Source organism: Rissa tridactyla, chromosome 2 (assembly GCF_028500815.1).
Source record: "Rissa tridactyla isolate bRisTri1 chromosome 2, bRisTri1.patW.cur.20221130, whole genome shotgun sequence".
Taxonomy (NCBI): Eukaryota; Metazoa; Chordata; class Aves; order Charadriiformes; family Laridae; genus Rissa; species Rissa tridactyla.
Genome location: NC_071467.1, coordinates 114,559,707 through 114,776,341, shown reverse-complemented (window position 1 = coordinate 114,776,341; position 216,635 = coordinate 114,559,707). Strand labels below are relative to the sequence as shown.

Below are 216,635 nucleotides of genomic sequence, written 5' to 3'. Positions count from 1 at the left end.
AGTGACAGCGGTGAGGATCTGGAGAAAGAGCTGGTACTCCATGACTTACCACTGGAACCCATGAATAAGAGAAATGAAAACTAACTGTGCCAATATTTAAAAATCAGCAACAGTGCTCATCTAGCCAGACCCCAGCATCCCCAGTAGGAGCCCCATGTTCTGCCCACTGGAACCAGAAGGAAATTCCCTACAGATGCGGAAGGCAGCAGGATGGGTTTCTCAAGGTGATTACAGGTGACTGCCACACCAGTCTTTCCCACAGGGTTCCAGCAAGAAGTTGGAGAAAGGACCCAACTGACAAATTACATGAAGCTTACGCCACTACTAGTCACACTACTGCACAGTTTTCCCATATCATTGAATTTTCCACTCTCATATCCATGAGCACACCTACACTTTCAGCTATTCCCAGCTGCTGCACAGACTCATTTCATTATCCTACCTTGAAATGGAGGAAGCTAAAAAGCAGGATTTCTAGCTCATGGAAGCTTTCTTCCCTTCACTCCTACAATCACTATTCTTCCACTTTGCCTTTCCAAACTTTTGTACAAGTTGACCTCTGTACAAAGGTCTGAAAGCGCTCTTCTCTGAGCGGCTGTCTGTTGAGAGCCAAAAATTCACAAGCTTTCGGTTTCCCAAACTCAAACAGAGACACTACGGGCTCTGCTGTGGTTCTGCAGAAGCTGCCCGGCATTCAGAAAAAAACACAGTGTGCCTGATGCGTGTGAGATCCAGCACTTCAAATAAATCGCTGTCTTTTGATAAAAGAGAATCCTGCCTCCTACTTTATCAGCAGCTGTTTTTCCTGGTCACTAATGATCGTTTTTACTGTCCATAACATGTCAATGCCATACACAGCAGTGTCTCCTAAACCAGGGGCTTACTGGTAACATCTGCCCATCAGATCCTACTCAGTGCAGCGATAAACCAACTTTGTCAGTGCAATTACGAATTCACAAGAGGACTCAAGCTTTGCACCGCTACTCTCCACCACCCTGTGTGACACCCAGGCAGGTAGGCTCCATATATAGCCAGAAGAGTTATGCGCTTGGAGCAAAGATCCTAAAAGTTGACAAGCAGAATGAGGGAACACTCGAGCCAACTAGGAAGAAACACAGTGTTACTTAAACCCTAGCTACATTTACAAATTCAGTATTCTCACCTGCAAGAAACTTAAAATTTACAGCCCCTCCTGTAGCTGCAGATAGGCACCACAGCATTTCCACATAGCAAGACGAGTTCTCCATCCAGAGAAGCTACAAAATAGACAGGAGCAAAGTAAGACAAGCCCACCATTCCTTCCGTAAAAGGCCCAAACTTTAAAAGTCTGAAGCATTTGCAGCTATAAAGCAACTGCCTTCTTCAGTGTTTTCAAATAGCGATTGCAGCCATTCTTATTCAATAACACCTATTCCCTTAGCAAAAGAAGAAACGATAATGCCAGTGAATAGAAGATATATGATATATAATGTGAACATTATGAAGTACCTTATTTAAGCATTAATCTTTAATCTTCACATACGTAGTGACAACATACAATGATATTTGCTGGAGGCAACTGTTCTTTCATACTCACACAACAGCATTATTTATAGCAGCAGTGCACATCTGAGCAACAAAGGACCATGAAAGGTAGCGATGAAAGATGCATTGTAACAAGCAATAAATCAGACAGCACTGAGTTGTTAAATGCTAAAGAAGAGGAAGCCACCTGAAAATAACATTGTGATTTAGCAAAAGCCCTTTAAAATGTGCTTAATGCTTAAGTTTCTTACAGAAGTAGTGAAATTTAGGCTTATATTCAGAATTAGCTATGTTCTTAACTGCTCTGCTGAGTCAGGGTCTAAAGGAGGATGATATTTATGATGATTTCTATCCAAGTCTACAGGATAAACAATGTTTTCAGGGAAATTCATAAGGCTATCAAACACATAGGCGCATCTCAGTCGATAACAACAAATATCACTGACAGAATGAACTCTATTAGCATTCATTTGAGATTGAATTAGCGGCATTCCTGTAGGCGTTCGTTTTTCACCTTCCGCTAAAGAGCTTTTGCTCATGAAAAACTGCTTTAGGAGGCTTAAACACATCTAGGAGCTGTTACAGGTAAAGTTTCTTCTTTACCCATCATTTTCATACAGCACTAGGGCAACAATCCAAGAAACTCAGGAATGAAACACTGAATTCGTATCTTTGGTCTCTATCTTTGCAGACTGCCTATGATTTTCCTATATTTGGGAATCTTTAATATATGTGTGCGTGTACATACGTATTACCTTAAATAACAATTTAAACATTTATCTAAAGAAATCTCCATATTCAGCAATTTCCTTAAAAAAGTGCTGTTCATCAAGCCATTACAATTTGGTCTTTCCAATATTTAGCATAATTATTTTATCGTAATTATTACTTTTTCACTGATTTAAAATAAAAATATAGCAAAAAAAAAAAAAGTTATAGTAAAAATGATCAAAACCTTAGGGTATGTAGCCTGTGCAAAGACATGAAAGAACTGTTCAATCAGGAGAGGAAGTGAGTGAAGAAAGACATGGAACCAGTCTTCAAATCCATCAACATGGGATGGGACAAGACATGATGGATGTAAATTGCAGCAAGGATTTTAAGGTGGACATTAGGAACAACAAAAATTCCCTAATTGTAAGGTGAGGGAAATCTCTGAGACAGATTGCCTGGGGATGTAATGGAAGCCCAGCACAGAGGCTTTTCTAGTTTGGCTAATGAAATGGGCATCAAGAAGGAACAAATTTCTCTTGCCACCAGGGAAGGAGACAAATCTCTTGACATGCCGTTCATCCATATTTCGTCTAATTCTTGGGTAAAACGTAAGTAGAAAGTATTAGAGAAAAGGAGAACAGAGGAGAAATCATTCCAGTTTCTTTGTGCCAGACAGAAGAGTCAGATGCTACATTGTTCTTGTACAGTTGTGGCGCCCTACAGTACCCCTCTATGTTGCACACATTTTTATCACCTCAGCAGTAGGAATCAGCTGCCTAGATGCCCTAAAGTCTAAAAAACACCCTACAGGGCTGGCACAGGCCGAGACATTTTCCACAGATAACTTAACCGAAGTCTACAACCACTAGGTAATTTCCATTTATTAAGATAAAAGCAAATGCACCTGCTCTCTCTTAGTGGAATTTTGCTCTTTGCTCAAGAGGTACCATAGATTTCATTCCCATTTTCATATATGTATATGCTTTGGCTTAGCAAAACTAGCTCCTGCTATTGTTCTTTGGTGAAGTAAGGTAATATATCTGACAGTAGGAAGCAATCTTTGATATGAACAGAGAGCATCCTCATTCATTAAATTAGTTTCTGTCTGAGTCTAAAATAATGTGACAGTGTCTTCGCAATGAAAGCCATTTGACTCACACTCTCTTTAAATACTGAGAGTCTGAGCAGCTACAGAGGTCAGCATCGAAGTGTGAGTCATAAAATGAGTTTCAAACTCAGTTGTGTGATGAATCTGAGCATATAGACTCCTTTGCAGAGAAATAAAGCAGAACTTTATGAATCAGATGAGAAATGGCCAGAAGGAGAAAACTCTTCTCTGGTCTTTGATGTAAGTTGCTGGTCTTTTTCAGTTTGAAGACTCCATAAAACGTTTCCAGTGAAGCTGTGTATTGTCTTTGGTGAATTTAAGCCTCTGCTGATAGCTTTGCTTTGCTTAGTACTCCCACTGATCCCTTAGAAGTTGGAAAACACCGGCATATGTGAAGTCCCTGAATCCAGTGAAGTTTAAAAGGGAATAAAAATTATGTTCTTTGCAAGCCTGCCTGAAAACATTTGTAATTACCTAGCTGTTCTGGTTGCAATTAAGGAAAGTGCATCCTGCTCTGCATAAATAATCAAAAATGAAAAACCTTTTCCCCTCAAAGATATGACACCAAAGGATGCAAGAACATAAGTATTTCAGAGCAGAAATGGGCTCCAAGTAAGTTTTCTCTTGATGTTTTTTCCTATGCCTTCATACTAAATTAATTTCAGAAGGTTTTTGGGCTTCTGGTCCAATATCAACTGAAGACAATGGTATTGATATCAATGAGGAATAAAGACCAACTAGTTGCAGTTTTAGCGTGTTTTCAGTTTTCTGAGAACAAATAGCTGAAGACCAATAAGTACTGTCCAGTTTTGCACATCTGCTCTATGGTAGGTACTTCACTAGTTAATTAATTTCAGCTGCAACTACAACTACCCCAATTTTAAAATTATTTCAGTGAAATTTGCTTAATTCAGTGTGGGAATCCGTAGGATTTTGGCCACCGATGCCTGGAACCTTGCCTGCAACTCTAGAAATAATCCAATGCAGCATTCAGAAGGCCTTTTGCAATCGACAGAAAAGTCCACAGTTCAAGTACCAGACGTTATCTCTCCACCAGTTGGTGCTTTGATCAGTCCATTGCACTGATGCTACAGAAGTGATGTAAAACACAGCCCGGACTGCATGGTGGCTATTTTTATATGCTTTGAACAGCTGCACAAAACAACACACTGCAAAGAGAAGACAATGAGATTTGCTGTATCCTCATCTGGAGCTTTGAACCATCCATTTATTATTTATGCCAAGGTGTAAAAATGGTCTGTGCTTGGCAGTCCTAACACGATTGAAATTATCTATGTGAAATGACACTGTGCTCAGCAGTTGACCTTCCTGCAAGTAGGGCATACCTGATGCATCCTGATTTTAATTTAATAAATAATGGTTTATTTTCCAGTAGGAAAACTGTTATAATAATTCTCTCCAGCTATATCTCAGGATATATTTTATATATGGCTCCATTTTATTCAAATGTCACAACCTATATACATACTCGACTTTTTTCACCCAGAAGCAGCACAGAAATATTAGAGATTATAGAAGTATTTCATTTTTAGAGGGAATGTTGTTCATAGCAAAACTGTGATGGGCTACTAATCCTTATTTATTGAATTTCTCTGTCTTGCACTGGAGAGGATGTGCTTTCCTAACCCCTCTTCCCTCTTTAGGGACCCACTTCAAATTTACTCAATTTAGAGCTTTTCCATTCATATATTGGGTCAGAATCTAAATGGAGTAAATCTCCAGGTTCGTATCCAAGCCATATATCCTACTCTTAAATCCTTCATCTTTCAATCTGTGTTTTATGCTACAGCAAATCACCTTCAGAACCACTTCCTTTCCTTCTTTACAAAAAAAAAAAGTCATTTTAATCCATGGCAGCATCTAGGTCTTTTCTGTTTAACCTAACTTTAATCCTCCTTCTGAGTCTTTTCATGGGTAAGGTTTGGGGACTTTTTTTGCTCTTCCTTTCTACATCTCATGGGAGAGCTAGAATAAAAACATGAATGATCTGCTAGCAGCAAATAATTTAAAGGGCCTGCTGAAATCTATGGAAAATCTCACAACAAATTCAGTAGGGTGAAAAGGGTATTGGTTCACATCCATTAAGAGTCTGAAGTTTTATTTCTTCATGTCTCCATGTACATCTTATTTTAATTTAAAACAGTAACAGGCACTGGTCAGAGAAATATTAATTTCCCATGCCAGAAACCAAACAAAATCAACCTTTGAAATATTTGGAACCACTATTTAATATTAGTTAACGTACTGTTTACAGCAACGACTGTGCATGTCACAGCTTCCCTCCTCTACCTCCACCTGGTACAGCTACTGTACGGTATCGACACGACGCCTTCTCTGACGATCCCGGGAACCCCTTTTTCTGTACTTGGACAGCTGTAAAAGGCATCCTTATTGACTGACCTGCTGCCTCATTTTTTTTGTTAAGGGTAATCACACACTCCGGAGCCCCTTAAGGACCTTTGTACACATCTACTGCTGCTCTGGCATCTATTATCCTTACCATGGGCACATCCCACACCAAAACAAGTTGGCATAGACATCAGAAAGTCCTAAATTCTAACCCTTGCCCTAATAATGTCATTATTATACAGTTGCTAGTGGCCAAAGGCAGTTTTCTACAAGAGCAGTACAAGTAGGCAGGTACAGTTTTCTGACTAGGAAAAAGACAACTTCAGCAGCATTTTGGCTTCCCCAGGACTCAAAACAGTTTTAGAAGCTCTTCACCAGAGATCTTTCATTTGTCGTGAAACTCAGTAACAACGCTGTTACATCACTAGTATATCGTGTAATACAATTTTTTAAAAAAATAAATTGTAAATTTGAGTATTTTTATAGTATGTATTAAATTGCTATTTTGCAATAGTTTTTTGCACATCCCTGACAATTTTTCTCTGCCTATCTCTGTAGACAGTGTATATAACTTCTCACACTTACCTTTCCCAAAGAACAAGATGTACTGTTATTCAGCTCCCATTTTCCTTTTTTTGTTCTCCTTTCCTTTCTGAAAAGTCAGAGAGAGAGTATGAAAGAGCACAATGAAAACAGTATTGACAGAAAAAGGCACTGTATTTTTAAAATAGAACTGCATTTCTGCCATTAATTTAAAAACTACCTAGTCATAATTTTAAAATTTAATCTAAATCTAACATCATGAAGCACCACTTTTTCAGTTGACTTCCTGACCAGTTCCTTTCAATGAGTTTCTTCAGAAGCTTATAACTGGAAAGCAATTTTCAGGAAAATCTATATAATACCCTTCTGCAGTAAAGAAACAAAAAATATATACATGGATTCTGTCTAATCACATCGTATTTTCAGTATTTTTTCAAACCAAGGCTTGTTCCACCAGCGGTGTTGGGATAAGAACACAGTCAAGAAGCACCTTTTACTTCAGGTTTTTACTGTTACATTAGTTTTGGAGGCATTTTATTTTCCCATTCTTTTCTCTTTCGCACTGTACTCCTGGTTCACCTAGGGGGGAAAAAAGCCACATTTTTTTAAACTAGTGTTTCACAACACTTGTCCTGCTCTCGTTATTTTCTTTACTGAGGACCTTAATAAAGTCAAGTACCCAGAAGTTAATTGCAAACATCTATTCTGTGTAAAAAAAAGGCAAATTTCTACGTTAAACTGGCATACCAAACTTACTCTGGCGTAAACCAAGCAAAAAGCAGGAAATTCTCAGAATTCAGTCCCTCAGATTGAATCATCAGATTTCTGGTTTCTTATATTCTTTGCTCAGTCAGTCCTGCTTCTAATGCAAGCCAGTTTTTAACGAATGAGCAATAGGAATGGCATTCAGAAAACTTCCACTGAGTAGCTTTGGCACCTTGTCTTTGGCTCGGTGTAACCGTTGAGCTTTACACCTTAGCTGCTTAAAAGTTGATCTTCTCATAGAATCATAGAATAGTTTGGGTTGGAAGGGACATTTATAGGTCATCTAGTGCAACCTCCCCTGCAATGAACATCTTCAACTAGATCAGGTTGCTCAGAGCCCCTTCCAACCTAACCTTGAATGTTCCCAGGGATGGCGCATCTGCAACCTCTCTGCGCAATCTGTTCCAGTGTTTTACCACCCTTATCATAAAAAACTTCTTCCTTATATCTCGTCTAAATCTCTCTTTTAGTTTAATGCCATTACCCCTTGTTGTATCGCAACAGGGCCTGCTAAAAAGTTTGTCCCTGTCTTTCCTGTAGGTCCCCCTTAAGTACTGGAAAGCTGCAATAAGGTCTCCCTGGAGCCTTCTCTTCTCCAGGCTGAACAACCCACCAACTCTCTCAGCCTGTCCTCATAGGAGAGGTCCTCCAGCCCTCTGATCATTTTTGTGGCCCTCCTCTGGACCTGCTCCAACAGGTCCACGTCTTTCCAGTGCTGAGGGTTACAGAGCTGGGCACAGTCTTCCAGGTGGGTTCTCACCAGAGTGGAGTTAGAGGGGCAGAATCACCTCCCTTGACCTGCTGCCACACTTCTTCTGATGCAGCCCAGGATACAGTTGACTTTCTGGGCTGCACGTGCACATTGTCCAGCTTTTCATCCATCAGTACCCCCAAGTCCTTCTTGGCGGGCTGCTCTCAATCCCTTCATCCCCAAGCCTGTATTGATACTGGAGGTTGCCCCGATCCAGATGTAGTACCCTCATGAGGTTCACACAAGCCCACTTCTCAAGCTTGTCCAGGTCCCTCTGGATGGCATCCCATCCTTCAGGCATGTCAACTGCACCACTCAGATTGATGTCATCCGCAAAGTTGCTGAGATGCATTTGGTCCCACTGTCTGTGTCATTGATGAATATGTTAAACAGTACTGGTCTCAATATGGACCCCTGAAGGACACCACTTGTCACCGATCTCCATCTGGACATTAAACCATTGACTGCTACACTCTGGATAGGACCATCCAACTAACTCCTCATCCATCAAACAGCCCACCCATCAAATCCATACCTCTTCAATTTGGAGAGAAGGATGTTGTGGGGAACTGTGTCAAAGGTCTTACAGAACTCCAGATAGATGACATTGTAGCTCTTTCCTCGTTCACTGATGTAGTCACTCCACCATAGAAGGCCACTAGGTTGGTCACACAGGATTTGCCCTTGATGAAGCCATGCTGGCAGTCTCAAATCACCTCCCTGTCCTCCATGTGCCTTAGCACAGCTTCTATGAAATGTTTAAGGTATATGCAGAGCATTTAAGTTGTACTGTATTGTCATGCAAATTTAGCTAAGTTAATTATAGCTGAAACAATGTTTTATTAATCTGTTACATAGTTTTCTCATTTTGTAAATCAAACGCAAAATAAATGTTTTGTCATTATTCTCTCCTTTTCCATTTCCTCCAAATGCACTGATATGAGAAAATCAATCAGTAAGTAGTTTATTTATATGTTAATGTAATGGCACAAGAGAGGGAAATATTAACGCTCTGCATTCCTTGCTACATTTCAACTTCGATTTTCCTCCTCTTTAAGCTTGCAACTCTACTAAATAGTTTTCAAAAGTTTTCAAATGAGGACTGCTTGAGAGGCAAGGTAGCCCTTTTCTTCATCTCGTGGAAGATTTTTGGGTATTTATTCCCTCTGTCCAGTCACTTTAAACTTCTGATGTGGATGCTATCAGCTGCTCTAACTATCACCTCTTAAATTTCCTGAATTTTATCTCCTCTTCTCTTCAAGGGGACATATTTTTAATACAGCCCTAAATGCCACACGGAACCAGTCTGAAGTGACAGATGTAACTCACTTGTCCTTTCAAGCAGTGCATTCCCACCAACAGCAGAGAGACAGAAGGGCACATCATTCCAACAGCTTTCCAAGAGTGTTTTCGAAGTACTCTGGTCAGAGAGTACTCTGGCAGGATTTGCAGCCCATGGGGGACCTACCACACTGGAGCAGTTTTTTGCTGAAGAACTGGACCCTGTAGGAAGGATGCACATTGGAGCAGTTCGGGAAGGACTGTCTCCCATGGCTGAGACCCCACACTGGAGCAGGGGAAATGTGTGAGGAGGAAGGAGCAGCAGAGATGAAAGGTTATCCACAGTCACAACCCCCATTACGCATCCCCACGTTCCACTCGAGGAGCTGGGATGAGGTGGAAGAGTCAGGAGTAAAGTTGACCCTGGGAAGAATGGGGTGGGGAGCGCAGGGAAGGTGGTTGTAGTTTATTTCTCTCTATCATCCTCTGTTATTAATTGGCAAAAAATTAAATTACTGTTCCCCAAGTAGAGTCTGTTTTATCCATGACAGTGATTGGTAAGTGATCTCCTTGTCCTTATCTTGACCCATGATCTTTTTCATCGTATTTTCTCCACCTGTTCTGCTAATGATAGGGAATACGCGAGTGACTTGGTGGGCAACTGGCAGCCAACAAAGGTGGGCTGCCACACGCAGAGAGAGGAATGGAGGGGTTGTGGAGGGATCCTGCTTTACCTGGAGAGTCACCTGGAGACCCGTGGGGCCCCTTTCCTCCTTTTTGCTCCGAGCGGTCCCTGGTAAAGCTCCAAACATGCTGGTGGGTCTTTTAAAACTTAGCTTGCTTGTTGTTCATTTCCTTAGACAGCAAATTTAAAAAGACATCCTCTAAGCAAATTGATCTGAAATAAAAATGGACGAGTTCATTGAACAAATCTTTTGAACAAAGTGGTAAAGATCAGCTATTCCTAGTTAGCATTCTTTTTTTTTTTTTTCTTACTTTCTTTATACATATACAAGTGTCCCTTAACACCAACAGAAACATTTGGCTCCCCACCTGCAATGGAAAGGACAAATTCCTGGAAGGCAGCAAAAGCACGTGAAAACCCAGCTCCATCCTGACAGAGTTAGTGTAACACAGTGCCTTGTGCCCTGCAGAGAGACATAATAAAACCAGATGTGCTAAGTATTTCATGGCCTCGAAAGTGAAACAAGGGCCCTCCCTGTCTTATGACAAGTATTTTTGGAAAAGAAATATAGTTAAAATAACCCTTAATTTTGTAAGAAGCAGCTGCACTAAAATTTTACAAGGGAATTGGTAGAGGCCACAGATACGACCTCTGCCTCACACGTTGGTCTGCATGATTGAAGGGATGCAGGCTGGACCAGCTGGGAGGTGTGCTGCACTTTTAGTTAATGCATGTTACCGTTGCCAAGTAACATAAATTCAGTGCAATAGTCAAATACTGCTGTAAGTCAACAGCTCCCCTCCAGCTAGTCATCAATCTTGAAATAAGTTGCCGAGATGCAAGCACAACCTTTTCATCATTTCTCTACAATGGGCAAGCACAACCTTTTCATCATTTCTCTACAATGGAATATTGCTTTTTTCCTGATATTTTCCCCCCTCTATTTCTTTCTCCTCCCACCCTACTATGGGCAAAAGAATGTGACAAAAATGTTTGCCGGTCTGTCACCATTGCTTTAACACAAAGTCAACAGCTACTACTCTCTGTCCAACATTTTGGCATGTTGCTCCCTAATGAGCTGGAAGAACCCAGATTCAGGATTTCCAAGAGCTTCCTTCCTTCTCTTGCCACAGTCTACCAAACTAGCTGTGCTTATGATCCAGGGCTGTGCAAGTTTTTAGTCACTTGTCTCAGGTGTTCAGAGGGAAAACATCTCTATGCTCCCCAATCTACAATGAAGCTGGAGGGAAGAGGACAGGAGCTCTGCAGCTTTCCCACCTAAGGGCCATAAGCAAGCCCAGATTTTAAAGAACTAAAATTAAAAAAATGGAACAAACTCCTTTCACACCCAGGGGGTCTGGGTATGATTGAGCAAAGAACTTACAAGTATGGAATCTCAAAATACACAAAGTCCCATTGGCTTCAGTGAAAATGCAAAGACATGTTTATGAACTCTGACAGGGCAAGGCCTTTGTGAAAGTTATACAAGTGTTTTAAGTGCTCTGAGAGCTTTGAATGGTGGCACTACAGAATTGCAGGACACACGAGACACCTCACCTCTGCTGAAGTCAATGACGTAAACAGTTTCCACTGGAGAGCAATAGATGTCAGGATGTCTTGAGCTAAGATATCCAGAGGTTGGGCTTATAAAATATGGCTTAGCCTCTCAGAAATGAGGAAAGAGTTCAATCATAATTTATTTAGGTTCTACTCAGGCTTTAGTTCATTCATATTTAATGGATTCAGGTTCAGTCCCCTTGCAATCCACCGACAAAATGAGATGGAATTTAAAATGGAAATATTAGAGGTCTTTTGACTATTTTTAAATTTCATGGGTTACGAGACTTTTGCAACTAAAATTGTATTTGAGAAATTCATAGATTACTTGAGTAGCCTGATATAACTTTTTTATTTATTTGCTCAATTGTTTGAGACCTCAGAAAGAATGATAAGACTAGATGACAGCAACACGTACGTACATAGCTAGGCTAGACAGAACAATTTTTTGCTACTTGATGCTGACAAGTCACACCATTTCAGTGATGGCCCCAGAGAGTTAGTGTGGTTTCTTGTTTATTGAGATTGTTCCATCTGCAATGCATTGGTCAGATTTTTCTTCAGAGCATTGCTCCATCCAGATCTCTGTAGAGTTCATGAAATCTCAAAATCAGAAGAAAAAAATTCCAGTTCTTCATTTGTACTTTCAAGGTCAGGTACGATTAACATTGATTTAGTGATGTCATTATTTTTGTTTTCTGAGCAAAGGATGTCTGTTTTCATTTATGTGTGTGTTAGACAAAACTTCATGCTATCATTGCCCAAATTTGAAAGTAGGACTACTATCTGTGACCACTATACAAATCTGATGAAATGCATATGTTCATACAGTGTTTGCTCTTCATCTTTTTTTCAATGTTATATATAAAGTTTCAGGAGAAGAAACAACCCAACGGTTACAGCTGACATTTTAATAAAATACCGTGAGGTTCCCCATAGCACTGTTCACATTGGAGAGTCTGTTGCTGTCTTAGCAGTCTTCAGCACCATCGTAAATCCTTCAATCCAATGCTCATTTCTGTTTGGGGATAAGTGCTTCAGGTCATTTTGTGTGGCAGTCAGGTGTTTTATATGGGAGAAATCCATAGGCTCAAAGAGTTGCTTAGACATACTTTAATTTGAATGTCAATTGGTAGGACAAACTAAGAGGGATTTTAGCCGCTTTTCTAAAAAAACAAAACCTGTGTAATCACACTATCTTTCCAGTTCCCCTTAACTTTTGAGTCCACTGACAACTTGCAGTCACGTGTGGCAGAATGCTGGACGTGTCCAAGACATTAAGATCCTACAACTTCATTCACACCAGCTGTAGAAAGCACTGGTAGCATTTCAGAGGACCCACAACGGAGAATGCTTTTTTTCTGCTGAAATGATTTTCCATTTTCTTGGGCAACAACAGGCCACCCAATATATACACACAGGGATGCACACACAGGAGCCAACAAAATGCATTTTACAGCCACCAAGATACATGAACAATCTATCGGACATGATTGCTTCTGCCCAACCAAAGGTGTACAAAGACAGAAGGGAACATAGGAAACCACTGCAGTGAATACAGTATGGTATTTCACAATTATTATTTTTAATGAGACACACATATCACGCCTTAAGAATTACAGGAGAGGTTGCACTAATTTTAAATTTGAACATTAAAGGAAGAACACCTCCCCTTAAATGCATCATTTTTAATGCCCAGAGAACATTCTGTCCTGCAAGAACACATTTATGGCATCTTACTCCTCCTGGTCTTGAGGCAAAATGCTCAATCAGTAAAATTTCTCTTCCCTTAATTTCTGATGATGGTGATGACCATTGTCACTATTCTTATCCATCTCAAGTCTTAGTAATTTTCAACATTTAGTCAAAGCTTCAAGTCCTAACAGTATAGGGTCAATTATTTTGCAGGATACTGATTTGTAAACACTTAGAGCAACCAAATTTAGAAGCGGACACAGGAGGTCATTTGCTGCACTTTTTGTTATAGTGACTATGAAATACAAAGAAGTGATCATGAAATACAAAGCTTGTGTTGCAGTATCTTTCTTAGATATGGATTTAACTGAGAATGAGTTGTTGAAGGAAGAAGTTACTTAGGATTTGAAAGAAAGACAAGTGCAGCAGATTTCTCAGGTTGATGTATTTGAGTGAGTCTTCACATTGGCAGACTGCTGCTCTGGTTCCCTCATTTAACTACTGAATTTGTTTCTTTACTTTATCGCTGTCATATCTCGAAGACCATTCCCGGGGAATGGTTTTTTCCATTCTCTCCCTGACTGCAGCTCAACTGTTGCTGTAACATACACTGCAAGTATCATTTTATGAATTAACCAGAGGCAGGAGCGATGTCTGCTTAGATTTCCCCAGAACTGAATTAAGGGTAGCAATGTGTTTTTTTAAAAATAACAGTAAGAAGTCTGAGATGCTGCACAGTGGTCTTGATCTGTGCATGGTTCTTCCACTTCAAAAGCCAGGGCTGTACACAAGATTTCTCCTACCTTTGCGTGGCCAAGGAAGTGAATTGAGTGGAAAATGCCCTCCTTACTGCCCCCCAAATGGCAAAGGTTGTCCATGTGCTTTTCTACATCACTCCCCCCATTCCATTTGTTGCTCCTAGCATAGCTGTATAAAGTACTCTTTGCTAGATGTTATAAAAGAAAAAAACAACAAAAAATCACTAAAACCCACTTTCAATCATAAAATAGTTTTGATGGGGTTTTTTTTTATGTATCTGAGAGGTTCTGCCCTACACAGACACACACACACACACGCGTTCCTTTCTGGTTTGGACCAGAGGCTCTTAGCACAGCCCAACCCGTTCCCCCAGCTGGATTTTTCTCCAGCTGCTCTCTTCCCTTTCTGGGTCCTCCAACAGCCTTTTGGGAATACACTCCGTCAGGGGCCTTCTGCCCCCCTGCCTCAGGGAACAACCCCCAGACAAAAGACCACTGCAATATCATTGTCAAAGCCCAGCAGCTGCATTGGCCCTACTGGGACAACACCACCACATTCAGACTTGTACCTGCTGAGGTCCTGCACTACACTCATCTGAAACCAATGTCGGACAAAAGCTTTGTATCTTTTTGTTTGCTTTTTGCAAGCCATGCTGCCCATAAAAATTTCCACATGATCACTTTACTGAGCAATTTTAATCAAAGGAGTGCTTTCATTAACAGATTTACTGAGTTGGTTTGTGCTATCCTTAAATCACTCAAGTCTTATCTGTGAGCAATGTAACATGCTAGACTGTATTTCCTCTTGGGTCAGAAGGTAAAAAGTTATTTTTAATTCTTTCCATGGTACTGATCATGGAAAGACTTCTTTGATATAGATTAATATTGTACAACGTTCTCTGCGCTGCACGTGTGTTTTGAGTTACTCTTCCCTTAAGACACTAAGAGCGCAAGACACTGCAGGTATCGTGGGGCAGGAAGGAAAGCCATCTTTTACAGTAATCTACTCTTGTTAAACTAAATGAACATAAAGTTGCCCTTTTGAATATATTTCTCTCTTCTACAGTGTCTCTTGGTGCTCTGGAGTCCTTGGAGCCACAGAAACTGCATAACAGGGGCTGTACCACAAGTGCTTGCCCACCAGCCACAATTAGTAGACTAATTATCTGTCCCTCTCCCTGACAAGGGATCCTACACTCTCAGACCACTTTAACTACAGTCTTCCCTCAAGATCTTCTTTACCTGTAAGACCTTGCCTGGACAACATCTAGCACGTTTCGTTGATAAAACAGCATCCAGGTGGGTCCAGCTATAGCTATCGAAGAGAGAAGAAGCCAGAACATAGCTCCTGTCTGCATACAAAATCTTCAAACACTGCTTCCTGTACTTTCTTACTAGTTAAAAGGCTTCGTTTCATTAAGCACACAGTCGAGCCTCAGGCATTACCAGCAGCCTGTGTTCAACTTAAACCATGTGTCTTCGATTGTTGTATTTGGCCATTTCCAGCCTTCGCATCCCCAGCTCACAATACTGCAGGCATCTCACGTAGAACTCTTGGATTTCTGACAGACTACAAAATCTCAGTCGTTAGTCTGTTATCTGCCTGTTCACCAGTTACACTCCTGACAGTCACGCTCCATTACTTCATCCATATTGCTATAATAATTAGCCTTCCTCTTTACAGGAACACGTAGCATCACTACAGCATGCTTTGCATCTTAAGCAAAATTCCAGGCAATTGAAAACAGGTGCAATATATCCAAACCTAATGTACAGGCAAGAACATAATCATTATTTGACCTCTGTATTGGATAATGCACTTCTGTCAGTAAAGAATACAACACTGCCTTTACTTTGATGGTATTTGACATTTACAACATGATCCTAAGGAAGACCCCAAATCTATTTCCTTATTTATTTATAAAAATATGTGCTTTTAGATGAGTTGAATTTTCCATTTCTTTTCTTTAGTGTGTTCCAACAGTTCTGTATCAGAACATAGGATCTGAAGGGACATCCTGAATGGTCGTTGTAACCTGTCCCCTCCTCTTACAGGCACAACATCATGCTATTCCTTTCAGAAAACATTATCTAGCTGTCTTAGACACGGTGGTTTTTTGTCCCCAGTGCCTACAGAAGGCCAGTCCAGAACCTCATCCTTCTAATGGTTGGTAATCCAATTTGCATGTTTGTTTATTCATGGATTTTTTTTGCATGTTAGTTTATTCATGGCTTTTGAATATCCATTTATTCACGTGCCACTGTTGTCACTTCACTTAACTTTGTCCTTCTGACTGGGAAGTTAGTGGCCTTGAGTATTTACAGCTGTCATGTTCCAACAAGTTTTTACTTCATTTGGCTAACCAAACCATGCTCTTTTAATACCCTCTATGTGGACATTAGGCTCCCCGTTCCCCTCATCACCCCTCTGTGACTGTTCCAATCTGACTTTGTCTTTCAAGAGGAAAGGGTGGAAGTTTATAGAGTTGTCCAGATAAGGTCTTACAGAGTCTTGCCCTATGACCCAAACTCCTTCCCTGTCTTTGTTGAAAAGCCATCCCTGAAACTAGGTTAATTATCTCAGTTGCTTTTTTTCCCAGCTAACTTCACCTTTTTCTAGTCACCATAGGGTGACTGAACCATCCAAATTTTCTGCATGAGATTCTGGCTTTACAGACGTCATTAGCAAAACCCTGCTGAACTTCCAGTAGGGAAATGATTTTACATTCTGAATCCTGATCAGTGACTTCAGCTTCCTCCCACCACCCAGACAACGACACACAAGGAACACAACTTCTGTAATCATGCACAAAACTCTGGCAAGCTCGGCACAAAAACATTCTCCCTTGCATCCCATTCACCTCCCTCAGCTCTTACATGCTTGAAAGACTGTACTTCACATCTATTCACCTTCAGCTGGGGGAAAAAAAACACCACAGTATAAAACAGATGAAAGCTTCACTCAAGAAATGCTGGTAGGTGTTTGAGCTTGTGCTTCTTCTCCACAGGAAAACACAATTAAAACTGACCCATTTCCTTCTGGATCACAGTTCCATAAGATCCCCTTGGCAATTTCATTGCAGAAACAGCACAACAAAAAACATAAGCCCTAATTTTCTTCCTCTGGCAAATTTCATTAAATGCAGATTCTCTTCCCTGTGTATCTTAAGAAACTCCTTCAGTTTTCACGTGCCCTTAATGATACTTGAATAAAAACGGTAAGTTTGCTTTCAAGCAACCCACCTGTGTGGGCTGCTAGACTGCAGCAAAATAGTCTTTTTAAAAACCCCAACACACACAATGGGTTTTATCACCAGTTAAATAAACCACTTGAGCCATAGCTGGACATTTAGCTCGGGAAAAATATTACCTTTGCTAGCATTGTGATAAGAAATAAATGTGAGCCCTCTGCAGAGCTCTCAGATTTGTGGTGCGGCTTTCTGAACTACTTACTAGAAATCCAGGACAGACTGGGAAAGATTACAGGTCCACCTATGTTAGCCTTTTTGTTCAGATCAAGAGTGCCCTTTTGAAGCGAACCTCCCAATTGTCCCCACTTACCATGTTTTGGTTCACACGGCTGAGCAGTCTTGGAGAATACAAACTGGCTGCCTTTGAAATGAAAATTATCTGGAAGAAGCTTTCCACATCTGCCCTTGTGGCACTCCAGTCGCTGACGGATGTGGACTCCACAGGACCAGACTAGACTAATCCAAAGTAAATCCCCCTGAAATATGTGTATCTTGGATGTCGGGTCTTCAGTGCCAGCTGGTTTGCTCTATAGATCCACTCCTTACTGGTTCGCTGTACTTACTGATGCAGGCAGACAGCCCAGGTCAACCCAAATATTGGGCTTCTCAGGCGCCTCCTTCTACTGCTTAGTTTCATCGCTGTGAACTTTCAGAAGTTTCAGGGCTGGAATGCAACTGTGCCTTGAAACATTTGGATATTTCTTCAAATGCATCTGTGCCTCTTAAGGCAGCAAAACAGGGCTAAAAATATTGTATGTATTTACTCGCTTGCCAGAAATGTGGTGTTTCTTCTGGAGGTAACATAATGCAGAATCTTCTGCAGTTTGAGCAATTCTTCTTCCACGCCTGGCTGGAAACCAGTGAGGAAAATGAATAAACACAAAGCAATAAAATCGAAATAGCTGAACTAACATCCCTCAATCAACTAAAACGTCTGTCTTTGGGTAGAATGAATCACAGTGCTCGTGTTCTGGCCCCAGCTGAAAAATACATGACTGTGAACTGCTAAAGATCAGCCTGAAGTCTTCAAACACTGAGAGGACTGTATCTATTTAAGTTAGCCAATTCACTTATGGACAACTCTGAGCATCTTTTCAGGTTGTGCTGTGTCACTTTTTGGACCACAAGGCTCAGAGGGATGAATGTACGGTCTGGTGGGTGCACCAGAGACGAATGCAAAGCTGTTTCTGGGGTGAGGCAGTACAGAAAAAAGCAACAGTTGGGAGCAAGAAGTACAGCCTGATAATCCTTAGAAGAAAGACTCAGAAGGGCAGCATTATAAGGTACTTTTAGTAGCACCAATGTGCCAAATTCAAAGCAGAAGTAAGGGCTTATTCATTTAAGCAAGGGGATACAAATATAGCCACATATAAGGAGCTCATCACTGTTATTTCATCCTGTCCTGTCACACACACACACACAGACTGTGGCTACATGCATCTATCCCCTGCCAAGAATGGTCTCCAAGGAGAGAATACCATGTGCTTGTCATCCTGAAATGCATTAATTTGATCAAGGGAAGTTATTAATAGTGGCCAACTTCTTTAGCAAATTTCAAGCTCGTTTCCTGCCAGTATATTACCCACAAACATCCATAAATCCCAAACTATTGATGGTTCTGTGAGTGTTGCTAACATCAGAGCTGCTGCCAGGGCCTTGAGGGCAGGAACAACCTTTTCTGTCCCTGCCTGATCTCTCCTGGGGACACCCCTGCCCCTGGCACAGGACCCCATTTTACCCCACACTCCAGTGTGCAGCAGTGCCAGTGTGCAGCAGTGCCAGTCTCCAGCTCCCCACAGCCCTACCCAGCTGTGGGACCCGCTCGTTCTGTCCCCAACCCACGGGCTGATGTCACAGCCCAGCCTCAGCACATCCCCATCCCCATGGAGGTGCCCAACGTCCCATGCTGGAGCCCCCCATGACGCCCCAGACCCAGGCAACACACTGGGACCTGCATGTATTCCCCATCGCTGTGTTGAGTACTTGTCACTCACAGTCAGGGACTTGCTCCAGATGGTTCATACGGATGACTTCTGCTCCCTGGCACAGCTCTCAGGGTCCTCCACGAACACCACTGCTATAAATGCATTTGCTAGTACATCTTTGCGAGATTACTTGCACAGCAGGGCCATGTGTCCCTTTGTGCACCATGCGATAAAATTTCTTAAAATAGCTGCTCTAAAAAAGAAATGCATGGGTTTATTTACAAAATATTGAGAATGCAAATAAAAACATAACAAGGCAAATTCAAGACACTGGGTCCAACCAAATATCATCCAGATGACAATAAGTACCGAAAAGACTGAAAAAAAAATATGTCTCTTTCACATCTCAGAAGCCACTGTAGAAGGACAAGGGAGAGAAGAAAGCTTTCCACAAAGGAAATTTGGATGTCAGTCTGAGAAACCTGTAGGAAACTGGATACTTCTGTTGCCCATGTTCAGCCTGAGATACCTGGGAACAGTCTAATTCTCCAAGAAGCACTGCCAAATGTTAAGAATTCAGTCCTTTTAAAATGTCATCCTAAATGCAACCCACATCATTCAGAAAGCACTCATCAGGTCTGAAAATCCTGGTTTTTATCTGTCAACAACAGTAACGCATAGGGGACACAAGCAAAGTTACCCTCTGTATGGCAGAACTGTTAATTTAGTGATTTTTTTTTTTTTTTGTATGCCTAAGATTTTTTCAACTAATACCGTTAGAGTGGCTATGCATAGTTCCAGGACTTGGTGAGACACAGGTAGGGTCACCAAGTAACACTATTAAAATGGTGGCTCAGTAAAGATTGTCCATTTGTATTTATTTTGAATGTAAAGAAGGATGTCTGTCAGAATGCTGCGCACAAGCTTTGCTGCAAAGCAAAGCTTTCTACAAAGTCTGCAGTAGGATGCACTCCGAGAAAACATATAACTTGGGATCAAATTATCAGGTTCGGTAAGTGGTGAAACAGATGAACATATTAAAAGACTTTTTGGGAATCAAAGCCCAGCTAGCCTGTATTTAATTTCCTCTCCAAATTTATATTTAGCCAATGCTCTTCACAATTCTTCTGTCATAATTGGTGCATGTAATCAGGAAAAAAAAAATTATAGGTAGGATTTTACGAGAAGACATTTCTAAACTGCTGAGTATCAAAGAAACCGTGGCGGGGGAAAAGAAACAAGGGGACTTTTCCCATACCAAGTCTTCAGTCTCAGCATAGAGGTAGTCGAATGCCTGTGGACAGCTAGGATTTGTTGGAGACACCAACTTTGACATGCCACTTGGCTTTCTCCTCCACCCCCAACCCCACCCTCCCACCTCCTGCTTTTCTCAGGGAGTTCCTAGCAGTATTCCCTAAGAAATCCATCAGCCTGTTTTGAAGGCAAGAAAATAAGCTGTCCTTTAAACTGCCAGTATCTGGCAGGATTATAGTATCTGAAAAGGAGTCTTTAAATGGAAAGCAGAGAAACATTTCATGAAAGAGTTGTCTCCAAATTAATACTGTCCGCACTAAAAAGCATACAAGAAAGAAAGTTAGCTTAAACCAGAACCGTACCCTGGGGAAAGTGTGCCAGTCTCTGCTTTAACAACCCTGTGCAGCTCCCGTGAAGCCCTTCCCAGCTGGGAAGGACCAGGCACAGGTGACTGGAGAAACATTTCTTTTCCTACATCCCTCTTCATCCCTGCCCAATCACCAAGCCAACCCACGGGAGCACAGAGAGACCTGCACAGCACACACCACCCTGGACCCCTCCTGTCCTGGGGATGAGGAGGTGTTATGGTTTGAGGAACCCACACCAATTTATTGTCCTTTAGACAATTATTCTATCACCCAACGACCCCTCCCCATCCAGGATGGGGAATCAGTTAAAAACAAGGAAACCCAAGGGTTGAAATATAAACAGATTTAATAGAATAAGGCTAAATAACTTTAATAACACTAAAGAACCAATATTGATCCCAATACCAATATAAAATAGACAAGGATTATACTCAGCCCATTCTATCAGCAGGAGCTGTGCACTGCCAGCCGTGGACAGCAAATGTCGGACACTGTGAGCGCTACGGCTTCAGGAGGAAGGGAAGGGCTCAGGGGTCCGGCACCGGGGCAAGAAGTTCTCAGGATCGCAGCCATCAAGGGAGAGAAAAAAATTCTCAGCAAACTTTCCAACTGATATTGAAAGTGACATTCATGGTATGAAATCCTGTTGGCCAGCTTGGGTCAAGTGCCTGGGTCTCGCTCCTCCTTATCCCTGCACCTGGCTAACTCGAAAACACTGAGACCTTGAAACTCACAAACTATAGATGGCTATAAAGTACATATTTTCACAAATTCAGGCACTAGAGTCTTCTAAAAGTGCGGTTTTCCCAGGCATTAGAAGAGAAATCAGTCCTGCGTCGCTCAATCTGGGACAGGAGGCAACAGGGTCACACCAGTGCCCTCTTCCCCTTGCCTTCCCTTCAGCAGTGAGTACCGATGCTCTTGTGGCCAGGAGCCATAGGAGGCGAGAGGCTCCCAAAGCACAGTGCCAGCCAGCGCTGCCTTTCCTATGGAGCCTGTCCTGCAGGCTCTGGGTGTCAGCAGGGTGTGCAAGCTGGTGCTCAGGGAGGAGTGCATCAGTCAAGCGAGAAGAATACTGTCCTTATGGCATTCAGTGCATTCACATTCACATCAAATTTTACAAATAATTCAGGGTTTACAGAAGGTGAAACCACTCACCCAAGGCAGGATACCACAGACTCCATACTCAAGCTTTGAATAAAGCAGTGGAAAGAAACAGTTTCTCAGGGATTACCAATCAGACTCTCTCTGTTGTTGATTCATTATTTTTTAAACCCACTCTGAGGAGAGCTCTTAAAAATATCTATCTCAGCCTTTGTCACAAGGCCCCGTGCTGAACGTGACAAGAGAGTAAGAGTATTTCCTCTTCCTATACAAAGTGTCACTAACAATGAAGTAAAATCTGCAAAGATTTACTGTGCCAAACACAACATAACCTGTCCAAGAACAGATTTGTATAAGAGTCTAAAAATTAACTATGATGTTACCTTGGGCAATAATCATAACTAAGATACTTTATGGAGAGCCATATGATCCATCCAGCTTATGTTCTGTGCATGCAAGGATGAATTACGTTTGCTGAAGTTACATGAACAGGAGTATACATGGAGGTATACAACTTCCTTGTTCATATTCTCCATACTCACTCATTCCCCTCTCATAACCAAGTCCATAAACTTAATAAACTGAAAGAAAGAAGGACTGATTTAGCTTAATATAATTTTGCAGTCAACCAACAATTTACTGCACTTGGGATTCATTTTCACTGGCAGTGGCGGTCATTCCACAATGAAGCTAGATTAAGCAAAATATAAAATCTTATTGCTTCAGGCTTGTCTTCACTGTTGTATTACCACCAGGAACAATCCTGCTATTACTGCTACAGGAACTCCAACTCCTGCCCACACACTGAGATCTCAAATCTCCATTTAAACTCTGCCTCACAAATCCTTCGGACAGGTAGAGGAAAAGCAAGCTGATAAGCTTGCAGGACTACAGGCACAGGCCATGGCTTGTGTTAGACTAATTAATCGGCTGCTAATACAAGTATTTTGTCTTTCAAATGTTCCTTCAAAATGTAGCCCCTCTTTCTCAAGTCAGAGCACCTCAAATACGCTAATTGTAGGATCAGGTCCTCAGCACCACAGTCAGATGAGCCCTCTCCAAAAGCAGGGCCTGCAACCAAAGCTCACCTTGAATGAGATGAACAGCTATCAAAAAGGTTACCCGTTCCTACTCCAAGCTCCGCTAAATGTACCTGACTAGAAGGCAGATAACCACTTTGCATGTTATTCTTTCTGTTAAAAGACAGCATTTTTAAGCTAATAAGCAAGATTTAAAGACAAATCCTTAGGCTTACAGCACCAAGGAAAGAAAAGTCAATATATGCAAATGCAGGGTTTAAATCTGCCATATTAACTCAAGCCTTTAAATATCAATCTACCTACCTCTGTAGGTTTTACTAGTACAATAGTCTTCTTTATCCCCAAATGGATTCAGTAGGTAACCAAGGGATACCATCCAAAGGAATCTCTTTCAAGGAGGTGAACGCACTGTTGGTTCCCAACCTTGATGACGAGTGCTGTGCTGCTTCTGCAAGACTGCATTCATGCACGGGAGGAATAGCTGGTCTGCTCTCCTCTGGGTAGTTTCATCTGTTTGCCTAAAGGTGGGATAAACACTTTGTAGATGGTGAAAAGTAATACAGATGAATGCAAAGACATTATAAGGGCAAAGGAAAGATTCATGCAGGTATGATCTACCTATCCTACCCGCTCAGACAGCCAGGAAACAAGGGGCAGAAGGCTAAGCCTACGTCTGCAATAGCAAGTAATGCGAACCGTGGGGGCAGACTTGTACAGTGAAACACTTGGTGCTGAGGACCTAGTTTCAAGACTGGACTGTGCTTGTTTTTATTTCCAGGCTATTTCTAGTTTGGCCTCCTGGTCTGAATGCCTATTTGTGACTGAAGTGCTGCACTCCAGCATGTCTTCCACCTTAATTTCCTCTTAAAACAATGCACCTTGTGAGCTCTGAGACCACTCCACAGTACAAAACGAAGCACAGTAAGTGTGGGCAACCAGGAGGTTCACTTCAAACCTGCACTCCAATCTAAATGAAAACATTAATCGAAGTCCACCCTCGGTGTTTAATTGACACTACCAAAAGGCAGCTTTAGTCCATGATACACAGTGTGACGGGAGAGAAAGGGTAGAGGAGAGCGAAGACGTAAAAGAGGAATCCACTTAGAAGTCCGGCCAACTGGAAAGTCTTTCTGCCAAGAACCGAAGAACTAATCAAACAGGTCGTAATGGTACCATATATCTTTTCTTCCACTGAGCTGTCCAATATTTTTTTCTTGTCATTTATTACATTGACTATTGGTTGTGCTTTATATAGAAAAAATCACACCTGAGTTCAAGCATTTGAAGACTGTCAGGGCACAGCTGGGAGGGAATAAGATTACTTTCGGTAATCACACTGTAGGAAAGAGGCATCTAATTCTCCAGCAGTAAGAAAAGCTTTTAAAGTAAAAGATGACACTGGAATGAGAGCAAAAGGACACAAAATGGCAGTGAGTAAACAGAGTCTGGAAAAACAAGAGATTTGTAATCATCAGGGAACTGGAAATGTGGAACTAGTTTCCAGCAGAACCCAGGAGATAGATTTTCAGGTGAAATTCAATTATTTTCTAGAGGAAATTGCTAGGCGTCGTTGCCTACAATGTTGGACCACCACCAGAAGGTCCCTCCCAGTTCCATAAGAACCGCATAAAATCCCAAAGTCAGTAAAGGCCATAAGGGACCATTCATCCCCGTGCAGAAGGAGGCAAACTTTCTGCTCTCACAGCAGACACGTGGTGGGTTTGTACCCTGTCTGGATGAGTGTCAAGGACATTCAAAGCAGCAGCATTAGACAGAAGTAAGGCTCCAGATCTCAAAAGTCATTGCCTGCACCCTTCTATGGCATATACATAGATGATCATGGGCTCAACTCTAAATTTTGGATATACATCTCTTACTACATAGTTTATTGCTCCAGCTTGCCAAGCAGCAGAGATTACTATCTTTGGGTATGATGCTATTATCTTGTGAACATGTAAATGCCTTTCCTTATAAACTGTAAACTACCACATATCTGTTAAATTTCAGACCAGCCTCCTGGTAACATGAGTACATACCAGATCAATGACCTGCACTATCTCACAGTGTGTTCAAGCAATACTGCCTGAAGATTAACTCATCTCCAGTGTTCTACTTGTTTTCAAATGCCCAGATTCTCAGGTTTTAACTATATGGAAAGCTACTAACTATCGCACAAGTATATATAAAACCCCAACCTTTTATTAATGATTTGTTGCAGGGTTGCTTTGGAAATGGAGAGAGATATGCCCTTGTGCTTGGAATTAAGGAGATGCAGCAAACTGTTTTTATGGAAATGTTTTGCACGTCTTGTAAATGCCAATTATATGAAAACAGAAAGTAGAAAATTATTTTCTGCATTGTAGTATTTCAAAGGGATATATTGACTGTCCCTGTGAGATAACAGACAAAAAGAGCAAACCAGGAATAGCTAATTGTTAGGTTTGGTCTGTAGTAAATGTCAAAAAGGAATCAAAACACAAAAGGCATGAGCTAAACCATCACAAGCTTCTACTCTTGCTATCTTCCCTTTCAAAACTGCTCCTCTTTATTATCTTGGTTTAATTCAGCTATTGCATACACACACACCAGCACACAGAGTCTGGATTTCTGTGCTTTGGTCAAGACAAAAAAACTGTAAAAAATATATTCATTTACTCATATTTTGTTTTATACAAAAACAATTATTTTCCTTAATGATGAGAGGTTCTTGTACTATTTTTCAAGTCTACCATTCTTCAAGGCTTTGAAGAAGAATGTCATTTTGAAACAAAGTATTGCAATGCTTTGATTTAAAAAGATCCACAGTTCTCCTGCTTTCATTTTTCTCTTTGCTTACAGCTAAGAGTATTCATTGAATTCTGCACAGATTCTTTCAGCCAACCTGAAAGTACACTTCTTTTAAAACGAAAAGGCTATTTGCCCCAAAATTTTCATCAAACTCCATACAGATACATCCAGTGCTAATACACTGATGCAATGGACCTTGCCACCCTTTTGGGAGCACACCTTACACCTATGGCAACCTAGCAACCAAGTAATTAGCTAGAGTGATAACAGTATTTCAGTCCCTCTCTTCTCTATTTTAGGGAAAAAGGAGATTTTTGAGGTCAAAACCTGGCAGGTGGCTTCAGAGTCACATGAGAACAACATAAGTAATCAAAGAAATCATTACTATCGTGGTTAATATCTCATTAATTACCGTCATCAACATGCTGTTTGTAACCATTTGTGTTATTATTCAGCTGTATGTTGATGTTTGTCTCAGTTTTGGATCTCGGTATTTTCTTTTTCTGCATTTCCCTTTTCCAAAAGAATTAAAACCAAACTAATGCACATCATTTCCTATGCATGCTCATGCTTTAATCTTCTTTCAATACAGTTTGCTTTTAACTACTTTTCCTTCCCACTTCGATAACTGCTTATCATTTATCATTTGGAAAAACATGCTTTTAGGAAGCCATAGAGTTTACTGGCATCATTATCAGCACAGCTTTTTGTCTAACATTAAAATTCATATTTACAGCCCAACATTTGTTTTACTCCCTGCAGTAGTGGAAATACCATATGCAAGGGAGCTCCCCGGGGAGAGAAAAGGATGTGTGTGCATCTATCTCTGTGTGTGTGTGTGTGCATAAAATGAACCACGAATATGGGTGAGCACAGGCAAAATTCTCACAGCCCCTGCTTACAGGGACATCCAGACCTTTCTGCCCTCTTTGGCTGACGATGTGTCTCTTTCCATTGATTACCTATTCTTGCTCCTGACCCATACGCAGCTGGGCCCATATTCATTCTACAACTCCCTGAAAGGAGGTTATAGCAAGGTGGGTGTCGGTCTCTTCTCCCAAGTAACAAGTGATAGGACAAGAGCAAATGGCCTCAAGTTGCGCCAGGGAGGGTTTAGATTGGGTATTAGGAAAACTTTCTTCACTGAAAGGGTTGTCAAGCATTGGAACAGGCTGCCCAGGGAAGTGGATGAGTCTTTTATATACCCTGGAGGTATATAAAAGATGTGTAGATGTGGTGCTGAGGGACACGGTTTAGTGGTAACTTGGCAGTGTTAGGTTAACATTTGGACTTGATGATCTAAAAGGTCTCTTCCAACCTAGATGACTCTATGATTCTATGATATATTTGTGGCATACAGCTCGCCACACAAAGATGACTCTTCTAGTAGCTTTGTGCACAGGGAGATTGAAAAATACCTTCCAAGGGTTAGACCAGTAAAGAGGGGTAAGGTACCTGTGGTCCTGCGCCAGCTCAGGTTCTCGGGCAGAATCCTGTCTCTCCTGGTGCCAAGTCCCGTGCCCCATGTGCTGGGCCACATTACTCGGTGTTACCTCCAGGCCACTGAGAGGACACTCTTCAAACCTGAGGTCCACTTCTCTGACAGTAGCACAGAAGCATAGGCAGTACCCGCAGTGGACTGAGAACAAACTCTGGTGTTTGTTGTTAAATGCTACTATACATGCTTCCCTTCCTCCTCCCTCACACTTATGCAGTCGCATAATTCCAGCTCATATCTGTAACATAATTATTCTTCTGATGAACTAGAAAATCCTGTTTTTTCCAGATTGGCTACCCAACATGGATGCCATAAGCCCACTAAACGGTCAAAGGCATCAATACAATCTGCAGATCATTTTAATGTCAAATCAGTCTTGTAATGCTTAAATAATGACGTCTCATTTTCAGCAGTGACATCATAGCAGACTTGTAAAGGCCCTCCTGTGCTTTAGGCTTCACATATGTTCCTATTGGGTGTCTTCGAAATAAGGAGGCACATAAGTCTCATTAAAAATAATTGGAGTTGAGCATACAGCTACTTTGGAAAAAACTTCCAAGTACCTACCTGTATCTTCAAGCACCTAAATACTTTTAAAATCTGGGCTGAAGTGAACTCAAGTTATTCGCATTTCCTGCCAAGCACCATTTTTATTTTTAATTAAAGTGATGCTATTTCTGTTGATCCCACCGGTTCTTTCAGTGACCAAATGCCAGGAACAGCAAGTGCTAAATTAGTGATGTGACAGTGGGATGGAGCAACCCCAAACACTTGCCTAATAAAAGCTTGCCCCAGCCCAACGCCCTCAGGGCATGCTGCAAGCAGTAAAGGTGGCAGAGAGATCAAACCTTTTCCGCCTGCCTCATTAATCTGCCTGCAGCAGCTCTGCAATATTCTGGGGTGTCATTTGAACCCAAACCCATGGCCCACTGTCTTATAACCTGCTGGTGGTCTGCTTCTAATATGTGAAGTGGGGCAGACTGCCTGGACTCCACTGATAATCTTATTAATTGTGCCCTTGTATCTAATTATCAGCACTGACACATGCCTTCAGGTTTTTGGATCAAATTACAGAAGGATGATTTGACAAAGGTAGTTTACTTCTAATTTGCCTATGCTCAATTATACCAGCATAGAGCCTTGACAAAGGAAGAGGAAACTCTTTTTCAGGGTGCACATTTGCATTTATATCTAATCAACAAAACCACCTTTCTGCAGCAAGGTTTCAGTGGGGTTGCTTGTAACACCTAAGTGTTAGTAGCACACCTTGTCTCCACGGCGATACTAATTTCTAGAGGCCCATCTTTCTAGCTTGACCCAGAAGCATGCAAATAGCGCACAACACTCGTGTTACCTCATTTAAAAAGACCCCGAGTACAAATTCATTAAGACAAAGAAATGCTAATAGGTTGTTTGATACTAATAGGCTAATCACATTATTTAGGAAGGACAGAGAAGAAAGTTTTAGTCTTTCTTTAAGAAGGAGCCGAGAGCTCAGCTTGCAGATGTCTGCTGCCCATGGCAGCTACTGCTCTGAGAGCCTGCTGCACTGCTCCTGCACAGCACCTCCAGCTGTTCCATAGTGGCCTATAGGCACTGTAACCTTTTTTAGGCAGTTGGTCTTGGAAAACATCATCTTGCCTTCCTCAGCTGTTGCCAAAAAGTCACCGCTCTCCTCTCTGCCCCTGACATCAAGAGAACACTACCATTTTTCATAAGCATGAAGTTCAGCACCAGACAATTCCACGTGGCTCAAAAACTTGGCAGATGCAAGAACAGCTCACACAAATGACCACAATATTCTTACTTCAGAACAGTTACCAACAATATACTGCCACGGTGATTAGATGCAGATTAGATGCACATACTCAGGTTAAAGCTAAGCTTTCTCCCTGCAGAACTGTCGAGGATAGCCTAGCTGGAAAAGGATCAGCCTAGCTGGAAAAGGATCAGCCCTAGTGAGTCCTGCCTAGAGGCATTAAGTTTCTCCAATATTTGCACAACTCTACTAGCTAACAGCTTTGAGGCTGGACTCTTAAAAAAATCTTAATCTCGGCCTATGGAAGTGGATTTGCTAATAAGTAGGTTCAGATTTGTTCTCTGAACTTCCCAACAAACTCAATCTTCTACCAGTGAGATAAATTTAAAACTAACCTGGTATCTGTCCCTTAATCCTAGTTTTCTTACCTTTGCTGCAAATAACCTTCCCTGGTTAAGTAATGAATTTTGCAGGCCCAGCTCCCTGTAATCAGTAAAGCATATGCCACAGTGTAAGCTGCAATGCAAAACAAAGCATGAATTCACCATATTCAGGAAAACAAATACATAAAATGAACATATGTTTCCTTTCAGAGACTTAGCAGCTTACTTGACTACCTCTTTTACCTTGGGTTTTACAAACCATCCATGCGAGACATTCCAGTGCACACAGCTCGCAGCCTCTAGCGACTCCAAATTCACACCTCTTGGAGGGATGTATAAGCTATCTGCCTTTCACAAGTGGGAGGCCAACATACAGATCAACTGTTCCTCTGCTGCACAACGGAAACATGCAGCGTGTCAGGGAACCAAATGAAAACCTTCATTGTGCCATGCGACTACTCGTTACACTATGGCACATCTGCACCTCTGCTTGTGCAGATCTATGCTCAAAAACCCGTAGTCTCTTCTTCTACCCCACTAGCCTCGAGGCTTCCCCTCTTCCACTGCTAACACTCCTGCTTTACACCAGTGCCAGGTATGTCCGCAGCTCTCCTGCCATAAGTAAATTATTCCCAAAGCAACTTCTCCTATAATAGTTTAGCTTGAAATTTGTGGCTTTGAGAGTAAAAGAAGGGCTTGTGTGCTCAAATGTCTTTTCCACTTTTTTTTTTTTTCTCTTCACCTGTCTATACAAACCTTCCCTAGGACCCTCATGACTGCAACGCAACCACTAATCCCTACAGAGCCTTCAACTGGGAGAAAAAGGTTGACCTGAAACCAAATGTTAAGATCCAAAGAGTGAACTGCAGAAAGAAAACTAGCTCTAGAGTTGAACACAGCATTTGTCCCTTCACTTCTGAGGTGGCCTGGACCCAAATCTCCACCATGAAGGCACATGGAGAGAGCACCATTTAACTGCCAGAGACATGAAGGCTGAAGAAGCACTCTTTCTACGTTACTTCTGTATTTTAAATCCATCCGTTTTCTTGTCTCATAGCCCTGCGTGATCATGTGGAAGTCTGCTCATTTGACTGAACTACTTATTTTTGTGTCTTCACAGCCAAGGCCTTCATGTGTTGTTGTGTGAAAGGGGCAAAGCAGTTTTGGCAGAAAATAAACCCCCTTGCGCTCTAACACTCCTCACTGAGGTGGGAGGCCAGGTGCAGCTAGGTTTAAATTCTGAGTGATGCCCAATTCAGCACTATCAGTCCAATCGCGTTTAATATGTATTAAACGATTACGATTTGGGTACACTAATGGTGGACTGCACCTTCCGTCTAGTTGTCCTCATGAACTAGCACGGCCATTCTCGAGTCTTTGGTCGCGTTCAGTGAGAAACCGAAACGACTAGCTACCTAAAAAGTACAGTTTATTTAAACAACAGGTATATAGGTTCTTAGGATTGCCGGTGATAAATACACTGTCTGCAAAGCACGTGCAAATGAAAGTATTGTTACATATACAAAACGTGCGACAAAGTTATAAACGATACAGCCTGGCTATAAATGTAGGAAAGAGAGTCTCTAGAGAAATTCCTAAGTTTCCCGAGGAAGCACTCGGCATAATCAAAGTCTTACCCAAAGGCGTCCCTATGAGGGGGAAGAAAGGCTCAGCCCGTCGACTGATCCTGGAAATCAGTGATGGAATTCTTTGCGATGGTGTCTTCCCTGGGTATCGCCCCTCACTCGGGCTATTTTTATACTATTTGTTATCTTCAAGGTGGAGTTTGAGTGACTTTAGTCATACATTTGTTATGATTGGTGTAAAATTCTCTTGCTTCACAATTAAAGGTATAGTTTACGAGAAATTCAGGGCGCAGACTCAAGAAGGAGTGGTCGCACCTTGGAGGCGGGTAGCCTTTGGGATGGAGGTGTGTTTTGGTATTGTAATGACATCATAATGAGCAAAGTTTGCACAAAGGACAGCATTTCATCAAAATTTGACAAAATGTTGGCTCTGAGTATCGAGCGGGCAGCTAATTGGCAGCTTATCTCTTTCATGGCATCATCCCATTCCCTTATCTGCTATACATCATAAGGTAAAGCCGTGGAATAATTGCATCCCGTTCTGTACCTCATGTAGCTTCACAAGCATCCTTATCAGGGAACCACAGGTGTTGTATTCTTCATGCCAGCTGCGGCTATTTTCTACCTCAGAAGCCTCTTGATTTTATACTTTTCCTGAATGTGTGAACAATGCGGTACTTTTGTATTTTTAGCCAATTTAGTAATTATTCCACACGTGTCTGGATGAAATTACCTCCAGAGCTCTGTAAAGCAGCCTATCAGATTTACTTTTTTCATCTCTTATGTGTTGTTTAATATTTTCGCAGCCTCAAACATCTATCTACTTTCTTGCAGGTATCCCAGTCGGGAAATCCAATCCTTATGCTGTATTAAAGTAGCATTTTAACATATCAATATCATAAAATGTTTTTTGTTGTATAGTAAGAAAACTTCTGGAAAAAAAGAAAATCTTATCCAGTGGATTTCTCATCTCCAATCATCTGTGTTTGAAAGTACAAGCTTTGTTGAATACTATTAACCCTCCAAAATAGTGGTAATAATTGAATACTAATACCTCCATTTAGATAAAGAGGGCAAGGTCCAGAGCATTGAGCTACAGGGATTTTTGTGATGCTGTTGCTGATGAGTTTATACAAACTCCTATTTTGATTGCACTAATGAAGGTAGCAGTGCAAGTCCAAGACAAACCTGAACTGAAAATCATAAATGTTCTTTAGTTCTATCACTCTTTGATGTTGATGTAATGCTTATTTTCCCACTAATGAGGTAAATCAAGTAGTCTCACTTATTTCTCTTGTCGTTTCAGCTAGGACAGATCTAGCCTAACAAGGCTTCGCTTGAGGACTAAAGGAATGGAACAGGGTCACATTTCCATTTCCAGGAGATGCTGGCTCCTGAGCAGAACAAACATTCATCCTGCTTAATTCTAGCCTGATAAGAAATGAAACCTCTAGACTAAGAAGACTCATCATTCCGCTAGTTTTCAGTAAAGAGAAAGTTAGTTTTAAAAAAAAAAAAATAATCCTTCTCTTCTAGGATGTATTGGCTCTCCCTTGAAATTGCTTTTGCTTGCCTAGCCAAGAGAGAGAGTCTAGATGACAACTCAAACTGGACACGTAGCTTTTAAATGCTAGGCTGAAGAACATTAGTCGGTTCCTTGGATTCACAGCAACTCGTTCCTGCCAGGACAGCTGAAGAAAGGAATAGCTACTGGGCATATCTCTCAGCTGCAGTGCTGTAAAAAACGGGAGTGAAACTACCTACTAGAAGGAAGACCACTGGACAGGTTGGCTGCTTTCTAGCTTCCTGTTTATTCCATGATGATACTGATAGAGGGACAGAAAAGGAAAATACTGTGGTCTGCTAAACCACAGAAAGAGCAGATATTTCACTGTTGTCAAAAGAAGAGCATGAAATGAAGAGAGAGAGTGCTGAATTGAAGAGAGGCATCTGATGACGGACAACATGCAAGCAGTTCATAAAAAAGTACGCACTTCTAAAACTTGAGAATTAAATGTAAACATTAAACATACACACACTGTTGTTAATGCTTTCTTTCACTCACGATGATGCAGCTGTTCCACTGGAGCAGATCATCTGCCAAAGGAAACAGGTTGCGGAAACTCTCTCCCAAAAAGCAGGTTTAAAATCAGAAAAAAAGAGCTGAAGTCTCTGATTAGGGGTCTGCTTCCCCCACCTGAAGTGGCCATGGAGATCCAAGCATTAAGTTCAGACACTACGAGTGCCCACAAAGGCTGTCAGCATCCCAACTGCTCAAACAGCACGACTCCTTTCACCCCCACACATACAGCAAGAACAGCCGCCACCAGAGAAGAGCTCCGCCAAAAAAATATCGGGTTGACTGTCTCACTTACCTCCTCCTGTGATTTTAATCTCACATTTTTGCAAATTAAGCTGAATCCTCTTGATTTCAGCAGGGACCAGATGAACCCCATTCGAGAGAACAGCATCAGAGTGTTAAACATCTGCCTTTCCCAAGCTAGCTTGATAAAATATAAAAGAGTGTAGAGGCCATTTATTCAAGTAAAGCGTGTTTCTTTGGTTATAGATGTTGCAGCTGCCTCGAGACTACCTAGAAATTAACTGTTCAGAATTTGGATGACATTAATTAGCCCTCCAGAATGGAAATGTGTAATCTACCACCATGATCATGAATGGGAGACTTCAAGAAACAGCAATTTACACAAGGCTGCAGCTGCAAACATAAAAGCATGAGTGTATGCACAACACATGCTTTCTCCTACAACAAACAAACATTTGGGGTTTATATTTTAAGACTCTGAACCTCATGAAGACACCCAAGAAGCAGAAAGAGACATCAAAACACCTTAGCTCAAATTGTTGCAGCTACTTAAATTGATTTCAAGTGTCTGCTACATTTGTTCTGAAATTACCTAATAATACATTGCATACTTAAAAATCACAGCTGAAGACGGGTCATCTTGTTCTCCTGATGTACATGGAGCCACTCAGGAGCACTGAGCTATTTTTAAATGCCACCAGGGACTTTCAGAAGAGCCTCGTGGCAGGCAGAGACAGGGAAGGGAAGGACAGGAGTTCCCAGGGACTACGACACAGGAGGGCCATGGACAGGCTTGTTCCACAGTTTTGTTTCCTTTTGGATGTTCAATGTTTCTCAGTTTTTTGTCAGGTGGACACTTTAGTGAAATTATCTTTGTGCCATAATAAAGAGGGCAGGGGTTGGGAGCATGACCCTACATATGTTTGGGAGCCAGAACTTTGCCCACTGTGATTTGTGTGAGAGAAAATCAGTGGTACTGCTAAACTCTCGTTATTTTTCAAGACTCATCATGACATAAAACTGCATAGAGCTCTGGGAAGTGGGAACATTTGGAAATGGTAAAATCTACGAAAGGAGTGCAGTTAGTCTCTGGTTCCAGCAGTGGTTTTAGGTCCTGGTCCCCTTTTCGGACTTCAAATTTTATCATAATTTAAAAAATAAAATTAAACTGTAATTGTGATTTTCATGTAACAACATGAATCCAGCTGCTGGAACTTTAAAAATATCATGATAATACACCAAATATCACATGACTGAAGATTTTTAAAAAAAGAGACCCAAGTCAGTTCCCCATAGGTGACATTGGTTGGGTTCCTGATGCGGCGCTGTACACAGCTCTGCTACTGTATCAGGAGATCCCTCTGCCCTTCAGTCCCCAGTCCTGGCAGAGAGGAGAAGTTTCTTGGTAATAATGTGACAAACAAAATTTCCTCTTCAAAAGAGATGTCTCTGCTGCAAATTAGCAACTTTTTCATGACTCATCCACTGGGAAAATCTGTTTAATTAAGTTCCTGTGCCAAACACTGAATTGTTATCTAGTCCAGGAAGGACATTAAGATTGTGTTATAATGAGCTGCCACAAAAAATCCCTTTTCCTGAACTCATAAACTCCTGGCAGTTCTAGACCTTAAATCTAGTTTTACAAAAGAGTTTCAGAACATCTATATTTGAGTTAGACTGTTCAACACACAAAATCCCCACCACCAGCATTTCAAATAAATGTGATGTAAAAATTAATGAAATGCGGAAACTTTTTCTTCTTCATGTAGAAGCCAAGTCAAGGAAGGTATTTAAATCAGCATGAATACAAGTCAGTTTAGGACTGATCTTTCCCATTATGTTATTATTGCACCTATGCAAACTATTGGACTTCAGCAGAGTTAAATTAGTCTATGGCTGATAACGCAAATTCCTTTCCAGAAGCTCCTAATACAAACAGTCTGGTGTCTGCCTTCCCATTGTCTACAAGTCCAGGTCATTCCTTATCAGGGGTTTTTACCCCGAATTGCTTTACTGCAGGGATTCAAGGTCCCAAGCGATAACACTGAGCACACGCGGATATTCAAAACAGGTAAAATCCACCCGGGAGCTGAGCCTTCAACTCCTGTTAGTTCATTTGCTTCCTCAAACACTCAGGGCTGCACTTCCTTCTTTTCAGAGTTCAAGGCAGAAGTTAATTTAGTAAGAAATCAAGGCATTACATTACCTACCTGCTACTAGCTAGAGAGGTCCCTGGATGCTCTGACTTGCCCCAGGGGCAAGTGCTGCTGGCCACCCCCAGCAGCAGGGAGCTTGTTGAAGGTGCAGAGAGCCACTTCGGTATGCCTGCCCATCACGTGCAACATGTGCGTGCTGCCGTGTCACTGTCACACCTCCCAGGTGATCTTGCGGTGACTGCTGCTCCCTCAGATGCTAAAGTTTCTGGTTCCACGTTTTCAGTTGAAGGTGATTCGAGAGGAGGGGGCCTCATTCCAGCAATAAATTTCCCTGTGAGGTAGCAAAGGCTGTTTGCACTTTCACGCCATCTGGAAAAGGCTTCTGGAGATGGAGCACGACCTCGTATATTAATGATGGTTGGTAAGAACACTGAGCTGTGAAGTGCAGAGAGCAAACACACACATGCATGCAAAACCATGCCTGCACTTCAGGCTTCAAAAAGATGGAGAGCATTTAATGCTTAATAGAGAAAACTTCTCAGACTAAGCTGCATTTCTTTAAAGAATTACCAAAAGAAGGAAACAACAGATAATAAGCAGTGAAATGTTCCGAACTCTCCAATTGGTCTTCAGCATCCTCTTCTTGAACGACACTGTACAACCCTGTATTTGCAAGCACTTCCAAAAACCTGGAGAGACAGCCTTTGGGGCAGTAAACCTGAAAATACTAACTAACACTGTTTACCTTCTGCTTTCCCCCTAGCTCATTCTCCTCAATTTTCTGATTACCAAAACCATATTTGGGCTCTGATGCATTTTGTGTGCACAGAAAGTCTCGCTGGAGCTGGAAGCACGTTCACTTAATTAAATCTGCCTGACAGATGTGACACAGTGAGATAATGAATACACAGTTGACAAATGTCTATGCTATGTACATACATATATTAGGAACCAGGGACACAGATTTCCTGCTATGGAAAACAGAGAGAGAGCACTGCTCATTGGAGTTGAGCTCGGGGTTGTTGCAGATCTGTTTTATTTAAAATAATGACATAGTCTGAGCCTAGGGAGAATCTGGGGGAAGTTCCAGACCACCAGCTGAACAAATTAACGCTGTTAGATGCCCACTGCCACTGCAAAGGCCCTTCCCTTCTTCCCGCTTTGGCCACACAGCCTTCCTATCTCTCTCTTGCAGTGGCTCAGGTGCTTTCTACACCCCTCCAGGCCAGGGCTTGGCATGCAGCAGAGCCAGGGCAGGGGGTCCCTGCTGCCAAAAGGGGACGATGCTGCATCCCCTTTACTGTGCTCCGGCTCATCACCTCCTGTGCCTGCCCATATGGTCCTGCTTCCTCCCCAGCCTCAGCTCCACCACTCCTCAGGCTCCTCCAGCAGCAAATTCGGCTCTTTACAAAGGTATGGCACACGGAATATGCCAGTCTGGCTGCAAAAAGCAGCGATCATTTTATCACTCTTATTCTGCACCAGTGAGCACTGACAGGGCGTTCTGCAATTAACACTGGAGACAACAGAACAGCATAAAGAGGGACTGACAGGGGGTGTCATTACGGTTGATGGTGGCAATGTGATTTTGACTGACAAGTGCTGCAAACCCGGCATTCCAGTCCCATATATCATTGTGCAAACTCAAATGCCGTAGGAACAGGCTCAGGCAAGGACTGCAGATGAAGGTAGTAGTTTAAACATCACCAACAACTAGCCCCCGCTAATTTCATAAAAGCACAGATGAAAACCACCAAAGGGAGTATGATTATCACAGTACCTGGTAATGACTTCCCCGCCCAATTCCTAAGCAGTGGCGGTTTGATTCCTGCTGTGCAAAAATGATGTCCACAGACTAGCAGTCCATACATCCTTTGGCTGTGCGCCAGTCCAGAATTCCCTCTGGGACTCTCTGCAGGATTCTGAGCCTACACCAGCTTATTGTGCCGACGCCAAAGGTATGAGAAACTCGGAGCTTCTGCTGAAGCCCTGACTTTCAATTGAAATTGGAAACCAGTAAGAAATTCAAAGGGGGAAGGTCTGCGTCTGCAGCAATCGAAGCTGAAGATTATGGGAACAGAGGCTGAGATGGGCTGGTCTCTTTCCCGTATGCTTCAGGAAGTGGATCTGACTTGACGCCACCCCCATCTCTACTCCCAAGTGCTCACAGCGTCCATCAGCCTCACGAGGATTAGAAGGCACTTGGCACCTTGGAGGACTGCACAGCCCCTGTTTGAGAAGACACTGGAGAAAACGTGTGGCACGTTTCCTTTCATGCCAGATCGGGTGCTTGCCATGCACCTTGCAGAAGCCATGTGGAAAGGATGGGAGATTCTGGGGCCACTTGCCATGTGGTTGGAAGTCCCCTGGCAGTGAAGACAGTGAGGTGTAATGCAGTCATGGAACAGCAAAACTGGGACTTCAGAGGCTTCTTGTGAGTCATGTAACCAGCTCTACCACATGCAGGGAAGTAGCTGTGCGTTTCTCAAATAATAAAAATTAGACACATAATTCTGTTAGGATATATAAATCCCCCTAAACCAAGCAAATAAACAAAAGAAGAACACAATTTGCCTTTTTTTAGATGGGAAACTGCAGCAGAAGGGTATTAGACCTATACCAGGCCTTTTTTGTGTTGAAAACTAAATCCGTATCTCAGCCTCCTGCACAATGCAATCCTTCCTCACACCTGCCTGGTTTGGAAGCTGTGAATCCCAAGGAAAACCAACACTAACCAAAGGAGAAAGCTGTCAGTGGGTGAGCGAGAGGTACAGCAGGAGTCCATGGATTTTACTGCTTTCCCCATCTGGAGTGCAAATGGAGGTTGCTATTACACAGCCCCATGAGAGGCAGGCGAGAAAAGCGGCCTGTCCTTGATAACTTTGCTTCTGCCTGGTGTCTGTGTCTTTTTTGTCCTTTTGCATCGGTGGGTTAGAGGGAGACGTTGCTTTCTGGTTTTATGGTCTTAGAAGATCCCTCTCTGTGGAACATTCCTGTGGGACATCATGTTATCTGAAGGACCCACACTAACTAGGCATGGAGAAGTGTACATTCACTTCATGGTACCATAGTAGGAACACAAGAGCTAACAGGACAAGGTACTGAGATACCTACATCTGTATCTGTATCCACACTTACATACAGGCACATATACATACATGTATACCTACACAGATAGACATATTTCTACCAGAAAATTGGTTGAAACCCTTAATGTTTGCTAACTAATTCTGAATCTCAGCCGTAATCTGAATCATGGATTATCAACTATTTGGTCAATAACACCTTTCAGCTGCCAATTTTTTTCTATGATTTTCTAGTTGAAGCTGATACAAAAAGCTAATACAAAAGACTGATGAAAGCTGGATCATGTTTGATCAATAACGGCTCCGTGTCAAGTTCAAGCTTTGTCAAATCTATGCAAGACACAGATCTGATGCATGTTTCAGTACAGAATGTTGCACTGGACCATTAAGGCAATTAAAATGGTACAGCTACATAAAATGAAATAGAAGCTCAAGCAAACTGTCACACTCGGTACAAATCAAAGAAATGGTTTGCAAAAAAGCATTGTAAAAAAAAAAAACAAAACAAAACAACCACAAGCCCAAGCCCAGATCTAGTTATTGAATGGCTGCACAGCATCAGTTTGTGTTGTTTAATGATAGCATCACAAAGCGATTTCATGAAGGTCAAGGAGTTTCCTCATCCATCCCCAAAAATCTCAGTTTGGCGTGTCAGGCACTTTAATACTGTAAATATGAGTAAGGCAATAACGACAGTAAAATGCACAGACCCTGACTGTAGTAGTTAATCAACATCTGCATACATGACTGTCATCTAAATTGTTCTTGGATATGTTCTGAGACTAGTAGAATGGAAAGATATAAACTTGCCTTTTGTATAATTGTTTTCAAAGCTTGATAGCATCAGGAATTAATATTGTGCAAACCTGCATGTTATTAGCGGTTTCTCAACTTACAATTTGATGGTAAAAAAATACTATAGGTTAAAATGTAGATATCATAAAAAAAAACATACATGGGCCTTTCTTGTTGCATTTCTAGAAGGGACTTCAATCATGTTGCCATCTTCGCAATATGTAGTTTTGGGTTTTTTTTAATTTGCCAAGGATCATAAGAATAATATTTATGAATAAAGGATTTGCACAAAGCAGTTCTAATTAAATGTTTGGTGATTGTGTGCACTGTTAGAATAGTCGTTGAGTATTAAAAGCCCTATAATTAGGATTTCGCAGGTGATAAGCAGACATGCCTTGGGGCTTTCTGGAAAAGTCAAGCGATAGCAAAGTGTGGAAAGATGACATTTTCTCTCTCAGAACTGTCCCATACTGACAAGAACCTGAGTCTTAAAAAGTGTTAGCCTAACTCATCTCCTGTTGAATTTGACAGGCAATAGGCAATCAAGACACCACCACAGAGAAGAAAAAAGTGAAATTGGCAGTAGCCAGACTTGCAAACAGCAAGGTGCCCCCCAGAAGTTGCCTGTAGTGGCTAGCAGTAAACAATGAGTGGGCTCAGAGACACTAATTTCCAAAAGCGCATGTCTCCATCTGTTTCTGCACATGCAGCACTGTAACAGCAGGTACCTTCCAGCTGTATTTCCTGGCAACCACTCAACTTGTCAACTGGAGGCTGTCCACCTGGTGCTAGAAGATCAATTAAAAATGCCAGCATGCTGTCAACTACCATATTTCTGCTGCCAGCTGTGAAAAATCCACCCAACACAATTGTTTCTTCAACTTAAAATTCTATATATTTTTTAAAAAAACTACAGTAGCAGTGGATGGAAGGGAAGGAAATGTAGCTCAACAGCTACAGTACAGCATCCTCCCTCCTCTGCCCATGCCTGCCTCTCCAATAAGCACAGACTTTTTACAGTTTAGGGTTTCTTATATTTCAGATGAAATATCCAATTACAGAAATCACAGATCTATGAAAGCAATAATTATCGTTACAGTTTTGCTACTCAGAGTACACGTTTATATGTGCTGATCACCCACTTCATAGATAATAAAGTAAAACACTCAAGTAGCTGATTGAAGGATACTACTTCTATATGAGCCAGATGCTGCTGGGCTTGCTGCTCCCACAGCCTGGGAGGCGCTTTGAGGCAGCTGCCTGTTTTGTCTGCGCTGAGCGGCCTCAGGTATTTGTGGACACACAGCGAAATGACCTTACTAATCACCTTTGGCATGTTACCCTTTCAGTACCCTGTGTTACACCTTTGGCACGTACCACCACAGGTATGACAGAGATCTCATTTCTACGTCCCAGAACGAACAGAGGAAGGAATACACACATTTTTGGTGACATCATGAGAGATTAGCCAAGATTATGGATGAGAGGAAAAGTCAGAAAAAGGAATTTTATACAAAAAGTTCTCACAATAAGGAGAGCAGTAAATACAAATGCTGTAAAAATGCTACAGCTCTGATAAGTAAAATTTTCTCACCTAAAACGATCACAGTATCTATTAATTCAATCCTTTTTGCATGGATATTATTATTGCTTCTTTCTGTCTCTCACATAACTTTCAGGTTGCACAAAGCCAAAAATACTTGGAAACCATGCAGACAAACTTCAACATCATACATTGCTTCAAAGAACATCAGTCAGGCGTATTCGTCTACTCAGGCAGACTAGAAGTTATCACCACCTTAACTGCCAATTAATAATCATCCGCATGATATTTTCATCGGGAAGGCACCCTACAATCTACTTAATCCTCAAAAATACCAGAAAAGATAAAACACACACCAAAAAAAACTTATTTAAGAGTAAGGAAATTGCAGGAAGAATAAAGAATTCACTCAAAAGTCAGAAGGAAATCCATGTAAAGTTTCGTACAAGTGCCCTCTATTAAACTGATTTCTGGATATGAATTGTTGGTACACTACAGACAGTTGGGCTACTGTCAAACACATAACACACAGAATCCTTTAAGAGCTGGAGAACCAAGAGATGCTTGAACTGATCAGTATTTCACAACATTTAGATTTCCTCTTTCAACAAATCTCTTATAGCTGGTGAATGAAAACCAGAAAAAAAAAAAAAGTACACGCTACAATGACTCACAAGGGTACAAGAAGGGCACCTGACTTACATCTCTTGTCTGCAGAAGCACCGAATGAAACCTTGGAACCAAAGTCAAGAACAAAACTAGTGAAAAAGGTTGAGGGCCAAAGCAGCCAAAGTCTTCACTTTTCTTCAGAATTTTCATGTGACAAATCACATGCACAATCTCTATTAACAAAACAAAAATCAACAGCTGTTCATGCAGAGGAATATTAATGCTTAACCCTGTGAAACCAGCTGTCAGTGAATGGAACAGCAAACCTCTGCACTCACTGAAAAATGATAAGATGTATTTTTTACCCAAATACCACAATATTTGGGAAGCCACGCACAGCATTTCAATAAGCTGCTGGAGGGGAGGAAGCAATTCCCTAAAGATTGCAGTGCAGGTGTAATGCCAGAACAAAGAAATGAGTAAAAGAATGTGGACTGGTTTGTGGTTAGAAATAGCATTTTTTGAAGCATTTCTTAGGTGTAAGAGAATAAACTTAATGAATTATAACGTCATGCAACATTTACATTATGGTTTATTCATATTGCTTAATAATGGTAATTGTTGTTATTATTATTATCCAAGGTAAAAGTGAGCATACATTTGGCTCCAACATCTTGTCAGAAGAGATGCTTGTCTCTTCCCAGAAGATCTGCAAAATCCAGTGAAGCCTGTAGTGTTGCACAGGGAAAACTGGCAGAAAGTCAGCTCTTTTCAAATATTATTAGATCAAATGTGCACATGAGCACCCTCTGGCAATAAGGTCAATTAACGCGGAGCAGTCTGCATTTATAGTCCTGATCTCTCCTACCCTCCAAAGCAACATAGCCCCATCTAAACTGCCTACGGAGAGAGTGCCCCTGGCCAAAGCTAGCCTCTGAGCCTTGCTCAGGAATTGTTTGGGAGAGCACTACTTGCCACCAATAGCTGTCAAGGACCTTCCTAAGAATCTAACAGTACCACAGTCAATCTACAGTGCCCAGGACTAATTCCTGGTGCTATGTACTGGTAACCATCCTCCTTCCTGCGTAATCAGTGTCTGAAATAAATCTGCATCCTCTGGGTTAGATGGTATTTAACTCAGAAGAGATGACTAGCAGGTTTAGAAGTATTACTACAGACTCTACCCCAGCTTTCACTAAAGCTCTCTTTTAGTTAATTTATGTCTCCAAAAACCATGTTCATGATCCCTTTGAATACAGGGTAAAAAGTCTTTTGTGGCCATTTTATCACTGTTTTATAAAATAGATTTTACCTTATCTTATTTTTTCAATAAGATTTGATAACACAGATCAAGTTTCAGTATCTCTCCTTAGAGCAAGTTTTGCAGATCTACTTTGTTAATAAGGAATCAGCTTAGTTGACAGCAGCTAAGGAAATTCATACCATGCTCTCAAGAGGGGTTCTCCTATAGTTTGATGACTAAGTTGAGCCAAACTTTCAGGTGGTGGAGGGGGCTATCCAATCTCTCAACACCTTTAAAACTCCCCATCACAATACCATTTCATTCTTCCTAATATAAATCTCAGATGTTAGCAGCTACAAAGCCCTTAGATAGTGGATGGGTCTCACACTGATAACTCTCTTTCCATGTCCAGCAGGTCGTCTCATCTTCTCTGATCCCCATCCAATTTTCTACATAGGGAAAAAAACAGCTGTGTTCCCAAACACAGAGCAGAACAGTGCCTCTTCCATATGACTTTTAACAGACATATAATGGGAACTCCAACTTCAGCTCACAAGGGAGAGGGGAGTAAGTCTGGGGCATGTCTTCACCTTCTGTGAAAGAAGGTATGTTACTCCTTTAATTGCCAAACATCCATATTAAAATAAATCATCCTCTGATCTACCTAACTATTAACATCTTTCCCTCCTCAAATGTGTCCAACAGAAAACAGAAGATGTAGTAATCTTTTTTTGCCCCCCTCCTTTAACAGTGATTTCTTTTATTCAAGACACTATTAGGGGAAGATGACAGGAATGGATGACTTTAGTGAACACAGACAAGATTTTTATGTTTCCAATCATTACATGGCAATACCCCAGTTTAACTCTAGGTAGCCTATTGAGTTCTTTGGTAAGCCATTTCGTCTTCTGGACAGGCTCCAGAATTCCTCTGCACTTAACACCTAAAACTACACAAATCAAAAATCTTCATTTTCCATCCCCTCTAAGTCTGAGCTCATTAACAACCTTGTAGGCTTGAGCTATCTCTGCTCCCATGACGAGCCAGTGCAGTCCTAATACAATGACAAACTACGCACTCTCCACATCTGGCATAAGCTGATCTAGCCCTGAGTACTGCCAGCAAACTCCTCCTAGGTAACTGAATTTGGTTTTGCAGCCAAGTTATCAATCATAAACTAAACGTACGAGCTGAGGGCAGTGTTGTGCAGCACAATTCAACTGTGCTTTCTTACACTCTCAGTGCTAATTGTACCACAAGTCCTGGCAAGCGGGGAGCTTGAGCCAGACATGCCGGTGCTATGGACAAATCCCTTTCCAAGTGCAATGCAGAAAAGCCAGACAGTCTGCTTCCACTTACTTCTATTTGCATACAAGTTTATATTACTACCTCACAGAAACCCTTGAGCAAGAACTATTGTGTTAGTTACCCTCTAATTAAAACTCACGCATGTCAATATTAACTACTGAAACCACTTAAGTTGCACATGCGCAAACTCTGTTAGGCAAAAGGCAAGTGTTCTTGTTCAACTTTTGAGATTGTATGGAGACATCAAGCTGTGGAGCATGTGGCCTGCAACATAGAATCATAAAATGATTTAGGTTGGGAGGGATCCTAAATATCACCTAGTTCCAACCCCCCTGCCATGGGCAGGGACACCTCCCTCTAGACCAGGCTGCTCAAAGCCCCATCCAGCCTGGCCTTGAACACTTCCAGGGATGGGGTATCCGTATCTTCTCTGGGCAACCTCTGCCTCACCACCCTCAGAGTGAAAAATCCTGTATTAAAATCCTATTTGTACACGTAAAAAAGTCTGTGACCTTTTTCCTTTCAGGATGGTTATTTATACTGCTTTTCCGGTGCTTCACTGGCCTCTAACTCTCACCAAAAGAAAAAAACAAAACAACAAACATCTAGTCCTGGTCAGATATACATCCAGTTTATAAGGCACTTCGTTCATTCTGGTAAATGTTCTACAGAGCAGCAGGGACTGAGCTGCAGCCAGTAAATACAGAGGAAAGTTGCATGTCTCTCCTGTGTTATATATTAGTACTCAGTGCAAGAGGATCAGACCATAGTACACCTAATCCTCATCTCATTGGTGTTAAAACTACATAAGTAAAGAAAAAAAATCACAATTCCAAATGACATCATAATTACTTTACTTCTTGAGATTGGGAATTTGAGAATATAAATGCATGATCATCAAAGCCTTTCTGGTAGAAAATCCATTCTTCTGCATAAACATTTTCTTTGTATTAAGGCTGAGAGATTAGACAGTACTTTTTCTCTCATTGTGCAAGAATACTTTTCCCAGTGTTGCTGAAGACATGTCAGTCACCTGTGAAAGTTGTGGTACTGTGCACGAGTTATAAACCCAGCACAGACAACCCTGCCATCGCCCTCTTCCTCCATCCAAAACAAGGGAAAAAAACCCGAAACTGCTTAAAATGCAGCGTGAATGTGGGCTTGAGAAATGTGCTCCTTCAGCATACCTGTTCATATACTTCAGGGTTATCTTCTTAGAGCCAAAGTCAGACAAGAAATGTTATTCATGAGCAACATAAATCGGGAGTCTTAAGCCTGAGATTTCTTCTTTCAGTATGAAAGGCAATGGTAATTTGACAGATCTGTAGATTTTTTTTAGTACTCCTCTGGGAAAATTCATTTTTGTCACTTTGTTACCATTATTTAAAGTACTGTTGGAGGCAAAATGAGATCGAGAAAAAGATCTAACATGTATCTAAGATATATTTACCGCCCTGTCTCATCACCAAACTCAGCACAGTTTATGCCTTTCACTACTGTCTATGGGGTATTTTACTACGCCTTAAGAAATGGTCTATTCTTAAATTAAGACAGCTGATAAATGTCAACTGGTATTTGGCACAATTTTACTGTTGTATTCTATAAACTCAAAACTCCAGTATCACAGCAAAACAGACAGATATCAGTGGCCTTAAAAGGTTTATTTTAAATGTATTATGTTGTATGACATGAGAAGCACGCCTCTGAGGTTACTCTAGAAGAAACTGCAGCACCAGGGAAGACATATTTTTATGATAAAGAAAATCATGTTATGCCCATTTCCAAGCAGAGATACCACAGTGCATCTGTGCCGTGTAGGTTCTTCGGCTGGGCAGGAGGCTGCTCAGACAGGAACAGTTGGGAAAGTCTTTACAAACATCCAGACGCATAATGAAGGGCTGGAGAGAAATCTGGGGGAGGAAAAAGAGCAGTCACTTGTGTGCCTGTAAGGACAAATGAAGAAAATTTTGCAAGCTGCTGGATTATTTGATCATTCAACAATACACTGGGTAATTCAGACTGCATTTTTTCTTCATCAAAATCATTACATTTAGCAAGAGTTTTTCATCCCCATACCAGCTTCAAATCTATTTTTATTCAAAAGCATTCAAAACTTCAAGGAGACCATGACTAACAAATTATTGTTACAACAACAAGCCTCTTAAAGCAACCAAAAACCTTTAAAACATTCCTCTAGAAGGAGAAGTGGAAAACAGCAACAAAATCTGCTGGGAAAGAAGAAAGCCACAACAGCAGGAATTTTTAGTTCAAGCAGAAAGCATCAGTGTCAAACATTTGATAAGTCTCATGGTTTTGTTCTGAAAATAGATGAGAGGGAGTGGTTTCGTGCATGACTAGTCCCACAGCAAATAAATTCATGCTTAAAAACATAGCTTATGCGCAGATGGCTGCAGAACAATTACTACACATTAATATTTCTCATTTTGTATTAAAATTCTGACGTACTAGGAACTCCCTCTTCTCCCACTCCAAAGATTTCTCAGAGATACATTATTGCATCATTAGGCCGATAATTATGATGCAGTTGTATTGTATTTAATCTTGTTTTATTTCTCCAAATACATAATAATTCTCTTTCTTTTTAACCAGTTTCTTTCATCAAGCGAAGTTACAGTTTTCTTGTATTGATAAGAAACTAGGGAGTCAGATGCCATCTGGCAATACGACAGCCTGCTTGCTGTCCACACCCATCATCATCCAGACTGAAAAAAAATAATATTTGAGAATAGCCAGGCTATCTGTCTGCAATCTAAACGGTGGATATTTCAAGATGCCATACGTTAACAGCAGCCTGTGTTTTCAGTACATGTACCATTCATTCCGCTTGACAAGGTATCCTCAGCCTGTAATAGGACACACCAGATACACTCTAAAAAGGATTCCAATTCTGAAAACAGACACAGTAATTCTGATGAAACAGAAAGCTGACACTCAGGTTACAGTCCCTTCAGCTCAGATTGGGTTTACAATCAGGGAACAATCACTGACACACTCAACCTTGAATCTATAGACTCATTTTCTCCTTTTCCCTTCCAGAACTGTGTGAAAAGTAACACTTTTCTTTCAACGCTATTATGCCATTTAATTCTAGAACGCTTCACTTTTTGTGTCAAAATTTAGATTTAGTTGCAAAAGCATATGTTCAGTTATGGGATCCTTTTTTAAAATCGCTTTTCACTTATCAGGACTGTTCTGGGCACACAATCAATTCATGTCAGTGACTTTTTTTCCAAGTCTTCAAATTGTAACTATGCCCAAGTGCTGTTTTCCCCACTTATCATGTTCTCTCTTTTTATAATTATAAATCTTTGACATAGGAATGATGTTACGTGTATTTGCAAAGGCACCTGGAAAATGGCATCCGTTCATACTTTTTTTGAAAGCTACACCAATACAGTGTATTCTCCGAGACAGCATTACCAAGTAGTGTTTTGGTTTTGTAAAACAGAGTCATTTTAGATCAGATTTGAAAATAAAATATTTATTTGGCTACTTATACCTCCATCACAATGCTGTCTTCCTTCTCCCATTTCTCATGGAAGTTGAGCATTAAACTCACACTTGAGTATCTCCTGATGCAGCTCTTTTCTGACCCAACTGGATATTGCCTGCTCACTCAAGACAACTGAACTTTACCTGTGAGCAATCCAGACACCCTCCTGCCAGGGTATATATTCATACACCAGACTATGACATGCAACTCATACATTGCAAAATATACAAATGCCACCACACTGGGAGAGGAGGCAGATCTGCTGGAAGAAAGAGGCACCTCACAGAGACACCTCAACAGCCTGAGAGAGCAGGCCAACAAGACCTGCATGACGTTGATAATGATAAATGTCAAATCCTGCACTGGGATGCAGTAATCCCACGCAGCAGTAGAGGAGATGTCTGACTGCCTAGGGTACAGCTTGGGGAGCCCTGATCGATGGCAGCCTGAATGCTGCCAGCAGTTGACCCTTGCAACAATGAAGGCAAACCTTGTCATGGGCTGCGTCAACAAGAGTACAGCCAGCGAATCCAGGCCTGTGATCATTCCAGCCCATTTAGCACTTCTTAGGACACACCTCTAATACTGCGCCTAGGTTTGGTCTCCCCAGTTCAAGGGAGACACTAAAAAATTGGAGAGGGTCCACTGGAGGGCCACCACAAGATGACGGAAGGGTTGGAGAACTTGGCAGAAGAAGAAAGATTGAAGGAACCGAGTCTGTTCAGCCTAGAGAAGGGAAGGCTCAGCGCAGATCTAATCACAGTCTTCCAATACCTGAAACATAATTACAAAGGAGATGCAGGAACTCCCTTCACAAGGATGCACAGTGACAGAAAAGAAGCAATGGGTGCAAACGTCTGCAGAAGAAATTCCATATGTATAAGTAAAAAATCTGCACCATAAGAAAAAAAAAATATTGGAGTAGGTTTCCCTATGGGATCACCCTTGCTGGAAATAATCAAGATTTGACAGTGACCTGGATAACCCACTTTAAGGCCCTGCTATCAACAAAAGCTTGGACCATACAGACTCCAGAGGTCCTTGACAATCTAGATTTTTATATGGTTCTGCAATGCTACACAGATCTGTTGACTGGTTCAATCCTGACAGATGTAAACCTGAGGGATTAAAACTCTGCAAAGAAGCAAGTGTCAAAAGCAAGATGCTGCTGCTCCCATCTTCAACCAGGAAGGTGAAGTTCCTTGATGTGAAGAAATACTTAGTGTTGCTATCTATGGCATTCAGTACCAATAATTTATGATACAGGGTTAAAAATAGGCCAGTAACAATGTAGAAGTTGCCCCATATCTCAGAATAAAGCAGTCTATGAATTTAAGTTAAAAAAAAAGTTTGCATAAGCAGCCCAAAAAAGTATAAAAGTCTGTCCTGGGAAATCATTTATTGCCGTTACTCAGGCTCAGCATTATACTAATAAAATCGTATTTCAAAGGGTTAGGATTATAAAATGAGAGAAGAGGAAAGAACAGAAAATACTCAAATTGTCATTGCAGCTGCAGGTATGTAAGGTCCACTCTTCTCACAACTACCAAAAGACAGAGGGAAGAGAAAGAAGTGGAGGATGAAATAAAAATTGGTTCGCAAATGTAACTCCTCACAAAGATGTTTACTATGAGGTTTTTGGCCAAGTGAAAAGAGAAGAAGTACTGTAACAGCTACTCTTATGCGTCCCACCAGCAGTGTCCAGATGACTATCTCCAAGTTGTTCGTATTCAGTGCCCTGATTTTTACAGATCCTGTTTGGATGCATCACTTCTTCCCCTGACTGTATGTAGAGTGTAGGTACCCCACACTGGATTGTCAGTTCTACCACAGGGCTGGTTGCACACATAGCCACAGTAAATACTCAGGCATTTTAATGCCTAAGTCCCTTCATCAGCCTAGGCAACCTTTGGAAGTTGCTTAGCTTTTCATTGACAGCATAGTAACATTTAGCTGTCTGCTAAAAAAATTAATTCAAAAGAAAAGAAATATTTCACCTGAAGTATATCTTCTTCCTCCCAACTACAAATTATTTCAACCCTGGAGAGAAAAAAACCCCGAATATCTAACTGCCAACATAATTTTAAATTCAAAGTTCAGCTTAAAAACACTGCTTCTGAAGATCAGGATAGTACTTTTACATATCAATTTTACCCATGAAAAAAAAACCCAAAACTTACATTCCATCCCTAGATCACTCCTTAGAGCAACTGAAGCTCCTTTTATTATTGAAAATGCTCTTCAGCACAGGCCTTCAACAATGCAGTTATGTAAGTTAGAAAAGAAACATCAGCCTTTCTTCAAAACCATCTATCCAGAGTGTTTCCAGCCCTCTGATTCCTGATTTAGTACATAATGGGGCTTTCAGGAGAGGCAGAAACCCAAATCTTTTCTTAGTGCCCCAGGTCTACATGAATTTGCAGTTTGTTTAGCATCTTTAAAGTTAAAACATTATCACTGCTCCCTCTAGCGGGTGTCCTAAATGAAGCAAACATTCCCCGTTGACTTCTGAAGAAAATATTTTATTATTGATGAAGTTACTCTGAAATTAAGCATGGAAGCATTCGCAGCCATCAGAAAACAAAGTGTTACCAAGTATCTCAGGACTTTTCGTTTCCTTCAAAGTTGCAGGGGGCCAGCAACAACTGCTACTAGACTTTTCCCAGAACCAGCAGCAGCAAACCAGGTACAGAAAAACACTCTTCCACAAGGAGCAGAACTTGCAGACACCGGTTTCCTTTAGATGTGCATCCTGAATCCCCGCACAGCCCTTCACTAAAGCCACCAGTGCTCCGCTCCCTCATGCACACACACACACAAACACACTCCTCCCTGCCTTGGTCCCTCCCAAACACCAGAGACTGGGAAGGAGGAAGCACACGCTTCGGCTTGCCTTTTAGTTTATTTTCTATATTTTACTGGCATAACATGGAAAACAAAGAGAAGGATAAAAGGAAAATATTAGAAGAGCCTCAGTGCCAAAATCTGAAGGTGGGAGATTTTAGGGGAAAAAAAAACCACCTTCTCCCACCCACCCAATGATTAGCAGGCACTATTCTTTGACCATATTTACCATCCACGGATGAAATTCTGACTGGTTCAACTGACCAAAGTAAACGACAAAACTCTCACTGAAATCTCTGCCTTCTCATTAAGAGCAAACGATGAGGAAAGTGATGCAAAACTAAAACCATTAATTGGAAGCACAGTATTGATTTGTGTGATCATTTTATATACTTTCCGAGTCAAAATTTGGCTTCTTTTTCCCCTCTGATAGGAAAAGAGCTGGAAATCATGCCTTGAACAGAGGCCTTCTGCATATAAATCACCACCAGATGAAGCAATGGCAGCAGCTATTTATGAATACATTGCATTGTTCCCATGTTTTGTGAAACTATGGCTTAGACCAAAGTTCTGTTGAAAACATCTTTCCAGCTGACTGAATAGTTTGAAATGTCATCTCAGAAAGATGCTCAGTTTAAGAGGGTTTAATACATGCTTTTAGAATAGGAAAAATTACAGGCTACTTTTAAAAAATAGCAATATCAAGAATATACTCATATTCTTCCGCGTTTCAGTGCTCGCACAGCATTATCTCATCATAGGAAAACCACTTAAAACTAAAGCAACCTGTTGAAGAAGCTTATATTTGTGTGATCTTACTATCTTTAGATCACTTTAAAAATTTGGCGGGGGGGGGAACCTTTTTACTTCTGGCATTTCAGTGAGGTTTTCTCTCTCCAGAGGCTACAGGACCTACTACACCTCTCACCTGCAAGAGGAAGGGACTGCTGGGCACATGTCCAAAACCGGAGAGAAGAATCAGCCTGATGGCTGTCATGGAGTTCCAGCAACAGTGACACCAGAAGAAGGATATCTTTAAACTTCCAAAGAGATTAAAAAAGCCACAGTAACCTAATAATAAAGAAAACGTGACGGACCATTAAGAATCTTTTTCTAAACAGCATATGTTCAAGCTATGAAAAGGTAGTTGCCATTTAGCCTGCAGAGTTGAGATGCTAAGTTAGTGAAATGTTGTAAAACACACGTCAGCATGCTAACAAGTCTGAATGTCAAGAATCAAGTAAAAATAGAACTGTTTTGTAAGCAAAGTGGTGGCATTTATAGCACATCTCACTAATTACAGGCCATTGGTCTCTTTCATGAGCTAAGTGTGGGAAAGGCTAAGGTGAATTTGAGGCCCTCAGTCACAGAAAACAAACTAAACAATCAGAAAGATGTAAAGTGATACAGCCTTAAATATAGCTTTTTACTTTTCCAAATGGCCATTCTTCTGACCTTTTAAAGACTCCTATACAGTTAGGACAGATTCAAGACTGAAAGAAAAAAATTAACAGTCAAAACAGAAGCATGGCACAGTCTCCATCAGGTCTTTGAATTATTTTTAATTCTTCTTCATGATCCAGGAATTCACAGCGATGTACAATCTGACTGTATGCTGACATCTGAAAAAAAGGTGACCGGGAAGGGTTTCCAAACAAACAGAAACAAAACGACTGCTGGATATCAACAACTGTGAAACAGCGTGTGGGCATCCAGGTCTTCGAAGCCCACAAGAAACAAATCACAGTCACTCAGAACTAACTCTGAACCAAAACATGAAGACAGCATCAATTTCCTATTCAGACTGTAACCGAGCAAAAAATCTCACTGAAATCAGTATGAAACTGTCATAAGTAAAAGGTTGAGCAGTAAACTCAGGCCTAAAAGCCTAATTCACTAAAGGAAATAATATCATGGTCTGCCTCTTACACAGAATAGGTAGAAAATACATATATGTATATACGGATACACACATATATATATACTCATACGTTTAGTATGGGATGGAGGCACTCTGGTATATATGCATATGTTGTGCAGGAATTACCCAGTTTAATAACGGGTAAAATTAAACCATTCAAACTGGTATTTCTAAATGCTTTCTGTATTTTGCTGTAAAAGCTAGACTACTGTGGGTTAAAAAAAGAAGGTTTCATGTTTAGGGATTATTTTTTTTTAAACAAAAGTCTTCTTTTGTCAAAATGGAGGATTTAATTTTGAAGAGGTCTGCTTTTGGAAGAAGTTTGCTGTTACAACACTTTGCATATGTTAATGCAAATCACAAATGCTAGAGAGAATTACAAAACCTGTTCCCAGAGAGATTAATCCAAAATGAAAATTTTCTCTGCACTAAGTCAAATAGGCCATTCTGGGTCATTCTTTGCTGATTTCAAATAAAATAAACTGTAATTCCAGATTGTGAATTTCTTGTGTTCTCGTAACAGCGATGAGTGTTTTGATATTTCGGCGCTCTAGTATTTCTAGAGAACGCTTGTTATGTTTTCCTATATACTACATATGTACACACCAACTGTATATATTCCAACAGTTTTCTATCAAACAGGAATGGTTCATAAGGAAAGCTTTGTTTATGGTGGTAACTAAGTCAGCCAAGACTTGTAAGACCAAGCCAACTAGACTGAAGTTTTGCAAGTTACCACTGACAAGATGTTTGGTTTAGTTATTCCTTGTGAGCTTAGTTGCCACTTAAGGCTATGGTTTCTGTGGTACCACTTTTCTCCACTGGTGGGGAGCGTCATCATGCTGCTAAACTAGAGAAAACCTAAGCTAGCTTTCTAGGAGACTTTGCCGCAAGCATCATTGCAGCTGAAGAAAAGGCTGTGCAGCAAAGCAGCTAAGAAATCATGACTGGAAAATGGTTTAGAGAAGCCGTTCCCTAACAAAGTCCCTTGACACTACCTTTATGCGCATGCATTTGCCAAAATAAATAAATAAATGTACACATGGCAAACACTTTATTCTGGAAGCCATTTTTTCTGCTACTTCAGCCATTTTGCTGTTCATAGCATCCCTCCCTGCTGGAGCCTTTCGACTGAAAATAAAATCGGTCACACTGAAATGCTGCAACATCCCTCCACCTCTACAGCAGTACTTCTGCAAAATTTGTCCATCTGTATAACACAACTTTTTCTTTTCCTCCTTAAGGAGAAGAACATTCATCAACTCACATTGCAATATATATTTGCAGTGACACTGAGCTGAAAGAAAATGAAAATGTGCTGGAGCAGGTACATTTACAACTGCTGGTCAAAACACTCCAAAACTAAAACTGTAAGTACATTGTCTGTCTAGAAAGATGCTCAGTTTTCTCCCTTGTGAGGCATCCGCTAAAGCTCCAAATTTCAAACCACAACGGCAGCAGAAACCTGCACAGACAGCTGGAAAATCAAACTGTAAGGCCTGTGACTACACGGGGAAATAAAAACTTATTGATCAAGAGTTTTATTCAACACAATCGGAATTTTAAAAATATTGACTCCAGCTGAAAATTTGGGTAAAGGAGGGGTTGTTCATTTCTTGCCAGGGCCTTGAAATAAAAACAGTTGAGTTTGACACGACAGAGGAATCCCAAGCAAGTGGGGAGAAAACACTTGTATTTTCAGACCAGCAGGTGAAGACGAGCCGGATAATTATTTTGCACGCCCTGATGGAGATTGCAGCAAAGCAGATCGCAATAATCAAGAAAGAAGATTACTTTTAGCTCTAAGGACTGGTCGGGGAAGGGGGGGAAGCATTAGCACAGCGGGAAGAAGCAGTTCTTCATGAAGAGGCAGTGAAAACACAAACTGCTTTGTATGGAGACACTGGCACAGCCAGTCCACCTTGCATCTCTGGGTGGATGTTTCTGTTGGCCTCACTGGCCACCGCCCCACGGTCCCCCACACATTCTGCCCTGGCCGCTCAGGCCAGGGGAGGCCACCACTGCCTCCTCCTGGGCCTCACCAGCAGGCCTTCAGTGGCCATGGCCCAGCAGGCAGGCCCTGACCAGCCCGGCCCCAAGGGTGACGGCACAGCCGTCATGCTGGAGCGGCTCCCTGAGAGTGTCGGAGCACTCGACTTTCTGCTGGGTGGTGAGGCCCCCCGGCATACGGAGGACACGGACTGGTTGAAGCGAATCCAGAGGAGGGCCACAAAGATGATTGGAGGGATGCAACACCTCTCCTGTGAGGACAGGCTGAGGGAGTTGGGGTTGTTCAGCCTGGAGAAGAGAAGGCTCCAGGGAGACCTTATAGTGGCCTTCCAGTACCTGAAGGGGTCTACAGGAAAGATGGGGAGAGACTCTTTATTAGGGAGTGTAGGGGTTGGACGAGGGGTAATGGTTTTAAACTGAAAGAGGAGAGATTTAGGTTAGATATTAGGAAGAAATTCTTTACTGTGAGGGTGGTGATGCACTGGAACAGGCTGCCCAGAGAAGTTGTGGATGCCCCATCCCTGGAAGTGTTCAAGGCCAGGCTGGATGGGGCTTTGAGCAGCCTGGTCTAGTGGGAGGTGTCCCTGCCCATGGCAGGGGGGTTGGAACTAGATCTTTAAGGTCCCTTCCAACCCAAACCATTCTATGATTCTATGACCACTACCTTAATAGCGCGGATGAGAAGGGTGTTGTTTGACTTACTGTACTGCACATGGCACATGGCATTCTTTCAGCAGATGTACCGTGTTGCCTGTAGCACCTCTTCACCTGCTGGAAGAAACCCCTGAAATTAAATGGTTGCCAAACTGGGAGCTGCTGCATCTTGAGATGTGGCCACATATGCCAGGCAGTCCTCAAAGGAAAAAACCTTATACACTAGATGTATGGCTGCGTGTACAAACTTCAAAATTAATTTCCTAAGTTTACACATTCCAAGCAAAATCCCTTTATGTATTAATCTCTTTGGAACGAAGACATACACAAAAAAAAACCCACAAAAGTTAGGCCTTAATCTGTTAGTACCTACAATATTACCTCCTTGACTGTTACCACTTGTTGAGAACTAATTGGTTTATGAAGAATTTAAATTGCCTTTTGGTATTCAGAACAAAAATCTCTGATTGTTTACAGCTAATAAAGGCAGTTTACATAGATACAGTCTTCAAAGTTACCCATCTAAATTTTTTTTCTCTTGTTTTTTCTATCTAACGAGTAGGGGAATCCTTAAAGCCAAATTCATGGAGTAACTGTGTTCTAAAAATACTCTAGTCAAACTTTTTTTACAATTAAATGCATGGGTATGAAATGCTATGTAACTTGTTTACAGCTAATGAAAACCATTTGCAAAGAATAATTTGCAAAGTTGTTACTTGTCTTAAAAATAAGCAAAAAAACCTTTAATATTTTTACTTTGGTTTTAAATGCCATAAACAATGTATATAGCTTTCTAGAAATGCACTATTGGCGTCTTACAGTCCAAATAAAAATCCTGCTAGTATAGGTAATTTATTCCGTAAGTTCCGTAGAGTACAGTTACAAATTCGTAGAAAAATTGTAGCTGCTGTGTAGAGTTTCAGTTAAAGTTGCTGATACAATTACAGGGGAAAAAGCATTTATAAGGCAGTTGTAATCAATATTTCACATCACTCTGGTAACATAGTCATTATTCATTCCACTATGGAGATGAACATTCAGCATTGTCTTAGTTCAGTCGTTGCTTGTAATAAACTTCAGAGATCTCTTCTCATGGATTTACCATGAATTGTGAAAAGCCCTTTGTCCTGTCTTTCAGCAGGGACTGATTTTCTAGACCGTCTAGAACTAGACTTTCTAGAGTATCTGGAAGAGGCTCAGGTGTTAGAATAGCTGAGTGTGGCTGCTGGGAAGTACTGCAATATGAGAAAGCAGAAACTTGCTGTAGAATGTATTTTGTGTGGCTGATAAGTTAATATTTTTAATAAAGAGCTTGGCTTTAAGAAGAATCTGAGGTTTGTGCATGGATTGTCCGTGATATAGCAGCAGGGTATTAAAAAATCAAGTGGACACATTAAGAGGGTGGCTTTGGAGCTACACTGCCGGATTCATTTCAGAGCTGCCTATAGAAACTGGAATTAGTGCCGCAGCAGTATAAACTGGATTTTTTCATTATGTTCTCATCCGACCAGTGTCCAGATCTGGCTCTGTTGTTTGGGCTACTTTAAAGACGAAGTCATAGCTGCTTTCCATCTCAATGGACTGCTGCTCCTTGAGCTAGGAAATGTCAAGAACAGTCAATGCTGCTTTACAGAAGTAATACTGATTTATGCAAATAGATTATTTGACTAATAACTCTGATTTTTTCTGAAAACTGCAGGCTTTTTGTTTTTGAAAAGGAATCTTAAAGACTTTCATTTCTGTCCTGTTGATGGCCCTGCTGATAGATAATCATGAAATGAAAGTCTGGAAAAGTTTCTTCACGGTCTTTTCAGAAAGCACTGGTACAAAGCGGTCATCTCTACCCTGCAGCGGACACAGTATCATAGCATTGATCTGAGGCAGAGCTGTGAGCCACCTAGCTAGTCTTCCATCTTCTTCCTCTCAAACTGAGTCACGGCCAGTAAATGCAAAATACAAAGTCACAGCAGTGGGAGCTGGTGAGAGACAATGCAAAAGGAGGTGAGCGTTGGCAGCTGTGAAAGGAAACCCCATACTTGGAAGGGTTGCAGGAGTTGAATGTGGAATATCAAAGCTCTATAACTGTTGTTCTCCTAATGACTTGTGGTCATAATTACTCCTTGCAGGGAGAAAAATCATTGTTTTGAGAGGTCAAGTGCATTTATGTGGACATAATGGACACTGGACAGTGCAGACAGTGCCCTGGATGGCTTGATGGTAGATAGTGAAAGGAGCTGACGACTATGTCAGCTGATACAGGCTGGTAGGGTTCCTAGTATTTCACTGGAGCTATGCTAGAAATAGATTGTGCGAACTTATGCTATCGAGCATCTCATCTAAAGACCTGCTTTGTTTCTTTAAGTGTTAATCCTTAAGCAGTTAGCCACAACAGGAAGATTTGCTTCTTAGGAATCGGTTGTGTAGGTCATGTTTGTCTGTCTGGAGTAAGGAGTTACTGGTTTTGACACTGTAGTCCTGTTTACATACAAAGACAGCAGAAAATATAGCTTTTCTAAACACAGTTCAGCGTGGATAAAGTCTGCCATGGGCACCACAAGCTTTTCTTACCCCTCTTCGGTCTCACCCTTGCGCAGCCTTCTCTTGTTGTTTGCTCAGTTTTGGATTCCTGTCACACGCAACCGCAATGAAGCCAGTGCCCCAGCCCCTGTCCTTGCCGCCAGCTTGCCAAGACCCACGGCAGAGTTCCTGCTCAGACCTTAATCATGCTGCTCCGTGCCTGGGGACACTGATTTCTGGTGATCCAATTGATATTAAACAAAGATGTGTAATTGCCTTTCTGTTTTCTCTGAATAAGTACATGGCATACTGGTGAGTGTCAGTGAGAGCCAGTCTTGGATGTAGATTGAATGGCAGCTGCCGCAGCCTTACACAACACCTCAAGAGCCAGTTCAGTGTTCAAAGTAGTATATGTAAGAATTTATTTCTATATGTTGTCTCCAAGCCAGCTGGAGTTTACACTCGCTTAACTTCACTGACATAAGTTGCTTTCTCTCAGTTTGATCAATGCACTTCACAGTGGTAGAGGTAAACACAAAGATAAGAAACAGCAACTCTTAAGTCTTTAAATCATATAGCATAACTCATGCTTCTGGGGACACCCAGTTGCATCCAACTCCAAGTTACCATTTTCACTTTTGAGAAAATAGGGTAAACTTCTGAAATCCAGCTGTATTTATGCAAGCATAATAGAGACCTCCCTTCTAAATAAATACAAAAAAAACCCAACTCCTTTTAACACCTCCTTTCTAAATTTCACCTGCAGCCAAGCAGTTTCCCATCTCACAGTGTCTGAACATACCTTTCTAAGGAGACATGTGTTAGACTATAAATGTTGCTGCAACTTACCTTGGTTTCATTTTCAGTTTTTCTTCTCCCCCAGAAACTGAGATGCTGAATACAGCTCCCTTAGCTTTGAAATTTCCTAAATACAAAAATTTTAGAGCACAAGTTCTGATCGGCTACTGGTAGATACAGCAGTAAAACTTGCTCCTTTCAGATTGATCAGGGATTTGCTCAGTGAGTCTTTTAGTGCTGCTTTACTCTTACCATCCTTTGAAGCAAGTCTGTGGAGGGCCACATCTACATTTCTGGTCAGCTTGCAGTAGGACGTTACTGTCTGTGGTAGGGACAGTAGAAGCAGGCACGAGGACTTTGGCTCAAATGGCAACTCTCTCTTGAATACCTTGAGAAGACTCAAGGTAGAGAAACCCTGTCATTCTCCATACCAGAAAGGGATATTCTGATTTTGGGAGGAAAGGAGAAATTGCCTTCACCATTAAAATGGGCAATGAGTTCTACATCGTATGATACAGCCATAGCGATCCTACTTCTTCTGTGACTTCCCCCCCATCACACCTGCATACACATATGTGTGCACACACTTGGGGCGATCTGATTCCATGCCCAAGAGCACACCCTTTCAGGACTGGGTAAATCATGCTTTCTCACTGCAGCCCATAAAGGATTTTTTTTGCAGTCCACTTTGGCATTTGCCCAGTACTCTGCAAAATGGGACTGATGAGAGGGGAGTAGATGCTATACATTTGTGACAGATTAATATACCAGTGAATGTTTTTCCTACAGCTTTATAACTGTAATGAATTTGCACCTTAAACAACACAGTCTGTTGCCTGAATTTGTTGCAAAAACTTCAGGATTAAACTTGGCTTTCTCAGCGGCAAGCAAATTAAAATGAGAGCAGTATTGATTATTGCCTCAGCAGCGCTGTGATCTGCTTGCAGCGGCCTGTGGAGAATAGAAATTTAAACAAAGGGAGAAGGTGGGCCAACAGCTGCAGATGGTGGTTAGACAGAGACTCGGTTGCACACAGGCTCCCAACAATCTTGGCTGTAATCGCCTACTCCTCAAAATGTTCTTAGGATGATGAAACAGAGGCTCCTTTAATTGTCTGTTGTAATAATGGTTTCAGAGAGAATTTGGCCATTTCTCTTTGGCTACGCCTCAGATAAAATCACATCATTTCCCATTGCCCATAAACATTCGTGCCGTCATATGCCAGAGAGATGCATTCTCATCCCCCCTTCAGCTCCAGAGCAAGGAACAAGGGCCTCTTCACACAGCTTGCACGTGTAAGGTCCTGGTAGATCTTCAGCATCTTTGCTGAATCGGTGGCAGCTTTTCCACTCAGGCCTCAGCGGCTACGAGTCATAAATGAGCAGCTCACCTTTGCTCTAAAACCTGGACTCTGGCTTGGTTTAATCAGCAAAGCTGATGGGTTTTGTTCCCTACCTGGACTAGTAGGTATGATTCATAACATCTCGTGGCACCATGTATTTTCAAAGTTCATCTGATCAGGCCCATATTTGAAATCACTCTGGTTTTGAATCCTAGTTAATCTACTGCAGATGTGAGACTTCTATATCCAAGGCCAACTGGCAGGTCATCATGTGCATCCCTGTGCAGATGCCGTGGAAAAGCATCCAATTCATGTGTTCAAGCTCTTAAAGGAGTCTTAACACGGGCCCTGGGCCTGCAGCTGCATTAACTTGACTTAAAGGCTGGCTTGGCTTCTAAAACTGCTGCAGGCAAGGATGAGGACTGCATCCCCCACCGCTGCCCATAAGATGTATGGGTTCCCCATCCCATTCCACACATGGCCGATTGTCTCAGTTCTAATATGGGATCAAGTTTTGACCCTAAATTAGAGAAACTGGGGCAGCACTGCAGTATGACTGGCTATTTAGCAGGCAAACAGACCATCTGAAAAATGCTCCATTCTTTTACATCAGTGCAACTCCAGAGATTTTAGGCCAATTATGTGGACATGAAAGGTCTTCTCAATGGGTTTTGTGTGGCTGTTGCTACAGCTTACAGTCTGCAGCTAAGTACCCTTCAGGGTTAAGAAGAGATCCAACAAGGTTGGGTTTGATAGACCACTACTGGAGACTGGTGTAAATATTTGTATTCCTGCTGTTCATACCTTATCAATGCTTGTGCAGGAGGAATTTCCCTCTCCGAGATGTTCACTTTCATCAGTAATGCAAAAAAATAAGTGCTTTTGTGTAAAAAGAAATTACGCCTTTTGGAAAAAAAACAGGTCTCAAAAAGAGTAAAGCCTAGTTAAAACCTTACTAAGTACGTCAGTAAACTCTCTTTAGCTTTCTGACTCATTGTCCCCCTTCATTTTATTCTCTTGGCTCAGGGTAGCTTATGCTTCTATATAATGACAGCTGCCTTATTAGAGATAAATCTCAAGTTTTTGACACTGCAGAATGTAAATAGCACCTCGGAGTCACAGCACCTTTCTTATCTCGCTAATAAGATACCAAGAGGGGAAACAGTGACGCAAGTTCTGGTTTAGTCCTAAGACAGGTCCCACCCACGCTGGGAAAGGGCTGCCCAGAGCCACAGCACAGGCTCATCTGTTGGTGCCAGCAGACAAAAAAAAACCTTCTTTCACTGACAGGTAAATGAATGAGAGTTCAGGAGCATCAGACTAGGTCTCATCACATCGTTTTCTTCTTATTCTTTTGTCCATGTGGAATGTAGTACTTGGGAGCTTGGATCCTTCCCATCAGTTAAGTAAACCGTGATGAGGCTGGAGGGAAGGGGCAACAACCAAGAAAGAAACAATCCTGCTAATGCCTAATTCCTTTCCAAATGTATAGTTCCTTATAGCACACGAGAGGCTGTTTTGGAAGAACTCTTATTGTATCCCCATCCTTCAAACATTGTGCACATCGTGTATATTGAAGTCAGCCCTCTTGGGGGCTTTCCATTCAAATTGCTGTTTTTTCATTTAGAAGAGACCAGGAAGCATGATTAAAATTCAAATTGCCAGGCTTTGCTGTTTTCAGACATTGGTTGTAAAGCGTATTTGTTAAGCACCATCTGCTGTACATTCAGAAAATAGCAACTAAAATCGCTATTCTCTTTCCAGCTTTTAAATCAAATTAAAATTATTTAAATTCTGCCCACAATCAAATACATGATTTCAGCTCTGGAATGTTAAAACTGCATTTATATAGTTCTTCTATTGCATTATCTATCTATGCACAGTTACATATCGACCACAGACCAGGAGAGACACTTGGGGGAGAAACTGCATTATGAAACACCGTGTTCTAGAATAGGACAGTGGAAGGAGATGGAGAAATATTAGTGATGCTGAGCCTGATTTCCAGATGTACTAAATAAAATAGGATGAATACAATTCAAAAGCATTGTCTTTCAAGGGCAAATTTAATGTGTGGTAACCGCAGGACATGATGATAAGAACAGAAGCTATGCATCAGTTTAAAATCCTAAATGGCGATTATTAGCTTTTCAGTATGGTTTAATTAGCAGAACAATTATTACCAATACTCACAAACATCACAACTCTATTGATGGTGAACTGTAAGTGACGAAGAAAAGTACTCCAAGTATTAGTCTGACTTAAGTGAATAACCTGAAAGGCATAAATAAACCTAGAGACTATTTAAATGAAAAACAGCCACTAGGCTTTTTTCTCAGCTTCTCTGTAAGCCCTTTCTTCCACATTTTTCTTAAAGAACACTTTTCTCTTTGAAGAAGAAATAAAAAAAAATGAAAAAAATGGAAAAAAAATAGTGTCAGAAGGTGTCTAGCTCAGAACATGTCGCACAGGAGCAGGGAGGGAAGGATTGCTGCTGTGACGTGCAAGGAACAGGCTGCCCAAATGAACAAGACAGCAGGAGTGGAGGGGCCTAAGCCCCAAAGGTGCTCTGCTGGAGCTCCTCGTCCTCTTTTTCCTCATTGCCCTTTCAGCCCTTCTGCCCAACATGCCTTAAGAGAGCTTCTCATTTTGTACCTCTGCTTCCATTCCAGGGCCACACTGGATCTACCCAGCAATGAATGTGAGCCGCGTAGGTTGGAGGCCATCAACGGCAGGACCCATAAACCACATGTTGGAGGGGGACAGTGGGTGAGGCAGGGGGACAGCAGGGAGGTGGCATTTTGGGGGTCGAGGCTGAACACCATCCTGAACCTGTGGATTGTATCCTGGTCTTTTCTAGGGGTTTCCTATGTAAAGCTGGACATCTTTGGTACTGCATCCTAGGCACTGGGGGTCGGAGAACTTGTAGCTGCAAGAGGTGACCATGGGACCTCTACCCTGTCCCAAGAACAGTTCAAGTGCTCTGAAAAAGGTCAGTCTGTAAAGCCTTCATGTTGGGCAGACAGAATGTTCACTGTTTTTGAGCTTAATTATGTCAAGGGCCAAGTGAAGTCTGGCAAGAGAGAAGCGAGGATAAAGTCTGTAGACTGCGCTCCCAGCACTTGGGAGGAAAAGAATACTGCAGCATTACTGCTGCATCCAATCTGGGGAGGAAGAATAATAGGGAGTAACCATCACCACTGAGTGGTAATTTGGGGGAAAAGTTACATGTGACCATGTAAGTAGTCACCTGGTACACTAGTATGTAGGGCCAGATCACCCAGCCTTTGAACTACAGACCTTGCCACTTCTGCCATGCCCTCACATCCCCCTAACGGAACAAAGACTGGTGAGATGAGCCTGCCCTCCCTAAAATGAACATTCAGCATTTCACAATACTGAAGCAGCCTGTCAGTGAGGACTTAACATCAATATATTTAGTCCAGAACAAGCAAGGAGTCTCATAGCTACAGAGCATGCAACACCTGCAGTCCTATGAATTTAAAGCAAACAAGCTCCCGAATCTCTTACCTTCTACGCTCTCCTCATCTCGGTCCAGGGGAAGGAAATCCACCAAAGAAGGACACCTTCCTGCTCAGTGCAGAGCAAGGCCTGCTCTCAGCCCTGGCCTCTTGGGTTCATGACGGTCTTACCCTTTTAGAAGTAGGGCAGGTTCCTCTTTGCAAAAAAATAAATATACTTGGCAATTGCGAGGCCTGATCTGGAGCCCAACGGACATTAACAGGAGCCTTGTCCAAGCACAGATCAATGGATTTCTAACAAATTCATTGTTCCTAAAGATTCTGTGATTTTTTTAAAGCATTATCATTTCTGTTCCATCCATGGGAAAACTAAGGCAAACAGTGGTGAAGTAACTTGGCCAAGTTGATACCACATAAACAATTCACCAGCTGAACAAAGTGTCCCAAAATCCCAGCTCCCAAATCACAGGTAAAAGTAAAGAAAAACAGTCTGCATGGCTCCTCCCTCCCCTCCCAAGAAATAACAGTATTTAACATCAGTTCCTAGGAGAACACCGTATCAACCATTGTGTGGGAGATGTTGCTTTTCTGAGTCAGACCTTGCAAATCAGAACAGCAGTTTTCACTGATAGCTATGAAATAATCAGGCATCAATATTTATCTGCATAAAGATAATAAATATTAAGTTTATAAGGGAATAAATAATGTCTTTACAAACATACTCATCACAATCCTACTTTTACAAAATTATATTAGTACAATATTCTTGCAAAAACTGTATAGACACTCAAAGACAAGCCATGTCAAAGTTACTGCACAGTTTTGCAGTTCTGTAAGATACATTAACTACATAATCGTTTTAAATTCAACAACGGTATAAACTGAGACATACTGAAGACAAAAATTTAGTAAAATTTTAAATAGATTTCATATTTACATGAATGCACCTCAGGTGAAATCTGTTAAAAATTTAGCATGAGTAAGCAAAGCAATTCTAAACATTAAAATGTAAACATTCTGCAGTGATGCTCTTGACACTACAGAGCATTCTCCACAAATTGCATATAAAATATTTCAAGTAACCCATCCATATGTTAATGGCTTCAAACATCTAATATATGTGATACACACTGTAATTTTCCCTGCAGCTTCTCTTCCCCTTGGTCATTTGCAGGGTAACAGTTAATTATAATGAACAAGAAATGAAAAAAAAAAAAAAAAGAGCACATTTGTCTTTTGAAATAAGTATAACTGTATGGGTTCCCCTAGAGTTATTCTTGATGCACACCAGTATGAAGTCAGGGCTGTGGATCAGACATGGTGGGGTTCAAGCACCTCCATATTTATACCCCAAACTAGCAAACAAACGTTCAGGTGCCTAAGACGGGAGAAAAAATTTCCTCCAAACTCTACTTACTTATTTCACTCCCTGCAAGACACAGTGAAATTTTAACTGTAAGAACTGCATCAGCACTTATCCACTTCTGGGTTTTGATCCATATTCTGTAGAACCCAACCAAGTTTTTTGTTGAGTGACACTCAATGATAGTCATTAAAGAAGCTGAGCACTTGAACTAAGTGTTAAAAAAAAATCTTTCGTTTCTAAATTTTCTTTTCTTCATCAGTTTCTATATTCACTCTTCCTTTTTCCTTATTAGTACTATTTTTAAAATTATTGTGAAAGTAAATTAAGTAAAACAAATCACTTTTTCCCCCTTCATTTATAAAATTACTGATTTGGGCTTTTATTCTAATACAATGTTATCAGTGTTTTATACTGAACTATAGCTAGAAGCAATTAGAACTCTAATAATTGAGGGCAGCCACACCACAGCTATAAAGCCAGGATGGTGCTAGTATGATCTCAAACCAGTTTAAAACTAGTATAGCTAGCAACAGTTAACTCACTGAAATTGTTCCCTACTTTTACCAGTGCAAAAGAAAAAAAAATCAAATTCCAGTATGCCCCTTTCTTTTAACAATAACAAGAAATAAAATAGGGTAGGAAATCACAATGTAATGTAAGAAATTATTACGTTGGCATTGGAAATCAATAGAAAAAAAATTCTTCGATCTTCTAAAGTCTTAAAACAAAAGGCTTCAAAAAGCCTTGACTTCTATGATGTTCAAGCAGTAGATAGCAGCATGATCATAAAATAGATCTATGTCTAGAAATCATGAAGAAATAAGAAATATCATGCTAGGAGGTTTAGTACTTGATCCTGCCAGATGCTGAACACTCTGGCCCTGACCCAGCAAACCATTTAAGCATATGGTTAGAAGTCAGCATGCGTGTTGCCCCATTGAAGCAAACGAGGTTATTCAAAGTTTGAACACATAGTTAAGTGCTTTGAGTGATTGGGTCATTAAAGTACCAACCACTTACTGCCAGAATATAAGGCTAAATTACCGCTATGAACAGGTTGTTGCAGAGCTGTCCATTACGAGGCTTACATACTGTTCTTTGAGGAACATTTTGAAGCATTTCTTCACCACTTGATAAGAAAAAAATGTGGGTCTGTCTGGGTGGGAAATTCCTACATTCCCTTCATTTCACTTGCATGTGCAAAACCAAATTATATTGATGCCCAGGTATAAGCATCGCTTAGGGAAATACAAAGTGCTATCAATGATAATGGTAATTACACAATGCCACCACTCTCCCACCACACACACGCCCTCCATTAGAGGCAATTTCCTCCTGTATGTAGGGCTAGCCCTAACTGGTAATGCATAATGACAAAGGTAAAGTCAAGCAAAAAGCAAATGCTACGTGTCTCATTTAACATTGCTTAAAGTTTCCAAGATGCTGCCTGATGCCGAGCAACGTTGATGCCTGGTAAAAGCAGTATCGTCAAAAAGGAAACTTGTGCCCTCTTAGTAGAAAGTAGAACTTGCAATTTTATCTCAAAGCCTGGAACAAGACTAGTTATAAGAGTGCATTTGTAGCCTTCGTCTGACAGTTGTAGACTGGGAAATGATGTGTGTTCACTAAAACACGCATCCTGGAGGAAACAAAATGAGGTTTGTTGTGCTAGTGGAAGCACAAGAACCGAATTCTGCAGACGTTTGCCTCAGCTCAGCCCAGGAAATAAGATTCCTTTCTTTAACTTTGTTGACTTCTTCTACTGTGATTTAAGGGTTGAGAGAAAAGTAGGAATAGAAGCTCATGGTTTTATTTTAATTATGGATTTCTATACCTACCAATATACACCTGTTCTATTCAGATCTCAACATACAATTCCGCTGTGGTTGGTTTTGGTTTTTTGGGTGGTTGTTGGGGGTTTCTTTGCTCAGGGAGTATGGACATACTTTGCATTTGTCAGAGAACACTTTCAGTTTAGTTCTTCCCATTTAGAGGTGAAAATATCCACACAGAAAAAAATTCCTCCTTTCTCATTTGCCTCTTACCCCTATTCTGCCATCCTGACTCTTTACTTCCTCACATTATTGTACCATCTTCATTCAAACACAGTGCCATGGCCATCCAAGGGATCAAGAGCCACCTCGTGTTCATAGGAGAATCTTATTTTGTTGTTAGAGACTCTGTTTGGTGCTCAGGTGTCATGGTGATTATTGCACTAGAAATACTAATCTGTGCAACAGCGTTCACACAGAGAGAGGAGGAGTTCTGTAATGGCAGCACAGTTAGGCCTTTGTCCTGAAAAATCTGCAGTTGTAGACAAGAAATGTTCTGTAAGGAAGCAGAAACTTCTCTTTTGCCACAGGGCTTTCTAAAATGGTAAAACCAGGGATAGAAGAACAAGCATTTGATCAGCGGTATGTAACATAAAGTTCCTGTTTGTCAAATACTGAGACCTTGGCATAATGCCCCCTTAAGCTGGGACTGTTCCTGAAATACCTGAAACATCTCACAACTTCAGTGCTAAATACTGTTGACTGCCTCTCTTTCCAGCCTGTCCAGCTGCAAATGCATGGGCTGTTATTCTCATATCCATTAGCTCTGACATAACCTTGCCCACTTTTGATGAAGGCAAAAAAATTACCCTTATACAGTCACTCAAGATCAGTCCAGCTATTGCAAATGTCAGGTTCTGTCAGTGGGAGGCCAAGCAGTGTCAAACTGTATTTGAATCCTGTGTTCAAAAAAAGAAGAAAAGCCTCTGATGAGAACAAACTTTTTTAGGATATCTACTGGAAACTACTTACGTGATGCAAGGATAGGGGTATGATATTAAGAATCTTTTCATTTTTACTCCAAGTGCATATCTTACTGTGCAGAAGAAAGGTGTTCTTGGAAGATGTGGGAGTACCTACAGCATCTTGGGCTACAACTCAAATTGCTCTGCTTGGCTATGGCTTGTCTCCATGGTTTATAAGACTCAATATATATGACAAAAATAGACACAATTGAAATTAAACGAGGAGGAAGTAAAAGCTGACTTTCAAGCAATGATATGTGAGATATGGGACAACCTGACGCAAAGCAGACCTGAGTAGATTGGTAAAATACCAGCTGACATTCTCCTGGTGAAGTATGGCATTTCAGAACATTTTCTACCCATAAACTTAAAAAAGATGCATAAACCCAGAGCCTCATTTTCCCAGTGAAGTACAGAATATTAAATGACTTGCCAGGGAACACATTGCAGGTTAATGGCAAAGCTATTGATCCAAGTCTTTCCTTGATTCCATCCACTGGATTACAGAGCTATTTCTCAGACTTTCCTTTTGGATCAGTTTTTGTTGGAACCTCTGCTCCTTGAAATATATTTCACCTTACAAATTGGCACAAAGTTGTATGCACAGATTGACATAAGCATAATCAAGACCAAAATTTACACAACCATCAGTTTTGCATGGTGGACATACCATATGGATTATCAACCTTACTCTATTATTAAAAACACATTATTGCAGACTAAACACATTTAGCATACTAAAATTGGATTATCAGTGAGTTTTGTCAAAAATAAATCCCCAGTGATACGCAGGAAGTTTCCAGCTCTAGCATCCTAGGGGTAATATTTAATGAGGCAAGACAGCAGAATTAGAAAGCATGCTGCGCTAAGGAGGAAGATGGGCTGCAGCCCAAACCCTATGAGGCCAGTGGTAATGCTGTTACTGATGTTATTGGGCTAGACTTTCAACTTTTGAAAAGCCTGGGAGAGGCAAACAGGAGAGTGGAGTGAGACAGCCTCAGCTGGGACTGATGTGGTCTGAATAGCTCGGTTGGGCACAGGGTAACTATGGACATGGGTATAAAATCTGTGCCAAGTTGAAACTTGGGGACAATTTCTAGAAAAGCCAAAGAACTTTACCTTAGACCGTACATGTGAACTGAGCAGATGACAGCTCTTACTGTTGCCTTGAAAACTGTAGAGTTTGGAGGAAAAAGCTCTACAGCACCATAAAGGAACAATCAGACAGCTTAGAGGTAAAACCACATTCCTCTCCCTCCTCAGTATGCATCACTAAAGCAAAAAGCAGGGGGCTACCCTTAATTAGGCAGATGTGAAAAAGCTAAACCGAGGAATGAGTCCTCATTTTGAGATGACCCGTAGGTCAGGTTTCAAACTGAACCATTTTAAGATTTAAAAATAGAGTTCATCCTACAGATAGACTGAAGTCACCTCTTCACCTGGCGTCAATTAAGCATTGCTTGAATGCGATCAGTGGACTGAGAGAGCTGGAGGGCTCTCCTTTCACCTTCCATTCACCTTCATCAGTCAGGAGAAGAAAAGGGAAGGACAGTTCTAGACACCATTCATGTATGCAATTCACTTTGCCTGTATTTTTGTTTTGGAAACACTGAGCAGTAAGTAATGAAAATCTATCAGTAATGAAAATCTATCCTAAACTAGAGCTGGGCAAATAACCTTTTAATGGTTTAGACCCGCCTTTCAGCATTGAAAGCTCACAGGCTGAAATGTTCTTTGGTCTAACTGATGCTTTAAATTATTTTAATGGCTGCCATTTTATGTTTTAACTCCTTGGACCAACTGCAATTGTTCTAAATTTCAGCTTCGCCATTCAATTATCACATGAGCCACATAAAACTCTTCCAGTTTCCTGCTCTGATGGGATCTGCACATTTGCAATGCTGCTTCCCAGTGCACTTGTGTATGTGGCTTCGAAACCCTCTGCCAGTAAAACCAAATTATTTGATTGTTCTGAGAAAACGAACACAAAGGGGACATAAAAAGATCAAGCTGAGTTTATTTAAGATTTGGACAAATGTCTGTGGAACACTCCTGGCATTATTTGCCCAGCTCTTTTTTACACTGTGGTGGGGCAGCATTTTGGATAGTGTGGTGCCTAAGCTAACCGGGCTCACTCAGCATCTTCCTCCAGGACGGGATCACAGACAGGTTGTATAACCCAAGCGTGTTGCACCCACTCATTCACTGTAAACTCAGGCCCTGCGAAACTTCCTGGAGAGTGAAAAATTAGAGGAGAAAATTGTTCAAAGCATTACAATGTGCAATTTCAATGCGAGGCATAATGGAAGTAGCTGTGTGGGAGGACATTACTTCATTATAAACCTAAATCAGATGCCCAAAGATTTCTGTCATCTCCAGAGACCGTTCCATCAGGCTGTACAAGAGGTTTTCCAGTGGAAGAAAAATAGCCCTCCGTCCCTTCAGGGTTGAGAAAGTTGTATGGCTTTTTTAACAGTTTCTAATGAAATCCCATATTATTGCTTCTCCCCGGGGAGACTTCAAAAGTCATGCAAACTTCACAGAGCCCACATGTTCATAAACCTCAAGCAATAGACCAGTAAGGAAATAAACTGCAGTTCTCCAATTAGCTTTCGACATTCTCTACTGTTTTTTTGGTGGGGTGAATTTGTCTTTCTTCTAAACCATGCTGATAAATTAAATGAGTTACTAAACCCAGCATTATTTCATGTTTTAAGGCACACTGAAATCAAACACTCCAATTCACAGTGGGATTTGCTTTCTGCATAATATTTGGGGGAAATATGAAACAAACCCAGCAGTTTCAAACATGTTCAAGGGGCTAATACGTACATGAATATTTTCTTCAAACTCCTTATTGTGTATTCACAGCTACTGCCAAACACAACAACAGAGACGGGGTATTAGGATATGAAATGGGAAGTGGTCAAATTTTCAAAGTGAGCTGCTGGGTGCCAAACACTTTTGAAAATCTGGCCCCTGACTCTTTGGTGCCGTTCCAGAAAGAAATATCTCTATGCTGGCAGTTGGCCAGCCAGCTTTGGAAATCCTTCTGCACAGTTATTTCAGTAAAGCATAAAAGCCGATCCCCAGCTTTCTCTGCCTGATTAAGCACTGTCACCAATCACTATGCAGCTGTAAGGTACGCATGAAATATTCCTAGATAAATCCTCCATCTCCAGAGAAATGTGTTTCCTGTACAACTGTAAATCCAGGTTCGGTGTTGAAACTAATCCAGTCTGGCAGCGCTACGGCCCTAGAAAAGTTTCCTTGGAAACGACAAACTTATGCAATGGCAAAGTCATCCAATCTTTTCATGCCACTATATTATATTAAAAACACCTGGTTTATTTATACAATGACTTACAGATCAGGGTCCTAGAAATAATAATACATAAACTTTATAGCAAAAAATATACATATAATAATTCATCCTTCTATGATATATAGAAATGATGTATATTTGTGTGTGTGGACATATATATAAATATATGGGTTGTACTTACGTTTAGGGCACTTGTGTATAGATATGTGTATCTACATACACACAGTATACATTTATATATCTTTCCAGGTGCCACGTGTGTATACATAAACACACATAAATACACACACAGGTATTTACACTGTGAGTAGACGTGTACTTTGCAGAATCTGCAGACCAACAGCTGGAGTCCTTCACTGGCTGTGAGTGTCGACGGGGTCAGCGACACCCACGTTAGCGTCCGCAGAAAGAGAACGAATGTCATCGCTGTGGGCACAGGACTGGCTTGATGCATCTTCCTTTGTGAAGAACTAAATTTGCCGGGCAGTGGCACCCTGCAACGCAGGGCTTGTTGCATGGGCCAATCTCGTTCCAGTTGTCACATGTTTTGACACATCCAGGACCGCAGGTATCATAAACTGCACCGTGTTTACACTGGGTTGCTGAAAGGCAGTTAAAAGGAACAAAATATGCATGTTACATAGAGTCACACAAGGAAAGTTACATATCTGTTTGCCTGGTGTCTACTGCAAATATCAAGAAGCACATTTTGGTATGACGATCATCTAGAGGAAAAAATTTCTTGTAAAGAGATTTCAGTATATTAAATGCAACTTTAGTTTACATCACAAATACAAAGGTAGCAAAATTCCTAATCAAAAAGGTATTAAGTTCCTAGCAGTCTTGAACTTTTTGAGAATTTTAACACCGCTGACGGTATATAAAGCTTTGGCAAGGTTTCTATCTATAAGCAGATCTATGCTTTATATTTAAGGCTTAGCATTGTTTATTTCTTACAATGACTCTTATCAAAGATTCTTGAAACATTTACAAGGACAGACGGTTATTATCAGTCACACTCCCACAGAAAAAAGAAGATAAAGGAACGTCATTCACCATTCAGACTTTCTATTCCTAAGATTATACTTTCAATATTGCATATTGCAACAAACCAAAACAATGCTGTTAATTCAGCAGCACCATTTCTAAAACAATTTTTTAAAAAAATGAAAATCAGTTCTTTCCACGTTTTATGCTATTTTACCAAGGGATCACTGAGAATGAGTATTCTTGTACTTAATGATTCCAGTATCTATTCATTGATTTATATAGTTGACAGTACAATGCATTTCCAACATAAGAGACCACTGAGGGCTCAGCTAAAAGCACTATACCCCCTCCAGATCAATATTTAAACTCTTAATATTTTATATCCTGCCTTTTTAGTATGGAGAATAATACATGGTTCGATAGCGAATAAAAGCCTGTTATTCTTTCTAACAGCTATGCTGATGGCAAAAACAAGTACTGATAAAATAGTTTATAGATGGCAAGGGACTCTCAAGCATCCAGAATCACCTCTTGCTATTTACAGAGAGATGGTTCCATTAAGAAGGTTTCTTCCATTTTGAGAGAGATTGAAGGTCCAGATTTTTTAAAGAACAGTTCTGTTACGGACAAAAAAATGCTGATTTGTTGTAAGGATTGGCCTTAGAGTGCCATTACAGTTCTGTTATTATTCATAAAGATTAAATATGTATAAGAGTGTATCACAGAGGATGGAAGTCTTCGTGCTAAGGCATCATAAATTTAAGGGGTTCCTCTTCACCAGTAACAAAGTGATCTTCAAAACAGCATCAACTTCTTGCAAATTTCACTTCTTGTACATTTTATGACATTTATACCTATGTGAAAAGCACCCCTAAAGAAGGAATTCTGGCAAGAATGCATACAAAGTTCTTAGGATGCAGATATTAAATAGACAAACAAAAAATTGGAAAAATAGGATAGTGCAGCAGAAAATGACCCTGGAGTTGTAGAGAATCAACAGCTGAATGTTAGATAGATATTAGATATTAGGTAGATATTAGGGAAAAAAAAAAGTCCTCTAGCTTTAAGCATGAGAAAGCACAGGAGCAAGCTACCTAAAAACCCTGTGAGACATCTTTTATTGAACATAATTCTAGAATAGATTGGAAAAAACATCTTTCAGCAATGTTCTAGATAGATAGGTTTATTCTGCTTGTGGGCATAGATCTTTTGAGAACTTTTTTCCAGCTTTACATTTCTATCTTGCTCTGCAGGATAACTTTTATGCACGTTGAAGAAGCAACTAAAATGAAATTTAAATGACTAAAGGAATAACTAAAATGAAATTTAAATGAAATGGGAAATTTAGAAGGTGGCAAAAACATGCACAAAATATTGAGCATACAGTGAAACGTTATATTCACTTCAAACTCTGCACTTGCACAGTGTGTTAAGAATAGAGACTGAATCTCCCTAAGAGGGGAAACAAAAATGTGCGGAGTTCCCAGGAGCTTTGCAAACAATGTATTAACTGTCTAGAAAAGTAGACCAAGATGTTCAAAGACTGATAGCGATTGTCCACACACAACGTGAACTATCTTAAAGGGGCTATTTACTAGAAGCTTTTTCTCCCTCCTCTCTGAAAATGAGTTTCCCTTCAAAGGATCTCTAATTGACCAACGACAAACTGGAACTTTAGGCTTCAGTACATGCAGTTTCCATATAGAAAGGTCTGTGAGCTTCAGTTTTCAGGCTGCACAGGTTTCATCCCACAAAGCTTGACTGCAGTAACAGCCGGCCTGTTCATTCCATCTGAGCTCTGTTTGATGCCTCAGCTGGTGGGTTTGAGGAAAGTTGGCTGAGGTCTCCTTTCCACTTCCTCATCTCTGCCCCAGAGCAAATGAGAATATATTACAGTCTGCCCTCAGCAGCCGTGGCATCTGTAAGCACTCCGCAGCTCTGCTCTACCACACATGGATGTGGTATGTCAAAACACCTCCTTCTCCTTCAGATGATGCCATGTAGAAGATATGACGACTTTACTTTCTGCTGTAGGCAGTCTATAATGGCATTATTAACTCGCTGTCAAGGGAAAAATCAGAAAAGTACAATGGCTGCTGTTTAAGTTCCCTGGATGGCTTTTATTGTTGAGTGTTTCAGTTGTTAACATGTGGTGTGATTGATCCAGAACATTCCACTTCATCAACAGTTTAAAAAATAAAAATAAAGACATTCTGCAGTAGGCTTCCCAGGGACTGCTGAAATGAATCAGTACCATGTAAACATGGAAAACAGAAGTGATGCCTTTGCACCCATCTTTTAAGGCAAATTCCTCTCTTAAAGAACTGAGCTCTGTTAGTAATAACTTCCTTAGTGCACTAGCAAAAAATAATCAAAAACCCAACCCCAAAGTACAAAAGTTACTAATAATACTGCATTTTGCAATGTTACCAGTCCCAACAGGATTTTTCCACTCTTCTTCTAGAACATGTGTTTGGCATGACAGATGTGAGCTTCCTCAGACCGCTTTCTGAGCTGGCGGGATGATAGCCAGCTCCAGTCCAGAAGCCATATAGTCGCATAAATACAGCACTGTGCCTGAGCTAATAAACCCTGCCTAATAAGGCTATACAGTTTTCAGACCAGAGCTGGTTTATTCCAGCCAGTTTGGCAGTTTCACAGAGAAGGCTTGTATCTGTCTGCGCCTGTCTTTGTAGACACGGCCGTAATAATTTAGGAGGAATTCTTGTTCCCCAACACAAAAGCCAAAATACCTAACATGGAACTATTGAAGGATTCCCTTGGTGGATGATATCTGGTAAATCTGATTCCCCAGAAATTTTTGAGCTAATATTTGTGCATCAATGAATCATTCTGCTTCTTCTGTTAGTGTTGCACAGTTTGGGCTTTTGAGGTGTTTTGTAGGACTTTCAAACTGAATGCCACTCATGGTGCTTGCAATTCGCATCTCCTTCTAACACAGTAGAAGGCAATAGATCTGGGCATTGACATTGTAATGAAACACTTCTGTTAATCTTTTCAACTTTCAGGTTTTAATGAGTTTCCACTGAAAAGTCACAATAGCCTTCTGATACATATTCATATGGAATAAAGCTGTTAAAGGAAAGCAATATATAACTGGGAAAAGAGTGCCTTTGGCCAGAAAATTCCACAGCAGAGAAGAGGGGACCCAGGAGAGAAGAGTCAAAATCAGATATACACTCATCCTCCTCTAGTTCAACTGATCACATAGGAAAAAGAGAAAATTGTCTGTTGGAGCATGTCAGCACATCAGTGCTACCATGTGCAATTTGCACTTGAATGAAGTCCATACCTGCTTTTTCTTCTTGCCTATGTAGTCATGCCCATGGCAGGGAGCTATTGCCATCTGCCATCCTTGAGTCTTCTTTCTCGCAGTGCTCTCAGAAGTTCAATATTAAATTACTATGGCCCAGGGCCTTTCACCACTTCAGTTTATTTAAGCGCACTTTATAAACTGCTTGCTTAGCCTTTCTTGAGCTAAAAAAACATCTTCTTTTTATCTCCTTTCCTTTTCAAATCTCTTCCTTCCATTTGCATCCTTTCTTTTCCCTCTCGCATGTATCACTTTCTCTTATTTCTTCTTTCCCTCACACTGGCTCTCCTGGTTCTTTTTCTTCTCCTTCACACATCATATTTCTTCCTGTGCCCATCCTAACAGGTCTCACTCCCCACTACATCCCATGGAAACCCATATTCCTTTCCAAACCCTCTCAGTTCCCATGCGGATCTCAACAACCCTTTCCTACCCTCACCATTTTCCTTACTCATTAGCTTCTTCTCTTCACCCCTCCGGCTAAATGACAGCTGACATTCTCCTTATAGAGCCAACCTCAAAGCACAGCAAACCTTGAGCAGCAGTATTTCACGAAGGACTTAGAGGAGGATACACTGCCACACTGGGGGAGGAGGAAGAGCATGCAGGGAACAGGACATGTAATTCAGCCTCCTGAGCATCCTGTTTGGCTGGCCCTCCAGACAACACACGCTTTCTAAAGATTATAAAAATGAGCTAAGCGAACGGCAGTCAGGGTAGAGGAACTGGCAACCACACAAAATCTGGTTTTATAACACACAAAAGAGTAATTAAAACCTGACTTTACTAATAAGTATACTCCATTTTCATCACAACACAGCTCTTCCAAGTATCCCACCAGCTATGAAATGTCAAACAGGAAATGAAAGTCACAGAATGCTAAAGTTTTATTACAGATATATTGTTTCATACCCAAGAACTTTTATCCGTAATTAGGACACAATAATTGTAACTACAAGTTTTGAGGAGAAAAAAAGTAAGTTAAAAATTAAAATCTTGACGCTGGCCACTGGTAACATATGAAGTGCAGTGGATGTACTTTAATTTAATGCTATCTTGACTGTAGAAGATGGTACTACTTGTTTGACATTGGATGCTTAAGTGTTTTGAGGGTACTTGACCATATACAGCTTATCTGTATTTTCTGCTTAACAAGATTTCCCCTTTCCCTCTAGAAGTCTGCAGTCTGCACTGAGATTAGAAAACTTGCGTGGATTTAAACACTTCTTTCATTAGCTTTAATGGAAGATGTGTGTTTAAATTCCTTCATAATGTTCTCTCAAGGACTGTTTTTGCCTTTGAAACTTTTCTTGTCTTTGGTAAAATGCCAGAAAAAAATGTGAAAAGAAGCCTCAATTAGTTAAGTCGTGATATGCCAACACTTGTATAAACTCCTTAAGACACGGACTGGAGTTTTTATTCTCTTTACAGCATCTGCCACAGCGAGGTCTCAGTCTGAAGTGCTTTGGTCAAAAAAAAAAAAAAAAAAGAAGTCAGAATGCTTGTTTCAGGTTCTGCATGGATCTCCTACCAGATCAATAAATTAAAATTACACGTTATTAGTGCTCTCTGAGACCACATCCTTGAACAGGGCTTTCACTTAGTGACACCCTGTTTGGATTGTTCTGTGCCTTTGTAAGAAAAAAACCCGAGCCTTTTGGGAACAGTCAATCAAAGGTAATTTGCTCTGTCACTCACCCATCTCTGCTATCATGCCTTCAACAGAAAAGGAAATTGAAGTTGAGAGAGTAGACCCTGAGCCACACACAATCACCAAAATGGACCACAGAGTAAAAGCTCTTTGACCAGCACCGAGTAGCCTTCTCTCCATTTTTTTTTCCAACTACTGTCAATTGCTTTACATAAATCTGAATACATTTCCAGGCAAACCGATGCCATTATAGAATGTCCTAAATTAATGAGACCATCATCAGGGGAAATAATCATTTGCAATATTGCATTTTACTTCAAGTGCCCATGACCGCAGGCCACCACTTCTCATGGAAACAATTACTCACAATTACTTGCAATTAATGCAGTCCTAATCACACGGGCAATCTGGTCCAAGTACCAAAATTAATGGAGGTTTGCATTTTAATATTCTCATTAAATACATTCTCTCTTCTTCCCTTGTTGAACCTATTGCAACCATATATGCACATTGTCTCTGGAAATATAAGTGTGCCTTAACAGGAGGTCAAAGGAGTTTAAACGTTACCTGCAATCAACTGTTTACATATTCTGAAAGAAAAAGGCAGGTACTTCTTCATGGAAGTACATAAAATTAAGATTGGCAGCATTAAAGGTGAAAAGTTTTCCAGCAAAATAAACATTTCTAATATTTGATGGTTGAAAATCTTTCCTGGTAAGGTCTTTTTCCATAACTCAGAATGCAACTTCCCTGCTGGTGCAATCCCAGTCCTACCTAGCTGGTTCTTTTTTGATCCTCCTCCACCAGAAAAAGGATAGTTGCCTATTAGTCTATGTCCTGGCTTATAAAGAAGCAATCCCAAAATGCTTACCTGCACAGTTCTGCTCCGGTACCCACTGGACTTTCAGCCCTTCCCTCTGACAGGCTCGGGCGTACGCCAGGAATGACTCGCAATAGCAGTTTTTATGGACTGGGCACTCGCACATGTCTGTCACACAGGACCTGCAGAAAAAAGCCCCAAAACAAATAAGCAAGGAAAGCTTTGGCAGATGTCTGCCCGAAGTTTGGAGTTGTTTACTTTCCAGTCACATGGAATCCAGTGCCACAGCAACTTGTGCTAAACGGCAAGAAAGTTAAACGCGTCTCTGCTGTCACATCCCAAGGGCTCATCTCTTTTTTGATGTGAGAGAAGTCTCTTTGGATGGCAGAGAAGTCTCAAGAGCACCAGGGAGATAGACAACCATGCAGAAACAGGTAGGTGAGAAGACCCAAGAAACGTCAGGCAGAGAGGACTGAGACCACAGTGGGAGAAAGCAAACTCCATTTTTCCAATTATTTTGTCTCAACCCAAGTTAAAGACTTCTTTCTTATTCCCTGGAAAGTAATAATTTAATAATTTTACCAATAATAATAGCAGAAGTGTTAAGTGGGTGGCTTCTGCAGGCAATGAGCACATGCCCTTTCATGCAAGGGATGGAGAAATGGTGCCTTCTCTCCAGGTTACCTCCAGCCTCTCCCGGCTTTGAAGGCCCCAAAATAGCTATATGCCTGTTTTCTCAGCAGCATCACTACTAAGTGCCAGACTTTACAAGACTCCAAAGGAGCAGGGGTGATGCAGCATAACTGAGCAGTTCTCATGTTAGGAAATCCCTCAGGCACTTGTTAACACCACCATCTTCTTCCATTGCATAAGATGGAATCACCACAAAACATGGCAGGGAGCAAAGCTGCTAACATGGCCCTTAAGTGAAACTGCTACTGCATATGTCACCACTATATTTCACGTTAGCTCATCCAAAACGTGTGCCCATTTGGCACAGACCTAAAATATAACTGGCAAAAGCTGGCGGATTTGCAGTCGGCAGTTTCTGCATATGCAAAATGCTTAGATACTTCTGCCAACGCAGCAATACAAATTCAGAAATGCCGAGTATCTGCTGCTCCAAGTGGAATCAATAGAAGGCAGGGACAAGACACGGGGAAGACATACTACTCGGCCCTGTGCAAATCATGCCCTCAGTTCCTCTGGTTTCCACTGAGGGTGCTCTGTGCACGCACCTTGTGTGTCAGTGGGCAAGAGCCCCCTGCTCCAGGCACGTCCAGGGACTTCTCCGTTCCTGAGAGGACAAAGCAAAAAGCGAGCTCTCCATGTTAACTGCTCTTGCTATGGACCAAAAATTCAATTGTCTATAGGCTTAATTTTCCAGAAACTGAATAGGTACTAGCTTGGAAAAGGTGCAAACACCTCAGTCAAAGAAATCAGGAGCTCTAACGCCCATACAATCCCAAGTCATTGGGAACCCTTTATTCAAAATGAGGAGAGAGGATTAGTGGTCCTTCGAACACAGACAAGCTTGTTTCTGAATATCCACCAGTGCCCCTTAAAGAGGAGTATTTCCCCTTGCCAAAGCCGCTGGCTATTTCTGTGACCATTCATATGGTTAAACCTGACAGTTCTGCTTGACATTTACATGAACTTTTAATCATTTTACTCTCAGTGGACCCCCAACATGAAATTACCTAAAAATCACTGTGACAAATAAGCAACATAAGTGCTATGTAAAAAGGTTACCTGTCCTGCACTTACCTGATATATACGTACTGTAGCTAAATAGAATTGCTTTGGATCATATATATAACATGTTTTTATTTACAGACCACTGGTTTTCATTTGAAATAACTTTACTTTCAAGGGACAATGTAATTTCATGTGGTAGGTCCCTTTACATCTTTCCCAGTAGCAGATGTTGCCGTATGGGTATCAGAGCTGATAGGCTGCAAGGAACAGATTAGCACAACATCCTTGGCATTGTTTGATGTTGTTAGTTGATAAAAGACCTTGTATAAGCACAAAGGGTCACCTTTTCACATGACACACTAAATAACTTTACACTGTTCCCTTTGGCCACAACATGTTTGTGATCTCTTGCTAGCATCCCCGCAGCAGGCACTGCTCCATATACCCCACACCATTTAGGAGGTCTATGTCTCATTTTACAGTGAAGTAGATGCTTGTTTGCTACTGCAGCAAATTATTATCACAAAGAGAGTCTGTAATAATCTCCACAGATAGAGTACATTATCAAGGTACCATTTCATCTTTTTGTTTCTGTGCTAGCCTCCTTTATCAATCACATTTTACTGCCCTCCACTCAGATTTAGTTACTATTAATGCCTGCGGTGTTTAGGGGTGCTTGCCAGCGCCAGCTTGGTTATGTGTTCAGCAACTTCGTGCCTTAGAAATTATAAAATCCCAAACCTGAGGTACCCACTCTGCTTTTTATAACGTAAATACTTTTTTTTACCATTACTCAGAGGGGGACGCCAACTTCTGCACTGAGTCAATGCACCTTCAGCTACCTCAGGTGGTCACATCAGGGCAGGAAATCTCCAGGCTAACTGTCAATCACCCAGTCTTTTTAATCATTAACATGTTCATGGCAAGGCCAGCATGCACCCTGACAAAGCCTGCGCATGGTCTGGGGTCTTAGGGAGGCCAGGGCACCGATCCCAGTCTGCAGGAGGGCAGCCACGGTCTTTGAGGGTGCAGAGACTTTAGCCCCTACATGCACGTTGCTGGCACAACACCATTAGTCCTTGGCATTGAGATGGCCTTGGACATCCAGACAGACTCCAGAGTGAAACACCTCCACTTTGGCTGGGATCCGCACTACTTTTGCTACAGTGTTCAGCACGGGTGTCCACTAAGGAAGGTAGCAAGCCACGTGCAACACAAACAGTCCTCTGATTCATTACACACCTAATTGCTTGTGTAATTTTTCTTTTCCTGAAGAGTTTAATCCTGGTGACAGCTGCTGGGCTCAAGCCCTAGGCTTGGCTGAGGAGCAATCATCAATTGTGGTGGTTTTATTAATGAATTACAATTGCTAATTGTTTGTAAGGTTAAATTAATTAATTAAGGTTAAAATGATAGTAAAGGAAACTTTATGCACAGCTGCCAAGCCTAGTCAATAACAATAGAACCTTCTTTTCATAATGAAATTCCTTGCTGTCAAGTTTAACACATTAATATTAATTGTAGTTAGATGGATTAGCGGTTGGGGGAGAGGGGTCTTTTTATAACGTTTCTGAAATCAGCAGAGAGCAGGTCGTAGTTCGTTTGATAGCCATTGTGAGAGGCAAAGGGCAGTTCTGGGAAAGGACATGGAAGCAAAAGATGTCCATCCTCTGGGGGCTGGCTAGTGAGGGGGAGCTGGCGATGGCCCATGGGCAAGTTTGACTTTGTGTCTGTATTTTTTTCAAAACATGTTTTCTTCTTGCATATAATTACATTTCTCACATTCATTGTTGTTACAGTTGTATTAGAGGGCTATTACGGGATGCTTCATTAGGTAAATTTAAAAACTGATTCTGGTGTGCTGTACTAATCCTTTCCTCTTGCAAAAATCTTCAGTATGCCCACAGGTTGTTTTTTTCCCCTTTCCAGTGATTGATACATTTCAAAATTTATTCTCTACTACCCCAAATTCTGCCTCCTCTTCATTCCTCCTTTGAAACTGATAAATAGATTTGGTGACACTAACTGCATGTATGCAGAGACTTATCTGTAATCTAACTGTACTGTTCAAACAACAGAAAAATAGGCTTCTAGTAAAACTTTGGAATTATACTGATAATGAAGCCGTACCACAAGTTACTATACTGCACACTCACAGAGACTCTGTGCCACAAGGTATTGTGACTCTTTACCAAGACCAAAACATTTGCTTAAATGAAGTAAAATTAAGAATACATATCAGAAGCTTAAACATCAAAGCATTACAGTCATATAGAAATAATCCTACAGGAAGACTGCAGTACAAGTTACTTATAAAATGAAGCCATTTTACCACCTAGGGAAATACACACGATACTTCAGGCAGTCTTAGCTCTGCCCTCAGTGAAATCATAGAGAGATGCAATGATGTTGCGGTCCAAAAGAAAATTACATTTCTTTTAAGGACATATTTACATTTCTAAAAAATACTTGGCTGTGATGGTGCACTTTATCTGGAGTCCCTGCTCCAAATGAGCGCTGGAGCACAGCCAACCTCTGAGTCCTCAACTGGTACCAAGCGCCTCCCTGTGATACCTTTTGATGCTGCCTATGCTGCCCCCAGGGTGTGTGTCAGAGATGGAGCTAATTGGGTGTGTATAATCACAAACTGTTGCAAGGGGAAATCCATGAAAGTGAAGGCATCCGGCAGCTGTGGGACACACCCGTGAAGGAGACAAACACACACACACACACACTCTGCTGCCACATCTTCAAAGCGAACTGGATGAGTACAGTCCTTCAGCAACAGCCCTTTTTCCCATTAAACCGTGGAAAGTCTCCAAGTCCCACAAAGGGCAAAGAATCGAGTCCTGTGCTACACGCACTATTAAAAAGAAGAAGAAAAGATCACAGCAATGAAGCCTACAGCCTTAGTCTGTGCCACGCGGGATTGAAATTGCAGATGTTCACTCACTGAACATCAGCAGTTCCTCTTCCTTTGCAGTACACACAAATCCAAAACCAGAACCCGCTATTTTTGGAGGGACTATTTCTTTTCGCATTTTTTTTTTTTCACATTTCACAACAGGAGTGTGATGCAGTGCATTTTTCAAACATTTTGGTACCTTCAAGAAGTGGCTCTACGCAGATGGAAAACACATCTTCCTCTTTCCACCAGTAGGTCTCAACTTTTCAAAAGCAATTAAAGATAGTGCATGACTACATCCATTTTATGCAGTGAAGAGACATCAGGCAGTGAAGAGGTTTGTCCCGTGTACCTGGGATAAGCCGTACACTTGCGAACTCCAGAGCCTGAAGGGTCATCTGCCTACAGAGGAGGATTAATTTCCAGCCTCACCATCCTGTGAGACAGACTTCTTGAGATAACTTCTTATTGGGTTTGCCAAATCAAAGTTTTAGTACAAGCTTTGCCTAATTTAGCACTGGCTATGAAAATAGCCATACTCTACACAATCGCCAGTTTGGATTCCCACAATCATATCAGAGTGCTCACAATTCAGCAGCAACACTCAGGATTTATTATTCCTGATCCAAAATTCTACCTCCTTTCTCTTCCTTTACAGGAAAAATAAAAACCAATGGCTTCTGTCCGTAGTCATGTTGTTACAAGACAATTTAGGCTGGTTTTCCTACAAAGTTTCAGTGAGTTGCCATTATTTATGGCCCCTGCTAGAGAAGTCATTTCACAAGATAAGAAGATGAGAAGATGAGCCATATACCAGTGTAAAATGGAAAGGCTCATGCTGTTGCTATTGCAAGCTCTCTCTTGACTGTATGTGCATGCTTAATCTTACTGAAGTACTGAAGCACTGAAGCACGGTTTGTAGAGCTGGAGACTTTTTATGGCTCTGAGGCTTGAGATCAGAGGCTTAAGATCATTCTCTCTTTCTTCAGAATTTACTAACATTAATGCAAAAGCAGCAAATAACTCATGAGGAAGGTAATTTTGGAGGCTGCTGAAAACACAGAAGCCCTTACATCTATTGAGTATTCGTACAAAGCACTTGCCTGGGGAACAGACTGTTTCATGAAGCAGAGGCAGTCATTTTCAAGGATCATTTCTTCCAAGAACAGGTAACTATATCTGCACTCCCTCTGTGCTTTTCCTACACATCATAACAATCGTAACATTGCCTTAAATTGGGGATCTGATGCAAGCATTCATAACAAAGTTAAATCACCAGTGCCCTGACCCGTTTTTCCAGTAAGTGGGAAAGTGCCCAGAAAAAGTGGCAGGAAGCACACATGCGCTTTGTAGTGGAGACTCCCCCATGGTACAGGAACCCCCACACTGCTGAACTGCCTCCAAAAAACCCTAAAAACGTGGGAGCAGAAAGGGAACTCACAGCTCATCTTTGGTGAGCAGTGCACAGCAAATCTACTGCAGGCATATGCTTTCCATGGGGAAATCTCATTCCTATAAAGAGAGCATTGGCTATAATGCTTGACAGTATCATAGTTATTTTGGGCAGATTGCAGAGGAGGAGTTTGCAGCAGTAGACATTTGAATCACACATTCAAATTTCATCCTGATCCCCGACTTTTGTGCAAATTTGAGTCAGTCCTGGAGTGTATTGCCCCGCAGAGTCAAGCGGAAAGAAATGATAAAATACACAACTCCACCAAAGGACAAGGGCTGCACGTGATCTAAGATTTCTAGGGCATAGCAGTCACATTACACACATGTTGAAGAGTCCTAATTTAACTCCGAGTGCCATTGTTCCTGCTCCAGATATAGACTTGGCACTCAGAGATAATTAAACAGAATCACACAAGATATCCACATCCATCTCTGCCTTGCCAAGGCACCCTTCCAAAGCAGTTATTTAGAGGAGTTCAGTCAACTTGGGAAAAGGATGCTTTAAATGCAAGTGGTAATTATTGTTGGTAATTTCCAACATAGTGGAGACAGAGAGCGATTCAATTTTGATTTCATTGCATATACAGCTCCTTTAAAAAAAGTCAGAACCCATACTTTCCTCACAAAGGGCAAGCAAAAACGGTATTTTCCAGACACTGAATAAATGACGGTCCATGTAGACCTCTGAAAAAGCATACTGTGCTGCACAATATCACCACAAGCCTATACTACGTGCTGCTAAAAGTATTATCCAAACGCTTTTGGAAAATGCCAAAAAGAGTGTTCTATGTGTATTTTTAACCTTTAAATAAAGGGCATGCTGTGCCAGAATTGTGTTTTATTGCCCTAACCAACATTACCCACATGAATATGGTAAAATGAACAACGAAACATTCTGGAACATTTTCTAAAACTGAATAAAATTAAAGTTCTCAGGACAGCACTACCCTGACACCATATTTATAATAAGCCTACATATGCAGTAGCAGTGGTAAAGGCAATTAAAAGAGGGAAGGAGGAAGAACCAAATAAAGAACAGAACAAGCACAGCAACCTTCCCTACTTCTTTCTTCACGATCATTCTCCTACTAATGTGTCAAGTAGGCTTTTTCTGTCTTGTGCTTGGATCCTTACAGGCGCCTGTGGCTTTAAACGTTCTTTCTGGTCCTGAGAATGGAAAGGTTGGCTAAAATCCCTCCGTGGGGAAATAGCTGAACCATGACTGAGGAAGACAATGAAGTCCCACGCTGGGCTCCAAGAAGCATCTGGTGTGACTCAGAATATTTCCTAGAGCTGATAGTTACAGTACAGTTGAGCAGCTGACTTGCCACCTTTAGAAAGAGTGTATTTTTGCTCAAGAAACTCGAACAGAATATGGAAACGCCATCCACAGCCCTGAAGAGCTGACCTCTTGCACTCCCACTCACTTTCAGAAAGTGGGAAAGAGTTTTCACCTCCTCTTCCTCTCTTTCTGTTGTGTTGGGCCATGCAGAGTTTACCTTTAAAGTCCTGTCATTTGAAATAAATATTTGTATGCATAAGAACTCAAGTGGTTTGAGTTTAATCTCATATATAGCATATAGCTTGAGGTGAAACAGTTAAAAACCAGTTCTCTGTGCACATTACATACAACTTCGTATATGGAACTATTGGAATAAAGAGGACATACAGCATAAGCTTCTTAACCCATTCAAAACAAGTGCTCATTATCACATTGAATTGTGCCCATCAAAAAATGCTCTCTTTTACTTGCGCACCTGAGCAGTGTACATACAAATTGTTCCACTTTCTTTGGTGAGATCACTGCAAAAAGGATTTGGCTGCCTGTATGTTGTATGATCTGTAGTTTGTATATCTGGCTGGAAAATACAAGGACGATAATAACTCTGCTTTAGAACAGACAGAGTTCCCAAACTCATTATGAAGAGGTCATTTGCAACAAAAAGTTTGGACCAACAGATACAGAGGCAAATTTAAGAGTATCACCTAGAACCTGACACCGAAGGTTCAAAATCTGGAACCTGGTTTCTGAAGACATGTATTTCTTCAGTTAATTAATATCCGCAGTCATCCACTTGCAAATATGCATCACATAATTAGTAAAGATTACAGTAGTTGTATGTCTAATGCTACGTGATACGGCTTATCATGCATTTTTACAAGGCTTTCTGGTGAAAAATCTCTTGGTGCTCTATGGATTTACTGAAAGAAAGAAAGTTCAGAAAGAAAGTCACCTCCCAACGGGTTTTCTACCAAAAATCCCATCTTTCATAGGCCCAATAGCATAAGGTGTACAACCTGCGTTGCCCATCACTGACTCCCTGTGGCACAGTGTTTTGACCAAATTGATCTACTTTGTGTTTCGAGAAGCCCATTATTTCCCCTTAGAAGCCACAACCTAGACAAATTCCTAAATTTCATAATTTCCTGTTTTGAATTTCTTAAGCCAATAAGATTCCTTATTATTTATCCTGTTCTGACACAATGCAGCAGTATTCAAGCTACTTCAACTGACCACATCATACTGGTATTTCAGATGTGTATATCGTCTTTTTTATGAGTGGAAGAGAAACGGAGGATGTCTTAGTGGACCTTCTCAGTATCCATACTAGTACTTCTACAGGGAACTATGTGCACATGCTTAGCTTAGCACTTACACTGCTAATGTGAATTTGCCCTATGACAGAGTCACTCCATCGTAATGGAATTTTCAGTGTCCTCTGGCATAGCTACCATGGAAAATCCATCATCATTTTGAGCTTTTGCATTATGTAATTAACATAAAATTTTATCTTTTTCTCCATGTCTAGACTTGATTTTTAAAGAAGAGTCCACCCAGTCTCCAGTTCTTTAGGGACAAGTGGAGACTGAACTGTCATATCTTATCTTGAGAGTGGAAAAACCAGCCATTTCAATTCAATTTCAAAAAGGCAGACATGTTTTAATATCTAACTTTATAGCATTCAAGTGGTACTTTCAATCAACAGTTAAACTTTATTATGTTTCATACAGTGCAAACGAATACGGCATAGACTAAATGAATCTAATATGACTGCATCAGCTTTCACTCTAGTAGACAGAGAGCCCATTAGTGTATTCTTTGTGACAGTCCTCATCTGAGAAAAGCCAGAGATTTTTCAGAAGCTTATAAACATCCTAGATAGAACCTCAAAAATTATTGAGAGGTTTTGAAGTCATGGCCCTACAGAAACATAAACCATGTAGATATACCAATAGCATATTGCCATAGCCATGAGATAGATATATAAAATAGCACAAGATTTAAATCTTCTAAAATAAAAATTTAAAACAGATCATCTCCTTCTCTCTAATGACAAAATATATCGTGGCCCTGCTATGCTATCTGTCATAAAAATATGTCATATCCAATAACAAGCACAATGAGAACACGAAGCAGGAAATATTTCTGAAGTGTAAACATAAACTGAAGTTATCTTCAGCTTTTGATGATGATTCACTGTATATATTTCCAAGGAGGTCCTGTGATATAATAATAAACAGGCTGGCTAGTTTAGAAACTCACATTCTTAAACTCTGCAGAGCCCACTTCCCGGCTTAACCCATATATAATTAACTTCAATCAAGCATATTTTTCCTCTAGGTGGCTGCAGAGCATTTAAAAAGTTGCTGGCTCCAGATGGAATATGAAAGAAAGAGAGCACGGGAAAGAGCAGATAGGAAACCACTACTTAGAAAACAGCTTTCCTCCTCATCTTGCTCCCTTTACAAACCAAGAGTCAAAATCTCGTTTCAGCAAAGTCAGGCTCACTGAGCATGCTACCCTTCCAGCCTGTCACATGCTCACCGCGCAATTCATCTCAGAGGTCTCCCTGTTTGCTCTTAATCAAAGATAACCGCTAAAAATAGGAGTTGCAAAAAGTGGCGTAAGAGCCAGCTTACCTGAATTGAAACGTTTAAAAAACCGCTCTGTTTCTGGTTTTATGGCTTCCTGTGTGGTCCTGGCCCAGACCCACACAAAGACATAAGCACATAAAGTTTGATTTAGGCAGAATTCAAACTCCCAAATGCAAAAGTACGGTCTTGGCTTGGTTGTCCTGACCCCAGCAAGGCTGACCTTTTCTCACTGGATACTTAGTTCCTGCCTTTACATTTCCTCAGGCACCTCTGCTTTTGCTCTGCATGTTCTCAAGACCATGTGGGCATTGGCGGGCATAAGCCCAACTGGCATCCCGACAGTGAGGTCCTCCTGCCCACTGAGGAAGCCTATCTTAAAACAGCAGCAGTGCTCCTGTGGTGCCATTCAAGATTCAATAGACCAGAAGGAGAAAGTGAGCATAACAGTTAGATAGTGATACAGGACTCAGACAGGAGACAAGAGACCTGGTTTCTGGTCAGTTTGGCTTTGCCTGATACTTCATAAGCAGAAAGCTTTGGATAAGAGATGCTCTGCGTACTACCACAGTTCTTTAACCTTCCTGAGTGCAAGATGTCAATTCCAAAACACTGTACAGAGCCTGAAAATACAGTGGAGGAAATGCTGTCTCCAGTTAAATTGATGAGGATTTTCCTACTGACAACACAGGAGCCAAGACTCAGAACTGTCATCAGCCTTTTTTTTGCAGTTCTGTACTTCAAGGCTTTGAAGGATCCAGACACTTTCAGGACACAGCTGAACATTAAATTCAAGCTTCCTGAATTAAAATGCTATGAACTAAAATTTCCTATACTAGACATAAGTAACTCCACAACATATCAGCCTGGCCTGGGAGCCAGAGGAAGCCACATGAATGTTATGGTCAGACTGACCTAATTCTGGGTGAGGTGGGATGAGATGATACAAGCAGACAGAGCCAAGGTTTGTTCTCCTCCATGACAAACTTACCTTTCAGTATGTTGGTCTGGGCATGGTCATTTACTTGGCTAAATACAATGACAGCTCTGATGTGAATCAACAGTCTTTAAAGAGAAATGCTGGCCATGAGCATAAGCAAACCCTCCCTGTCACAGAATGGTCACCATCACGGGTTATTTTCCTGCTCATCTGTGGGTGATGTCCAGTGGCAAAGACGCTAAGATAAATTCTGCGCTTCGTCTTGCATACAAAATCCTAAACATCTGAATGTGACTTTGCCTCTTTTTGTTGTCTAGGCAGGGACTCTACAGAGCAGATCAGTGTCCAATGTTAGCCACCTTGAGTGTGCTGCCTGATGGAGGCACAAAGCAGTTCATTCTCTCTCCATCACTTTTCACTCCATAAAGTCTTCCCTGGCCTCCCCACAGAAGCAGCGGAGAGATCTCAGAGCTGTACCACTTTGTTATGAAGCTTGCTGTCAAACTTGGCAGTGGTTGCAAGCTACTTTAAACCTTTCTCACCAGAGAAGCTTGCGGGTAGAAGTTGTCAGCGCTGAGTGTGCCTTTCAGTCTTCGGGAAGAGGGAGGCGGCACAGCTGCGGCAAAGCAGCCCATATAGCACGTCTCCTGAAGAAGCCCAGCTGACAGGAGAGGGAAATCCCAGAAGGCAATACGGAAGGAAAAACTGTTGCTGAAGGTTACGCAGGATTCATAGTTCATGTTCTCCATGGGTCCTTGGGAACCACAATGTTTACAGTCCACACCACCGGGAGGACACTGATTTCTTCCCTTTTAGGTGAGCATGTGGCACCCGCTCTGTAGTTTTTCTGCTCCCATGGATCTTTCCACAGGTGGGGAGCCCGAGGGCCCATATGAAAGCATGATCAGATTAGCTCTGTCAAAACAAAGATCCTGTTTTCGTGCCAGTAAGGAAAAAAAGGAGGGAGCAGGAAAAGCATGAAATAGAGCGTATGATATATAGAAGGAAAATTGTTTTTTAATAGAATCTTTTCAAAGTTTTCCATTAAACTTCAGTCACTTGCAGAGCAAGTTTTGGAATGCAACTCCCTCATCCCCTTAGGATGGTCTGCGTTTTATTACATTAGTAAGGAAGCCCAGCCTATTCCTAGCAGAGCTACTGTATGAAACTTTTCAAGCTCAAGCCAAAGTGGCAGAAGTAAAAGCCCCTCCTGATTGATTTTCAGCCACTATTCCGGGGTGAGTGATTTAATGCAATTTCTATCATGTGCAAAAGAAACCTTTGTTACCAAGCAATAGTAGATCACAAATGATCACATGATAATAAATGAGATTATATGCATCCAAATGTTACCCATATGATGACTAGATTTCAGCTGCGATACCTAATCCGAATGAGCAAAGGAATATATCAGAAGAGGGGAGGAGGTGTTGGTCATGAATCAGGGGAGATGAACTGAGTAATGAGATAACATTAAAAGCTCTTCCTTCCTTCCCTCCCTCCCTCCCTCTTTCCTCCCTTCCTTCCCTGCTCCCTCTGCTATTTCAGTGATGCAGGGCACACGAATATTAGAAATAGCTGCACTGAAAGAGGAGGAATAACTGCAGTACCAGAAGCCCAGGAGAAGAAAAGATGGGGATCTGGACGAGTGGCAGCATCAGACGTCTGTCCACTTGGAACAGGCAATGGTAGGGAAGTAACGTGGAGTAAATCCTGTTACACGTATCTGCAGCAATTCTGCAATTCTTACAGTTCAGACACATTAGGGAGGCAGAATGAAAGCTCTGCCGACCAAGATGAACCCAGAGAAAGGACGAGACACTTCAGTAGGATCACTGGAGCATAAAGAAACTTGTATATATCTGCATAAACCATATCAGTTCTGTGTATAAAAGTAGCTATGGTCTCCAGGGATGCCATTTAGAAGATTTCATAAGCTCTGGCAAATTGTTACACACTAAAACACCAGGGGAAATGACCAAGTCTTTAAGACACAATTCACAATGTAGCCAGAGTCTAGTCTTCTTAAGGTGTCTCCATTCAGATCTAACTTTCCTAGGTAAAGACTGAGCCTTCTGCTTTGATTTGTTGTGAATTCTGCAGGAAGTGCTACAGAAAGTGATATGGTATCTCCTTCTCTCTGAAGTTATTTGTGTGGATGCAGTGAGCTTTGAGCCTCTGCTTTCTCACAGTCTGTCCCAGAGATATGTGGCCATATCTGGGCTGCAAGACAGTGGCTCGTGAACATGCTGCCAAGAGAGATCTAATCTTGAAAATACTTCAGAAGAAACACTCCAGCATATTGTACCAAATGTTCTCTGTCTTCCGTGTGAATCTTGTAAATAAGATCTATGTTAACCAGAACTGGTAACGTCCTCCTGTACTTTACTCTTTCTTTGTGTTTGCAGACAGATTTGCTCCTTTTCTACTCCTAGGTCAGTAATGCAATAGGCTATGTGTTGCTCATCAGTTAGTAAGGCAAGTCTTGTTTACTCATTTGTCCTTCTATTGCACTGGATATCTTGCCATTTGCTGCTATTACAGCAACACAAGAGGAACATAAATTTTAACTTTTGTTCTCTCATCAAATAGGTTTATGAAATCAAATAGCACATCATCACACTCTGCATGGATGTCAGCTGCAGTCAGACCTTGCCTCTCTCCACTAGAATAGCACCATACATGCAGAAATTAGAATTTCATCTTATCTTGAAATCTTCTCAGAGAGATTATATTGTTGTGAAGGGCAAGTCAAGCGGTTCTTAGAGATCCCTTTATGTAACAGTAGCAGCAGCCATGGAAAGAAAGAATCAAGAGGCAATGAAGTTCTTGATCCCATCTGGGCAAAGAGTACAAAGGGAATCATCACGTCTGCATGAAGAGAGTGATGGTGATGGAGTACTAACAGAAGAGGCAGAATCCCCAGAGTCAAACACTGTGGGAATGAGTAAAAGCCACAGAAGGAAATGGAGGCTAAAGAGAAAGGCCCACAGTAAATATCTGCAGATGCTGTCATTTGCAATGGGGGCTGAACCAACAAGGAGTAGTCACACACTCACATAGCACCTACTAGCCTTAAAAAAAAATAAAAAAAAACAAACCAAAAAACCAAAACCCCAGCCTCACCGGTGGAGGAATATTCTTTTCAAGATCAAAAGTCAAGCAGCAATAAAATCCGTGTCAAAAAACATAGGCGGAGGAGGTTGTGCATGCTCACTCGTGAACATCTGCACTAAGAAGCCACTTAAGTAACCATGCAACAGCATGGAAGAAACATCTGCAGCGTGTAGACCACCAGCTGTGCAGTAATAATACTTTGAATATCCAGAGTGCCTTTCATCTGAATACTGCAAAGCATTTTCCAAACAAATTAAGCTTCACAACACCACTGTGAGCTTCTTATTTAATGGTAGGATTATTTCATCCTGCACCAAAATGCCATTGCCGCCAGAATGAAAAGTAACACCTGTTTATCATCTCACAGAAACGTTGTACAATTTTCATGACGGGAAGTGACAAAAAGGCGGTAGTTAAGTTAAAGTGCAGGAAGACTTGAGGTGGTCAGAATTAAATGTTTAGAAATGAAACTCAGAAAAACAGAGTATTACCCCCCCTTTACTTTTTATGCAAACCGTCACATTAATTTTTATGCCCCCATGCTGTTACTCTTTGGTCTTTATTTCATATTGGGCAGAGAGAACTTCCCCGCATATATACTTGTAGGGGTGTCTACAGATGTGCTCAGAAGTACAGAAAAATCCCTTTCTTGGTTGTGTACGCTCAATAAAATGTATTGCTGTGCATTGCAAATAGCTTTCCTTTGTACTCCTTCAGATCTGTTTTTATAAGGCATCCTGATGATTATACTACAGCACTGCCTTCCAAGGCAGCATGCCATCTAGTAAGTCCTAAAACAAACTTCTTGCTGTGTGCGCTTTCAGCCCCCTGGGGTACTCCATGTAAGCAGCATTCTGACCTGACTCTGCTGAGTTAGTGAGACCCGACTGTATGTTTCTCAAGAGCAAGGAGAAAGGCTGGAGAACATGACACTTGAAGATAGGAAATATTACAGACACCCCATTATGATTTCCTCTCTCTGCTTCTTAATACACCCAATTATCAATCCCATTGAAATGTTAGCAGAGGAAGCAGCTTGATGAGGAAGCTGTAGCAGCGAAGCAGGCTGGTTCTTTATCAAATGAAGCTCAGTACTGCAGAACAATGTATAATACTGTATGGGACAGACTGTCCTGAACTCTGCAAAGCTAGACAAACACATCTTTAAAACTTAAACTTTTTGAGGGCAGCAATGAGATTCTGATCTGTGCTTGACACTAGCACCCTAGGATCCTAGCCTATGAATAAGGCTTTTTGATGTTATGGTTAAATAAAAGAGTAGCTAGGACTTGGAAATGACTAAATGTATTTCTAAGAAATTGTTAAGCGTGTTTGGATATGAAGCAAGTAGCTCTAGCTTTGGCTAAGGAGTATATTTTAAGCATTTTTACATTCACCATCTCTGAGCTGGTCCCAGCTGGGCATGCGGTGGTTAACCTCAGGCCAACTTCTCCCTTCTCCCGAAAAACTGGTTCCACGGCCTGGCTTGAGAAAAGAAGACTCTTTCATAGTTAAGATTTTCCAGAAACACTTGGTGTTGGTATAACTCTGTCCCTGTTGAAGCCCAGGGTAAAATTCTGTTTGTCTGTAATGCCAGGTATGGTTGGCCAGCACCAGCTGCTTTTGACGTCTCATCCTACACGACCAGTTCTGAAAAAGTTCTCTCATACTCACATACTGACTTTTCTCCAGAAAAAGCTGTTTCTTTTCTCCATGGATGCAACCGAACACATGTGCCAAGTTGCTCACTATCCCGCCAGGACTGACTACTTCATTTCAAATAAACCATAAAATGGCATGAATTACTTGGGGAGAATAAAATGTTCCCTTTCAGTATGTAAGTTCATTATTTTTTCTCTTGTATGCTGGTTTTGTCCATTTGTTTCATATAGGATTGTCCTTAGCCATATTTCAAAATAGTGAATAGGAGGATTAAGTCTTAAAAAAAAAAAAAAATATAATTTTCAGTTCTACCACGCGTAGGATAAGCAGTTCTTCTACTTGATATATGATCTCAAGGTGCCCACACAGTCTGATCCATTTAGAAGAACAGTACTAAAGTGTGAGGGACTTTGAAAGGTTTCTGTCCATAGGAGTATCAACATTTGTTACCAACATCTACTTCCATTTTGGTTTTCCGAGACAATAACATTTGAATTGTATTTTGTATTTCAGTTTGGATAAACCTCAGAGCTCAGAGGGTAACAAAGCTGAGACCTAACTCGCACACCAGCTCCAACTTGCCACTTGAAATGATAGCATTGCATTGTTTCCACAGCACAAGGACAAGAACCGAAATCTCCAATTCCAGATCCGACATCTGTTCCAATTTAGTAACAAACTAAACTCATTCTCCATTCCCCATACACATGTCCGCACATACGCACAATGGAACACTCAATTTTAAGGACATTCGCCTCTGGATCTGGATCCATGTTGGGCCACTTCTAGTTTCCAGACACAACCATAAATCAGTCCGGTTTCACTAGAAAGAGCGGAGATTCACAGAAAGCCCCAGGCAAGGATCTCTACCCAACTTTCCTAGCCCCAAATCTGGCTCTGCAGTAACACATTATATTTGTTTTCAGCAGTGGAATAATATCACATATGATCACAGTCTCACCAGTGACAATTTATGAGATTGTTCCCCCTAACCCTCCTACATCTGGCCCTTCACAGAGCTTGTATCTATCTTCAGAAATCACATGAAAACCATGTCTTTTCCCAAGTCTGCTTTGAACCCCTGACATTCAAAGCAGAAAATGAAATAGAGTAGCAAGAAGAACAAGAAGAGCTGTGGAGGACAGCAAGGTGGAGCCTCTGTTCTGGGGACAGTGGAGCCCATAAGCCTGCCTGACTGTGTGGCCGGACTCAGTCCCTTACTGCACAGCTATGGAGCACCTTGGCCCTGCAGCACCAAGGAACTGGTGTCAAAGCATCTTCCAGCTAGACAGCCCATCAGTTGGTTTGGGAGGCTCGTCAGGGAGCTGTGGTGGTCTCATAGTTAACTAACCTCAGGCCTTGACTCAATGCTTTTGTGGTGATGCCAGATAAAGGAGTCCCCCCTGCCTCCCTCTTGCCTCAGCTGCCCTTACCCACCTCAGAAAGTGCTCTTCTCCCTTCTCTTTACATTCAAATAGAATCCAAAGTTGAGGAAATTCAAAATACATTGCTGACGTGCTCCGAAGACCGCAAACTGCAAGGCGGGGAGGGAGCTGGTCACCCACAAACACCTTGCTGTTTTCACCATGAACTCCATGAGGGTAATAGCCAACCTACCACTTGGTGGGTTTTATGCCAATCAGAAGTTGCAATGATACCAAGCAGCCCTGAATGCCTGAGATCAGCAGGTAAGCCTCAGAAGCATTTCATTTTCCCATGGTCTGTTTTCATACTTCATTTCACACACAAGTACATGGGAAATTTGGAGCCTCAAAAGTGAATGCACAGCATAAGCCAATGCGCTGCAAAAAATATTTACAGACACAAAGCATAACTACATTCATGTGCTGATACTGTAAATACTTTTAAAGTCAAAGTAGCTTGAAATGCCATTTTTCCCTGTATGTTTCCTGCTAAGCTTGTGCAGTTTGTATACTTTTTAACTTGTGAAAAATCCTAAACTTTGTATTTACAAAACACTGGCAGAGTGAGAGCCCTGGCATTAAAATCTCCTACTTAACACTAAATGAGGTGAAGCAATGTATTTCCAGAGTATTGACAATGATCCTGCTGCACAGGTGGGGAAAGACTCCAGGATCTTTACATAGCTTCTGCTGAGGATACCACTTTGCTGATAATTATTTATGCAAATGTCTAACAACAGAGGGAAGTCACCATCTCATTTATTGCAACTTGCATACTGCTCACTGAATGCAAACAGCTTTCAGCCCCAGGCTAGATTCAAACCAGAGGCAGTTGTTAAAGATGGTCAGATCTCGCATCTGTGGGGATGGAAGAGAGAAATGATGCCAAGTCTTAAGTTTGTTCTTTGCAAGTTCAAGGCAACGGGCAGATCCAATCAAGGAACCTCTACCTTCCCTTTAGGGATCCATTCATGGGGAGGCATGGGAATGGTGACAGTTTGGGAAGTGATCTGTCCCACATAAGACACAAGTCAGGTCTTCAGCAGGGCGAGAATGGCAGAGCTGGCTCTGATCCCATCTGATGTCCTGCCTATCACTCTGCTTCACCGCTATCGAGCCTACGCCTCAGACCGTCTCTGCATGGTAGGCAGAGCCTCTCTCTCATTTGTTATTTTTACTTCCAGTGCGTTCCTGAGGATGAACAAAATGTACGGATCACACCCTGTGACCACAGAGTGATATATGAATTGTGTTTCTGGGATACACATGCTTCCTAGGGCTTCCTCTGATGCTGCCTGGAGCACTGCAGACATGTGCTATCTAGCTTTTCCAAATATCAGTCCTCCACACGGGCAAGCGTAGTGCACAGTCTGCTGCCATCTGACTTCCAAAAGCAGCGGGGAATATGCGCAGAGGTGGAAGATGCCCCCGCCTCATTACTATTATCATGTTACTTGTCCAGTATTTACCAGATTTTTCTAGACATACGCCCTCCTGGCCCAAGGTCTTGGCTGCGTCATTTCAGATTAATCAGGCCTGAGCTATCCATGTCAAAAATGGGGTCATGGGGGGGTGACAATCAAAATGGAGAGTTTGTCTTGACAACAGAAGAAACAAGCGCTGTCCCATATTCTAATCTGAAATACAACGACAGCAGTTTTCCAGCAACTTTGTGAAAAATCTGTTAAACTGACTAGACTCCATCAGTCATGATGACAATCCCAGCACATATTTTCTTTTTCCTGTTTTCTGTGCAATAAAGTGACCCAGAGATGTTTTTCCATTCATGAAACAAATAGGGACATGTCAGGTTAAAGGCTGAAAAGAAGAACTTGGCTAGGAGCAACGCTTCTTTACTCTTATAATTGTTCATAACTATTGTTAATACTATTGTATTACCAAACAAAACAGCTCTATTGTTTTACGTAGCAGAAGTCGCAGGCCCTGTGGTTCGTTACACGCAGTTGCACAGCACTCTAGGGTAGGCTTAAAACACACTTCTCTGTTAATCCTGAATAGACATGTGAACCTGTATGTACAATTTCCTGGGGTGGCCTCACACAAATCATCTCACCTGCAGTGAGATAGACGAAAACTGTGCCATTAAGGTCTGACCCTGAGCTGATGTAAAGTGGAGGAGAGCTATAGAAATTGCCGTGTCACAGGCTTGTGCTGAGAGCATCCCCTGGAGCCAGTAATAATCAGCAATACGTGGTCCTCGTTCTCTGCATGTACTGCACCGCGAAGGGACAATCCCTGTGAAGACATCCATTTACACAGCAGCAGTCAAAATAAATGTCTCCATTTGGATATCCCATTTGCGTTGTCAGTCAGACTCACAGTCTTATCTCCAGGGAACTTCCAACTGCTCCATGCTCTGGTTGGAGTGCAAATTCCTACGACATGAAGCAAACACCTCTGGCCTCTGGAGCAGCCCTTTTCCCAGAAACCTACGTAGGAAAACCCATGGCACTCTAAAAGACCACATGGCAGAACTGAACCTTTCCATTCTAAATCCACTTTTATTGCTGTTTCCAACCATCATGGGAATCACACAGCATGAGAGTCAGAAAACGGAGAGACCAGAGATCAGCTAAGTGGCAAATACCTTTCGCTTGTGAATTGCAGATCAAGTATCCAGCTGCTCCCCGCAGCACTGGACTTTCTCCCTAGCTCATAGGGACTCTGAAATCGGGTGCTAACCTCTCCACTCCAGTCATCAACTGAAAAAGGTGCCAAACCTAACCTCTACAGCCCGCCTCTCCAACTTGCCTTCCATAAAACACAGTCCCCAGAAACGCTGCCATAAGCTCAACAGAGACCATTGTTCACTGGAGACCTCAACCCAGCAGAGCAAGCCCCTCCACAAGCACACTTCTGCTCTTTGCCCACTAATTGGGCAATGAGGACAAAGTGAAAACCCCAGTTCTGAGCCAATGGATAAGCCGCCAGGAAATTTCAAATTGCTCCAAGCATGATGGCCAACGGAAACCATGATGTAAAGTTCAGAAGAAGGTCATTGCTTCAAAATCTCTTTCTAAAGAGATATTCTGTTATGGTTTTTCTTTTGCAAGCATACATTAATAGAGCTGGAGTACCAGAGAGACACAGAGAAGAAGGGTGGATGTCTAAAAGAGATCCAAAATAAATTTTAAAGTACTTTTTGTCTGTGTGGTTCAGGCGCATGTTTTAAGTCTTTGGTACAATGTGTGCATCTCCAAAACTCTGCACTGATGGGCATGGAAGTGGTTTAAATGGCCACCCACGTTCTGCACAGCTGATAATCCACCTGCACCATATGGTCAGTGGAGTTGCACAGACTCTACAGTAGCACCTGACAACCACTTGTCTCTGAATTCGGAGGTTTTATCTTGCATACTCACATATTAAAATTTCAACTGAGGTATCCCAGGGCTGGCTCATATATGACACAGGGCAGAGCTGGGACCAAGCCACACACCTCCCATTCACCCATCTCCAAATCATCAGCCAGCTCCTGAAGGTGTCAAAAAAATTTTATGCTTACTAAAAAACTTTGGAGATTCAAAATGAAAGCCCTTCACAACCCAAAGAAAAGGGATTACTTCCTTGTAATGTGACTCTGGTCTTCTGCATCTAACTGGGCTACAGCTGAGTATATCATCGCAGTGCTTGCACGTTTTCTATTTAGTGTCATAATAACACAGAGAAATATTACATTAAAGTCAGTACTGCTCTTCTTCATCAAGACTGGATCACCTGTGTATTAAACAAGGGAAAAAAACCCACAACAACCAAAAACCTCTGGAGCTTCTGCCAAAAGCTATGTGCTCTGATTTAACTAAGGTCCCCTAGGAGCTCTGCACACGCTAAGACAACAAACTGAAGGTATTTTGTCTTGTGCAATTTGGATATAGACTTAGGTTTTTTCAGAAGTAAAATAGAAACATGACACCAGTTCAGCCCCAGGTGTTTTCCTCTCTCCTCCTGTTGTTCCTCATGGCAGCTTTCCATATTTGAAGGCTATCACACATGGAAACCCATCTCTTATAACAACCCACAATCATTTATGTGACTCTCCAGACCAAGCCCACATAAGAACCATGTGGAATCACGATGAGGGAAAGCAGGTTCAGAGATGATCCAAACAACCATCATGGCTACACTGCTGAGAGAGATGTCAGTCTGAAGGTCACTTCTAATGCCTCTGGCTGTAAATACATAATATGCTAACTGGCTGCTAAAGAGTTCTTGCTGGGCTGTCAAAATATTTGCCCATAATCTCTCGTGTAGTCCCTGGTAGGGATCACTTCTCACGAGATGATCACTTGAAGCTTCTCTAAAATACAGAGCAAAAACATGCCACTAAGTGTTTTCAGAAAAATCAACTCCCAATGGAAACCCAGGAGGACAGACCAACAGATCTTCTCTCCCTCATGCCCACCACACGTGCACCTCCAATGTGGAGTCCTCTGATAAAGAATTAAATGACTTGTGGGTAGGAAATGACAAAGGGCAATTAAAATTGTATTAAACTTTCTCATGGCTTTTCTCTGGTGTTTTCTGCAACACAAATGGCAGAAGATTAATTTGTTTACTGTCCACAGATGCAACAACCACAATTGCTTCCCGAGGAACATTCAGTACAGCAACACTGCAGGTCCCTCTCTGCCACCACAGCATTTTTCCACAGCATCTATTAGGGACTGCCACCACTGAGAATGACACGAGGAGCCCTGCCTGAGCTCAAAGAGCCAGGCCAGCTTACAGTTGGGAAGGAGAAAACCTATGCCATCTGCTAGAAAGAGACCAAGGGAGACATCACGCAACCATGGGCTACGATGCACCACAAAAGAGTTTTGCTAAGGGCAAAATTCTTGCTTCTCCATTTAAATCAGTATTAAACTCATGCCATGCCACTCCTCTTGACTTAAAAATATTACCAGTGAAAGGAGAAGCCGGTTAACAAGATTAGCCATAGAGGTGTTTCCGTACACGGAACTACATGACTGTGTCCTTATACGCAGGCATAAAAACTCACAAAAGGGTTTCCACTGAAGCCCATCAGCAACTTTTCACCCAAGCAGCTGCCTATTGCTGCAGATAAAACTCTTATCACGTCGTAGTCCGGCCCACTGCATGTTAAGGACATTGAAGTGAGAAGGTGAGCAATTCGTTCAGGCTACTTCCATTTTTGGGACACAACTTTGACCTCAGTCATTTGTTTGGGCTGTTCCCATTACGCTTCCCTTTTCTGAATGACGATCAAAGTTCTCAGAATAGCGGGAGGAAGATCTCCTCCTGGGCATTGCAGCAGCTTAGGATGTGTCAGATAAATGCATCAAAGAGGAGATTATTCTTGAACGCTAAAAACCCACTGGAAATATATATGACAGCCCCAAGGCAGTCTGACACTAGCATCCCTCAGCTGGGGCTGTTAGACAAACAGCTCATATTTTACCCAGAGTGAAAAAATCGCACACACTGGTTCTCTAACACTCTTTAATCTTAACACAGCTGCGGGCTTCTTTCAGCAGAGAAACCTTCTGGGTGAATGTGACCTTTGGATAAATCCTTGCATGTTCTCTGTGGTGGTATTTATTGTTACAGCCAGGCTAATGATTCACTTTGTGAACAGCCCTGGGAGGGATCGTTTTTTCCAGCAGCCCCATAGCCCTGTAAACGTGTTCCTCCATCATTGTCACACCTGTACTGCAAAAGGGGAAAACAAAGGGTCAACCAAAAAAAAAAAAAAGTACTTTCACAGTTTCATTTGGATTACTACACAGAAAGACATGTTTACAAGATATATAAGGGAACACTAAAAATTTTTAACATTGAGGCAACTGGCTTCTGGTAGACTCTCTACAAAGTTATTACTGTTCTCTGGAAACACTAGCTACCAGGGCATAACGCATTTTCCTGAGCCAAAAGGACAAGTAAGAGTGTCACTGTGCTTGCAGAACATTCCCATTCATATCAGGCAGCGGACGCTGCAAGAGAGGAGGACAAAACTAATTCAAGCCTTGAAAACTAAACCTCATGTCTCTTTGCCAGCTCTCAGAAATACCATTAATCTTAAGATAAAGCTGGTTTTCTTGCAGTTGACACCCAATATCACAAAAATTGTTTCTGTTCCTATTGCACATAAGCATAGTAATCCTCTCTTGGTCATTCCACACTCAGCTCACAACACAATCCTTTTGCTGAGCCACCAGGAAGCCTAAATTTGGTCTGACCATGTAATTTGACAGGCTCCAAGCTGCCAAGGGAGGCGTCAAAAACTCCTGGCTAAACTGTTTCTGTGGGTCTAACTGTTGAATGGGTTATTGGGCTACTTTGTGAAATACAATCTGTATAGAGCCCTGAGAGATGAACTAGCCCCGCTCTCGCCACTCAACAAAAGATGAATCAAAGAGTTAGTTCATGTCAAACTGGAGGGTTTTCTCACATCTGAATGGAAAGCAGACTCAAGAATTTTATTAGTACCTTAAGCTTGAAAATGAAGGATGCTGCCAGCCTCAAGCCAGCATCTGCAAGAGATTAATTTCATAGAGACTGTTAAAAAAAATCGCAGTGTTCAGATCTTTAGCAATGTATATAATTCAGGCAACAGTCAGAAGCAGGCAAAAATACATATGCTGTATATGTAGGAGTGATAGTCACGTAATATGTTGGTTTATGAGATCAAGGCTCTGATCTCTGACTTTCCTGGCTCAAACTCTCTTCTCTTCAGGCACCTGATGTTTTTAAATGATAAAACTTCTAACACAAAAGCAACAGCAACGGTGACCTGGAATGAGTTCAGCTGTGCTTTCTTGCTTCCCAGCAAGGAGTCATCCATGTCACAAAAGTCACCACATTGCTTGCAGTAATTCTGAGACGTAGTCAACGACTGGATAGATATGGGGATGATACCAACCATGGACTTCAGTAGGCTGTGCTGTCACAGCCCAAGATTGAAACATAACAGTGGGACACCACAAGAAGCTCCTATTACTGCTGTTCATATCGTACCCACTCAACACACAACACTCCCTCCCTTAGGCTACCAATCCAGCATTTTCATGCACTCTATGTAACCCCAACAATTGTATGCCAAAGGGGCATAGCCACAATTAAAAGGCTCAATCCTATTTTATGTAAAGCATTGTAACAAATACTGTAAGAAAATTTTGAGTCATTCTGAAAGACGAAGAAACAAGTTCCTATCCTTGCAAAAGGTTTGATGTTTATGCCATGCAACCTTCTGTTTTCAGTCAATATCCAGACTTGGGAGGCCTTAGGGGAAAAAATCAAGCTTAGTTTCCTCTCAGTCAATATTGGTTCTCAACTCAATAAATCTTAATATTGACCACAACATAGAAACCAGTAACTGTTTAGTATCTTCTTCTGGGTTTTAATTATAAACACTGAGGAAATTTGTCAACTCCTGACTTCCTAGTCATATGGAAAAGCTTTTAAGCATTCTGCGTAGACCACTGTCGATCAGGCCCATCACAGTTATGGAACCAAAACATATTCCACCAACAATTCTCTGAGCATGTACACAGGATCTTTAACCTTGGCACGACTTTGAACGAGGTGCCTGCATCTGCTGCAAGGACCATAAAGATAATAAATAGCACCTTTTTATGTCACAAGAGTTATTCTTTCCAGTGCCACAGTTAAATTTCCTCTGACCATATAAAACTGTAACTTCCATACACGGGCAATGTTGACAAAAATCTCTGTGGAATTCCATAACTAGAAAGCATTCCTGGCCAAGTACTTTGTCATTTGGAAAGAAATATGAACGCCAATGACAGACAAAGAGAAATAAAAGAGACAGGTGAAGGAAATTCTGGGGGCTACAAGGCAGCGCACAGTTTGCATGCAGCTGGTAAAGAGAACCACGCAGTGTGAATTCCTCACCTCAAAAACCAGATGGGAATCCTGGCCAGGGATATCGCTTGGCTGCCCCATAACACAGGCTGTGGCTATGGAATAGATTATGTCAATTCAGGCAGCAGTCTAGACATCCTGGGAGAAAGCATGGACTCATGAGAGAATACTCTGCCGAAGAAGTTTGTTCTGTCGTTGCCTCTCTGCCACCATCTTTTGTGGGATTTCACCTGGCCATGAAGAGCGGTTTCACAGGTGGCTGCTAACTTCATTCTTCATCTGCATGGGACTGATGGACAACCTTCAAGCCCCTTCAAGTGATATTTTGGTGATTATTCTCTATACTGTCAGCATATCATCTTTGGCTTTGGAAACAAGGCCAAGGAGCATGTCCCTCATGCCATGTGGTCTATAAGCCTTTTTCAAAAAGATTATCTGTATCCACAGCAAATCTTGAAATCATTGAAAGTTTATGTCACCCTTTGGGGACATCAAGGACATCGGTGATCATTGTCATCACCTTGCCATGATGCAAAATATCCCTCCAGAGAGTACGGAAATTTTTTTCATTAACAGTGGGCTGAGAAAGAGAAGAACCACGTAAACAGACAGATGAGCAGAACGACAAAAATAGGCTTTCAAATTTCAGACAAATCCTTGATATCCAAAAAGAGAGTATGGGGTTCTTCTTGCAAATTGATGACTCCTGTTCCAAGAGTAAGTCTTTAGTCCATGCCTCAATCCATTACTACCTTTTGACTTATTTTAAGGTTCTTACTTGCCAAAGACACATTGCTGCATGGAGCATTATGAGGTTGTCATCTAACTGGGCCTTACAGGAGCAGAGAAGATTCAGTACCTTCCTAAACATATTAGCAATGCTTTCTTCTGAAAGTTTGAGAAGAATTTTTGCTTTGACAAAAATAAGACAATACACTTCTTGTGCATGTGAAACCTCTTAAATCCCATCAGAAGGACTTGAGCTTGAGGACAGAAACCAGGAACTTTCAACGTTTTAATCTCAAATCTGCTTTTGGCTTCCTGAACAGCAAAGAACTCTTTTTTCATTTCAACAACTTTGAACCAGGGTGCAGTGAGAATTAAATGTTTACACTGTAATTTGAAAATGTAAAGTGCTAAGAAGGAGCACTTAGGAAATGAACTTTGTAAACTTTTTCATTGCTGCCATGGTATCCACCATCTTCAACAGTCTCTTACTTCATGTACTCATAGACTACATAACCTTAAGCATTCACTCACTGTAAACTACATACCTCACTTGAGAGCTGATGTACAAAAATCAGCTGTCTGAATACCTTAACACTTACGACAGCTTCCTCTGGACTCATCATAAGAGAAATGACTTGTTATTAATTTTCACATGCTGGATTTATTTTAGCTTTTATGTTTCAGGAATATTATATAAACAGAATGTTAGTTGTAGGAGTACCCAGGAATGCAAGAAAACATATGGCTCCAACTCCCTTCAGTATTCCCAGCACATTCTCCACCAATTTTAATTTCAACTGGCTTAAGTGGGGGAGTCAGGGAGAGACTGAAATGCTCTCATCCTCTGCATATCATGATGAAGAGGTGAAATCACAGCACCTGCTCTCACATATGCGGAGCCCTCCATTTGGGTGAGAACATAACCCTACTGCTCCCTTTGGGAGAGGAAGGGACTGTTTATGTTTTACTTTGGATCCAGCGGCATTTTAATTCTACCCTTGCTCCAGGATGGCACTGGCAATCTCATCTTGAGACCTCATCATGGTAGCATAAATCTATGCCTGCTCTGATACGTCCATCAGAGTTAATTACGGGAGCGGAGCCACACACACGTGTTTCTAAGTGGCATCTCAACAGTTTAAAGGGTAGGTGAACCTGACACACATACCCATGCATCCAGCCTGTGCTATGCACCTTACCCAAGATTAGCTATTGTGATGGTAAATATTTGAGATGGATAAATACATATTCCTGTATTACAACAAGTACCTCCACCCATTCTTGCCTTACTTCCCACAAGTCTGCTCTTTGCCCTGGTGTTGCAACACCCTAGGTACAATAATCCTCAGGTGCCAAGATTTGCCGTGGGGGGTCACGAGCTTTTGCTGTCATGTCCCAAGCCCTCATCAGCACCGGCCCTGCCGCATACGGCTGTTTAGGACCTGTGGCCTTGCAGTTAAAGGAGGGCTGTGCCAGCCTCTCATCACGCTGCCGGTGCCTGGTGCTCGATCTGCTCTTGCTCTCAATGCTCCGCTGCCCAGGGAGCGAACATTTTGCAGGTTGAACGGCAGCAGTAGAAGCCTCCTGAAGCAGCTCGTGCTGCGCTTGTTTGCGAGGCTCTGTAAATCACCAATAATGTGAGGTGCTGATTGCTTCATGTGCTGTGAAGACCGAAAGAAAAATGAGGCTTGAGTAATTAACAGAAGTTAATTGCTTTACACACTAGCACTTTGCACGCTTGAGAGAGCAACTGTGGAGTATGGGACCTCCACGTGCCTATCGATACAGCGAGCCTTTGTGCGGACGGACAGGAGAGGAGCACATTTGCCTTTATCCCGGATTGCTACGTTGTACCACAGACAGCTACTAAAAAGCTGACATAACACCAAAGTCCCCAGAGATCTTGAAGACTGGGAACAACCCAGATTTTTTGGATGCCCTGCGATATTTAGGAAACAACAGCAAAACTGAAGGAAAATCCTTCAGCTATTAAAAACACCCACAAGAAAGCTTTCAGTTAAATATAACCCATGTAAAGTCTCCAGAATGGACACCTCGCATGTGGCAAGTCAGCTCTCCAAAGAACAGTGAGAGCAAGCTCAATAAGCTGCTCAGAGCTGTCAAAACCTTCCTAAGGCAAACTTTCTACAGAAAAGTTTTTTGTGGCTGTCACAGCTCACGTCCTGCTTTGTCTGGTTATCCTGCCAGAAGCATAAATGAACTCATAAGAATAACAGGAGGATTAGGTTAAGCTTATTTTTAAAACGTTTCCCACAAATTCGTCTCATTTGCCTGCTTATAAACACCCTCGTTCATCTTTGCTGTGTGTCTAATTAGGCAGGATATACTGCAGGTGGCTTAAAATAGGAGCTGAAATATAGTAGCTTTGCAGTTATGCATGTTAAAGGAAAGGTAATTAAAATTTCATGCTATGAGATGTAAACTGATCATCTCAGGGGCCTGAAAGGGATTTCTCCACCATATATGACATGGCACAGTTGGCCAGCTACAGTATGGGTGGGTTTCCTCTTCCTTGCAACACTTATTAGCCTTTGCCCAAGGCAGAATATGAGATCCGATGGGCTGGTTTCTTGAATTATTCATTCACGGAAATAGACATATTACCGTCAGCTAAGCATCTCTGGATTTTATTTAAAATCAATACCGCAATAAAGTTTAAAACATGAAAAGCTAAAATTAAATTAAAACAAATTAGCAAAGAAAGCCCTGCTGTGAACATGTCTTAGAGGTTCACTAAAATGAGATCGAACAGAGGTCTTGGATTTTGTAGCAGCCGTAGTTAAAATTCTGCGGTACCTGAGAGAGACATAGGGTGGTTTCCTCTGATGATACTGACAACTTTTCTGAATAGCACCTCCCCAAAAAATGGGATTTATTTTTGCAGCTAAAAAGAATACTTCAGTGTAGCAAGTATTTTCGCTTTGGGAATGGATCAAGTTGCACCAAATGGCAGGTGGAGTCTTTTAAAACATTTCCACAAGGGAGGATATCACTCCGCTTTTCTACCAGTTCCTCCCCACACCTGCTCCCCTCCTCTTTTTAAAAATCACGCATTGTATTATATTACTGAAACATCAGGGGTGTTTTCCAGAATGTGAAAGGGCCCTTTCCAAAAATACTTATTAGTGTATGCAACAGGGATGTGCCTGTATTTTGCCCTGATAGTCCTAGGGCACACTCATGCTTACTGTGAAATAGTGGTATTTTAAGATTGCAGCTTTCATAAGGACATTTGAGATGGAGACCTCTGTATTAAAGAAGTTATTCCTAGGGCATATTTAAAAGGCTATCAGATAAGCTTTGAAAAATGTGAAGGACAGCAGATCTAGCATTGCAGGCTTTTCTACAAACTTTTTACAGCCAAGAAGAACGAACCACAAGTGAACTCAAGTTAGTGAAACACAGAAAGGATCTCTCAGTTGCCTATGTCCAGACAAACTAGGTCTTCTGCCTTGAAAAGCCACCTCTTAGATTTCCCCTAGGAAAAAAGTGGCAAGCAGACAGGATTTGGGAGCCCTAATATGAATGCGTTTCATTTTGGCTGCCCCAGTAAAGAATGCACCCGCTGTCCCTGAACCAGCTTAAGCTTTCTTAAATTCTCTGTGGTACAGCAAATGTCGGGAAAGTTAACCAAGGATTACTAAGTGATCCAAGAGATTACTGTAATAAACCTGCATGGTACAGGAACAGTCACAACGATAAAAACCCGTTGCCCGCATATCGCAGAATTCCCATGGACTTCAACAAATCAGGATTTTATCCCATGACTCCAAGGCACTGTAGAAAAATGAACAAAACCACCCTATCAAGCCTGTCAAAGGTAATCCAGGAACAACAAGTTCTGAGAATGCAGTCTATATTGACAAATGAGAAAGGCATTTATTGTACCGTGCTTTTCTGTTAGATGTCTCCCCCTCTCCTCCCTTCCCCATTGTTCCTACCATTCCTTCAGGACCATTTTTGTCTCAGTCAAACTGACCTTATATTTTCACATAGAGTCTCACATCTGTCAGACACTGGGCAATGATGAAGACAGTATTTGGTTATGAAACACCTGACTTGAATTTCATTGGGCCAGGTAATAAAGCAGAAAGAGATGAAGTTTTACTAGGCAGAAGCAGGTTTTTGTAATAAGTCTCTATATACCTGCATGCGTGATAATCACAAATGGAGTTCTTTCCTAGGAAAGAGAGAAAAGAAGCCTCATATTGCACTTGCAACCAGTAGGAAATAACATCTCATTCAGTGTAAAAGGACAGCATCAGGTAGGGTTGTGATCATGTAATTAGGTAAGCAAAACAAACACATTCCAGACATGCCATCCTTTGAAGGAAAGGAAACTTCCCTGGGTTTTAATCACAGAGTAGTATACTGCTTCATCTGGTTTTCCCATAAAAAAAAATATTTCCTTGTTAGAAAAAAAAAAATCATTAACTTTCCATATAGGGAAGCACAAAGTGGGTCATCGGGGAAGCATGCGCTTCTCAGCTGGAAGCAACCCACGGACGATCCCAGGTGAATGGTGTCTGTCCAACACCATGGTCTTGTCAGATTTTGGAGCCCTCTGTACCCTCATCCCCCCACCCCTCCCCACCCCCCCCCATTCCCAATACCTCAACAGGAAAGGAGACATCTGTGAATCCTCTGGCATTGCTTCAATGTTTTACAGCTGTAATAACCACCGATACGAAGAGAAGAATGTTTTCTAGCCCCAAATTCCTGAAGTACTTTTCTAAACAGACACAAGTGGATTGGGCTTGGTTACGTGAAAAATACCCCGGCAGGAGCAGGGGTGTGGGGGAAAGATGAAGAGGTATTATGATCTGCAGATAATTGAGCTCAGCTTGGCTTCAGATTTATCTTTTCTGACCACTCAACCTATTTGTCCAAATCCAAACTTATAATCCTTAAATCTAAACAGTATTTTTCTGGCAGCTTGCACTCATTCTTGGCTACATCAGATGAAAAATACTTCATGGAGGAGGCTTAAAACAGTGGTGATCTATAGACTTATATACATGCGGCATTTTTGCAGTACTCCTTATCATCAGCATATAGGTAGCAAAGGTTGGTGCTTGCTGCTAAAAATCCCGAACGGCATCAGACACTAGAAAGTCCTTTTTCTCACATTTGTTAGCACAGTCAGTCACCAGCAGTGTAAGTCACAGCGTTTCTTACTTGTACATCAGTGAGTTCATCATGGCCTTACACAAGATGCACAGGCTGACATTTAGAAGTAGTTTGGGGAATAACGTCTATTTGTGTAGTGGCATAAAGTAAAGGCAGCAGGCAGCCCAGCTAGGTATGTGTGGAGAATGTGTTCCCAAGCACCAGTGCTCCAGTGCTCTGCTAAGTGTTGGGAACACTGACTCTCCCAGTGCCTACGCATTTAGGTTCAGTCCTACGCGCATTTCTCCAATGCAGATCTGCAAAGGATCACCTTGCATAAGTAGAATGAGATAAAGCAGAGTATTTCTGTACCGAAAGCCTGAATTATTAAGCACTTAACAATGCAACTGAAGCTCCAGTGGTAACTTCAAATGGATGGAAGACTCCAAGAAACTGAACAGAGCAGACTGAAAAGTGGAGCATCTAGCTCACAGGAAACTCAAGTCCTGGTACAGATTTGCTTAAAAAAAATTCAATTATTATTTCAAGTATTTTTAAGTTCCTTTCTAACCAGAAGCTCCCTGGGTCGTACAGCTGCTCAGTGACAATTTCACCAAGAAGCAGAGTAAATTGTTTCATCCTGAGCTCCTCTCTGCTGTGGTTACGCTGCTTCTAGTAGCCAGAGTCGCAGCCAGCTTTGGGCAAGCGGTCTGACAGGCACTGGAACATCCCTACCTTAGCACGAGCAACAGCCCCTGCTCTGTGTCGGGTCTGCAAGGGGACCAGCCATGGCTTCATGCCATCGGTCCTTTTTTCCAGCCAACATCACTAGCAGGAGCAATGTCAGGGACAGGAGCCACCCTGTTAAGCAGTCAGAGCTACAGCCGCCCTTCGGTTACACCACAGACGAGCCCTGGAGCAGCCCGGCCTCAGCTGGAGCAGCACAGGCAAGTGCTGTGCCCACATGCACAGCCAGGACCAGAAAACCTCGCTGGGAGAATTTTGCAATATGCACCCTTGGCAGCACACAGAGGGCTCCAGAGTTCCCAGTTTCACCCACCCCTTTAATACTTGAAACGGGCTTTTCTGAAGTCATTCTTCAGCCTACATTTGTTTTGCACCATCCTGCTGAGTGAACATAGGGGCATAACCACATGAATTTTACAGCTGTAGGACATCATTGTTAACAAGGGGAAAAAAAACCTTCAAACCCTCTGCTTCAAAGCCACAAACCCTTGATGCCCATCTTTTCAAATAGAGCTCATAATTAACTTAGCAATGCTACGGCTCACATGCTCTCTGCAGCCATTCATGGCATATCTGTCAAACTTAATAACAGGGAGCTGATGGACTACACAACATTCCAATTTATACTCTAACTCTAAACAATAATATTTTCTCTAGTTAAATGGAAATTTTTAGAAAAACTGCAAGACTGCAGTAGTTAACTGCACGAAGTGAATTGGTTAACCAAAATAGAAACTCATTAACTGATTAACTGAGAGCTAAGATGGAGTAATGTCAGCAGAATCACAAGGAATATGTAAGAAAAGAATTGCAATAAAGTAGATTTGCAATTCCTGAATGTATTTGATTAATGGACTCAAGCAAATGAGGCTATTACTATGTTAATTACTGTTTGCCATAAAATACCGAATAAGATTAAATTCAAGTCTTTGAGAAAACAACATACCTCTTAGGACAATTACAAAAGAGAAAGGAGTAACTAATTATTTGGTATGCTGCTGTCTGTTAAAAATGTAATAATAATAATAGCGACAACAAAAAAAAATAATAGGAAGAGTAATAACAATAAAAAGACTTGTCTCAAGAGTTAGAAGCACGAATTTCCCAATCTCAATTGGGGAAATTTACTGCATGACAAAAGCAAGACATCGAATATTTTTCCAAAGTTATGGCAGTAGTGAGAGTCTTGAGCAATGTCTAACTCGTCATTTATGAAACCAGATGCCGTGTAGGTGTATTAGAGATGGGTGATATACTGATATCACGTTGATGTCACATTCCAAATCTGTCCGTGATACCAAACTATTAAAAAAAACCTTCTAGTAAGCCATGGATGCTAATGAGGGCAGGTGTTACTAGGAATATGAGTCCTGTGCCTTCAATTACGGTGCCTCCTGCAGCCCAACTTGTCCCTGTGTCGAGCAGCGTTGCTGTGCCTCTCTCACTGCAGTCCCCGCACCCCTTTTGGGGCTGCCTGCTCCTGTGCCTCCCAAAGAGGTTCTCGAGAGGCATCAGCCATAGCCAAGCAAAGCAGGCATGGGGGCACACCGGGGGACCTTCCTCGCCTGGCCTCACTGGGGCTGCAGCCACATCCAGGCCCCTGTTTCAGCACATCTCAAAGATACATGATGAGATCATCCATGGAGCAGGGCTTGATGAGCAGAGAAAGTCCTCTTCTCCTTCCTCAAGTCCCCAAAGCCTCATCCCAGAGCTTAAACAGTACTGTGATTGTTCTTGACAATGTGATAGAGCTTTTCCTGGTAACAGCAGCATGAGAAATTCAGGTGGTATCACCTATTTTTACTGCTGCTTATACTCAAGAGCATCTTCAGAAGCCTGACTGCAAGCTTTACTGCATACATGGTCGAATATCCCCTCTAAAAACCTGCTGAGAACCTTGGTAACTTTTTCTTTTTTTGGCAAGGACTAATCCAGGATGCTTAGCCATATTAAAATATCAAAATAGACAATGGTGATGACTGTCACTGCTAATCTCTTCTTTACCCAGGCTTTACTAAAATCTCCTGGAAATTCAAAATTATTTCCCTGCTTAAAGAACTTGCCTCCATAAAGTTCAACCCTAAGGGTTATTTTTAGAGTGTTACTCATGAGTACTGAACAACTAGCAATGCATTAAAGACAAACAAAAAATACCAACTCAAAACTAAACAAAACAAACCGCAATTAAAAGCCCATAAAATGTGTCTAGCTACAAAACAAAGAATTAAAAGAGTGGTGTAAAATCAGATGCTAAAATCGTTAGTTTGCAGTCTGGAGTATTTCAAAATCCTTTCTTGTGCACTTACATTGTGCTTTCTTCTACCACACGCTTTGCAGAGAAACACAAGTCACCAAAGTTCACAACATCAAAAACAGGGTTAAGGGCAAGGTGCACAACCATTTCTCCTAAGGTGTCACAGATTTATCAAGGTTGAGCTCAGGAGTTAACTGTTCTTCACCCCACAACCACGCAGCTACATCTCTACTCTTTAAAACATTAACCATATCCTTTTCACCTAACAATCACGACAATCTTGCTGTATATGTTTTTTGGATGGCTAACAAAAGGAGAAACTACAGCTGTAAAAAGAATGAGACTTAAAATGAATTTGAGACCTCTTCACAGAAATCTCCTCGGTAACACAATGTCAGACAAATGTTTGCAATGCATTGTTCACTGCCTTTTTTGGTATTTGGAGAAAACACACCCTAATTCGTAATGTTCCTGCTGAGTTTATTTCTATTTCTGAGAATTCTTATTAACAGCAGGTCACTACCAGAGCAGCATAATGAAAATGAGGCAATGTTGATAATATAGGCAAGAGTGACCAAGAAAGGTTAACTCTTGAGAATGCAGTATTCCAAACAGAAAAATTCCATAATATGTAATGTTGGAGGGTAAAAACTGACAAACTATTCCATTCAAAGAGGAGATGAACAGAAAAATGAAAGAACCTGACCCTACCATTCTGCCTCTTCTCTTCTCTTACTGCTAGGAGCTTGTTTATAGTCAGAAAAGCAGAATTGTAAATATTTTAGGTATACCTAGCCTGAAATTAGAAAGCATTGACTAAATATGCTTTTCTAAAACAACTCAGTAAAAATCTGTAAATGTTGATTTAAATTTCTTTTAATGGTAATTTAAATTTTCTGCAAAAGTACATCACCAGCAATGGGTTCTTTGAAAAACACTCATGAAAAATGCAAATCTCTTACGTACTCATATTTATACTTATATACACACACATATTTATATACACAAAGATTTATGTCAGACTTGAACTTTCTTGAACAAGTGTCCCATAATCATTACCTCCTTGCAGGAATTTCCTAGTATGAAAAATGGCCATGGTCATTGAATAAATTGTTTGCTACAACTTTTGCAATGTTGCAAATGACAACTTGTCATTTTCTAACAGGAAGTAGCATTCTACTAAATATTATTATTTTATTTTAATTTATATATTATCCTTGAGTCCTGTATTGGGAACTGTGCATTCTAACAGCTGGCAACATCTAAGTGGGAGCAAATGAACAGTTACTTCTGAAAGAATATGATGGTCATTTCAACATAAAGTTTCCTTAGGGGAAAAATAGATTTTTCTACAAAAGCACATAAACAAATTAAATACTTGCTTGATTTCATTGTCTTTCCCAGACAAATAGAAGACATCATTTTAAAAGAACAGAAATGCTCTATGGTAATTCTTGTGTGCAAGCATGTAAAGATTTTTTTTCTGGCTGCTGTAGCCAAAATATAAATCATTTTCCTCTGTGGTGTCAGGAAGTGTATTGCACTAAATTAATCATGAGCTACTATAAAAAAGGAACAAAAAATCCACTGCAAACTGAAACAAATCTTTCTGTGCCTGTTTTCCATTTGCATTGTCATCACTTACCTTTAGAGGACGATGGAAGTGAGATGGGAATGTTGCTGAAATGCATTCAACAGACCGTGTGTGTGTTTTAGCATCTCTAGTGCTTTCTGCTGTGCCTCCAGCCATTGGAAAAGATAAAGTATTATAACCTGCACACAATATAGTCTTCACTCTTTGCCAGGCTCCTAGCACAGGGATACACTATAGCAAACTAAATGCAGAAGCACATAGACTACAAGCCAAACTGTGTGTCATCTTCTAGCATTTCCCAGTCACAGACACATTCTGCTGGGGTAGATAAAAGTCTTTCTGTCTCATTATAAAAGAAGAGGAAAGGCAATTCATAAGGGAAATGGAGTCATTTTAGAAAGCTTTTCCTAATAAGCCCAATAGTTCAGCAGATGTGCTCAAGTGGGGAAAGCTGGGAGCGCAGAGATCAGGCAGCTCCATCCGCCATCATGCAACTGTGACTCGGGTTGCTTTTATCTTTTATGTCAGGCAGTCAAAAGAAAAGCCAATTTTATTTACTGAATAAGGGGCAAATAAACTCATGCCAATTAAAAACCAGAAATGATGTCTCTGCGGTTTAGACTGGAAGCATTTTAAAGATAAAAAAAACTTGAATAATTTACTCAGACAAGGCTTCTAGATCCTCATCTGTCTCCCTTTGCTCCCAGGGCAGGATGGGCATATACCGAGCTTTTTGTTAATTCTCTCCGTTCAAACTCTCAACCCACAAACTACACCATCCAAGAGGCACTAGTAATATTTAATATCCCTGCTTTAATAAAGTCATTTCCAAAATGCTCCTGGGAAGACACACTTCTCTGGACCACAAGCAATAGCAATTAAAGTCAGCCTCAACTTTACAGCTGACTTTGAAACCATAAAGAGCTTACCAAAATGTTTTGAAGGCTCCAAAAGTACTTTTTCTCTAGGTGATCACAAGCCTGCCTGCCTTTCTCACTGTTGGCTGCTCGGGTCTTTTATTAGCTCAGGATCATCTTCTTCTGATTCCTGACTCAGAAAAACTTGTCATAATGTAACTCCAAGCCTCTATACTAATTCTTAGCAAAAGCAGCTCAAACCATGTGCTCAAAAGCTACTGAAATTGGGCCAACCGTGTGGTTTTTCTCCTCACACAGTAACTTACTATCTCCCTCCGCAACAAGCCACACTTACCGGTAAAATGTGGTATAGTCCACCGTTGAATGACAGCTCTGAAACTCCCACGCTTTGAGTTTCTGGCATTCCCGGTGAGCTCGGAGTTTCACCCTCACTGTCCCATGACACAGCTCGGGCACTGGTTTTCGCTGCGGGCGGCTGCAGAACTCGTTGGACTCCACACGCCAAGATTCGGCAAAGTCATCCACATCAAACTTAAAATTCCCGTCCCCCCCAATCAGGTCATCTCGCTTGTGCCCGTTGTAATTGCCACACAGACCACAGAGTTTGCCTTTCAGATGCGGTGCAGCCATGACTTCCACAAAACTGTCTCCATCCCATGAAATTTCCAAGCCTAATAAAGAGATGAGACAAAACACACAAACAAAAAAAAAAAAAAGAAGAAATTGAGGATAACAAACCATGCCTTATGTTTGTGAAACAGTGTTCATGGGAACCTAAACAAAGCCATTGGCTTCCTTCTGATAATGTTGTTAGATTTCTATATACCTCCCAGTAGTAAGTGCCTCTGGCAAGTGTAGTGTTTCTTAAATCACAGTCAATTACAATACACTTGTGCCTGTCTCTGTTTATTTTTATTCTTCCTTGCTAATGAATGGGGTTATCCTAAAAAATCTGGAGCCAAGGCAGAACTACTCTCAACATTGAAAGAGAGCTCTTGCAAAATTCTGCGAACTGAATTGGCTAGGGCAAATTTCTAGCTGATTTCACAGGGGGCCCAGATATTCAGCCATTGTCACCCATTGCACAGGTCATGGGCATACAAAGGTGCCCATGCCCCATGAGACCCCGCCAGTGACCACCATATGGAAAACATCCTTTTCTTGCCCGCAAAGCTGACACTGATCACTCATTTTGGTGAATACAGCTGTTCCAATACAAGTACCTTATTTTGTGTGGGTAGAGAGAGTTAAAAAGATGGCCATAAAGAGATGTCAGATGGGTAAAATTGGTGTAAGAAGGCATTCTGAACTGGATTCAAAGTGTTCACTCGAAAGGCATTAATAACCAGCCTTCTGAAGTTGTCTTCATAAATCAGCAACACTGAAGAATGATGGTAAACATCTAACCTTCATCTAGTGGCTGGGATGTAAGTGCTCTGCTACCATCTCTTTTACAGTAAGGTTTTGCACTTGTAGTACATCAAAATCAAAATTACTTTCTGTGGGTGAAATACATTTTATCTGTCTGTACCCATCTAAAATCTAGGTGTTCAGCTTACGCCAGCTGTCTGGGCCCTCTCTTTGATGCAGAGAAATAGGCAGCTCTGGGTCACAATATGGGTGTCTAATGCAGAGGGAATAAACTAGCTTCTGAATGCCTTTCTGTTTCCAGTGATACTCTAGAGGGCCTAGAGATCAGATGGAGACTAAACTTCTAGTTTTCACCTGGGTGATTGGAAATTAAATTAATTCCATCCTTTGAGGAGTAAATATGTATCTCTTAAGGGAAAGCAATTTTGGTATCATACGGGATAAAAACAACACCAAGAATTACTGCTGCTTAACTTCTACCCAAAAATGGCCTTTCTTTTAATTATTTCCAATGTTTAATGAATGCTACTACTTCACATCTCTGCAGTAACCCTCCATCTGTAGATAAATCATTTTGCTGATGTTAATTTATTCCCATAAAGTACCTGTGTGCGGCAATTAGTTAAGGATAAATACAGGAACCAGCTTTTAAACAGGATAATCCAGATTTTACCCTCTTCTCCCTGCCTGGCCAAGAATACCAAACAGCATCACTCCGCAGTGCAGGACTAGGGCTTCCCTCCAGCTTTCTACATTTGCTGTGTGGGCTGGCTTAGCACCACCCTTTCCTCTTGTAAATCAATGCTTGTCACTATGTGATCCAAATCCTGCCCTATCCTCATGTAAGTAATTAACATACCAGTGACTCAGTTCAAAGCTGGAACCCTTCCTTTAGCAACACATCCTATTGTCTCTTATGACAATTCCTACCCACGCCACAGAGAAACAGGGTGAGGCTCAAACAGCAATTATGGCTATAGAAGGGGTCCTTTGCCATCGGTACGTACTGTCCTGACACTTACGTGGTTTATACCGTGTCACCAAGAGTTTGAGGAACGGTTTACCCAGCAAGGTTGTGCAGATAATTCTGCATCACTGGCCACTACAGTCTATTGCATCATCTTTTCTTATCACTGTAGATTAGCACTGATAGCACAAATATATCCTGAGCTGACTATGCCTGAAAGCAGTTTCAAATTATCTAGTAAACCCAGCATGGACAGGGCCACTGTGTCCTCCTCCAAAGGCACTTTACACCCAGCCAACTGAGAAATTGTGCAAGACTACAATCGTTAACGAGGCCAGCACAGTGGCAAGGAGGAAAGCTGCTGTTTAAGCTGCTTCATACATTATCATTGCTGGACAAATTCAAATTCCAGCTGTCTTTGCTTCTGACAACGCTGAACAAAACAAAACACAGCTTGATTTGCAGACACCAGATTAATACTGCCGCACTGGCATTTAGAAAAACCTTGCCATTAACTTATAAACTAAGATTTCTTCGGACTTGAGAATCATATAAACTTTCTCAAAGCTTGAAGCATCAAGATCCAAATTCTCAGACAGTTTTCTTCAGAAAATAACTCCAGTTTTTAAGGCGGTGTTCAGCTGCTTCCCCAAACAAGCTCCCTCAGAAGCTGCTGACTTTAAGGACAGCCGCAAAAGACTAGCTAATGATTCTATCAATTTTCCTCTTACAACTTTTTTTCTTAAGCTAAGACTTACTGACTTCCAGTGAAACCACGCAAAATTCATTACGAAAGGTTAACTCTAAAATTATCCTGAATATTTGTGTGTCCTTTGTGAGAGTTAATCTACTTGTTACATGTTGCTCTGTGAACTCTAGGTATGCAGACAAAAAATAACAGAATTATGACTTTTCATCTCAGCATATAAAAATGCACATTTTTAAATCTGGAGATTCCTGCTTTGATTACTGGATTTGATTCAAGAGACTCGCAGTTTAACTACCACAAAAGGATGTACTTTTCTCTAGCTGGTTATTGTTCAATTAGACTATATTCTGCTGTAATTGTTCAGATGGAAGGATAATTTCTTTCTTTGATGAGTAGCCTAAAGGTTTCTGTCCATAATGGAGCTTATTCCCTTTTGGGGTAATAAGGAAGGGTATTTACTCCTACACACAATAATTTTGTCAGAGCCTGATCGCACTGTGCAGTGTGTGCTGTTTTATTTGTTCACAAGCAGAAAATTCAGTTGGTCTCTGTAAACCAACAAGAGCTGTGACAGACAGGATTATGCTACAGAGCAATGTTTGAATTGGTGTCCTTGGCAGACAGAAATTGTTTGGAAGAGTTTCTTGGTGCCTATACCCCCCCTTTCCTTCCCCCTCAAAATGGATGAGTTTCCCATTCATTTGGACAAGGATCAGAATCCAAGATATGTGAAGCCAAAGGATGCAGCATCTGTCCCATCTGGGGATGTGCAGAAAAGCAATATTCTCTGAGTTACTTTTTAGGAGTTTCCAATTTTCCCCTTTCTTTGAAGGATACTTAACCAATTTGTTACTTGATTTCTTAGCTTGGCACACTATGTGTTCTACTGCACTTTAAAAAAGTCCTTCTGGATTTATGCACATCACACACTGAGTTCCCCATGCTGGGAACTCCCATCAATTGTTCTGCATGATTTTTCACGGTAAAGGCATCCTCGAGAACTGGCAGACCACTCTTCCCTGAAGATTCAGTGCCAAAGTGGTACAGAAAACCTCAGCAAAGTGGCTTCATGCAAAAGATCAGCACAGAAACGGCAAGAACAAAAAAACGCTCCTGCACTAGAGGGACAGATAGGCAAGACCAGTCCTGTGCCCCTCTGCTCTCTTGTCTTTTTAACATACAAATTTTAGAAAAGGACTCAACACCATCCCAACCACACCCACGAAGAAGTACCTGCAAGGGCAGGGTGCCAGAATTGCTGCTGCATGGCATCCAGGGTTACAGCTGGTGAGGAATTTAGCAACAAAACAGGTTTTCACTGGAAAATGCCAATTCATCAGAACTGAAATTCTTCAGGGAGGCATATCAGATTCAATGAACTTCCAACACAGCACAGGCAAGGCTCCAAGCTGGTTTCCTGCCAGCTCGCCTGGTGGGCTGCCTGGAAGCCTGGACTCTCAGGGTATGCAACTCCAGGACAGCCCTGCCATGCAGACTGCCCTGTAGCCAGGGACCACAAGGCTTCCTGAAGCTTTGGGCTCCCCTGTTTTTTCCAGGGCTCAGCTCCCACCTCTGCAAAAGGAAAACCAAAAGCCGTGGGAATGCTGACTGAGCTGTAAGCACCAGACCCTGCACTTCCCAGCCCAATTTTACTTTGAATTTTGCTTCTAGTTCAGTGGTTCAGCTTATTTTTCATTACTTCCTCCCTCCCCCTCTTTTTTCACCCTACACTGGGAAAGCACACATTTTTTAAAAATATCCATGTTTCATTCTGAAACAGAGAAAATTGTTCAATTTTCTCCTCCAGCACTGAAAATTTCCTGTGGAACAAAAATTTTATCTTTAAACCAGTTCTACTCAGCACATTCCTCCTCTCTACAGCCTCTCTGCTGCTTGTCCTCTCCCAGCAAAATGGAGCCATGCCGTTCTGCTGCTTTCCAGGCCTTAATGTGCTAAGGAAAGCAGGACTTGGCCCGTCATGCTGTGTTCAGCAAGAGAAACCTGATCCTGCTCTGTTAAGGGGAGGAATTATTTAGGCTATAATTTGCAGTGATTACACACTGTTTGGTATGTTGTCATATGCCATGTTTGCACTCCCTCTGCCAACACATGGACAAGGATGTGTGTAGTCATTTATTAGGCTTGCACCAGAGACAAATGGAATAGCAGCAGGATTAGCTGTCATTCATCTTCGATTGAAAACCTTTCCTTTGCCTGTGGTTGGCTAATGAAATCCACATCGCCAGAATTCATAGCGTTCAGCTGGCTGCAAAGAGAAACCCTCAAGATGCTTTTAATTAGAAGTTGTGAATAATGGTCAACTTGTGTGCATTTTACAGACAGCCACAAAAATCTGCATTGCCACTTTGAGGAATGAACCCAGAGCTGGGATCCACATTATGCAGACTTACATTTCCAGGGGCTAGATGAACAGGTGTCTAAATTCTTAGCTCAACAGTGGCTGCTAGTGTCCCCCTTGAAAAAAAATGGTGCTAGATAATGACTACGCGTCACGCCTGTGACCATATCACTCCATAAGAAAGACTGGTTTCACTGCTTTCACATGGTATTTAATTGAATTAACAGTAAACAGTATTCTCACTGAAACAGTACTTCACTGTGTAAGTGAAGTCTCTCAGGACAACAGTAGTACCTAACACATGCTAATGAGAAAGTTTTAAACTTCCCTTCAATATTTACCTATGCGAGGATACTATAGTTTCAGAACAGTTTATCAAAACAATTGCAAGTCCTCTCATTTAGCATTTTGACAATTAATGTATTTTCTAGGACTCTAGAGACCTGAGAGTCTGCTATCTCCCTTCCCTATTTCTACAAATGAGGTACCAGATTCTTTGAAGTTTCTCATTTCCTTTTGCTTTTGGTGCTGTGGACTCTTCCTTGCAGACAAACTTACTTGAGCACAAAGCAAGTCCAACAAGATGGCACTGAACAGCAAATTAGGCCTTGGTTTTAAAACCAGGACCTCCATTTTGCTGGGTAGCCCCAGTGAAATGTTTCCATAATTTGACAACTTAAACTCCCTCCAGCCATTAATAACTATGATTTTATATAATTGCTGACTTAGACTGTAAGATATGTTGCTACAACTGGGAAAAAAGATTGAATGTCATATTTAAGAACTGTAAATATCAAACAATGACCCTGCATAAGCCACTCAAGTTACTGGAAATGAAAATCATGGCACATTCGTCTATGAAGGCAGTAAATTGTCAGCTGCAGAATGAAGCAGAGCTTAGCAAATGTTCTGTGAAGACTTCAAACTCATAGCTGGGATCTCTGTCTGCTTGTGGGCTGCAGAGATTTTGAAAGCACTTTGGGTTCCTCAGATCTCTAAAGAGTTATAACCACATTTATTACCACTCTCATGCTTTTCTACTAACTGCTGTTTATGTTGCACTTGAGTTCTTCAGGGAGAAGACACACACACATAGACACTTCTCCTACCTGCTTTGGTTGTCACTTTCAGCAAATAACCATCCAAATCGATCTGAAATTGTGGTGTCTCGCAAGGTAGTGAGATGCGGCTCCCATTCCACTTCACTGTGAGGTGCTGCTGGAGGCTGATAGTGTTTCTGCCCAACACAAGGTCCACTGACTTTGTCCAGGAGAAAGAACGGGTCCGACGGGCATCGTTTTTTACCAGCACCTGGAAGGGCGAGGCAGAGGAGGAGCAGTCTTTCGTCAAAACGTACTGACATGTTCCCTGAAAGTTAAATGTCCGTCCATCAAAAGTGTTGTAGTGAGGGTCTCCAAATACAGTGCAAACTCCAGGCTCTGCAGGTGAGTGAGAAACAAAAGCGCCATATCAGGATCAATCAACGTCTGAAAAAAACAGCTGATAAGAATTTAGAGGACACCCCTCTCACCTAATCTGTCTGCCCTACAGGGCAGATTTAGCTGATCCCACTAGGAATATGTATTTTTCAGAAACAGAAGCTTCATGGCTTTTGTAGAAGTCTTTCCCAAAGCAGGTGGGAACGAACCAAGGCCAATCGATCCTTGGGGCAGCATAGGAAGGCTAACCTGTAGCTAGGAACCAAAGACACATCTCCCAACGTATGTGTTTGTCCATTAAACACAACGTGCCACCTAAACAGTTTAGGTTATTACAATGCCTGTGAAATTGTTCAAATTATTTCATTTCCAGAAAATACGAGGCCCAATCATGATATCAGAGCAGTCAGAGCCCTGGGCTTGCAGAGCCCACAGGTCTCTGGAGATGTGTGATGGGAGCCTTCCCACCTAGCTTCAGCTTTCCAAAGATGAAATGCCTAGTCTAAGCATTTCATCCAGTCTCCCTCTCACTGTCAGAGAGAAACAGACATGACTAGAAAGTCTTTCATCTCATCTAGTTTTAGACATCTCTTTTAATACATAGGGAATTACCCTCTGGAGGCACCTGCCTCTCTGCTGCCAGCTTTGGGAGCACAAAAAAGTACTACAGCTATAGACATTCCTCTCTCAGACAGTTAAATTCCCCTGGGATGAACTCCCATCCTTAAGTTGTGTTGTGGGACTAAAGCCTAATCCACTAACCGAAGCAGAATTCAAAACATCACACGGATATTTTTGAGACTAATTTTCATGTCCCCAGTTAGGCAGGGGTGATCCCCTGAAATTAAAAGCCATCAGACCACTTCAGCAGGACCTGATTCTGTCCGTATTTTACATAGACACACTTATAAATATTGTACATTTATAAACTAGATACATCTATGTTTTTTTTCCTCAATTATCTGTAGAACCAGAATCTTTATTTAATGTTACAAACTATCATATATCTTGTCGATACACAACTGACTTGTAGCAGTTATTGTTATCATGCTATCCACTAAAAGCCCGTAGTACTTGCATAGCATGATGCAATGACTGCCTAAGGGTATCGTATCTCTACCAATCATTTGCATCATTACAAATGGAGGGAGAGTTCTTATTGATGTTTGCAGCCATACGCTGGTCAGAGAAGTTGCAGCTCATAGGCAGAACATTTCCACGCTCGTGTCAATGATGCTGAGTTACCCTGCAGTTACCCAACAATTGATTGAATTGCCTTGCAATCAAAGAGACCAGCAAATTTATTTGCATTGCAGCCTTCTGGCATAACAATTGGTCCTAACCACAGCTCGTTGCTGCTGTTCCTGGAAGAAAGAGTCTCGAGGCAGAGAAATGCACGCTGTGACTGCCAGCTGGGTACCCATGGGCTGAGGCCGCTTTTGAAAGATGACGCCTGGTTTAGATGGAAGGCTTGGTGGAGTAACAAAATTTGACTCAGGAATCAGAGAGCTGTGAACAGCATCAACCAAAGAAAAAAAAAAAAACACCCCAACAAAACCCCACCAACAAAGGAGGGGAGAGTAACAGGGAATACAATTTATTCACTAAAAAAAATAAATTATCCAACTAACAATGTCCCGCCTGAAAAAGCGGCTAAAAAGGGCAAATTCAAACCCACAAAAAAGAAAGAGATATGGATGTCATGGAGAAAAGGCAGAGAGTTCCTTCAGTGGAGTGCAATGAAGCTCGGATTATGCAACACACCTTTCCCAGCAGGGTTTTTCAGCCTGGGCATAGTCCTATGCTAGAACAGCTATAACCTTTCTGGCATTTTTCTAGGTGTAGTTAAAAAGCACAGAAAATGGGGCTGAAGGGGACCCCAGGAGACATTACCTTTTCCTTCTCCAGCTGCAATGCAGAATCACCTGTGTCTATGTTATTCCTGACAGATATTTTTCTAACCTGCTCTTAAAGAGCAGTGGTAACAGCAACTCCACGGCTGCCTCTGGCAACCTTTAGCAGTGCTCGTCTGTCCTCGCCGTGAGTAAAGTCTTCCTAAAGTCTAACCTCAGTCTCCCTCACCGCACGGCACAGTGCCATCACAGAGCTGGTACCTGAGACATTTGTACTTTACCCCTAACTTGAGACACGCATGCTGCTTTAGCTAAGCCAGTAACTAGTCTTGGCATCATTATTATGCCTCTTTACTACGTCTGGCAAATAGGGACCAAAAGTTTCAATTTCTCTATTGACAGCTCCATTAGAAGTCAAAATGAAGCACATTTGACCAAAACCTCTGCAAATCAGGCCCAAAGGACTTTAAGCAGATCCTGAAAACCAAGATGCTTAGATAAGAGAATGCTTTTAAAAATGTGCACTTCTGTGAGTCTCATTTTCCTCATTAATACCAATGAGGATATCAAGAAATGCTTTCCAAAGTCTATAAAGAGATTAATTGATTCTCAATAAATTAGCAGGAACCATAAAGTTTTTAATCACCAACATAATTTTTACCAATGGGAAAAAAATCCATAAATTTTAGATGGAGATCAGCTGACTTTACTGTTACTAAATCATACCAACTTGTTTCTGAATTCCTTATGTACTTATGTAATTATCTGCACGATGAATATTAAGATACATTACCTGCTCAGATTCTGTTTCATTTTCTTGGGCTTTAATTTTTCTTTAAACGTACTAACAACTTTTATGAAAACAAGGAAACTATCAACAAAAAATCAGTGCAAATATCAGCGAAGATTTCAGAGGAGAACTGGATTTTGTCTGCATTTCTAGAGGCTAAGAATGTGGAGATGTTATACAAGTTATTACCTAACATACTAGGAGGGGTAAGCTGGTTCTTCACCTAAGCAAGTGACTAAGAAGCAAGACATGAGAGGAACAACCGTAATTTAGAGATGTGCAAGTAAAATTGATAGTACCAATGGGATCCAAAGGAAATATTTATTTTTAATTTCTAACGTGTTATGCACAGTAATGTTGTTTTATGTTATGTTACATCGTGTCACGTCATATGTCAACTTGATGCAGTGCAGTTAAAATAAAAAAGAATGTATTTTGGACTGGATAGCTGAATGTCTGATCCAAATTTCACTGTTTTCTTTAATAACCAAGGAAATGGGGGAGGGAAAATCTACCTAAAAACAGCCTGAATAATTGATTCTCTGATATCACTGTGTAAAACATTCTTGAAAAGTTTGCTAAAATTGTGGCTTTTAAAAAAAAATCTACACCCTGCAAGAGTGTGTGTGATAACTCAGGCACTGCCAGTAAGAAGAACTGATTGGCCTAGAAATAAACCTTAAACACTGGGTGTAACGAGACTGCAAAAGACAGGCAACATGAAAAGAGTTCCTGCCATTTTTAGGTTTGGGGTTGTTTATTTCCTGTTGGGAGACTTTCAGTCATGTTTTACAGTTTGCCTCTTTTTTTTTTTTTTTCTTCCTTTTTTTCCCCTTCTGAAACAAATGAGTCTTTCTGCTTGGCTGGTTTTGAAACCTACTGGAACCACCAGTTCTCTAGTTCGGATCATGTGTGACTTGCTTCTCTGTTGGGACATAGCAGACGGAGAGGTGTTGCTGCACCACCAAAGCTACGTTCCCCAACACTGCAGTATGAATTTTGGTAGTCTGTGCTAACAAGGCATAGGGTCATGGGTAAAGACCCTTCCCTTTTTTTCCTACAGTAAATTGTTCCCAGCTTATTGTGGATACTCCTTGTCTCTATGAGCTGTCTGGGGCATGGTTAGAAAATGGCAATTATATAGAATACTTCCGTCTAAGACTCCACCAGCCTCCACCTATTTTCAGCTTAGGGACTTTCTGAGCTAGACATGGTTTCTCTTTATTTAGTAACCTTTGATAGACTTCTTTTCTGTGAATTTTTCCAGTCTCCCCTTGAACTCTAAAATGATTTTAGCATCCACCACATCCTTAGCCAAAGTGCATGCAGAACCACCGCTTCTTGCTTGTTTTGAACCTGTCATTCATGATTTTTGATGTCATCTTTTGCTCATTTACACATGCACATGAAGGCAAATATACCCGTTCCCTCTCTGTCCCTGAAAAACACAGGCTTTCCAAAGGAGGGCCCCAGAGCTATGTTCGTTCAGGAGGCTGTTATTTTCAAAGTGCCTTAGGCACTCAGCTCTGATTAAACATTATTGGGACCTGGCTGCAAACACTTAGAAACCTCTTTTGGAAATCCTGCATTTAGGCTCCCAATTCAGTATTCAAAACTTCTGGCTTTTGTAAAGCTTCTGGGAGCTCAGCAGTTTTCACATTTGTTTTTTAAGCAACTAAATATGGACTTCACGCTTTTACATTTGACAATCTTAAACTACATGTGTGATTCATGCAGTTTTCTCAGCTCCCACCCTAAGGCTCTACAGCTTACTTGCAAACTAATAATAATAGTATTTAAGTGCTAAAGTGAATACTATAGAACTCTTGGCATACTTTCCTTGCATTTACAAATCATGCGCCCAATTCAAATGAAATATTGACTTTCATTAGAAAAGGTAACGAGGAAGGTAACTGTGGGCAAGAAGCACCGTTTTTGAAAACACACGTATCTGTACAAAAAAGGAAGCTGAAAAAGCAACAGCAAGAAAAAGAACATTTTAGCATTCCCTGAGTTTTAATGTACTCTCATACGGAAAAAAAAAAAAAAGTTGATGAAATTCTGACCTGTTTTGGTCAACATGGAGGGATAAAAGTCTGAAAGACAACTCATTTCTAGTTAAGTACTATGCTGAGTAAGGGTAAGAACCACTTATTGAAATAAGTGGTTGCCAAAAAGTACCTTTCTGCCTTCCACACAATGCCCCCTTCCCCAGACAGCATTTAGCCTTTCTAGAAAGGTGAGATATATATACTGCTTGGTGGAGGCCAGACAGACAGTCAGCACACACATCCTGACCAGCCGGAGAGCATGAGCATATTGGCTGCGCAATTAGAACACTTGTAGCTCCAAAGCAGCCACAGGATATATTGTCTCTAGCTGGGTTTATTATTTGTTGGGATATAAAGGAAATGGGACACAAATCCGTAGGAAACCAGGCTCTGTTAGCTCTGGTGCTCATGGAATAGCTTGTTTTATTTTTTCAGGAGATCAGAGCAGTCAATTGAAGTCCAAGATGTCCAGATGTCTGGTCACACTCTTCTGGGCTTGTAGCTAGTTAAGAGTGGCCAAGAAAAATATACTTTAAATTATAACTAAAATTGGTTTGGACACTTTCTAAGTAAGGAGAGGGAGGAAAAAATACAAGTTTACCAGTTAAGGGTGTTCTGGTTGCACATCTATAATTCAAAAAGATCTCAGCTTTTTAAAAATAGAATGAAACTTTGAATGCAATTAGCCCATATGCTGAATTAAGCCCTAAATCAAACAGAACACATTATTAACTTTTGAAAACTAGCTACAGAACACGCATAATAGAATTTCATTAGCTTTTCTGTAAAAAATGCATAGCCATAGAGTACTTTCCTCATAACTGCTGCATAGTGCAGCTTGATATAATACACATTACAAGGTGTGGTGTCAAAAACTCCACAGGAGTCTTTATGGTCTATTTCATAAATAAAATAGCTATTCCAATTTGTCCAAATACATATTTATACAGTAGACCATCATGACTGAAATGGCTGAGGAGGTAAATCATGAACAGCATTCCAGTATGAATAAACAGTTGCAGTCTTTTTGTTTTATGTATTTCTTCATGGCAAGAAAATAACACAAGAAACAGGAGCAGCAAGGGCCTATGTGGTCCCTCAGTCTCACTCCCTGCTCTCATGGGTACCTGCAATGCATAACTCCACCTTTTTTCTTTTTGCTTTTTCCTTTGAAGAGTCCGCACTTTTTTCAGTGTATCTATAAAAACACATAAAAAGGATGCAGGACTAGGTGAAAGTACCGCCCTTTTACTCCTAAGGCTGTGTCCAAATGCCTTTGACTTTGGTTTAGCTCCATTGGTCATTTTGTCAATTAAAAAACCTGCAGAATGATTTGTGATGAATGAAATTTTCTGCCCCAAAAGTGGCCTTCACTGCAAAATTAATCATGTGTACTACTAGACCTAGATGACTGCAGTCCACTTTGAAAAAACTTCATCCATAAAGTCTCACAATGACTTGGATAAGACTGTGTTAGGATTATTGATCATGATTAAAATACATCTACATGGTTGCCATAGGAAGCTTTCATACTGCGTGCTGCAATTTCAGCAAGGCCTATCAATTCTTCTTTGTCAAGAACAAAGATTTAACCTCCCCTGCAAATTCCCATCTTTGTCTGGAGTTGAGAGCAGTCTGTTAATGTTATTTGAACTCAGGTTTAGTGTTTTCTTTTTTTAATATGAAAATGACCTTGGTCTAACATAGGATTACTAATTTATGGAATTGACGTCAGTGGTGATTTTTCTAAATCAAGCCCAAAAGAGTACATTTCATTACATTTTTACAGCAGGATAAACTAAACTGTTGAATTTTCCACTGGTATGACCACTGTGTTTAATTAGTGATAACTGTACACCAGCCATGGAGCTTAAAACAGCAACATGCCAAAACTAACCATAGTTAACTTCAGCAAGAGTAGACAAAAGAGACTCTCCAGCTCTTTAGGAGACGAGGTACTTTTTCTCCCTGCAACAAACTGCTTTGAAAAATAATCCTTTGATTTTTTTTTCAGTTTAAAGTGTATCCTTTAACAACGTGACTGATTTTGACCCACTTCATAGAAATTGGCTGCATTTAAACCGTACTCAAAGCTCTGCTGTGTACAGTATGTTCTTGTACCTCCTATGTTGTTTTTACTTTGGAAAATTAATATCTGCTGGACCGCCAGAAATGTCTGGTGTGTTAATATGTGGAGAGAGAACCAACATAAGTGGGTGGGTGAGGGAAAGGGCTGTGCATGTACATCTTATCTCGTCTCATCAGAAATTGGCTGAATTGGCAAATTTTCTAATTACTATCTAAGATAGTCATCATCACTGAAATCCTTATGAATTTGCCTTTTGCCTGTCTTATGTCATGATGGGATTGACAGCACTTCTGGGGCAAAGGTGGAATTAGTTCCTTGCAAACAGCAACTGTTAAAACACTAATGGCTACCATTACTGTGTGACACTGGATATTTAAGGGTTTTGATTGCATTACCTGATAAAAGCTGGGAACAGTCTTTAATTACAAAAGCTTAGAATCAGCTCAGTATCATCTCTCCTCCAAATACTAAATGGGTCTATAGTGAGACACCTCTCCAAAAAAGGTCCCCTCTGTTTCATGTGCAGGAAGAGCATGCCACTGCAGGACAGTGCAACAAGCCTCTCAGCTTCGTGTACAATGAGCACTTAAGCCAGTGAGCTGCAGACAGGACCCATAATAAGAGGCTAAGGTAATAAGCTTTGGGGAGACCTAAGAGCCATTTGCTAGTACCTAGAAGAAGGTTGCTGGGAAGATGGAGACAGGCTCTTTACAGACCTGCATGGCAGGGGGACAAGCAACAATGGTCTGCTCTTAATTTCACATGTCTTATAGTCATGACCATTCCCTATCATTAACAAGTTCTGACTTTTTAGGTAATACAGTTCCTAGATGAGTTACTTTTACTTTGAAGAAATCTAATTTTTGCCTCCTTCTCCCATGAAACAATTATCACAAGTCATCATTCTCTGGCAGCATTTCTGAAGGAGTCACTGTACTGTCTTCTTTTTAACCCTTTCCAGTAGAAGGTCTCCAGTGCTTTGGGGAAAATGGCTCACCCTATTATTTTCCTCCCTCTCTCATGTTACAAAAGAACACATGAGAAAGGTTAAATGAGACTGAAGCATAAGAACAGAGGCAAGATAGAGATCAATAAATTCATGACACTAATGACATGTCATGTTTGAGCAGAGGTCTATGCAAATTTTTTCTCCCTTGAAACTGAGCTAACATGAAACTAACTGCTGGTCAGTTGAATCCTCTTTCATTTCTCCCTCTGCTCAGTATTATTTCAAGTGTTTCTGAGGTTCCCACTTGTATTTAATTTCGACGTGATACAGAAGACTTGCAAACTAGATTTATTTTATCACAAGTTCCATGTTTCAAAATAATTGAGCTGCAGAGTGGAAAAACAGGTATTTAGCATATGGAATTTGTGCAATCCAAGAGCAGTCAGAACTGAGTTGATCAGCAAAATCAATTTGCTTTTAGACAAAAGAATAGGAAACACTCTCCTTAAAAACTTGTTCCTTCTTTCAGAAGTCTTCCTAGAAATCATAAAACCCCTAAAAGCAGTCTGCCCCTATTTGGTAAAATACTTAAACATGTCCTGAAGGAAATGCGTTGTATCCTGTTCACTTCAGTGAAGACAGGTCTCCCTGTTGACTTAAATCGGACAGGCTTAAACATAAGTATTTGTGTAAGTAAGTGCTTTGCTGACTAGGAGAGAACACAAGTGATATCGTAAGATGATCATTCCTGAAGTGAAAAGTAAAGGGATAAAAAGGTGATGGTCGAGCTAAACTTCATACAGACAGAAGGATAGCTTTCTATTGTACTTTCCACTGCTGCCCCACACTGTCTCAGATTTCTGCACACCTTTTTTAATTCTCACAAGTCATCTGCAAAGGTGTTGGATTATATATACACATAGCTGGGACATTATTTACGGATATAAAAGGTACACAGTTCTAAAAGTTACAACTCTATTCATTTGCTTATTTTGCTTATTACCTACACATTTCACAGGCCAACTATATCCTTCAAGAAGCAGCACCTCAGATTTGACAAAAATGGTGTCATTTGGAAAAAATGAAATAAAATAAAAATAAAACACCCAGGCATTTTATTTTAAATTTACAGATTTAGAGGAGGCAAAATCTGTGGTCAGCAATAATCACCTGCCCTTTATCCACCTCTAAAAAGAAGACAGAAAAGTAAACATACTTCTACTATATTTATTTTCTCTGAAATAAAAAAAAAAAAGAATGTAAAGAATGTGAAGAAAGAACTTACTTTCAGTGCAAATAGGACAGCATCCTTTTCTGTTCAGGATTTTACCCTAATTGGGAGAAAGACAGGCTGATTTAATGAAAGAGGTTTTGGAGCAATGACTGTGTTATGTTGTAAGGCTGGATAAGCCTTTGAAAATAGTTCAAGTTGTATTTGAACTCAATGCCCCAGCTACAGCTTCAAATATCAGGTGCTAAAAACAGACAGAACTATTCAAAGAGCTTCCTGGCAGTCTTGTAAGAAATTAAATACTAAAAGAGTTCTCTGTTACCACTTTTCTCTTTAGAGAGAGTGTGAGAGAATTTTGGACTCGTATTCACGGATATCTAAAGCAGACTAGTCAAGGGGTTAACAAGATCACTACCTTGTCCCCCACCTCCCAAAATATATACAATGCATTTCCTACACATACTCTTTTAGTCGCCACACAGAGGCCATTTGCTCCACACCCACACTCCCCCCAAATCATTCATTTTTCCTACAAAAATGAAGTAAGGAAGGAGGCACTGGTAGAGATTGAGTATGGACAGATTTCTTTCATGGATAAATCTTGTGGTATCTCTCACCAAATCATATTACCAACCATGGACCAGTCTCCCCAGTCAAGTAAATGGGCATGCATCCAAGGATGTGCAATGTCTAAAAGTCTAAACGTCTAAAAACATTTGGTCTAGTCATAGTAATACGGACAAAAGGTTTGAGTCTTTATTTACCACTCTGCCCCGGTCAGCTTTATTTATGATTGTGTCTTATAGAAGGCTGGCTAGCAGTAGGAGCCATGCCTCTGTGTACATACATTCATGGTCTTTCTCAGTCTTCTTCGAATTAAAAGATGTTCTATCTGATTTTACTTAAATTCCCTAAAGCTAACCGTCAAGCCAAAGGATAAGCCTGGAAAATTTCAGACTGAACGATGTGTTTTTCCAAGCAAAAACTGGCGTGGCTTATAACAGAACTTACTGGAGCTCACCCGCATTTCCATACAGGGAAGGAAGAGGTATATGGAGCTGTGCTGCTCCCCAGCACCGACCCTTTACTCCAACAGTAGTTGAACAGAAAGTCCCCTTTGTGGGACCGCTGCTCCTGTCCTCCACCAAGCAGGTGAGCAAGAGACGGCCAGCAAGAGCAAGCCAACAGAGCTGTGCCATTCTGCCCACTCAACATACTCAACAGTGCAGAAAAGCTGATGAAAACAGACAACAGGTGGCAGGCCTATGCAGAGGGCAGGGAAGCAAGCCCCCCTATTGCTGTCTGCCTTGCCTTCTGCCTACAGTGCTGCCAAGCTTTGACAATGTGCATGGGGAGAAATGAACTCCAAGTATCTGCCAGCAGACTGGAGTGGGGCGCGCTCCATCCTGCTCATGCTTCATGTGCCCAGATGGCATGAATGAGAGCCTGGTGATGAGTGCGCTTGGGCTTATCATCCGCAGGGCATAGAAGTTGAGTGTAAGCTTGTCTTTGAATGTGCAACTGCATGTGAACAGACACAGGGCACATCTGGACTTGAGAAAAGGCCTGGATCAGAGTTTCACTGGCAGTGTGGGCAATGCTTAGATATTTGTGTGACCACCAGGCCCCAGAGCAAAGAGAATAGCTGAGGACCAGGCTGCAACAGGGAGACCCTCCAAGCACTTGCTAGAACAAAACCCCTTAAAGAAGGAACATTAAAACTGCACAGAAATAGGGAGCAGGGCAACACTTATTTGTACAAACGGAAGATGTGCAGCTGACTGCCACACACTGCACTGTACAGCCTTACCTCTCCATTTCAATAAAAGAGTTGAAATCATCAGCCGAGCTGGAAGTGGCAAGAATTCAAGTGAAATTGGAATCTCCAAGGCAGCCTGCTGAGGCTGGTTACTTGAGCCACCATGTTGGCCCAAGATCCTGTTTTTGTCTTGTAGAATAAGGAAACCCATTATTGCTAACATGTGCTGCAAGAGTTCGTTAGCTTTGAGGGTTCCCTTAGGAGTGGGCTAAGTGATGTGATCCCATTTTTCCCTATGAATATTTATAAGCAGACCACATTTGAGTCTATTTATTTTCTGGGATTTTTCTTCTTTTTTATGAGGTTTTCAATTTTATGTCTGAGGTTTTATTTTCTATTTTTTTAAGGCAAGACTAATTGCGGGGGGGAAGGGGGTTGTTTGGTTGTGCAATAGCAACAGCTGTTGTTTTTTTGTGCCTCATTTGGCACTAGAGTAAAAACAGCAACTTTTTGTTTGTAATAATAACAGATGTGTATAACATTAAATGCAGTCTGTGCTAGAGATGGGAGAACGTGTTCTGAATAAATTTTCAACTCACTTGAAGTTCACGGGTTCAAAATTTACCCACAAAATCGAACTCTGAAAATGTCTTCACATGCCATGAATTTAATTCTATTAACTTTTGCACAGCCTTGGAACTCAGAAAAGGCTGTGTGCTGTAAAATTCACCAGGCTCTTCTCTAGCAGTACAAAAAGAGACATGTCCATGGCCACCGACCATTACCACAGGCTTATATTGTTAGTAGGGAATGCAAAGGCACGAGGAGAGGAGGCGAGGCAGAAAATAAGAAGGATGGGTAATCGGAAAGGAGATGGCACAAGGCAAGAAAGAGGCTGGAGCAGAGCTAGGGCAAGTGAACAGCAAATTAGGTAAGAAAAGGTCTAAAGGATCTCTGAAACGCAGTCTTGCCAAGTGTTGAGATTACTCCCTTTCTATGAAGTATTTAAGCATGTGTTTAAGTTTAAACACACATGGAAGGCCTACTAACTTTAGCAGGACTGGACACGTGCTTAATAGCTTTGCTGGTTGGGGGCCAACGTGTACCGCACCTTGCAGGCTGACACTCCAGGTAAATGAGAGAGGGAATATCTCATTTTATCTCATAAGAAACAGAAACCACAGGCCACAAGGCTCACTAGAAGCCCAAGGAGGACCCATTTTACTACAAATGTGACAGGAGGGATTGAATTTGTGAAACGTATTGCCTCCGCTGCAGATGAAAAGAAGCTAAGAAAGACACTTCCTGTAATTACTGATATAGGATTAAAGGCTCCAAAAAGAAAAGAATAAAAGAAACAGAAAAATGTGCCTAACTCAGTGAAGAAAATGAAAGAAATGGCAGAAACAGGCTGAAAATATGTCAGCCTGCCACCAACACACTGAATAATAGAAATGGTTGTACGGTATTGGAAATTTCTGCAGAATTACCGCTTTGAAACCCATCCTTTCAAGAAATAATTGGCCAAAATCTATGCTGGTAAATTAAATAATATTCCATCACAAAAAAAAACCCACAACATCCTCCAAAGAGTATTAAGACTGCATGGTAAAGCATTTAAGTCAAGGAATAATATTGTGAGTTCCTTGTGAATCTTCGATCCTTTCACACTCAGTTGTGTGTATCATAACACAGTTTTAATGACATAACTTTATGTGGCCTGACACCCTAAGGGACACTAAACAGCATTTTATTCCACAGCAGTCTTCAATAGTCAATAGAGACTGCTTACTGCCAGAAATATTGTGAAGAGAGAAAAGAAATGGGAGTTCACACCTACAGTTTGCAGAGAGAGCAGACAGCATAACTCTGTGTGTGATGTCCAGACTTTTAGTATCAGGATCACTTGAATAATATGGTGTCTTTAATTAATGTTTATAGATTTGTGACAGAATATCTCATCAGAGTGGAGCACACATGAAAAGTAAAAGATTTAAATCCATTAGCATACATTATTTGCTTTAAAATTACTTGGAACCCACTTGGAATAGGAAAATAAATCTCACACTTGTGTTTACATTCTTTCTCCTACTTGTCCTTCCAATTTAGCTTGCAAGAGCAGAAATGTAATGTGTACCTGTGGAGGAGGGTGGATTTGCATGCAGCTTGCTATAGACTCCATTTTAAGGTGGGGAGCAGGCTGACTGGTTAGATATTGGAGGGAATGGTGCTGCGGGGTAACAAAGTTGGTCTTTTCAGCCCTATGGAACTGGACCTTGTTTGAGGACTCAACTTGGAGGCCTAGGACAGTTTAGGACTTGACATTAACCTTGGAGCAGATCGTGTAGCAGTACTGAACAAGTTCGTCAGTCAGTCGGTTATGCTGCCACAGAACTGCAGATGGTGAATTTTTACCCACCACTTTTTCCATTTTAGAAGCCACTTCAACTGATCATCTCAATGCTCAAACTTATATACGAGTACTGCTGAAGTGGCATATTTCACTTGAGACCTATGTTAAATCGTATTAGTTATTTGATCTCAGAAGCATCTTAAATGTTTGAAAACCATCAGCACAGCGAAAATATAAATGAGATGCAATGTGTGCCTGGTTCTCAGCCAACAAAGAATCTGAAGAGACCTAAAGGGTTCAAACTCTCACATCCTGCTTATATTGTGAATGGCCTGAACAAACCTGATTGCCATGAGCCACATCAGGTTCCCAGAAGAGCAGCTCCATTTGTTCACACTTCCTAAGATGTATGCAACATCTCACGTGAGGCCCATTAACAGGACAGCTGCCCTCGGGGGTGAGTGCCAAAGTGACCTGAAAAGGATGGCCCCTCTTCTGAGGATGCAAGAACCACTCTTGCAGCCCATTGGCACAGTAGAACAGGGAGCACAGACTCTGTATTCTACCACCGCTTCTGGCTGTCAAAAGTTCACACGTATAAAATTTTACAAACTAGAGTTTGTCATTTAAAATTTTATACCTAGGTGTCTGTGACTCATATTTTCCTCACTGGCTTCCAGGATGGAGAAGGAAACACTGAGAAGGTGTAATGCTAATGACTTGGCTCTCACTTCTGCAGTTCTGTTCAAAGATCTGCCCCTACATGAGGTGCTATTCAGAGCTCCCTCTTCTGAAAGCTTGAGCTATTAAAACAAAATAATTTGTCAGTGACAGAAACCCAAGAAACAAAGGCTGACTTTAGCTCAAGGTTTCAAGTAATGCTAATTTTTGAAGCAATTAAGTAAAGTTACAATTACACCACTCTTTGGGTTCTCTTCAGACTTTCAAATAAAAAATACTCAGACTGCAATCTCAAAGAAAGCAGCATGGCTTGATTGAAATCATTTGCTTTGCTTTGTCCAATTTACATTTTCAACCAAGTATTAAGCTGCATATGCACTGAGAAACGCAAGTACAACAACCTCCTGTGGCTTGCCTTAACAATATGCATGCTTTTGAAATATTAACATAGTCATCTCACCACTCTATAAATCTATTAAATATATGTTTACATATATTTATGTATGTTTACATATATTACATATATGTTTAAAGATGTTACAGTGCAGATACTTGGGACAGAGAAAGTTAAAGGGAGGAAGAGAAAAGAAGCAGAGTCTTCAGAGCAAGGACAGAGACGGGAAGCCCATATCCAGGGTAGCAGTAGCGCACTTGGGGAATGCTAGCCTAAATTAATATGCCAGAGGATCCCTTCTTTCCAATCTGCATGCCGTACTGCCATGCACACACTTACAAGAAACACTGAGAAAGATAATGCTGGAGAAAAAAAGAGAAGAAAGCTCTGTTCTTTTAAAAACTCACATGAGGACAGCTGCTGACTGGAATGCACTGTTTCTTGCGACACTCTGTCTTGCCTTTCACACAAGCACAGATGGTGCAGTTCACAGAGGACCACATCTCTCCATCCTGCAAGAGGGAACATGATATAGTATCAGCTGGGGTGGCAACAGGAAGCTATTTCAGCAATGTATCATTGCACAAGAAAGGATGACTTTCCCTGTTGGCATTGTGTCATTGTTTAGTCTAAATTATTTTGAGGTGTCTGTCCATGGCCAGTTGGATTAAAGACCCAGATCAAATTCAGCAGAGTTTTCTTCCCTTTGGCCCTCTAGGTCAGAAATCACATTTGCATTTTTCATCAGTGTCCCGATTATTTGCATTGTTTTCTCTCCAGTATGTGTCTGAGATGTGATCACACCTACCACAAATTTTCATTTAAGCTCGCATAATTAGAAAAACCTGATTCATTGGGTTGAGTGACGTCTTTAAGTTGTTGCACGTGAAAGTATTTGATTAAGATGTCAGCATATAGTGAATTTATTCCCAGATGCAGCATCATTTTGACTTAGGGCAGGAACGGTCGAATAATGAATTCTAATTTAGATTACTTACAGCACTTTCACAGATACTTGATCTGCTAAACATCTGAAAATGTTTAGAAGAGATACAGTGCTGAACTTCTCAAATGCAAAGCAGGTAAGACCATCTACATATGGCTCTTAAAGTATTAGGTGCAAAGCAAAATATGCCTCATGGTCTTGTCCCCACTTAGTTGGGGAAGATTGCTTGTGGAACTGCCTTGTCTCCTTTTTATATGGTGTTGTATTTGCCAAGAATGGTTCTTAAAACATTCTGTCTCACCCACTTACAGTCTTGTGCTAGCTCGCTTAGAGACAAAATGTGCATGTTTTCTGTTTACAGGGCTGCTGTGAAGGAAGGGTGAGGATAGACCTGACAGGAAAAGGCAGTCCAACCAGACAGCTGTGAACAATTACATGCCCACCTCAACATGATGTTCTGACCAGAGAGAAAAACAAACTGAATCTGAAATGCCAAGGAGCCTAACTTATTCAGCACAGCATAGAATCATAGTATGGTTAGAGTTGGAAGGGATCTTAAAGATCCTCCAGTTCCAACCCTCCTGGCATGGGCAGGGACACCTCCCACTAGACCAGGCTGCTCAAAGCCCCATCCAGCCTGGCCTTGAACACTGCCAGGGAAGGGGCATCCACAACTTCTCTGGGCAGCCTGTTCCAGTGTCTCACCACTCTCACAGTGAAGAATTTGGTTAAAGGCTGTCTCTCCCCTATCTTTTGTTTCCAAGCCATGTTACAATTGCCTCATGTTCCTGATGCAGCACATATTCTTGTGGGCCTCTAATGATCTCTCTCCAAGCATCTGCTAAGTTAACAGAATATATCACAGCTGATTGCATGCAGCTACCCTGATTTCTTGTCCTACAGCTGGTTTTGCACAGGAGCGCAGAAACATTCACTGTGCCCATTCTACCTGTGTTAGACCATTAATTTCAACTGAGCAACGCTGGATTTACCGTTTTGCACATGAGGCCAGAAATGGGTGTACCGTCTCGTTATTTTTTCTTACTCCATATAATACTTAGTAATATAATAAAATCTTCACAAGAAGCAGAATATTTTAGTTGGGTGCCTAAGAAGCAGGCATTTGTTCCTGAAGCACAATAGCACCAGTGTGAAAGTGCCAATCAGATGGAGTATAGTCTCAGCGTACAGTAGGTTCACATGTAATTTCCAGAATAAACACTTCAGCTATGTACACAAAAGACGGAATAAATGGGAAGCGATTCTGGCTGAGCAAACCAAGTATTCACAAAGGATTGAACATTTTATCTGATTCAAGGGTCTCTTAATTCACAGATGGCCCATGAGGTGACAGAATCTTTTTTTGACACAGTGTGAAAAAAGCCCCACCACTTGGAAAAACAAACAGGTTCTCGGCAATGGCAGAAGTGTTCTGCAGGGAATCCCTTGTGATTTGAAAACATTGGGTGAGAGTGCAGTAGGTAATAGTTATTACATGGCTATCCCAATATAAGATGTCAGGGGTGCTGTCCTTAGCAGAGACTTGAAATGTAGTAAATCAAGGTAACTTTCAGCCAAGATGAACTTCGCACGGCTCCTGTTGGCTCAGCTATGGAAGAGACTTTTTGGCTCAGCAGACAAAGCCTACATACCACTCAGAATATCTTCTCCATGAATATCAGTGTTTGTTTGGGAAAGCAGAGCATTACTATCTCTTACTAAAAATTCATTGCTTGTCACGAAACAGCAGCTTGAATCTCTGCATACGGAGAGGGAGGCAACATGTCATCAAGGAGGAACTAATCTTCAACTACCATGTATCAGCAGAACTTACACAAACTCAGAAAAAAAATAGCAGATGGCAAATTTTGCAAAGCTTTGCCTCTGAGTTTTTCCACCATCAACCTGGATGGTGAGGATTCTGCTAAAAAACAAGCCTCAATATTAATTTAAAGTAAACTCATGCTGTTTCAGCTGTTACAACGGCATCTATTCTTGAGCCACACCTGAAACTTTACCTGGAAGATCTTATTGCCAAACTTGCACACTTTCACTTCCTCAGGAGAGATATATGAGACACATTCCTTGCAGCAGTGGTCTTTGCTTTTGTTGCATTCACCAGGAAGTAAGCACCTCTTCTTACATATCACCGTTGAATCCTAGGTAAAAGGACAAAAGGAAATCATGAAATCATCATCAAGATGTTTGTGCTCCTGTGTGTCCTTACCATAACATTTCCTCTTGCTTATTCATTGCATCCACCCAAGCTACAGCCCAACTACTTTGAATAGATCAACTCAGAGAAAATACAAATTATTTACTGTATTAAGGGAATCTTTCAAGGTCTGTGAAGCTGAAGCCCAGCTTGTACTTCTGTTGCCCTGCAAAATCTTACTGATTTGGTGACACTTTCATTTTTTTTGCCTAGGTGCAAAAGTTTAAGTGGCCACAGTCCTGTTAGATGAATTAGAAAAAAAAATCACTGCCCTTCAGCAATGATGTAGTAATTCACCACTTAGAAACTGCTCTCCCACTGTAATGCAAACTTAAAAAGGATCACATAATCTGAGTAACTTCATTTTGCATCACACAGAGTCAGGCATCATGTCTCAGCTGAGGCAGTCAGTAACTTTTTAAACTTTCCTAGCACAACTGCAAGTGCTCTTCAGATTAGATTCTCGGGGACCACACAAGATGCCAAAAACACCCAGGGCTTGCAGTTCCACAGCTCTACAAGTAACTGCTAAGCCAGACAACCAACAGCACACAATACCAAAGCACTGTGGACTTACCTTGCATGTACATGTTGTGCAGTTGTCATAAATAAATGAGGATCCATTATCATACACATTGCTGTGAAAGAGGCAGCTTCCAAACGGGAGGTCAAACACTTTCCTCTGTCCTGAATATAAATAAACAGTAATAGAAACAGAATGTGGTTGAAAAGATGCCATATTGTCAACAAAAATAGTACAGCTTATTGTCAACAGACCAAATTCATGTGCAGTGTGTCATTTGCTATGTGTTTCCATTTTGGTGTGAAAAAAATATGTACTTTTAACAGTTCACTGTTCTTCTAGTGCACATTCATCTGTACAAATTCTACTGTGGGAGGGAATATAAATATGATTTATGGCATGTTTATATTGGAAAAATCTTTCTTCTCCTTCTCATCATAAAGTGCACAGTGCAGCTAAAGGAATAAAAAAGTAAGCACTGCAAACTCTTAGGGTAGGTACACTTAAAACTAGTTTAAACAGTCTTTAACTTAATGCAATAACTTATCAAATAAGGCAGCCTTAACTGGTTTTAGCATATCTACCTCAGGGGTTCACAGCAGCCAAACTAAATCAACTCAGTGACACTGACGCAAAAAAACCATAGGTGTTGTCCAGTCTCATTAAGATAGCTTGGTGTATCATGTTCACACAAGGTTGCAAGAAATACAGTTACTTGCATCATTCATGAGCAGAATGAGGGTAACATAAGATATGTAGTTTCCATAGCCCATAAAATATTTGGGTTTCATGAGAGTGAGGCAAGGTTTAGAGCACTATACAAGGAAGGCAGCATCAATATTGAATCCTTCCTGAAGTCCTGCAATCCTGCAAGGACTTTCAGATCCAAGTTGCAACACACTTTGTGGTTCTGCAAGCTTCTCTTACTCCTCAGCTTCTTTCCCTGTAGGGTATGTTAAACAAGTGACCATTATGATACGTAACCATGAGGTCTTTACAAAAACTCACATGAAATCGCTACGCTTATCTTCCTGTTTTGAATACCTTACCCTGATTACTTTTGGTGGCAGCCAACTAATAAGTTCTTTTATGAGTGGCTGCCAGTCTCTCGGCTTATCATTTCTGAGGTCTGATGTTAAATAGGCATCAATTCCTATGGGGGGAATGGCCACTATAAGTACATACGAGAAGTCACTAAGTACTAGGCCAATATTTTAGCTCTCAAACCACCAGGTCTTGGCATACTGTAATTCCTTCCCTTTTCAGTAATTCTTGATAAATGTAGAATAGCTTAAAAGAAAAAGGTTCCGTTTTCCTCTGAGATATAAGCGAACAAAAGGATAAGCACACAGCAAAATCCAGTGCATTAGCCTCGAGATTTTACAAATCTAATGTTAAAATAACTGTTAAATAAAAGTTAAGAAATAATTGCTATTGTTCAGTTAAACACAATTTGAACATCTCTCTCTTGCAAATTAGCTACCTTGGACTAACCTGTGCTTGCAGAACCAGCCTGCCTTTTACTGAATGTGCATCTTTCTGGAAAGGTTTAATTTCTCTTGCAGGACTGACATATGAAATCAGTTCAGGATGCTCAGTAGCCCTAAAAGGAACTGCTCTATATCCATGCACCACTTACGGGCAAAACCTAGCTATAGTCCCGGCTGTAACAACCCTTCTACTGCTCTATGCGGGGCCAGGACTTCAATCACATAACTTATGTCAACAAGTGAACAAAAGTCCAGTTCTCTCTCACACCCACTTGCCATCCCTTGCAAACCACCCAGCGCAATTCCAGGTGGCCAACCCAGTTCAAATAGTTGGTAAAAAACCACTGACAAAGGAGCTACCACTTTAAAAGATGTGGTGGTGAAGATATTGGCTTAATGGTTGGCTTTTCTGGCTCATAACCACTAGTTAAACTAATAATTCCAGTCCCAATAGAGTCCACTGCATTCTTCTAAGCTATATACGCTGAGTATCAGGAATTCAGTTGCAGGGAGGTCCTCCACGTGATACTTTAAAAAACATGCCTCAGCATCCCTGAAAACATATCCTTTGGCTCTACCTCCGCTCCAAAAATTTCAGCACTTCCCTGTGAATAGACATTATCTATTCACAGGTATATGACATGCTTTAGAGCAAAGACCACATAAAATGAAAATCATTATTATTAGCGAACTCATTTACAGACATTTCTAATAGGGAAAAAATAATCTGTAAAAAAATCTCCATGAAGCAGTCAAAAATTAAAGCTAGGTTTTGAATGCCTAGATCAAGGAGGGGAAGGATCAGTTGGGAAAAGCACGGGCTGGAGAGGACAAGGGGATTTTACAGAAGGAAAGGAAAAATGTCATCAGCCAAAATAGAAGCTCAGTGTTTGGACTGCTTTCCTCTCCATTTCATTCCTCTACCGTATTACTCTCTGGTGCTGCGGTTAAATGTTCAAGGCAGATACTTATCTGCAACACTTCTCAATTAGCACATAAGTAAATAAATTCAGGTTTGTTTCAAGCAGTCAAAAATGTTACGTATTATGAGAAGCTGGAACTCTCTATGGCTTGCTGCCTCCAAGGCCAGACATCTCTGTACCCCGAACCTAGCCCTGGAAACAGACTTTGGATAGCAGTAAAGATATAGTCAAAATGACAAAAAGTTTCTGTTGAAGAGCTGGGAATTATCAGCTCTGAAACTCATAGACCAAATAAAAGCTAATTTACTTGGTAGGAGGTAAGCACTCCTTGTTTATGAACTAGAGGGATACATGCTGAGGAACGTTAACCTGTGGGATCTGTGGACATGGTTAGAGCAAAACAAGGACTCTCAAAAGTCACTGCCTTCCTTGGCTTGACTTGGAAGAACTAGTCCTTCTTAAAGGCCTCTGGACTTACTCCTTTAAAATTTGCTGGAAAGACGTAATTGAAAATATTCCTGGCTGAAACTATGATTTCACCTTAAAAAGGCAACCATGAGCCAGACTCCTGGGTCGCTGGCTTCTCTGACAACAGCTTCTAAGAATGCAATTCCAGTCCCGAAGTTTCCTCTGACCTGCATTTTCTCAAAACCAAGAATGCAAATGTACACTTGAATAAAAATATGAGAGGGTGAGGCCTTTTTCTTGTGGCAAATTCCAAGAAAACATTTCCTTCCCCCTCAACCTCTTTTGTAAAACACGTGTAACGAAGGTGGGAAACATCTCTGTATTTGTCTCTCTAAGCAAGTGAACTGGTCTATGCTCAAATGCTCTTCTGCGGCTACTTGCTTAGCACCACCCATCACAACGGTACACACTGACCCCGTGTACCTGTTTAAAACTGTAGATTATTAACTCCACTGAGCAATACTGTCTCTTCCACCTCCTGGAATTTACAAGCATTGTGAAATACTGGTACAAAAGATGCTATGCAGAAACGTATCCTGCTAAGTACAAAATTCCGAGGAAAAAAACCACACTCACCTAAGCATCTGGGGCAACACTGTCCAGCAGGAATGTGACTGAGGTGCTGGGGACATGAGAGAATGGGGCAGACTTCTTGAACGCACTGTGTCCTGCCACCCTGAAGGAAAATAGGCTCAGTTAGAAAAAAAAATAAAGCAAAATGTCAAGTAGACATGCACACACCCACACAGACTGGTAAAAAGTCTTGAAAAGCCTTAGCCAAAGCAGTATTTGCCAACAGAAATTTCTGCTTGCATCAGGCATACAAGGAACGTGTGCAAATGTCCTTCAACACTTTCTATATTGCTTGCAGAGACCTTGGATCATTCATGTTTTTTTCATTCAAGCAATGAATGTAATAGTTGAAGAAACAGTGTCTTTCTATCTTATTTCTTGGTGTGGATATGAGAAAAAAACAGGGAGAATAAAATCATTATCTATGAGCCTTTCCGGATGTTCAAAAAAAGTTATTGAGCAATTTTTTATATTATTCTTCACCTCCTGTGCCGTGCCCTTCTAGGCTTGTCTGGGACAGGGATTAAGTGCTGAAGCAAGATGAGAGCAGGTGTTCTTCCACTATGTCCATGACCTCAGAAACCAAATAAGCCAAAATCACTTAAGAAAGCACATTCTTGTTAGCCTCCGAGTCCAGCTATGCAAACCCAGAAGGCCTGCTTTCTTCAGAGGACTGAAAACCAAGAGGGTACATGAAATCTTTAGAATGAATGTGGAAAAGAAAAAAAGAAAAATAAGCAACCTGGACTGGATATATCCTGGTGTATCAACGAATATCAGAAACAGAGAGAAGCAAAAAGCACAGAAAAGACAAAAGCATGGAATATATGTCTAAGATTAAGTCAGTCAAAAGAGATCTTTGTTCTCATTCTGCTCTGTTGCCTGATTGCTTCACTGCGTTTATAGAATACTGTTTTTAGCTCTGCACCCTCTACCAACATATGCTCTACATGCTCATGAGAGATCAAGGTTGTTAAACTTTAAAAATCAGTCCACCTTTGCCTTAGCAAGAAAAGTCAGACCTTTTCATCTAACTGCCCTGCCTTATTTATCACTCAGAGCTGCAGGCGCATCCCAACAATAAACTTTGTGTTCCTGAATGCCGTGATGGAAGACTTATGAACAGTCTCCTCCCACCTACATGCTGTACGCCTCTTGGGGCTTGCTGGGGAAAGATGGAAAAAGCTGCTCGTTCTGAAGAGCTCTGTGCCTGAAATGATGGTATGCCATTCCACTCCTAATGGCCTCAGTGAATCATGTAAAAAGCTTTTACATACAGGCAGACGCACATATACGCTATTATGCAGAAAATAACGTACCGACTGTATCCCCTTTCTGTAATAAGTTTTCAGGCACTGAAGTCTACCTGTCCCATGGGGCCACCAAAGCATCCTGAATGCACATGGCTAAGGACTGCTCGTAATTCTTTCACCGCGGCATGCAGGAACACTGAGTTTATTGTAGACTGAAAGGACTGCTCTAAATTAAGGGTCAGACCAGGAACTTGACAAAACTAAATGAATTCTTCACTGATGTTCCTTATGATGCTCAGGGAATAGCTCCGAGAAGAGACACAGGTGCAGAATGAAGGAGAAAATACCAAAGAAGGGCTCTCTGAAGCAGTGGTGTCATTCAGCCCAGGAAAAAAGGCCAAGAGAAGACAAAGTTCAAACTTTGGTGACCATTCAGCAAATGGGAAAGTAGGGCATGGCTACCTCAGCCAGTCTGGTGACAGGATCAGGGACACATCCATGGAAGATAAAACAATGTTCCAACACATGGTGAGCAAAGGATCCTATGCCTCTCTGAACTGCTCTGGAGTCTTGCTTCTCTAACAGATTGAACCAAAGCTCAGCCTTAGCACATTATTGAGACATTGCCTTCGCAGCCTGTTGTATAGATATTTTTTAATATACAAAATGCCATGTATAATATGAAATATTTCTTCATTTCAGCCTCTTGTTTATAGCTCCTTTTTAACCTATTGTACTGGCCCCTCCTCTGCCCAAAATTAAGTCCAGTTGCATCTCTCTCTTTACCCCACTGCAACTCCTGCTTCCAGCTGTAATGTTGCTTTTTAACACCAAACTATTTTCTAACTGGTTTATGTCCCATATAGGCTCTTCCAGGCTTCAATATCATGCTAGGGTGCAAGTTCAAAAACAGTCTGAAACAAATTAACCTGTACCATTTAAAGTAAGAATAATTCTACTTGCCCTACAGAGCTTAGAGAGATAGCTCATTGGGCACTATAAGGATATGTCAAAACCTACGCAATACTTCTATTTTCTTAAAAGTCTCAGTCATCAAAATTTGAAACACAAAGCGTTCAGAATAACAACCTTCAAAGCAGGATTAGCTAGTGCTGCCAGTGCTTTAAATTGCAAGGAATAGAGCCGTGTAGAAAAAGCAGTGCAACAAAAGTTCAACAAAAAAAATCCAAGGGAAAAAATAACTCAGGAGAGCAAAAAGATTGGCTCTGGATGGCCTAAGCCAGGGTGGGAACTGCACAGTAAACACCTTGCCTCCTCCACCTCCCAATTACATCTACAGCTTTTAGCTCACATTTCCTTGTTAAGCGTAACATCTCCCAGGCAGCCAGAATATTCCAGGTACGAAGCAACACCTTCCAGTAAAACCAAAGCTGACCTGGAAGCCAGCACAGACCAATAAAGTACAAGTGACATCTGCTTCCTGTGGGAACTGTTATTCAAGAGCTAGGCAAATAAATCCTTGAGCGATAGTTACATGAAGCCTTAATCAGGGGATGCTGCTGCAGTCCACAGTCCTCTGGAGGTAACAGATTGCATAAGAAACCTGCAGTCTACAATGAGAAGATTCACTTTCCACCTCGGAGACAAACAAAAACACCATAACTCCTGCTGCCACCTCTTATCTGCAAAACAAAGGAAGAGGCTCCCTGGCATCAGCTTGAAGGGCGGTATGGACTGAGGTATCATCTCATCTCAGCAGCTTTCTCAAGAGACAGAAGACAGGGGAAGATGAAATAGCACTTTCTAACTCTCCCAAGAGGTTCCATCTTTGAGAAAGACAGATGAGTCTTTCCTAAAATGAAAGCATGGAGCTAGTCTATCAGCCCACCCATCCACTTCTGCTAAGCTCCTACCTCGACTATGATACTTCACTGTTCAATAAGGACACAAGAAACTTGGCAGAATTGAGAGACGCACCCATCCAGCCTGTGGCTGACTTTCCTGGAGACACTGGATGAGGCACAGAGTGCAGTTTCTACGCAGGCTACCCACATGTCTGGTACATGGCATGTATGCAGCCTGTGTGCTGGGACAGACGGAGAGAAAAATGTCTGCTGAAAAAGCTGTCTGTCCAAAAACTCCTCAAAGGTTGGGAGCCTGCTGCAATTAATCTCCCAGAGCCTTGGGTTTCATCTACAATGAGGGTGAGAACAGTGACCACCAACAGCAGAGCTGCCCTTGTCATAAGCAGATTTTGAAAGCACTCGTGAAATCTCAGGAGGACAGAGGTTTCCATACTCCCAATTTGTTTGCTACTGATAACAAGCATGTCTAAACTTAATAATATTTTATATAGATGTTCTTTAATGTTAAAGGTTAACTTCAGTATTATCAAGAACCATGTTTCTTGTCGGCATCTCATTTTCCATTTCACTTTCAGGCTTTATCTCTGTGCTTTAGTGAAGCTATAAATCACCCGAAAAAGATTCCTCCCTAGTTTTGCCCTGTGTTCACCTTGTGCTTGAAAGACTATGCTAATCCTCCAACAGAAGTAAAATTTCCATTGATTTTGCAGAATACTTTATCTAAGTGCTGGCATTAGGACTCAGCCCACAGTGGATTGCAGGCATTTTTAACTTTCATTCTAGAAGAAATGTGAAAGGTTTCATTTGCTACCAGTGAGGTTATCCTTACAGTGAAAAAAATTTATAAAGAAATATCAAAATTACATTTCTCTCAACTCCAGGATATGTATTCCAGACATTTAAAGCATGGTCAGACACATACTGTAGCCTCAGCAGGGGTTGCTGTAAGAACTAAGACAGATGTTCAAGGTTGTCTCCAGCTATGAATAAAGATTTTACGCCACCAGCATGAAAAATACCTTTGAAAGTTCAACAGGGTCACTACTGATCAAGTCTGCCCCCATGACAGTGGCAAGAGAAGCCAAATAAACACACAATTGTATTACTGTGTGTTTTCAACCTCTTTAGCACAGTGCAGGTGACTACAGCCACCATGAACATATTAAGAGACACTATCATTTTTGTGACAGCAATGGCATAAAGACAATGAATAGAAATGTGCTGATAAAGAGACAGACATATCATTTGAGATTCAGATAATGATGAGTATCACCATTCTAGAAAACAAAAAAAAGACTATGGCATACCAGGACTCCTGTTTCACTACACCACATTCGCTGATGTGTATAAGGCTTCCTACATGAATTGGATAGTGTATTGGCTTGCTTACACTTGTTCGTCACCAGGAGCTCTGTCTGACGTATTAACTACTGTGTGATGGTAGAAGACTTCCACTACCTCCCAGATGTGTACTAAATACATAAAACAAGTCAGCAACACGTACTCTGCAAACATCTTCAAGATGCCTCTGGAATGACACGCTTATAAACCCATACCTTGGGTTTACAATCAGATATACAGTCCCTGACGTGTCATGTAAGTAGACTTCAGGCACAAAAGTGAGAGGATACCGTATTTAGAGTGTGATTTTAATTTGGAAATAAAATAGGCATTCTCTCCCAAATCAGATGAAAGACACTCCAGTTCTTATTAAGAATGCTGGTGCAGTATGGCAGACAGCCTCTGGAAGTAACTTCACCCTTACACAGTATTTCAGGGTGCCTGCAACAGCTGTGTTGCACCCAGTGCGAGCTCCCTGGAAGGGTCAGAGGAGGGAGAAGGTTTTTAGGAAATGCGCAAAGTAGCAAAACAGTTCTCAGCATAAAAGCAAACAGCACATCAATCACTTCAGCAAACAGCCAGACAGACAAGCCAGAGCTTCCCACATCTCTGCAGCCTGATCTATTGTCTAGACTAGGATTTTAAAAATGCCTCTTTAGAAAGTATTGGATAAAATTCAGAATAGGAAGATTTTGAGCTTCAGTTCAAAACAACAGGTATTTATACTGCCTTGTGTGTGCTAGATTTTTAAAATCTGGATCTAGATCTCAAACCCTATTTGCTGAGATATCACTGCCATAGGAAGGCTTTAGAAAGTGGTCCTAGTGACAGTCTAAAGTGGTGTCCTAAAAACTGCATATGCAGCAAATGCTCTTAAGAGCTCACCTTCATTTTAATACCAGATCATGCAGATCAGTGTGGATATAAATTATTGTATTAAACGTCTTAAAAATTACCTATAATCTACATAGATTAGAAACGGTAAACTAAAAGACTCTTATGAATAAATTTCTAAATTAAACTCTGGGGCAAAGTAAAGATACAGTTCTTAAACTATTCTTTCTCACTGTTTTCTCTCAGTCTGATGCAAAGGCTTTCCTTGACACAGCCAAGTCTAAAGAACTCCATCAGTTTCTAGCAGGTAAGAGTTTGACTTTACCACCTCTCCTTCCATGTGCACCCTTATGATACAAGTAGTTAGATGTACTGTTTGTGTCATCAATACAAGCTGTATTAATAAGAAAGTTTGATTAGTTGTCTCCAACTAATGTAAATACATGTCCTCAAGCTCCTAGCAAATTGCAAGTGTGGTTGCGAAGTGTCACAAAGTTAGAACATCTCGACCTAAAACCAGGAACCAAAAAACCTCCCTCTTTTGGAAGTTAATCTGTATGTGGTTGTATCCAGCTTCTGAGGAATTAACTAAATTATCCATTAGTTAGTAATTTAGGGTAGGATGAAGCCTCTAAATACTGTCATGCTTTCCACCAAATACCATGGGTACAAAGTAACTCGTGTATGTGCCAAGCCAATCCAGTCTTGCCATCTATTCCACTTCTTGAGAGCCACATTTCCTGGGATTGCTTACACGAAGAAAAGAAATTTTCTCTTTTTCAGAGGCAAGTGGTGTTTGTTTGCGGAAATACCACAGCATCCTCCTAGAGAGTGAAATATGCTGTTCTGGGGTGCAGCTCTCCACTTTGAAATCGGACTGCTGGGGGGCTGCTGGTCCTGGATCATTCAAGTTTCGAAACGCAATTTGCACCGACTCTCCTGCGGGAAGAGGTGGAGGAACAGGGTATTTAATGCCTTGGGTGAAAGGGAACATTCTGGAAAATGAAATCTTGGGTTGCACAGTAGCTTTCTTTAAGTATGCACCGGCAGAGACACTGCTCCTAAAATTTCACAGTTGCTGGAACTGCAGAAGGGCTCCTCCGGGAAGGTCACACGGCGCTCTGCTCTCAGCCGGGGGACTCAGTGCAACCAGCACTTGGTCATATTTCTCTAGTCTAATAGCACTGTGCAGAAGTGTTGCTGGGATTATATTGCATCTGACTTCACAATCTGGCTGAAATCAAATCACTCGCTGACCCAACAGCCTAGCTGCAGAGTCTAGCAGCTGAACAGCCAGCAGCCCTCTCCCCTCCAGGGCTTACACGCTGAGCTCTTGGCTCTGTTGAAAGTGATGTTGTAAATAGCCCCTCTTCACTTGGAAGCCTTGAAAGGTTTAATCACGGTGTGTAATTTTCCCCTTTTCAGGCTGATTTCCTAAGGAAAGAAGGCTTATGCAGGCATAAACCAGGCACACCTGTAGCTTCTGAATCCCTAATCAGCTCCAGCCACAAATGATCAAGGGACTTCTCTGAAAAAGGCATATGGAGATAAAATAGCAAAAATCAAAATTACATTAAGATCTCAAGGACATTAAGTTCCTACAAGTTTTGACAAAACCAAACTGCTGCAGAGAGTACAGAGCCCCCAGTTTCTTTCCCAGGAGGCAGCAGCTGGCTGTCCAGGCAGCATCTCCCAGACCTCCTGTCTTTTGCGTGGTCCTTTTGTCATGGAGGGGTGGGAGGAGAGCTCAGATTATGGCTGTCAGGGCAGATAAAGGAGCAAGGGCCACACATCTATAGAGACAGAGCTTCACTACTGCTGCTGCTCCTGAAACAATATCTCTACCGCTGGGTTAGCAGGGCAACATAAGGCAGCTCTGCATCTCATACCTGTTGCACCATTCCCATGGCATGAGGCATTTTTCTTGCTGTCTTTCCTGGGTTTTCCACATTACCTATGTGGATTCCTGAGTTCCAGAGTGGACTGCAACTACTCTTGAGTGCTGGATGCTTTCAGCTGGAGCTCACATACTTGCTCTGCTTTGGGAGCTATTATTTTATTGATCTTTCTCCTGGACAGTTCAACAACTCAGGCTTTTTCCAGGGGTAGATCTGTTTCTCTCAACAAATCTCTCCTGCAAGCTGAAATAATTTGTCTTCCAAATTATTCCGTCTTTCGTTAGGTACTCTTTAATGTCTCTAAAGTTACATGCAGAACCCAGAGCTTTCAATTCTGTAATATAAATGCCTATTCCTCCTGCTGCTAGGTGACAGTTAAAAAAATTAACCATATCCCTCTGCAGCTCAGAGATGACTGGATTCACACTGCACCTCAAACACCTTTGTGGGGTGTTTAATTATCCCAGGCACTATTCTCAGCAACAGAGCCTCTCTTGCTTCTCAGAACTTTTTTCCCCAGTGAGAGTGTCTAAGAAGTTATCTTAATTTTCTCAACTTTACCCACAATGTTCAGTGCTACATAGTAGGTTAGTTCTTGGTTTCAGCATGGAGATGATTAGCCAGCATCTCAAATACAGCTTTTCCTCTAGTCTGAATCCTTTCACATCACTCCATCACTTGCTGCCATTTCACACGCTTACAAATCAAACTCCCTTCCTTGCTGCAGGTCTTAATAAACTGATTGCTGCCACTGCACCGTATATAGTTCGTGCTGGGTAGTTATATCAGAAGGCTTCAGACTTGTGAAATTAAAACTAGCTCTTTATTAAGAGAGCTACTTAACAGAAATGCCACAATCACAGGTACCACTGCACGTACCCTCCACACGTGTCTTGCTGTTTGCTATAAATCAGACATCCTTCTATAGGCTGTGCTTTCCCCTCTCATTTCCCTGCCAGTTGGTGCACAGGACATACTCAAACAGTACAGAATCATCTGTCTGAATATTGCTAGGGAAAAAGGGGTTATAGATCTAGGGCCACTCAGCACTCACTACAGCACAATGCCTTTCTATAGTGCTGGAGGTTAGCAAGACATACACCTGGTGGAAGAAGTAGATTTTACAGCGGGATGTAGGCAAGGACCACATCAAAGGTCATACAAATCAGTGGGAGTCTTTCCATTGATTTCCAGTCTGCTTTGGATGACAGCATTTTGCACAAAAGTCCCTGAAGTTACACAGGGCAATGGTGAAAAATGAGCCAAGATACCCACTTCAGCAGGAATGGACCAGGAAGGCAGCCCCACACTGCAGAAACGGGCAGAGCTCTGCAGCACCTTGGGGGTAAAGAGCAGCAGTTTCATGGGGACAGCAGAAGGGAAGCAAAGATATTGGCAAGGAAACGATTCTGGCATGCCACTGCAGGAGAGAGTTCAGCTATTCGTGATTAATTTAGCTGTTACACCAGAGGTCTCCAGTGACTATGGAAGCTTTGCCGTGAGCCACATGATTATTTATTTCTCTTCTAAAAAGAATTGTTTCTATGAAAAATTGCAATAAAACATGTTATGCTGGAAACCATCTGTGGCCAGAAAAACTATTAAAAACCACTAACAAGCTGCTTCAGCTTATTCACGTCCCATCCCAGATAATAAGAAAGTTAGGGTTAAATCCAAGGGACTTTCCTAACTTCAGTTATTAGAAGCAGAGCGGTAGCTCCGTAAAGCAGGTCCTGGCTTCTTGCAGCCATGACTTTTCCCCTGAATCAGTTGGAGGCTGCTTTGTTTTCATTGGCATGAAGAACACATGAAGCACAGTCCAGTGGGTGTACAGTTGTGTATACACCGCCAGTGCATTTGCAGAACGTTTCAAAGTCCTAACCCAATGCTTGCAAAATGATAGTCACTGCCACAATGTATTTATATAAATAGCACTTGCTTTTCATAAGATAAACTTGTACAAAGGTTTTCCTTTTTTTTTTTTCCTTTTTCTGCAGCATAAGCTTTGTGATGCTGCCTCACAAGCTTTTCTTGCTATGTCCTACAGTAAACGGTACTCCTATAAACCCCACACTTTGGCAGCTATCAGCGACTACCTTCAGCCCCACTTCCAATTCCCACATTACAGCGCAGTACTGGCCTCCCTTCTGAGAACAGCTTTTCCTCCTGAACAGTCTGTTCGCAGAGATACACAGTTATTAAATCCCTCCAGTGTCCCCAGCGTGTTTCTTGCACACACAGAATACTAGTTCCATTGTGGTCCTGAGAGAGGTGACAATTCTGACTCTCACTTCATCATCATTCTTTAAAGTACTTGGTCACAACAAGAAACTCTACAGATGTATCCGCACAGGCTCGCCTTAAAGCATTAGTTTTAAATAATTCGCCTTATCTGCAGGACTAAATTGCAAGACTTGAGTGAATTAAATCTCCAAATGCCCAAGTTCTGACATCTGGCATTTAGATACAAAATAAAGGCATTATTTTCAGCGGTGCAGATACTTTCTTGTAGACAATATGAACTTCATTTCATCGCATGGTTTGAAGCTTCATTTTTTGGAGGTGTAAATGTATTAACAAGGTCATGAATAAAAGCAACTAGAGTTGTTCTTGGAAGAGGAAAAAGGCACACAATTTAGAAGAAGGTGCCTACACACCTGAATTTGGAAAAGCTGTTACTAGGTCAAAATCTGCCAGAATATCCCACACCAAATCACTGTTCCATTCACGAGCAAAGAGAACAAATCTCCCTCAGTGATTCAGGGCAATGAGGTATTGGAGAGGTTGAGGCTTAATCCTTCACTGTCTGTTTCTACAATTTATGCCTTTGCTTGAAGGTTTGATGATAAAGCACACTGATATCTGTAGAACATCCGTGGTAAAATAAATCATACTGTTGTAGTGGTAGTAAGCATGCTACTTCCAGCTTTTTTACAAGACCTTTATACATGCACGTACCCTCCCTTAAATGTTATGCTCCACGTATACTGCTGAGGTAACCTCAGGAAATATAGGATTACATGCGCACTGCTTCCTTAATGCATCCATCAAAGGTTTTTATTAACAGGAGATCCTGTTTGTCCTAAGCACTTAGCAGAGAGTTAAAAATACACTTTAAAGTATTATGCAGACTTCATCAAGAGAAAGTGCTAAACTGCAGCTCATTCAGAGGATTTCTTGGAAATGAAGTTTTAGGAAAACTGGGCTACCTTTATGAAACTGTTGCTACAGTGAAACAGTCACAGGGGTAGCTTCAGTCTACCTGAAATGGTGTAGGATTAGACTCATTGTAGGCCAACAGTACTTATCTATAGTAACATCCCTAATACCACGGTGCACAATTCCACCACTTCATACTATCTACAGCTGTCCCTCCCCAGAGATAAGGCTTGGCTTTACTCCAGGGAAGGGCACACTCTGGTTTATGATCAAGGCAAAGTAACACATTTTAGTCTTAAACACAAGCCTGAGCAAGGGGTGCTGAGGAATCTGCAGCTCTCCAGGAATAGCCTTGGGAAGCACTTTGATAAGGAATCATTTACAAGTCACAGTTCCTCTACCACTCCCTCCTTCCTCCAGGGGTAATGACTTATAGAAGCATCAGCAGCAAATTCTGACATTTCCCAGTCCTGGCTAGCAAGACTAACAGGGGAATCACAGTTTTTCCTCTCCTTCTTGGCTTGCAAACCATCTGCATGTGCATGGAGAGAAGCTGGATGAAACCCTAAGAGCTCCATTCCTCCTTCACACCCCTGAATGGACCACGACCATACACTCACGTTTCCCCTGTCTTGTCTTCCAATTTTTTCCCAATAAAGTTCATATCCAGCTACTGCTGTTAATTTATGGGTGGGATCCTGTTGCTAATTACTGGCTTCTCATTGGCAGCAATGCATCTGTAAAAGGCTGATGCCCAGATCTGTAAAGATCATAGGTTCCTCAGGGACAGCTTAGGCATGATGTAGAACCTACAGAAATATGGGTTTAACCATTTAGGCACCTATCGCACACCAGGGCTGGCTATATTTTGGGCAGTCCAGCTCTTCTGGCACCTGCCTAAAGGCCGCTCCTGTTCTTGCTCCGGATCAGCATCGTTACAGCAAGCCAACCAGATTGGCACTTATCTCTGAGCTAAGCTCACATGACATTCACCAACTGGATAGCCTCATATCTAAATAATTCGCAAGGCCATATACATAGGCCAACTTCATTCAAAAAGACTGCCAGAGGAGTTGGAAATACTTGCATCTGCCTTTCCAATAACATCCTGATAACCAAAGCACTTCAGAATAGAGGCACAGCCTGAGGCAAAGGCACTCCATCATCCTCTTGATAAAGCAACACCACCAAGAAGTAAAAAATGAAAAGATCTATACGAAACCATGAGGTTGTCTAGAAAGAAGGATTATGTTTCTAGAGCGTAATGAAGAGGGCACATACCCCAAAGGAAAATTTTTTTGACATTATGGGACTTCTCACACAGGAAGATCTTTCTGCATTTTGCATTTCAGAAAATACATCATATTAAGACTAAGAATGGGGGTCACACCCCATGCAATTGGAAATGCAAATTACAACGCATTCTCATATTTGGCCTACCACCTCATCACCAAAAGCCATTAGTAGTCCCTAAGAGAGATAATAAGCAAGCAAATAAAATTTGGTTTTAGTTTCAAGTGTAGGTCTCTCCTTGGCCCTGTTAAATCTCCTTTGTACCTGTCTAATGATGTAAAATGGTCTTAAAATCAGTGTAAAGTGACTCATTAAAGATTCCCATAGGAAACAGGATCATACATTTTTATGCGTAGGATTTGTTGAACTACTGGAAAGAAGCAAGTTAATTAGCAGAGCAAAGACATTTGAAAAAATGTGAATTATTTATATTGTAACCCTCATCCCACAGGCAGGGAACCCTGATAATTTACTTCTCCAAAAGCTCTTTTTTTCCTACTTTTGATTTTTTTTAACATGCTCCTGAGATTACAATCCAGAACTCTCTCCTCAGCAAGTTTTCAGCATTTGCAGTGTTCTCAGCTGCATGCACTTCCAGTTATTAACCTTCTCTCTACTTATGCTGGCAGGGAGGTTTTCAGATAATGTGAGAAAGTGTAATTTGAAATTATTCTAAAGCAGAGAACAGCTACACACTCCAACCTATTACTGTAAATTAACACTAAAGGTATCTATACCTTTCAAAATGATACAATATTTTTTACTATTTAAAAAAAACAGGCCCATCATATAAAACAGCTGCCATGTTTATTTAGATAAGTGCTCCTCCGCTCTTATATGTGGAGGCTGATGACAGATGTGTTTTTAAGGCAAAAATATTAACTCTAGAAATGTCAGCATCTGCTTCTTTTCAGCCTAGCCTTACAGATTCACACATCATTTTTCATCCACAAGGAAAGTTTCTTTTTTCTTATAGAGAATCTAAAAACACGGGTGTAAATTACTGGTCCTGAGGCCTGACAGTTTTATTAGCATGTCACTGGTGCTACACGTTAGCTCTGATTAGACATAGAGAGTGGTTGGTTTCCATGGCCAGCTCCTCATGGGATGAGGAAGCCATGTACTTCCCCTGCAGGAATTTTCCACCTGACTGCTCCATTTCTGTGAACCGGTATTTGCTAAAGTTACAAGATGCCATACAAAAATGCTGTATGTAGCTCCTGCGGTTACTGGAAAGAGAGGTAAAAAACACAAAGCAAAATTTTCTACTGAATTCAAGGCGTCCAGCCTTCTCGCTCACACAGCTAGCATGCTATAATTCATTTTCATGTATTTAGTACAGTAATTGTTGTGCTTTCACTCACGTACATAGTACTGTTAGTAGATACAGCAAATGAAGCCCTATACCTTACTCACTACATACACCAAAGAACACCTCCTACATCTTTACCCTACATCACAGAGGGGCTCTGCAGTACTCACACTGCCTCCCAGGGAAATGCATGCCAAAAGAAAACATCACTCAAGGATAATTATGTACAATTGACCCATGAACAGACGTATGAATAAACGGCAACTGGAAGGTAGTTGCCAACCATCAGCAATTCAAGGCAAACAATCTTCAAATTAATAACCAGTTAGAGCAAATTAGAGCTGTAAGAATGGACCACGCTAGCTAAGAAGTCCCTCTGGGCAAAATTTGCATACAAGTCACTAGCCCATGCCACCTGAGATCCAGTGACTATCCAAGACATTTCCATAGCACTGGCAGACATGATAAAGGATTTACCACTGGAGACCCATACCTTCCTGGCACAACAACGAGCAACCACGCGTGCTACTCAATGGCACAAAAATGCTCACGTTGAACAACTTAAAGCTGTCCTACCCCAAATGGTAGCTGTTCCCCACAGCCAGCTGTCTTCGCTTCAGACTATGCTCAGGCTGTTACCCTAGACGTTTTAGTGACAGAAAGACCTCTTCAGCACGGCTGCACAGAAGAGTGCTGACAAATCTCCTTATTTCAACATTTGGAGCTGGCCAGAGGCGAGGCATTGCTCCTGGCTTGCCTGCAGGCCACGCTGACCTTTTAGCATGGCACTGTACCTAGGTAATACATCCCAGAAAAGGCAGACCATGAGCTGACAACTTGAAGCTGCCCACATCCGTAATCGGTGCTTGTATGAAGCGCTGTTGTTAAATGCCTTTAACAAAATTTTCCCAGTTCTCCTTGGAGTGGGGCAATGCAGACCTCCTCCTGTAAGATTAAGTAATGCATTTACATAGGTACAAACAATGTGCTGTGGGCTTTATGCACAAACAAAAAAGCCAAAAGACCAAGTTCTTGCCTGAGCAGCTAGCAGCTTTATGATCTACATAGGTAACACAAAGCCAAAAAACGAACGGGAAGCAGCTTAACAAAACTGCAACTGTGACTGTCCTGTAAGCTTTGTGTTTTCTTTGTTTGCTTACATGCTTTTCTGCAATTTATCCTGCCTTTGCTCCTTGGCAAAAACATATTTTTACAGATGGGGCTAAAAATAGCAATGGATGATAGAAACAGAGGACTGAAGAATGTAAGTGTTGACAAGTGAGCCCGCATGAGGTCTCTGCAATTCTGTGTCCAAGTTAAATTGATATCAGAGTAGCCATTGCTAAGGGCTTTCTATTTTTCTCTTTTCTGTGGGTGACAAGCACTTCTGCTATGGCCTACGCTTAATAGTCCTGAACTCTTAACTTTTAGGATCGATCAAGCATTTAATTTTAAAAAAAGTTATTCTGACTGACATCAAGATGGTATTTTTTCAATAACACCAGAGGAGTCTGACTGGCAGCTCCATTTTGTTTGTAGTTCAAAGACTGTACAGGGACTTTATTTTCAAAATAATTTCATTACTTCTTTAGGAGAAAATGTTTTTTTCCTCTCGTGTTTTCCGATTGCAGAAAAAGATAGGTTTGAATTTTTTGCAAGTGTAAGCATAACTCTGCCAAATCCTGTACACTTTTAAGTCCTGGTTAGGATTTGCAAAACATCGTATTTTGAGAGGATTAGATAAAAATGTTATTTTTGACTTTGAGACTTCCATTTCTCCCAAGGACTCTGTAAAAATCACGCAATAAGGTTGCCCAGATGGTAATCTGAAAGTGCAAACTGTCTTCTCCAGCACTAATTAGGACTTAAGCAAAGGGAAAACCAACCCAAATCTACTTAGAAGTTTACTCTGTCTTTCAAGGAAGGAAAGTTTAACAGAAATTTTCAGTGGTTGGGGACAGCCACCAAATTCTGCGTGCCAGGCATTGTCCAGATGGTGTTAGCAAAAGAGGTGTCCTAGGAGAGGCAGCACAGGGGTCTTGTTTTGGCACAGGCATGACATGGTTTCTTCCTCAGACATAAATGAAATAGAAGCAGCAAAATAAGGATGAAGATAAATTCCTGCTGGGAGCATCCCTCAAAATACTGCCTCTGTTTCCCATGACATTTAAGAAAGTGCATGTACCAGAAGCTAGAGGATTGTCTTTTAAGTGAAGACACAGAAGAAAATGCATCACTCTCTAGATAACAACACGATCTATGATTTGTGTGTGTGTGAGACCTCCCCCCTCAACTCACTTCTGTTTTAAACGATCTGGAGTAACCAAAATAAATGTAAAGAAAAAGGGATTATTTTGCAATTTCATCCTCCTCCGAGCCCTCCTCCCAAATGTGAAACACTTGCTTAGGAAGGGCTCCTCTTCAAAGCTAAATAAATTCATCTCTGTATTATCCCTTCCATCCGTAGCCCTCTCAAACCTTCTTAATTAATTTTACTGCTGGTTTCAAAGCATTCTCCAAGTTGGCTCAAATCCCTTTAGATCGCATATCAGCATTAGCAACAGAAGATATATTGCTACTCTCTCTTTTTCTCTTTCTCCCCCTCTTTCTAAGAGGAAGCAAGGAAGGATGATCAGTCACGTTATCACTCTAGAGTATGAGGCAACTACTGTATCTAAGGCAAATTCTGGACTCCTCATGTGTAATTTTTATACACACAACTAATTTGATAGATGCTACATTTGGTTTTTCCTTTTTTCCTGTAGCTTTTTTTTTTCTGGCAAATCCTAAAGGAATCAACCTATTCCATAATAATCTCATTAAGTCAAGACAGGTCTGAATTATGTTTCTTTTTTCTTCCTTCTTTGCAGCTTTACTGCAAAGCCCCAAAAAATTTAACTCAGATTTTCAAAAGCACCAGAACTCTTAAGGAGATACAATGGACTCTGTGTAAGCAAGACCATGGACAGGATATTTCCTAATGCAAGGATTTATCAAGAAAGGTCCAGGAGCTTTCCAGAGTAGTCAGGTAAGGTTTTATGGCCAAATTCACACACAACATGAGGTAATGCCACTCTAGTAAAGGCAATTTGAACACAGTGAAATAGCAGCTCCTTATACCAAAGCTGAATTTGACATAAGTGATTTTAACGGATTCTTTTTCTGAAGTAATTATTCACGCTTTTTTCCTAAAAGAGTGAAAAAGAGAGAGGGAGGAAAAAAAACCCTGATGTCAGGCACTCATAAACAGGGATTCTTCTATTTTGGTGTAAATTCTTTGCAGATTGCAACATGTATTTGTCCCATTTGCAAATTCATTAAAAGAGAGAGAGAAAAAGCCCTTTTTTTTCCCCCCAGAGTGAAACTTTTTAATTACAAGCAGGGTTTCAGAGTGGTATTAGAGTGACATATAATGAAACAGAAATCCAATATTTGCAGCTATTTTTAAATGCAGCAAAACAAGGAAAAAAATTTGCCTGCTGTATCTGTTGAAGAGAATTACTAAAGACCCACTCCATCAAAAATCAGAAGAACCAAGAGCACTATAAAATCAACAGTTAACATATTTTTAAAGCAACATTTCGCTTGTGAAATTTCAAAAGGAAAAACACCAGTTCCTCCCTTTTCTTGCTCTCACAAGTAATGCTCAGAAAGAAATCTGCAACTTCCACTTCTCCATGTTTCTAATCCACCAAGACCGTTTAACAAATAATCCTTTTGTATGGAGCATTTCATCGGATGGAAGTGAAATAAATTGAATGGAAAGATGGAAAACCCCAAGTAAACTCTTTCCTAAATAATGTTTATTTGGACTTAAAATTTAAAAATGAAAAGAGTTGAACTGAGACGCACTGTCGGGAATTTGTTGCTGAACAGCTTGTGTGGCACTTCCTTGTTAGGAATCTCCGGCACTGGCAAAAATTCCTCTCTGATTCATCTTTGCTGCTTTTCTCTTAGTTGAAAAGAGTTTCTAATGAAGCCTTTCACTTCTCTGATCCCTCTTGGAAAACCAAAGGACATAAAGGCCCTCACCACTGCGGACCTGGAAGGAGAAATTTTGCCACTTGTATGTAGCCCCAAAAATGCAGCTAACAGAAACACGGGCACAACACAAAGCTCACACAGGTCACATCTGCTGATAAAGAACAACCACCCCAGCAGGAACAAAGGCTGCACTAGCACTCAGTGTACACTTAAAAGCTGAGATCTGCCAGGACAACACAACTTCTACCATGACTGCAATGCTGTGATTCTCTCTTTTTCCCCTCTCTCTGTCTCAGAGCCTTTTCTCTCCCCCTCCCCTGTTATTCAGAAATATTTTTCTTCTGTAAATTGCCGTTTTTATCTTATGTCACAGATCCAGTCCCCCTCACCCGGCTGCTTGTCTTCCCCACCTGCGCAGTTGCACTACAGACCCTATGAACCTGTTCATCCAGCAGTGAGCCCCAGCAACCTGTGGCAGCATCGTGTCTGGCAGCACTATCACCGTGGGGCTCTCGCCGGTGGGTTCCTGGGGAGTTCTCCTCTGCAAAAGGATGGCTGGGAACTGAGCTGCCCACAGCTCTGCAAGCCAATCCCAGCTGAGTTCTCCCACTGCAATGCCACACTGGACCTGTTTTCTTTCACTCAGCCACCTGTTCCCCGGGAGCCGAATTAGGTAAGATCACTACACAGCTTCATGGAGGTGGCTGCAATCTGTAGGTTTAATTAGAAAAACGCTTTCCCTGTACACAGGAGATTTCTGCTGGGAACCTCCAAACGCCTACAGCGATGAACCAGAATCTGGCAACTTTCTGCCCAGTCTTTTCCAGGAGGCAGCTACCCACTCTGCTTGAGGGGAAGCTGAGCACAGGCGAGTCTGGATCCCATGTCACTCAGGTGGAGAATTCATAACGTCAAACACTGCAAGCAAAACCAGCCCCTCCAAGGCCCCATTGTTACAACAGGGTCCTCCACACTCAGCGCTGGGCCAGCTTAGGGGTTCCAAGCCAGGTTTGCTTTGAGTGCTGGAAGTAAGCAACAAAGAACAACCTAATTTTAATCTTACAGAGGGGCCTAAGAAACAGGGAATAACTTAGGGAAGCCCTAAGTGAGACTCATTACCTGAACAAGGCCTCCAGCAATTCAAAAACATAAGGACCATAATGGTTTAGAACAACGTTTACCTCATTCCTGACCAACACAAGGGAAGGGATAAGCATGAATACGGGCGGCAGTTGTGACTCTAAGACCACCAGCTGATGGTTGCCTTCCAGATCTTAGCGTTGCCAACTGGAGACTATCCCATACTCAGAGGTTTGCCAAGAAGGGTTGCATGAGCTTCAGGCAAAGGCAGTCAGGTTATCTCAAGCCACCTATATCAGCCACTTGAGCTTATGCAGCTGACTTTGCCTGAAGCCCATTTAGCAAGTGCTTCCTGGCTCCCTTCCACTGGCAGAGCTTAGGAGACAGGAACGTATGCAAGATGGGAATATCGAACATCTGGGGAATCTTAACCAGCACAGCTGCCAGCAAAGTGAACATCTGTCTGTTGCCCAGGTCTCCTTTCGCAAAAGAAAATGCTTTCTCCCACAGGCTCATCTACAGACGATACAAGTATCTGCTCCCTCACTAATAAAGTACCTTGTCCGTGGTTAAGTTCGTCTACAGTGTATATTAGCTCATGCAATGGTCTGCGTTGCCACGGCTAGACTGCTTTGGATATCAAAGCCAACTCGAGTATACTGCAGTGTCAAGCACACCTACCTTTTTTTATTGCAAGTCTTAGTGTAAATGAGCCACAGTAAAACTGAGAGGAAGCAGCACCGAGGAGAACATTCTCTGTGACTTTTTAGCATGACCAGTACTACATATACGTTGGATAATAACGATTTGATTCCCTCAGACTATTTTCCTTCCTAAAGAACATGACACACGGTTCAGTTCTTAATGTTTAAGCTTTTTTCCACCCAGTAATTAAGTAAGTTGTCAAGCAGCTCTCCCATACGCAGGCAAAGTCATTGTTTATGAACTGCTCTGAAGCACCGTTGAAGATCTGGCAAGCCTCTTAGACCCAGCTAACAGTGTCATGTACACTCCCATCTGCACTGACCCATGCATCATGCAGAAGGAAATGCTACCACAGTCGAAGGACGTTTGTTAAGACATGGAGAATTCCAGATTTAGGAAATTCAGAGCCCCACAGCAGATCTTAAGTCTCATGCCAATCCCACCCGAGAATGCAAACCACGTTACAGCGTTGCTACAGCAAGAAGAGTGTCAGGCGGGAGGGAAACGCTTACCACCCAGTGTTTATCAGGAATATTTCTGGTCTGGAAATATCCTGTTCTCATGCCTCCCAGGCACTGCTGGCTTCACCCAGCATGAAATCACCGCTAACACTGCCTGTCTCTCACAGTAGTTTATTTCACTCCAAGGTGCAATCAATTCTTATTTTATTCCAACATGCACATTCCTACTGGTGATGTCTTTAGGCTCTCCCTACTCTCATGACATCAACGAGAGACTGTCTTGCTCTTATTAGCCAACAAATTTTTCAAAGAACTGAGTCTGGAGAGGGAATTCCTGCCTGAGAACACAAGAAGCTACCTCTCTCTCTGGCTGCTCCTCTACTACGCTTCTATCAAACCCTGTTCAGCTTCCCAAGGAAATGCACTTCTGCCTGTTCTGCCTCCCCTCCAGCTCAGTATGGCATAGCTCAGGGCACCTCTCAATTTCCTTTCCACTATTGAAAATTACAAAGAAATTACGTGGTTTCTACCAACAGAGAAAGATAAACACATTTGTGCTCTGGTTTTTTCCGTGCTTGGCTAAATACGTCTCCGCTATTGCTCCTGACGGTCTGTATTGCAGTAGGAGCTGCAAGGAAAAAAGTAACCATTCTTTTACCAAATTCCTCAGTATAATGATTCGTTCTTCTAATACATTTCCTGTGTTTTGAGAATTTTCCATGTTTTAGGGGAAGGTAAATAAATCCTACAACTCACACGAGTGTTCTATTTTTGACAGTTCTCAAGGATATCAGATTAATGGACAATGTTCAGTATCATGAAAATACCATGCAAGAAAAGGGAAAAGCCACGCTCCCTGGGAAAATGCGTAGAGATTAAGTGTTCCAGAATGAAATGTATTTCGCTGCTCTCCTGCTGGCTCTTTGCCTGCCTTCATGTGGGGAGAAAGAATAAGGTGTGAAGCCAGATCAGGCTTCCTTTTCTGTCTCCAACAGGACAAGCCACAACCAAGGAAAGAGCACTGTGAATAAGCCCTGCATACAAATGCTTTTCAAGAAAGCAGGACAGGCAGTCCCAGTGGAAGGTGAGCTCATACTTAAGCTTGGCTGGCCACATGCCCATTTTCTCCAGAGAAGGTGTTACCAATCCAGGGATATAGCTGTAGTTGAAGTCATATGGACCTTTCCCTACTTCCTAAAATTCTTCTTCATTAGGGCTATCACTAAAGTAACACGACAACATTTATCTCATTTTTAACAGCTACAAATAACGTGTTCCACCACCTACAGTTAAACTCAAGGAAATTCAGATATAATTTTTAATCCTGTTCCTCTTGCAACTGGCGTATCTGCTAGGACATTTCCTTCAACGTGAGGCAATGATCTGCTCATAGGATGCAAACTCCCAGAACTTGTCATGTTTGTCCAGTTTTCATTTGTAGCTATTTAATGCTAGCCCAACATCTGTATGTCACATTCTCTCATTAAAACCATAAGTGCTTTTCAAAGCCTGCCATATGCCAGAGTTTTCTCTGTTATTGCTAGTCACTGGAAGACATTTCTTTCTCTCCTAGTTTTTGGAACGTCATCTCTGTAAGTGACCCAAGGAGGTGCTGCAGAGGCAAACACCACCATGCTCTGGCTACCCAGCAGTAGCTCACTGGGGAGCTGGGAGTTACTGAAAGCATCCCGTTATCCCAGTTAAAGGATTTCCCACTGTACAGTAAACATGTGCCATTATCAGTCAGAATCAGCCTTATCAGCAAGCAAAAACAAAGGTTAAGAGAGTGTGCTTACTTAAAAGCACAGAGTAGCAGTAGTGGAGTAAAGATACAAAAAGGAATGTCCCAAATGCATGATTAAGCTTTTCATACATAGCAATTGATCCCCCTCCGCTGCCTGAACAGCTCAGGTGCCTTCCAATTCTAAATTGAACCAGTCTCCTTCTGCATCCTGAAGACAGACTCTGTACCTTCTGCTGCCTGAGCCAGCACTGGCCTCCACCCCTCCACCTTCTACTGTGTCTTCTCAGAGGAGCGGGAAGGCCTAGAGCAAAACATATGACACTTCTAACCACATCCAAAGCTAAAACACCTTCAACCCTCTGACTTCTTGTAACTGCATGTTGGGGCTCTACGTAACGCTGCAGGGGGGAAGTCAATCTGGCCTACCCAAGGTTTTATAGTTGGTATTTCTACTATGCTTTTTTATTAGCACATTCCTGGCCTCGGCATCTCTTACAGTCAACCAAATAAATTGTGGTAAAACTTTATACGTTGTATTAGAAGGAATATTAAATTAGCATCTCCTTATAGCAAGTGCTGGAGACAAGCCACTTGCCCAGATGAACCCTTCTTCTGCCTCAGTCTGTGGATCCTGATGTCTGAACAAGCAGAGGGTTCAGATACACAGGGCACTTTAAGAGGTAAAAGTAGCAACATGCACAATGCAAAGGCGTCCATAGTAGTCCTAGTAAACACAAAGACACTGCTTAAGTAGCCTAAGATATTTCTTTTTAAATAGTCAACTGTGAGTGAATCAGTAAGTTTGCAGCTTAAATTTGTCCCCTACATGCTGACTTCAATGGCAATATGAACACTGACTAGCTAACCTACGCAGGACCGTGGCGACCGACTAGCCACTACCTCCTAAGTAAAGCACCCTAGTCAGTAAGCAACTCATCCCATGCTGTTGTCAGCTCGCTTCACCTTACACATCAAATTAGCCGAAGAGACGGTAAGTTGAGTGGGGATAACCCTGCATCCTGTTCACTGCTGCAAGGAGGCAGAGAGGCTGCACTGAGCGGTGCTAGCTGCAGCAGCAGCTTGGGAGCCTGCTGTGTGTGCAAAGACATTTCAGAGCTCTTTACACCTTGTGAGCTAATGACTAGTGATTTCATTTATCTTCATTCTGATAATAAATAGCAACTCGAACTTAGCACTCGCAGCTGACTGGACTACAACTCAATACAGCCTTTTTTAACTCCCCAGCGGAACACAACTATTTAGATTTCCTTCCTTTGTATTCTCCTATCATTTTAATTAGGCGGAAACCCAAAAGCCATATATTAATGCCTGTCATCCCAGTATTACAAATTTTTTTCAATCTGTATATGCAAAAGTTTCTTTCAAAAACTGCAGTGTCACAAGAAATCAAATCTAAGAGTTTTACCCTGCTGACCTGAGTTTCATTACCAGAGAAATGATTATGGCGAGAGGCGAAAGAACAGGCGAAAGCAAAGAACAGAGCACTATTAGAAGGCCTCACTCAAAGAAATACAAACACACACATACACGGTAACAACACCAGCTACGAAGCCAGCTCAAATACAAAAAACTGTCAAGTACTTTCAGGTTCTAGCGAATTATATTTAAATTGGGCTTTTACTGCATGTAGAAACTGAGCTGCTGGAATGTCAGAACATGGCTCTTATTAAATGTCTGTTACTAAGATTAATTGTCCAGTTAGTTACAGCTGGCCATTTCTCTGCTTAGGAGTTTCTGAACTCGGGGACAGCCCGTCAAGCTGCTTGTAGCACTTCACAGCACCTTTCAACTGGCAAGTCACCTCCACGTGGGGTAACCTCTCATTTTTTTTAATCACTCTGAATTCAAATTTCACTTTCCGCAGCTCCGTGTGCCGCTGGAACCGGGCAAGCAAACACCCTTCGCCCAGGCTTGGTGGCAGGTGAGGCGAAACCTCTGGGCTCCCCACGTAGCCCAAGGGCTGTCCCAGGAGGGGCTCCAGCAGGCCCTGGGGAATAATTTGGCAGCCGTTTCCCCTGCCACCTCCTGCCTAGCTGCTTTTCGCTGAGGGATCTTGGTGCCAACACGTCTCCTCGTAAGGTCAGACTAGGCCTGAGCCCACTGAGGCACGGCTGAGGTAACCCTGCCAAAGCCTGACCTGAAGGAGCTTGGCCATTTTAACAAATTCATTCTTCGCTGACTGAAGTTTTAGCTCTCTGACTGCCCTCTCACTTTATGGCTCTTGGTCTTTTTAAAGAAATCTGCAATTACAACCACTTAAAAAAGGGCCGGGAAGCCGAAGTAGGCCGCCTTCACCCCCGCTTCCCGCCCTCCCCCCCGCCCAACACCGCCGCCGCCGCCCGCGGGCGTGCTCGTCGCTGCCGCCGCCAGGTGGCGCTGCGCAACTGCGCGCAGCGCCCGCGCGCCCGGCGGGGCCGCGCCCGACAGCGCCCCCCGGCGGCAGGGCGGGAGACCGCAGCCCCCCACTGGCGTCCGTGGGGACACTCCGCGGTGGGGACACACACACACACACACACACACACGCACTCGGGGCCAGGCAGACAAGGGCATCGAGAGATGCACGGATCCCAGCGCACACACAGGGGCACGAGCACGCATGCACGCACGCACGTGCACTCGCACAAAAACACGTGCCCACAGCGGCGCACACACGCACAAAACACACGTACATTCAAACACACACCCACCTGTGCACAACTTATCCATTTAACTCAGGATGTTCCAGTTTTAAAAAACAAACCAAAAAAAGGCATCTCCCCACCACCGCCAGAGCACGCGCGCGCACACACACACGCACACACACACGCACACACACACGCACACAGAGCCATCATATTACTTTCTTGCAATATGGCAAAACAATCCATTTGGACTACATTTTTCCATCCAGCCTCCATCCGAGCCATTACGCAAGATGTCACTGCAAAAGTTTGCCAGTATTTGCTCTTGAGTATCAAAACAGTAAGTCACAAATGCAGCACTCAATCTGTCCCCGAGTTAACACCACCGAAATGAACCTAATTAAACCAGGAAATCACGGGTCGTGCAGGACTACATGAAAAACAGCTTTGTTTTTCAAAATTTAGAGATAGCACATAGCAATCTCCAAAGACAGCAGTCTGCTGTTTTGACAGCGCTCTAGCAGTAGGTGATAAAATTATGCAGTGGACATAATTAGTTTCTCATTTTTATACCACCCAACCCAGCTCCCAGATTCCATTTCTTCAAACAAAGTTATCTCAACTTTATCATAGAAAACCACATTCATTTCAATATTTGTAACCTTTTAATTTCAGCATTGTTTAATTCAGATGAAAGGAGGAGACATGGAGTCTCAGTGGAATTGGGTTTAAAAGGGCTAGAACAAACTTCTTCCCTAGGGCCAGGGTTTCCAAGCCAGTTCTGTTAAGACTTTCTCACTCGACGATGAGGTGGTGGTATTCAGCACTATCTTATTTGAGGCCATTTAGATTTTGGAACCAAAAGCCAAAAAAAAAGAGTACAATCATCAGCTACCGTGTCTGAAAATTTAAAATTTCCATCCTGTTTCTTTTCATTGCTTTCCTTCCTGCACTGAAATTTTGAAACTCTGAGTCCTCAAAAAAAAAAAAAAAAAAAACCAAAAAAAAAAACCCAAACAAAAAACCCCACCCATTTAATTTCTGTCAACAGACGAGAGAGAAACGTCTTGATAGTATTTCATAGGGCTGACATGTCCTCATTCTGGTTGTTCTGGCTGTTGAAGACAAATTGTCACACTCCTACACGTTTTCAGCGTATTGATTCTGATTTATTAAACCGGTAATTTTGCAAGCTATTATAGAAGACTAAGTTTTATCCAAATTACTGTTCAGCCCAGGGGAAATGGGGAAGTGGAGTTTAATACGTTCGATACTATACACTACCCAGAGATTGTGTGCTTAAATAATTTTTAATTAATAATATTAAATTGCTATTTATTGTGTAGTTGAACCACAAATATGCTTGTTGGCATTCTAGATATGAACATTTCAGGCTATTCTGACTGGGCATGTGTGGTATGCTACATTTTATTTTATTTTTTCTTCCGTGGGCAAGTGTCATCCCTAGGAGAAAGTCTTCTATCTGATAAAAGTTGATATGAATTTCAAATGAGATTTTAGAGATTATTTTTGTGAAACTGACTTAAAGCTCCTACTCCCAGTATGACTGGTTGCAAGAGCACAAATACTGTATTAATCCTGTACATCAGAAATTACGAATTCTTTTTTTGCCTTTGCTTTCTGTCTGCCCACTTCCAGGACACATCTCACATGTACATCCCCACTTTAATAAACGTAAGTATTTAGAAAAAAAATGGAGTTCAAAATGAAGGAGAGATGAAGGAATTTGCAGGGAGCTGGAAATGCAGATTTTTATCTCTGTACTATCTGGATACCCCTGGGTTTTCCTGGGCACGCTGGTAACTTCCCTTGCTGTAGCAGCTCCTGGGTCCCAGTGAGTCTGAGCCCTGCCTGCTCCCCTTGGAGCACCGTGTGCTTTACACATTGTTTTGCAACCACTACATCATGAAGGACAAAATTATTCCCTAAGCATGACTTGGCTCCCCTCCCCTAAACCTTGTCATATTCTGAGATGAGAACATCCTCTCTGTTTGAAACCCATTGTCTCACATGAAAAATCAGACAGAAATAAAAAAAAATCAGAGTATAACGGGCTACTGACTAAAGCCTGAAAAGCAATATCAGGGAACAAGCAAGCAAAATCTAACTCTACTTTGGGAACTTTGCCACCTTCTCTTTCCGTAAGTTCGAAGAAAGTCTGAGACAAAGGATTTCCCAGAGAGTGACAGCAATGAGAGGCCACCGGATAAGATATTTAGAAAAAGAAACACAGGCGCTCATTATGAAAACTGCAAAAAGTACTTTTGGTCATTAGATGTATTAACAGTATCCTTGCTAGCTTCTTGTCTGACTCAGAGAAGTTCTGCAAAAGCAGTCTCAGGAGAACAGCAGCAAACGCGCTACACAGGTTGATGATATTTCTGTTGATGCGCAAGCATGTTGCTTCTTCCTCCATCCCCCTCAGCCCTCAAATTAGCCTGTAACTTACTGCTCATTTTATATAATTGCTTGCTGTTACCTCTGCTGCATTGAATACTCAGAAAGCACGAATGTGTCCTCCAAACACCATAAAAATAAAGCTAAAGCTTCAAGCGGTGCCCATTTGAACACTGAGTAAAACCCCACAGCCCATACTTCAGGAGGCAGAGCTATTACTGCTGACCACAAGGAATGTAACAGCACCATGGGGAAAGAAAATGCCTCCCTGGCTTGGTTTCCACCAGGTGTCAACTTTTATGGGCCCTATTCCCATTTAGCCACTTTATAAAATGCTCACCGTGTTAGAATCAGGTTCACAGTCAAAAAGACAAAATCATAGTAGCAGATGCTGTGCAAGTACTACTGATAAGATATTTCACACGTGCATGTCAAATGCAAAGAGGACTGGATAGCAGAAGATATAATAAACACAGGATTTTCCCTCCCTACATGGTCCCAGACGTGTACGTACCCATACTTGCTGAAATGCAGCACTAAAAAACCTAGATGAGGGAGGAATGATAATTGCAGGAACCTTGGGGAATTTAAAAAACTGACCTCAAAAGACACAGAGCAGGGCAGTTCAGCTAGCTGCTGAAAGAATAAATAGTGCATCAACAACTGAGATTGCTAGGAAGAATGGCTATTCAGCTGCATCCAGGAGAAGGAAAATTATGCTGCAACTAGGAGAGGGGGCAGAGAACAGACTGATCACTGAAAAGCACAAGATCCTTAGACTTCTTGGAATTAATTGATTTCACATACATTGTCTCATTTTCAAATTTTTGTTCAGCATGTTGAATATTTGGGGGCAATGCAGAAGACAGTAAAAGGAACAAGACTCTCCACATTATTATGCTCTCAGAGTTGAAGCAAGCTCTGTTTTTTCCTGTGAAGAAAGATACTATTGGCAAGGGCACATTAGCTTCTGTCCTACTCTCACAAAACTCCTGGTACTGTGTTCTGGAGAAAGAAAAGAAAAAAGGGAAAAGAAACCACACAAAGCATGCAAGCTACTCAAATCCTTTTGGGTCTCAGACACCTCAAACATCAGATCTGAGCCTGCTGTAAATCTGGGCTTTGCACTTTCAATTGCATTGGCTCTGACATCCAAGTAGGGGTGATAAAGAAATTTCCATTTAAATGATTTTAGCACAAAATATTGAGTAATGCTGCTAAACTCAATTTAAAAAAGAAAAAAAAAAGAAACACCACAAAAACCCAACAACAAAAGCCCCATACACATCTGCTTTCTGTAGAAAACCTCAATGCTTCGTTACAAAGCTCCTGGCAGAGAGCTGAAAACTTCTTGGGTTTTCAATGAAGCTTGAGGTTGTCAAGTTTAATGGTGTTCTAGTCATGTTTGGGACAGAAGTTTAGGTACCGTGAGAGCACGGCTTCCTGGAAGAAAGTTAAGACATCCAGGCAATTTCTATCACTAGAGTTAGAAAGCATTTTTAAGGACTCACCTTTCATATTTAAGCACCTATGGTGGAAGCTGAGGGCTTACATCCCACTGCTGACTCTAACCCTGAGTTGCCCGCAAGGATTCCTGCACCTTTTCTTCAGATTAATGCACCCACAGCAGAATGCCAAAGATGTTATGATAGATTGGCTTCCAGTCAAATTTTATTTCTGACAGGTTAAAGGCAGAATAAGTAAATCACTGTCATGTGATTTTTTTTTTTCTTTTCTGTTTCCCATGTCTATTTTGACAGCCAATGAATCATTCTCCCTATTCTGCTCTCAGCCTAAAAGGATGAGTTGTATAAAAAAGTTACAGCCTGTCACAATCCTGAAAATAATTTGCTGGGTATCATTTTCCTCCCCTTTCCTCCCCTTGACAAACACCCCATGTGTTTGTCTCTCATCATTAAATACGGCATTGGAAGTAATAAATACATAATTAAAAATAAATAACGTAACTAACGTTTAAAACATTGATGGAATCCAAGGAGTCTTTTTATATGACTGGTTTGGTGTAAGAAATGTTAATTTATCACTTATTCCCAGCTGGTAAATAGTTTATCAGACAGTGTTGGAAATTTGCTCCCTTATCAATACAAAATGTTTCCAGGAGAGAAAACAAAAGCAATGCTGTAGGATGCAGAGCAATGAGAATTTAGGCAGACTGATAGCAAGTCAAGATGGAATTTAGCAATCACACTAGATTTCAATGGCAATTCAAACTTAATGATCCGAAGTTTCACTTTAAATCTTCTACAAAAGACACTAAATATGAACGAAGTTAATGGCTACTGCAGGATTAGGTAAAAAGACATGATATGCAAAGTGATGAAGAGGTCAGACTCTTCATCTGACAGACATCAGAGGGGAAAAAACTAAAACCCAAAGCTCCAAATGTAGCAATGTATTGCCTCCAATCTTTAATATTTTTTTCCTATTTTTACTTTTGAAAATCAGACAAAGGAGAACAAGTAGGTGTTACACAGTTAATCAAGCCCTCTTGTGTAAATTCATTTAGCAGTATTGTGCATACTAAGACACCTTGTCTCAGGACACAGAGCGCCGTGTGCAAGTTTAAAATCATTAACTATTGTTATCCGATAACAACCCCCAAAACTGTGACATCCAAGTTTATTTAAACTGAAAGGGTGACAAACATGAAAGCCCGGCACTCCTACTCTTCTCAGACTTTCCTGCATTGTAAGACCAGCCAGAAGGGTCTTGGACTCTTCATAAAAATGTTTGCCAAACAAAAGCCCTGTTAATTGACAAGCTATTGCTTTTACTGCTTCCTACCACAACTTGAGGGAATCTTTTAGACCCAAATCAATTCTGCACACAAGCGTTCCCACGAGATGCCACACACATTCCCATTTGAGGCCACTTACAAGAAGTGCTACAGCCATCTCGCATAAAACCTTTCTCTTCAACCACGTGCGACCCTTTCATCCCCTGATGGCCAGCAGATTCTTTTGTTTGTTTGTTTGTTTGCTTACTTTAACCAAGCTCTTTGTTTTCTGCCATCTTACTGCTTTGTTTTCCCCTCCGAGATAGTTCCTCGCCTTTGCAAGGAGTGAGTTATAGCAGAGATGTTTGCAGTCTTCATTGCAGCCCAATGCCAATAAAAAAATAGTCCCCTCATCAGAGGCTGCCTGTTAACAGCTCTCCTTTATTGTTAAAGCTCTGTATACTTAATTCTTCTTTGTTAATAAGAACAATCAATCTCAGCCTTAATTAGGAAAAGTTTAACGAGACAGGGGACAGACATCTGACAGCATAACCTCTGCTCCTTTGCTGTCAAGAGCAACAGCAACTTACACTTGAGATATAAGCCTATATTATGACCATTTAAATGTGGTCAACCTGCATTATTTTCTTTTTTTATATATGCTTTAGGTATGCAAAACCCATCCTGCTTTGTGCATTCATTTCCTTCAAATGACAAGAAGGCCTGGATGCTTTTTCTCTGTACTGCAAGAGGTTGTTCATGCAATGTGCAGTTGGGGGCTGTTGTTAATCAGCATTTATTTAGGACCTTCAGGTACCTAGGAAGTTTTAAGTCTTTTATGTCGTCTAGTATTACTTTTAATTCATTAATTATCGCAATACCATCTTGGATCATCAAGCTGGAAAGACAGTCTCTGTCCAAACAAGAAACTTATAAAGGCAGAACTCCTTCCTCCAATCCTCAGAATATCCACTCTCCTTTTTCAGCAGGAAAAATTTCCTGTAGAAATCTGCCAAATCACCTTTTTATCTTTCTTCTTCCACACTCTCTTCTCTCAGGGACAGGAATACATATCCTTATGATATAAAGCACCAATGGGCACTCATCCTTGACTGGTGGCCATAGATGCCATCAGAGAAATAATAACAACTGGGTAACGTGATGTGAAACAGTGGAGAAGGAGGAGAACAGATGGAGGTAGAACCCTCTGACTGCATGGCCAGAGGAGCATGGACCATGCAGAAATGCAGCAGGTAAATTCAAACTGAATCCTGAAGGGCAGGAGGGGCAAACAAAGGGCTCTGAGGAAGGAAGGGATATGAGAAAGATGCTGTGTGTTCTGGGCCTACAATACTTAAAGAGTCATCTAGATCTTTAGGAAGCTGCTCAATACCTCTGCGCCCCTGGAAATATGCCCAAACTGGGCACAGTCTCTCGCTGCACAGAAAGACTCCATCAATGCTCACCAAAATTAAAAGTATGACAAAGGGTTTCTGCAGCCTGAGCTGGAAACACACTCAGACTAGGTGAGCTAGGAAGCTCTGCAGGTAAGAGAGATGTAGGATGAAATTCAAATATCAACAGAGGGAGGAAATGACACCTTGCTACAGAAAGATGCTTTCTAAAGTCTGAGGTTTGAAGTGCTTATGAATATGAATCATTTACACTGAATAATTACACTGGATTATGCCCACTTGCATTGCTATTTCAGAGTTTACTTGTATTTCAGAAAAGCTGTGATTAATTTTATTTTTAACTTTACTCCATGACTTTTATTAAAATTATTTTTAACATTTGCTGAGAGACATTTTTTGAGAAAATTTTTGCATTTTTTGAGGGAAATCAAAATAAAGGTTAAAATTGGTTATGCATGTCAATGAGAGAAAAGAAAAAACTTCACACTGTTGTCTAACCATTTTTTTTTTAAATGTCCAAACTATTTTTTTTAACTTCGATATTTCCAAAATTAAAGGAACTCAATATTTCAGACATAGCACATGTAGTGTACAGTCCCCATGGAAGTGAGTACACTTTTTGAAGTCTTAAGAAAATCAGATCAAAAAAGAATAAATACCATGACACAGTCTATGTGTCTATGCTGCATTATTTTTCTTGCTGAAGTTCAGCACATACCAAGTCCTCGCTCTTCCACACCTACCTGGCACGCCATACTTCTTCACCTACCTGTGTTTTTATTAGGCTAGTCAGAAAACCAAGCTTTCTAGCCTTGCAAAAAATCTGCAGACAAACTTATAGGGGGTTCCCAGAGAGACATGGGGAGCACTCTTCCATATCCCATTTCTGAATGCTTACTGCTCTCCATTTGCATCCACCCATAAGCCAACCACTTCTACTTATGTCACTAACTTCGAAAAAGTGAACACTCCTCCTACTAAAAGACCAACTCTTTGCTTTTCCACCCCTGACTACAACTCTTTGTCTAATTTTCTTAGCCCCCAAAGTGGGAGCAGATGGAGTACATGGAAATTAGGAAAGATGAGTGTTTGGCACCGCACTGAGGATGGAAATTTGAATTTGCACATAGCTTCTGCTACCAGCCTTCACTGAGGATACACTTAGTTGTATGTTCCCCTGAGTTTCCCAGTAGACTGGTGTACCTCCCCTGCAGTCCTTTGTGGTGGGAACGTATTTCAGCAGCTCCCAAATATCTGTTAAAGTCAAGCTGTTAAAGCAGTATCAGGGTGCTTTATCACCCAGCTGACTGCAGAGGCAGGATCCATCTCAGCTATCTTCAGCCATCTCAGAGGCCAGGGAGCCGTGTAGGCTCCCCCTGTAGTTAGCGGAGGAAGATAGGCATCTGCAGAGAGTAATCCATCCCACATCTCTCTGCCTCCATTAACTGAAGAGAAGCCTGGATAAGTAGCTCAGACCAGATACATTACTTCTGAATAGCTGGAGCTAGACAAGATGAATTCCACCCTCAGTGTCCAAAACACTAACATATGTAGTTTCTCATTACTTATCGCAGTTGCAACGCCTGTTACTCATTGATTTAGGAACAGATTTCCTCGGTGTGATTTCCTTTTCTTTGTGCAAAACTTTCATTATGCAGTTTTTGCACCCTAGCACTCAAGAACATAAGTGACAAGACATTTCCTGGACAGACCCATGCGTACACCTGCAGACCAGGAGCCGGGTGTGCATCGAGACCCTCTGAGCAGCGATGTAAAAGTCCCCTATGATGCAAAGGAGATCGAGCCGAGGATGCTTTTAAATTCAGCTCTCCAAGGGTCCCAAAACCCTGTGCTCTGCTTCCAGCCATTTGGGTTTCACTTGCTTCAAATCATTTTGGAAGAGCAGCTAAGAAGCAAAATGATGCTGCCTGGGGACAAAACGTGTGTGACCCCCCTGATGATGGCCATCCCCCACGACATGCCTCCCTGCTGGACAGACAGACGGCGTGACCCTTCCTGCTCCTGGCCATGCCAGCAATGCTGTAATCCAGCCTCCCACCGTTTCCCGTGCGGGTCCGCTCCCCTTCTCCCTGCGGGGGTGTGGAAGAAGACGGGTCTTGGGCTGCAGCGTCTCCATCGTGCTGCGCGCTCTCAGCGTGGTGGTACCTCGTACCGCCGCATGCCTCGCATGCCGAAAGGCGCAGCGCCCATGGCCTGGGTAACAGCGCTGTGAGTCAAAAGGGGCTGGTTATGAGTTTGGATACTACCATTTAAAGATAAGCTTCTCCATGGTTACCGCTCTCACGCAAGGTCACTTTCCTGCCAAACCTCCTCTCCTCTTTCCCTGGCTCTCTCTCCTTCCCCCTTCCACTATTTTTTTTTTTTCCAAACGTGCTACATCAAAAGAGAAAATGAAAATATTTAAGATAATCACAGTCTGACTATTTTAATGCAGGCTGTAGGAAAGGAAACATGTAAGCCAAGTGCTCTCACTGTGCAAGCAGAAACACACTCTCAACCTCATAAAAGTAGTATCTGAGAAATAACACTTGATTAAAGCAGCCAGTCCTTCATTTAAGTAGGTGCTTATGGTAGGGAAAATATCCAAGGTTTCTCTAGAAGAGGCCGCTGGCCTATCACGAAAAGCAGGAACGGGCCAGACAGATGAATTATTGCGAGACAGATGGGTTTCAGCCGGGGTGCGAGGAGATCCCTATTATCCCGTCCACCTTTCTTACACAAATGCCTCTCCCCAGAGAAACCGAGTCATTAAAAGCCGGCTCGTTCGCTCCTGACAGGCAATATGCATTGAGTGAGAGGTGATACATTTTCATTTTCAGCAAGAAATCTTAGTCGCCCCAAGGAGCGGCTTGCTCAGGAGAGCGGTAATGGAATACAGGGCCTTTCATCTCCGCCCCGCCGCCGCGAGCGCGGCCTGGCTCAGTAGCAACCCAAAAGTTATTAGCTAATGGATTGTTTCGGTGACCTCCATGAAAAATGAATTTGAGTGGCTTTGGTCTGGTTTTCAGTAGACAATAACTAGAACCACAAGTGGTGTTAAAGAGAAACCCTATTAACGAGTTGAGCACACGGCGGGTAAGGACCGAGTGAATCTCCCACCCTTAGCTGTGCCTGGCTTTCCCTGCCCTCCAGGGCCCAGGAGCACCAGGGAAGCCCCGCAGCTGGCCTGTCTGTTCCACTAAGACAGGGGTCCCCAACTCCTAAGATCCCCACTTTGTCCTCAATTGCGCAAGCAATGTGTGTTGAAAACAACAACAACAACAACAAAAACATCTTAATAACCATTTCACATTCTTTAGGAGCTCAACAGTATCTAGTAGGCACTGCTTTGAGCTGAAAATACCACAAACTTGGACTACCAAAGACCTTGCCGAAGACTTGGCCCCACATCCCAGGCCTGCTGACTTTTGAGTGCATCATTTTGCAACTGTAAAATTCTTTTTTTGTAAGTAATTCCTCATTTTAATACATTTAGCGAGTGCGGTACAGCCCTACATCTCTCCAGGAAAACAAACCCCAGCCGTTCCCTCTTTACTTTACAGAATACACCCTGAAGTGAGTGTCTTGAATCCTTACACACACACCCCCACCCCCAAAATGCCTTGGTAATAATTTGTACCACTTCCTCTGTCACATTTCCACAAAAGACCCACTAACTAGTTACAATCTCATATCCCAAAAGAAATCTAATTTGGGGTGAAGAGCTACCTTTCATCTATTTAAAGCCTGCACAAGTTACAGCACATCACACACAAGCCTGTTCCCATCACGTCGCATGACTAGATAGGTATCTTTAAATGAGACAACCACCAACTGCTTAGATAAGAGATTTACTGGGGACCAATTCCCAAAAGGGAATGGATGTAAAGCAGGCAGCAAACCACTACCACAGCCCTGAGGATGCCCCCGTTATTTGCATCCAATTTAAATTACATAGGAATTAACACAGGCCCAAATTCTGAAGGAGTCTGGCAAGAGGCAGTAAAAAAAAAGGCATTCCCAGAGAGAGAGGGAAGGGAGGTCAGGTGTGGCTTACACACAGATGGTACCTCCTTTGCTGTCAGTAAGATTCAGAATTAGAGCTGGACACTTTATACAGATGTTATTAACATCCAAAACTGTCAGACCACCTTTCTCGGAAGGGATCATTAAGCTCCTTGCTTGAGGCTTTAAATCTCTTACTATCAGTAGCTGATGTGCTCCCTTCTCTAACGTACCTGGGACTGTTAACTGTCAAGGAAAGACCCTTAGATTTGACCCTAAATACCCTGTATTTCTTTATCTTTTCTCCCCTAGATATACATACACACACACACACGCTTGCTCTTCTCGGCACAGTTGCTTTTGCTATTTTGGGAACAAAGGAAAGTTGATCAAGGAGATATTGGCATGCCAACAACTGGGCAATAGGCAATATCTGTACAGTACTTAGGGAAGAGCAAAGCACAGCCTGTAAAGACTCAAGCATGTCTCCACAGACTTCTCAACCATCCAAGACCTGCCTTCCCCTGAGGAACATGACTAAGGAAAGGCAAAGTGTAAAGCTACTGCTTTACAGCTGAAGCCAAAGTGAGAGGGAGAACACGGAGTACAAAAGGAACAACGGTCCTCAGACTGCGACAGGAGGCATTCGGCAGAGCAGGAGCCCAGGGCATATATCACCATGACATGTGTGACGGCATATTTTCATTATTACAGGATTAAAACTTAAAAAAAAAACCCAACCAACACCCACCTGAGCAGCCTAATTCTCCACAATAGCAGTGATGATTTAATGTAAATTCATTTTGCAGATTACCAGGACTTTTTCCTGCAAAACAGTCCAAGTTGTCTGCAGCAGCTTCATTAAACATGTGTGTGTGTCTATGTATAAATACATATTAATTTTTTAATCATATCCCTCTCTCCTCCCTTTTTTATTTTATTTTCTTGATGCAGGAGAGCTGCGTCTGATACTGACAAAACTCTTGGCATTCTACTGAAATGTAAAGTTCCCCAGTCTTTCATTTTCTGCTGATAACCAGCCCACAGATTGCCACAAAAGCAGTGATTTGAACTTTGCATTTTACTGGTCTCTCAGATCACACCAATGAAGTCAAAGTTATCTGCCCCAACTCATAGAACATTATCTTCTAACTTAATGGAAGTGAAAGAGAAGCCTGTGCTCATTACCTAAAGGATGCAATTATTACTTCCTCTCTATATTGTTGGTAGTGAAGGATAAAATCCAGGATATGACCTTTTCATTAAGCGTCAAGCCAAAATCCACCTGGGACAGCCTAAGGAAGCCACCCTCATCCTTTCACTCAGTAATTCAGAGCAAAGGCCCTTGCCACATACAGCTGAGAGGAATCCTTGCAAAAGATCCGTTTAAGGAAACAGCTAATAAATGTTGATCAATAGATGAAAGCCCAAAAGCTTTTTGTCTCCTCCTGCATGATCCCATCACACACAAAAAAAAAGCATCACTAATTCACTAATTTAATACATCGAACCTCTCACAAATATCCTGCTCTATCTGCCCACAGTGTGAGGTCACAAAAAAGATGATAAACAGAGAATATGAGTGATATAATGTATTAGTGCAGTAAAATATTCAATAGGAACTTGAACTCCAAGAGAAGAATGCATAACAGTGTTGAATTCCTTATATTTTTTGCTTTGTTATGGCAATAATAATGTGCCTTTTGAAGTTCATACAGGGAGATACAATGCCAAAAGGCAAATACTTACAATACAGGAGCACTTGGTACATTTATTTCCTTCAGGCCTAAATTCTTCTCCTTCATTGTAATGTCTCCCTTCAAATATACAACCTGGAAAACAGCATTTGAATAAGTTTAGCTCAGGATAGCACGCTGCCTTTTCTCTGTAACACACCCCACCACAGGACAATAGGTAAAGCAAATCGTATCGTCCTCTGTGATACAAATCACTTCTGAAGCCTTTACAAAAGTCTTGAGAACCCCCAAATATCTTTTGAGGGAAAGAAAACATCATTCTACGGCAAATAAATGTGCACCAATGAAGTCAAGGCTAATCAAGTCTTCCATTGTTAAGTGTCTCTGAAACACTTTTCTAAGCTGTTTGCTTTTTACTACTCATTCTTACTCCCTGAGTTCATATTAGATGTTGGCAGAAATTATAACTAATTAGAATTTAATCAACCCATTGTATCACAACTGGAGCAGTGCTTCCCTTCAAAACCTCTGTTAAAATCAAATTAGCCTATAAAACCACATTAATTTGCCACCGTGCTTCACAAAGGCAACCCATTCCCACTCCCCCTCAAAAACTAAGTCTCTTTTTTTAGGATTACTCTTACACTTCCGTTCCTAACAAAATCCCAGTCATCAGCCAGGCAAACCCAGATGACAGAACCTCTAAGAAATTATGTAAATACAGATGTGGATATTGCCACAGGCTATTGCCTATGCATCCCCTAGTCTGCATGTCCTCTACTAAAAAATATTGAGCATGCACTTCTTGTGCCATTTAGTGCGTCATGAGCCACTGGTCCACATCTTAGTAACTTGTCAAGTATAGCAGAGAAGTTAGAGGCAACCTCCCCAGTAATGATGGCTATCATTAGCAATACAGTTGCACACGTGGAACAGCACACCTTCCCATGAAATCTCACCTGGACACACAGGACAACACATTCCCATGAGTTTGGAAGGGTTTTTGCAATGAACAACACACTGTACCTCTGACTCTACTATCACTCCTTCCTGAAAAAGAAGCAGATCAGACACGTTCATTGTTAGTGTTGTGGTTGCTTTAACAAGCAAAAATCCGCAATTACTAGTAGTACAATTAAAGCACGATACATGCTGCAGAGCCCTGGATTTCAAAACCTCTTTTGTTTCTGTACCTGCTGCCTGGTATCAGCATTCAGGTTAATCCATAGTCAAAAGATCCACTTGAGTCTCCCTGACTCCAGACACAATATTTGCCTTAAAATACACCAGGTAAGAAACCAAGCACCTTCTTAGGAAAAGGAATCCTGCTTTATCAGGAATCCTTAGCCTCAGTAATCTGCCATGCAGCTCTGGTGAAAACAGGCCAGACACAAGGCATTCTCTTCCCTCTCCCCTTGGAGGAAAAAAGACTGAGAAAGCAGATAAAAGCATCTTGTTCTGTAAAGGGGAGACGCTTATCTTTGATGCTTTGCCTGATAAGTATTAGTAAATTAACATTTCCTGTACTTCTTGTTGGAGAAGTCAAGAGTCCTCCTGAACAAATCTGGGTGTGAGGATCTGTGCACAAAAGGCTGCTACTTTTCTTTTTTTTTTTCTGCTTGCAGCTTTGCATTTGGAGGAAAGGGAAACCTGTTTTTTAAATATATGGGCCTAGGGTAAACAGGATCACCCAGTTTTGCATTTAGACACTGAAACAGGCAATAAAGAATTGCTCATTTCAGTTAGCTAGTGGTGACTGGAGTACCTAAATTCAAGCTGTGAGTATTTTTTCATTAAGTGCAAGGATGCAGAATACTGTTGGCTCCAACTCCATTCTTCTCAGTACACTTGTCTTTAAAAACATGGGTGGGTTTTGGAGAGCAGAAGTATCACAGAAAAAGAGAAAAAACTTGAAACCCTTTTTTCCGATTTGTAGAAGCTCTTCATACTCATTCATCTCTCCTCTTTCCAACAGCTGCAATTCTTAGTAGCTGCGTGAGTGCTATTACTAAAACTGGATCAATTTATCAGCAAAAATTGCAGATCTATTCACAGACAGAAACTAAAATTACCTACATAATTACTTGTGTTGTGCCTGAAAATGGGCAATCTTGCAAACATTATGGTTGTAGAGAGGCAAGCTACCAAAAATACCACTGTGTTAACAGTGCAGGAGCCCAGGAAAAGAAGATTTGGTTGTGGATTTCTCTTAAAGAGCATCCCAGGTAAAACCCATGGACACGTAACACACAAAAGTGTCCAATTACTAAAATAATAATTTGTATCTCTCAAAAGGCTTAGCGTGCTGAGAAAAAAAAAAAAAAAAAAGATAACTTATTTCAAGGTCAAGACAGCAGGAAATGGCCTGGCTGTGTACGTCTCCTTCAGCAATGTTTCTGTATCACGGTACTCAAGTCATATAAAATCTATCCTTCTGAATGTTTGGTTATAGCTCACCACATTTGAGTAGATTTAAACTACTTTAAAAGCAAAGCCCATATTGTGCTTTGGGTATAAAATATTTCCGCTTATTTGTATTGGATAAAAAAGGCTCAGAATTTTGTGGGCAAAGCTTGTGATTCAATTAGCATGATGCTGATGACATCCTTACCTGGCACTGGTATGTAATGCAGGGATTGCTAGGGAGGTGCCATTTCATAGAGCTGTTGTACGTATTTCCTCCAAAACTGCAATCTAGAAGAGACAGAATCACGTCAGTCTGGCTGAACACAACAATCCCGTAAGGAGGCTGCTGATGAGGACGGCAGAGCAGCATCCTAAATGCGCCCCATCCTGTCCCCTGGGTTAAACAGAAGAGGTAGAGCTGAGAGCTGGGACTGACAAGAGGGATCGTGCCCTAGGAGTGCTGACGTGAACAGCCCCAGATATCTGCTCCTGGTGCGTGACTGGCCAAACTCCTTACAAACTACAACCATTCAAGACCTACCGAAATCAGTGAAAATTTACCTACAAATGGATGTTGGTGGCTATTCTGCTGGCCATTCAGGAGCTGCTCAGCTACCCATGCACTGGAGGGAGGAGAGGGAGGAGAGAGGGTAAGAGAAGAGCTGGCAATGTTCATCATCCAACCTGGACATGCTATCCTCATCCATTAACCAAAACCCCTGGGAGAGCTCTTCAGCCAGCATAGATCAGCATGGATGCACTGACAACGGCAGAGCTACCCCCTCCTTTATACCTTTTTACTTTCATAGCAGAAGGGATCAACATCCGCATAAACTAAAAGCCATCAGGCCCTTCTGTGTGGGTGGTGAATCTCTGAGTGGGGCATTTTGGAGTCCCACAGGGTTTGGGACTCCAAACTTCATATGTCTTTACATATAAAAGACTTTATACATCTTTGTGTGTTATATGACAACTTCATTAACAGAAAATAGGTTGGTTTGCCCGTGCACAGGCTCAGGATGCTTTTTTTTTTTTTTTTTTTTTTGTGCAAAATGAAGTTTCATCGAGCCATTTGGAAAAAAAAACACCAAACATTAATTTTCACATTTTTGATTACAGGTTCCTACTAGTTTCCCTTCCCGCTTTTTCACTGTTTTCTGGTATTTCGCAAAAGGGAAAACCAAAAAGGAACACAAAGAAAAGAATAAAATAACTCACCAGAAATGCAAAACTAGAAAAGACATATTAAGTGTAAATAAAATATTTGTTTTAAAGAGTTAGTTTATTAATGCAAAATTATTTCAATTAAAAATTAATTCTTTGGAGACCTAGAGTGTTTCTGAAAAAAAAAAGTTTAGAAGTAACACAAACCCCATTTTCTGCAGGAAAAATGCCCATTTTTCCATTTACTGCTCTGAGGGTTTTTTCCCGGTCTATTTTATTCAAAATGAGCTTGATCAAAGAGCCCACGAAACCAACAGGAGTCTTGCCAGAGACTTTGAAACACGACATATACATAGAGCCACCAAGCACAAAACTACAATCAGTCAAACAATGCCCATGGCACCATTTGCCCTTCCACACCCTACCTCAGCAGCTACTCTAAGTCATTCTCTGCTGTGTAAGGTGCTCTCTCCTGATCTGCTTTGGGCTACGTTTTATTTCCTTCTGAAAATAAAGGCAATTTATCAGCCCTACACCAGCAAATCTTTGAGCCCGGTGTATAAGAAAACTTGAGGGTCACAGCTGAGGAACTTAAAATACCCACAAAATCATTTTGTATTCAACCCCAAAATTTAAAGGAAACCTGATATACAGGGATCATTTACAAATGTGTTAACTGCTTCCAGTTAAGATCTTAAACAACAGAAGACTTGTACTTCAAGATTTGCAGTACTCAGACATTTTTCCAGGCTAAGTACAGAGCAACGCAGGAGAAATCTGCAGATGCTGTGGCCATTCACTTACCTAAGCTGAACAGGTATGTTTTTAAGAGAGTTGATCAGTAGTCTAAGAGCTCTCTGTGATAATTTAATCTTTGTCAAATATTGAAAGGTACAAAGTATACATCTGAATCTTAGGTTTTTTAAGTGGCAAAGTCCCTATGAAGTGTTTTTGAATAATAAAAAAGTTTTCAGATTCTCAGCATGTGAATAAAGTTCTGAGTGAGCTCTTATACATGCAGGACAACATGTCAAAAGAGGAACGTGAAGCCCTATACTCCTCTTAAGCATTTTGAAGTCCCATTCTGAAAAACACAGTAGCACAGTCTCTACTTACTGCCCACTGCAAATTCTGACGAATAGCAGAGCCTGCTTAACACATTTTGGCGTCCTCAAGTTGAGGAAACCCAGGCCATACTGGCATACTGGTGCCAGTCTAAGAAAGAGTTTACACGTGCTTGACTCTCAAGATGAAACAATCTGTATTGTTAAATATCTTTGTGTGATTTTGACTGGATGGGTCTGGTGTCTTCAGCACTGTGCAAAATTAAGGGCCAGGTTGAAAACTACTACTGATCGCAAAATACCTTGCATATTTGCTCACCAATTATGTTCTTTAATTTGAAGTGGTTTTTCTGTAAGAAAGCTAATGACTCTGGGCTAATCTGCATGTGCAGATGTGCATATTAAACTGAATCTTTCAGTTCAAGGATTAGCCTGTTTGAGAAAGCAGGAAGCTGGGTCCATCCATGCAGTCACACTGGTCTTGCCTGAAGTGCATACCCAAGCTACGCTACAAAATCCTCTGTCCCACGGCTCCAGATGTTATCCCTGTGGAAAGCAGCGAGGGGGAAGCCAAACTCCACCTGCCCAGGAGCCACTTCTGTTGCTGACAGGTGATGCTGGCAGCACCGGGGGACAGCACAGCAGAAGTAACTACGGCAGGGAGAGCTTGCAGGCAGCAAAAGGGAAATTCAGAAATAGAGACCAGGATGGAAAAGTCTGCAGAAGCACTGGAGATACTAAGACCGCTCCCGAGCTTTGGCACGGGCCAGCAGGTTGAATAAGGGAGTCAAAGCAGCATCGTGCTGGGTTTCAGCAGCTGCTCAGTTGAAGAAAATGGCAAGAAGGAAGGGGAGAGTTAGCCAGTAACGCAGGCAGGCTTCACAAGAGCTGGGGGAAAGCTGAAGGTCAGCCAAACTGAAGACAGGGAAAGAAAGGAAGGTTTTTTACAATCTCCAGGTGAGATTTTAACCTGTATCTGACCAGAGGTGTGCCCTGACACTCTGCCCTTTGTATGCCCCAGAGCTACACCCACCACTCACTCTTCAAAAGGAAAAAGAAACAAAGCCCACATATCAGCTAGTTTTTCTGAACCTCACTTTCAATGTACAAATCTCTCAGCTGACACCAGCAAACATATACCCACACTTCCCTAGCCCACCTATTCATAGCATGGAAGTTTATGAGCCTCACCTAAATTCAGATGAGTTGAAACCCACCTGCCTTCATGCTTCAACTCATTTGAGCCATTCTAGATCATCCATGGTTAAAGGTCCATCATATTCGTCTTGAAAAGTAGCATTCACTGAATATCTCATGTCCAAAAGCATCAGCAAAGTCTCTGATGCCAATTTCTACAACCAAGTATGGCAGAACATACTTTGAGTTCGTAAAAGCCATTTTAATTCCCTTTGGAAATATTACATTACCTTACTGTCTCCGTCCACCATTTGAAAGGGACAGCAGGAGAAAAGAATAAATTGAGAAAGATCAGAGCTTAGCACAATCACTTAAATGCCATTCACTTACTTCTGCCTGTATACATACTTAAAACAAAACTTTAAAAGCAAGGGCTACAGAGGAGGTTTTTCAAGAGGGGAATCCAAAAAGCCTAAGAATTTTCTTAGTACATGAAAAGTAACAGGTTCTACATGATTTGATCCCATGACATATACCTTATAAGGAAAACCTTTAAGATTCCACATACAGAAGGAAGTTAAATATCAATGGTCTATATCAATTTTAATGGAGCTAAGGTGATTCATATCAGTAAAGGAGCGTGTCCTAATTTTTTAGTCTTTCCTGTTTCTTTCTTTAAGAATAGTTGGTGTTTTATTAATGTAAAATATTAACTTTCAGTTAGTTGTAGGTTTTGTTCCTATTACCTACTTCAACCCAAATGGCTCAGATAAGTCCTGGATAAACATGCAAGCTGAAAGTTGCTTATCTGAATCAAACCAAACCACTGAATACTTTGAAGTTGGTCGGTTGTTCTATAAGCAGTGGAAACTGCTAATTACCTTCTAGTCACCTCATAAAGTCAAAATGATCCTCTAGACTTGAGGCATTCCTGCACAAAAAATGACGATAAAATAGTTAAATCCCTTCTAATTTGCTGATTTAGCTACTCTGTTTCGATCTTGTGCATGCCTTACTTGAGCACCTTAGTTGTAAACATAATAAACTAACCTTTAGCTGATTTAATTTGCAGGAGAGCAATTTAATTCCAAAAAGAGCATCCTCACACAGAATTGGACTGGAATAACAAAAGAGGAAAATTATAGTAGATTTTGTTATTGGCATGTGGACAAGTTGACAATCAGGAAGCCATCTGTCTCTCCAAATCCAGTAACATTGTTAAATGACCCTTTTTTTGCCTCCCAAGACACCCCAGCACAGAGTAGTATCATAAAACAGAGAAATTGACTGTAAGAGACAGTTTAGTAGTGCTAAAGCTCAACCAGTGTCCTCAGGAGTTCATTAAAAACAAGCCTTTATTACTCAATTTGACATTGCCTAATAAGATTCCAGAAGAGATTTTTGCTTATTTTAGGCTAATGAGAATTTTATAGACAAGTCATTTCCGTATTCTCCCAAGAGGAAGTGATAGATCGGTGCACAATAGACTAACACCCCATCCCTCATTTCTTCAGCATCTTTCTTCTCCTATTAAGTCTTTTACTTGCTTTCCTTCCACTTTCTATTTAAAAAAGTAACCTCTCTATTGCATGGAAAATAAACATTAGGAAAAAGAAAACAGTCAGAAGACATGTTTTATTTAGTGTTTGATAAATTAATCCTCAGGGAAGTATCCAGGCATGCTAACACTAAATACCAGTTCTAGCCAAAAAAAAAAAAAAAAAAAAAAAAAAAAAAAAAAAAAGACCTAACGAAAAAAAAACCCAAACCCCAACCAAAGAAACTCCAAAACCAGTAACTCGCACATTCTGCAGTATTTCCCTGGCATGAAATCTGTTGGCCAAAATAAGAGAACCGTGAATCACACATACATCTATTATAAAATAGATTTTCACATGTTTTAATGATGATAAAGCCATTGACAGCTACTAGAAAACTAAACTTCCTATTGGGTAACCCTGGTCTTCATTTGTCAACACAGAAGCATGAAAATATATACAGAATCTCCCATGCTTATTAAGTCTAACTCTAAACAGTGAAAATCCAACTCTTTCCTCTGTAATTGAGTACAATCAAACCTATTTGCAGCTGAGCCATCGCAATTACAATACCCAAGGGATGCGAGGCGAAGGGGCCATATAAAGGGCATACAACACAGCAGAATGAAGTGGCCATGGGGGTGAGCTGTGCCGGGACTGCACAGTTCACAGGCACGTGATGCAATGCAGCTCACGTCCGCTGAGCAAATAGCAGCAGAAACAAAGACATCAGCCCCTCCAGGTGCTTTGGTTTTGCCCCTGCACCCCATGGGAACTGAATTTCACCTTGTCTCGTGTTTCACCAATATATTTGAGGGGAGCAGGGGGAAGTCACTCGGCAGGGTCCATAAGAACCTTGTGATCCAAAATGCCATGTAGTTAGAGCTGTCATTGATTTCTGAGCTGATACTTGATGTGCTTGCCAAGAGAGAGAACTGGAGAACTGTGACCTCTCATGGCTGTGACGAGTGTCATGAATGATGTTGCTTGGTGATACAATTATTTGCCATTTATACCAAATTTCCTCACATCAGCAAAATAATCCATGATCAGTACAACTTACAGCTTCAAAATCAAACAGTATAAAAAATTCTTACTCCAGTCTTAAGCATGTTAAAATGTTTACCGTGTTGTTCCAGACAAATGTTACACATGAATGTTGGGTAAAGCCTCCATCCTGATCTTCAGTTTCCTTTAACTTTGCTGTGCTGGACACAATGTCCACACACAAGGTACAAGAGCATCCACACATCGCCAGAGGTCTCGTGCTGTTTTCTAACACAAGAGTCCTGAACAACTTCTCTCTGATTGTAAAAGTCTACCTAACTGGTGTTTGACAGCAAAAGTATCTATGACAAGCCAGTTTATAAAAGTTTCTTAGGTAAATGAAGAATTATACCAATCAAGGTATCAAGAAAATCTGAAATTTGAAGCACTACTGAATGCTGTAACATACACCAGATATTCAAGGGATATGAAATGTATGTTCCGAGACCTTTATAAAAAGAGTTAACTCAAAAGAAGTGATGGAGAGATAGAGACCTCTTCTTAGGCATAACCAGAAGTAACCAAAGCTGACACCATGGTGATACTGGATAATACTATCTGTAGTAGCTATCTGTCACTGCTTCAAAATCTCATTCTTTACTTGAAATGCAAAGCTAGAAACTGAATGAACATTGAGACGAACCTGTACCTCCAGCCTCAAGAAGGAGAGCTGGAGCATGTTACCAAGAGACTGAGACAGTGAAAAAAGGCTGAGAGAAAAGTTAGACCTGATTATGTCCCCAAACCATCTCTTTCCATAACCAGTCTCTCTCAAATACGAGGACTAGATTATTCAGACAAGGGTGAAAAAGATTTAGTAGGAAAATATATTATTATCTTCCTAGCCCATTAGGCCTCCATCCATGTATTAGATTGCACCCTTGTCTCTGAAAGCTTCCCTTAAGACATTAGACGATGGGCTGCAAGTTATAGTGCCCCATCAGGGCCCCCCACACCCACCCACCCCCCACTTACCTCAGGGCACCAAACTGGTATCAGGTATCTCATACTAGGGTTGTCCGCAGGCAAACAAAGTGCCAAATGTATGTATGACTCCTGCAGGGCCTTAGTAGAGTAGCCAGAACACTGATAAACTCATAACCTCCCTCTAACTTCCTTCGCAAGCCAGCTCTAATAGTTTAAATTGGCTGCAATCCTCAACCATAATATTTTATATCCTTTCCAAGAAATGCACAATTAACTATGATAGCTTTGGATATTCAATATTCAGGGGAAGTAGTGCTGCTGTTGCCTGGGCTGTGATTCCATTCCCTAGTAGACTCCAGATCAATGGAGTACAGCATGTGAGCCTTGAGGATCATTAATTAATTTACTAAAAAAAACCCCAACAAACCAAAACAAAACAAAAAAAACTACAACAAAAAAAAAACCCACAGCAACTCTCAAAGGTTAACAAGGGCAGAAAAAGCAAAATTGCACATGGGAAGTAAAAGAACCTTCAGAACAACAAATCGTATCTGTTGTAACAAATACCCACCAATTTTGTCTTTGCACATCCATGGAAGATTCAAATTCTTAGGATAAAAGAGTAGAATATGGTACACAACTTTAGAAATGCAAACTTTATGCAGCCCTGGGCTGGTAATACCACTTCTTCAGAGAGCAAACAACTTATTATTAGAGGTGTAGAGAGCTCTATATCCAAGTGACAAGTCTCCATCCAACTAAATAAGAAAATGCTGCCAAATCTATTTCTATAATCTCAATGATCTCATATGTTTTCATTAAATATATTAAATAAAAAGAGAGATGAAAAGTGCCCTATTTATCCTATGCTAAAGTAATAAGAGGGCTTAATTTTTTTAATATTTTCAAAATTAATAGTATGGTAGAGGTATACAGTATGTTTTATAAACTACAGTAAGTATCTGTCAGAAGAATAATCTCACTGAAAGTTTTCACTGTTATAATTAGTTGTTTGCATTCTTCTTGCAGCAGGGAGCCATAATCACGGGCCTCCATTTCCCTGTTCTAGGCTTTGCACAAACACACAGAGCCTTGGCACACTGACTTTCCTATCCAAGGTCCTACAAGCCTAAAGTGAAGAACAGTCTTAAAACGCATTGCTTGTCTGGAGGATTAAAATCTTAAATACAGCTAAATCTCTTAATATGTTAGGGGTAACGCGTTGTTTCCACCACAATGAATTCTCTGATTGCAAAAGCTATACTCACTGCTCTTTCTTAATTTTTTGTTTATTTAAAAAAAAAAAAAAAAAAGGGAAAAAAGCGCTAGAAATTTTCTAAGGAGCATACAAATACCCAAACGGAAGCAAGGGAGTTATGTTCAGCACCCAACCATTTGCAGGAAAAAAATCTCTACCAACCACTCAAGTTTTTCCTGTATGCAAATCTCTAAACACGGGAGTTCAGCTGGATGCACCTTTGCAGGCATATAGTATTTCTTTGCTTCAGACTACTTCTTTGCTGTCAGAGATGCTGGGCCTACAGACCCAGTCCTCACGCACTCCTCATAATAGAATAAAATATCCTGGCAGCAATGTCACAAATGACTCACGAGTGGTGGTTTGCTTCCTACACAAGCCAATTCTTGAAACATACCCTTTGGTCTTGATGTTATCCCCCCGACGTTGTGCTCAAATGACAGCAGCCGTTCATTCATTCCTTCCTTCCTTCCTTCCTTCCTTCCTTCCTTCCTTCCTTCACAAGGTGGGAAGACACAAAGCTATCAAAGGGAGCTGGCAAGAGCCTGTAACGCCTGATTAAGCTTTTCTAGGCTTCAGGAATGAATCCAAGAAAGCAAGCCATCAGGTTCTGATGTCTTTTCTTCGTAACATTTTGTTCAGGTTTAGATTAAATGCAACCAGCAAAAAAAAAAAAAAAAAAAAAAAAATTTAAAAATCCCTGTTTCCCTTTTCCTGCTTGCATTCCCTATGGGCACTCTGGCAGCTTGACAAAATAGTAACTGAGAACAAGCGCTGCAGGGCTAAGTCCCGACTGCAGCTGAGCTCCACACCGGGGAGAGCCGGGGAGCTGGTGGGACACCAAAGAGGGGTAGCTGAAGTGCTACGCACCCAGGCTGGTGTTTGCACCCTTGATTCCCCAAATACTAACCCCACCCCTGCCCTGGGACACTCATTTGGTTTTGCACAGAACAGAGGAGGAGCTTCAGCAGCCTTCAGAGTTGCAGGAGAGTAAGCAGCCTCCCCGAGGGTAGAAGGGGCTCCATCATCCACTTCCCATGGCACCTGAACAACCTGGTGACAATCTGTGCTGTTGGGATTGCTGTAGTTATACAGGTGTGTATTTAGCTCTACCTTTCAGAAAAAGCAGAAAAACTTAATTCAGAAACTTCACATTTACTTTGAAAATTAAGCCGTCAAGAGCCTTTTTTTAAAAAAATCTGACATTTAAAGCGGTTCTTGCATCTTAAGCACATAGGAACTGCCATCCTGGATCAGACCAAACATCCTTCTAGCCAAAATTATGTCTTCCCTTTGGAAAGCTACTGAGGGTTGAGCTGATCCTGCTAAGGAAGTGTATTTTTTAACACTGAGAAACAGTTGTTGATAGGTTATTGTCAACTCAGAGCCCAGAATTATATTTGTACAGTTAGGACTGTTTTGTCCTGTGTGCACCCATTTATTCTCATCCCCGTTAACGTCCTTTGCCATTTTGTCATCAGTTGTTCAGTGTCCCAAGAACCTTCTGCAACTCCTTGCAGGTAGCCCTCCTCCTTTATAAAGGCCAGGTCTTTATTAGAAGAATAGCAGAAAACTTCATGTCCCTCTTTGCCCCTTTTCTAGATCATTTTTAAGAACATTGACAAGTTGATATCTTTGCAAGGATCCGCTAGAAACATTTTTTCCATTACAAAAATAACCATTCATCGTCACCACCTGTTAGTTATTCATTGATGAGAAAAGTTTCTCTACAAACTGCTTAGTTTCTTTAATAGCTTTTGGTGAGGGATCTTGTTGGATGCCTATCAGAAATCCAGGAAGACAACATCAGTTGAATCTCTCTGTCCATATACTTACGATAAATACAAATTACTAGCATTTTTATAAGACATAACTTTTCTCCCTTATATTGCAATTATCCAGGTGCTTCCTAATTCTATTTCTAAAGAGTTCCTATTAATTTTCATGTTAGAGATGTCAGACATACCAATCTGCAGATGCCAGGCTCAAGCTTATTAATAATGTTCCACCGGAACTCACCCCAATTCAGGATAAACAGAGTATCTTACAAGGAATCTGAATTAAAATTTCCATCTAATGATAATAGCCCCCACACGCTAATATCTGTATCCTCAACTTTGAAACATTAATATTCTTTAATGTAGAATTATTTTGTATGCATACATGCACATATGCATATGTATGTATGTAAAATTTTCATGCAACGATGCATTTCTTTATCGAAATGGAGAATCAATCTCCAGCCTAATTAAACCAACATTTAGGAATCTTTTGCTGTAAAGCTGACACTAAACACAATTTGGCAAAAGAAATAAATTACATTTAATTTATGTAAAACTTGTAACTACAAATGCTTAGTCTTTCAGTAATGCTTTAATATTTTTTTTTTCCCAGTCAATTTCCTTTTCTTTAAGTGTCAGACTTCTAGACAAATCCTCAAATTGGGGCTTGCCAAACCTATTCCAAAGTTGCGCCACAGAAGCAAATCGTGAGCACAGCAGCTAACACACTTCTGCAACCATCCAGGAAAAACAAATATCCATCATACGTCTCTTCCGCCTGAATTTCAGTATAATCTGTTTTCCTGCATTAGTATTTCCTCTGGGAAGGCAATAAATGCTTGCACTTCCCAAGAATTTATCCTACCCTATCTCCCCCCTCCCAAAGCCACTCTATCACCACTGGGGAATTAAAATAGAGAAAAAATAGAAAAGTAAAACTGCCTGAATCTGACATTCTCCACCTCATTGATTGCATCAGCAGTCCCTCAGCAAAATTAGTTTTTTAGAGCATATTACTTACTGCATAGCTATAAAATAAGACTACTTTTCAACTTCATCTACTTGCACGCTTTTCACGTGGGTAAGCATGGTAGTTACAGACCATGCATGCTTACACAATTCTTCTACTAATTTTTTTTTTATATTTGATAATTATGTCATTCTAAAGAGCTTGTAAGATACAGTGCTGGTCAATAAATAAATGTTCAGATTGTTGCCCATTTTAGCTTTAATAAAAATGTTCACAGTATTATTATTTTAATCAGGAAATATTTAGTAAAATGAATAGAATTTGGTTGGCTTGTTTCTACTATGGGAAGAAATAAAAATAGTCATGGATAATCACTCTGCTCTTTATTACTCAGAAGCATTATTCCTATTCTGTTCAACCACACAAAAATTTAAGGAACTCCTATTGACCAGTGACTACTAGCAGATTGATTTTGACCTAAAATATTTCTGATAAAGTCAGAACAGGAGTTCTCCCTCGAAAGACTGACAACACACCAATGAAGAACAATAAAGACGTATTTCTAAAGGACTGTCGTTGCACAAAAACTATAATTACAGGACAAATATGTGAATTTATGCATCTCCACCAGCTTTGTAAACATACTGATTTTATTGTTGTTACTGCCCTTTTCAAGCCTCTGGTGACAGCCAAGTCCCAACTGAGAAGCTTCCAACTTTGGCCTGTCTCCGGCAACATATATTTGAACTGATAACATTTTAAAAAGAGTCAAACAACAGGAAAGGAACCGCACCTTTGCAACGCTCACAGCAAGCTCCTCTCTGCTTAATGACGAGAGCACAGTCCTTGGAGAGCATCGGACACTTCTCTCTTTTGCATGTCACTTCCTTATTCTGTGGGGGGAAAAAAAAAAAAAAAAAAAAGAGATAAAAGCTATTGCAAGCAAACCAAATCCACAGCTCCATTTCTTGCAACTCAGAAAATAAGGAATGAGGCTAGCAATCTTCTCTCCTGCTTCAGGAGAGATCCTTGTAATTCAGAACACCTTTCTCCCCTTGAAGGAATGCAATAGATGACAGTCTCTGAATTATCCAGGAACTCAAGTAAATGGTGTTTAAACTCCACTTAGACAGAAATTCATAACCACTACCCATCACAGTACAGAAAACGTGCCCCACTGAAGAAATCCACTTTACTTAAATGAACAACTAGCTACACGACGCGCTTGTTAGACGACCTCGGGGTCTGGAGGTGCTGCCCCATGAAATCACGCAGCTCAAGAATCATTTCTCATGGTGACAAAAGGACAGATGGCTGAGGAAGAGGTGGCAACCTCAGAGAAAACAAAACTCTCTGCCACTGCTGAAAGTCATTTTTAGCTGGCAGAATTACCTAGCTACCCAGAGGGTCTTCAAAAGAGCCTACTATATGCTATACTAGAAAAAAAGACTACTGTAATTCATCTTTCTCCCCAAAATGCTGAGAATCGATGAAACAACACAAGCAGGCAGAATCACTGTACATTATAGTGTCATCTCTCTATGGCAAAAAGCCAGCGACGGCCAAGGCCAAAGAGCACATTGACCACATGAAGGAATGTCAATAGAGGATGTGTGGCAGCAGGCAGGAGAAATATTCCATTTGTATCCTGGCTTGCCCCTGTGGTGTCAGCCCTTCTCGTTATCTCTGCCTTTAAACAAGGGCAGAAAACAAATACTTTGGGGGTTTCTTTCAGTAAAATTTTGCTACTTGAAATTCCTGACTGAAAGTAGCCCTCTGAAGTGACCTCCACCTAATAATTAGTAGCTTGGTTCATTAAGTGACACAGGTGGCCATTTACTAGATGCAAGCACCCACCTCATCCAATCTTATGACTTAATTAGAGACTAAAAATATCAAAGGGATAGAAAAATGTAAATCATAAAACTAAAGGAAAAGAAACTGCTTTCCAGTCCTGTGCTCCCTGTGGCCTTATTCAAGGTGCCTGTGAAGGATAACACGCAGCTTTTATTACACTCCAGCTCTTTGTCTAAAATCAGAGGTTTATTTTCTTCAAAGTCACTGCCTGATCTGATGGGAGCTATAAAGGCGCTTCAACCTTATCAGTGTAAATGAGGAATCACTCTCGCCAAGCCACTGTGAAATCAGCAAATGAGAATCAGGCCCTAAAGCGCAGCTGCGGCCACACAAACGACTACTGTAAGAAGCCAGGTCGCTGCTACGTGCTGGCGGCTCTGCATCAATCCAGCATTGCAGACCCACCATAAGTGCAATTTAACTGGCGATTTAAACTGAATTTATGGCAGGTCTGTAGCTCTGGGCTGGCACAAAGCAGCCACGGCACAGCAGTGCCACTGGCTCAACAACAACTTTTCAGAGCACAGGGTGAAATCCCCATTCCCTTTATGTGAACATAGTGCCCCCTGACTTTGCCGCCTTAAAGCCTGTCGAAGGGCAGCAGAATCAAGTTCACCAAATCAACTACATGCTGTCTGTATTTTAAAGGGTTCTGCTAAGATACAATTCTCTTTAATGAGAGTTTGCTCAAGGAAAGATTTAATAAGCCTAGCGGCCCTGTTCCCTTTATCTGTGGGAAAATCTTCTGCATGGTGAAAGCAGGTTTGAAGAAAGGGCAAAATCCAGTTTGGAGTGTGTTCCTTTACAGAGCATGATTTCACCAGCTGCATCGTGGACCTCTGCGAGATGCACGGTGCCCTTCTGGGCGAACCTACCTGGGTAGGACCCACATCAGATGCCATCAGGCATCTACCTATTGGATTCCCTCTTCAAAGGGAGAAAACATTATTACAGATGGCAGGGAGAGGGACAAGAAGTAGAATGCAGCTCCGTATTTCTTTTGGTTCCCTGATTCCCAGGAGACTTCTGGGGCAAACGTCTCATGCAGCTCAGCTTCCCAGGCAGCTTCTCACCCTCTCCCCTGAGCTCCGTCTGCCTCCCTCTGCCCTCAGGTACATCCTGACATGGTTGCTTCTTGTTGGCAATACAAGATATTGCTAAGAATGACCCAGACACACGTATTTCACACGGGAGCTACTGGCTACTTACCTAACTAGGAGTATCCTGTTTGGCCCAAATCACTTCAATCAGAAATATTCTCTGAAAATGAGAAGTTTGGTACCACGGAGCCAACCCAGCGGGGCAGCCAAATTTGGATCTTACTCTTCTTTCCTTATCACCAGCAGTGCTGGTGGCTCAACCCCAAACTCAGGACCTGCATTACAGGTAAGGATGGAAGGCACTGGAAAGGGAAAGCAAAACTGAGCCAGGCTTCACAGCCTAGCAGCTGAGAGCTTTCCGGAGAGGGAAAATTTTGGGCTTCGTGTCCTGGTACCAAGGGCTGTTTTATGTTAAGCAGCTGTTCTATATAAAGCACGTTAGTGGCCTGCAGGGCAGCTATGGGAACTGAAAGGCCTTCCCCTCCTTGGAGGGCATCTTAAGCGGAGTAGGCTACAGATTTGTATTTTCTTTCTTTATCCCAGTCGACCTTGAACTACTTGCTGCTCAGTGGCCCAGCTTCAGCAGAAGAGGGGCTTGTTCCTCATGGTCCCAAAAGCCACCGGTCCTGCCAGCAAGGACACTTGTGGGAAAAGCGGGAGATGAATCTCTGAGTTGCCTCTGGACATGGAGGGTACTGCACTTGGATCACTGTTGCAAAGGTGAGTTACAGCATGGTGCTAAGAGGTGGGCAGGAGGTGCCACACTCACTAGCTCTCCCTTTTTTTCTTTCTTTTTTTTTTTTTTTTTTTTTTTTAAATTAAAGAGCAAGATCAGCTCTGTCCCTTGAAGGAGGAGCTGCATCCTACCACCTGCAGGGACAGGAGTGTGTATCCCAGGTAAATAGAGCTAATCTTTTCCAGCACGAGAAGGGCGGCTAAGCGCTTTAGCAGGGTGTGATTTGCGAAGCTGATGTTCCTCCTCCCTAGCTGGAGCCCCGGACGGCTCCAAAAGCGTCTGTTTCAGATGCCACCCCGAGGTGCCTACCTCCCTGACATCGGGGCTGGGCTGTTCTTCCAGGGTGTGAGGTACCGCACCGCTCAGCCCTCCTTTGGGAGCTTTTTGGCGAACAAACATACAGTAGAGCCACAATTGCAACTTACTGCCCTGGCCTAGTCTTCACAGCAAAATCCCTCTTGTACTACGCAGAGATGAGCGTAGCTCCAGGGAAGCACATCCAAGTGCCTCTTGCTGCTTCTAGGACAGGATTTAATCCCAAAATTCTTTCCAGAAATCCTGGGGTTTTTTATCTCAGTGCTGCATCTGGTGGAAAACTAGGCAAGCAGATGTGGAGGAAAGGGTTAATGTACCATGCTGATCAATCATAGGACAGCAGCAGATAAAACAGGGCTGGTAAATCATTGTTTAGTCTATTGCAGTCAGGCATTATCCAGTGCAGATCTCCTAGGCCCACTGGGTGTAGAAGTACAAAGATAAAACAAAGAGCAATTGTCATCAGGAGCTTTTTTTTTTTCCCTCCTTCACCCTGTCGCCCAAAACACTGGTCTTAATGTCTACTGTCCATTTGCTTGTGTTGATTTTGCTGCCTTCTTCCCTCCCATTTCACAAGGGTAAAGCAGAGGGTGAGAGCAAATGGACTTTAGCAACAAATCCTTTCCTTCCAAATATGACCCCTCCTACCCCCAGTAATCATAACATTTCATTACTTGTCCCAACTACACATTTTAAAAGTCGCTAAGTAGCTGCATGCAAGAGAGCTGTGTTACCAAACCTCTGTGTTGTCAGCAGCATCTCTGGAGTTGTTGAAAGCTCTCAGATACTTTGATTTTTGCTGTTCTTAAGAGAAAACTTCTTAGACGGCAACATTCAGAAGCCAACAGTTATGGGAGGGTAGGGGATTATTTTTTTTTCCTTTTGTTTAAAGGACATGCACTCTGGCACCGAGAAGTGCGGAAGAGACACATGGCTCATAAATACATAAACCGTTTGCTAAATCAGAAACCTGGGAGTCAGTCAAAATCCATAATAGGATCCCAAGATTCATAATAAATAACTTTTAATTATAGTCCTGCACCATAGTTATTTTAAACAGATGGTTTATAGATTCACATCTGGGATATTTTTTTTTTAATTTAGTGCTCAGGCACACACACAGAAAGGGAGAGAACCTCAGCTAAGGTTTTTATTAGTGTTGGAAAAATACGTATTTTTTTAAAAGAGGTCAGGCTGATCCAGAACAATGCTGCCACAGCTGACGCAACTCCCCAGTCAGCGCTCGGCTCAGCAAAAGGTTTGCGCTGGAATCCCAGACTCCCTTGGAAAGGAAAACTTAGGGAAGTGCCGGAGGATCACCCCGGACTCTTCTCCCGCGCTCACCGAGCCCGACTGCTGGAGAGCTCATGTCTTAACGCGTTTGGGGAAAGATCAAAAAGTTCTGTTGAGTGCCCACGTTTCTCCCGTCTCCCACACTTTGCCAGTGGGAACCAAAGGTCTCTTTAACTTGGCATGCAACGGTAATGTCAAATTCCCATTTAAGAGAGACACACTAACCAGACCTAATACCAGTGTTACTGCTTCATGTTACCTTTACTACAATCTCCTCTCAACACAATTTGTTCACCTTCTACATACACCTTGTATTTTTACCTTCCATGAAAGAACTCCACACAAAATAGCCCATTCTGGTGACAAAATATATCAAACTAAACGGCCTTAAACTCATGTGGTACAGTTAAATAAAATGCCAACATGAAAAGAAAAAGAAAAAAAAAAAGCACTAAAAAGAAATCTGAATATTTGGCAGAGGTCTTGGAGAGGACGTGTGCCAAACCACAGCTTGGAAGCCGCAGCCAACTTTCTACAGGGTTCCCCACTGGGCTCCTGCCGGCTCACAGCAGCCACCAGGAGGATGGCTCTTTTCAACCTGGATTTCGCTTGGAAGAGGAAAAAACAACCCCAGAAAAGTGGAGTCTGCTTAGTTTCTTCAGAGATGTACCAGGGAGTGCCTCCACGAGCGGTACCCCGAGCCCACTGTTGTGCCATCAGCTGGCTGCTGAAGACCTTGCAGATGCAGGTTCTTAGTGGGCTAGATTTCCACTGTGAGAGTCTGTTTTTTTCTTTTTTTTTCCTTTTTATGTATTGAAAACACTTTTAGGATGCTTGCACCGCATTTCTGATATCCTGAGATTATTAACTATTTATATTGAATAGGAAAAATGTTGCTTAAACTTTCATTTAACCAAAGAAAGGCTGTGGAGAGAAAAATAATAAAACCAACAGGGACAGATTAGGTAGAAATACAAACTACCATTAATGGCTAGTCCTGAAAACATTCATTTTTTACCATTATTCATCACAGTCCTACCAGTAACTCTGATAGGACTCCTCACCAAGTAGTTCAGAGTGTCCTTATATTTCTGCCAGGAGAAGCCTATGGGATCATCTGCCAAAACAATAACAATTTTCGAACAATGGCAAAAGTTACCCTCAGGGAATTTGGGATGCAGCTTTCAAATGTGCACGTACGACCTTATGAGAAGAAAAAGCCGTTTAAAATTAATGAAACAAGTGCACTCAAGTCACAGAGGCAACATCGCCACTGCAAGGCGTAGGGCAGGCTCAGACGCACGTTCTCCAGCCACACTGCCGGCTCTCTGCCAGGTGTTGCACGTGGCCAGAGCATCCTCTCGAGTGCAGAGCCACGCTCAGTCCACATGGGCCACAGGAGCAAAGGTTTGGGCCAGCGCTGGCCACGGGCTCTGTCCCTCAGCAAAGCTTGGGAGCACCAGGCTCCCAAGTGCGTGCCTGCACCTATGCTTATGTGCAAACAACACCAAGTTTGGGCCAACTTGAACTTGAGAACAGGCTCAGACATGTGCGTAACTCATCGTCTAGACAAATCCTGAGGCGCTTTCTGAAAATACTACCCTTGCTCCTTTGGCACTCCTGCCTGGAACTCACCCACTCAGGTCCAATTTACAAACTTCCCTTTAATTGGCGAAGTTGATACAAGCAAGCGATCCCTGCTTCATACCGTGGGACCGCTGTCTTCCACAAGCATTTCTCTGCCTGAGCAAGAGCCGCACAATTTGACTTCGGGGGCGGGAGACATCACCCCCCAAGGAGAGATGTTTGCGGACATTTCCAACCACTGTAGAGGCAGATGAGAAAAAGGTCTCATTTCCTTTGTTCCCCACCAATTATCTGTTCGGTTTTTTTTCCTTGCAAAAGCAAATTTTGTGGGCACAATAACAAAAAATGGTTTAGCACACTAGGTGTATTTTTAAATTCAAGGTGGAAAAAATATTTCCCTATGAAACAATGTCTGTTTTCTGCAAAACGATACAGTTCTCTCTGTTTACCCACATAAACCTGCAAACACCAAGGCATACGCTTCACCCCACAGAAAGACAAGTGCTATTATTTTAAGCACATCTTCAATTTCAACGGGACAACTCATAGGAGTGAAGCCAAACATATGCTTCAGTACTTTCAGCATTAGGTCCTTGCCCATGGCACAACACGACTGTGATTTCAGCACGAATTGCATTAGATGCAAATGATGGCATTTCGTCAGGAACAAAATATGCCAGTTCAGTCCACAGAGACTCTTTTTCCCTTTTTTGAGCAGAGCACACGGTAGCCTCCAATTTATCCCCTCATCCCTGTAATCTCCTTAGTTTATCTGGCCTCTCTGAGGGCGCGCAGGGAGGAGGCTGCAGCTCTCCCTGCGGTGGTGCGCTCAGACAGCATCAACCACCCCCTTCATAATTCAAGCTCTCCCTGCTCCCTAGCAAAGATGATTAAAACAAAGGCCCTGCTGAAAGACGACACCGAATTTCACTGCAAACGGGTATTCCCCACCGCTGTGAGGAAGGCATGAGTATGTGCAAGTCATTCAGGACACATCACTCAAAACCCCTTATAGACTGAACAGATTTATTTTTTTTTTCCACTGTGCTTAATGATGTTCACCAGCATGAGGAAAGTGACCTCGGTGGCCTGCTGCAATCCCGACACTCCTTGACAGCAGCCCACTGCACTACTACGTGGTGAAAAGAAAGCGCTTTCTTCCTCTTACATTTGTTTGTGTTAATGCAACCGCTGAGGCTGCAGCTGGGATCAGGGTCCCATTACATCAGACATCCTATAAGCACACGCAAGGAGTACATCTCTGCTCCAGTGATCTTATCGACAAAGACACAGCCAGACAAAATGACCATAACTGCAGATTAAGCCAGCGAGAAAGCCAGAGCAGGATCCAGACTGTTTAGCTCTCAATCTCCCTGCCTCCATCTCCAAGTGCCACTTCGGACTGGAGTTCTTCAGCTGTAAAGTTAAAGGCAAAGTAACATTATGGTCTTCTACCAATAAGAGACACGGTCTTCACAGGTTCATACTGTAGTCCAAAAAACTACCTATAGTAATCCAGGAACCAGGCTCCAGGGAAGAGGTACGCACCGGGGTTCTCGGGGGAGACCACACCTTTACATTTCACGAGATGGATCCATGTAAAATTCACAGCTTTTCCCGTGAATTTTAAATGTGTTTTTAAACAACAACAAAAAACAAATTAATGGTTTTTCTACCTTGTCAATAAAGAATTTGTATTAATTACCAGTCACCCAAATCTGATGCCAATGCCTAAGAAAACAGTAGTCAGAGGCAGTACCTGCTGATTTGAAACTCAGGATGCAAACCTGTACCCAGGCTGCTGGAAAAGGTTACAGATCACTGACCCAACCCTATGAGCTGACGATCTACCCCTTGATAGATGTTCCCAGTCACTCACATCAGCCAGTAGAACTTCTCAGATGATCACTGACCAACTCATTTTGAGTGAAACGAGTGATCTTGAAAGCGTGGTCCAGCCTAGCCTGCTATACCCTGACTGCGGCCGCTGGGGCAGAATTCATTCTCACAGGGAAGGGACAGGAAGCTTAAGGCCATAAAATCTTCCACGACCTCAGCTCGATCCAGAGGCCACCCGCACACAGCTGGAGTCAGCAGATGTGGAACAGCATCGCTGCCCTGGATGTATTAGCTCCTGGAGCATGCTGCTCTACTGCTGACCCTCCTTAAGTGCCATAGGATGGCTTGGAGAAGGAGGACTCCACTCATACCATCCCCGAGCCTCTGAAAACGCTCTAAGTAAATTCTACCCCAAAAAACTGTTGAAGGTGGCACTGATGAATTATCAAGCTAATTTCACAGAGGGTAAAGCAGATGGTGCCAAAAGTTTAAAATAAATGATTAAATCATTTGAATTCAGCAAATTTTAGATCAAGCCACCGTGTCACGTTCTGTCTCATCTCAAAAATTAACTCAGTCCCATCAAAAAGAGTGTTCCAAAAATACTCTACTTTTGTTTCTCAACTACTGCCATCCTGGTCTGGTCCTACAGACTGCATTCGACTTATTTTCCAGCAGATATTGACAATGAGAGAAAAACAAAAACAGGAAAACAATAAAAAATAGTACATCAAAATCTAAGGCCATCAGTTCAGAATTCCTATTTTTGAAGGAGATGATTTTATCTTTATTACAGACTGAATACTGACCAATAGTATTTTTTCTTCTACTGATGTGAATTAAAACTTCATTTAACATTTATTTAAAAGAGATGCACCGAATTTTTTACAAATATCATTTCATCCCATTCTGATGGGCTAAATCTACAAATATGTTATCCAAACAATAGTTACCTGTCATTGCATCTTTATTGCCTTCTCTGTCTGAAGTCTGCTTACTCAACCCTTACACTGGAGATTTAGGCGGTGGTAAATGCTCCGGTTTTGGGCTTGAGCCTGTTCTAAAAACTTAGAACAAAGCAGCCCTTGAGGCCATGTACTTCTTAAAGAGTTTAAAAAGCCCAATGGGCCTCCTAACTTACTCTGCAACAAGTCATATCCCATGAAGAAACTCACTTCTGTACAACACAAAAACAAGCCTAGATTAAAGAAAAGGGAAGAAAAAAAAGCAAGGTCCCCTGCTGCTCTGTCTGGCCAGAATCATGTCTTTTACTGCCCATATCCTCTAAAGAAACGATGCTCTCATGATATATTACCCTAATACATCACCAAGTGACAGTTTTCTCATGATACTGTATCCTCAAAGATGTGATGCATGCCAGAAGCAGCAACAGGAGATCTCGGCTGGGGAAGAGAAGGGGGAGGGTTTTTTATTTTCTTCCAAATTTTTAATCTACACATTGGGTTTTTTTAATGTACTTTTGTCAGGAAAATCCCTGTCAATCCCAGCTTCATAATCCAGAGGACTCCTAGAAGTTTCACAGTAGTAGCACAGCTTTTAAACTGGAAAGCACCAAAAAAAACCCCTCTTCAATTTAATTGAAGCAAGTTTTGAAATAGGACCAAAATGCTTGAGGAACAACAACCAAATAAAAATAGTAGCCCAAAAGAAAGCAACAAGAGTCTGTTTTCTATTATGAAATTATTTAGGCAAGAAGGCCTCCAGACACTGCTGTTTTAATGAACTCGCAAGTAAACTGAGCGCTGACCCCGCATTTGTTTTCTTACGTGATCTTGCCTGGGCTACACAGTGGTAACAGGAAAAAAAAGAGGAGGTTAGCCACGGCGGTCTGCGGAGAGAAGGGGCAGCCACCAGCTTGTCCATCTGCATAGAGGTGTGGGAAGAGACAAGGTGCCAGAGCATTTCAGCCAGGACTCCTTGAAGGGGACAAGGGCTTTCAGGGTCTTTTAACGCTGCCTTCAACTCACTGGGGCTTACTCCTTTTCGCTGCAACTGGTCTGTGCTAGTAACATCTCCGAGGGGCAAGCAGGAATCCTAACTCATGGACAGCTCGTGACAGCAGTCATCCTCAAGCGGGCTTCATCCGGTCGGTGCCAGCAAGAGAAGGCTCTGGCCACGGAAGAATTTAGTCAGAAAAATTTATGCCACAATGACATTTTATCTGACACATCTCATTTCTATGCGTTTCTACTTCATACCCGCTCAGACTTGATGGATGCAAAGCTTCCATCAGATGCAAAGAAAGATTCATAGAATGTGTTGGGTTGGAAGGGACCTTTAAAGGTCATCTAGTCCAACCCCCCTGCAGTAAGCAGGGACATCTTCAACCAGATCAGGTTGCTCATAGCCTCATCAAGCCTGGCCTTGAATGTCTCCAGGGATGGGGCCTCCACCACCTCTCTGGGCAACCCGTTCCAGTGTCTCACTGCTCTCATTGTAAAGAACTTCTTCCTAATGTCTAATCTAAACCTACTCTGCTCTAGTCTAAAATTATTGCCCCTCATCCTATCGCTACATGCCCTTGCAAACAGCCCCTCCCCAGCTTTCCTGTAGAAGGTGGAATAAGCTTTCCTTTGGTGCAATCAACCACATTGCCAAATAAAGTTTAGATTGTGACTTTCAGGACTTCAGCCAACACTGTAGCTACTAGGAGAAAAAGCGTATTTTTGACTTGTAAACTAAGCAAAAGCGATATGGAAGTCATTGAGAGGAAACTAAAAGCCAAAGCTGTCAAAGTCACTTTCACAGTCCTTGAGCTGACTTTGACCATATTTTGTGGCCTGGCCCTCACTGCTTTTGGGCGAGATGTAGCAGCCCTCATTCACAGCAGTGATCGCTCAGCCACATGACAATACCACTGCAGTCAATGAAACCACCCACACGAGTTCAGAGGTTTGAGCCGAGCTCCTCAGCGCAGACACATGCACAATGCCCTCTGTACTGGGTAGACCCTGTTAATTAAACAGTTATTTTTAAATGTTGCTCTGGAAAGAAATTCGCTGTCCAAAATAAGAAACTAATATTGCAAAACCACTTTCTGCTTGAAAAATCCAGTGGTTAAAACATGTTTTTGCATAATCGTAGCCCTGCAGGGACAGTTCTCACTTCTGAAAAGCAAATTCCCTTCTTTCTGTTTTGTACATGTATAAACAAACAGATTCTGGTATGTCCAAAGCTCGCGAAACTCAACTATAATAATACATTGAATAAAAGCCATACAAGCAGATCTTTCCTCAGCCTGCGTACCCTTCACTCCTTCCTTTCCCCTGCCCCATTTGCACTGCTGGAAGTAAAAAAAAAAAATAAAAAAAAATACCTGTTTCTGACAAGTAAATGGAGCTGACATTAGAGCGAAGCTATAAGGTGAACAGGGTATGCGCAAGCCATTTGTCATCTTGACAAAGCGATTTTCAGTCACCGGTGGGACACTTTAAAGACATCTGAACGGTTGGCCTTGACCACCAGCATTTCTTACGGCTTATAAAGGGACCCATGGGACCAAGAACACAACCTGCTTTTGGAAGTGACTCCCGCAGTGGTACCTCTTGATAGATGTAAAGGCAGTGTGATATATCAGGTGCCATTAAGATCTTTGCTAGCAGGTTATATTTACGCAAGTATGGAGCGCAGATAGCATCTTGTTAACCCAATTAATGAGACCCAAATGTCAGGAAAGGGATTACGCCTGGCTGGAAGTCCACAGCGCTTGTGAGGCAGCCAGAGATGATTTCATTGTGGGGGACAGCACTGTTCTCTTTGAAGAGCAAGAACTCAGGCAGCAGAGCTACTGCCCGGACAGCCAGGGAGAGGAAAACAAAGGGGAGGTGGAAAAGATGGTCTGAAATCCAAAGGTTTCACACCTTTAGCATAAGAAGGGCTCTTTATGATGAGAGACTGAAGTGCCATGTAAAAATGAGAATCTGGGGCTGAACCGAAGAAAACTAAAAAGTATCTAGCTGAGGTCTTAGAAATTTCATTTTTCATTAACTGTGCCTTCCTCTGTAATAAGAGAGGGCTCTCATTGCCAAGTCACAGCCCAATCTGGGTTGGAAGAAGAATGACGTTTCATCTAGCCCATCCACTCCACTGCGTTTTACACGGGCAATTGAAACGCACTTCTCTAGCCTAGAGAAGAGCAGGAAATTTCCTAACCAAGATGAGATCACCAATTTCTGCATCAATGACTCTGGGTATACTTTACAATAAACTGCTTTTCTCCCACAGGCTCCAACTACTAAGCTGTATCACGTAAGAGGAGATGCTCCTGTCACCCAGGTCAGAGCAGTGAACCCTGAAGGGCACAGAATGAGGTAGTTGGCCCCAAAACAGGGTTTAGGATAACAGCCTCGTACTCAGCAGCTCCTGTCAGCTCTCTGCTTGACATATCTGCTGTAAGAAATCCCTGTTCTGAGTTGTCTTCTCAATGGAGGACACAAGACAGTTAGCATGGGCTGCTTGGGCCAACAGCCCACCCTAAGCACTACTCAATGGGTTAACCCAAATCCTTTGATGGTACCAGTACCTTATGGCCACAGTCACAAGTTGTCCACAAGCACGCCGTAGTAATATTAAGCCCACAGAAGATCCTTAAAAATCCTTTTAGACTTTGGGTTCCAGAGTCACATATAGCTTTCCTGGAGTCACATCACATTCACGTCCTCTCAACTAAAGCTGTGTTTCACCAGTAGTTTTGGTGCTGTGTTGTATCTAAGAGGTAATGCCCAGCAAACAGGCTGGAGCTGCCTACTCATCTCTCCAGATGGCTGCCTTCCAGGAAACCTCCCTTTTGTTGTAGGTGATTTGCTTTCTTTTTTCCTTTCTGGCTCCCACCTTTGTGTGTCTCCATATGTGGACTGGTTTAATCATGCCAAGAAACCTGATGGCATCAAAGGTATTCATTTTATAATAAAATTATTATATACCGTTTTAGGCACTGAGTATGTAGCCTTCGTGTGACAACATACTATCATGGCCTGGAGTTCTAGATGTTTTTGAAATTTCCACTTCATACAGACTTCTGGGTCAAACAGTTTTTGCTTGAGGATTGCAAAACTTGCCAAATTAAATCGGACATATACAGACATTTTTCCAGAAGCTATACAAATTGCATGCTGCTTCTGTTTCCTCTGCGTTTTCATGTTAAACAAGCTCTGGTTCAGTACCAGTGCACTATGTTGCATCTTAAATGTCCACATCAGCAAGTTTCTCCAGAAATGCTTAATGCGTTTAGATCATAGACAAACTATGCCTCAAACATGCATGTGTTAAAAAGGTTTCTTAGACTACCGCACCGACAACATTTTCATGTATAATGATTTTAATTGTCCAGCATTTTTTATCCACGGCTTTTACAAACAACCCATTGGTTTACAGGCTAAAAAGCTTGCATGCTTTGCATGCTGCCTGCCAACATAATTTTATTCATTTATTTTAATCAAAAGCATTTGCCAGATTGAATCACCAATCCACCTAACCCAGTTAACTGCTCCAGCTCTCCCCAGAACTGAGTATTTGGGGGGGGGGGGTGGGGGGGGTGGGGTGTGTGTAAAGTGATAAATATGAAAATTATCAGCTCTGCACTACGATACACAGAAAAAAAATATTCTTTGTCATAAGCAAATGATCAGCAGTCTCCCTGGAGTAGGAGAGCCTGCTGCTCTTATCAGTATTTTAGGTCCCACAGGCAATCTTTCAGCTAATAGCCTTATCTCGAGCCCAGCCACCCTGCCTGGCTCCTTCCCGCCCCGATGATTTCCAAGCGGCACAACCTGGAGGTGTTTTGCTAACTGGCACAATCAGATCATAACCACTACGTAGCCTTAGAGCAGTCGTTTATCAGCTCTTCCCCATCTCTCCCAAACCATGCCTCAACTGCACATCACCACCCAGACAGAAAAAAGGAGGAGGAGACAACCTCAGGACAGTCAAGGTCTGTTATTCTTCAGCCACTGATAAATCCTAAGACAAACCTTAAAAACAGGTGCAAATGTATGACTCTAGCTGGCCATCAGAATACATTTTGATGGTTCCAAACCTTGGGGAAGATCCAATTCCCATTGAAGCCACTTAATATAACTGAATATAAAGATGTCAAGAACAGCTACAAACAAACAAACAAACAACAAACTAAATCAAGAAAACAAATCCCCAAACACACAATTTTTAGCCTATGAACTGTCAGAAATCTGATTTTCCTGGCCAGGGCTCTATGACACGTTGGTTTGCACCCCCCGGGCAAGGAAGAGTGCAGAGCTACTGCTTCCATGGCTCAAGCGAGATCTTTAGCTACAAAAGAGGAGGTGAGCCATACCATAGCCATCTGGAGAAAGGGGCAGCTGGCCCTGCAGTCAAGAGGGGAGCCTGGGGTTAAGGCTGAGCACCTTAACAGCCCAGGGCTGAGCAATACCTGGGTTTGGGTGTGAAGTAGAAATGGCAGCCTTCAACTTCTCAAGTCTGGCACATTGAAGCCAATGCAATGCTCAGCACAGAGGAACTTAAAACCGAAAAGGAAGCATCTACACAATTGAGGAATTTGCACTAAATGTCCAATTTACAGGAGGTTTCAACACTGCAGGTTGGGTTTACGCATACGTAAGGCAGCGTCGCTACCGTGCGACTGACTGCCGGTGCACTACGTGAAGTAGACCTGCCCCAAAGCAAAATGCAGTGTAACCATGCAAGCGCAGCTCTAAGGCAGTGTTAAAGACAACCTGATTCAATCTTTAACATTGAAGCTTTCTGAAAAGGTTTACTTAAAGCAGAGACTCAGAAAAACTGGTGCCTCAATTTGTCAGGGAAAACATCAGATCTTTTGCATCATTTTTCTAAATGGCATTTTATCACATTTCTATCCTTTGTGCTCACGAGAACAAATAGATCTCCGACTCTAATGCTATTTCATAGTACTGCCTTTTGCCACAAATACATAAAGCTACCCTCTCTGAAAAATCTAAGATACAATACAGAAAAGGGAAACTACAGCCAGGAGGCTGATGTGTAGAACGGATGAGGAAACAAGTAAAGAGGACGCAACTCCCATATGATGCGTGAAGACATGTTATTTTTTCAGTCAGGTGGTGGCACACAGTCCTAGTTTAACAGCTCATTTTGGGCCACTATCTAGAGCAAGTGGATTCCAGACATTGGGGTAAAATGGAAAAAAAGGAGGGAAAAAAAGGCGGAGACAGAAGGTATAAGAAATCCAGGTCTCAGCACACAAGGACAGCTGCTGGGGATGACCAGGGATGAGGTCCACGCTGTACTTGGACCCAGAGCTCAGCACCTGAATCAGTAGGATGCAAAACGCTGCACGGAGCTCAACTGGACAAATGGTGAGACCAGGAATTTTTTAGCTGCCACTTAACGCATAAGATGAAGAGGCCTGGAGGCCTCAGAGGAAGTAATTACAGCAGTTATTAGGTACAACATGAGCAAGTACCAGTACGATAGTCATTTTAATAGTAGTATTACAGGTAAAAGCTTTTATACAATATTGTTTTTTCTTCACAATGGCCTTTTATTTGACCATAAGCTTAATATAAAAAGGTTGCATTTTCATTTGATTTTTTGGTTGCTGCTTAATATTTTTCTTCCCTCAAAAATGTCTATTAAAACATGATGGGGAAATAAACCCAGATATTTGGTGGGGGGAAAAAATATCTATTTTTATATAGCAGCACAAAGCAGAACAGCAGAAGTACTGACACTGTGAACCATTCACTTACAGGACCATAATTCTTAAAAAGACCGTTAACAAGTCAATGGAAGAAACTTGAAAGCTAATAAAAACTATATACAGGTAACCGTATGCTTTTAAAATGCCATTTTGATATTGGACCAGCTCTTTAATAATGTTTTTCTTATTGGCAATAAAAAAGTGCCTTAACTTAGACTGATCCATTTTGCACTTATTGTAGACACATTCCAAAGACATTTGCAACTTGTATTACATTTTCCATTTAGTTTATGGCATTTTTGCACCCTTCATATTTTTCCACATATTATTTGTACATTTTAAAGATCTGTATTTGAGTTCTTGGATCGTTTAATTATGCCAAAGAGAATCTCATTTCCATACTTGATGGATTGGATCTTCATCATCGTTACAGTGACATATCATCAGCTCTCTTCCAGGAGCGTTCTGCCAAGACCTATAATCAGTTCAGCACTGTGTGCATATGTATGTTTGCTCAATGCAGCTGACTCTATGTTAGAAATGTGCAAGTAGTGAACTCTTCACTATCCCATGTGGCCTGAGAACAACATGAAATAGCTTCTTCAAGCCTGCAGATTTCCAGAAAGGCTTCATCATAAGCTGGGTCACATATGACGGCACATCATGTCTCCAAAAGAAATGTCACGATAAAGCACAGCGAGCTGAAGGCAAACATACCTGCACAGGGATGTGCCACACGCTGAGGCAGCTCTGAGATGTGAAGCAAAGTGCAGAAAATGGACTTCAAAAGGTCCACAGATGCCACAGAGAGCACCCAGCTATACAATCCATACTCATTCCTCAGAAGAAAAAATGAGATGAGATGTCGCACATGATACAGTACTTGTCCAGGATGGCCATATCTGTATATGGCACTAAACTGACCTGAACATCGTCTCAACGCTGCGACTGGAAACTCAGAGGATCAAGCTAGACTAACCATCTTCTGCCATCAGTAGTTTGTGTTTCATTCTCAGACAGGCCAAAGTCTTGTCTTAACACAAAGGTGTTGCAAGAATTAAGAACGAATACAACTGAATCTACCCGAATCGTCTTTCAGGAGAGCCTACCAAAGCAATCACCTCCACATCAGGTAATTAACCAACTCAGGCTCTCGATTCAACTCACTACTCACTTGCAAAACCATCTTCATATATACACACACTGTTCTTGGGTCTCCGCGACAAAGCACATGTGGGACACCCAGCTGCACCAGACATGGAGCTTTGACTTGTTTTTGTTTTCAGGGTTTGTTTTTGGGGTGTGGGGTGTTGTTTTTTTCATTTAAGAGATGGCATATACATCTGTATCTTTTTTAAATTGGACAAAAACTAATAAAGCTTTCATCGTGTTGGGGCATGTTTGTGTTACAGGAACCCTTCAAACACCGATCAAAACAGCATTCTCTTTTCCAGTAATATGGGGGTGAAAACTACCAGTATACTACTGTATCTTAGGCCTTTTTGTCTCTCTGTCTGTTATTTTTGTGGGTGAAGAGAAAGCTGATTATATTATACAGTAATAAAGATCAAGACTATTGAAATTGAAAGAAGATGCAGTCTTGGTAGATTCTGTAGTTGATGTATGTAAACTATTGAAATTAAATTAAATAAAATAGGTATGAAAGAATTGTTTGATGATTTTTTTTTTTTTTTAATATGCACTACTCCACTAAAAGTCATCTGGGCCGCATTATACCTTGACGCAACAACAATTGAATCCTGATGTACTAAAACACTGCCATCTTCACTGAACATGTGTCAAACACTTGCTCTCAGGCTAGCTACGCGCTTTCAACTTATGTATTGTGCCACAGAAACCAGCTATGCTATAGGTGAAGAACCCCAGCAAATCTAGTAACTTTCTCGCTTTAGCCTGCAGTGAGGAGACGGGTCTTTTGTGGGGGGGACCAAGGGTAGAAGTTATTTCTTCCATTTTTTCGGTTTGCTTGAACTCAGTTTCACTACTCCGTCGGTTCAAGCTAGGTAGAACACTAGATCTTATAACAACGAATTCAACATAATTTTTTTATGAGCAAAGGTCAAATTCTGCATTGCACATTTGGATTTAAAAGCGGAAATTTAAACTACAGAATGATGTTTCATGCTGAATAAAGCTTATGCCAAGCAAAGCTCTGATTTCTAGTTTCCTGAGCTCCTGTCTCCAAACTTTTCTCAGGTTTCCAACACTTGGTTACACTTTCTGGCTCACATTTATTTCCTTCTGTTCTGGATTTAGGTGATAAAAGGTTGAGACATATGATTACCACTCCTCAGGTGCAGTTGGCAAGTTTGAGGCGCAGGCATGAGGGAAGGGGGGAGGAAAAAAGGTGGGGGAAATGGCACTGGTTTAGATGTGGTTTGTCAAGATCACTACTGGCTTTTATCAGCTGTTTCTTGACACAACTCACTTTGTTCTAAAGTATTTTTGAAAAATAAAAAAAAAAAAAAAAGACCTTTTCTCCCCACAAAGAACACACTGCAAATAAACCCCTTCGTTCTCTTGAAAAAAATAAAAATAAAAAAAACCCTCTTGCAATGCGAAGGCCACTGTGAGCTGAGGTACACTTATCTATTTCCTTGCCGTTCCTGCCTTCTCACCTGTCCCTGTCAGCTGGCATTTTTGGTACGTTCTTTTTTAAAACTACATCCACCACTGGCCAGTGGACAGGTTATTCTTGGATCTCTCCTTGCTTCTGGCAAGGTGCTCAGGGTCCATGCAGATGACGATAAATGAGCATGAAATGACATGGCTCTCCTCACCACCACTGGCACCACCATCTGTCATCGCTGCCACTGCTGGGCTCATCTCACCTTCAAAAAACTCAGCACTCAGAAGTTTAATTCAGGCTAAGTTAATTCTGCGGGGTTTTTACATTCTCGTCCTATAATTATGCACAGGTTCTCGTTTCACCTATTTCCGACGGACTGCAGCATTTTTATGTCTTTTCCACGCATATGTTGAGGTATATATTTCGTGAAAGCAAAGACCATAATATCAGGTGTGAGTCTACTTCTATTTTGAGTTTTAGATACCTTCCAGCCAAAAATCTGTACCAACAAAAACTCTGCTGCACTTGATCATCTACCGTACTTGTACCAGAGTTGAACTTAAATATTCCATGCCTATTTTATATGCTGACCACCATACAAAAGAAATCTAATCAAAAGTTCCCCAATATTCTGTTAACAGCATTTTCCCCCTAACATGTCAAGTCCTTAATACACAGAAAGCCCAAAACTTAGCAAAATGTGGTAAGTTTTCACATTTATGAAGTTTTGTTTCTACTAACAGAACTTCACTCATGCCTCCACTACCCTCAGCCTAAAGCTTTCACATCTGAAACATAAAGACCTGACCCTGTCATTCATGACGTATTTGTGTTCCCCAAGCTGCACAAGGGGTGTGAAATGCTCCTATGGATTGAAATAAACTTGTTTTCCCAAAGATGTGTGAGAATATTTTTAGAAGGGAATTTTTGCATTAGGTAGTGTAGTTATAATCACTTGCAGTCTTAAAGCATTTAATAACAGGAATAAAAAAATCCATTTCTCAAACAGAATCAATACAATTCCATTATGAATACCATCAAGATTATATATTTTACCTATAATCATGATGCCAATTCAGACAAGTTCTTTAAAACCCACACTTTTTTTCAGTCCGCCTCATTACCCACGCTTTCGCTTTGATTTTCAGAAAACAGCAGGAGATGAGATTTTCTTACTATTGAGCACTAAGCATAAAATAATTTCACAGCTATACGTTCTCTAACATCTTCTGTTGCGCTGTCAGGGTCCACGTCATTATCTGAAATAAGAGCTTCCCTTTTTTTGGCAATATTTTTTCTTCACAGGAGTTGGTTTACTTAGTTATTGGTACTGCCTGTGACATCCAGCGTTTCCTTTCACTGACACCGCGTTTGCTGCAGCTTAGAGCATTTTTCCATCCCTTCCATCGGAGAAGTCTTTAGCCATATGGTTGCAACGGCCCAGTCAACCATGGCACACTACACTGGCACTTCACAAGTAGGCCTACCTGCACTTTTTACGTGACCTAGCTTCAGAACAACAATTTTCCAGGGCAACTTCTGTACTTCTGTTTTACCCATTAGCTCTAAGTACTTAAGGATGCCACTGCTTTCTCCAGTTTCTGTGTTTAACAGCATATAAAGTGAACGCATGAGAAAGCAGGTACCTTCAGTTGCCTTCAGCCTGCTTTGTGCTATTCCAGTTTCTCAAACCCTATGGAAAGCCAGGTGGCATGGTTGCTTCCCAGGGACCGAGCGTATCTCCTCGGAGATGCAGAACCACAGGTGTTCAAAGTGGAAGTGGGCAGAAGACCAAAGCACACCAGCCTCTAACGGCATTTTGCAGATAGCAACAGCAAGTCAGAAATCATAGTTCTCAAAACCTCTGGATCGGGCAGTCAGCTTGCATTTGCCTTTGCCCATCCATGCCTCAGAACAAGCTCAGGAGAGCAGACACACCACAAACCTGGCATCTGTGCAGCCTGTCCATCGTCAGAGAGAGACAAGAAAAAAAAAGAGAACGACTGTGTTCATACTGCGACTATACCACCCACGTCCAACTTGTAAAGTAAAAGTGCATGAAGTGAGACGGGATGGCTTTGTAGTCAAACCATTAGACCAGGAGTTAGGAGACCTGAGCTTTCATCACAGTCCTACAAGAAATTCCTTGTGGATAAACCACAGTCTTTGACTTTGATGTTTTTCTCTGAAAAAAAAAAATTAAAATGGCCACTTCTTGCAGACAGATGTAATTAATGACCAGTTCTTTGGAGATCAAATTCATCTATGTTTATTAAGTGCTCAGAGATGATTAGTTGGACAGCAATATACCATTGCTAAAGTGGTGTAACTCTAAAAGCTCACATTGAAACTATTGTCTTACAGATGTTGAAAATGACCACTTTTATAGGCATCATTAAGACCATAAAGTAGAGGCTTATAAATTACAAATTAGTGGACTCTAGATTTTAGCTGTTCAGCTGGTAGTTCTTGCATACAGAGCTACAGTGTACATTTACACACACACATACACACTTCTTAGTCTTACCTTTTTCCTTATATTAAGGGCATCAGTGCTGTTCCGTGCACTCCACCACATTTCATTTCAACAAGTAGGGAAGTCCAAAACAGAGTTATCTCATGGTGGGTGCACTGCCTTTTTATTAGAAAAGCATTACCTATACTTTAGAAGAGAATGATTTACTGTGTACTATATATGAAATCTCCATCATGTCCCCCAGTCTGAATTCCCATATCACCACGACTTCTCTTTCCACATGTTACAGCAGATGCTCAAGAATGAACTCATCTTGCCTGGTAGCTAGACTTGGCTGTCTCTAGGAGATCCCCACCAGTGTCCCTTTTGTATTCAAGACTCAGGGGTTGCGTTACCAATAACTGTAAAACAAGAGCTAGAAGCTTTATTAAAGCAGCGCCCCCAGAAGCCAGTCTCTGCTCTATCTGCTTTGGTCCTGTTCATGTCCCTATCATGAAAATCAGTCCGCCCTGTCTCCGCTAACCAAGGAGAAAAGGCAACTTTTGGTTTTGGTCTTCCAACCAAGACTTCTCAGTGGTGTATGAGGAACTACATTTGTAATTGCTCTCTGCAGTCTTTGATGGATTATTGCAACTTACTCATAACTTAGGAGTTTCCAGTTTTTACCACATTTGCTCTTAGAGTACTACACCTTTTCTTTGCCCTCCCAGATGATTTAGCCTGTTAAGAGAAAGCTGGAGACTGCTTTGCTTTTGCTGCCTGACTCTTTCTCCCTTGCTAGGATGCATCCCCGTGCTCCGCAGGACACAACCTGCAGAGTCTGTTCTGTCAAACACTTGATGGTTTGGTTCCAGCATTTCAGTTCTGTCTCCTTTCATTTATGAGACGGGAAAGTCCTGGGAGGGAGTTATTTAGATATTCCTCCTCTTCCCAGAGCAGTTCAGATTTCCGTAACTTGTCCAGTTATTTATGGCAGCTTGCAGTCACGGAAATGTATCACCGCTAGGGGAGACCTGCCATAATCCAAACCAATATTTCAGCTACTCGCTCCACCGGTGTTTTTAACACAAGTGCCCTCTGTTGAATTTTCTGTCCTCTCCTGGACAGCAATTGCTTCCTTCCTGGAAGAGCTGATTAAGCTCTCTTTTTAGTTCCTCACTTCTTACGATATGAACATCCATCAGGTTTGCCCTTGAAGAGCATGATCAGTCTTCCAGAGAAAGTTCCTCACTGAATTGCTATTAAACAATCAATATTTCTAGTTGGATGTAAGGAAACCTGGTTCTCTCTTCCCTCCTGGTCACAAATCACCACATCGCTTCTTTTGTTTCTGCTCTCCCCAGACCTCTTAAAATTGGATCTTTTCCCTTGTGACAGGCCTGAACAAAGATTTCAGCAACCGGCTGTCCAATAAGTCATTGCTTTGGATGCTGCACAGTGTTAAAGTCAGTATCTCCAGACTGTTTTCCTTCTCCTCTACCAGGTTTCCCAGCTTCCAACTCAAGAAACAGAGATCGCATTTATCCTTTGGCAGAAATAAAACAGAGCGTATCCGGTGCAAGCAACAGCAGTAACTCGCTAGGCTTCCTTACTCTTAATAAAACATAGCGTCCTCCTTGCATAGGAGGACGCCAGATGCCCTCAGCTGCCGTTTCACTAAAGTATGCCCTACAAACCGCATAGATTTAGACTTCTTACATCCAATGTTTTTTGCAGTTCTTCATGTTCGTGCACTAAAAGGATGCTCATTGATCTAATAAAGCCAAGGTCTAGAGAGATCTATAAATACAAGTATTTTACCCTGATGCATTATTGCCCTGATGCCCAAGACTGAACTTCTGCTCCTTCACAGATAAATTGCTTCCTCGCTGGTTAACACCAGCTTCCATTAGCAAGAGTGGTGGCAGACATATTTGGGAAGGTGATCCATGATAAAACACAGCTTCGTGTCTTTTTTTGTTTTCCCTTTGATTTCTTTACTCACCACATCCCATGCTCCTCCTTTCCCCATCCCCTTCTACTCAGAAGAATCAATAACTTATTCTTTATCACTGTTAGCTGAAAAGTTATCACTGAGTCTCACTTAAAATCTATTGAACTCAGTGTAGCGATATACATCAACTTCAGGGGGCTCAAGATCAGGGTCCTACAGTTGCCAAAATCGCCTTCTAAAAGGCAGTCTGAAACAATTGTTTAAGTCTTTTATAGACTTACAATAATGCTGGCTAATGCTAATAATATTAATAGCAATAATAGAAGGGGGGAGAGAGTGTCTTGATATTTCAGTCCTAAAGTAAAACACATTCTGTACATCCAGCTACTCTGTAACTTCCAAAATGTAAAACATAGTGCTTTCTGGTCTATACTTTTCTTTGCATTCCACAGCAAATTAAGGTTTATGGCTTATTTTATATTATATTTAATTGCACAAAGTTTTATTTAGAACAACTGTTTTTCAATACCTCCTAAAGCCTTGGCTTCTCCAGCTGAATCACTCCCAAAAATGCTTAACTCCAAAGCAGAGTTACAAGGAAAGGGAACGTTTCTCCCCAAAATGCGTATCAGCTAGCGACATTATTAACCATGGAATTCCCAACACAGCAGGCAGTGTCATCCTTAGAACAAAGCGCTCTGACGGAAGTATCACTTGGGCTCTCGCTGCCGTCTTATTACAGCGTGTGTCGTCACGTTGGCAGCCTTCACCTTGCACCCTCGGGCAGCTCCTCAGCCACCAGCGTGTGAAACCAAGCACGTGGGAGCTCGAAGCAGCAGCATTTCCAAACCTTACCTCTCACCCTCTTTGCTGAGCTACATGCAAAGACTTTCGCGTGCACCCCCGACTTTGTGAAAAACCGTCCTCCCTCCGCGTTCACATGGCAGACGCAGCCTCACAATGTCATATTAAAGTCATGTACAACTTTGTGCCCGAGAGTTTTAAAGTCAAAGAAATGATTGCCAAATCATGGATTGGATTACTTTCCATTAGCTCAGCTCTGAGATAACCTTGTGTTACATAAAGGCGACAGAGGCACCCAAGATTTGATTATGTGAAATATTCCCCTCTCTGCGCAGTTACTTTTAGTACAGGCTTGAATGTTCTTACTATCTGAAATCCAAACTTACCAGGCAAACACACATTATACAAGGGTTGTCTGTGATAAATGGTATCTGCAGAATTTCCCCTTCATTTTCACATTTTGCAACGGATCCTGAAATAGAAATAAAAATTTTAAAATACTGACATATTTCAATTCCTCCAGCTGGTTTTGGAAACTCCTCGTCACATTCACGTTTAACCCTTGCTCCATTCTTAGACTTCGATTTTAAAATTTGCCTTAATTTGCCCGTTTTAAGCAAGCAAGGATGGTTCAAGATTCCAGAGGGAACTGGGATATGACTGGCCTTTTATTGCCGCACAAACCTAGACTTTGTGCCCCAGTTATAGCAAAGAAGGATGCTTTTTCTCTTCTCAGATGACGTGTGGAGAATAATGAGTACTCCATGCAAAGCAGGATACTTCTATAACGATAGATCCAGAGCTCACTGAAATCAGCAGAAAGCTGTCCATTAGACCCCGAGGACTTGGACCAGGAGTACAGCGCGAGCCCTAAACCAAGCATCCTTTTAATGCACGACAGCCAATTGGCAAATGAGTCAAAATTAGCAGGCTGACTGTCAAACGGAATCAAATTAGAAACCCCTTTATGGCCCTCGCGCCGATTAAGCCGGTATTGTGTCATGTTGGAATCACTTCTCGAAATCTAATGGCTCCTCGCTTGCGCTAGAAATTGATTCCACCGCTTCCCTCCATAGCCCAGAAAGCAGGAAAGTACAACCCTCGAGGGTAAGGGGCGGGGGAGGGGGGGAAGGGGGGAAAAGAGAAAATAAATAAAAGGGGGGGTGGGGGTGTGAAGCATGTTTCCTGTGTTCACCTGCCCCAAACCACGCGGTTACACCTTGTCTGTCCGCCCTTCCCACGCCGCGCCAGGCAGCCCCCGCTCCCGACGGCGGGTCCCGGCGGCAGGTGGGCACCGCTCAGCCTGCGCGCCCGCGGCCGCTCCGCGCCCCCTTACCTGTCAGCAGGGAGGAGGCCAGCGCCCCGGGGAGGCAGAGGGCGCCCAGGAGGACGGCGGTGGCCGGCCAGCCCCCGCCCCGCCGGGGCATCGTCCCGGGGGGGTGCCGCTGCCCGCCGGCTACGGGGCAGCGTCCGGGACGCGCCGTCGGGTCCGGCCGCCCCCGGCACGCCCGCCCCAGCACCGACCCCCGGTGGCGGGCAGCAACGAGTCGGGGTGGGGGGGTGGGTGGGAAGCAGGACGGGAGATAGTGTCCCGCCGGGGAGTCCCACCCCACGGCGGCACCGGGGGAGGGGACTGTGGGTGAGGGGAAGGCAGCTGTCAGCGCCTGCCCCTCGGCCCCGCACCCCCTCTTTCCATCACCCCCCTTCTCCTGCCCGCATCCCTTCTTATACCTTCCCTCTCCCCATAGTCCCTCCTCCGGCACCCCCCGGCCCCCAT

General features: G+C 41.7%; 1 protein-coding gene across 2 annotated transcripts; it reads right to left on the bottom strand.

The window, feature by feature from the left end:
* Positions 1-63,300: 63,300 nt before the first annotated feature.
* On the bottom strand, positions 63,301-216,415 carry BMPER (BMP binding endothelial regulator). Of its 2 annotated transcripts, XM_054192782.1 has the most exons (15): positions 216,195-216,415; positions 215,245-215,330; positions 191,426-191,525; positions 179,952-180,034; positions 178,300-178,390; positions 177,393-177,475; positions 141,540-141,639; positions 138,137-138,246; positions 137,363-137,503; positions 134,806-134,910; positions 129,266-129,311; positions 119,919-120,248; positions 113,738-114,074; positions 77,186-77,316; positions 63,301-70,941 (listed from the first exon to the last, which is right to left on the bottom strand). In XM_054192782.1, exons 1-15 carry the CDS (start codon positions 216,283-216,285, stop codon positions 70,760-70,762), a joined length of 2,016 nt encoding a protein of 671 aa, XP_054048757.1. In that variant the 5' UTR covers positions 216,286-216,415; the 3' UTR covers positions 63,301-70,759. The 2 variants fall into 2 exon arrangements, with proteins under 2 accessions (XP_054048757.1, XP_054048759.1); XM_054192784.1 differs by lacking the exon at positions 129,266-129,311 and having other exon boundaries at positions 119,919-120,120.
* Positions 216,416-216,635: the final 220 nt, after the last annotated feature.

Excerpts from the sequence above, each read along its gene's own strand:
- BMPER (XM_054192782.1), bottom strand. The coding sequence starts at position 216,285 with ATGCCCCGGCGGGGCGGGGGCTGGCCGGCCACCGCCGTCCTCCTGGGC. Across the intron at positions 178,391-179,951 it reads GCATTACATACCAGTGCCAG|GAAGGAGTGATAGTAGAGTC; the intron begins GTAAGGATGTCA and ends CTTCTTTTTCAG. Across the intron at positions 120,249-129,265 it reads CTGTCCTATTTGCACTGAAA|AGCCTGGAGTTTGCACTGTA; the intron begins GTAAGTTCTTTC and ends ACTCACCTGCAG.